The 203,911-nt window shown below is 43.1% G+C and overlaps 1 protein-coding gene across 1 annotated transcript; it reads left to right on the forward strand.

Annotated features, from left to right (window-relative positions):
- The first annotated feature begins 9,849 nt into the window (after nucleotides 1-9,849).
- On the forward strand, nucleotides 9,850-174,569 carry LOC124545562 (tenascin-like). The gene is made up of 9 exons (XM_047124512.1): nucleotides 9,850-9,952; nucleotides 61,706-61,831; nucleotides 78,236-78,406; nucleotides 100,563-100,706; nucleotides 107,015-107,155; nucleotides 116,713-116,832; nucleotides 133,339-133,485; nucleotides 150,733-150,876; nucleotides 174,328-174,569. Exons 1-9 carry the CDS (start codon nucleotides 9,892-9,894, stop codon nucleotides 174,396-174,398), a joined length of 1,125 nt encoding a protein of 374 aa, XP_046980468.1. The 5' UTR covers nucleotides 9,850-9,891; the 3' UTR covers nucleotides 174,399-174,569.
- The last annotated feature ends 29,342 nt before the right edge of the window (nucleotides 174,570-203,911 follow it).

Consider the following 203,911-nt stretch of genomic DNA (forward strand, 5'->3'; position numbering starts at 1 on the left):
CAACTGATTGTGTGAACCACAATATTCTTTGAAGATAATTAAAATATTACGGTGTAAACGAAAATACTGCAAAACGTCACCAAACATGTCTACTCCAATACCTTCTACTCCAACGACCAATTTCTTAATATAACGGACTGATGTGTATGTATTATAAAAAACGTTGCCACGTGTTGGCTGGTATCACTGCATGATATGCTGCTAGCTCCAAAACGCCGCCAAAATCAGTTATCTGTTATTCAGTATTTATCATTTCTGGAAGTGTCTCAAAATTTCTTACGTTTGTAATGTTTGCACATTCTTGAATATTCTGTTTGTACAATTATCAGCACACTGCGCCCAGGAGTTCAGTGCTAAGTGGTGTATTTCAGTGATGACTCTGCTTTCGAATTAGGACTTTATTGCGATTACGACGTCACAATACCAAGTAACGGGAGTATTACGCACAGGGGCGAAAACCACGGATTCTCTTAAAGAATCAGTGGTTGGTACAAACTGACATTTTTCTGCGGCCCATAACCTTTAAAACGATCAGGAAGTCAACAGCACACATTTGTTCGGTAGCTGTAGCACATATAAATTTTACAGCGCAAATGATGATGTCCTCATCGATGCACTGCTGCCCAAAATGAAGAAAACTTTTGAATAATCTCTGACCTCTAACATCTTTCCATCACCCTGGAAGCAAGGTGTCAATTATTTGCTGGATGTATTCCACTACACTACAGTTTTTGCCCTCTACAGCTCCCTCTAGTACCATGAAAGTCATTCCCTCATAATTTAAGAGAGATTGTGGAGAAATCCGTAGAATTTAATAACCAAGTCTACCTGTGCATCGCTGACTGGTCAAAAGCCTCTGACAGGATAAGAAAAAGAGATACAGAAAGTACTAATGGGTATAGTGAAAATCATAGAAGATATATATACAGATAATGACAAGAAAATCAAAACACACTAAAGATTCACAGATCAAATTATACTAGGTAAAGGAAATGGACAAGGTGTCTCATTAACCAACCACACTCCTGTTAAAGTTAATAGTGGACCACATCATTGATGATACAGGAAAGAGACTGGCCTATAAAATTGGAAATAAATGGTAAATATTATATGTTATGCTGATGATTCTGTACTAATGGCAAATACTGAAATAATTTACAAAGGTTACGTCATCAGTTTAATAAAACAGCTAAGCAATAAAACATGGAAATCTCATTTAAAAAACTAGGAGCATGGTAATGTCAAAAACACCAGCATGATGTAAATTAAAAGTAAATGGTATGTCAGGGTGTGTCAGTTGAACAAGTAATCAGCTTTAATTATCTAGAGACCCTTCTCACCAGCTATAAAGACTTATCCATGGAAGTTAAAAATCAAGTGACAAAAACAGTAAGGGCAGCTAGATTCCCGCAAAATACTGGATGGAGAACCATATTTGTGATAACTGAGATGAAAATAAACATATATAAAACAGCGGTGTGTCCTGTAGTGGTATGTGCAACAGAAACTAGAGCAGAAACGAAAAAGATAAAACAAAAGTTAACAGCAGTGGAAATGAAGCTACTACGACAGATCCCCAGAGTAACCACGTGGGACTAAAGAACAAATGAGTTGATAAGGGAACAACGTGCAATAGAAAATATAAATAAATGGCTGAAGACAAGAAAAAACTTGGAAGGATCATGTGGAAAGGATGGACTCTTCAAGACCAGCTAAAATTTGTAAACAAGGACGACCGCAAGAGAAATGACCGTCCAAGGGATGGGATAGATGTTGGTTCAGTACATTCACGGAATGAGGAAACAGACAGAAGCAATCTTAGCCAGCAGAAGATGACGAAGAAGATTATGGTATGAGGATAAATATGGTATATCATGGTTTTATAGAGATAAAATGTGTTAGCAACACCAAAACATAATACCAGAAGTCCCAGTTCCCTATAATTTAAATTGTATCATCATGAAGTTATCTTTTAGCCTTTGTTTACAATGTAGGCTTGCTTCTAGGAGCACAGTTTTGATTGACATCATTAATAAAATATTTGCCTTATATTATTCAAAATCTGTGTGTAATATGCATCTTGTGTGGCCAGCGCCCACCAATCTCGAACTTATCTTATTTGTTTATCACAACATCCTCATTTTTTTAAAGAAAAATGCGTGAGAGTCAAAGACCCATCTGTTGTAAATTTGCGTCAGAAGGATGTGTTGTCACATTCAAGGGCCCTTAGAGACTATCAGCTGACACAAAAAGAATTAAGTAATTTCAAAAATAAGATTTAGTGTTGTATCAGTGGTCCAGATATAGTTCTTATCTACCTGCTACGACCTAGTGAGCAGTAGATGTGAGCATACACAACTCAACGACTGAATCCGGAAGGTGTTAATATTGCAAAATAAACGTTTGTGAAAAATTATTTACAGATCTTGTGGTTTCCAAGTCTTGAAAAACATAAATTAATTATGTTTGTACATAAAATTTTTCTTCAAAAAATGGATTGTCTTTACGTGGACCTAACATGCTGAAACAAACATTTTATCCTTGTGAGACACAGCTCTGTTACATCGTTTTGCTGCATACAACTACGTTTCTTTGAAGGTAAGGCTGCCTCAATGTCTTGATATTCGCTGACGGCCAGAGTTTGTCGACAGCTTTATTGCGCTGGCAGGGACAACAGGCTCGAGCAAGAGGTTCCTTTGTGGCCTAACAAGTGGAGCTGTTGCTGATCTATGTCATTCCAAGGAGGGGAAGTCTTTCGCTCTGGCTGCTGGGAAATGCTCTTCTCGCGCCTGCTCCGCAACCCATTTGCTTCTGTAACAGTCGTGAGGTTTAATTAGTAGGTCTGGAACTGTTCAGAACATCACAACAGGACACGAGAATTCTGACGTGAAATCTTCCCCACGAGTGAACATTAGAGTGATTGTGGAAGTGCAACAGCGAAAAATTTAATAAGAAAAGGACGTAACTTGGTGTCTATCGGCATTTTATTTCATCACAAATCAAAGCAAAGCGATAAACGGTTTGCGAACCGAAAGTGCAAATGCTGACGCAGAGCTTTTCCTTAATCATCTTGAAACAAATATCGTTACCCCCAAAAATTTATGTGTTCGACAGTGTTCTGATGCACTATCACATTCTGTCCATGTGATGATCTGGGTAATACGTGAGCTACGCACAGCAAGTCCAGAGTGGGTGCGTAATCCAAATTTGACAACAAATTCTCGCAATAGAGGCCGGCGAACTTACAAAAGCGACACAGAGGAAAACAAAATTCCTAAAATAAATATGGTCTAGATCGCTTGGTGCTCTACTGACGAAACACTTCTAATTCAAGTGGCAGAAGCCAATGTTTTCGTCAAAGAAAGTTTTTTGCCATCTCACAACAAAAAACTTGTTTCACACAACATATGGAAAAGGCAAAAAAATGAGGGGAAGGCACTGTTAGAGAACGATACACCACGTTTTTTACCTTACACTTTGCTCCCTTGATGCTCCTGAAAGAAAGACAACAACATGTTTTATCAGGATTCGCCGACAGATCTTGCTGATTGTAGCTGTGCTTCATTATGTAAAGCATTTTTAAAACACGCATTGCACTCACGGAGTATGGGATTACTACGCCAGACGACTGTCAGACAGGAAAATGTGGGAATACAGATACTCAAGTTCACAAAAGAATCAGCCAGGTACATCTGACATCCTATGCATTGCTTTACTGCTGACTAATTTCGTTTTAAAGGCTTTTTTATGCCCCACTGCTGACTGCAGGAATGCTCAGCTAACAGCATAATCGACTCCCAAAAGTACTGACATGTGAAAACTATTGGAATTGCAAGTATTAAACGGAAACTCCCACAAAATAGTCCAGCTAAACATAAACAAGAACTCATTTTCAATTTTAATACCCATGACGAGACACATTACTTGTTAAATATTGTCCATCTCGGCCAACAGTTCGAATCTGACCTCGTCACATTTTAGCACAGACTGTAGGCTTGGCCCCTGTCTCCACTCGTTTCCTGGTAAATCTTTAGGTCTGGACCTGCATATCGATTTTTGACTATTCCAATTGTTCCATTTTCGCACTCCCCGGCTGACCTTGCTTAGCATTTCCCGGACGGGATCTCCCATTATAGTGTCTGGGTCTCTGATTTCACAAATTAGTCATATGATTTTGGGACTTGCTGCCCCTGCTACTTACACCTGTTTTATCATTTTTGGTGTTATTCATCTATAAGTTGATGTACGGATGCCTATCCATTGCACACGTTTTCAAATCTGCATGTACTGTTCAAGAATGTAGAACATCTGAGGCTCTTTTAAATACTCGTACTTCTGTATTTATGGGTAAAATTATTTGATTAGCTGCAAGAACTTTTTGAGATCTGTCAGAATTAATTCGAATGCCTGCAGATCACTCTTGTCGGTATAGAGCAGGGATCTCTCATGTTCTGTCAGCATTCTGTTTATGAACATTTGAATCAGCTTGTCACCTGTGTATGGGTATCAGCGCACACTCCGCTGCAGAGTGAAAATCTCATTCTGTGTATGGGTAGTCGCGATATAGATAACGTTCTAGGATTTACATAAAAAAAGATTGAAAGCATGTTTTGTTCTGTAGCAGACTAGTATAACTTCATAATTTCGTACCCAAATTCTGAGAAGGTTGTTCAGTGGCTTGTGACTGGTAAATCTATGGCCACAGCGTCCACACTTATGTGGTTATTCATGAACTCTAACTTTCTTAGAATTCGTCAGGAGTTCGACAGGGTTCCTATAGACTGCCCAATCCACATCTTAATATGCCGGTCTCCATCTGCAGTATAAGAGAAGAATTTCCTCAGCGAAAGTAAGTGCTTGTCGACAGATTCCTGCTCATTGATGGGCAAAGAGCCCAATGTATTAAAGAAGGTGAGGCATTAGACTGCGAACTCTCCCTAATATCCGCTTACTATTAGACCCCCCCCCCTCCGAATACTTTCTGCTGCAGGTGTTAATGGTGTCGCGGCCTCTCTCCGTTTTTTCTAGATCTAGTTTGAATGAGGCAAATTCCTCAGTTTCTTGGAACTGAACCGGTTCAGTACCTTCAGTCCATTCCTTTTAAATACCTTCCACACCATTAAGGAGACACCTCCAGACTGCACAGTGCCTTGTTGACAACTTGGGTGCATGGTTTGGTGTGTTCTACGCCACACTCTAACCCTACCATCAGCTCTTACCAACTGAAATCGGGACTCGTGTGACAAGGCCACGATTTTCCAGTCGTCTAGGATCCAGCCGATGTGGTCACGAGCCCAGGAGAGGCGTTGCAGCGGATGTCGTGCTGTTAACAAAGGATTTCACGTCGGTCGTCTGTTGCCGTAGCCCATTAACGCCAAATTTCGCCGGACTGTCATAACGGATACGTTCCACATTTATTTCTGCGTTCACGCATTGTTGCTTGCCTGTTAGCACTGACAACTCTCGCAAACACCGCTGCTCTCGGTCGTTAAGTGAAGGCTGTGGGCCAATGCGTTGTCGGTGGTAAGAAGAGATGCCTGAAATTTGGTATTATCAGCACACTCTTGACACTGTGGATCTCCTAATATTGAATTCCCGAACGATTTCCGAAACACAGTGCCCCATCGCCAAACTCCAATTACCATTCCGTGCTCAGAATCTGTTAATTGCCGTCGTGCGATCATAATCACGTCGGAAACTTTTCACATGAATAGCTCCATCAGTGCACCTTGTGTACTACTACCGACATCTGTTCAAATGGCTCTGAGCACTATAGGACTTAACTTCTGAGGTCATCATCAGTCCCCTAGAACTTAGAACTACTTAAACCTAACCAACCTAAGGACACCACACACATCCATGCCCGAAGTAGGATTCGAACCTGCGATTGTAGCGGTCGCGCGGTTCCAGACCCGACATCTGTATATGTGCATATCGCTACTCCATGACTTCTAGGTAATAATATTTAGCTTTGAGGTTTATCTGCAGGAGTAAATGTACAACAATGTAACACAGCATTTGGCATTACATATAAAACATTATAAAGACAGCCATCTTGTGGCTGACAGTTATCGAATTCTACTTATTCACTACTTATTCATGGTAACAGAATTTAACAAATAAAATTTTTGTTATATCTGAGAATGGAGAAAGATTTTAACGTTACTTATTGTACACACCATGATAATTTATAGTTGAACCAAACATGTCGCCCTTACCTCAAACAGTGATGTCTCCAATAATGGTTCCTACTAATTATTATTATTATTCTTTCAAATTCCTTTCTTTGTAATTGTGATTTGTTTTCTCTTTGTTGAAATATTTTTTCCATTCTTTGTACTTTTTAATGAGTGGTCTCTCGTACTTCATTGAACACGCTACATAGAAAACAGGCAATGTTACATAATTATATGTCCTGTCATGGTCGCTGGTTGTAATCGCCCTTCCTCTGTACATTAACTTTTATATGTTGGTTGTAAAGAATGAGACAGCAAAAGAGAGAAAGTGTGATTATATTGATGGTGGTAGCCATCAAAGTCGGCGAAGCCTCTATTGTTGGCCCATCTTTAACGAGATGATTTGTGAGTGGAAAGATAATTAGAAATTTTGCATCAATATTGATTTTCTAATAAAATGATGATTTAAAGAAAGGAACTGAAATTCATGACATAACTCCTGAATAAAGATAGGTTCAAGCATTGATTGTGCAATATGCATTTAAAACTGTGACGATGGTGGGCTATCAATTGCTCCATTGTACTAAGATGACTGACGTAGTAAAACTATTCTGAGTAATGTCCTGAAATTGCATTTAAACATCATATTCGGCCAAGGAATGGATCAAATTATAAATGGTGAAAGTCATTACTCATAAAACTGTAATTTAGGGCGATTATTACATAATCAAACCAACCTCGTAAACTGACGTATGGCACGCTGACCACACGCCCCTCCATATCTGCATCCAGTGATGCCTGTGTGCTATGGATGACACGGCGGCCGCTCGGTTGCGTTGGGCTTTTATGGCCTCTTTGGACGGGGATTAGTTTAATTTTAATTATATAATCAAATGACACATCCATTACAGTCCATCCAATCAGGAGGAATGCTACCAAGAAAAAGAGAAGTCAGTGCCGTGGCACCAACATTTGTTCTTTTAACAGAAAACGAGCGAAATTCAGAGGACACATTCATATAAAATTAATGATATCTTTTGGACCAGGAAGCTGTGGGGATGATTTCAAAATGTGCTGTTATACCACAGAGCAGACCGAGGTTTCATAGACATTTAACACAGTCGGTCTTAAGTAATCGGCCACATAAAATAAGACCGTGTTTGTATGCAACCGCTCGAGATGCCTGACCAACGTGATGATGAATGGGAGAGTACAAATTGTCTCAGCACTTTCCGGAGGTCAAAGTGTCTCGCATTCAGCATCTCCATGCGGCGAACGATCCTGGTCGCAGGTTTAGTGTCTTTCTTTTCTTCCTCCAACAAGTAGTAGCGGAGGCCCCTGTTGATTTCTGGTAATACTTATGCACGAGGAGTTGCTGTATGCTGTGAATAGGAATTTGTTGCTCCTTATCTGTTTACTATTTCAGCTATGCACTCGAATATCTTTAGTCTATGAGTGCCCAAAATATTGAGCTTGCCGTTATTTCAATAATAAAATGTGGAGTGAGCAGTTAACCTTGATGTCTCAGTAGATCATTAAATATGTTGTAATTATCTTCTGCCCTACTCATGCTGTGCTGCATGAGAAAACATGATGAAACTAGTTAGGGAACTTTAAGCCTAGTAACAACAGCAAATCCATTTCGCCATTTATGTGTGCATATTAATTACATATGGGGATGTCCCATAGGACAAGTAGGGTGAACCAGAACTCCACCGACAAATTTTCAGTGGTGATAGAATGGACTAAAACAAGAAAAAAAGTCTAGTAAACTTGGGTTCTAAAATGAATACCTTAAAAGCTGGGAGCGCTTCTTGATTTTAGATAATGTGAAACAAATCTCTTCTACTGCAAGTTCTCTGCTTTGCGTAATTTGAGAGGAGATAGTATGGCCAGAACAATAAAAAATTGTCTAGTGAACACTGGCTCCAAAATGTATAACTTAAGAGCTACTGTATGAGCACTTGTTCAGTACATGAGATGTATTTTACGATAGTGAACAAGTGATCATATCTCGTAAGGTGTGAATTTTAAAGCCCTTGTTTACTGGTCATTTTATCTCAATTTGGTACTAACATGTGGAAAACAAGGAGCTTGCAGTATGAGAAACTTGTTTCACAGTACAGAAGATCAAGGAGCGCTCCCATCTCTTAAGATGTGCATTTTAAACTCCATCTTTACTAGATTTCCTTTCTTGTTTTTATCCATTCTAGCACATGATTCGCTTTGAGGTGGCGTGGTGTGTAACTGAGGCTCACAACGAGGGAGCTGAAATTCGTCTAGCTAGCAATAATCTTTGTTATCCACAGCGTAGCGCAATGGCTGACACGTGAAATAATGACCTGGACTGTGCAAATCACCGCGAAGTTCAAAGTCGAGGGGACTCCCCATTGTGCCACTTACTAAGATTTCTTGGTGTTCCATTCACGTATAGAGGGTGGGGAGAATGATAAAGCCGTATATGCGCACTTCAGTTGGTCTCGTCTTGTCTTCGCTTTCGCCGTGGCGATGATACGTGAGAGGTTGTAATATATTCTTAGGTGGCTTACTGAACTATGGTTTCTGATACTTTGGCAAATAGGCTTTCGCGGAACAGGTATTGTTCGGCTTTAAGAGTCTGTCAGTTGAGGTTTCCCAGCATCTCAGTGACACTCGCCCATGGTTCAAACAAACGTTTGACGGAATGTGCTGCCCTTCTTTCAACACGTTCAACATCACATGTGTTTGGTTCATACACACTTCAGAAGTATTATAGGCTGGGTCACACGAGCGTTTTGTAAGCAATCTCCTTTCTAGAATGACTGAACTTTCCTCTTATCTTATCAATGAATCGAAGTCTGCCACCTGTTTTGCCAATTTCATACCCTCATAAATTGTTATTTATAAGCATTTGTATGGTTTGACAGATTATAATTGTCAATCACTAATACTGTAATCGTTTTCTGACTTGCATAATTTCATATTTCTTTACGTTTAAAGCAAGTTCACACTTTGAAAATTTTTCTAGATATGAGTGAATATTTATGCAATTTTTTCTTATAATACTTCACTACAGATAACTGCATCGTTTACGAAACACGTGAGGCGACTATTAACATTGTCTACTAGATCATTAATGAACGAACAGGAAGAGTCCCAACGCACACTGTGGACCATCATCAAAGCTGCTTCTGTCTAAGACTCTCCATGCTACAGCCTTCCTACTACTAAATCCTCATTCCAGTCACAAATTTAGTTTGTACTCGCATAACCGTACTTTTGTTGATAAGCTGGGGTGTGGTACGTGATGTCAAACGTATGTTGGAACTCAGGAAACACTACGCTCACCTTACTGCCTGGATCGGTGGTTTTCAGAATGTCAGGAGAGAAAAACGTAAATTACGTTCCTCGTGACCGATTTTTTTGGAATCCATGCTGATCTGCCTGGAGGAGGTCATTCAATTTCTCCCTGATCGTCACATTTTGCATAAGTTCAGTTGTTGCTCGAGTCCAGAAATGAATGCCGTGAGATGTGTGCGAACGTCTGGCAGACGGAATGTACTAATTCTCAGACACGGTGCACGGCGAAATATTTGATCGCCGAGACGGCCAGATGTCTGATAGGACGGCTGTGCTGATAACGCGCCGGCCGCACCCGTCTGCTGCTCCAGCCGTTGCTTAGTTCGCCGCTCGCTGCAACCGCACAGGAACGCAACGCAACCCACCACAAGGCACCATGCGCCTCCAGCTGCTCCTGGCCGTCGCTCTCACCGTCGTCTGCTGTGCATTCGCCGCTAGTGAGTACTCTCCTCTGAAACTGTCTCCTTTTGCAGGAGGTTTCTTTTGTTGAAAATCAGCAATCTCCATTTTGTTGTTACCGCAGCAGGCGTCTTCTCTGCGTACACTCACATTCCAATTACGATATCTACAGCTCGGACCATCACACACATACACACACACACAAACACACACACGCGATTTTTCCTATGTTTATCTGGGGCAGTAGCATCATTGTTCCAGAAGATAAACTGAAAATGAACCAAATCCATCGGTTCCGATCAAGGTTTCTAGAAGGCTTCCCACGATCATCGCACCAATGCCGGAACTGTAGACCGCCTTCCAAACTTTCGAAAATTAAGAACTGGTTATCGGGATGTTTGACTGCCCAGTTTCCCGAGTAGGGAATGAAAGATGTAAATAAAAGTACGAATTTTACTCTACAAATCACTGACATGTAAAGGGTATTGATCGTGTCCCACGGGAAGCTCTCTGGATCATACTAAAGAAAACTGGGTGCCCTGACAAAATTGTCAGTTTGATTCGGCAGTTTCATGAAAACATGATGGCAAAAATCCGCCATGAGGACAAGCTCTCAGAACAGTTTCCCGTGACATGTGGTGTAAAACAAGGCTGTGTTCTGGCTCCCACACTCTTCTCACTTTACTTCGCAGTTGTTATGAGAGACGCTACCAAAGCCTGTAGTAATCAAATTAGTCTCGACACAAGGACAGACAAAAGTGTCTTCAACATCTCTCGCCTCAGAACAAAAAGTCGCGTAACAAAACTATCCATCTTAGAGATTCTCTACGCGGATGATGTATGCATGATGGCTAATTCTTGCGAAACTCTTCAAACTTACATAAATCTGCTAAATGCCTCCTGCAGAAGATTTGGCTTAGCCATTAGCATCACTAAGACGCAAGTTCTCAAACAGCCTCTTAGAGGTCTTAATGCAGATGACTCCAGTATTGAGATAAATAACAAACCCTTGCAAAATGTGTCAAATTTCAAATACCTGGGAAGCCAAATTAGAAGTGACAACAGCCTGACAACGGAAATCGCAGCGCGTATAGCCAGCGCAGCCTCAGCCTTCGGTAAGCTTAATGACCGAGTATGGAAATCACATGATCTCAAACTACAAACAAAAATTGCAGTCTACAAAGCAGTAGTATTATCCACCTTACTCTATGCCTCGGAAACCTAGTGCTGTTACAAAGCTGACATTAAGAAGCTAGATAAATTTCATCTTCGATGTCTGAGATCAATGCTGCGCATCAAATGGGAAGACCGTGTCCCAAACACGGAGATTTTGCGCCGCGTGAAACTGGCTGGTATTGAAGCTTTAATAATGAAACATCAACTGAGATGGAGTGGTCACATAGTACGCATGGATGACAGTAGGCTACCTAAAGCGGTGTTCTACTCGCAGCTCTCGTGCGGGAAGAGGAGGAAAGGTGGTCAACACCTGCGATATAAAGACACCATTAAACGCCACCTTGCAGCCTGTGGCGTTCCAAGCAACCGTTGGGAGGAGCTAGCATTGCGCCGATCGGTGTGGCGATCAACTGTACATAAGATCATCGAACAATTCGAGCAAAAGCGTCTAATGAACCTGGATGCTAAAAGAAAGCTCCGAAAATCTCAGCTCAAGCCTGTCTACACGTATACTTACAACTCTGCTGGTCAACTTCACTGTGCTTCATGCAACAGGATATTCAAAGCGAAATTCGGATTCGCGAGCCACATCCGAGCCTACCACAACAAGGACAGAGAAGACTGACGGAGTCGCTGTAGCCGGACACAGCGAGGAGGACATCATTTTTATTCTACTGCATCATGCTGTTTCTTGGTGTCTATCTGAAATATGGAGAGCAGGAAGAACGACTGCTTATAGCTCTCTCTAGTCGGAAAATGTCATATCATACTGTGAAGATATACGATCATTCTCCTAAGCATTTAGTGTCTCCTTAGATTGTCAAATAATGACCACTGTCACCTTTGGTCTGCCTAGAAGCAGTGAGATGAGGAGAGGGGAGACGTGGGAGGCTGTCAATGTAAGTGGTAATGAAAGGATAGATCTGTGTTAGTAAGTTGGTTTATTCGTGCTTTGCATTAAATCTTTCATGTTAGAATGTCTATCCAGAAAGATAAAGAATTAATTAATTATTCGCCAATCAAAAAAGAATCAATGAGGGTATATAATGTGGTGAAACACGTGCATCGTTCTCGTGAGTGCATAATAATGATACCCTAAATATGATACATTTCAAAGACAAAAATGCTGTCCATTGAAATAAAGTATTTAACTAGACAGATATCACGTAGTAATAAAAGTAGTGTCTAAAATTAATTGCTAACATTATTTTACGGAATATCTTTGCCAGATATTATGTTAAAAGGAAATACTTACACTGTTTAATAACAGGCAGAAAAGCGTAAAATCAACGAATGTAACCTGTTGCACTCTTTCGATATGTGACGTACATAATACTAACCAAATGTGACCTACAACAGTCACAAATTGTCGGGGTCTTTTTCGGACCAAAGATTTAACTACAAAGAAACAGTTTTTATGTGGATGTAGACTTCTCATCCTCCAGATATGCTTTTTATGGACGTTTTATTATAACTGGGTAAAATAGTTTTGATTACATCATGGCTCGTAGAACAATAACTTGAAATTTTAGCAATGGGGTCAGAAAACACCCCAGGTACGCAACACGTGAGTAAAAAATATGAATTATTCTGGAGATCATTAATCTCGTGCTTAGATTTGTTTAAATACATAACAAAACTTTCTACATCAATTGCTCCTGTTTACATAACTAATTACTTAAACGTGAAGTTTCTTAAAATGATCTGAGAGTATCGGTTTCTTAAACTTATATGACAGGTTCCAATTTATACTGCCTGACGAAAAAAACGAAGCACCCAAGACATGGTTTGATGTAATTTCGTACATGTACACACAGTCGACGGGTAAGGTGTAGTTGGGTGAATAGGAGGTGTGGACAGCGTCAGAAGTTGAGTGTCTACTGTGAAGGTCACGGAGATACAGCTTACTCGTTTAGGCGTTATCATCACCTGGCAGAGTTTGAAGGAGCCGCATTGTAGGTCTCCATTTTCACGGATGAACAAATCGTGCAGTATCCGGATTTCTGAAGAATTCTGATGTGATAGTGGCCCGATGGTGGACTGCATTGAAACGTGAGCTCAGGTATGCTCGTCGTCAAAGTTCCAGTAGACCACGTTTGCTTTCACATGGGAGGATTGTGCACCAAGGACATCAGAACCGCTTCACGTCTGCACTTTCCATCTGAGAACAAGTAATGGACCCCACGCAACATCCTGGGTCATCCTGCACCATTGGTCGGAGATTAGCAGCAGCTCGACCAAGGAATTAATATCCTATGCATGGGTTGCAGTTAACAGCATAACACAAACGAGTGTGTTTGGTGTGTGCCGTGACTGGGAAAGATGAACTTCTGATGAATGAAGTCGTATCGAACTCAACGGTAACTTGTGTTTCTCCACTACCCCAGATGATCATCATTGGAGAGTACGGAAGCAACCTACGGAGAGGTCCTAGTCTTAAAATGTTTTGGAGAGGCACAGCTGTGGCAATCCCAGCGTCATGGAGTGTTACTTCAGGCCACGGCTGGTAGTGATGAAGGGAATTCTAAAGACTCAATAGTAATTCACGGACATTTAAGTCCTCTTGTGCTACCTCTCACGCGACACTATCGAGGCCATTTTTCAACAGAACAGTGCTCGTCCACAAATGTCACGTATCTCTATGAACTGACTATACGATGTTTGGGTACTCTCGTGGCCAGTAAGAATCCCAGATTCCATGTGTAGGGCCAGACTGGACGTCAACTTAGTACCATTGCCAGTATCCTGGATATCAAGAACCAGTTGCAACATTTGTGGGCCAGCTCGCGTCAGGGCAGAATACAACGGCTTCATGACACCATTCCCAACCAAATCGGGACATACGTCCAGGCCAACGTCATTCTGATAAGTGGACTACTTATACTGTGGCGTTCTTTGGAAGTTTCACTCGATTATGAAATCACTGAAATAGCAGCATGTACCCTCTCAACCTGTGAAGTTCCATTTCATTTCCCGTTCTGAGGGCTTCTTAACTTTTTCAGGCAGTACATTATCAATGATGAAATACACTGAAGAGCCAAAGAAACTGGTACATCTGTCAAATATCGTGTAGGGCTCCTGCGAGCTCACAGAAGTGGCACAACACGACGTGGAACGGACTCGAATAATGTCTGAAGTAGTGCTGGAGGGAAATGACACAATGAATCCTGCAGGGCTGTCCATAAATCCAATAATCTCTTCTGGAGAGCATGTTGCAAGGCATCCCAGATATGCTCAATAATGTCCATGCCTGGGGAGTTTGGTGGCCAGCGGAATTGTTTAAACTCGGAACAGTATTCCGGAGCCACTTTGGAATTGCCCAAGTCCGTCGGAACGCACAATGGACATGAATGGATGCAGATAATCAGACAGGGTGCTTACGTAAGTTTCACTTGTCAGAGTCGTATCTAAATGTGTCAGGGCTCCCATATCATTCCAACTCCATGCGCCCCACACCATTACATACATAGCCTCCACCAGCTTGAACAGTTCCCTTCTGACATGAGGTTGTCTCCATATCCGAACACGCCCATCCGCTCGATACAATTTGAAACGAGGCTTGTCCGACCAGGTAACATGTTTCTAGGCATCAACAGACCAATGTCGGTGTACACTGGCTCAGGCGAGGCATGAAGCTTTGTCTCGTGCAGACAGCAAGAATACACGAGTGGGCCTTCGGTTCCTAAAGCCCATATCGATGATGTTTCATTGAATGGTTCGCACGCTGACACTTCTTGATGGCCCAGCACTGAACTATGCAGCCGTTTATGGAACGGTCGCAGTTGTCACGTTGAACGATTCTCTTCGGTCGTCGTTGGTCCCGTTCTTGCCCGATCTTTTTCTGGTCGCAGTGCTGTGGGAGATTTGTTGTTTTACCGGATCCCGGATATTCACGGTACACTCGTGAAATAGTGGTACGGGAAAATCCCACTTCATCGCTACCTCCGAGATGCAGTGTCTCGTCGCTCGTGCGCCAACTATAGCACCACGTTCAAACTCACTTAAATTTTGATAACCTGACACTGTAGCAGCAGAAATCGATCTAACAACTGCGCAAGACACTTGTCTTATATAGGCGTTGCCCACCGCAGCGCCGTATTCGGTCTGTTTACGTATCTCTGTATTTGAATACGCATGCCTACATCAGTTTCTTTGGCGCTTTAGTGTAACTCAACAATACATTAACAGGAAAATCTAAATGCTTCACCTAAGCCTAAGTGACTTACTTTATGTCCAGTTAATTCTTTCCTGATTGCTAGATACTTACTTGTACCTTTATTTTTGTAAACAGACATGTAAGTTGAGGAAAAAATCAACTTAGTGGTAGCGTTAGGTAAAACTTTTACTATAGCTTACCCTGATAGCCATAGGTGTTACCAATCTATTTACGGAGATGGTCAAGTGCTACCAACGTACTTGAAAATGTTGCCTTGAGCCAAACGCGTTTCTATTACTTGTCAGATATCCCAACGACTTTTGGTACTGTTACACTATAATAGTGTAACATCGACGTAGTTAAGATTGCAAGAGAATTTAGTTGCTGATTTCTCAGTGTTCATGATGGCATGCTCGATGAATCAACGAAAACAGAATCGATTTTATGTGTGTCCAAATGAAATGTGATCATGCAGTCAGTCAGCAAATAACAAGAAGTTTTGTGATGTATATCACTTAAGAAGGGACCAAATTAAGATTGGCTATTGGACCATATTTTCTGGTATTACCTTCAGAAATAAATCGGATTTCGTAACAGCCGTTGCTGTTTCAAAATACGTCTAATGTACCTCTCATTTGAGTTATTGGAAAAGAAAAAACGAAAAAACGGGGCACGGTCCAGCTTGCGTGAAATGAGTGGCAAATATTGAGAGTAACTTGGTTTTTTAATCGCATGCCACTGTGAGAGAGTTTGTCGTGATGTAGAAACCGAGTGTATGGGTACAGTTATGAGTGTAGCTGATGAATATCCTCACGTGGGATCTTCAAAACTGATAATCAACTGGTTCAGTAACATGCACAAGAAGTAAGGGCTAGGTGATGGGACACAGATCTATTGTACTAAAGAAAGAGGACAGTTTTCTTGCTTCCAGATAGAACGACCTTGACCATAAGCCATTGGAGAACCCGGTAAATACTGACTGGTGCGTTTTCAATTTTGGCGTTGCACCCAACACAGATCTTGTTCAAATTACACAGGAAAAATATTAACAGTTGTTTCCTTTCAGGCGTTAGAAAACATCGCAGCTAACTTATAATGATGCTTCGTGTCTGGAAGAGACGAAGCAACATAATAAACTCAGTGTTATTATGGGTGTCCAACATATTTGCCGACATTATTAATGATGTTCAACGTCATTTAGCGAATTGAAATTTGTTCAATTGTTAATTCTTTCTGTTGTTCCTCCTCGTCAATCTGTTTCGTTCGCTTTATTTGCATTTAAATAATGGTAGTCGTGACAGAAACTATTTCTTCGTCACGCCCAACAATTTTTTTAGGCAAAACGACATCTGGTGCTCCACAGGGTCTATTATTCTCTTTAGTAACGCTATTATTCAACTACTGATTCATAAACACCTCCACTATCGGTTGCAAATGGTGAGGTATTCTACACTGTTTCCAAGACCAGAGACTTTTCCTCCATCAGGATTTTGTGTAGTGTAGTGGATTTCACTAGCAATGGTCCACTAGGACTGAAGAAATCTGTGAAAAGTTTCTCCATAGCTAGCTTATCTTCTCCTTTCAAATGCTGTGCTTCCTAGCGTATTGCAGACGTATTGACAGTGTGTTTATGGCACAGGTTCATATTTGACTTATCAAAATCGTTCTCATCCAGCACTTCCAGACTGGCAACTCATAACTTCTTTGCTGAAACAATCTCATTGCGCCAAAATCACCCATACTATCCAGAACCATATAATCTCTATTCACTTCATGCACACACGTCATGCTCCTATGTATATAACGACGCAATGAACCAAATTCGTCATTCTTTCCAAACGCTCCTACTAAACACAACGTATTACTCGGTAGGTCGGTACCCAATCTTACCAAAAGTAGTTTCTCTGTGCATTTCAGTACTCTGTCAATGAACTAAGCCTTAATGATTCTGTACATCGTGGGTGGCCAAGATTTCCCCAGGCCCAAGTGCCAAGGCGCTCAGCCTTGCTTCACATTTTGTCTGCACACCAAGGGTGGCCAAGATTTCGGCTCACGGGCCAGCACCAGGCCTGAGTGCCAAGGCACTCAGCCTTGCTTCACATTTCATCACCACACCACACTGCCTGAGCGCGGGGAGGGGGAAACGGCGAAAACAGTTAACGCACCAGATTTAAATGACAGCACAGTCACACTGAATGAGACTTGCTTTTATATTTCACATCTCTCATTATCTTTGACACACTGAAAACATAAAATAATTTTTATTTGTTACAAATTGTAGGCATACAGAGAGCCGCAGACAACTTCACAGAGTTTCGCACTCAAGTTGCCACATAATCATAGCTTTTTAGTTTCATAATCGAAAATAGGTCTTTCACGTAACTATGTAGATCGAAATATTGCAACACTTTTGCATACTCATTATAGAGACATGGAAAATCTACCTGAGGACAGAAATGTAGACGTCCTGGACAGTTTTGATGTAAAAAGACTTGTCATTGAAGCTGGAATTCCTTGCCGTTCCATCAGTTACGATTGCACATCCACAGGGCACTTTCAGTTGAAACGGTAAACAGTCTCGTAAGCAGCTCTAAAAGAGATGTAGGACTGACACCGTCTTCAGAACATTTGTTAAACTATCCCTTTAATTCTTGCAAGGCCACAATGAATTCTCCAAACCTCGCGCATTCTTTAACACCAGTGAAATTTTGGAAACTGTGTCTCTTCTACAACGCGATCTTCTTTTTAAATGCATCGGCATCAAATAACAAAGAAGATACTATGCAATGTTTTACTTTGGATAGCGTGCACGCAAGTCCGCTTAAAATGCAAAGTCTACAATCAATTCCGGATGATCTAATTTTAGTTCCTGAACTGCCTTTTCCTTCATAAATTGAACAACAGCGAGTTTTAAATCGAAAAGTCGTTCATGGCGTGCCCCTCGAAAACAAAATTCTTTCCAATAATCTATGAAGTATCTACACTCTTAGTTCATTTCCACTGAAAACTGTTGCAGCTGACTATGGAATAATGGATGCGACTTCAGGAATTTTGCTGTTCGTAACACCAATTTTTTCAAGTGCTTATTGACTGAAAATTTAACACCAAATACTTCTTGATGTACAGGACAATGAATCCCGTCTGTCCATCGTTGTTATTGTTTGCTCTTTCATTGTCGTCTTAATGTTTAAATTCTCTCTGCATGGTACTGTAATGTCGTTTGACAGCAAATAAGTAGTATCAGTCGCTTATGCGAACTGAAGATTCTCATCTCTCTCTTCTGTAATTCGTATTTATTTTAATGGATCGGGACTACAGATCGCTAGATAGCCTCTTTTTGCGAAAACAGCCACTGAACCTGTGAACGCCTTTGGTGTCAAGAACAAATAGCAAGGGGTAAACAGTGCTGACACCGCGATTCTGAGAACTGTTGTGCCGATCGAAAAATGCCGCACCGCAATGCTTAATGAAATGTCTTGCTTTTCTGGGTACTTCCGAGAAGGACCGAACAAAGCCGAGCCTTGGCATGCCTGCAGGCCGCACACGCTGCAAGCCCAAAGTTTTGCACACGTTGGCCGGCCCCGATGTACTCATTATTTGCTTCTACCCTAACGATAGGGAACCTTGTGACAGTGTATCATCTCTTCTCCCAGCAGGAACAATGTCCCAGTGAATTCAACAGATCAATTTCTGTGTGATGTTTATTTATTTGCTCGTTATTCGACTGAGAATAGTATTTAGACATTCACTCACCGTCCGCCCCCGGTAGCTGAATGTTCACCGTCACGGTAGCTCAGCGTGTTCGGTCAGAGGGTTAGCTGCTCTCTGTAACAAAAAAACTGAGTTAATGGATGAACGACGAACTTAAACGGATGTCTTACGGCGTCCGCTCCGCGCAGGTGCAACGAACAAAATGAGATTATTTTTAAAAAAAGGGCCAGTGTGACGGATTGTCAATCCTCTGGGCCCGGGTTCGATTCCCGGCTGGGTCGGGGTATTTTCTCCGCCCAGGGCCTAGGTGTTTGGCTGTCCTCATCATCATCCTGTCATCCCCATCGACTGCAGGTGGCCGAAGTGGCGTCAAATTGAAAGACCAGCACCCGGTGAACGGCTTGCCCGGTGGGGGGCCCTAGCCATACAATTAGATAAAAAATTCACTCATCAAACAGTACAAGCCTAAGATATTGAAATATCACTAGTTGGTATTTTTTGTGATTTTACCAAAGTGTTTGACTATGTAGATTGTGTCACTCTGTTAGAAAAACTCAAGTTTTATGGAACTAATTACTTTTTTCACACAGCTCGTTTGAATCATACTTAACAAAGTGCAATAAGCTGGACTGAATAAATCAAACAATGTTTTAAGAGTAGAAAATTTTAGTGAACGGGCATAAAATACACTCCTGGAAATTGAAATAAGAACACCGTGAATTCATTGTCCCAGGAAGGGGAAACTTTATTGACACATTCCTGGGGTCAGATACATCACATGATCACGCTGACAGAACCACAGGCACATAGACACAGGCAACAGAGCATGCACAATGTCGGCACTAGTACAGTGTATATCCACCTTTCGCAGCAATGCAGGCTGCTATTCTCCCATGGAGACGATCGTAGAGATGCTGGATGTAGTCCTGTGGAACGGCTTGCCATGCCATTTCCACCTGGCGCCTCAGTTGGACCAGCGTTCGTGCTGGACGTGCAGACCGCGTGAGACGACGCTTCATCCAGTCCCAAACATGCTCAATGGGGGACAGATCCGGAGATCTTGCTGGCCAGCGTAGTTGACTTACACCTTCTAGAGCACGTTGGGTGGCACGGGATACATGCGGACGTGCATTGTCCTGTTGGAACAGCAAGTTCCCTTGCCGGTCTAGGAATGGTAGAACGATGGGTTCGATGACGGTTTGGATGTACCGTGCACTATTCAGTGTCCCCTCGACGATCACCAGTGGTGTACGGCCAGTGTAGGAGATCGCTCCCCACACCATGATGCCGGGTGTTGGCCCTGTGTGCCTCGGTCATATGCAGTCCTGATTGTGGCGCTCACCTGCACGGCGCCAAACACGCATACGACCATCATTGGCACCAAGGCAGAAGCGACTCTCATCGCTGAAGACGACACGTCTCCATTCGTCCCTCTATTCACGCCTGTCGCGACACCACTGGAGGCGGGCTGCACGGTGTTGGGGCTTGAGCGGAAGACGGCCTAACGGTGTGCGGGACCGTAGCCCAGCTTCATGGAGACGGTTGCGAATGGTCCTCGCCGATACCCCAGGAGCAACAGTGTCCCTAATTTGCTGGGAAGTGGCGGTGCGGTCCCCTACGGCACTGCGTAGGATCCTACGGTCTTGGCGTGCATCCGTGCGTCGCTGCGGTCCGGTCCCAGGTCGACGGGCACGTGCACCTTCCGCCGACCACTGGCGACAACATCGATGTACTGTGGAGACCTCACGCCCCACGTGTTGAGCAATTCGGCGGTACGTCCACCCGGCCTCCCGCATGCCCACTATACGCCCTCGCTCAAAGTCCGTCAACTGCACATACGGTTCACGTCCACACTGTCGCGGCATGCTACCAGTGTTAAAGACTGCGATGGAGCTCCGTATGCCACGGCAAACTGGCTGACACTGACGGCGGCGGTGCACAAATGCTGCGCAGCTAGCGCCATTCGACGGCCAACACCGCGGTTCCTGGTGTGTCCGCTGTGCCGTGCGTGTGATCAATGCTTGTACAGGCCTCTCGCAGTGTCCGGAGCAAGTATGGTGGGTCTGACACACCGGTGTCAATGTGTTCTTTTTTCCATTTCCAGGAGTGTACAAAGGAAGTCCCACAGGGATCAATTTTGTATCTGTTCCTAATCCTTATATACGCGAATGACTTTCCGCTTGACATTAAACGGGCAGAATCTGTAGTTCGTGCAGATGATATTAATGTAATAGTTAGTGCAGATTGTAATAATGTAATAATTACTCCAATCAGAGAGGAAGAAAAAGAAGAGAGTCTAAATGATATTTTCCAAATAATTATAAAGTGGTTATCAGAAAAATGACTCTCCTTAAATTTTGAAAAAGACATTATATTCAGTTTTGTATAACAAATAGTCATACCAACAATTCATGTAGCATATGAGCAGGAGTCAGTAAATAGGGTGGAATGCTACAAACTTTTGGGTGTACATCTTGATGAGAACTTGATATGAAAGAAGTGTATTATGGATATTCTCAATCGACTAAGTTCAATTGCGTTTCCTCTTTGTATAATTCCTCACCTTGGAAACAAATGAATTAACCTACCGACGTATTTTGCAAATTTCCATTTAATTATGTCTTACGAAATAATTTTCTGGGGTAATTCTCCGTTTATAGCACTAATTAAAGTTAAAATCTTCTGGGTTGTTAGGCCATGTCATATTTTCTTCCAAAATAATCGACATTTCCTCCACACTGCTGGGATCTTCTTCAGGATGTTACGGTGTCCACTATTGCTAGAACAGTTTACTAGTAATATCCTGAAGAAGATCCCAGCAGAGGGGTCGAAATGTCGATTATTTTAGGAGGAAATTTGACGCGACCTAACTATTGCGAGAACAGTGTTCTAGCAACATCATGAAGAAGATCCAAGCGGAGGGGTCGAAACATCGATTATTTTAGAAGGAAATATGACGCAGCCTAACAACCCACAAGATTTTAAGTCAAGTGATAACGACCACGAAAGCCTGTAATCTTACATAAAGTACTGATTGCACATAGGCGAACAGTAACAATAAAATGTGGTGTTTACCCGCAATCGTCATGTAGACACTTCTTCAAGGAGCTAGGAATTTTAACTATGCCACTACAATAGAGATATTCGTTAATGAAGTTCGTCATGAATAATTCATCAAAATTTGAGAACAGCGAGGTTCACAATTACAACACTAGAGGGAAAAATTACTTTTGTTACCCGTTATTAAAGCTGTCAATTCCTCAGAAAGGAGTTCAAAATGCGGCAACGAAAATCTTTGATCATTTTTCCAATAACATAAAATGTTCGATAGATAGCAAAGCAAATTTTAAACATAACTGAAAATCATTTCTCTTGGATAATTCCTCATATTTCATGGGCGAATTTCTTTTTAAATACTGGTAGCCCGTAGAAAAATAAATAAATGAATAAAAACTAATTTTAATTGTGGTTGTATGCATAAGACTAAATATAAGAAGTTCAGACTCACCAATGACAAATGAGCCCCCACGCTCAATAAATATTTTTGCACCACCCCACTGCACTCCTCCTCAATACACTCTTACGTAGCATTAAATTTTTGTAGTAATACCGTATGGCAGTTTGGGGCCCCTTTTGGTGTTTAAAGAACGCGCACCGGATCCTCGTCCACTCCTTTTTCTATTTCTACAATCCCGTGTGCGCCGTCCTACAGCTCCGCACTCACGGCATTGTGGCTGGCGGCACGGGTTCAGAACGTGGCCTACAAACCCATATCTATAATATTTTACTCCCGTGGAAGAAAAAACATTGTCTGTCTTGCACCCGCCTCGCTACTCATATACAGCGCTGAACGAGCCCTTTTTTGAGCTGCTCAAATGTATGTGCTTTGTTCAGCTTCTTATTGTACCTTATGTACATTACGTTTCCGCCTCACCCACTAAGCGTAATTTGGACATTTGTAACCGTACTCTGTGCGTCCAGCTACCCAGACCTGCATCAGCTTCCAAATTATCTATGAATGATGACAGATCCTCCATTGTCTTGCCCGAGAAAGGTGTAATCAGACTAGCCGCAGTCGAATCCAATAAAGGTGTAGTTACACTGGATGATGCTTTTGTTTCGTTCATATTCTCTGACTTTGTTGCATACGACCTTCATCTGACATGAAAGTGTCTACGCACTTTTGCAAATTCTCATTACGCTCACTCAACTAAGTCATCTGTTTCACCAAAGAATCAATGACTCCTTAAGTCATCGTCGCCCGTGTCTGTGAGCCTGGCATTTCCGGAAACTGTACCCACCAAAAAATACAGTACACCAGAGGACATACAAGAGAGTATGAATAAGAACTACTGGCACTCAAATATAATAACAGGAAGTGCTGTCAAATCTTGTGACGAATTAATAGCCATCTTAACTCTGAACACCGATGTGGCTTACGCTCATACTATCAGCACGTATTACATGTCACAGGCACCGTTTAAGTACAAGGGAACTCGTAGTCTGACAAATTACACAGTTTGCATCTCATTGGGTGTAAACAGACTTCTTTAGTATTACCACTGAGCTGAAACAAATTCGCAGATCCTTCATCTTTCACAAACTGCATTTACAGATTTTAATGGCCATCAATTCTCACTACCATATTCGTCCATAGGAAAGGAACAGACCGCCAAAATAACAAGTTCACTTACCACACTTGTTCTGTCGTAGCTGCTAGCCGGAGCTGGCAGTGACTTTGAAGTTGGAGCGTACTCTCTACGAATGGCAGACGTTGACATTGAAACTCTTCTGACACCAAAATGTAGAGATCAGGAGATGATCTTACAGTGACTGTTGTATCAGCGGATGGCCAATCAGGATGGACCGCCTTGTCCCCACCTGGAAGTGGGTTGCAGCTACAAGTAAAGTATTTCTGATTATAAAATCCTTTACTCATGTCAATTACAAGGTTAGAGGCATGGTTGTTGACCTGAGTGACGTACATGGCCGCGGCTTGCCTGTGTCAGTGCTGGCTCGGCTGCTTCGTGGCTACATTGACAACACGCTGTGATATATTTTGTTTAAACCATGATGTCCGGCAAGACCAAAGATAATGGTATGAGTCCACTTCAGCCGATGATCATCAACAGTGTGCAAGTAGGCAGCACTTTGTCACGTGCTCGAACTTGGCCCACAAGGGTAATTACCCAATAGGTGATCCTGCAGAGCAGAGGTTCCAAGCTGACCACATGTAGAATTCACCTCAGACGAGAGCCTGCAGCTACTGGAGGCAAAGGTCTGTTGATGGCAAATGGCTGCATCATCATGTGTTGCGAAAGGTCTCCATCTTGTAGTCAACAGCTAGCGTATATGCATAACACAGCCTGCCATACGCACCTGGGTGCTGCTGGACATAGCGAACTAGTAAGAATGGTAACCTGGGAGGGGGCAGTTATTCCCTGACAAAAAAAATCACAGCACCAAAAAGGAGTTGTCGACATGAACGAAAGTTGGTAGACATGTTTCTGCATATGAAAGATGATGTCGAGTCAAGTTTCGCGCCCGACGTGCCCTAGTAACGCCCTTAGGAGCATACAAATCAAGTTTGCTGTAAATACACACTGTAATGGTCGTGAGCTTTAATTACCTTTGAGATTGGACATGGTGAATTGAGATTAGTCAAGATTGCCTTTAAGGCGACAAATATACAATTATCAAAACCACACTGAGTTTGAACGCTGTCGTGTAATAGAGATAAGAGAAGCTGGAAGTTGCTTCTGCTGTAATGCAGAACGACTTGGTAGGAATGCAGCCACTGTACGTGATTGCTCTCAGCGTTGGTCAAGCGAATGTACTCTCGCAAGAAGACCTGGCTCTGGACTGCCACGAGGCACTACCGAAAGGAAGGTCATCGTTCGGAGTACAGCTCTGGCGCGTTGTGTTGCTTCTGCAGCAGCAGTTTCAGGGGCAGCTGGCACCACAATCACAACCAAATGTTACAAATCGGTTTGTTCAAGGATAGTTCCGAGGTAGACGCCCTGTAGCATACATCCCACTGACCTCAAACCACCACCACTTGCGACTTCAATGGTGGCAAGCCAGAGCTCATTGGAGGGGAGGGTGGAGGTCTGTTATGTTTTCTGATGAAAGTTGGTTCTGAAGCGGTACCAGTGACGGTCGTGTGTTGGTTAGAAAAGTGACCAGTTGAGGGCCTACAGCCAACCTGCCTGTGTGCTACACGCACTGGACCTATATCTGAAATTATGATCTAGGGTGCGATGTTGTATGACAGCAAGAGCATTCTGGTGGCTATACCACGCACATTGACTACAAATCTTTACGTCAGTGGGGTGAATCAACCTGTTGTGCTGACATTCATGAACAGCATTCCACGGCGTGTTTCCCAACTGGATAACGCTCACCTACATAATGCTGTTGTAACCCAACATGCTCTGTATAGTGTCGACATATTACCTTCATCTCCAATGAAGCACATATGGGACATCATTTGTCGACAACTCCAGCGTCTTCCATATCCAGCATTAAGCGTCTCTGTATTGACCGACCAAGTGCGACAGGCATGGAATTCCATCCCACAAGCTGACATCCGGCACCTGCACAACACAATGCATGCACGTTTACGTACTTGCATGCAACATTATGTCAGTTACGCCGGTTACTAATGTACCAACATTTCACATTTTCAATGGCTCATCTCATGCTCACATTAACCTGTGATCTTGCAATATTAATCGCTTAAATACATTACCTAGACAAATGTATTCCCAAATTTTCATTATTCTAAAGTAATTATTGTTTGGTTTTGCTATTTTTTCCGTCAGTGTTTATTCTTGCTGGGGCTGGAGCAACTGGCCGTTGCCGTTGGGTGGCGATGACTTCACATATCATAGCTTTATTATTAGTTGCAGAAACTCTGAAAGAGATGAAAGATTTCTCAGCGTCAGTTTTCAGAGTTGCTGGCTGGCGTCTTGCACTTTGTCAGTGCCCTGAAAGAGTGTTCTTGCACCCTGGACACACCTCCTCCTTTAGTGCTTCCTGGACTTCAAGCTGAGGACCACTCCCCGTTTTGTGACGTCCTATTGCTCGACACAATAACAGTTCGTCGCCCTGGTGAAGGCGTGGCGCAACAACCTAAACTTTAATACAACTACACTCCTGGAAATTGAAATAAGAACACCGTGAATTCATTGTCCCAGGAAGGGGAAACTTTATTGACACATTCCTGGGGTCAGATACATCACATGATCACACTGACAGAACCACAGGCACATAGACACAGGCAACAGAGCATGCACAATGTCGGCACTAGTACAGTGTATATCCACCTTTCGCAGCAATGCAGGCTGCTATTCTCCCATGGAGACGATCGTAGAGATGCTGGATGTAGTCCTGTGGAACGGCTTGCCATGCCATTTCCACCTGGCGCCTCAGTTGGACCAGCGTTCGTGCTGGACGTGCAGACCGCGTGAGACGACGCTTCATCCAGTCCCAAACATGCTCAATGGGGGACAGATCCGGAGATCTTGCTGGCCAGGGTAGTTGACTTACACCTTCTAGAGCACGTTGGGTGGCACGGGATACATGCGGACGTGCATTGTCCTGTTGGAACAGCAAGTTCCCTTGCCGGTCTAGGAATGGTAGAACGATGGGTTCGATGACGGTTTGGATGTACCGTGCACTATTCAGTGTCCCCTCGACGATCACCAGTGGTGTACGGCCAGTGTAGGAGATCGCTCCCCACACCATGATGCCGGGTGTTGGCCCTGTGTGCCTCGGTCGTATGCAGTCCTGATTGTGGCGCTCACCTGCACGGCGCCAAACACGCATACGACCATCATTGGCACCAAGGCAGAAGCGACTCTCATCGCTGAAGACGACACGTCTCCATTCGTCCCTCCATTCACGCCTGTCGCGACACCACTGGAGGCGGGCTGCACGATGTTGGGGCGTGAGCGGAAGACGGCCTAACGGTGTGCGGGACCGTAGCCCAGCTTCATGGAGACGGTTGCGAATGGTCCTCGCCGATACCCCAGGAGCAACAGTGTCCCTAATTTGCTGGGAAGTGGCGGTGCGGTCCCCTACGGCACTGCGTAGGATCCTACGTTCTTGGCGTGCATCCGTGCGTCGCTGCGGTCCGGTCCCAGGTCGACGGGCACGTGCACCTTCCGCCGACCACTGGCGACAACATCGATGTACTGTGGAGACCTCACGCCCCACGTGTTGAGCAATTCGGCGGTACGTCCACCCGGCCTCCCGCATGCCCACTATACGCCCTCGCTCAAAGTCCGTCAACTGCACATACGGTTCACGTCCACGCTGTCGCGGCATGCTACCAGTGTTAAAGACTGCGATGGAGCTCCGTATGCCACGGCAAACTGGCTGACACTGACGGCGGCGGTGCACAAATGCTGCGCAGCTAGCGCCATTCGACGGCCAACACCGCGGTTCCTGGTGTGTCCGCTGTGCCGTGCGTGTGATCATTGCTTGTACAGCCCTCTCGCAGTGTCCGGAGCAAGTATGGTGGGTCTGACACACCGGTGTCAATGTGTTCTTTTTTCCATTTCCAGGAGTGCATATTGCAGACTGAATGTCTTCGCTATGAAAATAAACTATGTGCTTACTATATCTTTCAGTGCTGATTTCAAATAAATTCCTAATTAGTAATTGAAATGTATTGCCATAAACAGTTTTCTGGGATATTTACGTCCTCAAATTATCTTTCCACACTTAGTCACCACCCAATAGGTAAATTTAAAAGTTTTGTGTTTTTCTGTGATCTCTGTCAAAGTACTGATATGTCTTACTCTGGAACTGTATATTCAGTTGAGTTCTTATCATATAATTATATTTCTAAATTACTTCAGACAGAAAAAGCGGCAAATAGTAGTCAAAATATAACTCTATAGTCAAACGAAGTTTTTAATTACAAACTCACAGCTTATCTGTAGTGTAACCTCTTGAAGCAGACTGTGCAAAATGTAACAGGAAATTTGTGGCCCCTATGCGGCTTCAAGGTCTCTAGCCTTGGCAGGTGGTATGTGGGTGAACGCCTCAATATACTTAAGGATAGCACGAGACTGACTGTGTAAACCGAATACCGTGTACCAGAGCACACAACACGCAGTTAGAAGCAGTAAATCCGAATCTGTGGCCACTGGGATCGCTACAGTCACCCAAAGAGCAACATAAGTGTATTTTAATCTTTCCTTGTTCATTGCCTTTTTTTAACGAATTGAAAGTCCCCGGATCAAAAGCGTCGTCTTTTTCCTTATGTTGGGAATCAACGTTCCTACAGCGGCAGTCCGTCAAAGATGAAGAAGGGAATCAGTCGGAGAAGAAGGAACTCATCAGGCGCGGCATTGTTAAAGGGACCGCCTCTCATCTTTAACGCTAGGCTTCGGTTCGCTCGGAGAGAGGGATCGTCTGTACAATGGGCACTGAGTTGATGTGTTTCACCTTCTGAAGTGCAATGGAATGTGATTAATACAGAGTCTTCAGGACACTGATATATCCTAATTTTAGGGAACATAATGTATGAAATTATGAAGAACTGTGTGGAGCACATGTAGGCATCGAGTGCAGAATACATGGTGATCGTTAGGAATTAATATACAGGTAAACCATCACAGGTCGCCTATTGAAGCAAATAAGACGAGACATGCTACGGTGTATTTGTACGTTAATAATAATCTATTTTAATTAATTTTAGTGTGACTGGACTTGTGATTTCCTGTCAGAGAGGCCACAGTTCGTAGTAACTGACGGAAAGTCATTGAGTACAACAGAAGTGATTTCTGGCGTTCCCCAAGGTAGTGTTATAGGCCCTTTGCTGTTCCTTATCTATATAAAGGATTTGGGAGATAATCTGAGCAGCTGCCTTAAGTTGTTTGCAGATGACGCTGTCGTTTATCGACTAATAAAGTTATCAGAAGATCAAAACAAATTGCAAAACGATTTAGAAAATATATCTGAATGGTGCGAAAATTGGCAGTTGACCCTAAATAACGAAAAGTGTGAGGTCATTCATATGAGTGCTAAAAGGAATTCGTTAAACTTCTGTTACACGATAAATCAGTCTAATATAAAAGCCGTAAATTCAACTAAATACCTAGGTGCTACAATTACGTACAACTTAAATTGGAAGGAACACACGGGATACGTTCTGGGGAAGGCTAACCAAAGACTGTGTTTTATTGGCAGGACACTTAGAAAATGTAATAGACCTACTAAGAAGACTGCCTACACTAGGCTTGTCTGTCCTCTTTTAGAATACTACTGCGCGGTGTGGGATCCTCACCAGATAGGACTGACGGAGTACATCGAAAAAGTTCAAATAAGGGCAGCACGTTTTTTATCATCGTGTAATATGGGAGAGAGTGCCACAGAAATGATACAGGATTTGAGCTGGACATCATTAAAAGAAAGGCGTTTTTCGTTGCGATGGAATCTACTCACATAATTCCAATCACCAACTTTGTCCCCCGAATGCGAAAATATTTTGTTGACAACGACCTACATAGGGAGAAACGATCACCACGATAAAATAAGAGAAATCAGAGCTCGTACTTACGGAAAGATATAGGTGTTCGTTCTTTCCGCGCGCTGTACGAGATTGGAATAATAGAGAATTGTGAAGGTGGTTCGATGAACCCTCTGCCAGGCACTTAAATGTGATTTGCAGAGTATCCATGTAGATGTAGATGTAGATGTAACGTGAATTCCTAAAATATTAATAGGCAATTACTTTTTGTGTTTGGTTCTGAAAGGCTCATCTTGAATCAATGTTAACAGATCGCACATGACACAGCCACATTTTGCTATCAGAGTCTTGCCTGAGTTTTATAAATATTCACAAATAACTGACATACATGCTGAATTCATTTATAAGGTAAAACACACACACACACACACACAAAATAAAAAACAAAGTGACGGTGTTCAGTAACGTGCCATATCATATAGATTACTGTATTTTTTTAATGTTGTCACAATTCCTGAAGTCTTCTCATTTCGGTTGTCCACATAGTTAGGTGCTACACGGCCGATGATACCTTGGTTAAAGCAACGAAGCTACGTTAGCATGTATGAATTGGCGTGTCTGCATGAGGCATACCCCACAACTGAAAGTTAACCAGAGGTGATTTTTATGTAGCTTGTCGTAGTCGGTATTTCATTTCTGATAATCTCATACGTTTAACGCTCTTTCCTAGGATATATCCTCTGTGTATTGCTCTAGACAGTGTTGCTTTCAGATGTAGGTCAATTTCTTGCACGCTGTTTTTCTTGTTGTTACTGTCGCAATCTCGCAGAGCTTGTTTTTTGAGAGATTGTTGATTGCTTATTTGGAATTGCGTATAAATGTGAATTCAACATACTCACACAGAATGCATTGAATCACGCGTTCATCGCCGTGTCCACGGCATTTAGAAAGATCGGTCTTGGAGTCACTGATATACAGACTAACCTCGATGCCATGGGAATACACCGAGCATACACCAGCTTTAGGTGGCAAATTTAAGCTGCCGAGTACCCACTGGAAATATTTCGGTTACGTTTCTGGTGGTCACAAGAAACAGTCGTGAGCGGTAATATCGAACACATTAACATGCAACTATGTGGAGCTCCTATTCCAACAAGCCACGGGCGAAAAAAATATTTTAGACTTTCTAGCTACAAAGAGATGGGACATTTTCGAAATTATCGCCAGTGAGAGAGGGTTTAGCGTCTCTGATCCCGTCACACGAACGATAGTCATGAAAGGCATAAAGGTATTCAGAAATCTAGTATTCTTAGTGGAAATGATAGTCTCTAACAACGCACACAAATGGCGAATTAAAAACATTTAGTTCAAAAACAACAATAACATCACACAACACGGGCTAAGGATATGTGCCATACGTAACGTGAGACGGCAGAGATCCGTCTTGCGCTAGTGGAACCATTCGGAGAATTTTACGAAAGCAATGACAGCCACCTACTCGCTAGAAAGAAAAGAAAAAAAGGCGACTATTGCACTCGTAACAAATGCTGTGCATGAAACCTACAATAATTCCAAATCAGACGCTGGTAAAAATTCTGTCAGGAAACTGTAGAAAGTTCTCATCATATGTGTACTGGAAATACGTATTCGTAGAATGCCCATGCGTCAATACATTTTTTAATGTGGAGTTTATATTTCGGATTTCTCTCTGTTATGTTTAGTTGCAACATCAAACTTATTTATAAGTGACTTGATGGAAGGATTGGATTCGTCCATTGTTTTACATTTGACGAGACCTCCATGCAGTTTTCTAACAGAACTTTAATCAGCGGCTGACTATGAATTATTGTAGGCTTCATGCACAGCATTTGATATCGGTGCAATAGTCGCTAGCATGCTGGAATAGCTGTGGGTCAGCTACTTCTGTTAAGAGTACAAAGAAAAACCAGTCCAACGTTGCAAATTTTTTTTATTCACTCGATGACTAATTTCGGGCGGAGACCCATTTCCAAATTATCGTAACATAATCAAAATTGCTGTTTCCGAATGCGTGCAAATCATGTCAAAAATGTGCAACGAACAGTTACAGCGCTGTAACTATTCGGTGTAAAATGTTTCTATGAGATTGTTGTACGTTTCTACGATTCTCCTGAAAACGTTATATCAAATTGCACTCAATTCGAGCAGGCTACTTTGTTCATTTTTTGATATATCTGCAGTGTAAGTAACTTAAAATTTGAGAATAAAAAAAGATTCCGCACGGGGAGTTGGCCCCAGGATCCGCTGACTGACATTCTGTGCTTTTTCCTTTGCGCCAACCGCTGTCTGTAAAGTCTCTGATGTCCATCTTTTTAGAGATGGTTGCGGACGCGGCTGTTCGACACAGGATGTCAAATTAGCCACCTTTCAGCCGTCTAGTTTCCAACCTTATTTTACTTGGCAACCAATTTCAGAGTTATACTACCACTTCTTCAGGCCTCTACCTCGATTGTGATCAAAATACTGGTATTAGTAGATTAGTAGATTTTTGCTATATCGATAACTTCAACCATCATCTGTCTGTAAACTACGCTAACGTAAATGGATCATGTCACGCACGACTCGTGCCAAAAATGCTCTTTCTTTTTTCCAAACGCTTGGCCATCTAGAGCTCCCACTTCTGTCACTTTCATTTCAGATGGTTCAAATGACTCTGAGCACTATGGGACTTAACATCTATGGTCATCAGTCCCCTAGAACTTAGAACTACTTAAACCTAACTAATCTAAGGACATCACACAACACCCAGTCATCACGAGGCAGAGAAAATCCCTGACCCCGCCGGGAATCGAACCCGGGAACCCGGGAGCGGGAAGCGAGAACGCTACCGCACGACCACGAGCTGCGGACTTTCATTTCTGTCCAAGCCCTGCATATAACATAAATTTGGACCAAATCGGTGATGACGAGCAGGCGCGGCCTCCTTGTCAGTAGCATGTAAGGCGAATGAAATACTTCCATTTGTTGCAAAGTATCTGGGAAAGAGCAGACCATTTTTAGAGGTAATCATATGCAACGCGCTATGGTGGCCACTTTTAAAGCCCTGTTCAGTATCTGACGTAAGTACGATAAAAGAAGCACAACGGTTTCGGAGACGCGCTTTTCGGATCGCAACAGTTCTGTATAGTGACAAGAAAGTCTAACAGAGATTCTCAGGGACCTTGAATGGGAATCTACGTAAGATAAGATATGTTATTCTCGTGAAACACGCTTGTGTAAACGTAGAGAAACTGTATTCACAGAAGAATGTTGGACTGCGAGTATCCCGCCTGGCGACTCAGAGTAAGATAAGAGAGATTAGCGGGCTTGCGCAGGCGTACACACGGTCCGTTTTCCACGGCTTCTTCCGTGACCGGAGTAGGACAGAAAGACGCTACCAGTAATACCAAATACTCTCCACTGTACACATTACGTTGGCTTGCGGAATATATGTGTAGATGTAGACTTACTACAAATTTGAGAAACAGAAATGAGAGCTCGCAAAATATGATCTCAGCTATGACTTTGTCGCCCGCATCTCGTGGTCGTGCGGCAGCGTTCTCGCTTCCCACGCCCGGGTTCCCGGGTTCGATTCCCGGCGGGGTCAGGAATTTTCTCTGCCTCGTGATGGCTGGGTGTTGTGTGCTGTCCTTAGGTTAGTTAGGTTTAAGTAGTTCTAAGTTCTAGGGGACTTATGACCACAGCAGTTGAGTCCCATAGTGCTCAGAGCCATTTGAACCATATGACTTTGTCACCGTGTTTTCTCTTGATATTACCTGCCATTATTGTATAATGTCAAACAGTGCAGCATTTATCATACTGGAATTCAGGCCATGAGTACAGAAGCATTCTCGCCGGAACGGTTATCTTTTTTTTATGTCGAGTATACCAGTGATAACACTGATAGAGAACTTCTGTTTCCCTACATAAAGAGATTTCTAGCCCAGTTTGGAAGGATTTTGTGAGAAAAATGACGGCACTTTTCACGTGAGGAAGGTGTTATAAGTCAAGCTTTATCTTCAAGGTTCCCAAGAGAACCAAAGAATCTTCCAACACTTCTTCCTGACGAGTGGTTCTTATAATTTTTCACAAGCTGTGACATGGCAGCGAATCGGTGACCCGAAAATAGAATATATTTCCTATAATTCACCTCTATGCTCATAAATTTTTATGTCATCAGACACTGGTTTCGGTCTATAATGGGCATCTTCAGAACTGTTTTATAAAAACATGTCCTAATATACCGGAGCCATAATGCCATTTGACGATGCAACAGTATTCCTGCCAGCTAAACAACTGTTACGAACATTCGCACTGGCTGTCTGTGTATAAGCTAGGAGTAAGCATACTCCGTTAAGTCACCTTGTTCGATGTTCACCTAGTATTTTATCCCTTGGATAAATAATTCAAATCAAAGATGAATTTCCGCATATCCGTCTAAAGTCCGTAGTCAGTTTTCAGCATTAATAGAAAAATAAGAAGTTGCAAAAGAAAATAATGGAGCAAGGGAACAGAATGCGAAATAACATAAAATTGCAAATAATTTACCAGTACAAGACAGTTAGTGAAAGGAGCGATGGAAAAATACAATGAAATATTAAAGTGATGTAGGCTGAAAACGAGAAGAAGAAAAAAATATCTGTGTAAATCATCTACCAGGAACATACGTCACTAATACTCGTGTTAAAACATACTGAATCAGCTGAACTGGTACTGGAAGGAACTGAAGAAGGAAAAAGCGTAGCACACACAAAGATTGTAATATACAGTACATTGCGGGTTCTTGAGGACACAAAGCAGAGTGTGTAACCAAAGATGAAGCTATTCCCACAACATAAAATGGGCGTATCAGCCAAACTAAAGGCTAATCACTTGTAGATATTTATATTTGTCTATGTAACTTCGTTAAGATCCAAACTTTCAGTCATAACTCAAACCCTAACTCTTGCTTTTGCAAGGCAAATCTCTAAGAGATTGAAATGTCTGATTAATAACGTGATCTGCTTCAAAGTTTCAGTTTATCTTTGTCACTCTCCTTCCACCCAATCTCCTGCACTTCTTGCTCGATCAGTACCCGTCGGCGAAAGAATACGATGTAAATGCCTTAGCCACAACCCAAGGACTTTTCGTGTTATATACACTGACCAACCAGAACATTATGACCACCTACCTAATAGCCGGTATGTCCAACTTTGGCACGGATAACAGGAGTGACACATCGTGGCATGGATGCAGTGAGGCCTTCGTACGTCACTGAAGGGAGTTGGCGCCACGTCTCCACACACAAGTCACCTAATTCCCCGTAAATACCGAGGAGGAGGACGATAAGCTCTGACGCCACGTTCAATCACATGCCAGATGTTTTTGATCGGGTTCAGATCTGGCGAGTTGGGGGGCCAGCACATCAACTGAAGTCGCAAATGTGTTCCTCGGACCACTCCGTCACACTCCTGGTCTTGTGACATGACGCATTACCTTGCTGAAAAATGCTACTGCTCTCAGGAAACATGATCATCATGAAGTGGTCTGCAACCAATGTGCGATACTTCTTGGCTGTCATGGTGCCATGCACGAGATCCACTGGACCCGTGGATGCCTAGGTGAACGTTCCACAGAGCATAATGCAGCCGCCGCCAGCTTGTCTCCGTCCCTCAATGCAGGTCTCAAGGAGCTATTCCCAAGGAAGACGACGGATTCCCACCCTCCCATCGGCAAGATGAAGGTATCTGGATTCAATAGACCAAGCAACGCTCTACCACTTCGACAACATCCATTGCCAACGGTCACATGCCCATTTCAGTCGTAGTTGCCGATATCGTGGTGTTAACATTGGTACATGCGTGAGCCGTCAGCTATGGAGGACTGTTTAGGTGTGTTCGGTGCACCGAGTGTTCTGATACAGTTGTTCTCTGCCCAGCATTGATGTCTGGTAATTCCTCCACCGTTCACTGTTTGTCCTGTTTTACCAGTCTGCCCATTACATCTGCCATGAGGGGTAGCAGCCCACCCTCACGACTTCTGGACGTGGTTTCAACTTAGTTACGCCAGGAGTTGAAGACAACGCAGCACTCCTCGAACACTCGAGAAGTCGTGCAGTTTCCGAAATTCTCATGCCTAGCGTCCGGGGCATCACAATCTGGCCTCGCCAAACTCAGATAAACAGCGCACCTTCTCCATTCTACACAAGGACAGCACGCTTACTGATACTACATGCACCGTGCGTGTGTCTGATTAGCAGTCATTCCTCGCTAGGTGACGCTACTATCGCCTGGACGAGTTTATACCGATATTAGGCCGGTGGTTACAATTTTCAGGTTGATCAGTGTATTTTTCACCCTGCATTTACTCTCAGGAGGATTTTAATGAAGTTTGATAAAATGGCTGTAAGTACTGTGAGACTGATAGACTGGAGCTTCGAGACGGGCTGTGAGATGTGCCGGCAAACTGTGTCGGTTAGAGCTGTTTAAATTTAAGTACAGGTTAGTTCAATATTATTAATGTGTCAACAAGTTTTAATTATAGTACGCCTTCCGGCAGAGAGTAGGAGATTAAAATCATGCTATTCAACGTTGACTGAATTTGTCACATTTAACTCGCGATGTACATCATGTTATCAAGTCGTAACCTTTCTGCATTATCTCTCTCTCTCTCTCTCTCTCTCTCTCTCTCTCTCTCTCTCTCTCTGTGTGTGTGTGTGTGTGTGTGTGTGTGTGTGTGTGTAGAGTGTAAGTGCACGAAATTAATCACTGAAAATTGTGATTACTTAAGCCCTGTATTGCGGAGTCGATTGAACAGTGATGCGTTGCCAGACATCGCAGCGGACATTTACGACATCTCAAAAATACGCCAAAATAATACCAATAAAAATTAAACATCAAATGAGCTTCTAAATTTTGTCTGAATAATCTATTATTGTATGTGTTTACTCGGCATTCCCAAGCGTAAAAGTCTGTCGTGCCACTAACTGGCTCGAGTGGAAACTAACTCCCCAGTGCTCACGGAAAATCTGAAAAGTGCGTCACCGGAAATCTCAACGTGACCAGCCGGCGGTGTCCTAGTTCAAGGCGGCAGCTGTTTCACCAGCGCTAGGCCGGTGATCAGGCCGTGCAGTTCCAGTTGTGAGAATCTACACTGACGGAAAGAATCGCAACACCAAAAATTAATTGATGTAGGGTAATGAAATTTCGGGAATACCTTTGTCTAGGTAACATATTGAAATGGTTAATATCGCAAGATCACAGGTTAATGTATGGCGAGATAAGCCATTGCAGATGTGAATTTCTGGTACATTAATAACCGGTGTGACGGGCAGAATATTGAACGCAAGCATGTAAACGTGCATGAACTGTGTTGTACAGGTGGCGGATGTCAGTTTGTGGGATGGAGTTCCATACCTGTTGCACTTGGCCGGTCAGTATAGGGACCGCTAATGCTGTTCGTTGATGACGCTGGAGTTCTCGTCCGATGACGTCTCATATGTGGCCGATTGGAGACATATAAGGTGATCGAGCAGGCCAAGAGAACATGTCGACACTCCGTAAAGGATGTTGGGTTGTAACAGAGGTATGTGGCTGAGCATTATCCTGATGAAAAATACCGCCTGGAATGCTGTTCATGAATGGCAGCGTAACAGGTCTACCAGACTGACGCACAGATTTGCAGTCAGAAAGCTGGAGATAAACGAGAGAGTGCTCCTGCTGTCATACGAAATCGCACCCCAGATCATAACTCCAGGTGTAGTCGCAAATGGCGGTGTTTTGCGGTCAGTGGACTGCATGCTACAGAGCGTCTAGCTCGGAACTGTCATTGAAGTAATAGATTTGTAACAGTTCGTTGTGTCATTGTGGTGCCAGCTGCTGCTCAAATTTCTGCTGCAGACGCAGCAATTTCTGTAGTGACATGTGAAAATCCAGAGCCCGGTCTTCTTCAGAGCGTAATTTCTCGTGTCAACCACAGCAAGCAATCATATACAGTGGTTGCATTCCTGCCAAGTCTTTCTGCACTATCGCAGAAGGAACATCCATTTCTCTTAGACCTATTATACGACCTCGTTCAAATTCAGTGTGATGATGATAACGGCATCATTGTCGCCTTGAAGGCATTCTTGAGTAGCATCAACTCACTATGGCCTCTCTCAAAGGTAACTAACGCTTACTAGCCCCGCCCGGTTAGCTGAGCGGTCTAACGCATGGCTTTCCGGAGCGGGAAGGAGCGCCTGGTCCCCGGCACGAATCCGCCCGGCGGACTTGTGTCGAGGTCCGGTGAGCCGGCCAGTCTGTGGATGGTTTTTAGGCGGCTTTCCATCTAACTCGGCGAATGCGGTCTGGTTCCCCTTATCCCACCTCAGCTACACTATGTCGGCGATTGATGCGCACACAAGTTCTCCACGTACGCGTACACCACTATTACTCTACCTCGGAAACGTACGGGTTACACTTGTCTGGTGTGAGACGTTCGCTGGGTGGTCCACCGAGGGCCGAACCGCACAATAACCCTGGGTTCGGTGTGGGGCGGCGGAGGGGTGAAGTGGACTGCGGTAGTCGTCGTGGGGTTGTGGACCACTGCGGCTGCGGCGGAGACGGAGCCTCCCCGTCGTTTCTAGGTCCCCGGTTAACATACAACATACAACAACGCTTACTACCGTTACAACCTGTATTTAAAGCAAACCTGATTATCATAAAAGTGGTGCTATAAGAACCTCTTTTATGTGATTGGTGCGAAATTTAAGTGGAGATCATCTTTCAAGTGTAGAATAACGCCTACCAACTTTCGTTTATGTCGCACAACTGCATCTTGGTGTTGCCATTATCTTTCTGTTGTTTTGCGTCAGTGTATTATGTGAGGCCTTCAGCGATAGCATCTGCACGTCTAATGTATGCCCAGCCATATCAGCCAGCGCTTCTCGTTTCGCATCTCTCTTTCTCCGACTTTACTGCTGGTTCTTCTTGCCGCAACGCACGACTGAAGCAAGCAGTAACATAGCGCTGCATGTAGGAGTATTTTGCACCCTAAAACCGGTCAAAGTCTTTTTTAGCAATGGAATCAAATGAAATACACTGTTTGATATTAATATTATGTTTACTTACAAAATATACAAACTGGAATGTATGCTCTGAGCAACATTATTACTCCCACCAACATACGTATCTCGCAAAATGATCACAATCAGAAATTAGAGTTAATATGGAGGTTTACTGGTTTACTGACGATAATTTTTTCCTCGTGGATAGACATGGTTAGAAGATGGAAGTACTGTTCAACAAACATCGTTAAGTGTTACACATCTGATTTTCGGTGTAGACATTCGCATTATCTCATAATGATGTCTTTCCTACATGGAATTCCATTTAAGTTTCTACAAAACACATGTAGGTAGCTTGTAGTTATTGACTAGTGTGACTGTGTATCCATTATCACTGCAGTCGTATCAGCGTTTTAAAACATAAATCAGGGAGAGGTCTTTCACTTGGTATTAGGATGGAATTGAGTGTGATTGAACTTTTATAATATATAATCGGTCTTCTCTGTCATGCAAAACTCATAGGAACCAGCTATTTTTATCGTTGTGGAAGGCGGTTACCATTATAGAAAAATGACAATGTAGTTAGTTGGACAACTGCTAAATTGTGTTGTAATATTTCCAGAAAGAGAAGAGCTGATGACAAATTGCATTTCAAAATCAGTGAGTGAAACTGAAATATAAAAACTTGACATGCAAACTATTACAACATATCTTTATTTAGTGTTAAACTCTTGGTCATTATCGTCTTCATCATCTTTACCTTCCCCTGTAGTTTCGTCGCTATCATTTTCATCTAGAGTTAAAGTCGGGCTGCTTGCGACCATTACACTGATTGGCTCTTGCAACAATATGACACTTTTCTTATTCGGGAGGACGACAGTTCAATCCCGCGTCCTGCCATCCTGATTTAGGTTTTCCGTGATTTCCCTAAATCGCTCCAGGCAAATGCCGGGATGTTTCCTTTGAAAAGGCACGGCCGACATCCTTCCCCATCCTTCCCTAATCCAAAGAGACCGATGACCTCGCTGTCTGGTCTCCTCCCCCAAAACAACCCAACTCAACACTTTTCTTATGATGCCTTGGTCTAGTACAACTTAAAAATGGGCCTGAACTTTAGTAACAATCTGTTTAGTATATCACTATTACAATCCACACGTCAAAATTTACGAGCAAAGTTGTTCTGTATTTCTGTATGTGCTTGCTACTGGTCTCAGATACTTTCTCCGGCAGTTGGCCTATAGCTAGAACTGCTTTACATATGACGTCGGCACCACGCGTTAAATAGGATACCAGCCACACAAATCTGTGTACATTTTTCCAGTTCCACGAGCAAAGGCATCAAATTCATCAATATCAATGTTGTTGCCACTCGATATATGTCGAAACACGACTCAATAGAGCTGTTCGATTAGCTGGAAATTTTTCTTCCATGAGCAGAATCTTGTCATCCATTTCTTCCCATTAAATTGCGTAAAAATATCGTAAAAAGCTGTTGTGGAAATTTTCTTGAGTATTCCCAAAGAATCTGGAGCAGATTAAAACGAAAAATTGCTACGTTTCAAGAATTTAACTAATTTAACATTCTATTTTGAATGAGTAAAAAAATGGTGCATGATGTGGATAACGTTATTGTAGTCTAAATTTCATGCACGTAAGAGAAATATAGGTCGATAAGAGCCGAGAAGTAATTACAAACATTGAAATCTCAAGATTTTTATGTAACAAAGACGTACAGTTTAAACAGTAAAACAACAAAAGTATGATGTAAAATGAAGCACATATTTTTCATTTTATGTTCAATAAGTTTTTTTATCGAAACGTAACCACTAAAGCGGGAGAAACAAACGTCAGAAACAAGACCGCACGGACGAGCACATGTATTTCCGACTACTCCTGGTTTGTGACTGACTTTGCAAAAGGTGGTGCAAGCATAGCCGAAAGACGGGAAGGCTTTCGACCTTGAAGATTAACATGTTCTGAAAGGATTTTAAAGTAACTTTGCGATTTTGATTTTTGAGCGGTTTTAGGGTACAAAAACCCCTACATGCGGGTAGGCCTGAGTTATGGGTACCATTGGGTTAGGTGGAGATGACATCTATGAGAAATTTGTAGGCTTATACACCTGTTGTTGGAATTCCTAGCATGTAATAAACTACAGATTGAGCGATTTTTTTTCTTTGAGCTAGTATTTGTTAGTGATAATGTAGGTAAAGATTCATTGTAAATTGTCAGACAAGTTAAATGAGTCTCTAAAAGAAAAACGGTGTTCCTGAACAATGAGATATTTTTCTTTTTATGAACTGTTCCACAGGACGTGGGCGACAAAGTTCATTTATCTCTTCCTCATTAGAGCAAATGTACATAGCATTTTAAGATTCTGATAACAAGAGTCTTTTGAGATGTGTCAAACGACATGAACAGTTGAATGTAAGCGTATGCTTCAACACTTAGCAATATACCCTGAGGAAGGCGGCTTGCAACAGTCGCCGAAACATTGGAATTTTATAACTGACAATGCGGTCCCAAACCCAGAAGAATTGTATTTACTATGAGTAGTTGACGTTTGCTTAGTACATTCGTCGTACACAGTTCCCATTAACGCTCTCTGGACAGTCGTCGCTTGCCGTGTAACATGGTAGGCGTGCAGGCAGATAGTGCTATCTACGGAGCAGAACGAAGAGACACGTCGTGTGGCAAAAAAAACCAGCTGCGTCTCAGAGCCGGGCAGCCAGGCAGCCACGGGCCGGCTCGCTCTTATCATTCCAGCCGCCACGCTATACCGTCGTCGCGGCGCACAGCGACACCATCTCCTACTACTACAGTCTCCTCTCACTGTCACTATCTCCCACTTGCTTTCTGTTACTGCTAATATCTCATTCATTCCTTCCCACTGTCCCTCTCTCTTCTCACTGTCACTGTCTCTCTGTTCCTCGTTGTCATTTACTCTGGCTCTGATTATCACTGGCTCTCACCCACTTCCATAATCTCTTTCTATTTATTGCTTCCCCCCCCCCCCCCTTCACCCGTCCCTGGCACTGTGAAATTCACTCTTTTCCTACCACTGTTCTGTCGCTATAAACTAGGCTCCATTGCCACTGCGTCCCTCTCTTTTTCTCACACTTCCATTGTCTCCTTCGCTCTTTCTATAACACAGCCACTATCTGGTATCTCTGAGTATTTATTTCTTTTCCGTATCTTTGCCACGGCCACTGTCTTCTTCTCTCTCAGCATAAAAAAGCGCGAGTATCTTCGCTCTCCAAGATTTTTTGGGAAAATTTTTAAGGATGCTGAGGAAGGTAGCGTGAGGCAGCTGTAACCAACTTTTCAGTAAGAGTCTTTTAAGGAAGCAGGAACACATTCGCATTTTTCCGTTGCTTCCCTTCTTTTCTTTGCCGCAGCAACGGATGTGATACATACGAAAAGAAATATATTGGTCAATTAGTTTAGATAGTTTACTTATGTGAAACAGAAATAACGCAAAACTAATTTTAAACCTCAGATCGGATTTTACATACAAAAAATTTTACATGTGCTTCAGATGATAACGGAGGCATATTTCTCCGTGCTAATTCATTCTGTAAGCTGCGTTTACGTGTACACACAGGGTAAGTTTGAACCTCTGTGTCTCGGGAACGGATAAAGATATGAAGAACATTTCCAAAGTTGATCGAGATCGGTATCTTACGAAAACACTGTGAATATTACAGACATTTGCTGTGAGTATCTGTCCTGGAATCCGCGGCTGGGTTTTGGTACCTAGAAAACAAGTTAAAAACACTCTTTTGAGGTTTTCTGAAGAACCGCCCGTGAACTGATGGTGAATCCGTAAGTCCCATCAAGCCCACCGTAGACCAAAGGGAAAAGAACCAACCTCTTTGCTTCACTTGCCTAAGTTGGAGGAAGTGTGTAATATCCATACTTTGACCCTGTGCTGTATGTTAGTGACACTAAAACAATCCTCCTGTTGGGTGTAGAAATGTTTCTCGAAATGGTCCCTATCCCAAGGGCTACCCGAGGCACTTGACCCTTCCTATTTATCACAAACAGAAATCAAGATATGAGCATCGGAAAATCCCGTTTCTATGCGCGGCGTTTTGGAACGTATTAGGTACTCACGCTGTCGCATGCATACCGATAAATTGAGGAGTTAAAGTACGAAATATAAAATAACCAGAAACAATAGGAGACAATAATAGCCCCGTAATGGGGCATCTAGCAACGCATCCTGGAATGGTTAATTTTGAACTACAAAGAGACACAGCAGGGTGAAGTAATAAGAATGGAAACAGAATATGAAAATTTTGAATGTAGTATGTGTAGAGAGGCGGGAAAGATTACTACAAAACAGCAAGAATTGAAAGACATTAGACCACTCGGAAAATTGATAACGTAAATAAAAACCCCACACACCGCATATCTTTTCGAAATAATATTTCATTGCAGATACCGTGTCAACAGACAGAATAGGACAGTACTTTTGCAACTGTTTCTCTTAGTCCACTTTAACTACTTTCCGTACAAACGACCTAGACCTGCGAAAACTGCTTAGTTTTATGTTACCTCAGCCATTTAGATCAAACAATTGATGCTGGATTGTGCTGCAGCAAGCAGTACACAATTGCTACAGCTTGGCTGTTCTGAAACTGTGCTTCAGTACTAACACAAATTGGACATTACTTTGTTGTAACGAATTTGATGACTTCAGAGTAATAAATAAGATATCCTCATATTTCAAGATGTGTTACATTAAAAAGCACGAAGTTTCGGAAGAATTTTGCTTCTCATTGCATACAAACTGTCATACGCTCTCAGCCAGTGTGTTTATAACAGGTGTATTCCGAAATTAATGGGTGTTCGGCTATAAAAAATACTTATTCTTTAGAGCGTCTGAATTTCACGGGCCTGTGTGTAGTGTCCGGCGGTCGGCAGGAAAGAATTAACAGTCAATTTCAACACACTTTATTAAAATTAAAGAAAAACGAAAAACGCCTTCTTCGCATACACTGAATTCTAAACGCAAGGACAACAAGAAAATCCCCACAATTCTTGTGGTGGCAAACCAATTAAGGAAACAAAACAATGGAAGAAAATACTGACTAAAGTCTACTCTACCAATTACGAAATACAATGTGGCTCTGAGCACTATGGGACGTAACATCTATGGTCATCAGTCCCCTAGAACTTAGAACTACTTAAACCTAACTAACCTAAGGACAGCACACAACACCCAGTCATCACGAGGCAGAGAAAATCCCTGACCCCGCCGGGAATCGAACCCGGGAACCCGGGCGTGGGAAGCGAGAACGCTACCGCACGACCACGAGCTGCGGACAATACAATGTGCTACTACAATGCTACGCGAGTATATATATAAGGGCGGCGTAAGTATTGGCCGGAGCTGTTCCTAGCGGTAGGTAAACACTGCCTGGATGACTCTCCGGGCGTGATTATAAAGCCGGGTCGGCGGAGTACTACATGAGTCATATGAGTTCCGATTGGTGGAACATTGTCACATGTTGTCTGGCTAAGAATTTCCGTATTTATTTGGAAAAGCCTGTTATTGTTTATATCCGCTGGCGATGTTTCCCTCCGCTCTCCTGAAAGGAGGTCGGCAGCCCATCTGGCGCGTCAGTTGTGTGGGCCCTCTATTTAATGAGGGGCCGCTACGACACTATGCAATCTGCCTTAGGTGAGCCTCGCAGGCTCCGACCACAGTTATCAGCACTCACTGTGCATCTGGCATACAACACACTTTACACAGATTAGAGAAAATGAACGCACCAGCTACGTGTTTCATAGACAGACTGTCCAGCTAACAGCTCCAGCGGGAGAATACACTGGACAGCGTCTCTAGCGTCGATAAAAATCCCAGAGAGCGGCTGTCTGTCAGGTCATGCTCGGAAACCAAATAAAATCTCAACACTAATCTAGTGCTGAAACAGACACAACCTTCTCCTAACTCTCGCAACAACAACCTATAACAGCTGTTATTCTTAAGATTTCTACATTTTCTACATCTAGCCATAATCATGAGTATTTTCTAAGTTATTTATGGCTTTTTCACTTTTTTTCTTTATACCTATGTGTAGTGTCCTGCGGTAAGCAGGAAAGAACTAACTATCAATTTCAACACACTTTACTATAATTAAAGAAAAACGCCTTCTTGGCATACACTAAGTTTTAAGCATAAGAACAACAAGAAAACCCCCACAACTCTAGTAGTGGCAAACCAGTTAAGGAAACAAGACAATGGAAAAAATACTGACTAAAATCTACTATATCAATTACAAAATACACTCCTGGAAATTGAAATAAGAACACCGTGAATTCATTGTCCCAGGAAGGGGAAACTTTATTGACACATTCCTGGGGTCAGATACATCACATGATCACACTGACAGAACCATAGGCACATAGACACAGGCAACAGAACATGCGCAATGTCGGCACTAGTACAGTGTATATCCACCTTTCGCAGCAATGCAGGCTGCTATTCTCCCATGGAGACGATCGTAGAGATGCTGGATGTAGTCCTGTGGAACGGCTTGCCATGCCATTTCCACCTGGCGCCTCAGTTGGACCAGCGTTCGTGCTGGACGTGCAGACCGCGTGAGACGACGCTTCATCCAGTCCCAAACATGCTCAATGGGGGACAGATCTGGAGATCTTGCTGGCCAGGGTAGTTGACTTACACCTTCTAGAGCACGTTGGGTGGCACGGGATACATGCGTACGTGCATTGTCCTGTTGGAACAGCAAGTTCCCTTGCCGGTCTAGGAATGGTAGAACGATGGGTTCGATGACGGTTTGGATGTACCGTGCACTATTCAGTGTCCCCTCGACGATCACCAGTGGTGTACGGCCAGTGTAGGAGATCGCTCCCCACACCATGATGCCGGGTGTTGGCCCTGTGTGCCTCGGTCGTATGCAGTCCTGATTGTGGCGCTCACCTGCACGGCGCCAAACACGCATACGACCATCATTGGCACCAAGGCAGAAGCGACTCTCATCGCTGAAGACGACACGTCTCCATTCGTCCCTCCATTCACGCCTGTCGCGACACCACTGGAGGCGGGCTGCACGATGTTGGGGCGTGAGCGGAAGACGGCCTAACGGTGTGCGGGACCGTAGCCCAGCTTCATGGAGACGGTTGCGAATGGTCCTCGCCGATACCCCAGGAGCAACAGTGTCCCTAATTTGCTGGGAAGTGGCGGTGCGGTCCCCTACGGCACTGCGTAGGATCCTACGGTCTTGGCGTGCATCCGTGCTTCGCTGCGGTCCGGTCCCAGGTCGACGGGCACGTGCACCTTCCGCCGACCACTGGCGACAACATCGATGTACTGTGGAGACCTCACGCCCCACGTGTTGAGCAATTCGGCGGTACGTCCACCCGGCCTCCCGCATGCCCACTATACGCCCTCGCTCAAAGTCCGTCAACTGCACATACGGTTCACGTCCACGCTGTCGCGGCATGCTACCAGTGTTAAAGACTGCGATGGAGCTCCGTATGCCACGGCAAACTGGCTGACACTGACGGCGGCGGTGCACAAATGCTGCGCAGCTAGCGCCATTCGACGGCCAACACCGCGGTTCCTGGTGTGTCCGCTGTGCCGTGCGTGTGATCATTGCTTGTACAGCCCTCTCGCAGTGTCCGGAGCAAGTATGGTGGGTCTGACACACCGGTGTCAATGTGTTCTTTTTTCCATTTCCAGGAGTGTACAATGTGCTACTACAATACTAGGGCCAGCGTAAGTATTGGCCGGAGCTGTTCCTAGCGGTAGGTAAAGCACTGCCTATCTGACTGTTCGGGCGTGCTTATAAAGCCGGGTCTGCGGAGTGCTACATGTGTCATATGAGTTCCAATTGGTGGAACACTGTCACATGTTGTCTGGCGAAGTAGTTCCGTGTTTATTTGGAAAAGCCTATGATTGTTTATATCCGCTGCCGATGTTTCACTCCTGAAAGGAGATATCCTCTTCTGCCTTATTACTTTCCTTACGCAATCTCTTTTCCGTTGAGCGACTCTATATACATTTTACTTAGGCCATTGGACACTGCCTCAGGGAATTCTCTCTTCTCAGTATGTGCTCTCATTACTTTCTTTCAGTTCGTGATCTCCATTAACCCACCATGCTTCCCCTTCAATATGATATCGTTCCAAACTCTTAGAACCATCAAAATTTTATTCCCATCGAGTAATTAAGGGTATCTTCTGGGAGTCGTCCGGCACATTTTTATGGTGTTTCTGAAGGTATTTCCAATTTAGTTTTAACTCTATGCAGCTGGAATGAACCCAAACAAGTTCGTTATATGTTTCATGTGACGCCCAGTGTCAACAGAAAGCGTCGGTTTGTATAACATTACAAACGTAGTTATTTTTAGTCAGGACTTTACGCGCCGATTCTACAGAACGATCCCAGATGATTCTAGTGAGATACCTGTTTTCTCGATATGTATTAACAGGGACATTAAATCCCGAAGAATAACCAGTGCTCCACCAGCGGCAGCACTGCCCTGGCCCGCGCTCACTGCTGCCTCCAAGCATGCAGCGCTACTCAGTCGCTGCTGGACTGCCGTTCATTCCCTGTATTTTATTATCACTGTCGATACTTGTTGATAAAAAAGTATCGGACTAGACTGATTTGGGAGCACTCTATCGAATGGGCATGTAGAACTCTTATTTAAGAATAATTGTGTTTGTAATGGTATACAAACCGACGCTTTCTGTTGACATTGGGCGTCACATGAAAGACGTGGTTAGTAGCAATTGTTTGAGCTCACTCCAGCTACACAGTGCTAAAATGAAATTGCAAATATCTGCCGAAACAGCAGGTAAACCGGTACGGTTGTGGTTGTTGTCAGCTTCAGTTTCGATCTTCGGAAGAATTATTTAGTCACTGTGTTCTTCGCTCTTAGTAATTCACCCAGTTACCTATTTTTAATACATAACGACTCCAATACCTTTTATACCATAGTTGATACTACTGTTACTTCTCTATAATCATCTGACCAAAAATCTGTTCTCTTTCCATTTCGCTTCAGTACCCCCACCAAGCCAAACAAGACTGGTCTTCTCTCTGTTCAGATTTTTCGGATTGTCTACAGCATCCAGACTTCCAACATTATGCACTCTATTAATTACATCGTTAGCCTTTGTCTTCATCCTGTTAAAAATACTCTTGCGCTCAGCGCCTCCCATAGACCTCTACGGGAGACTGGATTATATTCAGAATTTCTTAAAACAAAGTGGTTCTGATGATGATTATCACAGTGATTATCGTGGATCTAGGGGACTTAACGGCAGAGTTATCAGCGCGCATGCAGAATGTGAACTAAATACTCAGAGAGAATAAAGCTTTTCCTCCTCAGTAATCTTCATGGGATAGTGGCCAATGGACACATATAAGGCACTTGAACGACTGCCCGGTAAGAACAACATATTAAAATGGATAGCAGAATTCAATCCTGGCAGCGTACATGCCTACACTGACGTTCATGTCGCTTTTCCACACTTTAAAAAACTGTATTATAGTCATGACATAACATGGTAAATAGAATTATTTGAAAAAAGCGCTAAAAGTTATTCCCTCGCACGTGAGCCAGGCTAACAAGAACAAGGAAGATTCACACTCTGTGAGAATAAATAAACGTTGGACCTACTATACACATGGATGTTGAAATGGCTTAAATCAGATAAATGTCTCAGTTTAACAGTACATATCAAAAGAGGAATGGAGATGCTGTCAAAATTGTAAAAACTGAGATGTTCGTGTCTGGTTTGATCACTGACTAGAAAAGGGTGAACCAGTCACACCTAATCCATAGTTAGATGGGGAGTACCGACAACACAAAATCTTAAAACGGTCTCCATAATCGTCTCATTGTCATTTAAATCAGTATACAAACGTTTATCAAGAAAAACTGGTGCCCTCTTGCTAGAATATAAAATGTAATCAGCTAAGACGTGGCGCACTGTCGCAGCCCATTGGTGGGTTCCCCTGCTGCAGGAGGTATTTGTGTGTCAGAGGACGCTGCCCTCTTCTCAGTCGTGTTAAAAACACTTCTTTCCATCTGTGTGACTGGAACGTTGTTCAACATGACAAAACTGTAGGTGTGAGGAAACTTAAAATGTCCTTTTGTGCCTGCAAGCACACGTTTTCCCATTCACACATACAGTCACTCTCCGCCTTAACAACGAGGCTAAAGCATTCAAGCTGACAGCAAGATGCAGCACATTATTTTCCTTGCTGTTCTGTCGGCTTGGTGATTTTCCTGGAGATCCCCTTGGCCCAATACCAATGATGGCCCAGTACCAATGATACTCCCTTGACTCGACGTTGTGCGTAAGAAGCGTGTTACGTGATTGGACTGTTTTCTGTGGTGGATGGATTTGCTGACAGACTGGTCTGTAGAGGTTTAAGGAGTCAGAGCAGACGAGAAAAATATTCCATCTGTTGTCCCTCATCTGCTCCTGTAGCCTTGGTGTTGCATATAACTCTTTGTAAATTCATTGGAAAATGTTTTCCTACAGCGACTGTCACGGGAAACTGCTAAGCAGCCTACAGAATAGCCGTGCTTACACCCAACGTTATAAATAACAAGTTTAGGTGCTCATCTAAAAACTCAAAAAAGGTTTGTTAAAAACTAAGATGCGGCGAACAAAAGATTTCTTATGCTTTGCGAAATTTAAAAACAACCTTAGGCTCACTACTAAACGGGGACGATACTTACTCCAACAGGTCCGCCACACAGAGCTCTGAAAACTCTTCCGTTGCTCTAACCCCAAACAGTGTTTTGCTCTTCTACGATTTACATGGACTTGTTTTGCTGAGCCGGCCGGAGTGGCCGTGCGGTTCTAGGTGCTGCAGTCTGGAGCCGAGCGACCGCTACTATCGCAGGTTCGAATCCTGCTTCGGGCATGGATGTGTGTGATATCCTTAGGTTAGTTAGGTTTAAGTAGTTCTAAGTTCTAGGCGACTGATGACATCGGAAGTTAAGTCGCATGGTGCTCAGAGCTATTTGTTTTGCTGATGGTAGAACTAGAAGGTCAAAGGCCATAGGCTGGTGGTCACATTAATGTTATTAAAACAGAATGCTTTGTAGCAGTGCTGTAGGGTTAGCCGGCACGGTAGCCTAGAGTGTTCGGTCAGACGGTTAGCCGCCGAATCAACGATGAACGGATGTCATGGGACTTCAGCCCTGGAAAAATACAACGGATAAAATGACATTAAAAAAAGGGGGTAGCGTCTTTGATAAGTAATCGAAACGTCCTCGTCCTCGGTCTGGGGTTCGAAACCCGACACCGCTTAAATTTTGATTAATAATCAACATTGGCGGCGGAGGACTTCCAGCATAAGAAGTCACGCTCACTCTGCCACCTGCCTCGTCACAGAGGGCGGAGATGCGGACAGAGGTTCAGGGCACTCTCTTGTCCTTAGAGTGGGAAACTGCCCCTAAAGGTACAACAATCGGCAATGATTGACGGAATTAGGTTGCAGAAGGCAATGGAAATCACTGCACTAAAGACACATAACGTGTATCCATAGGACATGTGGCCTGTAATTGAATACGTGTCATAATGATCTCTCCATTAACAAAAGATTCTGGAATAGTCCCCCATTCGGATCTCCGGGATGGGACTGCCAAGGGGGAGGTGACTATGGGAAACAGATTCAGTAACCAACGAAAGGATAACGTTCTACGAGTCGGGGCATGGAATGTCAAAGCTTGAACGTGGTAGGGAAGCTAGAAGATCTGAAAAGTGAAAAGCAAAGGCTCAATCTAGATATAGTAGGGGGTCACTGAAGTGAAATGGAAATAAGACAAAGATTTCTGGTCAGATGCGAGTATAGGGTAATAACTGAGGACGTAGGTTGCAAGTGCTACTCTCAGATGACGAGGTTAGCATGGGAGAGGAATTCGTGGGATGCATCAAACCAGCCAGAAGACACAAAAAAAAAAGACAGTGACCAGTACCAACAACGTAAAGGGTAATACAGTACGTAAAGCGTAATACAGTACGTAAAGGGAAATACAGTACGTAAAGGGAAATAATCTAATAATCATGGGGGACCAGAATGCTGTTGTAGGTGAAGGAGTAGAAGAAAAGGCTACGGGAGAATATGGGCTTGAGACAAGGCTTGAGAGACGAGAAAGACTAATTGAGGTCTGCAATAGATTTCAGCTGGTAATAGCGAATACTTTGTTCAAGATTCAAAAAAGGAGATGGTATACTTGGAAAAGGCCGGATGATACGGGAAGATATCGGTTAGACTACATCATGGTCAGACAGAGATTCTGAAATCAGATACTGGATTGTTATGCGTACCCAGGAGCAGATATAGGCTTAGATCACAATGTAGTAGTGATGAAGAGAAGGCTGAAGTTTAAGAGATTAGTCAGGAAGAATTGATACGCAAAGAAGTGGGATACGGAAGTACCAAGAACTGACGAGATACGTTTGAAGTTCTCTATGGCTGTAGATATAGCAATAAGGAATAGCTCACTAGGCAGTACAGTTGGAGGAATGGACATCTCTAAAAAGGGCAATCACAGAAGTTGGAAAGAAAAGCATGGGTACAAAGATGGTAACAGCGAAGAAAGCATGGGTAAGTGGGTAACACAAGAAATACTTCAGATGATCGATGAAATAAGGACGTATAAAAATGTTCAGGGAAATTCAGGAATACAGAAATACAAGTCGTGAAGAATGAAATAAATAAGAAGTGCAGGGAAGGTAAGACGAAACGGCTGCATGAAAAATCTGAAGAAATCGAAAACGAAATGATTGTCGGAAGGACTGACTCAGCATATAGGAAAGTCAAAACAACATTTGGTGAAAATAAAAGCAAGGGCGATAATGTTAAGAGTGCAACGGGAATTCCACTGAAGGCCTCTTTGAGGGGGAAGATTTGTCTGATGTGATAGAAGAAGAGGAGATTTAGAAGAGATGGAGGATCCAGTATGATAATCACAATTTAAGACAGCTTTGGAGGACTAAAGGTCAAATAATGCAGAAGGGATAGATAACATTCCATTGGAATTTCTAAAATGTTTGGGAGAAGTGGCAACGAAACGTCGGTGTGTAGAATGTATGAGTCTGGCGACCATTTGGCTTTCGGAAATATACCTTCCACACAATTTCGAAGACTGCAAGAACTGACAAGTGAGAGAATTATCTCACAATCAGCTTAACAGCTCATGCATCCAAGTTGCTAATAAGAATAACATACAGAAGAATGGAAAAGAAAATTGAGGATGTGCTAGATGACGATCAGTTTGTCTTTAGAAAAGGTAAAGGCACGAGAGAGGAAATTCTGACGTTGCGGCTGATAGTGGAAGCAAGACTAAAGAAAAATCAAGAGGCACTCATAGGATCTGTAGACCTGGAAAAAGCATTCTACAATGTAAAATGGTGCAAAATGTTCGAAATTCCGAGAAAAACAGGGGTAAGCTAAAGGGAGAGACGGGTAATATACAATATATACAAGAGCGAAGAGGGACTAATAAGAGTGGGCGACCAAGAACGAAGTGCTCAGATTAAAAAGGGTGTAAGACAAGGATGTAGTCTTTTCCCCCCACTGTTCAATCTCTACATCGAGGTAGCAATGATGGAAAGAAAAGAAAGGTTTAGGAGTGAAACGAAAATTCAAAGCGGAAGGATATCAATGATACCATTCGCTGATGACATTGCTATGCTAATGAAAGTGAAGAAGAATTACGTGATCTGCTGAAGAGGATGAACAGTGTAATGAATACAGAATATGGACTGAGATTAAATAAAAGAAAGACGAAAGTAATGAGAAGTGGCAGAAATGAGAACAGCGAGAAACTTAACATCAAGCTTGGTGGTCACGAAGTTAAGGAATTCTGCTACCTAGGCAGCCAAATTACCAATGACGGGCGGAGCAAGGAGGACATCAAAAGCAGACTAGCAATGGCACAAAGGGCATTCCTGGCAAACAGAAGTCTGCTAGTATCGAACACAGGTCTTAAATTGAGAAAAAAATTTCTGTGGATGTACTTTCGGAGCACAGCATTGTGTGGTAGTGAAACATGGACTGTCGGAAAACCGGAAAAGAAGAGAATAGAAACATTTGAGATGTGTTACAGACGAATGTTGAAAACTAGGTGGACTGATAACGTAAGGAATGAGGAGGTTCTGCGCAGAATCGGAGAAGAAAGGAATATGTGGAAAACACTGACAAGGACAAGGGATAGGACGATAGGACATCTGTTAAGACATCAGGCAATGACTTCCATGGTACTAGAGGGAGCTTTAGAGGGCAAAAAGTGTAGAGAAAGGCAGAGGTTGGAATCATTCAGCAAATAATACAGGACGTGGTTTGCAAGTGCTACTCCGAGATGAAGACGTTAGCACTAGAGAAATATTCGTGGCCGTCCACATCAAACTTGTCAGAAGACTGATGACTCAAAAAAAAGGGAAAAATGGTGTGAGACTGTATTTTCAAACTCTGCAGTGCAATCACGGCGAACGTCGCCTTGTGCCACAACCAATTTGTTAAGTTTCCCTCGCTTTATGAAGACCGAGTGATTTGCACAGCGTTCGCCTAGGCACTAACAGTATGCTGCATACGTAACGAACGAATACTGTCACATGCCTACATCTATTGTTTGCTTCATTAGCTATCTGGCATTATCAGACGGACCAGGTTCTTTAAGGACCCCCAGTGTCTCGATCGTACCGCTACTACTCCTTGCTTCTTGGGCAACACTGTTGAATTTAACACAAAGCTTCCTCACCAAGCGCCGGCCGGTGTGGCCGAGCGGTTCTAGGCGCTTCAGTCCGGGACCGCGCGACCGCTACGGTCGCAGGTTCCAATCCTGCCTCGGGCATGGATGTGTGTGATGTTCTTAGATTAGTTAGGTTTAAGTAGTTCTAAGTTCTAGGGGACTGATGACCTCAGATGTTAAGTCCCATAGTGCTCAGAGCCTCATCAAAGGGCCGTTGCGACTGATGATCACTCCATTAGTCTTCCCGCAGTTTTTCAGACTGACAGAAGTTCCAGCGTTTGTATGAGAGATTGCTAAAGTGACTTCATTGTCAACGTTCGATGTCTGTGGAATACAACCAGTGCCCCAGGTCTGGGACTCCGCTATCAGCATGCTGTCTGTCTACCTGTACGCCACAATCTTGTGATAACGGTCACAGACAGATTATGTTTCTGCTGGAAGCGGTAAACAAGTAATTTTTATAATCGCTAGCTGATAAATTGATATCGTCACCTATTAATATAGTATGGTAACGGGAACCTTTCAACAACTTGTTCACCGACGCTGTGGTCGAGCCGTTGGATTGGCATTAGGGGTGTGTGGGGTACAAATCCTCATACCCGACGATTCACTTTACCTTTACCGCTGCTTCTCTGAACGCATCAAGGCGAATGCCGGTGCAGATTATTCGAAAAGGATGCTGGCAGTTTCTTGATCCGCCCTTGTCTACCCGGGATTGTGCACCATTCCCATTCAGTTCGTCGTCGACTAAGTACTAGAGTTCAATCATTTTTCTTTTCTTCACAATTGTCCTTCTATGAAAGCGTCTGCCATTGTCTATCGAGTCAGTCGTCAGACAAATTCACTTACAATCCTCTGTTTTATACCCACAATTGTTTTACCTAGAATATTTCACTCTCTCATTCGTGGCTACACCTTTAAATCCAGATTTACGTTTTATGGAACTTAATACGATTCTTTACAAATAAGTTAAAAACAATCTTGACCGCAATGAAATATTTCTTTTGAACAGCTACTGGTTTCCGGCAGAATGTGACCATCTTCAGACCGTTTATACTGAGCTATAAATACAAATGGGGCTAGAGGGATGTCCGATAATAGTAGTAACACATAAAATACACGATACATAACAAAAAATAAAAAGAAATTATACCGATGATGGTAGGCGGTGGCGGTGAACGGAGGGGATGTTGTGACACCACACACGTCAAGTGCTAGGGACAGCAACATAGTGATTGCCTAAATACTGCACGTCCTTCGTGTGTCGTTGCATTCATAATTTCGCGGATCAGATAAAACTCCAGTATTCACGACACAACTTCCATAAATTATTTTTTCCAGATCGTATACGTAAAACGGAGAGGAGACTCGGAAAAACAAATAGACCCCTGTAGGCAGTCACAAAGAATTTCATTAATTCTGTACTGTATGTTCAGTGGCGGGAACCTCATTTTCAGCTAGATCTCGTTTTATATACTATTTATGGGACCTTCGGAATGCCTGCGCACTGTAATATTACTAAGGTATACATTAATGCAGATGCTGCAATTAGCTGCATGTAAAACCAAAACTACCAAGAGATGAGAATTTAAACCTCGAAATACTTTGTATATTATAAACAAAATATTTGCTTGCTGGTTTAAATGCTACTTTGTTTTTCAAACTCTCGTGTGTATGAATAACCTATTTACTTTCAAAGACGGTTCACTTCCAGTCTTTTATGTTCTTTACTTTGAATGTTCAGCACGCATCCTTAGACGGTAAACAGGACGCTTCTTTAAGTGGACGAAAATCTGGGAGGAATAAGTTTTGTTATACAAATCGAACCTTCACTCAGAAATGTAAGGCTGAGGCCATGCATTAGGTACAGCACCTCCGAAGAGATCAGTATGGCAATATGGCAATATCTGCCATCGTAGATGTTTATAGTCCTACACTCGATCTAGTTAATTCTAAATGCCACAGCGCCGAAATCGCTGTTTTCTGGCTTGATAGGGTCCGCCATCCATTCATCTCCTGTGTCACCTCTTCTTCGTAGAACAGCACTTAACCCAACATCATTAGTTATTTTTGGCTATGTTTCAATCTTATCCCACAGATGTTTTACTCATTACAGCTCCCTGAAGTACTAGGGAAGCTATTCCTTGATTTCTCACTATACGTCCTATCTTCCTGTCCCTACATCTTGTCAATGTTTCCAGCATATTCCTCTCCTCACCGATTCTACGGAACGACAGCGCTAAAAATACACCAAAAATTAGCAGTTAGAGGCAGTATGGAAAATTAAAAATAATCATCTTAACTTTTAATAAAGGTATTTGAAATACCAGCCGTGCAATAACCAGAAAATGCTAATTTATATAACGACATGCTTCGTTATATTGATATAGAACATTATCACTTGTCTGCAACGAAACATATGTACAGTTTTAGTTTGCTTCCTGGTTCCAAAAATCGTTGTTATAGGAGACACTGAGGTGTGATTTTTTACTTACGGCATTTCTTGTTAGATTTCCGCTCACATAAGGAAGTAGCGTCTGCTAGAGATTTAGAAAACAAACCAAAATTCTATGTTTCGCTATAGACCACTCGTGATGTTTTATACAAATAAAAGCCGGCCGGGGTGGCCGAGCGGTTCTAGGCGCTACAGTCTGGAACCGCGCGACCGCTATGGTCGCAGGTTAGAATCCTGCCTCGGGCATGGATGTGTGTGATGTCCTTAGGTTAGTTAGGTTTAAGTAGTTCTAAGTTCTAGGGGACTGATGACCTCAGAAGTTAAGTCCCATAGTGCTCAGAGCCATTTGAACCATTTTTTATAAATAAAACAAATTGATTATGGTGATACAAATGCGCATTTTGTGGTAGCTGCACAGACGTAATTTAAATATCCGTAATAATGGTAAAGTAACTAAGAATGCTATGGCTACACGAATGAATAGCTGCTCTTAACATTTCGAGGAGCGAGATGTAGGATTGGTGGTCTAGTGGACTGCTTACATTACTATTTCAGTTATTTTCGTTTCATTCTGTTATCTGTTACATTCTGTTAACTGTTACATTCTATTAGCTGTTACGTTCTATTAATAAATAACATTCGCATACTCGGACAATTTATATTTCTTCTCCACGCTAGTTAGCGTTTTCCCCCTTCAGCAGTTTAACTTTCACTTATCCCGATCAGTTGCTTCTTGTGTGTAGGCTAGCGCTCTTCATGTCATTATAAATGTCGTTCCATCTCGATTAGGTCGTCTACCTAGTCATGCGGTCAGCTTCTGGGGCCCTAGCTACACCCAGCGTTGGCCATAGTAGGAGGTCCTGGTTTCAGATGGCGTTCATACTGTTTTTCTCACATGTATTCCGTAATACATACCAAACCCGTTGATGATAATACGTCACGTAAGGAAATGTCTACTATTTAATGGAGTTCCGAAATTTTATTAGCATCGAGGTATCGTCCACAGATCATTATCCAACCCTCAGCGCCGCGCATTACAATTTTTTAGTCTTATTAACCAGGCTTCAATACTTCTAAGAGAGCCTTCATCAGAATTTAGACATTTAAAGCGGTCTAAAACATAATTACAAATTTATGGGAAAAAATTAATATAAAAAGTGTAAGCACTGACTAACAATACAAGACAGTGACAGTACTTACATGTCACGCTTAAAATAAATAACAAGCCAGAAGAGCTTTAGTCACAAAAATTCGAAAAGAATATCTGAAGGCGAGCCTCTAAGGGCTGCTCATACCTGTACAGCCACAGGTTGCAACGAACTAAGGCGCCCGCGTTAAGAAGCGCGGCAGGTGAACATGACATCGCAGCGAGAGCACCGTCTAGTAAAAATGGTTCAAATGGCTCTGAGCACTATGGGACTTAACTTCTGAGGTCATCAGTCCCCTAGAACTTAGAACTACCTAAACCTAACTAACCTAAGGATATCACACACATCCATGTCCGGGGCAGGATTAGAACCTGCGACCGTAGCGGTTGCGCAGTTACAGACTGTAGCGCCGTCTAGTAGCCGCAGGTACAACTTGCTACTTAACATTTAAATGTAGACAGACGAAAATTATAATGAATATTATTCAGTATATAATGTAAAAGGCAATATTTTCTTTAACAGTGACAGATAAAGTAACATTTTGTCTACATCAGATCTCAGAAGTACAGTTTTAAGCATAAAAACGTCATTATAGAAAATACGGAAAGGTCTGAATGATACAGCCTGTAGAAAATGATATAACATGAAAAACAGCCAATAAACCTTTCAATAAATGAAAAATTATGAGATGACTTAGATCGAAAAAAAAAAAAAAATCGGTGAGCTGCACGAGGAGACCTGAAATTAAATGTCAAGTAACGGCTTTATACCGTTTAAGAAATTTTTGTTACGTAACTGCAGCTGCTTATTGAGAATGTGGCTATCATTTCGAGAAATATGTTTAAAAATCTCTAATTCTTCAAGAATATCTAATCTACTCCCTTTCTCTCGGTGTGCAAGATGTTGATATCGGAAATAGCTTTAGGCACGTGACCTGTAATCAGGCAAAAGACGCATTTTGGGGGCTAGTGGCTTTTTTTCTTAAAAGTTGTTCTTTATATCTGGTTGTAAAGGCACGTCCTGTTTGTCCCATGTAGTAAGAAGAGCAGGTATGGCAGAAAATCCTATAGACGCCAGGACTTTCTAAAGGGGAACGAGTCGATTTTAAATTATGAATGAAGCTTTTCTTCATTACTGGCGGAAAAGGCAACATTGCAGTTGTATTTATTATGCAGAAGACGTTGGATCTGATAGGAGAAAGGAATAGAAAAAAAATTTTTTTTGGGTTAGGTTCAGTGATAGAGGTGCCGAGGGTAGTAACTCTTTTAACAGTTTTCATTCTGAGGATGTCATCTACTATGCCAGGTTTATACTCGTTATTAACTTCTATCGTTTTGAGTAAATCGATTTAGTCGTTGAACTTTTCTTTCGAAAGTGCTTCCCACAATTCCAAAACGTTTCAAATATAACACTTGCACTGTCTCTGGCGTTGCAAGGGAACCCATATATCTACCAGCGAGATCCCATTGCATCATGTGACAGGCTCGCGAGAAAGACAAGCCTCGGGATGTACGTCACACTGAAGGTTTTACCAGTGCCAGCAGTAGCTGGAAGTAGCTCGGTGAATAGCAGAGTGAAAGAACGCGGGCGCCTCAATCCGTTGCAACCTGTGGTTGTACAGGTATGAGCAGCCCTTAGAGGCTCGCCTTCACACATTCTTTTCGAATTTTTGTGACTAAAGCCCTTCTGGACTGTTATTTATTTTATACCTAATATGTGAGTACTGTCTCTGTCTTGTATTGTTAGTCAGAACTTTCACTTTTTTATATAAAATATTTTTTCGCATAAATTTGTAATTATGTTATAGACCACTTCAAATGTCTAAATTCTTATGAAGGCACTCTTAGAAGTGTTGAAACCTGGTTTATAAGACAAAAAATTGTGACCGAGGGCTCATTGTTTCAATGTTAATTTATAAACGGTCACTGAACCAAGCAGCCATGATCAAAACTTTTCGTTTGAAATAGTTCTTCGCTCCATGTCGAAGATGGCTGCTGGCAATGGTAAAACCTTCAGTATGACGTACATCCCGAGGCTTGTCTTTCTCGCGAGCCTGTCACATGATGCAATCGGATCTCGCTTGTAGATATATGGGTTCCCGTGCAACGCCAGAGACAGTGCAAGTGTTATATGTGAAACGTTTTGGATTTGTGAGAAGCATTGTAATAGACCTGTATATCCAAAGTTTGATCATGTAGACGCCTCAGTCCTAGTCTCAAAATTTTAGCAGCAAAGCATAATTCCAGTTGACCTGCTGAAAGATTCTGCAAAATCTCGTTGCTACGTACGATCTGGGGCGTGAGTAACAGCTAAACAGAAACAAGATGATTGTGTGAGTGTGGCGAGTCTCAGCTCGGCTGCATGCCACAAATCGGGCGAGTGGTGTAGCAGTAAGATACTAAGCTTGCGTGACTTCCGTAAATCGCTTACGTGGGGATGTAATGGATTTGGGTGCAAAAATCGATTTTTCAAAGTTATTAGTTTCATAATCTACAGAGTTTAATGTATGCTGTGTGCGAACGTTAGTGTGACATCAGCGTCAATTTAAAATATTAAACAGTTTAACTCTGCACTGGCAGCCACTCCCACCTTTTCCGATATTAGGGTAACTTCTTGCAGCAATTCAATTTTTATGAGTGTAAAGCCTGTTTTCCTTCGATACTTTTGATTCACTGAAGTCGTATCTTCATGGGAAGATACAGAATAGAAATGAAAGCCTCAATAATTTAATTTGCACTAGACGCTCAAAAAGGACGTTCTGTAGACATGAAGTACTCAAAACAAGTGTTTATGGTTCAGTTCTATGTTTTACCTTCGGTAAAAATGGCAGAACTGAAGTTCTGAAGGAAGTTGATATAGATCCAGGTGTGTTTGTAACAGAATCATCGATGACAGCAGGGTCAAGAAGGCTGACAGATCACTACCTTACCTATAAATTCAGGTCAGGTAGATTCTAAGGGGTGAGAAGAGAAACCTGAAGGATGAGGAGTATCAGTATCAAGCATTTAAGAAATTGAGGTAAGCTTTGAACCCCATTATCTCAGTTTTATATTTTTTGCATTATTAGAAGCCCTTTCTCAAAATATAAGCGCTAATTCTAAGATTTTCAGGTGATATCCCAAACATTTTGCTGTCTCATTGGAACTAGAAAACACGAGATCTTCCGATTACATTCTGATTTTTTAGGGTAGCATGTCGAAAAAAAACATAATTCTGGATGTGCAAAATTCAAAACTCTGTTTAATAACGCAATTTGTGTCATAAATTAACTATTGTAGTTAGTGGTCTTAAATCCTCTTAGGACACTACAATAATATATTCAAATTCATTGCATTATTATAATTTGAGTTACAACAATAAAAAATTAAAAATTAGAATTTCTGGCAAAATACACTACAGGCCATTAAAATTGCTACACCAAGAAGAAATGCAGATGATAATCGGGTATTCATTGGACAAATCTATTAAACTAGAACTGACATGCGATTACATTTTCACGCAATTTGGGTGTACAGATCCTGAGAAACCAGTACCCAGAACAACCACCTCTGGCCGTAATAACGGCCTTGATACGCCTGGGCATTGTGACAAACAGAGAGCTTCGATGGCGTGTACAGGTACAGCTGCCCATGCAGCTTCAACACGATACCACAGTTAATCAAGAGTAGTGACTGGCGTGTTGTGACGAGCCAGTTGCTCGGCGACCATTGAACAGACGTTTTCAATTGGTGAGAGATCTGGAGAATGTGCTGGCGAGGGCAGCAGTCGGACATTTTCTGTATGCAGTAAGGCCCGTACAGAACCTGCAACATGTGGTCGTACATTATCCTGCTGAAATGTAGGGTTTCGCAAGAATCGTATGAAGGGTAGAGCCACGGGTCGTAACACATCTCAGATGTAACGTCCACTGTTCAAAGTGCCTTCAATGCGGACTAGAGGTGACTGAGACGTGTAACCAATGGCACTCCATACCATCACGCCGGGTGATACGCCAGTATGGCGATGACGAATACACGCTTCCAACGTGAGTTCACCGTGATGTCGTCAAACACGGATGCGACCATCATGATGCTGTAAACACAACCTGGATTCATCCGAAAAAATGACATTTTGCCATTCGTGCACCCAGGTTCGTCGTTGAGTACAGCATCGCAGGCGCTCCTATCTGTGATGCAGCGTCAAGGGTAACAGCAGCCATGGTCTCCGAGCTGATAGTCCATGCTGCTGCAAACGTCGTCGAACTGTTCGTGCAGATGGTTGTTGTCTTGCAAACGTCCCCACCAGTTGACTCAGGGATCGAGACGTGGCTGCACGATCCGTTACAGCCATGCGGATAAGATGCCTGTCATCTCGACTGCTAGTGATACGAGGCCGTTGGGATCCAGCACGGCGTTCCGTATTACCCTCCTGAACCCGCCGATTTCATATTCTGCTAAAAGTCATTGGATCTCGACCAACGCGAGCAGCAATGTCGCGGTACGATAAACCGCAATCGCGATAGGCTACAATCCGACCTTTATCAAAGTCGGAAATGTGATGGTACGCATTTCTCCTCCTTACACGAGGCATCACAACAACGTTTCACCAGGCAACGCCGGTCAGCTGCTGTTTGTGTATGAGAAATCCGCTGGAAACTGTCTTCATGTCATCACGTTGTAGGTGTCGCCACCGGCGCCAACCTCGTGTAAATGCTCTGAAAAGCTAATCATTTGCATATCACAGCATCGTTCGCCTTCAGGCGAAAGCCAGGATAATGCCTTCGATACAGCATAGCAGGTGACCTTCCCAATCCGCAATCAAAAGTTGCTCTCTGCCACTAATGACGGGTCGTTATAAGCGCTAAGCTGGCTGGTGTTTGGCGTGTTACAGAGCTGCGGGAGGCGTGCAGCGCGGACAGCGACTGCGGCGGCATCGAGCGCGCCAGCTGCGTCGAGAACCGCTGCTCCTGCGCCGCCGGCTACGTGCCCGACTACGACGGCGCACGGTGTCTGCATGGTGAGTCAGTGGCAGTCACCACCTTCAACTCCAGCAGCAAGACTTTTCCCCACCACTTCCTCAGTCTTCTTGGACTCCTTCTCCGAAGCTTGTGAAAAAGTCTTTCCTTCCGGAGAAGTAATCTTTCTCCATCGACTCTTTCCAGGTGTTCATTATAGACTGATCACGCAGAACCTTGAGACCATCTATTTAATACCCGATGTACCTTTCACACAGATAACAGGGACGATGCGTCGTGGCAGGGAAGGTCTTGGTAGGTCGCTGGAGAGAGTTGACACACACGTAAGTCACCTAATTCCCATAAATTCAGGGGAGTGAGAAGGGGGAATCAGCTCTGATGTCACGTTCAATCACGTCCCAGATGTGTTCGATCGGGTTCAGATCTGGTGAGTTGGGGGGCCAGCACATTAATTGGGACTCGCCACTGTTTCTCGAACCACTCCATCACACTCCTGGCCTTGTGACAAGGCGCATCATTTTGATGAAAAATGACACTGCCGTCGGAAAACGCGATCGTCGTGAAGGGGTGTATGCAATCTGCAACCAGTACACGATACTCCTTGGCCGTTATGTGCCTTGCACGTTGCGTCTGCTTATCACATTAAACTCGGGACGCCCGCGTGAATGTTCCCCTGAGCATAATGGAGCCACCGCCAACTTATCTCCGTTCTACAGTACAGTTGTCAAGAGCTGTTCCCCTGGAAGACAATGGATTCGCGTCCTCCGATCGGCACGATGAAGAGGGTATCAGGATTCATCAGACCTTGCAACGCTCTGCCACTGCGCCAACGTCCAGTGCCGATGGCAACGTGCCCATTTCAGTCGTAGTTGCTGATTTTGTGATATTAACATTGGCAAATGCATGGGTCGTCTTCCGCGGAGGACCACCATTAGGAGTGTTCGGTGCACTGTGTGTTCAGACGTTTGTACCCATTTCATCCCCATCGACGCGCAACCCGCCGAAGTGGCGTCAAATCGAAAGACTTGCACCAGGCGAGCGGTCTACCCGACGGGAGGCCCTCTTCACACGCCATTATTATTATTATTATTATTATTATTATTATTACCCTGCCCAGCATTAAAGTCTGACGTTAGTTCTGTCTCATTTTGCTGTCTGTCTTGTTTTACGAGTCTGCCCAGCCTACGACGTCAGTCATCTGTAACTATGGGTGGCAGCCCAACCCACCACATCTGGACGTGTTTTCAGCTTATTTTCGTAGCCTTAAAATGTATAGAAAGCATCTTACTTCTGGAACGCAGGAGTACCCAGTACTAAAAGAAAAGGCCAGTGTTGAGTTTTAAATGGATGCAGATTGAGGCCAGCAGTGATAAGAGCGCCCGCCGTGTATAGAGTTTATTTTATTTATTATTATTATTTTTTTTGCTTGTTAAATAGTCACAGTGTAAAGGGTATCTAGAAATATCATGTTGTTGTTGTTGTTGTGGTCTTCAGTCCTGAGACTGGTTTGATGCAGCTCTCAATGCTACTCTATCCTGTGCAAGCTGCTTCATCTCCCAGTACCTACTGCAGCCTACATCCTTCTGAATCTGCTTAGTGTACTCATCTCTTGGTCTCCCTCTACGATTTTTACCCTCCACGCTGCCCTCCAATGCTAAATTTGTGATCCCTTGATGCCACAAAACATGTCCTACCAACCGATCCCTTCCTCTAGTCAAGTTGTGCCACAAACTTCTCTTCTCCCCAATCCTATTCAATACCTCCTCATTAGTACGTGATCTACCCACCTTATCTTCAGCATTCTTCTGTAGCACCACATTTCAAAAGCTTCTATTCTCTTCTTGTCCATACTAGTTATCGTCCATGTTTCACTTCCATACATGGCTACACTCCACACAAATACTTTCAGAAACGACTTCCTGACGCTTAAATCTATACTCGATGTTAACAAATTTCTCTTCATCAAAAACGATTTCCTTGCCATTGCCAGCCTACATTTTATATCCTCTCTACTACGACCATCATCAGTTATTTTACTCCCTAAATAGCAAAACTCCATTACTACTTTAAGTGTCTCATTTCCTAATCTAATTCCCTCAGCATCACCCGATTTAATTTGACTACATTCCATTATCCTCGTTTTGCTTTTGTTGATGTTCATCTTATATCCTCCTTTCAAGACACTGTCCATTCCGTTCAACTGCTCTTCCAAGTCCTTTGCTGTCTCTGACAGAATTACAATGTCATCGGCGAACCTCAAAGTTTTTACTTCTTCTCCATGAATTTTAATACCTACTCCGAATTTTTCTTTTGTTTCCTTTACTGCTTGCTCAATATACAGATTGAATAACATCGGGGAGTGGCTACAACCCTGTCTCACTCCCTTCCCAAACACTGCTTCCCTTTCATGCCCCTCGACTCTTATAACTGCCATCTGGTTTCTGTACAAATTGTAAATAGCCTTTGCTCCCTGTATTTTACCCCTGCCACCTTTAGAATGTGAAAGAGAGTATTCCAGTCAACATTGTCAAAAGCTTTCTCTAAGTCTACAAATGCTAGAAACGTAGGTTTGCCTTTTCTTAATCTTTCTTCTAGGTTAAGTCGTAAGGTTAGTATTGCCTCACGTGTTCCAACATTTCTACGGAATCCAAACTGATCTTCCCCGAGGTCCGCTTCTACCAGTTTTTCCATTCGTCTGTAAAGAATTCGCGTTAGTATTTTGCAGCTGTGACTTATTAAACTGATAGTTCGGTAATTTTCACATCTGTCAACACCAGCTTTCTTTGGGATTGGAATTATTATATTCTTCTTGAAGTCTGAGGGTATTTCACCTGTCTCATACATCTTGCTCACCAGATGGTAGAGTTTTGGCAGGACTGGCTCTCCCAAGGCCGTCAGTAGTTCTAATGGAATGTTGTCTACTACCGGGGCCTTGTTTCGACTCAGGTCTTTCAGTGCTCTGTCAAACTCTTCACGCAGTATCGTATCTCCCATTTCATCTTCATCTACATCCTCTTCCATTTCCATAATATTGTCCTCAAGTACATCGCCCTTGTATAAACCCTCTATATACTCCTTCCACCTTTCTGCCTTCCCTTCTTTGCTTAGAACTGGGTTGCCATCTGAGCTCTTGATATTCGTACAAGTGGTTCTCTTTAATTTTCCTGTAGGCAGTATCTATCTTACCCCTAGTGAGACAAGCCTCTACATCCTTACATTTGCCCTCTAGCCATCCCTGCTTAGCCATTTTGCACTTCCTGTCGATCTCATTTTTGAGACGTTTGTATTCCTTTTTGCCTGCTTCATTTATTGCATTTTTATATTTTCTCCTTTCATCAATTAAATTCAATATTTCTTCTGTTACCCAAGGATTTCTATTAGCCCTCGTCTTTTTACCTACTTGATCGTCTGCTGCTTTCACTACTTCATCCCTCAGAGCTACCCATTCTTCTTCTACTGTATTTCTTTCCCCCATTCCTGTCAATTGTTCCCTTATGCTCTCCCTGAAACACTCTACAACCTCTCGTTCTTTCAGTTTATTCAGGTCCCATCTCCTTAAATTCCCACCTTTTTGCAGTTTCTTCAGTTTCAATCTGCAGTTCATAACCAAGAGATTGTGGTCAGAATCCATATCTGCCCCTGGAAATGTCTTACAATTTAAAACCTGGTTCCTAAATCTCTGTCTTACCATTATATAATCTATCTGATACCTTTTAGTATCTCCAGGATTCTTCCAGGTATACAACCTTCTTTTATGATTGTTGAACCAAGTGTTAGCTATGATTAAGTTATGCTCTGTGCAAAATTCTACAAGGCGGCTTCCTCTTTCATTTCTTCCCCCCAATCCATATTCACCTACTATGCTTCCTTCTCTCCCTTTTCCTACTGACGAATTCCAGTCACCCATGACTATTAAAGTTTCGTCTCCCTTCACTACCTGAATAATTTCTTTTATCTCGTCATACATTTCATCAATTTCTTCATCATCTGCAGAGCTAGTTGGCATATAACTTGTACTACTGTAGTAGGCATGGGCTTTGTGTCTATCGTGGCCACAATAATGCGTTCACTATGCTGTTTGTAGTAGCTAACCCGCACTCCTATTTTTTTATTCATTATTAAACCTACTCCTGCATTACCTCTATTTGATTTTGTATTTATAACCCTGTAATCACCTGACCAAAAGTCTTGTTCCTCCTGCCACCGAACTTCACTAATTCCCACTATATCTAACTTTAACCTATCCATTTCCCTTTTTAAATTTTCTATCCTACCTGCCCGATTAAGGGATCTGACATTCCACGCTCCGATCCGTAGAACGCCAGTTTTCATTCTCCTAATATCTCAAAAACAAGAAATTTCCTAACAAAATAATACCCACTGTAATAAAAGGTCAAAATAAAACTGGTAAATGTGTTTAGCCACATTTACATTTCATCATTATATACAGTCTATACGACCGTAAAACATCGATCTCACCATGAATCTTTAAATTAAGCAAGTGTCGTGTTAGTAATAGTGCTACAAAATTAATTTCCATAATCATCTTGTGGTGCAGTTCTTATTGTTGTGTCCGCTACGAAAATGGGATGAGGAGTTCCGCCTTATGCAAGACAGCAATTTTCTGTTTTGTTTCACCCATGCATGTTTCAGCACTTTTGTGCTATCATCAGTGGGTTTAATTTTTTACTTTTAACTGTAAAATTGTAAGGTATGTTAACTAATGTAAACATCCACTTTCGCCAATTAAGCTATAAATGGAACTTTGACATAATGTTATAAACAACACAAATGTTAATATGTAACAACAATTTTACAGTAAAAAATAAGAATTAAACCCGCTGATGACAGCACAAAAGTACTGAAACATGTATGGGTGAAACAAAACAGAAAATAGGTGTCTTGCATACGGCGGAACTTCTCATCTCATTTAATATCTATAGAAAATAAATCAAGCATCTAGAGGGAATAGTGACATATTGCGGCTACGTGTTTCTTTGCAACGTCAGTTGACGATCTTTGGCCGCATCTCTAGCTTCACGTTCGTCCAAGATGTGACTCAGAGCAGCGCTGCAAAGTGCCTTCCCCATTTTACGTCTCAGCCGCTCGACCACGGTAACCACTCCACGTAGGTAACGTGCAGTTGTGAAATGCTGCATCGATGGGCTTCTATATTAGACGACCACATACAATCACGAAAAAAAGTGTTGTGTTGTGAACATTATCCTATTGTGGCGGTATAATCTAGTTATTATGTGCTAAATATCTGTAGAGAGGATATAAAATGTAGACTGGCAATGGCAAGGAAAGCGTTTCTGAAGAAGAAAAATTTGTTAACATCGAGTATAGATTTAAATGTCAGGAAGTCGTTTCTGAAAGTATTTGTATGGAGTGTAGCCATGTATGGAAGTGAAACGTGCACGATAAATAGTTTAGACAAGAAGAGAATAGAAGCTTTCGAAATGTGGTGCTACAGAAGAATGCTGAAGATTAGATGGGTAGATCACATAACTAATGAGGAGGTATTAAATAGAATTGGGGAGAAGAGGAGCTTGTGGCACAACTTGACTAGAAGAAGGGATCGGTTGGTAGGACATGTTCTGAGATATCGAGGGATCACCAATTTAGTATTGGAGGGCAGCGTGGAGGGTAAAAATCGTAGAGGGAGACGAAGAGATGAGTACACTAAGCAGATTCAGAAGGATGTAGGCTGCAGTACGTGCTGGGAGATGAAGAAGCTTGCACAGGATAGAGTAGCATGGAGAGCTGCATCAAACCAGTCTCAGGACTGAAGACCACAACAACAACAAATATCTGTAGGTAATGAGACGATTTTAAGTCCATATTGACTTTGTGCATTCACAAATTAAAACAGTATGTCAAGTTCATTAAAATATCGTGAAGTTATAGTCTCTAGCATCTTGAAATCAATTTTTTCGTCAACTATTTAGAACATAGTAAGCAGTGGCATATATTAAACTGAATACCAAACATTTGCACTTGCACACAGTAATACTGTGTGGGTTATATAACTGGGAGGTAGGGGAAGCTGTGGCGTTAGGGGAGGAAGGAGCAGAAGAGGGGAGTCAAAAGAAAGGAGCAACGCCTTTGGCATGGGAGGGAAGAAACTGATACAACTTTGCAAGTTCAGTCCAAGGTAAATCCTTGGGGATGGGGGACGGGGAAGGGGGAAGGGTGTTGAGCTTAAAAAACTCTGACGGTTGCAAAGTAAAACACAGCCACAGTATGTCGCTACTTCCTCTGAACACTTGATTTCTATTCAAAAAATTTAGTTTTGTATTGTTATTATGTAACTCTGTTATTATGACGTAACTTGGTTCATTTAAAGATTCATAGTCAGCTCGATGTTTTTATATTGGTATAAACTGTAATAAAGGTAAAGCATATACTTGGCTGAACACTTTTGCGATTTTGCTTTCAATCTTTTATTACAGCGGGGACTACATTGTTAGGTAATATATTATTTTCAGACTTTATGCTGTCTTAGATATCTTTCAGATCTCTTTTTTAAGAGGTAATAATAATAATAATAAATATATAAAGATACAGGCATTTATGCGACGTATTTTGATGCCCGCAAACTACTCATCACAACCTATAGATGTACTATCCGTATACACTATGTGTTCACAAGTATCCGGACACCTGGCTGAAAATGACTTATAAGGTCGTGGCACGCTCTATCGGTAATGCTGGAATTTAATATCGTGTTGGCCAGCCCGTAACCTTAATGGCAGCTTCCATTCTCGCAGGCAGAAGTTCAATCAGGTGCTGGAAGGTTTCTTGGGAATGGCAGCCCATTCCTCATGGAGCACTGCACTGAGGAGAGCTATCGATGTCGACCGGTGAGGCCTGGCACCAAGTCGGCGTTCCAAAACATCCCAAAAGTGTCCTATAGTGTTTAGGTCAGGACTCTGTGCAAGCCAGTTCATTACAGGGATCTTATTGTCGTGTAACCACTGCGCCACAGGCCGTGCATTATGAAGAGGTGTTTGATCGTGTTGAAAGATTCAAACGCCATCCCCCAATTGCTCTTCAACGGTGGGAAACAAGAAGGTGCTTAAAACATCAATGTAAGCCTGTGCTGCGATAGTGCCACTCAAAACAACAAGGGGTGCAAGCCCCCTTCATGAAAAACACAATCACACCGTAACACCTGCGCATCCGAATTTTACTGTTGTCACTCCAACCGCTGGCAGATGACGTTCACTGGGCATTCGCCATACCCACACCCTGCCATCGGATCGCCACATTGTGTGCCGTGATTCGTTACTCCACACAACGTTTTTCCACTGTTCAATCGTCCAATGTTTAATCTCCTTACACCAAGCGAGGCGTCGTTTGGCATGCACCGGCGTGATGTGTGGCTTTTGAGCAGCCGCTCGACCATGAAATCCAAGTTTTCTCACCTCCCGCCTAACTGTCATAGTACTTGCAGTGGATTGGTTCAAATGGCTCTGAGCACTATGGGACTTAACTTCTGAGGTCATCAGTCCCCTACAACTTAGAACTACTTAAACCTAACTAACCTAAGGACATCACACACATCCATGCCCGAGGCAGGATTCGAACCTGCGACCGTACAGGTCGCGCGTTTCCAGACTGTAGCGCCTAGAACGACTCGGGCACAGCGGCCGGCTCTTACGGGCGTCCGGATACTTTTGATCACATAGTGTATATACGAGGGCGTGCTGAAAAGTTATTCCTCGGAATCTATTATGTGGAAACTCTTAAAGCTTTCCAAATAAAACAAACGTTATTAACATTCTACATCTTCATTCTTCATGTCTACATACTTATTTCTTAACGTAGTCATACTGCCAACGAACACCTTTCTCCCAACGACTTTTTTGATACCGTCACTCTAAAATGTTTGACTTTGTTGACGGAGCCACTACCTCACCTCTGCTTGCACTGCTTCATCACTATCATAGTGAAGTCTCCGAAGGCATTCTTTGAGTTTTGGAAACAGATGGATGGGGCCAAGTCAGTACTGTATGGAGGATGATCGATAACAGTGAACCCAAGTTGTCGGATTGTTGCAGATGTCGCAGCCTTCGCGTGTGATCCGGCATGGTCGTGCGTAAGGAGGGGGTACTCCATGTATGGATGAACTCTTTCAATTAGGAACTTGATTACAGCATGCTGATTCTTCTGCTCATATATAACATTACACACCGCCACGATGGCACGTTACAATTCGGAGTCCTCTAGCGACAGAAGGGTGCAAATGAGTAAACATAAAGGATAAATATGTAGAATGTTAATAAAGTTTGTTTTATTTGAAACCCTTAAGAGTTTTTACATAAAATATTCGGAGGCATTCCTGTTCAGCACGTCCTAGTAGGCAGAACGAAAAATTAGTGGCCTAACGGTAATGCGCTTGTCTGGAAACTCAAAGGTCTTGCCACTGAAACCCTGCTGGCGACGGATTTTTTAGTCTTCCTTCACCTGTCAACGATGTGATGAGCGACCAGAAGCGGAACGTGATTCGGATTCCAAGTTGAACTATAGGTTTGTTGGATAACTGGAGCAGGATAGAGACACATAAGTCACCGAGGTGGCGTCCAATTGAAAGACTTGCACCAAGCCACTGAGCTACATGAAATTATTAATCTTGGTGGCGTCGATAGATTTCGATTCTACCTACCAGATGATGCATTGCTCATTCCCCCGGTCTGTGACCATTTTGACGCACTCTAAATCACATCTGCAGAAAAGGACAAAGGAAAAAAATCTTTGAGAGGTGATAAACAGTATACAGTAAACAACTATTACTAAAAGTTTCCAAGTTAGAGTTTTTTGAAGTGATAGCGGTACTTTGTTGACATCCTGTACAGTCGACTTGAGACGTGTCACTTTGTATATGATGTAAAAGCAAGTGTACAACAAAAGACAGTATAAGAAACTTGAAAGTGCTCAATATTTCAAAATCTTAGAGGTCTAGCAAACGACTCTCTAAAATGACTATTTGTAGCTGAATATACGTAATGGTATTATTACGAAACTTCATATGTGGAATAAATATTTGGTTTATGATCCGTTATAGTATAGAATTCTTTTTGTCCAATAGTGTGCATCCACAGTACCTGGGCATCTGATTTCAAGTCCTGTAGACCTGTGAGGAAAGTATTGATTCGTTAGTAGGTACCAGGGTAATCTTCTTCTTCCTGAGACGTTCCTGCTTATGTAGGTTGTTCACAGAGTCTCTTCCAAGCTTCTCTTCTCTTCCAGAGTCTATCATGTAGCATCTACCCCCATTGCATTCTCTTCGGTTCATATCATCCTTCAAGTCGTTTCTTCATCTTGTTCATACTCTGCCAATTGGTCTTCGTTCACATTAAGGCCATTCTAGGGCTCTTCCTCGAACTCTTTCTGGTCCTATTCTTTTAATGTGTACTAACCGCTTAAGCCTGCTACCCTCCATAGTTTCTTTTAGGGACTTGATCTGCAGGGTGTTTCGTATTGTGTCATTCCTCATCCTGTCCCTTCTCTTCTTACCGAGGATCCCTCGTAGAAAGCGAATGCCTGTTTCTTGTCTTCTGATCAGATCTATCCCTGTCCAAGTGCAAAATTCTCATCCGTAAATGAAAATTGGGGGATAATATCACTTTTACATCTGGGTCTGTACGTTGGCAGGAATTTTCCAATTTGTAATTATGTCCGATATACAAGAATAAAACTTGGGACAATTTTCTGTTCCCTGATGTTTCCTTTCCTGGTTAATTTATTTCCTAGATTCTTGAAAGCATCTACTTTTTAAATAATTTTTTTCAATTTTAAGTTAAATCCTTCATTTTCTGTCATTTTTTCTGCTGGCTTTATTACTTTACCTTTTCTGAGCTTATTTCCGTGCCTGTTTTCTCAATTACTCTCTGCCAGGTACTTACTTGTTCTTCTAATTTCTGTTAATTTTCCTCCCAAATTATCACGTCGTCTGTACGTGCTGTGATCTTCATATTATCTGCTGTTGATCCTTGGTGATCTTTCCTTATGATGTTGTTCATGACCATCCTAAAAAGCACTGATGAGAGCACACCTCTCTGCCCGGTATAAATCATTCTGATGTGTTGCCGTCCGTTGCAACACAATTCAGACATTTTTGTACGTGTTTCTAATTCTCAGTTGTATTAATTTTGACAATTTCAGTCTGTTCTTATCTTACCATATTTCTTCCCTTCTAATAGCATCATAAGCCTTTTTTATATCTGTGAATAAAATTACCATGTCTTTTCCATATTCCCATTTCTTTCCTACAGCCTGTATGTCTGCAAATAAGATATCTGTAGTTAATCTTTCAGGTCGATATCTTTGTTTTTCTACTCCTAGTAGTGGTTCTGTCTTATCCCTGATTTTCCGTAAAATTATCTTTTCATAACTCCTCACGCAGTGGCACAGTGCTGTTTCTCTGCAATTCCTACAGAGATTCTTGTTATCCTTCTGATAGACAGGCACAATAACTCCCTTTGACTAGTCATCTTTCCAAATGTTCATACTATCCTCATTAAAATAAGGGAAATAAGAGCTCGTACGGAAAGATATAGGTGTTCTTTCTTCCCGCACGCTATACGAGATTGGAATAATAGAGAGTTGTGAAGGTGGTTCGATAAACCCTCTTCCAGGCACTTAAATGTGATTTGCAGAGTATCCATGTAGATGTAGATTAATCTACAATGAGGTCAGAGGAGTCATGGGATACTTCCTAATATCGTCTTGGACCTCCCTTTTCCCAGTGTAGCAACTCGGCGTAGCATGGACTAAAGAAGTCGTTAGAAGTCCCCTGCAGAAATACTCAGCCGTGCTGCCTCTATAGCCGTCCATAATTGCGAAAGTGTTGTCGGTGCAAGATTTTGAGCACGAACTGATCACTCAACAACGTCCCATAAATGTTCGATGGGTTTCATATCGAGCGATCTCGGTGGCCAAATTATTTTCTCGAACTGTCCAGAATGTTCTTCACACCAGAATCGAACAGTTGCTGCCCGGTGTCGTGACATCCTTGTCTGGGAACATAAAGTCCATGAATGCAAGTGATCTCCAAGTAGCCGAACATAACCATTTCCAATCAATGGTCAGTTCAGTTTGACCAGGGGATCGAGAATATTCCATGTAAACACAGCCCGCACCATTATCGAGCCACCACCAGCTTGCACAGTACCTTGTTGGGAACTTGGGGTCATGGCTTCGTGGGGTGTGCGCCTCACTCCAGCCCTATTATCAGCTCTTACCAACTGAAATTGGGGCTCATCTGACAACACTGACAACACCTTGCTGAAATGCAACGCAATTAATTTAGTTTTCTTGGCACACACTTAACACTGTGTATCGCGGAATATTGAATTCGCTAACGATTCCTAAATGTCTCATGCGTCTAACTCGAACTAACCTTCCGCGTTTAAAGTTTGTTAATTCTCGTCGTGCGACTATAATCACGTCGGAATCCTTTTCACGTGACTCCCCTGAGTACATATGGCAGCTCCGCTGCGTGGCTTCTTCACGAAGATTCTTCGGTCTTCGAGTGTGGTGCAGTTCTCAACATATGTATGTTCTGGCTTCATGTTTATTCCACTCGGTTGTCTTCTTCAATTGCAGCCTATGCTGTAAGGAGCTGGGGCCAGCGTGTGTTGGCATTACGCTGGATCTTCTGCCCCAGTGAACGTATGTGTCGGTTCTCGGACTGCCGCGCCTTTTCATAGAAGCGGCGGGCAACCGTGAGGATATGGTCCTTAACTTTGCGGACCTCAGTGAGGTCGTGCAGTGGTCCAGATGGGAAGTCCCTCTGTAAGGGCAGCGCGAGGCGCAGAGCCCTGTTCTGCAGTGATTGTAGTTTCTTCAGATGTTGGTCTGCGGCGTTCTCCCAGACGACAGCCGCATAATCGAAGACAGGGCGGATTAGCGCCCTGTACAGCGTGACGCCTAGTCGCGGAGGGAGGGTCGACGTCGGGTTGAGCAGGGGGTAGAGCTTGAGAAGTCGACCCCTTGCTTTGTTTACGACGCTCTTCACGTGTGGGCCCCAGGTGAGGCGGTGATCTATGGTGACCTCAAGATACTGCGCTGTCGGTCGCCAGTTGACAGGACTGCCTCCAACGACGATTGAGGGCAGAGCGGCTGGGATGACACGACGGGTTGCAATGAAGAATTGCGTCTTGGCTCATTGAACTGTAATTTCCACTTGATGGCCCAATCGGCGAAGGTGTCGACGGCGTGCTGTAACCTCTGGCGAAGTGTGTCCGCGCTCATACTTCGTGAGTAGAGCGCAGTGTCGTCGGCGTAAAGTGCAAGGTGCACACGAGGAACCGATGGCGTATCAGCCGTGTAGAGCGTGAACAGGATCGGCCCCAGAACCGACCCTTGTGGCACGCCTGCCCTGATGGGACGGACTGTTGAGAAGCCAGTTTCTGCACGGACGTGAAAAGTCCGTCCATCGAGGTAGGACTTTAGCAGACGGATGTGTGATCCAAGGATCCCCAATTCAAGAAGTTTGAAGAGCAGCCCATCGTGCCAGACGCTATCAAAAGCGCGCAAGACATCGAGGAAAACAGCGCCGAAGTATTCGCGCCTCTCCAGGGAATCAAAGGCTTCCTCCACGAGTCGGAGAAGTTGGTGCTCCGTAGAGTGGCCCTTACGGAAGCCGAACTGGGCACCTGGGAGTATAGCTTCGGCCGTGACGTGTTGCTGTAGCCTCTTCAGGTAGACGCGCTCGAAGACTTTCGAGACGGCAGGCAGCAGACTAATTGGGCGATAGCTCTTCGGCTGCCGGAGATCTTTTCCCATCTTAGGAATGGCCACAATCTCAGCGTGCTTCCACTGCAGGGGAAAGTGACCCGTGCGAAAGATCTTGTTGAAGATTGCAGCCAGGTGAGTGGAGGCCTCCTCAGGCAGTTGTTTCAGCATGGCAGTGGAGACGTCGTCGGGGCCTGCAGCTCTCTTGGTATTGAGGGCCTTGAGAGCCGTCGAGACTTCTTCAGGTGTTGTGGCCTCGATGTCATCATCGCCCTACGTTTCCAGATAGCGAGGGAGCCGGTCGGCGACCATCGCTTCATGTTCTGCGTCCAGTGGATCCCCTACAGGCTTGAAGTTCTCTTCAAAAACGTCGGCGAGGACGTCAGCCTTCACGTTTGGTTCGCAGACAATTCCGTTTGCAGTTCGGAGAGGCGGCATACGTTGCGTTCGCCGTAGGAAGTGTTTCGTGGTCCTCCAGGCAGACCCGTCGTCAAGCTGAAGAGTCGCCACACGGTTATCCCACTCCTGGTTGCGGTGATTGTCCACAGCCACCGTGATTTCGTGCCGCATACGGTTGAGTAGCCGTTTGGTGGCGGGGTTCCATGTACGCTGCCATTCGCGGTACGCTCTGTTCTTCTCCGCAATTTGTGCAAGGAGATCGGGGGGCAGCTGTCGAGATTGGTCCTGGCGCTCGCGGCTGGGAGGAGCCGCTTCTTTGACTGCGGCGAGGGTGGCGTCTGTGAAGTGGAGGAGTGAATCTTCAGCTTCTGCGTCGTCCACAGGTGGCATCGCAGCTAGGGACTCGGTCAGGGAGTGGCGGAAGAGATCCCAGTTGACTCCAGAGAGTGATACTCCACGTCTGGGTAACTGCAGTGGGTCAAGGTCGACGTCAAAAACAACTGGCACATGGTCTGAGGAGAGGACATTCCGTGTTGATGCGAGGATCCGGTGCGGAATGCCTTTCACGACCGCGAAGTCGACGATGTCCGGTTGACCATTAACGGGGAAGATGGTGGGATCGTAGGGACCCACTACCACGGCGTTATTGCGATCTACGATTCGTAGGACGCGGCGTCCGTCCGTGTTGGTGAGTCGTGAATGCCAAGCGACGTCCTTGGAGTTATAGTCTCCAGCGATGAACAGCTTGCCTCCGATGGAGAGAAGAGATTCCAAGTCCGCATCTACTCATGGATGCGACGGCGGTTTGTAGATGGCAATGAAGGTTATGGCTCCCGCTGACGTGTGTGCGACAACTCCGATCGCCTCCAGAGTCACGAGCGGCGGCAGTTGAATCTGGTGGTGACGGATCCCGTTCCGTATGTAGACGGCCATTCCTCCACCGGCAGTTGGCCTGTCTGCATGGTAACAGGAGTAGTTCGGCGCTCTGACTGCAATGCCTGACTTAAGGCGGGTTTCGCTGAGCAGACAGATGTCGACGGCTTCATCACGAAGGAATTGACGAAATTCGCCAGCTTGTGTGCGTAGACAAAGGGTGTTCCACGCGACCACCGTGAGTCCTCTAACACTTCCCATAATGAGTAGTAGAGGAGCGTCTGGTGGCTGCCGGTGCGGCAATCTTCTGTGCAGCGGTCAGGTGCTGCGTGAGGACATCAAGCAGTTTTGTTGTGCTCGCCACAAGTGCGGTGAGTTGAGCAATCAAACTTGCAATGTCCGTGGTGGAGGCGGCAGGAGCCGGATCTTCTCTGGCGCCGATGGAAGTGGCCACCTCTTCGCCATTGTACGTGGCTTCTTCAGGAGCGCTGGTTGTGCGACCCCCTGTCTTGCGTCGGCTTCCGCGGCGTTGGGGACGTGCACCAGACGTCGCGGGTGGGGCAACAGAGGAGGGGCCCGGTTTCGGATCCGACGAATTCTGCACAGGTGGAGTGGCGCAGTTTAGGTGTGGATGTCGTGCCTCTGCGTCTTCAAAAAGATCGCGGGTTTGTGAGTCTTCATTGCGGCGACGTGCTCGTGCGTCTTCATGGTCGGCGCCGTCGCTATTGGGTCGGCGGGGCGCCAGTCCTCTGGCGACAACCGCTGCGGAGGAAACTGGAGGTGCTACCGTGGCAGACTTCCTCTGTTTCGTGGCGACTGGCTGGATTCGCTGACGAGCACTGGCGCGCCTCCAAACTTCGCAGCCGCGGTAGCTGGCAACGTGAGTGCCTCCACAGAGAGCGCACGTTGGCTGCTGCTTCCGGGGGATGGGGCAGTCCTTCGCTGGGTGTGCACCGGCGCATTTCACACATTTTTCAGGCATGGAGCAATGCCGGGCGACATGGTTGATGCCCTGGCACCGGTAGCACTGAACAGGGCCTCTCTTGGCGCGCAAGTCTTCTGTGGTCACCGAGACGTTGGCGAGTCGGGTGAGCTGGTAGAGCTTCCTGTTCTCGATTGTATCTGTTGCGATGACGAGGAACAGGGGCATGTAGTCACGTGATTTGGGCTGCTTCATCTTGACCACGGTTCTGACACTGAAGTCGAGCTCTTCAAGTTCTTCTTTAATGTGATCCGGCTCCATGTTGAAGGGCAGATGTCGGATGACGATCTTCAGGACGCGGTCCGGTGTGGTGGCGTGAGTGAAGAAAGGGATTGCCCTTTCAGACGCCTCCTGCGTCACACGTCGGTAGTCGACCGCTGAGCGCAGTGTAACGTTGTACATGTCTCTCCCAGCGACCTTCACATTGTAGACTACCGTCGTCCAGCTAGTGAGAAGCTGTTGCAGCTGCCTGAAGGTCCCTTCATATTTCAGAACAATCGGCGGTAGTGGTGGAACCCTCTTTGACGCCGTGGAAAGGCGCGGAGGTTCCTCTGGGGCATCCTCAAGGGCAGCAAAAGTGTTGGCGATGGATGCCGGCTCGTAGGTGGACAGCACCTTTGTTCGCGCTGTATGGCGTCTCTTCGGGCGAGTGAATCCGTCGGCATCAACAGCAGGCGTTTGTTTCGATCGCTTCTCTGCCGGTGAGCTGCGCCCGTCGGTAGGGGCTGTATCTTCTTCTCTTCTGCTTCTACCGGTTTGCCAACGAGGTGGTGGTACGGCAGAGGGCTCGTCTTCTTCCGACTCCGGAAGTGGAGCTGTAAGCGCACCCATAGCGATATCCATCATGTCCTCATTCGTTGTGTGGTCCGTCGTAAGTGGGGGATCGGATGGGGCCGCCGACGTAGCAAGCTCCGCCGGACGGCGATCCGCCACACCCTTCGCAGTACGTAGCTCCGCTCGCTTCGACATCTCTCGTGCGTCTGCGTGTGTGCGTCGCGTTATGGCAGCTCCGCCACTGCACTGACCTTTTATACCTTGTGTATGCGACGTTACCGTCATTTGTAATGTGCATCTCGCAGTGACGTTTGTCACCTGAGTCTATACAGCCACTGAATTCCGATAGGTCCTGCGGCTTTGATCATTCCGTCCGTCATAATTACGCATAAGTTCGGTGGCTAATGAAAGATGAGCCGGCCGGAGTGGCCGAGCGGTTCTAGGCGCTACAGTCTGGAACCGCGCGACCGCTACGGTCGCAGGTTCGAATCCTGCCTCGGGCATGGATGTGTGTAATGTCCTTAGGTTAGTTAGGTTTAAGTAGTTCTAAGTTCTAGGGGACTGATGACCTCATCAGTTAAGTCCCGTAGTGCTCAGAGCCATTTGAACCATCAATGAAAGGTGATGTGTAACTGCTTGGAGAACATCGCATTCCTTTTGTTTTGTGTTACAGGAAGCGAGGTGTACGGAGCGCCATGCCGAGCCACGGCGGAGTGCCAGGGAGTGCTGGGCAGCAAGGCCATCTGCCAGAGGAAGCTGCTCGGCAACGACACGACGGAACGCTGCCTCTGCATGCTCAGCAACCACTACAACCCCCAGAACTACACCTGCCAGAAGAGCCTGCGTGAGTAAACTGCGTGTGCGTGCATGTATGTGTGTGTGTGTGTGTGTGTGTGTGTGTGTGTGTGTGTTCTTCCCTTACTTCCTCAAGCATATATTCAAGGATGCTACTCTCTGATGAAGAGATTCATACAAGAGAGAAAATCAAGGCAGGCAACATAAAAAATAAAATATAATGTGCCCTACCACAAGTGAAATACAGTGGCTCCCTCTGTTTTGTTGCAGATTTGACACTGAAGGTAGAATTTTCTTGGATGTCGGACCGCATAATATTTCTACACGAAACTCATCGTTTCGTCTCATCTCCTCTACGAAACCTCATTCAGTAGCCACACGGTCTTATTGCCTCCAGAAGATTCCAGTTCTAACAGAATTATTTTACCTCTGATGGTAACGCCCACGAAAGACTGTAGATTTACACAGTGTCTCCACACCAAACGTCTAGGGGCTGTGCATGGAAAATAGCATTTGTTAGGCGCAAAATGTTCGCTGAAGATTCCCGGAGACGCCAGGCTAATATTCGCCGGATCTGCGACGACAAAATTTCACCGAACTAGCAGCGTCTACTAACTATGTTTTGCTGTGTACTAACTCCCTTCGTAGATTGATACGGTGATTTCCAAGAAGAAAACCTGAAAAATGAGTGCTCTAAGGGAGAAAGAACTTTAAATTTACTGGGCCTGCCTCCTCTCATACGGATCAGACGACTGGATTACAGACAACACACAAGGCACACGCACGCTGCAGAGTGTCTCTTTCTTACTGCCTCTCAGGGGCACAACCTGTAAAGAAGGACGCCTTCCTATCTTTTAATTTTACGTAACTGATCTGTCATCAGTTTTGTCCTACTGCAAATACCAGGTGTATGCTGATGACCGACATTTGTATCTAAGTATGAAACCAATCACCCTGAAGATACCTATCCAGAATCTCAGTACCGATGGGTGCGCTCTATCGAATTTAGTGCAGGATATAAGGTTAAAACTCAACTCATCGAAAACCCAAGCTGTAGTGGTTGGTCATTCTATGTTCATTAGTCCAAAATGTCGGGAAGCCCCACCATCTTTAAGTCTAAATGCGACAAATATCAACTTCTGACCTTCAGTAACGAGTCTAGAAGTAGTAATATGTGATAATCTAATTTGCCCCTTCAGACACTTAAGTCATTTTAAAACTACTTGTCACATTAAAATTGTTGGTTTCTTAGGAAACTACGACATGAAAAAGGTGCTGTATGCGTGAAACCTAGCCTTATGTAAGACAGGGCCTGATGGCCCTAACCAGATCAGCTTAAATAAATAAATAAATAGTGTCATCGCGAACCGTCTGCGAACATTTTGTCTCTAACAAAAGTTGTTCCCCGTGACGTTATCTCTCACTCCTAGATATTCGATACAAGGACTCTTAAACACAATATATAGGTGTAACATTCTTCATGGGTAATTCATAGATACAGAGAATAATTCACATCACACACCTGCGGTAAACATCAGTTTCAGTCCGGTCGGAAAGCAAGTTCGCTGCCATAAATAAGGGCTACGGTAGCGCCTCTTCCGGATAGTCCGCGAATTGGTTTCCGACCGCCGCAGACGGTGCGCCTCTTGTGGAAAATACACGCACCAAGTGCGAATTGTTAGTATGCTATTTCGTAAGAAAGTGCAGTAAGTTTGGTTATACAATCCTTATCGCCCCACTCGTTTAACGAATCTTTCAGAGCATGTCTTGATGTCCGAGTGGTTGGCTAGGTTGGGGACGTAAACGAACAGCTATCGTTTTCAGACTTTCTTCATGTGAGTCATCTTCACGTCAAATATCCCTCATTTCTTTATTGTTAAGGATCAATATTAAACAAATTTCACTTAATTACCATTGGCAACAAAGTCAAAAAATTAATGAGCTGCTAATAAGAAAACCATTATTTGCTGACAGTATCAATCTGTTTGACCATCATCAAGCAATATAAAAATTGCTAGTGTAGGTCGCACATTGTCATCACAATTGCGGTGTCAATGATCAAAACAAAAAATAAGAATCCATTAAAAGTTGCTGCAGAAAAAAGGGTAAAACGCATTTCTACGTTTGTACGATAATACTACAATGTCAGATTTCGCATTCCCTAAGTTATACGGAATACACTTTGTACAGTGACAAGTTCATAAATGCATTCTTCTGTTTTGACGAGTCTAACTGCTAGTGTGTTACGAATTTCTATGATTATAGTTGACAACAAAGTGGCAATTAACCAATCTAGGCTCTGCTAACAATTTTTATGTTGGCTGACTAGCAAGAGATACATTGAAATAGGTAGCAAATAATGTGTTATTTAAATAAAACTGTATTTCTTTACATATTTATGACCTGTGAAGCAACACCTTCGCAAAAGAGAAGAAAATTATGGTAGCACTATATTCCAGTGTACCCATTTCAACGAAATACACACTACAACACAACACAACAAATAGCGACGTAAACAAAGCAATTTCAGATGTAAAGCTGACATTTGGATTACCACTGGGTACGATGCAACACACAGAACCAAAGCTAATTGATATAAAGAACATCTTTGCGTCAGTTCGATAATTTTTCAGGTCGTTCTTGCTCTCAACGTCTACATCTATGTAAATCACAAGCCACTGTACAGAGCACTGTGGACAGTAAATTTTAGCAATGTAATCGACTTCTGTCCTCTCTCATTTGCGTATTGAGCGACGGGACAACAGCTCCCTGTGTACGTGCCCAAATCTTGCTTATCACATTCTCATGAACCCAACAAAGTTTCGGAAAAACTAAGTTGTGTTTATTCCAATGATTCCTATTTAAGTTCCCCGAGCATTTCTATTACACTCTCGAATGTGCTATGCCAACCAGTTACGATCCTACCAGTACCTCTCTCAATTTATTCGATGTGTGTTGTCATGCCTATGTGATAAGGACTCCAGACACTGGAACAATGCTCTGGAATTGATCACACAGTTTGATTTCCTTTACAACTGCCCTGGCAACGGCCTTGCCGCAGTGGCTACACCGGTTCCCGTGAGATCACCGAAGTTAAGCGCTGTCTGGCGTGGTCGGCACGTTGATGGGTGACCATCAAGACCGCCATGGGCTGTTGCCATTTTTCGGGGTGCACTCAGCCTCGTGATGCCAATTGAGGAGCTACTCGACTGAATAGTAGCGGCTTCGGTCAAGAATACCATCATAACGACCGGGAGAGCGGTGTGCTGACCACACGCCCGTCCTATCCGCATCCTCAACTGAGGATGACACGGCGGTGGGACCGTCTCGATGGGTCACTTGTGGCCTGAAGACGGAGTGCTTTTTTTTTCTTTTTTACAGCTGCGCTGCATTTTTCCTGAACCCTTACAACAAATCTTAAGTCTTTCATTCGCCTTCCTTCATCGTGATTTTGCATGTTCACCCCATTTCATGCCACTTCTTAATGTTATGATTAAACTGTTATACGATCTGAAGCGCTCAGGATCTATGTCACTAATCTTGTTATCATAAACTATCGGGATCTTTCCCTTACACACCCACATTTAAGGGGAGCTGTCAATCGTTAAATCAAGTTAAAATTGTGTGCAAGCCTTTCAGCAGCTCCTCACGATCCCCCAAAGACGATACTTCCCTGCATATAACGGTACCGAAACGAATATGGCTATACCGCTGCCCCATCTAATATATCGTTTTACGTATATTATGAGCACTGGAGGTCTTATTACGCTTCTATGGGCATACCCGACGTTACTTTCGTTTCTGTGGATCATTCGTTGGATTCTATTAGTCAAATTTTCTTCCAGCCATTCACATCGTTACGTGATTCCAACATATTGTTGTTATAACGGCCCAGAAACTCGTAATTTATTATTTACTTAGGTTTCCGCCACATTTGCATATAATATTTAATGGCAAGTGGTTTTGAATACTTGCTTTCATTGCGAAACCATTACTTACATCTGATGTACCGACAAGTCTTATGAATGTGTAATTGGAACTATGCTAAGTCAAACATTTGAAATGCACGGAATAGTGTAAGAATGAACGTAAGCGTTTGAAATTAGTTGAGAGACATATGTTATTCCTCTGTGTTTTTTCACAGTACTATGTCTCTGGCTATTGGTGAAGTCTGTGTCGTATCAGTCTCACTTTTCTTCTCTCAATTTACATGGCGATGCCTCGTGGGATCTGTTATTTTTTTCTGTGTAGGTGCTTGTGATTTGCAGCCCCAATAACTTTTCATGTACAGTAGTTAGGCCTGAAGTTGCAACCTGCATGAAATGGGAACATTGCGACGTAGCTGAAGGTTAGAGGCTGTTCCTTCCTTTATTTCTGTGCAAGCGAGAAAGACTCTTTAAAGATCACCATCGGTTGAGAATCTCAACAGCCGAGCCGAAGCTTCGCGCCTATTTTAAAATGAAGTCATTTTATTAGCTTTTCAGATTTTCTAGAAGAACCTTCGAGGCCATTCTCGAAGCTTTTTCTGGTAAGAAAAGATTCAGTACAGTTTCTGCCACGCTCTTCCTTAGACAATAATTTCTGAGAGCCGCTGCATATTGGCTACTACAGCCCCTCCAAAATCTGCCAACGCTAAAACTTGCATCAGGGAAGAGACGAGGGAAGATTCGAAGGGCACTCTCGTCTGAACACTTGGTAAGTATGGATATTCTGCCATAGCGCGGAGATGTAATTTCAAGTCAGGATTTGTATCATGAGTTAGCACACGGTAACTCGTTGACAACGTGAAATGGTGCAATATGTTCGAAATTCTAAGAAAAATAGGGGTAAGCTATAGGAAAAGACGGACAATATGCAATATGTGCATGGATCAGGAGGCAACAATAAGAGTGGACAACCAAGAACAAAGTGCTCGGATTAAAAAGGGTGTAGGAAAGGGATACAATCTTTCACCCTTACTGTTCAATCTGTACATCGAAGAAGCAACGACAGAAATAAAAGGAAGGTTCGAGAGTGGGATTAATATTCAAGGTGAAAGGATATCTACGATAAGAATCGCCGATTTCATTGGCACCCTCGCTGAGAAAAAAAGAAAAATTACAGTCTAATGACTGCAGAAAACAGATTGAGAGTAAAGCGTCGAAAGACGAGAGTAATGAGCAATAGCAGAAATGAGAACAGCGAGAAACCTAATGCAAGAATTTGAAACCTCGAAGTGGACAAAGTTAAGAAATTCTGCAACCTAGACAGCAAAATAGCCCGCGATGGACAAAGCAAGGAGGACACAAAAGGTAGACTAGATCTGGAAAAAATAGCAACTCTACTAGTATTAGTCACGGGCTCTAATCTGAGGAAGAAATTTCTGAGAATGTACGTTTAGAGCACAGCACTGTATGACAGTGAAACTTGGACTGTGGGAAAACCGGAACAGAAGATAATCGAAGCATTTGAAGAGTGCTCCTACAGACCAAGATTGAGAATGAGATGGATTGATAAGGTACGGAAAAATGGAGGTTCGCTGCAGAATCGGCGAGGAGAACACTGACAAGAGGATGGGGTAGAATGGTAACACATCTGTTAAGGCTTCAGGGGTTAAGTTCCGTGATACTACAGGGAGCTCTAGGGTAAAAACGTTAGAAGAAGATGGAGACAAATACATCCAGGAAGTAATTGCAAGTACTATTTTGAGGTGATAAAAGGTTGGCGCACGAGAATTCGTGGCGAGCCGCATGAAAGCAGTCAGAAGACGGATGATTCAAGAAAATAAATAAGTAAATAATCCATAATCCATCCTTCTGTAGATCTTCATCTGAAGTAGATGAGAGTTTTCTTAATACTGACCGTCACCTGAATTGACTTTATCCTCCCACCACATGTGCAGCCACACGATTTAATCAGTTATGTCTCATGATAAGATTATCGATCATGTTGAAGCGCATCACTTCGTTACTGCAAGGTGGTATCGAGTTTAGTGTTTCAATAGCGTTTCATTGGTGTAGTCACATTTAGTGAAATTTCAGGGCTAAAGTCTTTTATGGTCGTCCTGTAATGTAGAAAGAATACAGCATGTGTGATGAACGCACAACTGATGCAAGGAAAGAAGTAGAGGGATCCACTTATCTCGTCTTAGTTTACTAATATCTACCAAGCTCATTTTATAAATAATTAACACCCCTATTTTCTGTCCCCCGCAGACAGGATAATATTAATAAAACTACACTGAAGTGACAAAAGGCAAGGAAAATCGTGTCGGATCTACTTTTGCCCGGAGCGACGCAGCAACTCGACTTGGCAGGGACTCAACAAGTCGTTGGAAGTCCCCTGCAGGAAAGCTGAGCCATGTTGCCTCTACAGCCGCCCATAACTGCGAAAGTATTGCCGATGCAGGATTTTGTGGATGAACTGTTCTCTCGATTACACGTCGGGCGATCTGGGCGGCCAGATCATTCCTTCGAATTGTCCAGGATGTTCTTCAAACAAATCGCGAACAATTGTAGACTGGTGACTTGGTGCAATGTCATCCATACAAAATCCATCGTTGTTTGTGAAGTCCATAAATGGCTGCAAATGGTCTCCAAGTAGCCGAACATAACCATTTCCAATCAATGATCAGTTGGCATGGAACAGAGGACCCAGTCCATTCCTTGTAAACACAGCTCGGTGGTGTCGTGCTATTAGCAAAGGTACCCACGTCTGTCGTCTGCAGCCATAGCCCACTAACAACAAATTTCGCCGCACTGTCCTAGCGGATACGTTCGTCGTACGTCCCACACTGATTTCTGCGGTTATTTCTCGCAGTGTTACTTGTCCGTTAGCACAGACAATTCTACGCAAACGCTGCTACTCTCTCTCGTTAATTAAAGGCCATCGGCCACTTTGTTTCCGTGGTGGGAGATAATGCCTGAAACTTGGTATTGTTGTGACTAATACCAAATGTTGTGGTATCAGACGCCAAATGCGGCGTATTGACACCAAATGTAATGGGTGGGTGCCAGGAGGTGCTGTATTAAAACTCGGCGAGAAATTTTCAAATGATTTATTCGTTTCCTCTACAGAACTTCGTTCACCTCTGTCTGCATCAGTGGCCTGCAATGCTGAGGAAGCACCCCCAATGGCCTGTGTAACGCAATGCTGTGTTGTGCTGGCCTTGTGCGCCAGCTGTAGAGTTCCGAGAGCCGACTCAGCGACCGCTGTCCTCGTTGTCTCCGCGCTGCTCCGCCTTAAGCCGTAGGCTGGCCCCGCTGCTGCTTCTTCCTCAGCTTGCATAGCTGAGAACACGGTGGCAATGACTGCGTGCGATCCGGCCTCCGAATCTGTGGTCCTCGTCACAGAAGTCTCCGGCGTGTGTCGAGAGCCGAGACGACTGCCCGCGTTAGCGAGGTGAAGAGTGGCCCACCCTGGCTGGCTGCGGAGCCCACGTCAGCCTCAGAGGGTCGAACCAATGACCTGCTGTGGATTGGGACACTGTCGTCTCATCTGTTGCTGCGTGTAGCCCGACGAAGTGACACGCCCCGCTCTCCAGGAGAGCTGCCACACTTGAATGAATCACGTTAGAAAACAACACCTATTTATATTCAGCTGTGCGCCTCTGCTTCGCTAACACATCGCTCTGAGTCATGTACGCCCCACACCCCGGTTGTCCCAGTGGGCCCCGTCTGCCTACAGCTTGCACCATGCGAACCGCTGCGTTTACTCTTTTCAGCTTTTCGACAGCCCTGTGGCCTCCATTCCACTTCGCAAACACTGGTCAGCGTAACTTACTGCAATCCGGCCCGCACCTGGCTGTAACTTGTGCTCAGAATATCGCACAAAACGTGTATCATTAAAACAAGCTGTGACGATTCTTTGTGGGAAGAATCTTTTCCTCCAGGAACATTAATGTTAAACGAAGATTTTTGTTCAGGATCCTCCAACAGTTTGACGTCAGCAGTATTGTGCTACACTCCTGGAAATGGAAAAAAGAACACATTGACACCGGTGTGTCAGACCCACCATACTTGCTCCGGACACTGCGAGAGGGCTGTACAAGCAATGATCACACGCACGGCACAGCGGACACACCAGGAACCGCGGTGTTGGCCGTCGAATGGCGCTAGCTGCGCAGCATTTGTGCACCGCCGCCGTCAGTGTCAGCCAGTTTGCCGTGGCATATGGAGCTCCATCGCAGTCTTTAACACTGGTAGCATGCCGCGACAGCGTGGACGTGAACCGTATGTGCAGTTGACGGACTTTGAGCGAGGGCGTATAGTGGGCATGCGGGAGGCCGGGTGGACGTACCGCCAAATTGCTCAACACGTGGGGCGTGAGGTCTCCACAGTACATCGATGTTGTCGCCAGTGGTCGGCGGAAGGTGCACGTGCCCGTCGACCTGGGACCGGACCGCAGCGACGCACGGATGCACGCCAAGACCGTAGGATCCTATGCAGTGCCGTAGGGGACCGCACCGCCACTTCCCAGCAAATTAGGGACACTGTTGCTCCTGGGGTATCGGCGAGGACCATTCGCAACCGTCTCCATGAAGCTGGGCTACGGTCCCGCACACCGTTAGGCCGTCTTCCGCTCACGCCCCAACATCGTGCAGCCCGCCTCCAGTGGTGTCGCGACAGGCGTGAATGGAGGGACGAATGGAGACGTGTCGTCTTCAGCGATGAGAGTCGCTTCTGCCTTGGTGCCAATGATGGTCGTATGCGTGTTTGGCGCCGTGCAGGTGAGCGCCACAATCAGGACTGCATACGACCGAGGCACACAGGGCCAACACCCGGCATCATGGTGTGGGGAGCGATCTCCTACACTGGCCGTACACCACTGGTGATCGTCGAGGGGACACTGAATAGTGCACGGTACATCCAAACCGTCATCGAACCCATCGTTCTACCATTCCTAGACCGGCAAGGGAACTTGCTGTTCCAACAGGACAATGCACGTCCGCATGTATCCCGTGCCACCCAACGTGCTCTAGAAGGTGTAAGTCAACTACCCTGGCCAGCAAGATCTCCGGATCTGTCCCCCATTGAGCATGTTTGGGACTGGATGAAGCGTCGTCTCACGCGGTCTGCACGTCCAGCACGAACGCTGGTCCAACTGAGGCGCCAGGTGGAAATGGCATGGCAAGCCGTTCCACAGGACTACATCCAGCATCTCTACGATCGTCTCCATGGGAGAATAGCAGCCTGCATTGCTGCGAAAGGTGGATATACACTGTACTAGTGCCGACATTGTGCATGCTCTGTTGCCTGTGTCTATGCGCCTGTGGTTCTGTCAGTGTGATCATGTGATGTATCTGACCCCAGGAATGTGTCAATAAAGTTTCCCCTTCCTGGGACAATGAATTCACGGTGTTCTCATTTCAATTTCCAGGAGTGTATACACCACTTGATCAGATGTATGAAGACAACTATTCTGGACAGTAATATGAGATGTATCGACCATTCACCATTATGACCACTTCAAGTCTGCTGGGAAAGTTTTCAATGAGGCGTCTGTATGTCTGTGGGGGAATGGCAGCCCATTCCTCCTCTAGGCCCGAAACCAGTTGATCCTGGGGTCTGGAGCGGAATCGACAGTCCATTTGTTTTAGATTAGATAGGGCAGTCCATTTCAGAAATACTACTGTGCACAGACCATTGGCTCACATGCTGCTATATGACATGGTGCATTACCATGCTTACACAGACAGTCATCAACTCCGAATTGTTCCTTTAACGTAAGCGGTATACAACGCTGTAAAATCTGTCCATAACCCTCCGAATTTAGTGTTCTCTTACACACAGTGAAAGGTAACAACCTGACCACAAAGAACACCCCCATACAGTAACACTACCACCTCTGTGCTTCGCTGTTGCCACTAAAAGTGGTGGCAGGTAAAGTTCTCCAGGCATTTGTCAAACACAAACCCTTCCGCAGTGTATAGCGGGATTCATCAATCGAGATCACTTGCTTATGCCCGTCCAATGTCCAGTGGTGTCGCTGGTTTTACCACCACACGTGTCGCTTAACACTGACTGCTGAAATGTGTGGATTATGAGGAGTCGCTCGACCTATATACCCCATTCCTTTTAACTCACTATGCAGAGTCATTGTGCTAACTATACTGTTGGTAGCACTTTGAAACTCAGAGTGATTCCTCCCCCCTGATTCAGTACGAGATTTTACAACCAACCTCCACAATGTTCCACTGTCCCTGTCTTCCGGTACATGAGCTTCATCTGGTCTTGGTTTAGATCTGACTGTTTCTTCGCGTTTCCACTTCACAATCACGTCGCCAACGGCCGAGTTGGGCGGCCTTAGAACAGTGGAAATGTCCCTGAAGGCTTTATTACTCAGACGACATCCTGTAACTGGTCCAGGTTCAAAGTCACTGATTTCTCTTGACTGACCCATTTTGCTGTTACTGCTTCTCTACTGACAACAAAGTACTCCCCACCTCCTTTCGTACATCAAGTGGCCAATTCTGCACTACATAGGAGTATCTACGTAATTTTTGTCACATGGGGTAGTGCTGAGCATCCGATCTTCCACCCTTTTTGTAACCGAAAGTGATCTTCGATCCTTTCCAACTTATTGCGACTGTTCGTTCTGCAGTACATTCTCGATAAATATGATTGAGACGGGTGTTACGATTAATCAAGGAAAACCCCCAGTTGGGAAACTGGCCCAAAATTAGTTGGTTACTGTCGAGTTGCAACTTACAATTTCTTTATTGATTACTTCACCCATTAAATGTCATTTCTTTATCACTTGACCAGGAACAGATCCAAAAAGCTAGTAGGCATGAGTGCCTTTTCAAAACAATTTACTTTACAGTTAACGGCCAAGCCATTTTACTTAAAACCGACTTTGATAAAACATTTGATAACAAATCAAAATTTTCCAAGTAATGAAATTAAAAACTTTACTTTACCGTTAACAGCCAAGCCATTTTACTTAAAACAGACTTTGGTAAAGCATTTAATAACAAAATTAAAACTTTCCAAGTAATGAAACAAAAACCACCAATTTGCATACAATTTCGCTACAGAACATGTAGGGAGCAAACTTCTTTTAATCTTTGGCACAACAAGATGTTAAATTACAAGGGCTCGCTAACAGGCAGACAGAACTAGCATTTTCAAAGGATGCCAAGTAGACTAAAATAATCAAAGTAAAGATACAGTCATTCACCTTTTACCATAACTAACAATTTTAAAGCCACGTAATTTTAAAATCCCACCAATGAAAGGCAACCTTAACCTTTTTAAACAGTAGCCAAAAACAATCAGAGTAAAATACAACCATTTAACATTTTACAATAACTAACAACTTGAATACCATGTCTTACCACCAAAATGTCCTGGGATAGAAATAATTAACCGACCGGGTGTAAGGGCGGCCACAATTGTCTCCCGAAGGATGCTCAGGCTAGAAGCGGACGAACAGACCCACAACGCCTCACATTCAGCAATCACATCGACCTCACGCGAAGCCAAAGGAGGAGGAGGAATCAGATCAGGAACCTTAATTCCTGTCCAAAAATACACTTCCTCCCAGGCAGTACTGATAAGAAGCCAAAAGATCACGGTCTATAATTACACCGGCGACGGGGACAGGAAATCCGAACGCAGGAGGCCACAAGGCAGAAAAGACGCTGGTTGCACAAACCAAAATTCTTTAGTTAACATCTAAACATTTAACCAACTTAACTTGCAGTTTATCAAAGAAACAGGAGGCGAACTACGATGCAAAGGTTCCTCACACCCGACAGTGTACTCGTCGCGAGCGTACCCAACTGGGCACAGTCACGCAGCCACGCGCCCTGTCACCGGAGCCCTCGTCTTCTCTGCACCCACGGCGGCGAAATACCACTCCTCAGGTTAGGCGACTTACTAGTCCATCATTCCTGCCTCCAGACGGAAAATTTAAAGACATCCGTTACCGCTCCCACCAAATAGTGACTCGGAACCACAGCCGTGGCCCCCGGGTGCTCACAGCAAGAGCTTACAGCCCTGTCCCGTCAACTCGGCCCACACGTCTCGCTCCGCCAGGGTAGACCACGCGGCTGAACAACAGCCAACTCTCCACCGCCAAGCCACGCCGCGGTCTCGCGGTTACAGCGCGATATACAGGGTGTCCAGAAAAGGACTCCCTGATTTCAAAATTAAATATCTCGAAAACAAAGATCGATAGAGGAATGTAGTAAACGGTATGTTTATTGTGAAAGCTGTAAGAAGTTTATACAGCAGTTGGAAATAATAGTTACAAAAGCTGCTAACAGATGGCGCTGTAATCACCATACGTAATGCCTAGTATAAATAGTGATCCGAAGCCCAGAGCGATCAGTTCCACTACTGAAAAGTCCGCAGCTCGTGGCCGTGCGGTAGCGTTCTCGCTTCCCGCGCCCGGGTTCCCGGGTTCGATTCCCAGCGGGGTCAGGGATTTTCTCTGCCTCGTGATGACTGGGTGTTGTGTGATGTCCTTAGGTTAGTTAGATGTAAGTGGTTCTAAGTTCTAGGGGATTGATGACCATAGCTGTTAAGTCCCATAGTGCTCAGAGCCATTTGAACCACTATTGAAACGTGAAAGGAGGTTAACGTACCCAAGGAAGAGATTAAAACCATGTACTCTATTGAACAACGCGTTTTTCTGGTGCTAGAGTACCACAGGTTAGAAGAGAGTCCTACGGCAACAAGGCGAAGTTTTCAAGCACGATTTAATGTTCCAAAAGGACCCGATGCGAAAACCATTCGTACGCTCTTCGCAAAATTTCAACGAACAGGCAGCGTAACTGATGATCTAGTGGGGCATGTTGGCCGCAAGCAAACCGCAGTTACGCCTGAAAATATCGCCACAGTTTCTGGAATTATTCAGCGAAATCCAATGTCATCCGTCCGAAGAATTGCATCTGAGACTGGTTTGAAGCGTTGCAGCGCGCAGAAAATGCTGAGAAAGAGCCTACACATGTTTCCATTCAAAATTCAAACGCACCAGGCCATACCCGTACGAGTTGTGCAACAAAGGGTTGCCTTTGCTAATCAGATGCTCACAATGATTGATAGTGAAGGATTTGATGTTGGCTGCATCTGGTTTACAGCTGAAGCACACTTCCACCTGAATGGATACGTGAATAAGCAGAACTGGCGATTTTGGGGTTCCGGAAAGCCATATTGGTGTGAAGCGAAACCCCTATATTCTCCTAAAGTTACTGTGTGGGCTGCAGTATGCAGCAGAGGCATTATTGGCCCTTTTTTCATTCGAGAAACGGTCACTGGTGCACGTTACGTTGCAATTTTGGAACAATTTGTTGCCACACAGCAAGCGTTAGAGGATCGACCAGGTACTGAATGGTTTATGCAAGATGGAGCCCGACCACATCGGACCGAACAAGTGTTTCGTTTTCTTAAGGAATACTTCGGGAATCGAGTCATTGCTTTGGAATATCCCAAATTTACTGGTGCAGGCGTGGATTGGCCTCCATATTTGCCGGATTTGACTCCCTGTGACTTTTTTTTTGTGGAGCACAGTGAAAGACATGGTCTACCCGAAGCATCCCGCCACGCTGGACGAGCTTGAATCGGTGATCTCTGTGGAATGTGAATCCATTTCGGTTGACACACTACGAAATGTGATGGCGAATTTCATTCTTCGTTTGCGCCACCTCTGTAGTGCCAATGGTGAACATTTTGAAAACATTGTGATGTGATTGTTCGCAAAGATTGTATGCTGATATGAGCTGTACAGCGTGCAGCGCCATCTGTTAGCAGCTTTTGTAACTATTATTTCAAACTGCTGTATAAACTTCTTACAGATTTCACAATAAACATACCGTTTACTTCATTCCTCTATCGATCTTTGTTTTCGAGATATTTAATTTTGATATTAGGGAGCCCTTTTCTGGATGTAACAAGTCCGATTTATGTATCCCGCTCGATCGGGATCTGAATAGCAGCCCAAATAAATATTAATTAATGTGACCGTGTACCTAATGGGGCTGGCAATCGGATTTGACTGCTACGGAGTTGTTACATTCCATTTTGTCCTTCTCAAATGCTGTAATAATAAAATGTCTGGTGACAAGAAGAACGCCAACACAGCTTCATTAATCAAGAACCTATATTCGTCTCTAAAACACAAGAAAAAGGAGACAGCCACTGCTTTCGTCATACATATTTAATAACGCATAATCTCAGCACAGGCTTCCTCGCTATTCATTATCGTCACACGCAAATTCAATCACTGCAATCCAACACTGCAATCCAAATGATGCCGGCGCGGTAGACGCGAAACCAAAAATATCAGCACAGAAATATCACTGATCACTCTAGTAATTATACTTCTTCACTTTCCCGTATAATTCTAACACAAAGGGGTTAAACCGCGGCGATGGCCACTCCCTTTGTCGGTCAGCCTTGTATTCCAGCAACCGGCTCGGCCCGCAACCAGGGAACTGACTCAACTCTACACTCGCTCTCGCAACACGACACACTATCGATTGTTTGCCCTGTCGACCTGTGCCGAGTGCAAACTTATAGAAAGGGCCTACGGACCCCTTACATCCCCGCCCTCGAAAACTTCTTTGGAGCCACTGGCGTAAAAGAATCGGCAAGGGAATTAGACATTGCTACATTTGAACAAAACACATAGTGTAAATAATTAATGAAATTACAATTCACCAAATAATCCCTCGACTCCGGTAGTGGGCTGCCTCCACAATAATATTCTACAAAAGGTTATTACACCTCATAAACATGGCATTGTCCTAATTACAATTTTTTATATCAAACAGCAATAGTCCTCTATAGCCCAATATTGAATGAAACACACAACATACAATCAAAAATTATTACTTGAACACATGATGTATGAATTATTATACTACAAATTAGTTGTTACAGGTTTTATACCCATTCTCAGGTAATCGTCGATATGAAATATGCAATTCTAATTATAATACATCAGAAAACACAATGTAAATAAACATTTTCCTTTTTCAAATGTCCGTTTAACAACTAAATGTTCTAAACACGTCCTACCCAACTACATCAAGGAGCTTGAACACTCTGATTTCAGACATTCGCCCTAATCGAGTTCCCCTTCCTCATCTGGGTTATCCCTGTTCTCGTGTGAGTAGTACCTTTTTATGTTTTCCACATGTTCCTTACCATGCACTCTCTTTGTCCGTGCATATTCCAACTCCACAGTGTTAGGATGACCAATTTTTATAATCCTGTACGGTCCCTTATAAACGCGGTTAAATTTATGTATTTCAGAGTTTATTTTCTTTGATTTTGCATGAACCTTTACTAGTACCAAGTCTCCCACTCGGTAAGTTATCGGTTTCACTAGCTTGTCGTGTCTTTCCTGTCTTTTCCTAGCCTTCTCCTTCATACTTAATTCCACTAGCTCCAATTTCCTTTCCCAAGTCAATGAACTTCCTGGTGGGTAGACTACCAACTCACGAAAAATACTGTCGGGTTCTTGATTGAGCAATACTTCACATGGTGCAAACCCTGTAGAATCATGTGGGAGGTGATTCCTGACCGGCTCAAATTCTTCCAGATATTCTTTCCATGAACCATGCTTCCTATGACAGTATGTTTGGCATCAACGGTTCAATTCCTTCATTGTTCGTTCTGCTGGGTTAGAAGCTGGCCTACACCTAGAAATGGCAATTTGCTCTATTCTGTGCTCATTTAGCATCTCTGTCCACTCCTTTGACCTAAATTGTGACCCATTATCACTCAAAATTCGCTTAGGAATACACACCTTTTGAAAATAGTCTTTCTCAAAATGGTTAATGATGGCTCTACTAGTAGCTTTCTTCAACGGGTAAAATTTTATGTACTTGGAAACCAGTTCTTCCACTACTAAGATTTGTGTGTAATTCCCTCATGAGGCAGGAAGTGGCCCAAAGAGATCCACTGCAACTATGTCCTTAATTGCTGTTGGTACAATTGGATGCATATACCCTTTGTGCTGTACTGTAGTCGTTTTAGATTTTTGACAGGTGTCACATGTACTCAGTATCTTACGTATACGCCTTCCCATGTTGTTGAATGCACAATCTAACTTCAACTTTTCCAGACACTTCTTCGGTCCATAATGCGCATTACTATAGTGCGTATACCAAATTAATTTTTCTACCACATGCTCAGGCACACAGAGTTTCCAGTTCTCCTCACTCTCCTTGTTTCTTTTATAAAGTATCCCATTATGAATATAATAAAATGTCCGCATTCTTTCCTCTCCTGCTCACCTGTATTTGTTTTTAATTGTCTTTAATTTCTCGTCCTCGTTCTGTTCCCTGCGCACATTCTTTAGGAACTTCCTTATGAATTCTTCATACTGTACTCCCTTCATCAGGTTAATTCTAACTCCTTCTCCTTCTGGCCTGTCCACCAACATTCGAGTCAGCTGGTAATCTTGATAAAGCATCAGGTATTATATGCGTTGCTCCTGGTTCATAAATTATCTCGAAGTCATAGTCTTGTAATGCCAGGGCCCACTGCGTTAGTCTGCTATGCCTCAACTTGCTTGTAGTCAGAAATGTAAGGGCCTTATGGTCAGTCACTACTTTCACATGCCTCCTGGCCAAATAATACCGGAAACGCTTAAACCCCCACACAATTGCCAATGCCTCCCTTTCAGTAATCGAATATTTCCTCTTCCAAGCATTTAAACTTCTGCTACCGAACGCTATTGTTCTTACACTCTCACCATTTCCGCTCCTCTCCATTTCGTACAAATGTATTCCTAGTCCATTGTCAGAGCTGTCTGCTCCTAAATAAAAATCCTTGGAAAAATCCGGGTGGTACAATATGTCTGCACTATATAGTGCTTCCTTGATATTCTCAAACTCGGTTTGGCACTCTGCACTCCAATGCCACGGCATCCTCGCCTTGGTAAATTCTCTCATACTCGGGGCATTAAGTACAGTTCCTTTGACAAATTTTCTATAAAACACACATACCCCAAATCAATGCTCGCAACTGCTTCTTACTATGGGGGGCCGGAAAATTTCTAATAGCCTCCATTTTACTAGGATCAGGATAGATACCCTCCTCAGATATTATATGGCCCAGGAATTTTATCTTTGATTTTCCAAATTCCGACTTGTCCAGGTTTACAGTTACCCCTGCGGTTTCAAAAGCTGCCAAGATTGCATCCAATCTATTCAACTGTTCTTCCCATGATTCGCTTGCTATCAAGAGGTCATCCACGCAGACGGTGACCTTTTTAAGTAACTCCTCACCTAGTATCTTATCCAGCGCTCTTATGAATTCAGACACTGACACATTAAGCCCAAATGGCAACACTTTAAATTGATAGCACCTTCCTCCATAAGTAAATGCTGTATACTGGCGGGACTCTGCGGCCAATGGTATTTGTCAGTAACCAGCAGTTAAGTCGATACTACTAAGCACCTTTGCTCATCGGAATTTTTGAATTAGTTCTTCTATAGTCTCAGGTTTGTCCCGCTCCGGCTTGATGATTTTGTTCACTGTTCGTGCATCCAACACTATCCTCACCTTTCCATCCTTCTTATCAACAACAAATAAGGGGTTGTTATATTGACTGTTGGCTCTTTCCATAACACCAAGGTCCATCATCCTCTGTATCTCTTCATCTACTGCTCTTCGTTTCGCCTGGGGAATGGAATACTGTTTTATATTGAACGGTTTATGGTTCTTTATCTTTAGTTTACACTCCACCCCTTTCATGATACCTGGCCGTTTAGAAAATACCTTACAACACCTGTATAATACTGTGGCTAATTACCTCTTAGTCCTCTCATCTAGGTGTGTCATCTCCTCCAACTTTTTACTGATCTTATCCTCTTTATGTCTATCCTCTTGTGCTAATCCCTCAAGGTATATCAATACTTCTTCTTCTAGTTCCTCTTCCCCGTATCCCATGGTGGGTTCCTCTTCATGACACAAATTTATCCTTCTGAATTCCTCCTCTTCTTCGATTGCACTCCCCTCAGCAAACTTTAATCTCTTCTCCCTTTCTTCCTTTGACCTTGATAGTACCTTCATCAAAACTCGCTACTGCATCAACTTCATTCAACCAATCTATCCCTAAAATAATTGATGTGTTCAATCCAGCCACCACCAAAAATGTTGCTTCGTATTCTTCTCCCTCTATCTCGAAGGTAATCAACACTTGTTCTTTAATAGGTTTACTCCTTGCACCCAACGCGTTCACAATTCTCACTCCACTCACCGGGAAACTAGGCAAGCTAATATTTGCTTTTAGTATCTGTTCATACAACCTTTTGGATACTGCACATGCTTCACTTCCTGTATCGACTAATGCCTCAATATTCAGTCCACATAGCTTGATCACTATCATGGGTAGCATGGGTTCTTTGGGAATCCCACTTCTTTCCTCCAGTAGATCTTCTCTTAGATCTCCACCATTGTCGTGTCTTAGTAGGTTTACTCTGGTCCTTGTAGCTCTCACTCCTGACCAGACCTCATCTGGAGTGTCATTCAGTTTTCCGGTCTCTCCGCCTCTTCTATATGCACGGTGTCATTCATTCGCCTATCCCATCCTCTCTCATGACCTCTTGGTTCTTCACTCCTTCTCCAATCATTTCTCCATTGCCGTTCACCACCATGGTTCCTGTGCCTATGGCCACCACCTCTTCCTCTATAATTAGACGAATTACCAAAATGATTCCTTGGGTCATTACTTCCCCCTCGGTTTTGATCATTAGCTTGATTGTGTTCCTGTGATCGAACAGATTCCAACTGTTCCAGTATTTCCATCAAGGCCTCCCTATCTTTAATTAGACTCCCGGATACAGCTTCTTGCATTCTCCGGCTCATTCTTCTTTTTATCGCTGATATCATTACGTCATCACTCAGGGGTTGTTCCAAGGTCTCGTTCAATTCCCACAAATGTTCGGCAAACTCTCTCAACGTTCCTCTCCATGTACTAAGTGACTTGTGGTGTAGTAGGTCCTCAATTGCTGCACACTGATGACTTTTGGACCAGTATTTCTTCAAGAATTCCTCTTCAAACTGATCATAACTAGTAGTCCCTTCCTTCTTCCTGACTCCCCAAGTGAAGTCCTCACCTTCCATTCTATCTATTGCAAATTGAGTCTTGTCTGAGTCTTTAAGATGTGCTGGGAAAACTCCTTTTAACCATTTCATAAATATCATTGGGTGCAACCCTCTTTTCAGTCTAAATTTCTGCCCTGTATTATTTTGGACGTACCGATTATCACTGCTCATCAAGGTAACGACTCTACCTTCCCCAACGGTTAAAGTGGCATTGCTAATTCGTTTATCAATTTCTTTTGTCTTGCTCTCCAATTGCTGCACTCCCTGTTGTAATTGCCTGACCTCCATTGCAACCCTCTTGTTATCCCTTTCTCGTTGCACGACTATAGCATTTCTCAGATTGACAGCCAGTTGGTTTTGCCTATCTCCTATCCCCTTAACCGCATCATTGCATTGTTTCTGCATCTGCGTCACCTCGGCGATTCGATGATTGCAATTTGTTTCCATTTCGCTGATTCTTTCTCCCAATTCAGTTTTCGTTTCTTCAATATCGTCTTCCATCTTTTTTGTTAACTTTCCTTCCACCTTCTCCACGTCTCCCTGGACTTGGTCTATGCTCTTCTGTAGCTTCCTCTCTCTCTCGTTGATGTCCATCTTCAGTCGTTCTTGTAACTCCTGCATTTCCTTCTTCAGATTACATTCCATCTTCATTTGCGATGTTTTGATCTCTTGTAAATCTTTCTCTAATGATTCTCGTAAATCTTCCTTTAGTGATGCGTTATTTTCTTGTAAACCTTTCTTTAATGATTCGTTATTTTCCTTTATCAAGTTTACCAACATTGACCACTTATCTGCATCTTCTGAAACTGACTTATTTCTCGTCGTTTGTCCCGGTGTCTTGGGATAACTAGTTGAATGTGCTAATGGGCTATCTAATGACACTCCATAATCACTGATTCCCGAATCATCTCTGTCCTCTTGTCCTATCCCTTTCCTTTCAACTACTGCCTCACAAACCTGCTAATCTTCAGTAGACATATTTGGTTTATTTTTTTTAATGCACAGGCAAGTAATATAAAATAACCTCTAGTAACCCAAAACACTCCTAATTACCATGAAACTAATCAAACAGTACCTGCAGTATTTTCAGTTAATCCCAAAATTGATACAATACGTATGAATACCGAACATAACAACTCTCAAAACCTAATAACTTCAAATATCAATTCTCACATACACAGCTTATGTAAAATGTTCTAAATAAGATAAATCACACCACTCATAAAATCTATAAATGTAAAATCCCCAAAAACAATGATCATATCTGTATAATTACCATTTAGACAACGCAGTATGCATAAATAAGTATGCTATATTTCAGAGTATACTTCGCAAACTTTTCGGAAATTACTGTAATTGGGCACTTTTCCTAATGCGAAATTCTGTTTACAAATGCTTATTTATCGCAAAGACTGCACACTACAATTTAATGTTATGTCAACCAGTCGTCTTCACTCACCAACTGACGTTACCACGAGTCGCGATGTTTTGACGTTTGAAGTGGGCGTGGCGCTGTACTGCTGCCGGAGCCGCGTGAAGTCGTGCTGAAGATCTGTGGTGAGTCGTCGTAGTTCTCCGTCGGCCGCTCCGTGGCGCTGCAGGTGGGCGTAGTTGTAGTTCGGCCGCTAGAAGCCGGGTCGGCGCTCGGTGTCTCGAAGTCGCGCTGAAAACCGTCGGTGTAGTGCGTCTGTGCTTGACCAACTCCTTGCACAGGTAGTCGGGATGACGTGTGAAATCACCTCGCGGATCGAAGCTCTTTGGCACAACTGCTACACTGGTCTGCGTGACGTCACTCAACAATTGCGTCGCCACAATAAATTGTCGTCCGCATAACAGTCTATGGGTCCACTTGAAGCTGTCCGATTTTCACTATTCAAAAAGCAATTCCAGTCACAATATTACTATTAAACACTTCTGTAAAAGTTTTAGTGACGACATCTTGGCTCGTTTTGCTATTTTAATGTTCACACGTGTCTTTCTTTAGTGTTCACTTTTCACAGTTTTTCGCGCGGATTTACGCATTTGCACATTATAACACAGTTTATTCACACTATTATTCTTATCAAATATGTCGAGAAGAAACAGTTTAGTCACAATCATAAGATATTATTACTTCGTATTGTTCAAAAATGCACTGATTCTTGTCGCGATTTTAAAGTTTATGGTGTGTCCCGATCCAACATTGAAAAATATTTTCTCGCTTTAAGCAAGGTAAAATTACCTACTGTTCTTTACGATTCGTCCGAAAATTGCACTAGTCCTTTCACGGTAAGCCAAGGGTGTAACAAGTCCGATTTATGTATCCCGCTCGATCGGGATCTGAATAGCAGCCCAAATAAATATTAATTAATGTGACCGTGTACCTAATGGGGCTGGCAATCGGATTTGACTGCTACGGAGTTGTTACATTCCATTTTGTCCTTCTCAAATGCTGTAATAATAAAATGTCTGGTGACAAGAAGAACGCCAACACAGCTTCATTAATCAAGAACCTATATTCGTCTCTAAAACACAAGAAAAAGGAGACAGCCACTGCCTTCGTCATACATATTTAATAACGGCTAATCTCAGCACAGGTTTTATCGCTATTCATTATCGTCACACGCAAATTCAATCACTGCAATCCAACACTGCAATCCAACACTGCAATCCAAATGATGCCGGCGCGGTAGACGCGAAACCAAAAATATCAGCACAGAAATATCACTGATCACTCTAGTAATTATACTTCTTCACTTTCCCGTATTATTCTAACACAAAGGGGTTAAACCGCGGTGATGGCCACTCCCTTTGTCGGTCAGTCTTGTATTCCAGCAACCGGCCTCCGCACGGCTCGGCCCGCAACCAGGGAACTGACTCAACTCTACACTCACTCTCGCAACACGACACACTATCGATTGTTTGCCCTGTCGACCTGTGCCGAGTGCAAACTTATAGTAAGGGCCTACGGACCCCTTACATGGACACCCTGTATGTTGAGAGCCGACACACGGGTCAATGATCCAGGCGCTAATTTCGATCCGTATTCAACGAATAATTAGAAATCCATTATGACCTGCTGGCTTGTTGATATTACATAGTCTTAAGTGTCATTTTGAACCACTTGAAAGGTATGAGGGCTGTGCTGCGGCTACAGAGCAGTACGGTGCGATGTTTCAGGTCTGAACGACAAGTGCACGGGAGACGTGGAGGGCTCGTGCTACTTGGCCGTTGACGGTGACCACCAGCACGTGCGCTGCGTCAGCAACGGCACCTGCGCCTGCGAGGACAGCTACGCGCCCGACTACACCATCATGAGCTGCAGTGAGTATCGCTCGTCCATACTGAACTTATTCTCATGTACAGCTCACGCAGGATACGGTGGTCGATGCGCAGTGACCACTTTTCGTCCAAAGCGCATTCGTTTGCTCGGAAGGGGAGGCCGATAAGTGTTTTCCACCTTTCGGCCAGTCAGCGATGACAGAACCGTGGCGCGCACCCTGCAATCTTTCTCAAACGATTTTACACAAACTTTTTGGTAAGAACAATCATTTTTTCTTCACTAATAGCTTTATACTAGGTGCAACTCTGAAGTAATGAGACTGATGTGAAAAAAATTGTTGCTTACCGTTTTATTCAGGTTTAGTGTTGTCTCTTTCAAAGTAGTTCCCTTCTGACTGCACATACTTTTTCCAGCGCTTCTACCACTGATGCTAACATTTCTGTAACTCATCTTCTGTAATATACTCCAAGATCCTCGAACTCAATGAACCACGGGTTCAGTGTGCTCGCACAATTGTGTCTGCACAACATGTTAGTGAGGTAACATTGTCTAAACTCCGCTGTGTTTTCGAAAAATAAACAAATTTTAACATGTCATCAAGAGAAATGTATGTTTTACACAAAATTAGTCACTCATGACGTTTCCTTGAAAGCTACAAATGGTTAACAAGCCAGGCAAAATTAAATCGCTGATTTTACTGCATTTTCAGCGGAATTCCTTATAGATACTGACCAAGGCATAGATGATAGCAGATCTTCTTGAATGATCACCGTGCAAGTGTGGGCTTGGAGGGGCTCCACTCAATACCTACAAAGAATGTGAGCTTGGGTTTCAGTTTAGAATGGCACTTGTGCTCCAGCACTCGGCATTTCCCCACTACCGATCTCCCAACACATGCACTGCTGATTGCACCTATACTAGGCACATTATTTTGGCAAGAAGAAAGTGCGCTCAGAGCTGGTGGCAGTTTGGGATCGCCCTTTAGAGTGGCTGAGCAAGCGAAATGGTGAAAGCTAAGTGACATAGTTCGATACTGAGTCCTCGAATACCCACAGGGGAGGTCCCTATGTATGGGACTGACTTTTTGAAACCACCTGTTGCGTGGTGTAAGCTACAATCCCAGATATCACATCCACTAGCCATTCATTCTGTTAGTTCTGTGTTTGCGAATCACAGGTAAAACAAAATTTCTCATTTTCACTATGGCCTTAAAAATAAGACTGCATTTCGAAACAGAACCGCGTACTAGCTATTAAATAAGAAATGTCGCTGATATGTTGAAGGTAGTGTCAAAGACCAATCTGGACCATCTTTTTTTTTTTTTAATCTTTACTGAAGTAATTGTCATTATTTTTATTCAGTTAATTGGTTTAAACATATTTTTTTCATTTCTAATATCTTCCATGTCATTTTAATTATTCTATTAAATTCTATATTTCCTCTCAAATAAAAGTTAATATGATTATTCAGATAATACTGTAAGGCTTAGGAAATGAAAAAAATAAATAATTAACTGATAGGAAATAATGATCACATGCATTTTGATAACGATTTAAAGAAAAGAAATAGTTCACTTTTAAAGAAAACGGACAGAAGATTTTCATTTGTCGTCAAGTAAGAGTTAATATGATGATTTAAAATGATGTGACAAAGAACAGGATAAAAGCCAATGAATTGAATAAAAATAATGACCAGTCATTTCGATGAAAAAAAAAAAAAAACGGAGAGGGCTTGATGTGTCTTGAGCCCACAATCTTCGGCATAACAAGCAAGTAACTTAACCATTCCGATTTTTTCGAACTAAAATCCTTTATTGTACAGAAGTGCAATGAATAACGACATTATACAAATATAGAAACGCTGCTTAATTGTGAAGCTAACAAGCTTCTACTTAGTGTGTGACAAAATCTCTCGCTAGCAAATGAAAGCAAGCACTTTTAAATTCCAGTTACAGAGCTGCCCATGTGTTCTGATCTCGAATCACCTTTGCTCCTTCACCTTTAAACAGGAACATATATATGTGCCAATTACTTTTGATGTGTATGATATCAGTTAACCTAAACAGCATCTGATTGTTTGTAAATGCGTATAAAGAACTGTTATCAATAATACTCAGAGTGGCTATGTCATGAAACAATCACACACACTGGCTGATTGTTAGGTAACGAAAATGTTCCGTGCTAGAAAACGTGTCCGTTGAATTAGGGTGAAATTTTGGAAACGTGTATTGTTCCTAAATTTCTCTGGAAAGGTTCGTTTAGACCCTTCAACAGATTCTTACCTTGTTACAGATAACTCAGTTCTACTCTGCATGCACACTGGAACAACATGAAGTGCTGAAGCACGTGTATGGGAAATCAGTCATTGCATGGCAAACTACCTTCTCTTATTTTATGTCATTTATCAGGTTGCATTAGGAAATTAAACTTTTGTTATTTTTTTGGAAATACGACTCATTGCCCATGCAATAGTGTAAGATGTGACAGGGCAGGTTGTACCAAATCTATCTTTTACTTAATAGCTTCATGAAATATTTATAAATCTATAGCAGAGTATTCTACAATTATATAGAATCCTTTTAATGACATAGAAAAGAAACTCAAACTTGCATGAAAAATGACCTTTTCTTAGAAAATTATTCTTTTGCACAGTATTTAAATTATGTAAGATTTATTCTTTGGCTTTCTTAAAGAAATATTTTAACTGACTGATAATTATAATACTGAACACATGAGTGATAATTCATCCTGAATACCAAAATGTACATATCGTTAAATGCAATGAAATCTTAACACTACACATATTACTTGGCTAACGCTTGCAGCAAAACGAACTCGATTCAAATTATCTTCTTCCCTGTCTATAAAACCCTCTGAAATCATCCTCTGTTTTCAGTTACATGTCAGAGAGCATATAAATTCTCTGGGTGGTATGTCCGCCATCCAAGCTACTCACCCTGCCATGATACAGTACTCCCCTTCCCTCTCTAGATAACAACTGCTTCCAACTCCTTCGCCGCCCAGACCTCTACTCAACAATACTGCAGCGTCTGGTAGCCAAAGAAGTCCTATCAGTCCTTTATTCAGCCATGCAAGACTGCTCATAGTGGTGAACATTCTAAATAAACTGTTCAATATACCAAACAAATGTCATTTTTCATTACATGAACATCTTTTGTAACCATTTCTCCTAATACGAACACCTTACAGGCGTCTTCATTATATCCCTCAAACTATCTAAAATAAGCAAGGAATGAATAATAATAATAATAATAATAGTAGTAATAATAAAAAGACAGTCTATAGCAGGGCACATTTTGTATCGATAAGAACCTTACATTATATATATAGACATTGATTTTAAATTCCACTTCTAGAGAATTTTCTTTATGCGAAGTTAATATACTGTTTGAACAGCTTTTGTGTGTAACTTAGGGAAGTTAAACATTAGAAAAGCAATAGTTACTTCAGGATTACGTTTTTTTCTGAAGAAAGAATTTCATGTGTATTACAAGAAAGTGAACATGGTTTTTATGTTATAATACGAATAATTTATTCAAGGTTTTTGTCAAGAAAGTGGTTTCTCCAGTTTCTTTAATTATGTTTACACCTAATCAAATTAGGTGTGAGATGCAAAACATATCATTTCCTTTTCTTACACTTAAAAAATTAAAATATTGAAAAAAGCTCATACCAATGATGCCTTCTTTCTGTTTTACTCTAATGGGTAGTCTTAAAACAGTCTACATTTAATTCTATTTTATTTGTGGCTTTACATTATGTTCCCAACTGTTTTGTTCCATCAGGTCATCGAGTTAATGACTCGAATGTTTACTCTTCTCCGCTGTTTCCATTCTTAATCTGACTCGAAAGTCACACACAGTTAACTGTACAGTGACGGTCCATACATGTCTCCTACATGAGAATTAAGAGTCCAAAGTTGCGGTAACAAATGATTTTAAAAACTTCCTGTTTATTGATGCCTTTCTGTTTGGTGAGAAAAAATGTCAAGTGTGTAACAAGTTAGGCAAAGATATTGTATTTAGTGCCAGGGAGAAATATCTAATTTGGTATCTGAACTTGGTCGACGTTTATCGTATTTATGGATGTAACCGAGACATTCCGAAAATCAGTGACATTTTGATGGCCCTAATAGACACAAGAAATTCTTTTCTCTGATTAGTGGCAAACGAGGGACTACACCACTGTATAGATAGTTTCAAAAAGTCGATCTCACTGCTGGGGACCATCCGTTATCTGGACGCCAAAACAACCCTAACCCTAGCGACTACTTCGAAGATCCATAACAGCGTGGATCTTTGTCGAAATCCACCAGCCAGATTGTCTATCTATCTGGACCACATTTCCCGGTGGACTGTCATTGGAAGACAAAGTGAACCCTCGCAGAGCTACCACACCAACACTATATGAAAGCTGTGGACACCGGCCCTTTTTCTCTGCCTGACAATTATCAAGCATGTCCTACTAACCGTACATACACCAGCAGCAGTCGCGTATTCTGTAGATTGATTCAAGTCGCTTAGATGAACGAAAGATAAAATTTTAGTGTCTTGTCTTCATCGGTGTCGTTAGAGACAGAGCACAACCACGACTGGACAGGAAAGTAGCCACGGCTTTATTTAAGGAAATATTCCATCTCAAATTGATTTAAAGAAAGCATTCCAAATTCTGCAATTTCTTATTTTGTGGTTTCCCGATAATTTACATTTCCTTTCCATCCTTCCATAAAATTCTGTGCTACAGATGAAAAAATTTATTTAAGTCTTCCTCAGTTCCAGCCCAACGTTAAATCCCAAGACTACTTCGCTTGAAGCTTCTTTTATTAAAAAAATAGCAGTATTATGTTTCCGATTATCCCGCAATTGCAAAAATCTTTCACCACATCTGCAACGCCCTATCAGTTTAGAGGTTCAACACGTAATTATTCTCTTTTCTATTGACTACTCATCACTTTCATTTTTTTTCTTTTATTTGTCCTTAATCCAAAATATTGTGACTAGTGCCCACTCGACTCCGCATTAAAATTGAAGGATTGACGACACACATTTGAGCTGGTAGCGTTATATTCCCCACATCCTCGTGTGAGATGTCTCTTTATGTGATACATTCCATATTAGCCATGAGATCAGGTTGTTGCATTGCTGAAGTCCTTTGAAAGTAACAGTGTACAGTGTTTCAGGAGCTGGTTGAAAAGTTATAGGGGAAGATACTAAAAACAGTGTCGATGAGATGGGGAATGAGGGAGTGGAGGTGCTAAGTGTGGTTGTTATTCTTTCTGGAGATGGTGCAGAAAAATCTTTCATTTCCTTTACAGACGATTTCAGTCCGGAGTTGGTCATATGGTCTCTGTTAAAGGTAGCTAAAGAACGAAATTTCGTGTTACGTTAATGACGCGGTAACGTAGCTCATTGGGTTTGTCGTTCAACAGACACGCTCTGTGCGGTTTAGAAGTGCGCTGGTCGTTCCCTGATGCAGTAGCGGAAGATCTTTCTACTACGATACCACACTACAGCACTATTCGCAGACACAAAAAAGTATCCTAATACTTCTAAGTAACCGAGTTAGGACTGTTGTGAGCGACATTCTGGTCGGCAATCCATTTGATGAAGTGAGTTTGTGAGGAGGGGGCGAGGGTAGAGGGAGGATGGGGGAGGAGGTGAGAGTGCCTTCTTTCGTGAGCTGACGCAGCACTGCACATCACGTAAGTTGTTTACAGTTGATGCACAATAGCTGTGGCCACATTACCTAATCAGCTTGAAAATTTATCTTGAAGTCGTGTAGAGGACATTCGCCACAGATCACCTCTTGTTTTCCATTTTTTTGGGTGTTCGGAGAGGGGGAGGGGTTGGAGGAGTTGATGTCGGGATAGAGATTGGGGATAATGATGGATGCAGCTCTGCTTACAGTGTATGACTGTGCAGAAGACGGGTCACGCTTTGCAGTGTGGGCGGCTTTCTTGATAAAGCGCAGTGATGTACCACGACCTATCTAGATCTTCACTACCTAAACAATCATCCCGCAATTATTGCCTGAAACGTGATCGATTCTTATTCTCACAACATATGTTGCCTATTGCAGATGACTAATTTTTTTATGCATATTCATTCCTACTGCCAATTCTACACCACTATGTATTCAGAATTTACTTGCATCCCGAATAATTGTACCTACACACTTAGCTATCAGTCTGCATAAAATTTTACTTGAGCATTAATAAGCTGTGTGTTTATTTGTTGTAAAAAGAGTGTTGATGAGAACGTCTGATATATGTCGAAAGTAGTATTTCTCCTTTCAACAAGATAGTAAAGTCATGTTGTAACCCGTTGCAGGAATCTACAAGGCTTGTACTGCGGACGCGGACTGCACCGAGTTCGTGAACGCACAGTGCGGCAACAGTGGCAGTTGTTCCTGCAAAGCTGGGTACCACGCCATCACTGACACTGAGCAGCGCAAGATCTACTGTGCCAAAGGTAGGCACACTTCCGCACCAGCCTCTAAAAATAACAGTGTGTTTGATTTGTAAGCGATTCGAAAGCAGCCAGAAAGGCTATACAAAATGTGTCTTTTCACTCATGTCCTACAAGCAGGATGAACTGAGCGTTGTAGAGAGATTGTATCCGTACATATACAGGGATTCAAGTCTTGGAGAACAACGCTCGTCTACACACTTGTCCAGAGAGCAGCTTTGTAGCATATGTTCTTTGACCCGGCAGCTATTGCAAGTAAACATGGTATTTATAAAGAATTGCTACACCTTGTATTGTAACATGATTGTCAGTGAACCTGCAAGGTCAGCAGAGATTGGGCTCTAAGAGAAAGATGGCTGTTTCATTTTTACTCTCAGACGGTCATTATCTCTGTGATACTTTCCAGTTAAACGCAACAGTCCTGAAGAAAATCACAGTGAGCACATAAAAGCAGTAAGTCTTTCAACTAGCGACCTACTATCAGTTTGACTTGTTGTTGTTGTTGTGGTCTTCAGTCCTGAGACTGGTTTGATGCAGCTCTCCATGCTACTCTATCCTGTGGAAGCTTCTTCATCTCCCAGTACCTACTGCAGCCTACATCCTTCTGAATCTGCATAGTGTATTCATCTCTTGGTCTCCCTCTACGATTTTTACCCCCCACGCTGCCCTCCAATGCTAAATTTGTGATCCCTTGATGCCTCAAAACATGTCCTACCAACCGATCCCTTCTTCTAGTCAAGTTGTGCCACAAACTTCTCTTCTCCCCAATCCCATTCAATACCTCCTCATTAGTTACGTGATCTACCCACCTTATCTTCAGCATTCTTCTGTAGCACCACATTTCGAAAGCTTCTATTCTCTTCTTGTCTAAACTATTTATCGTCCACGTTTCCCTTCCATACATGGCTACACTCCATACAAATACTTTCATAAACGACTTCCTGACTCTTAAATCTATACTCGATGTTAACAAAATTCCCTTCTTCAGAAACGATTTCCTTGCCATTGCCAGTCTACATTTTATGTCCTCTCTACTTCGACCATCATCAGTTATTTTACTCCCTAAATAGCAAAACTCCTTTACTACTTTAAGTGTCTCATTTCCTAATCTAATCCCCTCAGCATCACACGATTTAATTTGACTACATTCCATTATCTTCGTTTTGCTTTTGTTGATGTTCATCTTATATCCTCCTTTCAAGACACTGTCCATTCCGTTCAACTGCTCTTCCAAGTCCTTTGCTGTCTCTGACAGAATTACAATGTCATCGGCGAACCTCAAAGTTTTTATTTCTTCTCCATGGATTTTAATACCTACTCCGAATTTTTCTTTTGTTTCCTTTACTGCTTGCTCAATATACAGATTGAATAACATCGGGGAGAGGCTACAACCCTGTCTTACTCCATTCCCAACCACTGCTTCCCTTTCATGTCACTCGACTCTTATAACTGCCATCTGGTTTCTGTACAAATTGTAAATAGCCTTTCGCTCTCTGTATTTTACCCCTGCCACCTTTAGAATTTGAAAGAGAGTATTCCAGTCAAGATCGTCAAAAGCTTTCTCTAAGTCTACAAATGCTAGAGACGTAGGTTTGCCTTTTCTTAATCTTTCTTCTAAGATAAGTCGTAAGGTTAGTATTGCCTCACGTGTTCCAACATTTCTACGGAATCCAAACTGATCTTCCCCGAGGTCCGCTTCTACCAGTTTTTCCATTCGTCTGTAAAGAATTCGCGTTAGTACTTTGTAGCTGTGACTTATTAAACTGATAGTTGGGTAATTTTCACATCTGTCAACACCTGCTTTCTTTGGGATTGGAATTATTATATTCTTCTTGAAGTCTGTGGGTATTTCGCCTGTCTCATACATCTTCCTCACCAGATGGTAGAGTTTTGTCATGACTGGCTCTCCCAAGGCCATCAGTAGTTGTAATGGAATGTTGTCTACTCCCGGGGCCTTGTTTCGACTCAGGTCTTTCAGTGCTCTGTCAAACTCTTTACGCAGTATCTTATCTCCCATTTCATCTTCATCTACATCCTCTTCCATTTCCATAATATTGTCCTCAAGTACATCGCCCTTGTATAAACCCTCTATATTCTCCTTCCACCTTTCTGCCTTCCCTTCTTTGCTTAGAACTGGGTTGCCATCTGAGCTCTTGATATTCATACAAGTGGTTCTCTTCTCTCCAAAGGTCTCTTTAATTTTCCTGTAGGCAGTATCTATCTTACCCCTAGTGAGACAAGCCTCTACATCCTTACATATGTCCTCTAGCCATCCCTGCTTAGCCATTTTGCACTTCCTGTCGATCTCATTTTTGAGACGTTTGTATTCTTTTTTGCCTGCTTCATTTACTGCATTTTTATATTTTCTCCTTTCATCAATTAAATTCAATATTTCTTCTGTTACCCAAGGATTTCTAAGTTTGACTTACTTTGTATAAAAAAAATTTTAAAAAAATTTCACACTGCTTGTAATGTTGTTAGGCAACTCAAAGAGGTCATACCAACTGGAATAAAATTATGTTTGGAGGAATAGAATAAAAATTAAAACCACAAGGTCAAAAACGAGGTGCCGTGGCTCCTTTGAAAGTACCCTGAATCAGTTGCGCAAGTTCCGACTCTACACGACGATGTTCATGGACAGCGGCAGGTCACCGTCAGGCATGACAAGTCGTCTAGCCACGTGCCACACGTCCTCAGGTAAGCCATAAAAGACTGACATCGGCTTCCCACGACGCACAGCTAGGTAGTGGACTGTGCGCACTTCGAGTACGCATCAAAGGGTAGCGCGGTAGACGGAGGAAGTACGAGCTTCAGCCCTCCAGTCGATAATCACGTCACCAGTGAAACACAAAAACATGAAAAGAAACATATTCGTCTGTTTAACTACGCAAGTCAACAGTGTTCAGTTAAATACTCATTCATTGGTTAGATGTACACTGCCCGAAAAAAAATTAGTGCACCTGGAAAAACGGTGATGGCATATGGCTCCTGGGGCATAGTAGAGGTATTGTTAATGATCTCAAAGTCGTCCGCCAACGGATAGCGTTGTGGCATAGCTATCAGAACGCTATCTATGTCTATACAGAGAATGCTCACAGCCAGAAGGCTCAGTGGGCTGCAAACGTGTGAAGCAAGCAGGTAACCATGCCACGGAGACACGCTCGTGCTTTCTACAGCCAACTGAACGAGTCTGGAGGGGCTCGAAGTGTGGCCCTTCGAGTGGCGGAATGGACATTCCGGAGAATTGCCACGCAAGTTGGACGTGTTGCGTCGGTTGTGCTACGGTGATGGTATCAGTAGTTACGCGAATTTTCTCGCACCCGTAGACGAGGTTCGGATGTCCTTACAGCACAGACGCCCGCCAGAATCGTCGTATTGGAAGGGCAGTAGTGGCAGATCGTACAGGTACCACAGCACAGGTAAGAGGGCTTGTGAGTCCAGACGTGTCTACACGAACTGTTGCGAACCCGTTATTAACAGTGGGACTAAAGGCAAGCACACCTCTAGCCCGTCTTCCACTCAGCCAAAACATCGACATCCAAGGCTCGATTGGTGCCGTCAGCGTACCACTTGATAGATCGTCAGAGTATCACTTGAAAGAGGAAATGGCGCAACGTGGTCTTCAGTGATGAAAGGAGATTCTACTTGCACGCAAGTAATGGTCATTTGCACGTACGACTTGGTGAGCGCTGTCTCGTTGAGTGCATTCGCCCAGCACACACTCACTCCACCCCAGGCCTTATGGCTGGGGTGCGATAAGCTACAACTGTCGATCACTTTGGTGTTTCTGGAGGGGACACTAACCAGCGCTCGGTACGTGCACAATGCTGTTAGACCCGTTCCTTCGCCGTTCATGCAACAGGAAGGTGACGTGTTGTTCCAAAAGGATAATATTCGCTCACACACTGCCTGTAATACTCAGCGTGGTCTGAAAGACGTGCAGCTACTTCCCTGGGCAGCATGATCTCCGTATTTGTCTCCACCGAAGCACGTTTGGGATATTATGGGACGAGACGTGACTCTTGCTATTCGTCAGCCAACAACTCTTACAGAACCATGTGAACAGGTCCAGCAGGTGTGGCATAACACACCAGGAAATTATTCGCAACTGTGCGCCAAGTTAGCACCTGCATTGCCGCCTATGGCGGCTCATTATTTAAATTTACAATAAAGGATATTGAATTTAACTATTTTGTTTAGTATATTTTCAAAAATTGAATTAATGATTTACATTTCTGATCAACTGAATGGTGGACGGTTATTTCGTTCTAAGAAAGGCTATTAGATGCGATATAATTTGCTGTTGAATTACGCTAATTAGTTTGCTTAAATATGGGATTCTACGTCAGCGACAATGTTTTAATGAGGAAGCTAAGTACCTTGAAACTAAATGAATGGAAGAATTGCTAATATATCTTCGTCACTTGCTGTAGCGATACTTCACTTAGTAATATGTCTTTTTCATCTAGTTTATGAGGAGGTTAGTAATCAGATATATGTTTATATATGAACAGTGACAAAAAATCTGAAATTGCTGGTGTTTGTAATTAGCACGTTATTTACGTGAACTACTTACACTTATGCTTTCTAAATAACCAAAAGACTGTAACACATACTAAATTTAAGGTGATTAAGCCCTGCTTCAATATTCGAAATTCTTAGGTACTGGGCAAATGTCATATAAATAACAATATCGAAGATACCACAAAACTTTCAAAACAATAATAATAATAGTAATAATAATAATGATAATTTCGGGGGAAGCAAAACATAAAAACTGGAAAGAATCCATCTGCTTTTTTACATAATCTCTTTGTCATTAATACCTGTAAAATTTTGTTATTGTTGTTTCCACTCTGTGAGTTGTTAAAATTATATTTTGATATCATTTCAACAAGTTCTGTATGTGATATAAGCTTCAAGGTCTTGTGGAATTTGGTAGAACAGGATTATTGCACAAAAACGTAGTGACTTAGAATGTAGTTCAAAACGCAGACACAAAAATTTTTGATCATTTGCACAATGAGATAAATGTTTGACAAGCAGTGAAACAGATTTTAAATGTAATCTGAAACAATTTCTTCCAGAAGAAATTGTACTGCCGGAAAGAAATTAGTACAAACTTTTTGTTTCTAATTCACTAAATTTATTGTCGCAACAGTGCTTATGGAATACATGAAATGATTACATTTACAGATTAATAAAAAAATTGGTTCTGAGGTACCAGGTATCGACCCATGTTGAAACAGCCATATTAATGCGAGGTGTAGCCTCCATGGGCTACAATACAGGTGCTGACTCTGGCATACAGTTGCTCATACGTATGGCGAATACCGTCTTGGGATATGTAATGCTACACATGCTGGACCTGTTCACATGGTTCTGTAAGAGTTGTTGGCTGACGAGTAGCAAGAGTCACTTCTCGTCCCATAATATCCCAAACGTGCTTCGGTGGAAACAAATCCGGAGATCGTGTTGCCCAGGGAAGCAGCTGCACGTCTTTCAGACCACGCTGAGTAGTACAGGTACTGTGTGAGCGAACATTATCCTTTTGGAACAACACGTCACCTTCCTGCTGCATGAACGGCGAAGGAACGGGTCTAACAGCATTGTGCACCTGCCGAGCAGTGGTTTGTGTTCCCTCCAGAAACACTCCGAAGGTGAGCAAGAGTAACAGCTTATCGCATCCCAGACCATAAGGCCTGCGGTGGTGCTAGTGTGTGTTGGAAGAATACACTCTACGAGACAGCCCTCACCAAGACGTACGTACGTGCAAACGACCATCACTTGTGTGCAAGTAGAATCTGCTGTGATCGCTGATGCCATTTTAATCAGCCTGCGGAAAGTTTGAAAGGAGCAAGATACATGTCCGCTGATACGGGGAAATATATCATGGATGACATAGTATAAATTAAAGGTCAGAAAATGTACCGGAATTTATCTATATTTCGCCCCCGTGGATGTATTCAATAATTCAGTAACTGACTTAAATGATTAATCGAACTGTGAATGTGTAATTAGCATAATTTATTATGTCAAACTTCGATAACGATGATCATCTACTATAACAACAGGACCACACTGTGAATTGTGTTGTCTCCAGCAGTTAGTGTACACACTGTTTTCGTACTGAAATGCTTGTTAGAATTGAAGAACAGAGATTTAAGAACTTTATTTAGTGACTATGTTAATTATTTGTTTGTCACACGTGAACTTTTGTATACAGCTACGTTTATGTTAGGTTACTGCACTTAAATAATATTGCAGGGCGTCAGTGCGGTATGTGACTAGACATTTATCTGTGCATAATTTAAGTATATGATAGTCTGGTCATAAACAATAATTTATTCAGCATCTCAGTGCAAGTAAAGTGTTTGAACTATAAATGTGGTGTAGTCTACATACTGACAATTGGCTATTTGCAACCACTAACTTATCAGCCTGATTCGAGGAAGGCGCAGCTCTACAGCACAGTTAACGTTTACCATACAACTAGATGGTGTCGGCCACGGCCTGTTAGTAAGACACATCTCGGCATTCTTTTGGAACGAATTTATAAAGACCCTAACTCTCTATTCCATTCTTAATTATAGTTCTCTCTTATTCTCTTCCATAATTATTGTGAGGCCTTGACTAAGTCGTGCGACCTTGCTATAACCTTGGCTGTCTATCGTAACGTGTAACTTCAGACACACTACTAAAAACAACAACACTGAGGGTTGGTATCTTATTTTGGAGTAAACAGAATTATTTTACTAATCTTAACCGTCCCTGTACCTGTCTGAATATTAATTAGGCTGTCGTACTTCCACTGGAGCTTTTACTGGGCAAACTAGCTGCTCGTTGTATCTAGAAACATCGTTGTCGGAGCTGAATCGCTGGGACCACAATTAACGCTGACAGGTACTGCGAGATTCTGAAAAAACTAAAACGGGCAATTCAGAATCGGAGAAGATGAACGTTGAGCAAGGGCGTACACATTCTCCGTGACAACGCTCGCCCACACATCGCTCAGCAAACCGTTGCTCTCCTGCAACAGTTTCAATGGAACATAATCACCCACCCGCCCTATACTCCTGACTTGGCGCCTAGTGACTATCCCCTGTTCCCTAGGTTAAAAGAACACTTGGCCGAAAGCGATTCGCTTCGACGACGAGGTGAAAGAAGAGGTTCGTAACTTTCTGAACAACATGGCGGCGAGCTGGTATGACATGGGCATACAAAAACTGCCACAGCGTCTACAAAAATGCATCGGCAGAAATGGTGATTATGTCGAAAAATAGCTGAATGTTCAAGCTGTAAACTGATGTAAACCGTTACAGAAATAAACAGGTCTATGTACTTATAAAAAAATAGGAGACCTTACTTTTGGGATTACCCACGTACTTGCCAAAGTTTACAGACCTGCCAACGGTCTGTAGGGTCGTTCGTCAAGTAGTTTGTAAACCACTTCTCTCGTGGATGAATTACATTTCTTGAAGATTCTTCCAATGACTCTGCCTGGCATCTAGTTTTCCTGCCATTAGTTTTATATGACGATTCCACTTTAGGTCGCTCCAGATGATTATTCCCAGTTATTTTACGACGGCTAGTGTTCCCAGTGATCTCTCACCAAAAGTGTAAACGCTACATTTATTTACATTCAGGGTCAGGTTGCCAATCCCGGTAAAAGTCACTGATCCTCTGGAGGTCTTCCTAAATTTCTCTAGGGTCTTCTGGCATTGCAGCCTTACTATGCTGTTGTGTGTTACACACATATTTGGAAAGTAGTTAAGGAAGTCCTTCTGACAAAAGGTTTTTTCCTCCGTCTTGTGTTCACAGAATGGATACTCCCGGTTTTCCTAAACATGTCGTTAATCACAAATCTCTTTTGCGAGTAGGTATATTTCGATGTCAGTGTAAGCACTGCCAATTCATTGATATTGTGGCCTGTATGGGCATCCAAATTTAACACAAAACGAAAAACATGCTACGAGGTGTGTTTATAAAATAAAGGGACTATTGCTATAAAACATATTATTTTAAAAACATATATATATATATATATATATATATATATATATATATATATATATATATAGTTATTTTGACCCTCAATACATTCACATCCTCTATACCTATACGAGTCCATGCTAATTTTCCTTTGATGGAAACAGTGTAGGAAGTCTTCCTCTGTAACCTCCTTGATGATGAGCTGTGATTTTTCTTTAGCCTCTTCAACGGACTGAAGTCTTGTTGCTTTTAATGCAGATTTGATCTTAAGGAATAAATAAAAGTTATATGATGCCAGGTCAGGCCAATAAGATGGATATTCTAACACTGGGACGCTGTACTTCGCTATAAATGTCGTTTATAGACAATGCGGCATGAACAGGTGCGTTGTCTTGATGCAGCACCAATGACATGTTCTTACACAAGTCGAGTAGATTTTACTTCGTTTTCTCACAGAGCTGTGCAAGAACCTCAAGTTAGTATAACCGATTAATAGTTTGATCTTCAGGAACCCTATGTCGATACACAATTCCATAAATATTGAAAAAAAAAACAATCATAACTGCTTTGACTCTTCGTCAGCTCATTCGAGCTTTTTTCGCTCTCGGTGAAGTTTGACCCTTATAGTGCACGAACTGGCATTTAGTTTCTGGATCATAAGTGAAAAATGAAGATTATTGATTTTCTGTGCTCGGGAACTGGATGTAGTGTTGTCCTTACATTTGTATCGTCATAATTGACATTACTATTAAGATGACTGAATGGGCATGGTCAGAAAGCCAGTAATTCAAGAAAAAAAGATTCGTGAGATGTTTTCACTGTTTACAGGAAATTAGAATCATTTTCATTGATAATCAAAGTATCAGTAGAAACATTTTCACGAGCTTCTTTTTGTTGGCTCGTCAGAAGTTTCTGCACTTGTTAAAACTAATTATGTGAAATCTTTCATATGTATTCGTTGTCAATTACTACAGTTTCAACAAGCGATCGAATACTGAATCGATGATTAGATCAAATCAGTCTACCTACTTTTTCGATGTTTTCATCCATCTTTGATGTTGAAAGGCACCCGGGCGTGAGTCGTCTTGAACGTTTTCCAGGCCAGCTTGGAAAAGCTTGAACCACCCAGAAACTCACGTACGTCATAATCAGTCCTCGCCATACACTTCTTTTAGTAAAAGATTGGTTTCAGTAGCAGTTTTTCCCAGTTTCATGTGGAACGCCACGACAATTAGTAGCTCTATTATTACACTTATCTAAACAAAACAACCGCCCTTGCACAAACGAAGGCCACGGTCGCACTGATTTGTCTACAGACACTAGAGATGCCGCATTCGACTCCTAAGAAAGTTTCACGCTTCAGTTATTGGCAGCTCATTTTTGGTGCATGCGTACCTACTCTGTGACAGCATCAGTTCTGATATATTGTAGCCACAACTCGTACAATGACACAAACGGTTCATTTGTTATGAACTTCGTTTGTGTCTCTCGCTTGAGAACAGTTTTTCTCGATTATCCTAAGAGGAGAGTATTGTGTCGGAATGCGTGAGTCCCGCCGTGTGTTGCAGGGCTGCGGGAAGAGTGCTCGGCGCCAGCGGACTGCGTGAACAACGCCGAGTGCCGCGACGGCCGCTGCTCCTGCCTGCCAGACTACCTGCCCAGCGTCAACGGCGCCCGCTGCCACCACAGTGAGTACGCGGGGCCCTGCCTGCAAGCTGCAGTTTGTGGCACCAGACGACAGGTGTACCACACACACACATAGGGTTCATGAAATGGGTATTTGCCGATCAGGTGTTCTACTGAAAACCTCAAGCATCAATCAGTTTCGGTCTTAGACCACTATCAATGGATATCTATCCAAAGGTACTAACACAGACAAATAGAGTGCAGATATACAGGGTGGTCCATTGATCGTAACCGGGCCAAATATCTCACGAAATAAGCGTCAAACGAAAAAAACTGCAAAGAACGAAACTTGTCTAGCTTGAAGGGGGAAACCAGATGGCGCTATGGTTGGCCCACTAGATGGCACTGCCATAGGTCAAACGGATATCATCTGCGTTTTTTTAAATAGGAACCCCCATTTTTATTACATATTCGTGCAGTACGTAAAGAAATATGAACGTTTCAGTTGGACCACTTTTTTCGCTTTGTGATAGATGGCGCTGTAATAGTCACAAACATGTGGCTCACAATTTTAGACGAACAGTTGGTAACAGTTATATTTTTTAAATTAAAATACAGAACGTAGGTACGTTTGAACATTTTATTACTGTTATTCAAATGTGTGAACTTATTATTTCTGAGAACGCATGGTGTTACGGCGTGATTACCTGTAAATACCACATTAACGCAATAAATTCTCAAAATGATGTCAGTCAACCTCAATGCATTTGGCAATACGTGTAACGACATTCCTCTCAACAGCGAGTAGTTCGCCTTCCGTAATGTTCGCACATGCATTGACAATGCGCTGACCCATGTTATCACGCGTTGTCGATGGATCGCGATAGCGAATCAACTTTCCCCACAGAAAGAAATCCGGGGACGTCAGACCCGGTGAACGTGCGGGCCATGGTATGGTGCTTCGACGACCAATCCACCTATCATGAAATATGCTATTCAATACCGCTTCAACTGCACGTGAGCTACGTGCCGGGCATCCATCATGTTGGAAACACATCGCCATTCTGTCATGCAGTGAAACATCTCGTAGTAACATCGGTAGAATATTACGTAGGAAATCAGCATACATTGCACCATTTAGATTACCATCGATAAAATGGGGGCCAATTATCCTTCCTCCCATAATGCCGCACCATACATTAACCCGGCAAGGCCGCTACTTGTCGCAGCCATCGTGGATTTTCCGTTGCCCAATAGTGCATACTATGCCGGTTTACGTTACCGCTGTTGGTGAATGACGCTTCGTCGATAAATAGAACGCGTGAAAAAAATCGGTCATCGTCGCGTAATTTCTCTTGTGCCCAGTGGCAGAACTGTACACGACGTTCAAAGTCGTCGCCATGCAATTTCTGGAGCACAGAAATATGGAACGAGTGCAATCGATGTTGATGTAGCATTCTCAACACCGACGTCTTTGAGATTCCCAATTCTCGCGCAATTTGTCTGATGCTGATGTACGGATTAGCCGCGACAGCAACTAAAACACCTACTTGGGCATCATCATTTGTTGCAGGTCGTGGTTGACCTTTCACATGTGGCTGAACACTTCCTGTTTCCTTAAATAACGTAACTATCCGGCGAACGGTCCTGAAACTTGGATGATGTCGTCCAGGATACCGAGCAGCATATATAGCACACGCCCGTTTGGCATTTTGTTCACAATAGCCATACATCAACACGATATCGACCTTTCCCGCAATTGGTAAACGGTCCATTTTAACACGGGTAATGTATCACGAAGCAAATACCGTCCGCATTGGCGGAATGTTACGTGATACTACGTACTTATACGTTTGTGACTATTACAGCGCTATCTATCACAAAGCGAAAAAAGTGGTCCAACTAAAACATTTATATTTCTTTACGTACTACACGAATATGTAATAAAAATGGGGGTTCCTATTTTAAAAAAACGCAGTTGATATCCGTTTGACCTATGACAGCGGCATCTAGCGGGCCAACCATAGCGCCATCTGGTTTCCCCCGTCAAGCTAGACAAGTTTGGTTCTTTGTAATTTCTTCGTTTGACGCTTATTTCGTGAGATATTTGGCCCGGTCACGATCAAGGGGCCACCCTTTACATATTAAGAAATTATAAAGACGTACCAAACGAACGTAAATCTCTAAAAGGTTAAGAACCGGTAAAGTAGATACATCTCCGCTGTCAGTTATTTGACAATGGTGTTATAATATGTAATAATTTCCAGTACAGTAAGTGATACACGAGACATTTACTGTGCACTCAGTAGTGACGTGAGTTAACAGTACTGCCATGGTACAAACATGAAGAGTTGGTCGAAGACCTTCTATAAACCTCTTCATTATATGTTACAAAGTATATCAGTCATGAGTTGATTAATAGCTGATTGCAGGAGACTAGGCTATCTTTGGTGAACTTTTTTGATACTTCCTCTTGTAAACAGAAAGCGGGACACGAAGTTGCCGTTACAAATATAGAAGAACATCTATCTCACAACAAGGAAGTACGAACCCATTCAATACCTAGATGGCAAACAGTACATCTACATCTACATCTACATCTACATGATTACTCTGCAATTCACATTTAAGTGCTTGGCAGAGGGTTCATTGAACCACAATCATACTATATCTCTACCATTCCACTCACGAACAGCGCGCGGGAAAAATGAACACCTAAACCTTTCTGTTCGAGCTCTGATTTCTCTTATTTTATTTTGATGATCATTCCTACCTATGTAGGTTGGACTCAACAAAATATTTTCGCATTCGGAAGAGAAAGTTGGTGACTGAAATTTCGTAAATAGATCTCGCCGCGACGAAAAACGTTTTTGCTGTAATGACTTCCATCACAACTCGCGTATCATATCTGCCACACTCTCTCCCCTATTACGTGATAATACAAAACGAGCTGCCCTTTTTTGCACCCTTTCGATGTCCTCCGTCAACCCCACCTGGTAAGGATCCCGCACCGCGCAGCAATATTCTAACAGAGGACGAACGAGTGTAGTGTAAGCTGTCTCTTTAGTGGACTTGTTGCATCTTCTCAGTGTCCTGCCAATGAAACGCAACCTTTGGCTCGCCTTCCCCACAATATTATCTATGTGGTCTTTCCAGCTGAAGTTGTTCGTAATTTTAACACCCAGGTACTTAGTTGAATTGACAGCCTTGAGAATTGTATTATTTATCGAGTAATCGAATTCCAACGGATTTCTTTTGGGACTCATGTGGATCACCTCACACTTTCCGTTATTTAGCGTCAACTGCCACCTGCCACACCATACAGCAATCTTTTCTAAATCGCTTTGCAACTGACACTGGTATTCGGATGACCTTACTAGACGGTAAATTACAGCATCATCTGCGAAGAACCTAAGAGAACTGCTCAGATTGTCACCCAGGTCATTTATATAGATCAGGAACAGCAGAGGTCCCATGACGCTTCCATGGGGAACACCTGATATCACTTCAGTTTTACTCGTTGATTTCATAATGATCCATGAGTTGTATAAGAACAAACATCAGTCTCAACATAAACGTAATGTGCGTGGTGTTGATAACATAAAACTGACTAAAAATAAAATTCTTACAAATAGGTACAAATTGTCAACTATCATTATTTACAGCCTAGTTACAGTAATCAACTTTTACCATTAGGTAATGATTATGTGTGAAGGACCACGTGAATCGTCAATGTCATATCAAAAAATGGTTCAAATGGCTCTGAGCACTATGGGACTTAACATCTATGGTCATCAGTCCCCTAGAACTTAGAACTACTTAAACTTAACGAACCTAAGGATATCACACAACACCCAGTCATCACGAGGCAGAGAAAATCCCTGACCCCGCCGGGAATCGAACCCGGGAACCCGGGCGTGGCAATGTCATATCACTTTTATTGTTTGTTTTGAGAAACGATATCTAGTTGTAATATTACTATCACGAAAATGTAACAAACCACAGCATAATCAAACGAGTGACTAAATTTGGCTTTATGGACAGCTGGTAGCAAGTACATACAACAGTAACGATAGTCACACAATTTTCCTTTTAAAAACGTAATGTAGCTATAAGGCATTAAATGATTCGCCACTGGGTTATTTAAGACGCTAGTATAAAATTACTCCTAATACAGGTATATAATTGTCAAGCAACATATTTACTTGTAGGCATATTGACCGAAGAAGCATTACAAGGAACGGAGACCTCAGGTTACAGTTGACTTATCCCACAGATTTATATAAAAAATGAGGGTTTAGATAATTTAAAATGCCATAACAATGTCCACGAAGAATAAGTAAGTGCCAAATTAACACACAGTTTGGAGCAAATATGCGGCCACATACTTACATGTGCACACAAGTATGCAAGTTCTGACGATTAATGAACATGATGCATATAATAATTTGACAGTATTGTATCTGTTGGATAGACATAGGGAATATTATTCATTAAGATGTGAAAAGAGCTATCATGAATAATAGAGGCATGTTTCATACAAAAGACAACTTGTTGACTAGAAACTGACAACTAATGGTCAAACATGCATTTCATGAATTACTCGATGGCTGTAAACAGTCAAATAGCAAAGACGTTCGTATGCACGGCATTTCAAAGTCTTTGCAGACATAATGTTCGCTGGCGCTTCCCAGCGACACTAGGCAACCGTTAGCATTCCCCAGCCCTGGGACGACGAGTATTTCCTCGAACTAGCAGGGTCTGTCTACCAGTTGTGCAGCATACTACCTACCCCACTAACTTGACAGAGTGTTTTTCAATATTAAAATCGTAAGAATGAGTGTTTCTGTGCGGAGAAGAGTATTTTAGAAGCGAATCAGGAACGTTTTTGCATGGGCTATGCACTGCTACCTCTCAGGGGCATAACAGTCTCAAACGACGTCTGGAAAGTGTCAGCAAACGGTTTGTCTCTCACAAAATTTGTTCCCCATGACGTGATCTCCTGGACGTTTGTCTCAAAGACTTTGAAATAACTTGTATACAGGCTGCGCGTCTAGTCCTCTGTAACAGACTGGATCTACCAGCGTCCTCCTTGTTCTGTTCGCCAGTCCACTCCTCAAGTAGCCGATAATGGGTCTCGATGGAAAGCCATTTTTTATTTTTTTACTTATTGTTGCTTCACCACCTCAAACTTTGCTCGAAAATATAAAAAAAATACAAAAAACTCAAAAATACAGTTATCTGCCGTTTCTCAATACTACGTGTAATTTACAGTATAGTGTTCACGGCATAAAAGTGAGGGAAAATATAAGAAAATTGTCAAGAAAATGATGAAGTGGGACGAGTCCTAGCACATTTAACCCTGTGCTTACCAGAATATTAGCATATTCTTGCTACTAGTCGGGCCTTTCAGGACTGTGTTGTTCAAACTGACACTATTTTCACTACTTATTATGTGCACCATATTTGAGATATAACTATTCTTGAACCAATTTTATTTATTTAAGGATTAAATTTTTTAAAAACACAATTTATTTTTACTGGTGGCTATTTAAGGAAATATAGTTTCTTCTAATTCTACACCAATAGTTTTTATAATATCATTCTTATTTCAAGTTTCCGCAGGGTCCACGGATAATAGCAGGATGTTCTGACTGTACAGGTTTGGCGCACTTATAACATGTAATCTGACATTTTCTCTCTTTCTTCAGTACGCAATATGTACCTCTTTTGCTTTTCTTAGTCGGCACTTTTGCTGTACTTCCTCGGTCGGGTGCTACTAACAAATTCATTGACGTCTTTACCCCCGCTACTTAGTTTCCCAAATTGTTGATAGAAGTCCGACGTCTCATTATTCTGTTGGTAGTCAACATCATTCAAATAATGTATATATTTACTACTCATACACTGATCATGTTGCAAAAATATCACCAACGTCCAACGCCTTCTTTTCTCTTCACACTGTAGCTTCGTATCCTCTGCTTCATGGCGTCAACGCCACCTTTTGTGGCACCTTAATTCCTTATAACTTCACACTTCTTTACTTCTGATGGTGATACCTCTGCATAACATAAGAAACTAATATAGAGTCTACTTCAGGTTCTTTAGGTGTAATAAAATCGGCAAGTAGTTCACTTGTACTTTTTTTTATAGTAATGACTACTATCATCTCTTTTGACTAAAAATAATGAGCTAAATTGAGAGATGTAAAAAATTATTACAGGTGATACTACGTCCATATTTTTCAAGTTCAGTCACAAGCGGTTTCATAACATTCTCTCCACAGTCTCACGTCTCTGGTTTCTTTCTCCTTCCCCAGTAGCTTGTACTTTCACGAACTGCCAGAACGTCGTTCCGTATCTACCAAGTTTTGATGGTATGTAATGTCTAAATGGACACCGACCTCGATATATGACCAACTGTTCATCCACAGTCATACTCCATCCTGAAATGTAGGCATACCTCTGGGTAGTTTCTCGCATCTCAAAATCTTCTCTGATTCCAGTTTGTCACTTGAAATATCCTCAGGTCGAGCTACTGCATTGTCAAAACTCTCTCAGAATAGAATAGAATAGACATAACTTCACTGAACAGTGGTTGGCCATTCTCGACACTCCAAAACTGACTGATATAGTCATTTCTCGACTTGTAAACAACTGTCAGGCACAGAACACCAAGAAACTTTTTCATTTCATGCTAACTTATTTCCATCTAGACCTTGTAAACGCTTAGACCTTCCTTGTTGGTCCACATACACACTTTCTCAATGAGGGTTCTACGAGAGAACAATATAAGACAAGACCGTTCATTATCACAGTTCCTAATCGAATATCTTGTAGGTCTCTGGTCTCCTTTCAATACATTCTTTTTGCTTTGTCCAACAGAAATTCCAACCTGAGGGGCTGTAGCTCATATTTCATTATTTCACTCACATTGCGAGAAAACAATAAATGACGGCCGCGGTGGTCTAGCGGTTCTGGCGCTGCAGTCCGGAACCGCGGGACTGCTACGGTCGCAGGTTCGAATCCTGCCTCGGGCATGGGTGTGTGTGATGTCCTTAGGTTAGTTAGGTTTAAGTAGTTCTAAGTTCTAGGGGACTTATGACCTAAGATGTTGAGTCCCATAGTGCTCAGAGCCATTTGAACCATTTTTGAAAACAATAAATCACAGCAGAATTTGCACTAGATTTTTCTTATCCTACTTCGTAAATGGATTCTTCATGGTCGTCGTCATCTTCGTGTTGTTCTGAGCTTTCAGCGACATCTGCCTCACTATCGTTATTACTGTAAAATTCAAATTCATTAGGTTGGTTTTTAAAATCAGAAGACTGCTCCAATAATACCATTATCTCATCATCCGATAGTACTCCTCATTCTCACTTTGTAGAACAGACGATACGGTTATGAATAATGCACCAAAATAAACATGTACTTATCAAAAGGCGCCCTGTTGAATGTTGAAAGAACAGCAACGCGGGTTAACAATACCTAATGACTTAACAGACGGTGTGCATACAGGCATCTGGTTGTTTAACGACTGCTACTTACCGCATGGGCTTGCGAACTCTGTACGGGTGGAAACGTGAACCAACACGTTAACACAAATCCATAGGTAAACTTTTATACTTATTTTCCAAAATTGTGACTAACAAGATAAATTAGAAGAAGTCTTAAAGTTTCATTAAACTGAAGGACCTCTGAGGACGTTGGCAGTTATAGGGATAAGGTTGTTTCTGACTTAGTCTTAGGTGTTATTTTTCCTTTACGAAAAAACTGTAATTTCCAACCAAACAGTGAAGAGAGAAAACCTTTGACCTTGAATTAATTTGAGGGAGACGTGCGGATAACTGTTTCTTTCTTCGAAAATAAAGTCGAAAATTGTTAATTTTCTCTGGAAAAAGTGATGCATAAAGTTGAAAGTGACATCCATCCAAACATAAAAACTGTGAAAGTATAACTTTTTAAAATATGTAGAAGCAACAATCTGATAAGTACAAATCCAAATAGTATGATAGCTACTTCTTTCTTCGACTCAGTTGTGTTTATTGTTGTTTTTTTACTTGGTACGCATTTCTAATGACTCAAGAAATAATAAACACAGCTGAATGAAGTAAAAAATAGTAAGAGAATATTCTACGTTGTCCTTAACACAGTATTTAACAAATTATTTCCCCAGTTTTTCCGGCACAATGTAAACATGAAGCTCTTGTCGATGTGGTCTACTGAAAGCTAAATCCACTTGCTCTCCGTCTACAGCTCCTCTGTCACCAGACTGAGTATTCCTTGGCGTTCCAGTATGTCTTCTATAAACTGAGCTCTTCTTTTAGTCAACCGAAGCTTCCAGTTCTATACTGGCACCAGTATGCGAATATAATGAGAATGATCGCATGAGCCTAATCGTAGCAAGAAGATTTTAAGTCAATCGTTTTCAAGTGAATACCTACGAGGGTTGAATGAAAAGTAACGCCTTCACCGTCGTTAATTGGGTTTGAATGGGAATATTTTAATAAATCAAGCACATAAATAATCCTTAGAATGTGATCTTTAAGTACCAATACTCACTTTTGCACATAGTCGTCACCCAATTGGATACGTTTCTGCCAACGATGAACAAGTTTTGTGAAGCCGTCACGGAAGAAGTGGACACTCTGTTTACGCAACCGCAGTCTCGCAGTTCTCTTAACATCTTCATCACTCTCCTGTCACAATTGAATGGAGAAAGGCGTCACCTTCATTCTCGTAACGAGAGAGGAGTTCCTGGCAAATTTCAAGTCTGTGCGCTTGCATTTCAGGAGTCACCATCCGGGGTATCCATCGTGCACAGATCTTCCAATAGCCAAACAAAGCAATAATGTGACCCACACGTTCTCGTGAAATGCCGATTGTGCTTGCAGTTTCTCTGTAAGTGATACAACGATCGTCCTGAATGAATTTGTCAACATTTTGATTGTGAAACTCGGTGTCTGCAGTCACATGACGTCCAGCTCTTGTCATGAAGGTCAGATGTTCCCAACCCAACATCTTTAAACTTGCTCGCCCAACGACGCATAGTACTCACATCATCATAATCACCATAAACTGCTTTCATCCTCTGATGAATCTCCTTTGGAGTGAGACCTTCTGCTGTCAAGAATTCAATGACTGCACGTTGCTTAAATCGCATTGACCGACCTTCTGCGCAGGGTTCCATACTTTACACTGTAACAACACAACCGTTCAATGCTAAGGCTGCCCGCCAACTGGTGCTGTAGAGAAGAAGCTACAGAACAAGCCGGTACCTGCCGCATTCCAATGCTGCCAACTGTTGAAGAGTTGCGAAGGTGGAGGCATTACTGTTCAATCAACCCTCGTTCAACAAGTTACTTTAACACATAACTTTCCATACCCTCTGTTTCCTCTAATTGTGAATAATGTATGTAAAACAGTGCAATCACGCACAGTAAAGACCGAACGAAACGAGAGATACCATGAAATCTCGAGTAACATACAGAAAAATCCGATGACTTAATTTGATAAATCAAATGGTCGCCAGTCCCGCTGGACAATATCTGTTCGCTATCTAATCGATAATCGGAACAGTAATAATGACGTTCTAGCTTAAGTAAAAGTATGTCAACAGAAAGCTTACTCACATATAACGAACACAACAACATGGTAGAAATAACAGCGGGAAAACATTAGTAATTGTTTCGTTATGAAAACCGAAAGTAATAATTTGGAGTAATAAGTAAATGTCGTTGCCTGGCCGGTTAGCCGTGCCGTCTAACGCACGGCTTTCCGGATTGGGAAAGAGCGCCTGGCCCCGACACGAATCCGCCCGGCGGAGTTTTGTCGACGTCCGGTGAGCCGGCCAGTCTTTGGATGGTTTTTAGGCGGTTTTCCATCTGCCTCAGCGAATGCGGGTTGGTTCCCCTTATTCCACCTCAGTTACACTATGTCGGCGACTGCTGCGCAAACAAGTTCTCCACGTACGCGCACACCACCATTACTCTAGCACGCAAACATAGGGGTTACACTCGTCTGGTATGGAGACGTTCCCTGGGGGCGTCCACCGGGGACCGAACCGCACAATAACCCTGAAAGAGTGGTTCGGTGTGGGGCGGCGGGGGGGGGTGAAGTGGACTGCGTCAGTAGTCGTGGGGTTGTGGAGCCTCTCCGTCGTTTCTAGGCCCCCGGTTAACATACAATACAATACAAAATGATCGTTAATGAAATGTTTGACTTATGAAAACCATTATGGCAAAAATCTAAGTTTACTCTCAGTAACGTATACTTACATGTACAAAGCTCAAGAAATTTGCAAATGAAGCTCATTGACGTTCCTCATCTTAAGTAATTTGGAAGTTACATGAATGTACAAACAACAGTCGAATACAGAAAATTCTCCCGAGTATAGACTTAAACATCTGTGAAATTGGATTAATCGCAGAATGCTCAAAATACCATGGACAGCAAAAATAACCAATACCGAAAAATTGTGAAGAATACGCAGATGGCGAGAAATGTTAACAACGTATAAAAAACAGTGTACCTGGGACGAAATTAGCTCTCGAATAGCGAAACACGTATATCTAGAGTAGATAAGAGAAGGGAAGATTGAGGGTAAAAGAAGAAAAGGATTTCCAAGTGCCAATCAAGCACTGTGGATTGCAGTCAATAATGCATCGTGTGGTCGCCAACAAGCAATAATGGATAAAAGGAAGACGAATATGAAGAAGAAAAGCAGAGAAAGAAGTTACTTCAGTTGGACTGTAATAATGGTAATTGTATCAGATTATTTATGGAACAGAATAGCTAAATTATTGAGTTGCCATTACTGATCAGTCTCAATCATAATTTTAACAAGAGAACATGACAATATTACTGATTTAAAATTTTTCTCTGACAAATCAACGATACGATTTTCCAATAGTAGTAAAGGTAAGTATGACGTAGGTGAAAGATGGGATTAGGGAGCTAGAGTTTTAGCGTAATTATTATTACTTGACAGTTCACTCGGAGTCACTGGGTGTACCTCACAATATTTCTAATTTAAACGATAACGAACACACAGTTCGTCAGAGATGTTGAGACATCGAAGTCTGCAACAAAGTTCGGTTGTGAGCGCTGCAAGATCCATGAGCTATCTTATATTCACGTGACAAACCCTAATTCTGGGCTATATTTCATTTTTGACACATGGATCCATGCCGACAATTGTAAAAACGGCGATGGTATATTAGTCCTTACTAATGTAAAATTGCTACCTTCTGAAGAAGACAAATTTATATTTGTCTAAACCTAGGTAGAGAATTTCTTTAACCATTGCAACTGGTCGGCTGTTTATAATTTTATTACGTGAAACCGTTGCTGTTGTGCAGCTATGTTTAAAATATTACAGATAATAGTGTTAAAAACATGTAGTTACCTGTTTATAAGAGATACTGGAGGTGGTGGCCATGAGCCTCCAGTCATCGCCGACTTCGTGTGATGACGTTATCAGCAACACGCTGTAGTTCTGCAGGCTTGTTGTTTTTAGTTTCTCTAGTACGAGGGCAGTTCAATAAGTAATGCAACACATTTTTTTTCTCGGCCAATTTTGGTTGAAAGAACTGGAAATTTCTTGTGGAATATTTTCAAACATTCCCGCTTCGTCTCGTATAGTTTCATTGACTTCCGACAGGTGGCTGCGCTGTACGGAGCTGTTAAAATGGCGTCCGTAACGGATGTGCGTTGCAAACAACGGGCAGTGATCGAGTTTCTTTTGGCGGAAAACCAGGGCATCTCAGATATTCATAGGCGCTTGCAGAATGTCTATGGTGATCTGGCAGTGGACAAAAGCACGGTGAGTCGTTGGGCAAAGCGTGTGGCATCATCGCCGCAAGGTCAAGCAAGACTGTCTGATCTCCCGCGTGCGGGCCGGCCGTGCACAGCTGTGACTCCTGCAATGGCGGAGCGTGCGAACACACTCGTTCGAGATGATCGACGGAGCACCATCAAACAACTCAGTGCTCAACTTGACATCTCTGTTGGTAGTGCTGTCACAATTGTTCACCAGTTGGGATATTCAAAGGTTTGTTCCCGCTGGGTCCCTCGTTGTCTAACCGAACACCATAAAGAGCAAAGGAGAACCATCTGTGCGGAATTGCTTGCTCGTCATGTGGCTGAGGGTGACAATTTCTTGTCAAAGATTGTTACAGGCGATGAAACATGGGTTCATCACTTCGAACCTGAAACAAAACGGCAATCAATGGAGTGGCGCCACACCCACTCCCCTATCAAGAAAAAGTTTAAAGCCATACCCTCAGCCGGTAAAGTCATGGTTACAGTCTTCTGGGACGCTGAAGGGGTTATTCTGCTCGATGTCCTTCCCCATGGTCAAACGATCAACTCTGAAGTGTATTGTGCTACTCTTCAGAAATTGAAGAAAAGACTTCAGCGTGTTCGTAGGCACAAAAATCTGAACGAACTTCTCCTTCTTCATGACAACGCAAGACCTCACACAAGTCTTCGCACCCTAGAGGAGCTCACAAAACTTCAGTGGACTGTTCTTCCTCATGCACCCTACAGCCCCGATCTCGCACCGTCAGATTTCCATATGTTTGGCCCAATGAAGGACGCAATCCGTGGGAGGCACTACGCGGATGATGAAGAAGTTATTGATGCAGTACGACGTTGGCTCCGACATCGACCAGTGGAATGGTACCGTGCAGGCATACAGGCCCTCATTTCAAGGTGGCATAAGGCCGTAGCATTGAATGGAGATTACGTTGAAAAATAGTGTTGTGTAGCTAAAAGATTGGGGAATAACCTGGTGTATTTCAATGCTGAATAAAACAACCCCTGTTTCAGAAAAAAAATGTGTTGCATTACTTATTGAACTTCCCTCGTAATATTCCCTTTAAGATCGTCTATTATGCGAGGATTGCCACCATGCGTTTTGCTTTTTAGTCCGCTCCATAAATAAAAATCGCATGAGTTAAGTCCAGGGACTTAAAGAGTCCAGAAGCCTCTACTGACAACTGTCTTCAGGAAACACGTTCGTGATTTGGGCAATTCTGTGGTAAGATATTTGAACGGTTTCTCCATTTTGTTGGAATATTGCACGTAGTTTTCTTTGGTATTTGTTAATTGTGCATAGAAAGAGTCAAAGATCTCTAGATATCTCGCTCTGTTTAAGATGTAACTGAAAAATAAGGGACCAGTCAAGTGTTCCGGACAACGCGCACCAGACACCTATCTTCTCTGAGTGTAGAGGTTCTTCATGTAGAGCATGTGGGTTGTCCTGCGACCAGTATCAGCAATTCTGGCAGTTAACATAACCTTTGCGAGCATCCTCTCCTTCTTGATACGATCTTCTGACTCGTTTCGGAGGGACCCCGTATTCCGCTAGCCTCCTCCTGTGAAATAACTACTGTTACGTAGTAACCGGCGCTGGTAGGTTCACAAACAAGGGTTTATTATTGCAATTACAAATTTGACTTCTGATCGACTACAATTTCTTAAAATGCATAACACGTTTTCATAATGCTTCAGAGTCATGTCCAGTTCTGTGTTTTCTACTGATCTCCATAGTTACCAAGTCCCACGATCACAGAACTTCGCCATCAATGGAGTTCCATGACACGCCGCACTGCCCTGCAGATTTTGAGTCCTGCCTGCTCTGACGTCACGAGCAGCCGCCTGGCGCCTCCAAAATATCTCCAACATAAATTACCACACTAACCCAAACACAACCTAATATACTTTATACTATAAGTATTATTACTTGAACCTAGTTTTTAGCAATTCAGTTCTCAGCCTTATATATACATTCCTGTAAATACAAAAACACACGATCTTGAAATGTCAGATCAGCAGTGGGAGTGTGTATCATCAACTCCAACTGACCATCATGCGCATTTCAACCCTTACACCTTACAAATGAAACCAGGCCTCATCTGACATGAAATAAAGCAACGAGTCCAAGTAACCGTTAGCACCTGATGTAAACAGCCAGATAACAGTAATTGACTCTTTTTTTTCTTCTTGATCCTCAAATTTCAACTCTTACAACACAATCACACAATAGGCTTTTAATTTCATTTCTTTTAGTACACTATGACACCATGTACGAGATACACCAACCTGCGGTGATAACCTCCTTATCGACTTGCGGGGACCTCCTGTAAGGTCTATGGGAATTCTGTCTGTGGCTTCAAGGATACTCACTGGCGGTCCCCTATTCCTCTGCAAGTTCTGAAAGGCTCCTACAACCCCCCATCTTTTGTGCAGATCTTGAATAGTGCTGATCATGGGGAGTTTCCTGCCAGGATACTTCGCTTGGAACACTTCTTTACACTCATTGACGGAGCCTATCTTTATGTAATGCTCCACAATATCAAATGGTTGTTCTTATGCCAACAGCCTCATTTCTGTAACAACTCAATAATACGAGCTTCTCTCAACGACCGACGCACGAACACACAGCAGTACTCAACTTTACGATAAAATTCAGTGTAGCCAACTTGCGAAACAGTGCTGCCATTTCACACCCTATATTATATGTTACATGTGACAAAATTCTTTTTTGTCGTCTTTACCGTTGAGTCGTGGTACACGGCTAATTCTTTAATCGCAAAACAGTGACTACACGAAATGCAAGTGTAATACTCGAAACCAAGTCCCAGGATAGTCGATTACGAGGTATAAGAGAGAAATTTGCCGGCACAGTAAACATCACCAAGTCTGAACATCACGATTAAACGGATTTTTGAGAGAAGTCGCCCAAAGTCTTGATTATGAAACACACTTTGCCGGTTTTCAGTCGTCTATCCCAGTAACTATGACACACTCCTCACTGCTGATCAGTATTCGTTCTAAAAGACTGAACGGCCGCTTCAGAAAACTTGTATGATAACATATGATCAGATACTCCATCAAGTCGAAATTGAAACCCCATACACTTAAATATTGTCATGAGAATGGATGAAAAACAGTGTGCAGATCACTACTTTTTTAATTCATGATGACTGGTTTCGATATGACGAATAGAACATCTATATATGTAGTGCTGCCACATGCAGTCTAGCAGTAATGGTCACACTTCCATCCCACTTATCGCGTAGCGTGATGCCGTATGGAGCACTTTAAGTGGAGTGTCCATAAATTCTTGGCCACACACCGCAACTCCATCACCAGTATAACTGATAACAATTCAGATATGACAATATTGTATGCTGGGTTCTCTGCAGCTTGTATCCATTTGTTAAAAAGTACTTGTTGTACACGCCGAGCTGTATTAAAAAGTTAATTGCTAATTAAATACTTTTGAATGCATCTCATGGTACACTACAAGATGTCTTATAACCAACTTTAAATGCTTGTACATAATTCAGGGTGATCAAAATATATCGAGTAACGCAAGTCACTCATTAAACCTTTAGCAGTGTCAATGCTTACAGACAGGTATACAGGGTGGTCCATTGATAGTGACCGGGCCAAATATATCACGAAATAAGCATCAAACGAAAAAAACTACAAAGAACGAAACTCGTCTAACTTGAAGGGGAAAACGAGATGGCGCTATGGTTGTCCCGCTAGATGGCACTGCCGTAGGTCAAATGGATATCAACTGCGTTTTTTAAAAATAGGAACCCCCATTTTTTATTACATATTCGCGTAGTACGTAATGAAATATGAATGGTTTAGTTGGACCACTTTTTTCGCTTTGTGATAGATGGCGCTGTAATAGTCACAAACGTGTAAGTACGTGGTATCACGTAACATTCTGCCAGTGCGGACGGTATTTGCTTCGTGATACATTACCCATGTTAAAATGGACCGTTTACCAATTGCGGAAGAGGTCGATATCGTGTTGATGTATGGCTATTGTGATCAAAATGCCCAACGGGCGTGTGCTATGTATGCTGCTCGGTATCCTGGACGACATCATCCAAGTGGTTCCCATGCAGTCGACATCGGACCACTGTCACCTATGAAGGCCCCACAGATTTGGACGCACAATGCGAACACTTTCATACTTTGTTTGTTGATGATAACGCAGTCTCGCGAGTAAGTAGCATCTCCATGTGCTTCACAGTGATCACTCAAAATTTGACGCAGTTAACGCCTTTTACATACTTCACAGGGCCTGGTAACAACACTAAACAAGAATAACACTAATGTTCTATGATGGCTGTTATAGCTGTCACAGAGAATTGCAGCTGTAACCATTTACATACCCCCCCGATGGTTCGTGTGTGTAAGAAGTCACAATGATATCCGACCGTGTCCTCTGGGTGCCTCACTTTTTTTGTGACACACGTAATTGGAAGGTTGAGAAGCACTGCCGGTCGCTGTGGCCGAGCGGTTCTAGGCGCTTCAGTCCGGAACGGCGCTGCTGCTACGGTCGCAGGTTCGAATCCTGCCTCGGGCATGGATGTGTGTGATGTCCTTAGGTTAGTTAGGTTTAAGTAGTTCTAAGTTCTAGGGGACTGATGACCTCAGATGTTAAGTCCCATAGTGCTCAGAGCCATTTGAACCATTTTTTGAGAAGCACTATGTTAAGAAAACATTTGGTCCACACCTCGGGACTGTGGTTTGTTACAGAGGCTGCGGCGTACAACGCCAGCTGCGAGCAGAGCTGGGAGTGTTCCGAGGCGATGGGCAGCCTGGGGCGCTGCAACTCCACGAACGGGCGCTGCGTCTGCGACCCGACAGCACACTACTACAACTACACCTGCTACCGCACGCTGCGTAAGTACTCGCTGCTACTGGACTCGCATTCGGGAGGACGACGGTTCAATCCCGTGTCCGGCCATCCTGATTTAGGTTTTCCGTGATTTCACTAAATTGCTCCAGGCAAATGCTGGGATGGTTCCTTTGAAAGGGCACGGCCGATTTCCTTCCCCGTCGTTCCCTAATCCAATGAAACCGATGACCTCGCTGTCTAGTCTCCTTCCCCAAACAAACCAACTCGCTGCTGGCCGCAGCTGCGCCGATGCAGGGCGAGGGCGCTGCGAATAAGAAGCGACCCGCTTCAGTGCGCCACTATAGACTTCCGCTCAGTGGTAGTCAACCTGGTCTCTACCGCCCACTAGTGGATGTTCCACCATTAATAGTCAGTGATAAGCGGTACTGGGTTTCAAAATATTTTCATTAAGTTTTCAAAAAATTTTCTCCTAATGATTTCATAAGTTGTTGTTGTTGTGGTCTTCAGTCCTGAGACTGGTTTTATGCAGATCTCCATGCTACTCTATCCTGTGCAAGCTGTTTCATCTCCCAGTACGTACTGCAGCCTACATCCTTCTGAATCTGCTTAGCGTATTCATCTCTTGGTCTCCCTCTACGATTTTTACCCTCCACGCTGCCCTCCAATACTAAATTGGTGATCCCTTGGTGCCTCAGAACATGTCCTACCAACCGATCCCTTCTTGCTTGCTCAATATACAGATTGAATAACATCTGGGAGAGGCTACAACCCTGTCTCACTCCCTTCCCAACCACTGCTTCCCTTTCATGTCCTTCGACTCTTATAACTGCGATCTGGTTTCTGTACAAATTGTAAATAGCTTTTCGCTCCCTGTATTTTACCCCTGCCACCTGCAGAATTTGAAAGAGAGTATTCCTGTCAACATTGACAAAAGCTTTCTCTAAGTCTACAAATGCTAGAAACGTGGGTTTGCCTTTGCTTAATCTAGCTTCTAAGATAAGCCGTAGGGTCTGTATTGCCTCACGTGTTCCAACATTTCTATGGAATCCAAACTGATCTTCCCTGAGGTCGACTTCTACCAGTTTTTCCATTCGTCTGTAAAGAATTCGCGTTAGTATTTTGCAGCTGTGACTTATTAAACTGATAGTTCGGTAATTTTCACATCTGTCAACACCTGCTTTCTTTGGGATTGGAATTAATATATTCTTCTTGAAGTCTGAGGGTATTTGGCCTGTCTCATACATCTTGCTCACCAGATGATAGAGTTTTTCCAGGACTGGCTCTCCCAAGGCTATCAGTAGTTCTAATGGAGGCAAAATAGATTGACTCCCCCTGCTTTAGCTGACTATCTAATCAGTAAGCTAACGTACATCCCCCATTAAAGTGCTCAAACTAAGGCTTGCAATACCTTAACGACTTCCAAGGTTAGTTTATTTTATACCTCTTTTTCAGTACTTCTACATCTACATAGACACTCCGCGAGGCACCGTAGTTGTTTGGCGGAGGGTACCCTGTACCACTACTAGTCATTTCCTTTCCTGTTCCACTTGCATACACAGCGTGGGAAAAACGACTGGCTATATGCCTCCGTTCGAGCCCTAATTTCTCGGATCTTATCTTCGCGGTCCTCACGCGCAGTGTACGTTGGCGGTAGTAGAATCGTTCTGCAGTCAGCTTAAAACGCTGGTTCTCTAAATTTTCGCAATAGCCTTTCTCGAAATGAACGTCCCTTTTCCTCCAGCGATTCCCATTTGAGTTCCCAAAGCATCTCGGCAACACTTACGGTTGTTCGAATCTACCGCTAACAAATCTAGCACCCCACCTCTGCCGCGCGAGATTAGCCGAGCTGTCTGAGGCGCTGCAGTCACGGACTGTGAGGCTGGTCCCGGCGGAGGTTCGAGTCCTCCCTCGGACATGGGTGTGTGTGTTTGTCCTTAGGATAATCTAGGTTAAGTAGTGTGTAAGCTTAGGGACTGATGACCTTAGCAGTTAAGTCCCATAACATTTGACACACATTTTTTGAGCCCACCTCTGAATTGGTTCGATATCTTCCTTCAATCCGACCTAGTATGGATCCCAAACACCCGAGTAGGTCACACCAGCTCTCTATATTTGAGCTCCATTACAGGTGAATCACTCTTTCTTAAAATATTCTGAATAAACCAAAGTCGACCATTCGCCTACCCTATACTCGTTCTACACTGAAGAGCCAAAGAAACTGGTACAGTTGCCTAATATTGTGTAGGGCCCCGTCGAGCACGTAGAAATACCACAACAAGACATGGCATGGACTCGACTGTCTGAAGTAGTGTCGGAGGGAACTGACATCATGAATGCTGCAGGGCTGTTCGTAAATCCTTAAGAGTACGAGAGGGTGGAGATCTCTTTTGAACAGTACGTTGGAAGGCATCCCAGATATGCTCAATAATGTTATGTCTGGGAAGTTTTGGTGACCAGCGGAAGTGTTCAAACTCAGAAGAGTATTCCTGAAGCCAATCTGCAGCAATTCTGGACGTGTTGGGTGTCACATTGTACTGGTGGAATTCCGAAGTCCGTCGGAAGGCGGAATGGACATGAATGGGTGCAGGCGATCAGACAGGCTGCTTGCGTACGTGTCACCTGTCGGAGTCGTATGTAGGCGTAGCAGGAGCCCCGTATCACTCCAAATGCACACACCACCCACCATTACAGAGCTTCCACCAGCTTGAACAGTCCCCTGATGATATGCAGGGTCCAGGTATTCATGAGGTTGTCTCCATACCCGTACACATCCATCCGCTTGATACAATTTGAACCGAGATTCGTCCTACCATGCAACATGTTTCCAGTCATCAACTCTCCAATGTCGGTGTTGATAGGCCCAGGTGAGGCGTAAAGCTTTGTGTCGTGCAGTCATCAAGGGTACACGAGTGGGCCTTCTGCTCCGAAAGCCCATATTGATGAAATTTCGTTGAATGGTTCGCACGCTGACGCTTGTTGCTGGCCCAGCATTGAAATCTGTAGCAATTTACGGAAGGGCTGCACTTCTGTCACGTTGAACGTTTCTCTTCAGCCGTCCCATTCTTGCAGGATCTTTTTCCGGCCGCAGCGATGTCGGAGATTTGATGTTTTACAAGATTCCTGATATTCACGATACATGCGTGATGTGGTCGTAGGGAAAAATCGCCACTTCAGTACTACCTCGGCGATGCTGTCTACCATCGCTCGTGCGCAACACCACGTTCAAACTCAATTAAATCTTGATAACCTGCCATTGTAGTAGCAGTAACCGATCTAACAATTGCACCACACTCTTGTTGTCTGTATAGGCATTTCTAACCGCAGCGCCGTTTCCTGCCTGTTTAAATATCTCTGTATTTGAATACGCATACCTATAACAGTTTCTTTTGGTCTTCAATGTACCCGCCGGCCGAAGTGGCCGTGCGGTTAAAGGCGCTGCAGTCTGGAACCGCAAGACCGCTACGGTCGCAGGTTCGAATCCTGCCTCGGGCATGGATGTTTGTGATGTCCTTAGGTTAGTTAGGTTTAACTAGTTCTAAGTTCTAGGGGACTAATGACCTCAGCAGTTGAGTCCCATAGTGCTCAGAGCCATTTGCACCATTCAATGTACTTCGTATCGCTTTCCAACGTTACGCCCAGATATTTAAACGACTACACTGTGTTAAGCAGAACACTAGTAATACTGTAATCGACCATTACATGTTTGATCTTCCTGCTCATCCGCATTAACTTACATTTTTTTCACATTTAGAGCTAGCTGCCATTCAGTACTCTGTAACTACACAGTATCGATGGTGGAGGTAAAAATAATCCTGCATTCTTGCTTGGTAGAGCCCACTAAGGGACATAGCGGTGATCAGTCTATCAACATGCCTCGACGAATCATATCTACATAAGACGGTGCGCACTTTGCCGCTTCGCAAGAAAACGGGCTGTCAGCACCTTAACTTGCCCGCCGTACTGACGTATGCTACATTTATGTCTTTGATATATTCGGCCACTTACTTCAGACAGAAAACATAGGAGATCCACTCGCGGCTGCTCTCGGTCAACAATGCCACCAGATACCTGAAAATCATGCCTCGTAGATGTCCCGTGTGCGCTGCCTCTTCCGAGACAACAGCGCCAAGACAGTGGCCAACAAAACGTCTGAAACTGAACACGGATCAATGGCTTTGAATTCTCTTCATCGAAGGGTGCAAGATTTGTCTCACCCGCAATGACTGTCATACAAGAGAGGAGGGATGCAGTGCTGAGTTTAACAGGGAAGTGGGTCAACCATACTCTGAGCCACTTTAATGAAAACATGTTCGACACCTCTCTTTGCTATCGACGGTAATTCGAGGGCCGTCCAGTATCGCTATAGGATTCTTTAACCTATTTTCGTGTCCTACAGTGAACGTTTTGGTGATGGGTTCGTCTTTTAACCCTTCGAGTCCCAATAACATAAGAAAACGTAATTATATTTTTTTCACATAATTGATATTTATGATCATAGTACGCTTCGAATGCAAGAAGAAATTAGCAGAAACTAAACAGTCAATTGTTTTAAGGTTGTGGTCTCACTTTGGAGCCACCCGGACAAACAGTTTTCAACAGCCAATCCTTTTACGAGATAAATTTGAAAACAATTTCGCATTCTTCCTAAACACAATTTCACATATCTAAACTTCCATAAACTCAAAATGCCTAAAACAAATTGTTATCCTAAATACCAAGCAAAAATGGGCCTCAAATTAAATAAATTTCTATCAAAAGTATATACTGCTCCCGTGGTTTCATTTCGAAACCACTGATAAAAGCGATACTACAAATTCAAACTTACTCAACAATAACTTTAGATATACTTACCGCCACCGTCAGTTATCTCCTCAGTATGATTACTGTATAAAAAGCCAGATGTCATTATCTCCTACAATTACGTAACACATCTCCGAGCCGACTGTTACTTTGAACGTTCTAAGTGTCCGCTACAATGCACTACACTCGCAGGGGTACTCAGTGTACCATACATGTGTCTGTCTTGCAGTAGCTTCGATGGCACTGGTACTCAAAAAAAGACAATAAAATGGCCATGTCATGCAGTAGCCGAAGCCACTCACAGGGTTAAAGATGATAGTGCACGATAACATCGCTGCCATCTCGCCTACACTTTTGTCCACGTATCAGGAATCAACCGACTGAAATGGCAGTCTGTATCGGTTGGCGAGCAACTGATCCATCATTCCTGGAACCTCCTCGCACCTGGATGACTTCAGGGAGACCGCCATTGTAGTACAGAACAAACTTGAGCAGCAACGTATCGACCACATTAAGGACAACATGCCGAGGAGGGTCCAAGGATATCACAAAACATGCGGTGCAGCAACATGGCATTGAACATACGCACCGGACAAAAACATTCCCGCTCCTGGCAGACGTGACGCTTATGTCGTGTAACGCAGCCTTAGGTCCTCATAAAGACCTCATTTCAGGGAGGAACAGGGTCCACGAGTTTCTTCACGTATGGCGTATCTAACTAACTGATGATTAGATACCGTAGAGTCACCAGACTGCCGGGATGTTGATTGCTACATTCAAAGTAGACATTTTATATGAGATTAAGATTGGGAGTTTAACGATACGAATTTTATGGCTCGCAGCATTTAAAAAGTCTCAAAATTTTGACTCATCGACCATACACTACACGTCCCCCGTCACCTACTATTTAATTTCCTTATTGTTTGGCCCACTTAGCTTTATATGCTCGCGTGTGCAATGACGATCTGCGAGGTACACGCCTTCAAACGTCCAATCAGCACAGTTCTCTTCGCAATGATCGCTTGGAAACTGTTTCGTAAGGCTTATTCTTTAGTTCCCTCGGAAATCCTCTGCCAGACACTTAAATGTGCAGGTATCCATGTAGATGTAGATGTAGATGAACTGTTTCGTAGGCTTATTCTTTAGTTCCCTCGGAAATCCTCTGCCAGACACTTAAATGTGCAGGTATCCATGTAGATATAGATGTAGATGAACTGTTTCGTAGGCTTATTCTTCTGTTCTCTCCTCCCCTCGAATCACACACTTTCGCAGTTATGTGGTGCAAATTTCTACACCTTTAGAGTTACGAAAACAAAACTGTTTATGTTTCTTCGATTTACTGAAAACAGATTTATAGTGATATCATAATTTGTTAAAAATAAAAAATACAAGAAACGGATATTTAGAACGGTGGTAAAGGTCCTAAATTTTAAGGCTATGACGTCCAGTAAAACGATTTCGACATCAATTTCAGTTTCCACTTAAACTTACCATAAGAGCGAAAAGTATCCTACGCTGGATGTTTTTGGCATACTCACTCATCGTCGCTCCCTCCTTATCGTGCAGTTAATTTCATTTGCAAATATTGAGAAGCGGTCTGGATACGGCGTGACGAATATATTGCGACAGCTGCGATACCACACATCACTTTGGCTGATTTCAATCGGCTCGTTTAGAATAGTTTCATTTGTGGTCTGATTTTCTTATTTACAAGTTTCCCATAATAACGAACATTAGCCTGTTCCATGCGTCTGTCTCTGTTACCGTGAGCTCAATGAGGAATTATTTTGTCCTTGAGGTCATTTTTGCACCGAATTTCTAGTTGTACATTTCTCACACAACGGAACAATGCCTATAGAACTTCCATTGGAAAATAATGTACTAAAATCGATTTTCATCAAGGGAACAGTTTTAAAACGTTCACTCAATGGCAGATTTCATTATAACCTGCTATAGTGTTTGCAAACTTAACTTCTGCTCAGTATCATGCATGCCGGCGTTTGCCATCTAAAACGGGCTATCAAAGTTAGGGCAAAGTCCTTTGTCTGCATAATATTTCAAGTGTGTTTCTGAATTAAGCTTGCACTAAGATTTCACATTCCCCTCAGCCCTAAATTCTTTCTCATTTCCGGTACGTAACGTTTTCAGCTCAAATATTTTACCTTCATCTCTCCACGGCTTATTAAAATTTCGAATTAAGTAAATTATAATACAATGTCAAATATTCGAAGATTCCTATTTGTTTATCGCTGATATTTTCCTCCGTAGTCCGATCTGATTCAGTGGCTGTGCAGCTCTTTAGTAATCAGCGAAACCAATTGTCTCCACATTATCAGAACAAAATGGAAGATGATTTATATACAGAGTGAAACAAAGCTGTACAGAGAGACTTCGAGGTATTTGAGGGTGTCTTCAGAAACAAACTGAGTATAGGAACATCGTAAAATCACGCTACAGAGCGTCGAAGCCACAGAGACCAACGCTTGCCGCTAGCCCACCGCTTCTAGCAGCAAGCGCGGACTACGCTGAGGTGACAAAAGTCACGGGGTACCTCCTTATACCGTGTCCGACCTCCTTTTGCTCGGCGTAGTGCAGCAGCTCGATATAGCATGGACTCAACATGTCGTTGGAAGTCCCCTGCAGAAATACTTCCCATACTGCCTTTATAGCTGCCCATAATTGCGAAAGTGTTTGCTGGTGCTGGATTTCGTGCATGACCCCACTTCTCGATTATGTCTCATAAATGTTCGATGGAATTCATGTTGGACGATCTGGGTCGCTCGTACTGTCCAGAATGTTCTTCAAACCAATTGCGAACAATTGTGGGGCGGTGACATGGCGCATTGTCATACATAAAATTCCCAGTGTTGTTTGGGTTCATGAATACCAACAATAGCTACAAATTGTCTCCAGGTAGCTGAACATAACCATGATAGGTTCTATCGGACCAGAGGACCCAGTCCGTTCCATGTAAACACAGCCCGCACCATTCTGGAGCCACACCAGATTGCAAAGTGCCTTGTTGACAACTTGGGTTCAGGTTCATCATGTGGTCGTCCCACACTCGAACCCTACCATCAGCTCTTACCAACTGAAACCGGGATTCATCTGACCAGGCCACGGTGATCCAGTCGTCCAACCGGTAAGGTAATGAGCCTAGGAGAGGCACTGCAGGCGATGCCATGCTGTTAACAAAGGCACTTGCGTCATAATCTGCTGCCACAGCCCATTAACGCCGGATTTCGCCGCACCGTCCTAACGGATCCGTCCGTCGTACGTCCCACATTGATTTCTGCGGTAACTTCATGTAGTGTTGTTTGTCAGGTAACACTGACAACTCTACGCAAACGCCGCTGCTGTCGGTCGTTAAGTGAAGCCCTTCGGCCACTGCGTTGTCCGTCGTGAGAGGTGATGCCTGAAATTTGCTATTCTCGGCGCACTCTTTACACTGTGGATCGCGAAATATTGAATTCCCTAATGCTTTACGGTATGTAATGTCGTACGCAACTAACTCCAACTACCACATCGCTTTCAAAATCTGATAATTCCCGTCGTGCGGTTATAATCATGCCGGAAACCATTTCACCTGAAGCACATGAGTACAAATGACGGTGCCCCGAATGCACTGTCATTTTATACATTGCATTGGCAATGCTACCGCCATCTGCGTATGTGCATAACGCCATGCTGTTATTTTTGTCATTACTTTTTGAGGGCGGACTGACAGCGGGACATTTGGCCTGGCAGTATTCAGTCGTTGGCTGCCATTGAGCGGGTCCATATCAGTCGCAACAGTAATGCAGAGCCGGCGGTGCGCAGTGGCGACTGGGGGGAAAGAAAACTCGGCGGTAATTCGTAGTTTGGTTCGTGCTGTTGCCGGCCGAAATGGCCGTGCGGTTAAAGGCGCTGCGGTCTGGAACCGCAAGACCGCAACGGTAGCAGGTTCGAATCCTGCCTCGGGCATGGATGTTTGTGATGTCCTTAGGTTAGTTAGGTTTAACTAGTTCTAAGTTCTAGGGGACTAATGACCTCAGCAGTTGAGTCCCATAGTGCTCAGAGCCATTTGAACCATTTTGAACCATTTGGTTCGTGCTGTTGTGACGTGTAATGAAGAACTTTTCTTGGTCTGTTATGGTGAAACGAGAGTAAATGGGCAAACAATTTTACGCCTATTGCGTAAAACGTGTCAGCTACGTCTGCCGCTATTCATCCTCATCTCCATGGCAGGTGGTTTCGTGGAAAGCCAAGCAGGTGGAGGTAGCGTGCTCGGTGCACAAAGATTTGAGAACGATATGCTTATGCAATTCTACGTAGACCCATCCACAAATACTGGCACTGTAACAAATGAATTGCAAAGCAACTGCGTGACGATCAGGAGAATGATGTTCGAGGAACGGAGGCACCAATTTTGTTTCCCTGAGGTAAAGGCGCTTGCGACTTTTTGTTTTGTCCTCGCATTAAGTTCGGGCAGTGATTTTCACAGTGCTGTGCCACGCAGCTGCATTTTGTAAAAAATAGTTTTATTCTCTATCGCGAGGACTACAGTGAAATATTCGAGTTCAAATACATTAGAGAGCCTAAACAAATAGCATTAAATGAAATCGCAACTGCGAATAAGGACAACCATCAGCTGCAGAATGGAATGACGACAAAGAAAATTTGTGCCGGACCGGGACTCCAAGCCAGATTACTCGCTTATCGCGAGCGGTGGGCCTCCCATTTATTTTCTTTACTACATTTTGTTCATCGTATCTGGTCGTGGCGGACGTCACGTGACATTCTTTGAAGTTCATTGTTGACTTTTTTTTTATTTTTTATTATTTTTTTTTTTTTATTTTACAGGGACCACGGAGCTTTCTGGTTGAGCGTGCTGAGCTACCGTACCGGCTCCTATTTGGCTATCCGTACACGATTCACGGCAAGACTAAAACTTCCACATGTCGACAATCGGTCGGGCACAAATTTTGATTCTCGTCATCCCATTCTACAGCTGATGGTTGTCCTTATTCGCAGTTGCGAATTTATTTAATGTACATCATAACGGCTGTAGTAGCCACAGTGCCACTTCGCATCGTAATCAGTATAACGCAGGCACTGCAATTCGTATAAACAAATAGCAGTTGTGGTGGTAGCGTGACACAGGGTGTCCAAATTGTGACTATTTTTTTAATGTTAGGGAGAGAATTCCCAATCTCGGTATTTTCCTTAACAACCAACGTCCTGAAAAGCTTGTTCGGATACCTGGCAGTAGAACTACTTTTAATTAAATGAAACTGTGTGGTTCCAGAGACTTTTTCAAGTCTCAAACATCTGCAATGTATATACGCAGACTGAAGCGAGGAATGAAAATTTATACCAAGGTCGAGATTTGAACCCAGGGCTCCAGCACACTAGGCAGATGCGCTAACATATACCCCATTCTGGCACAGTGGCTTCGCATAACTGCGTGGACTTCTCTAGCAAACCTGTCACCTCAATCCAAATTAGTCTTTGTGCAAATATTCATTCGTCGCTTTTATCTGCAGATATACATCATAGACATTATTAAATAATTTCTTTGGACAACTTAAGCGGAAGCGAATCCACACACCATCTACCAACGGGATTATCAAGAAAAAATTACAATCAATTTATTGGCTGGCGTTCTATTCGGTTACCTGATTCCATCAACCCCTGTTCTCTTCCCGCCGACAGACGATTATCCAACATTCATTCGAAGAGTACTGCAGGAATCTTTAAACAAGGGGCCATTTGTAGCCCATCAACGTACGTGGCTCTAACACATAGTCTAGCTGCCAGAACCCAAATTAGAAAGATATTTGAAGATCGCTGGATTGGTTCGAGATAGCCCTGCAGCTTGGCCAACTGTCACTAGAACTCATCGCGTTTCCTTTTTTTTTTTCTGTGGCTCATTCTCAAGAATATTTTGTACGAAATTCCAGTAGTGTCAACCGAGGACTCTCTAAGACCAATTTATGCGGGGTGTGAAGATATTCGCACTCTGTCCGGTATCTGGAGGGTATGTGCCTACCTCATACACGCAGGCTCGCGTCTTAAACCCTTCCTGTAACTCACCTTCTTTTAAAAATGTAACACATGGTAATTTTCACTCTTTGAAAATTGTTTTGTATTCTCTACCATGCGCAATGACGTTCCTCGTCGTATTGGCTTGTACATATCTTTTGTTTTGATATATTTAAAGTATTGAATTCAGCATTTGAGGCTGACTGCAGTACAATTTTACTGCCACCAACTTACATTTCGCGGAAAGATCACAAAGACAAGACAAGAGAGATTAGGGCTCGTACAGAGGCATATAGGCAGTCATTTTTCCCTCGTTCTGTTTGTGAGTGGAACAGGGAGAGAAGGTGCTAGTTGTGGTACGAGGTACCCTCCACCACGCACCGTATGGTGGATTGCGGAGTATGTATGTAGATGTAGATGATAACTGCTCTGTTAGTCATAGAACGCAACTGGTAACTAGAACCTCCAGTGGAAGACATGGAGGCGGCTGCTGCGATGGCAAACGTTAGCCTCTGAAAGTTGTGCTGCCGGTATTGTTCTGTCACGCCTTGCAGACCGACAAACATTCAGCCGTCAGCCACGATTACAGTCAAAGGTGTCGTGTACTGGGATTTGTCGTTCCACACGTACTGAAAACTCTCTAGCATCATTGAATAACGTCTCCAGCCAAAGATTCCTATCCTCGATTTTTCCTCACAACACTCTCTGTAACACAAAATTGTTAAGGCTCTCGTGGTCACTTGTTGACTAACTGCCTGTTGGCTTCCGTCTCGGGTTCTTCGGCCGACGTTCATCTAATGATTTTACTGACGTTTCGCCGGTGGTGAACCGGCAATGGTGGGTGAAGCTTTGACAATGCCAGCCACTCGTGCTGGCGAAACGTCAGTAAAATCATTAGATGAACGTCCGCCGAAGAACCCGAGACCGAAGACAACAGGCAGTTTGTCATTCTCTATATTCTTTTAAGGTTCATAGATGCCGTTTTATTACGTAGAAGCGTGCAGAACGTTTTGAGCTGTGTGGTGTTCTTGACATCATCAGGCATGTATCAACTGAATTAACCCAACGTGTGTGTGCCTGTTTCTTATAGTGACGTGTAAGTGTTGTACTGTGAAGGAGTGGAACTGTTATACAGGTAAACCATAAATAGTTCTCTTTAGTGGTGATAAAAGCATAATAATTTGAAGGAATGGTAATGAAATCCTCGTGGGAGCTGTTGATTTTCTGCAAATGGCCTAATATAAAAAAACATGCAATTAATTTTTGTACAAGACAGCAGAGGAGAGAGTTGTACGTAGACGATATTGTACCTGAGATCGCATGATTTTTTTTTTTTTTTTTTTTTTTTTGCTGGTTCTACAGTCCAGTGATTGTTTTTAGAATCACACGCAGGAACGCGCAACAGGGACCGCCATGAGCGGTTTGCGCCATTCTCTACACATTTTGGTGTTAGAGATGAATCTGTGTTTTCGACAGCCTTTGTAATTATTTCTCGTTCTACACGTTTAAGTACTGTATAAAACATTAAATTCTTTAGAATGTATTGTTAATTTCCAGGTACTGAATTTTATTTTGAGGCGCTATGCACTTATTGCGCCGCCAATATGCCGGTGGTTCGAGTCCTCCCTCGGGCATGGGTGTGTGTGTTGTTCTAAGCGTTAAGTTAGTTTACCTTAGTTCAAGTAGTGCATAAGTCTAGGGACCGATGACCTCAGCAGTTTGGTCCCTTAGGAATTCACACACATTTGAACATTTTTTTAAATTTTTATACCGAGTAAAACGCTATGTACTTTTACAACTTTTTTTCTTCATGTGGGGAACAAAGGCTGTAAATTTGTTAAAGAACATTTTGAAGCATTCCTCCTTGGCTTTTCCTTCACAATTATTCAGATTATTACACTTTGCACGATTGGCAAATTTCAGCCTTCCAGGCCATTTTCAAGCGCAGTCTACAACGAAACAAATAAAAGATACAGCTGATATAAGTTTGACTTATTGACATACAACAACGTTTTATAATGGATAGCCCAAAACTGTACCTACAGGTGCCGTGGTGTTGTACAATTATGCTCTTAATAAAAGACGATACAGCCGGTATGAAAGCGAGCACATAACTTGTAAGCGTCAGAATTAAAACCATAAAGCGTGCTGCGTGCAGTAACAGTCATCTTTGTAACTAATGCCACGTATTAGGATATTATGGTGTGCTCGCTTTTGTTGTCGAACACCAACTGTCACTTCTGTACACGCAGGAACCAGTTACAGCAAATATACAGCGAATAGCATCAGTGTGTCCATAGGTTGATACATGGCTTATAGACGTAACGTACTGTATTCTACTATAAGCACATATTAAAGCTCGCAATTGTTAAAAATAATTCAGATCTAGAACGAACGGTTTGCGAAGTCATCAAATGTGTCTTGACTCCTTTTTGTGCTAATGTTAAGCTTTTATAGTGCTTATACAGATTGTTTTTGGTTCTGGTATTATAATCAAGTTTAGCACTATTTTCTGTAAAAAGAGACATGTTGGAAATGACAAAGGACATCAATGAGTATATGTACTGAGAAGTAGTAGTTAGAATACCAAGTTTCTTAAATATACCTTCTGCCAGGCGGTACATCATTAGAAACATAACCTGAGACAACAATTAACAAATAATGTTTACTTCATCTAGAAAGCAACATTCATGAGTCATGATCGCTTAGATTCAGAGTCAGATTAGTTATTGTAATACATGGCTCACTAAATGACGTATAAAGCGTTTTTTAAAATTATGTAACGAGATACAAACTTAAAGATATATTAAGAAAAAGTGATGAAAAGAAAAAATTAGCAGTTCATACTTTAGCGTCATGACCTAAGGACATCTTCCGTAAAAGGGGCTACTGGCAGATAATATGGCAAATGATGCATCAAGTAAAGAGTATATAACATCCTAAAATATATGGTTGTGAATATTTAAAATATGAACAGAGGTAGTTTTCTACAGCAAAAATAAGTGCCACGGTATAATAGGTGACACTAAAATCCATAATCTATAAAAACAAAACTTTATTCTCGTGGCATTGTCTGAGAATATCTTATATTAAGTGCTATTAGCGACTAAAAAATGCGGGGGTAAGAGGATGGGGAGGGCTACATTGAATAAAATCATAGCACGTTGAAACAAAAGGTTACAAACAAAATTAAAACAATGTGACAGTGCTTAGTTATAGCATAACTACATAATACGCAATAAAACGATGGACAGTTAATTTCGAATCATGGTCTGAGGTAGTCTAACCTTAACTGTTCTATCAGTGGCAAAAAAAAGAGCAGTGGGTACACAGTCTTCTATAGTGCAAGACTAAAGGTAATATACTAGTGATGTTGTTAAACATAAAAATCTGCTATATCGCCACATTAACACCATAATTGTACAACACATCGACACTTGTACATACTGTTTTACGCTAATCATCATAAAATATTATTTTTGTATGTCAGTAAGCCAAACTTACACTGGGGTGACAGAAGTCCTGGAATACTTCTCATTATTGCCTCAGACCTACTTTTGTCGAGCCTAGCGCAGCAGCTCCACGCAGCATGGACACAACAAATTGTTGGGAGTCCCCTGCAGAAATACTAAGCCGTGGTACCCTATAGCCGTCCATAATTGCGGAAGTGTTGCCTGTGCACGAACTGATCTCTCGATTGTGTCCCATATATGTTCGATGGAGTTCACGTCGGCGAATCTGGGTGGCCAATCCATTAGCTCGAATTGTCCAGAATGTTCTTCAAACCAATTGCGAACCATTGTGGCCCAGTGACATGGCACATTGTTATCCATAAAAATTCCAACGTTGTTTCAAAACATGAAGTCCATGAATGGTTGCAAATGGTTTCCAAGGAACTGAACACATCCTGTCATAACCATTTCCTGTCAGTGGTCTGTTCAGTTGCAACAGAGGACCCAGTCCATTCCACGTATACACAGCCCACGCCAGTATGGAGCCACCACGAGTTTGCTCAGTGCCTTGCTGACGACCTGTGTCACGAGTTTGTTGGGGCCACCCTACCAACCGAAATCGTGGCTCACCTGACCAGGTCACGGTTTTCCAATCGTCTAGGGTCCAACTGGTACCGTCACGAGCCCAGGAGAGGCGCTGCTGACGATGCCGTCGGTCGTCTGCTGCCACAGCCTATTAACGCCAAATTTCCCCGCACGGTCCAAAAGGATACGTTCGTCGTACGTCGCACACTGATTCCTGCCCTTATTTCGTGCAGTGTTGTTTGTCTGTTGTAGCACTGATAATTCAACACTAAAGCCGCTGTTGTCGATCTTTAAGTGAGGGCCATCAGCTCCCACGTTGTTCATGGCGAGGGATAACGCCTGCAAGTTGGTACTCTCGGCACACTCTTGACACTGTGGATCCCGCAATACTGAATTCCCTAACGATTTCAGAAATGGAACGTCCCATGCATCTAGCTCCAACCACCGCTCTGCGTTCAAAGTCTGTTAATTGCCGTCGTGCGACCATAATCTCGTCGGAAACCTGTCCACATGAATCACCTAAGCACAAATGGCAACTCTGCCAGTGCACTGCCACTTAATAACTTGTGAACACGATGCCACTGCCATCTACAGGGTGTTACAAAAAGGTACGGCCAAGCTTTCAGGAAACATTCCTCACACACAAAGAAAGAAAATATGTTACGTGGACGTGTGTCCGGAAACGCTTACTTTCCATGTTAGAGCTCATTTTATTACTTCTCTTCAAATCACATTAATCATGGAATGGAAACACACAGCAACAGAACGTACCAGCGTGACTTCAAACACTTTGTTACAGGAAATTTTCAAAATGTCCTCCGTTAGCGAGGATACATGCGTCCACCCTCCGTCGCATGGAATCCCTGATGCGCTGATGCGGCCCTGGAGAATGGCGTATTGTATCACAGCCGTCCACAATACGAGCACGAAGAGTCTCTACATTTGGTACCGGGGTTGTGTAGACAAGAGCTTTCAAATGCCCCCATAAATGAAAGTCAAGAGGGTTGAGGTCAGGAGAGCGTGGAGGCCATGGAGTTGGTCCGCCTCTACCAATCCATCGGTCACCGAATCTGTTGTTGAGAAGCGTACGAACACTTCGATTGAAATGTGCAGGAGCTCCATCGTGCATGAACCACATGTTGTGTCGTACTTGTAAAGGCACATGTTCTAGCAGCACAGGTAGGGTATCCCGTATGAAATCATGAAAACGTGCTCCATTGAGCGTAGGTGAAAGAACATGGGGCGCAATCAAGACATCACCAACAATGCCTGCCCAAACGTTCACAGAAAATCTGTATTGATGACGTGTTTGCACAATTGCGTGCGGATTCTCGTCAGCCCACACATGTTGATTGTGAAAATTTACAATTTGATCACGTTGGAATAAAGCCTCATCCGTAAAGAGAACATTTGCACTGAAATGAGGATTGGCACATTGTTGGATGAACAATTCGCAGAAGTCTACCCGTAGAGGCCAATCAGCTGCTGATAGTGCCTGCACACGCTGTACATGGTACGGAAACAACTGGTTCTCCCGGAGCACTCTCCTTACAGTGACGTGGTCAACGTTACCCTGTACAGCAGCAACTTCTCTGACGCTGACATTAGGGTTATCGTCAACTGCACGAAGAATTGCCTCGTCCATTGCAGGTATCCTCGTCGTTCTAGGTCTTCCCCAGTCGAATGTCATAGGCTGGAATGTTCCGTGCTCCCTAAGACGCCGATCAATTACTTCGAACGTCTTCCTGTCGGGACACCTACGTTCTGGAAATCTGTCTCGATACAAACGTACCGCGCCACGGCTATTGCCCCGTGCTAATCCATACATCAAATGGGCATCTGGCAACTCCGCATTTGTAAACACTGCACTGACACGTTCGTGATGAACACAAACCTCTTGATGCTAGGTACTGATGTTCTTGATGCTAGTACTGTAGAGCAATGAGTCGCATGTCAACACAAGCACCGAAGTCAACATTACCTACCTTCAATTGGGCCAACTGGCGGTGAATCGAGGAAGTACAGTACATACTGACGAAACTAAAATGAGCTCTAACATGGAAATTAAGCGTTTCCGGACACATGTCCACATAACATCTTTTCTTTATTTGTGTGTGAAGATTGTTTCCTGAAAGTTTGTCTGTACCTTTTTGTAACACCCTGTATATTTGTGCATATCGCTATCGGATGACTTTTGTTAACTTAGTGTAGACGCATTCCCGGTTTGATCCAGTGTTGAAATTGAAATTTCTAGTGAGGTAAGGTTTCAACCCAATCACATGAGTGTTCACAAGTTCATAATTTCACTGAGAAAATGCACTATAATTGCAAGCAATTTCATTGGTTTAATATTACCTGAGTCTGCTACAGCTATGAATCCTTCAGGCATGTGAGTAAATAAAAGTGATGTGTGTGTTGGTGCTGTTGCAGCGTTCGGCAGGGCATGCGCGGGTGACGAGTTGGGCCACTGCTACATGGAGGGGGACGGCGACTCACAGCACACGGCCTGCGCTGCCAATGGTACCTGCGCATGCGCAGACGGCTACTTTCCCAGCGCCGACCTCAAACATTGCAGTGAGTATACGTGCACCGTGTCCAGTCCCAGGATACGCATGGCAGCGAAACAGAGGATCCTGCACACACTACACGAGAAAATGAGATTAACGGTTTCGGAAGCTGTACAAGTCTGCCCACAAACTTGGAGGAAGAGAGTGGCTGCCAAGTTAACGTACTCTCTTTCAAATTCTGAAGGTTGCAGGGGTAAAATACAGGGAGCGAACGGCTATTTACAATTTGTACAGAAACCAGATGGCTGTTATAAGAGTCGAGGGACATGAAAGGGAAGCAGTGCCTGGGAAGGGAGTAAGACAGGGTTGTAGTCTCTCCCCGATGTTATTCAATCTGTATATTGAGCAAGCAGTGAAGGAAACAAAAGAAAAATTCGGAGTAGGTATTAAAATCCATGGAGAAGAGATAAAAACTTTGAGGTTCGCCGATGACACTGTAATTCTGCAGAGACAGTAAAGGACCTGGAAAAGCAGCTGAACGGAATGGACAGTGTCTTGAAAGGAAGATATAAGATGAACATCAACAAAAGCAAAACGAGGATAATGGAATGCAGTCGAATTAAGTTGTGTGATGCTCAGGGAATTAGATTAGGAAATGAGACACTTAAAGTAGTAAAGGAGTTTTGCTATTTGGGGAGCAAAATAACTGATGATGGTCGAAGTAGAGAGGATATAAAATGTAGACTGGCAATGGCAAGGAAAGCGTTTCTGAAGAAGAGAAATTTGTTAACATCGAGTATAGATTTAAGTGTCAGGAAGTCATTTCTGAATGTATTTGTATGGAGTGTAGCCATGTACGGAAGCGAAACATGGACGATAAATAGTTTGGACAAGAAGAGAATAGAAGCTTTCGAAATGTGGTGCTACAGAAGAATGCTGAAGATTAGATCGGTAGATCACATAACTAATGAGGAAGTATTGAATAGAATTGGGGAGAAGAGAAGTTTGTGGCACAACTTGACCAGAAGAAGGGATCGGTTGGTAGGACATTTCCTGAGGCATCAAGGGATCACCAATTTAGTATTGGAGGGCAGTGTGGAGGGTAAAAATCGTAGAGGGAGACCAAGAGATGAATACACTAAGCAGATTCAGAAGGATGTAGGTTGCAGTAGGTACTGGGAGATGAAGAAGCTTGCACAGGATAGAGTAGCATGGAGAGCTGCATCAAACCAGTCTCAGGACTGAAGACCACACATACACACACACACACACACACACACACACACACACACACACACACACACACACACACAAGCTACAGGAGTGTATGGGGAGTTTTACATCGCAGTGTGCTCCACATGTACAAATATCCAACGAATTCGATGTCTCAGTCCTTAAGTCTTAAAGTGGTTTTTGTTTTTTGTTGTTGGAGATACGAGAGGTTGCAGACAACTATTTATTCACAGGCGAGGCAGAGTTCACAGTTCTTACATTTCGTAATACACATTTTCGGTATAGCGTAAACCAACACATGCAAAAGGTTCCTGCTGTCTGAAATTGACTCAGTAACAACGTATAATTAGATTTTTATGTGACAACTCGTGCACACAGTCATGTCGGAGACATACCCTGCGACAGACCTCGCCACCTCTGACGGAGTGCTGCTCTCATACTGAGCTTGCGTGAGGGAGTAAAAATTGCCTTTGGATTACTTGCTGCTCTCATACTGAGCTTGCGTGAGGGAGTAAAAATTGCCTTTGGATTACTTTTATTGCGAATCTCCTCTCAGTTTAATTATTTGAGTTGTAAAGACATTTTATGTGTATTATACCAGGACGCTGCTATTCTTGAAGCTTTATTCAAGAGTTCAACAGTAGGCAATAAGCTCAATTCGAGCACACTGCCGTTTTCTAGTGATTTGCAATTATATAGCGCGATTAAAATATACAATTTTTACTTTATGTATCTCATTGGTTTTGTAACAATGTGTCAAGTTCTTACTACCATATCTAATCGTTGACGTTGTAGCTATTAAATATTTCTACGTGTTGTATTTGTAGCGCAGATAGAGATGATTTTCATTATATATGTTTTTATCAACGGTAGATGTTGTTCTTAAGTGATTTTTGTTGAAATATTTCGCTTTCTCTAATTGTAAGCTTGACAGCTTTACTTGACAAAAGTCAAAGATATTGTATGGTTACTTATTTCTCTTATTCATCTATGGAATTGTGTGGTGGTCATAGATTCTTTGTATAGGTGTGTGAGTAGTCGTTGCTTATCATGTCATCCGTTATCAAGTTCTAAAATTACGACGAAATTTTCTGTAAGTATGGGCCAAACAGGATCAGATATCGAGAACACGCCAGAAAGAGCGATACAAATCCCTTAACATTTTTGCCATTTGAAAACGGAAAACCGCAACGTGAAAGAGTTCGACCACGCAGTGAAAATCCCAATTGTGGCTCCTGGCTCCTTTAAAAGAAATAGAAAGATAGGCACTCACACACACACACGCACACACACACACACACACACACACACACACACACACACACACACACTTCTAAACGAACAGACTGAAGTTAAGCATAAAAGTTTTATTAAAAATTACGTCGAAATTTTAGAATACGATAATGCATGACATGATAAGCAAAGACTAGTCGCACGAACTTTTAGAAATAAACCTATAACCACCACACAGATAAGATAAATATGTAACCATATAACATCGTTGACTTTTGTGAAGTAAAGCTGTCAGACTAACACAAAACGAGAAATTTCGACAAAAATTACACAATAACGTATATTATTAAGAAAAATTTATACAAACGAAAACAACCTTACCTGCGCTGCACATGCAATACGCAGAAATATTTAACAACTTCAACGTTAACGATGAGATACGGAAGTAAGTACTCGACACGTTGTTAAAATACCAAGGAGATACAGAACGCAAAAATTGTGTGTGCTGGTAGTGCTATGTAACTGCAAATCTCTTGAAAATAGCAACGTACCCGAAATAAACTTATCGCCTAACCGTACAACTCCGGAATAATACTTCAAAAAATAGCAACTTTCTCGTATAATATACATTAAATGACTTCACAGGATATCTACTATGCTGCAGGCCCAGAGGAATACAAAATATTTGAGTTGTATTCTGGAATACGATGCATGACATTGGCAGTTAAAATCTTTTATTGTGTGGGCCTTTTTCAAAGCAGTCCACTAGACCCTGAGCCACTAGTGACTTTTTACATAATTGCTTTGTCTACTGTGTTTTAATACGATGGGCTTCAAATATTTAATGTTTCGTAAATTATTATTCCAACATGTTGATTGGAGTTCCTTGCCATGTTCCAATGAGTGAAGTTACACGCTGTAACTATAGTCACTTCGCGCCACGTATTTCGTAACTGCTTACGAGTTTGTTACGATGAAATATCTGGTGTGATAGTTACTTCTCTGGGAGGAAATTATTAGTAAAGAAACTAAAAAATGTTTACCACTCATGGAAAGCTCGCTCCCTACACGTGCGTGCCAATGTGTCAGATACGAATGTTAAAATATTGACTCTATTCGACATATACTACTGTGGCGGAAATATTGTTGCGCAGTCGTCCTCAAAAAGATGTTCTCAATGTTAACCAAGCATAATTAAATGAGAACAGGGACACTTTTCTTACAGATACTCTCGTTTACGTTCTCCGAGCATATATGTTACTTTTCTTATCGGTTGTACTGACTACTCGTTACCAGCATACTCTGAATTCACCGGATGTTTGTCAAACCTTAATAAAGACACCAAACGCTGGTCTGTAATTGGTCACATCATTGTCTTGTTTCCGATTTCGTTCACCGATGCACTGCACTTTCCTAGAGCTCTTGCAATAAATCCGAATCTTCTATTCGCCTTCCTTAATACTGATTTTAAGTTGTAATATTTGACCACGGCGTGCTCTCTCAAGAAGAACATCCCGTTCTTCCCGGTTGGCTAAAAACAAAATAAGAACTAACATTGGCGCCCCATCAGGAGAAGCGGTGAATGACAATCTCTACTATAAATAATTCAAAAGCCAAGATCGCTTAAACACTGTTTACTACATGACCGGTTTCAACACACAAAAGGTGCCATCATCGGATCTGTGAAGATATAACATGACAGGTTTGAGGGAGGGCTTTCATGAGTTACACTAATACATTACAATTAGTACAGCAGCACATACCTGAATGTAGCTTAACATGCATAAATCATTTGGATATAACGATACATGAGACAGACCAGCTGACATAAAATCATCGTCGCAGAAATAAAAATTAAAAAAACAACTGCTCTCATGGTCATTCTATTCCATCAGATACATAAAACCGAAGTCACAAGATAAAACTATTTTCCCAACAACACACTACGTGTCCGCTGCAAGACAATCTCTACGAAACAATTCACCTGGACCAGCTTGGTCGACTGGCATGGTAAGCGATAGCATTACAGGGGCGCGTGGCGGATCCGATTTATGACTCTCCTGCACATTAGCAGCGTGGTCTGCATCCGCACATGCTCCACATGTAACCTGTCTGACTTTACCTGCAGTGCAGCCACTCGTACGTTATTCGTCACCATGTGAATTCCGTATCACTAACATATCATACGGCTAACGCGGAGAAGTGTAGGTCCACTTCATTGATTCCTCCACTGTGACGTCCTCCACCAAAGCATTTTGGTAAATGCCTTCTGTTGCTCCTTTCACAAAATGTGAGATCTTCTCGGCTTCTGTCATATCTGGATTCGCAATGTAGCATGCGGCTAAAACATTCTGTGTGTAAGAATTTCTCGTTTTTCCTTGATATTGGGTCCAGTTCTTCAACTGCTCTTCTGCTGAGCGAATTTGCTGCTGATTGTCACCAACTATTATCTTCATTTCTGCCTGGGATTTGTCCCACCTATCGAGCTTGTCTTCAGTGTTCTCGAGCTACTGTTGGGTTGTGCCACCCACATGAAAGTACGCATTTGCCAGACACATTCCATCATTCCACCTGTTGTATTTGGCGGCTCGGTTGAAACTTTTCAGCCACTTTGTCAATTCCCGACCAATGTCACCGCAAAACACTGATGGATGCATAATGTACAGCTGACTTACTGCTGTTTTTGAATCCACTGGTTCTTCTGAATATACAGAAGTTCGGAACAGTATACTGTTTGTATTGCTGTTCCTGTCCGTGAATGCATTGGTTTTTATGGTGTCTAATTGAAGCCACAATAATGTACAGTTTTTTTTTTAATTTTCTTAAGCATCCGACGTTTCCAGCGAACAGTGTCACTTCATAACAACAATCAATTCCAAATCCAAAAGCAATGTCGTCAATGAAGTACAACACTTAGCACTCAAAGTGTTGTGACCAGACGAAACTTCTTCCGTCTGGCCACAACTTTGGATTCTTTGATTGTTCTGGGAGACAGTTCATCAAACTATAACGCATGAAATATTAGCTCACAATGAATAAAAGATTTACTTAACTTTGACACACTTCTTTGCCACAGAAGAACTGGATAATTTGAAGCTGTCATGGAGTAGCAAAACATCACCTCATGCACTAATTAAAAAACTGTTCTCTTGAGGTACAATGTGCAAGATTGACAACACTACAAGTTCATCCGAAACTTTGACATCTCGTTGGTCCTAGCCGACAATGTTGACTGCTATAGATGAGGTCCCTAACTCGGACTGCGCTATTCCATGCTCAACAGTATACTGACCTCAGTGCGAGGCTGCTGTTGTTGCTGACATGGAGGCGTGGCTGCAGATTGCAGCAAGCCCTCGTTAATGCCTGTAGTATTAATTCACTTTGCCGATTTTGCTGGAAGATACCACATAAATCACGTTTATTAAAGACACCAATGGACAGACGGAATAGAACTGCCTCCTGGACAGAGATTTCTCCTATTAATACAAGCATAGAATATTCCAGAACATGCAAATATAAAGAAACCAGCTGAGCACCTGGTACTGCCTGGATATACGTATATGTATTCCGATCCTCTGTTAGTCCATCTCCTCCTTACCCCTTTGTCCAGCTGCTCCTCATCTCACCCTGTGTCCATCTGCTCTTCCCCACTCTCTCTCCTTCTCCACTCTATCTCCTCTTCTTTCCTCTGAGTTCATATCCTTACGTCCTCTAAGTCAATCTCCTCCTCCTCCTCCTCCTCCTCCTCCGTGCTCTGTCCATCTCCTCTTCCCCTTCTCTCTCTCCGCCTCCTCCTCTTACCATCTGTATCCATCTTATCCTTCCCCTCCACCTCTCTCCACAACTACGTTATCACCCTGGGCCAACAGCAGGCTGTTGGCTCTTACCCCTGTGGTATTTCTTTCCAGGTAGTAAGTTATAAACTGATGTAAAAAAGTCGCAACCTCAAAAGATTGATTAACGTAGAGTAATGAAATTTCTGTAATACATTTGTCTAGACAACATATTTAAGTGATTAACATTGCGAGATCACAGATTAATGTAGGCGTGAGATAAGCCCTTGCAAGTGTTGAAACATCCCCTTAGAAAAATTTATGAATTACTGTGCTGGTAAACCCCTTACGTTATTTGATTTTCAAACAGCTGAGCAAAACTGAACGTACTCAGACATTTCTCTCTTTACTTATCCTGATCATCAATAAACTGACACACAATATTTTTAGCGCAACGCAATCTGACTTTCAATAATCCCTACAAAAGAATGGCCCTGACTAACAATAACCTATACCTTTCATGAATCACTTACCTCACAAAAATCTTCGATACTCGAACTCCTGCAATACAGCGAGCGCCAATACTGCCAGCTAAATAAAGGATTCTAACTACTGAAGGCACTAACTACTGCTAGGCATAGTTAGCAAATGAAAGATTTCGATAGAGAACAAACAATGTATTTACCTTAATAGTGTTCAAAAGTCATAATACATATATCAGTTCATGATATCCAGTCTTTCAAATTTACTGTCTCTGATGGACACACGTCCAGATCATCCGCTCTCAAAACTCTGCCATCTCTCTCTACACATCCACCACTGCTGGCGGCTCACCTCCAACTGCGCAACGCTACGCGCTGTTCACATCCAACTGCCCAACACTACAATAGCGAATATTTCAACAATGCCAACCAGCCACAGACTGCACACAGCACAGTCAGTGATTTTCATACAGAGCGCTACCTGGCGTTACCAATATAAAAACCTAAACAGCCTACTTACAGTGTGAAATGCTCGTACATTAACAACCGCCAGAACTTGAATGCGAGCCTGCAAATGTGCGTGAATTTTGTTGAATATGTGCGCGGTTGTCAGTTTGTAAGATGGAGTTCCACGCCTTTTGCACTTGGTCAGTCAGTACACACAGTTAATGCTGTTTGTGGATGACGCTAGATTGTCGTCTGATGATGTCCCATACGTGCTCTATTGGAGACGTTATCCAGTCGCAAAACACCGCCTGTATTCAGGAATGACAGCACAGCAGGTCGAATCACCAGACTGACGTACAATTTTGCAGTCAGGGTGCGTAGGATAACCACGAGAGTGCTCCGCATTCCAGACCGTACATCCAGGTATAGGTCCAGTGTGTCTAGCAGGCAGACAGGTTGGTTACAGGCCCTCAGCTGGCCACCTTCTAACCAACACGGTGATTGTTGGCACCGAGGCCGAACCAACCTTCATCAGAAAACGTAACAGACCACCAACCTCCCCTCCAATAAGCTCTCGCTTGACACCACTGAAGTCGCAAATGGCGGTGGTATGGGATCAGTGGAATGCACGATACAGGGTGTCTGACTCGGAGCTGTCCTTGGAGTAACCGATCTGTAACACTTCGTTGTGTCACTGTGGTGCCAACTGCTGCTCAGATCGCTGCTGAAATTGTACTGCGATACGCCAGACCCATGCGCCGAGCCGGCCGCTGGTGGCCGAGCGGTTCTGGCGCTTCAGTCTGGAACCGCGCGACCGCTACGGTCGCAGGATCGCATCCTGCCTCGGGCATGGATGTGTGTGTTGTCCTTAGGTTAGTTAGGTTTAAGTAGTTCTAAGTTCTAGGGGACTGATGACCTCAGCAGTTGAGTCCCATAGCGCTCAGAGCCATTTTAACCATGCGCCGAACACGATGCTCTTCCCTCCCGCAGCGCCTCGTGGCCGTCCGGAGCCGGTCTTCTTACGACCGTTCACTCTCGTGACCACCGCTGCCTGCGACCGTGCACAGTGGCCACCTTCCTGCCTAGTCTTTCGGCAGTATCGCACAAGGAGCGTCCAGCTTCTCGTAGCCCTATTACACGACCTCGTTCAAACTCAGTGTGGTGTTAATAATGGCTCTTCGTCGCCTTAGAGGCATTCTTGAGTAACATCAACTCGTCATGTCCAGCCTCAAAGGCAGCTGACGTTCACGACCGTTACGGCGTGTACTTAAAGGAAAGCTGACTTGCACCCTCATAACGGCGATACGAGCGTCCCTCTTATGCGACAGACATGAAATCTGAATATAAATCATCTTTTAGATGTAGAAACGCCCCTTCCGTTTATGTCGTTCAACTCCTCCCTGGTGTTGCGATTTCTTTTCCCGTCAGTGTATGTGTATCACGAGAATTTAGTATACCCAGTAAAATTATTAGGATGATACAGCTGTGCATGGATGGCTCCCAGGCAGCAGTAAAGTTCAGAGCATCTATATCCCCCGCTTTCCAATTGAAACAGGCTTACTACGAGTAGACGCTCTTTCATGTGTCCTCTTCAACCTTGCATTAGAGAAAGTGGTTTGGGAGAGTAATTTACATCTTTACAATGGTCTCCGATTCGAACACAGTGAAGTAAAACTCCTGGCTTATGCAGATGATATAGTGTTTCTGAGTCAAACTGAAGAAGAACGGAAAGATATGTACAGGCACAGACATGCTCAGGCACAGTGCCAGCAAAATGGGGCTTTTAATTAACCAAGAGAAAACGGAATATATGGAAATAGGTCGAGTCATAAACCCAAATCCTCACTTTGAAATCGACCAACATTCTAAATTCAGAAAAGTTCTTCAATTTAAATACTTTGGATCACATTTCAAGAGCAAAAATATCATAACAATGGATATACACGAAAGAGTAGCCTCAGGGTCAAGGTGTCTGTGCTCACTAAGCAACCCACTCAAAAGTAAAGCTTTGTCAATCACCACAAAGGTGAAGATACACAACACTATCATCTGTCCCATAGTACTGTACGGCTCAGAAAGCTGGACACTTACAAAGAATGAAAGAGAAAAACTGAATGTTTTCGAAAGAAAAGTAATGAGAAAAATAAGGGAACCTTTGTTGGAGAATTGCGTTTGGAGAATTCGAAAAAACAATGAAATTTATCAGCTAATGAAGCAACCCACTATCATCCAGAAATTAAAAAGCAGGAGACGGCAATGCTGGACATGTGGCTCGAATGGAAAACAACAAAATTCATTTTAAGGAACTCACCAGGAAACAAGACCATTGGGCCGACCTCGTACGTGGTGGAAAGATGACATAGAGGACATCGCAGCGTTAGGAATTACCCTGGGTTTTGCCAGAGAAAGCACGTCTCACATATATTTAATACATTTCAGTCATTTTTGTACACATATTTCACCTGTTTCTCTACCGTATTTTGGTCTGCAGTTTCCTTTTCATGCAGCTTTACAACGTCATATCTCCTGAACAGTGTGCCTTTCAGTTATATAATTTTGCAGGTACATTCAGTGATATATTTGGATGCTGTCTGCGAAATGTTATGCAAATAGAAATAGTAGTAAAGATGTAATAAATTAAAACGTCATGGATGATGCGAAAGTTTTTCACGCATCTCAGTGTTTATGACGTCATATCTCCCGAACTATGTGTCGCACAATGATGTAGTTTCGTAGATACGTTTATTGGCATCTGCGGATAAACCAAAACTAAACTCCATTCGCAAAAACTTCGGAAGGCCCAACGGTACCGACCGACCGCTTGTCATCCTCAGCCGATAGATGTCACAGGATGCCGTTAGGTAGGGGCATGTTGTCAGCACACAACTCTCCCAGTCGTTGCCAGTCTTAGTAACTGGAGTCGCCACTTTTCAATCAAGGTCCCCCAAGGGTTGAGTGCACCCCGCTTGCCAATAGTGTTCGGCATACCCGGACGGTCAACTATCCAAATGCTAGCCAAACCCGACAGCTCTAAACTTCGGTGATCTGACGGGAAACGATGCGCAAGGCCATTGGCCGTATGTGCATAATGTCTGCGAAATTTGTTGAGAATGTAATTAACAGCAAAGAAGTAATAAATTTGTCATGCATTACGTGCAATGTTTCACGCATCACAGTGTTTATAATGTCATATTTCCTCAACTATTTGTAGTACAATGAAATAATTTTGCAGGTACGTTCAGTGATATATGTGAGTACTGTCTGTAAGATGTGTCGCGAATATTGTTTTATTAGTGAAGAAGCAATAAATTAAAACTTCATGTCTGATGCGAAAGTTTTACTGCTTGAACAGCGAAATGTAGTAAGGAATGAACTTCCCCTTCCATATTTTGTAGGAGAAAATATTTCTTAAAGGTCTGAGATTATATGTAAAGTTTGCTGCGAGTCACTAAGTGCTCTCATTTTCGAATCTTGGGCTACACTTCTTTTTCACCCTCGCCCCTGCCCTTTGCCCAATAGCGATTCTTTCCGGACTGTAAGTGGCATGTGTACCTTCTCAGGTTTGAAATCGGTCAAGTGATTTAAAGGGAGATTTGGAACATACATTTTTATTATACGTATACTGTGTATATGTGTGTGTTTTTAAGAATTTTCTAGAAAACATAAATAATAAATAATTACTGGTGATCGGATTCGAACTGGTGACCTACAGCGCGCCAATCGGCGAGACTAACCGCTAATCCACTTTCTATGCGGCGCAGCTAGCGGCAGTGTTACTAGCAATGAAGTCCTTGCTGGACATTCTTCTATATGTCCTGATTGTAGTACTGTTGTTATGTCCCGCTGTTCACATCCAAGCTCGAATTGTTTACAGTTGTGATGAATGAAATGGCCGTAGACGTTGTATGCAGCTGTATGACAGTTCTCAACTCTTGGTTTACGCCTCAAGTCAGTTCCTTCCTATTAAGTTTTCCAGTGTTATTTCCATATGCACATACGCACTTTAATTACTGTCTCCCGCAAAACATGAGCCTACGCACGCTTGTACTCTTATCTTACACAGTTTTAATCATTATAATTCAAGCAGTGTTCAAAGGCACTTGTATGTTTGGCAGCACTCGGTTAGACTTGATGCCTGTGCCAACTCGTCTCATGATCTTTGGTCGACGATCGTTTAGTGGATTATGTGGCGTTTTTCAAAGCATAAGTGACTAATTGTGGCTAGTACTGTCAAATATTCACCCTCCATTGCTGGTTGCAGAATGAGATCGAGCCTGTGGCCAGAGGTTACATGTACCTGTCGCACCGACCTCTGTGGACCTTCCCCTGCTCATTAGCGCTGTGATTCTCTCATTGTTACCCGCAACAGACGTTTGCAGTAGTGGGTGAATCCAATCTCTGTTTCTATTGAGACTTTTCTCTTTCGTGATGAAGCTATTGTCATGCTTATTAACACGTTCACTGCCATCGGCGCACCAGCGCGTCCGGCCGATACTAGTGCATATGCCGTCGACGCGCCTGCGCGGCGAGACACTCAGCTGTTTCTCAGCGCCACAGTTTAGTCGGGCACAGCCATTCGGTGTGGTTCATTGCGCAGGCACTCTAAGAACGTATTGTTTTCAATTTTTGCGGGTGCGGTTCGTGTGTTTTCCCTACAGTTTTTCTCTGTTGTGGGACTGAAAATGGAAGACAATCGTGACACGGCGGGCCCTTCAGAACCTAAGAAACGTAAAACACAGGACACAAGAAACGTACAAAAACTAACGGATGCGGAATTATTACGAATATTAGAAGAAAGCGATTCGGAAACGGAACTGGCCAGTGAGGAGGACGGCGTGGAATCCAGTGAAGAGTCTGACGGAGCCGAGTTTGTTTTAGATGAGACTGTAGAAATGGCTGTGAATCCTAGCGACAGGGAAATGGCAGAAGGAGTGGTAACAAGAGATAACGCAGCTGATACAACTGTTGCGTGGGAAAGAGAGCCAGTTGGAATGATAAATTGCCCATTTATAAAAAATGAGGGACTGCTTATTCAACCGACGGAAAACACTCCCTTAGATTATTTTCGTCTTTTGCTGACGGACGAATTTCTATTGACAGTTGTAGAAGAAACAAATCGAAACGCGATTGAATTATTCCTTTCTGCGGGAACCAAAGGACAATCACGAATAAACTGTTGGAAAGATGTGACTGTTGGCGAATTGTTAGTGTTCTTGGGAGTTTTCCTGCACATGGGAAATGTAAAGATGAGGAATTTGCAGGACTATTGGAAAAAGGACGCTTTATTCAACGTGAAAGGAATTGCCGATAGTATTTCACGAAATCGTTTTCTGCTAATACTACGTGCATTACACTTTTCTGAAAATCCAAAACAGGGCAAACCAACACCATCCGACAGGTTGTATAAAATACGTCCCGTTATCAATTTTTTCAATGAAAGGATGTGCCAAGTTTACTACCCTGGACGGGAACTGTCTCTGGACGAATCAATGATCCTTTGGCGTGGACGATTACTTTTCCGCCAATACATCAAAAACAAAAAGCACAAATATGGCATAAAGCTATATATTTTGACAACTCCCACTGGAATGGTCCTAAAATTCGCGGTATACACTGGCATGCTGGACGATTTAGGAGGAAGAGGCCATGCGCAAAAAATTGTTCTTCATTTACTAGATGAAAAGTTGAATGCTGGTCACCATGTGTACATGGACAATTACTATAACAGCTTCGCATTGGCAAAGCTGCTCCTGGATAAGAAGACCCACTGCACGGGAACTCTGAGGGCGAATAGGAAGGATACACCCAAGGAAATACAGGAAGCAAAACTACGAAAAGGTGAAGCCGTTGCCAGATTTGCGGAAGGAGTTATGATAGGTAAGTGGCGTGATAAGAGGGAGGTTTGCTACATTTCTAATGCATTTACAAATGAAATGGTTGAGGTTGAAACCAAAAGAAAGGAGAAGAAATCTAAGCCCTTGGCCATTGTAAACTACAATAAATTTATGGCGGGAGTTGATCGGCACGATCAGATGTTATCATATTACCTCTCGGAACGCAAAACCATACGCTGGTACAAGAAACTTTTTATCCACGTTGTGGAAATGATACTGACAAACGCACATGCCCTACACAATAAATATTGTGGCACAAAAATGCCCCTCCAAGAATTTAGACTCAGTATTATAAGAGCACTATTGCCACGAAAGCAGGTAGAACGGCCAGTCCGAAATCCCCAACATGTTGTGGTAAAACGAGAATCAAATGGAAAATCAAAAACACCGCGAAAAACGTGCAGATCATGCGCCAGCCGTGGACAACGAACAGACACGATTTACGAGTGCCTAGATTGCCCAAATAAAGCAGGATATTGTTTGAATTGTTGTGTTATTCACCACCTCTAAAGGCAGATAGCACTTTCGTTGCTCATTTATTTTTCGACAGTTATGTGTCGGTACTATTCGTAAACTTTGTATTTATTTTATTTGTTTGAGAGTGTAATGGATAAAGCTCTAGATTGTATTTTTCTTAGATTTGACATACATTTTATTTCAGAAGTTTCTTCGAGATCTTGTGTTTGTATTTGAATGTTTCTACTATATTTTTTGTCCAATAAATATGTCGTTTGTCAGTAGGATGTTTCGTTTCATTTATGAATATAAAATGAAATTGTAGTAACCTAAACTGTCACACTAACCAGGAACAATACACTAGACGCATTGGCGCGTCCACGGCCACCCGCTACAGAATATGGCCTGATATGCCACTGACGCCTTAGTGCGCCCCAAAACAACTTTGATTCACGAGAGTAAATTTGATTGTGTACTTATAAAATAAATACATGTTATATTACTTTTAGCAATATATTTTCAGATTCTATTAAGAAAAATATTGGTTACGTGGCAAAGCAAGGCCAATTACAGTGGCAGTGAACGTGTTAAATTCGACGACGTCCTCAACAAACGGGTGTGGTAGTTATTCTCATCAGCGAGAACCTGGTATCGGCGAATATTGTTTCATAGTCGGTCTCACACAATGCCTGACAAAGGGCCGAGTTCTCCAAATGGCAAATGGTTCAAATGGCTCTGAGCACTATGGGACTTAACATCTGAGGTCATCAGTCCCTTAGAACTTAGAACTACTTAAACGTAACTAACCTAAGGACATCACACTCATCCATGCCCGAGGCAGGAATCGAACCTGCGACCGAAGCGCCTAGAACCGCTCGGCCACTACGGCCGGCGCCGAGTTCTCCATCTGTCGCCATTTGCAGCGCCGTTCAAGTTCGATTGTCCTGTGACTAATGAATTATCCACTCATTCCAACATGGATTTTCAACGTATACATGGTATGCAGTAAACTGCGTCACTGTAAGTTGTCCTTCAGGGTCTATCTTTCTGGCTGGCTGCGTTTGCTCAATTATGGCAGATTTCTTTTGTCACTCGGGGGATTTATGGCAGAAAGGTGCCGCCAGACGTTCCTTCTTCTGACTTATTACTTCACCAGGTGTTAAGTTTCGTGATACTTCTTATATCCCTGGCGGGGTACCCAGTGTACCTTAGAGCGCATTCCAGGTGTCAGAGCTTGCCTGGTGTTGGAACTCGTCCTCAAAGTGGTGCGGCTCGCAGATTCGCCTCACACACGTTACGAGTGTGTTAATCACACCTCTTTTCTTGCTCAGGTCATTATTTGAAATTTGGTACTGGTATTGTATCTTGTTTGTAGGTATTCGATTCACATTGCGGCTCAAATTCTCAGCAATCTTCCTAACCAGCACATCCTGGAGGAGTTGGTCTTTCTGTGCCTTTATACTACTGTAGAAGTCAAGTTTAGTGTCATTTACGATAACACATTTGTTAAGAAGCAATACAAGTTTGTCGCCGGCCACCGTGGCCGAGTGGTTCTAGGCGCTTCTCTCTGGAACCGCGTGACTGCTACGGTCGCAGGTTCGAATCCTGCCTCGGGCATGGATGAGTGTGATCTCCTTAGGTAAGTTAGGTTTAAGTAGTTCTAAGTCCAGGGGACTGATGATATCAGATGTTGAGTTCCATAGTGCTCAGAGCCATTTGAACCGTTTTGAAAAAGTTTGTCTTCCAAAGCGCTGTGCCACAACCCAGCTGACAGAGCAGCAGTCTCATCAGCGGAAAAGGGCTGGTATGTGCTCGACTTGCAGTTCCGCCAGCACAGCAGTGTCAGGTGGCGGCGTTAACGTCTTAGGATGATCGTCGATCCGTGGACACTGGCGGCCTCCAGCTCTATGTGACGATCTCCAAAGTGCTCTCGTTGGCATCAAAGATTTCCACAAGGGAGTCACACCCCCCAGGTCCACCTGAAGTACTCACACTCAACATATAACACGTCAGCCTCAGTTGCAAATAGAAACCAGTCTTTGCCTAGGTTTCAGCCAAATTAATTTCCACTTCTTCAGAAGCTATTGACACTAAACTATTGCATGCCAAAGTTTGGCCATCTCAAGTATAAAGCTATAGCACAGTCATAATCTACATTACTTAGCTGAAGAGAAACAGCAGGCCCCACGGTGAGGACGAGGTCGGTAGGCCGCGAGAGCTGCGCCGGAAGAAATCGCAGCGAGCAGCTATATACTGAGAATCGCTGATGGTCATGCGCATGCGTGTGTGGAAATATAGATGCATAACAGTAGCTACCTTTGCGTTAGAAACTGGTTTACTATAACCATTAAAACTGTTAATGGCGTAATATGTATAACCGAACTTACTTCTGAGGAGAACGAGGACCTTATAAGCGGATTCGGAGCCCGTAAGAAAGACTAGCTATTACTCGGCAACATTATTCCTCAGTTCTCAATACATTACTATTCGACTAAAGAAATTGAAGTAAGGCTTCGGTGACTGCAAAGGCAACGTAGCATCAGGGCCGGTGATGGAAAGGTTGAAAACCTTCGAAGAAGTTCTTATTTCTCAATTGTAGCTGGTCATTAAGTAGGTTTTCTTTAAAGATTTGCAACTCCTCAAGGGAGTCAAGCATAATGCCTTTAACCTCGCAATTTAATAGTTCTGTGTTATTTGGTGGACTGGGAGCATGGGGCAATTGAACAAGGTGTTCGGCAAAATTCGAGCCACGCCTGCCATCGCCACTTTTCGTGGGTATATGTTCTTTATATCTAGCTGAGAGGGCTCTCCCTGTCTGGCTGATGTAATAACTCGGGCAACCACTACGGGTGATTTTGCACACCCCAGAACGAGATAATTTGTCATTGGTTTCCTTTAACGAGTGGACCAAGTTCTTCTTCAGGCTGTTATTCGTAGAATATGCAATCTTAAAGCCTTGGCCTTGGCGCTTTAAGAGTAGCTCTATTTTATAAGATGTTTTGCCCATGAAGGGCACCTCATCTACATCTAGTGCAGATGAGGTCGCAGTTTTTCTACCTGTTTTCTTATTAAAGAGCTTTCTCACAATTTCTGGTTTATATCCATATGCCATAACGTCTATGGTTTGTAACTCGTTCCCCACTGCGTCTGCTGAAAGAGGAAAAGCGAGCGCTCGGTGTATGCAAGAATGGAAGAAGGCCATTTTGTGGGCTTGGGAGTGTGTAGAGTCGGCTGAGATGGTATTATCGGAAAAGGTATTTTTCGGAAAAATGTTAAACCTAATAGGGTTGTCCTCTATTACTCACATTCACCTTAAGTACCAGCATCGTTGTCGGCCTCAGGAATGGAATGAGCAGCAGCAGTGACATTCCCTCTCAAAGGTAGATGGCGGACGGCGTCCTAGTCACACAGACCGAGTCTCCAGCAGACCAGCAGGGTGACGGCGGCATCCACGCCTCAGAAGTTGGCACTGCAACTGGCAGCAGCAGCGTCCTTCCAGCCACACTCGTGATCATCGTGCCGAGGGTCGAGCTCCGTAGCATCCCCTCACACTGGGTAGCTGCAGCTGACATAAGGGCTGCGACTATACAATCCGCACTCAGCGATCAGCAACCACATTTGTTGGTGAGGTATTTATGTTGGTGTCTCCCGTGCGCTCTGCGGCGTTGTGGATGGCAGTGACATCACATTTCCTGTTTCCACTCGCTGACAGCTGTCCTAATGACTTCAGACTTTCGCATATTCACCTTTCACAGGCTTTTTTCTGTTGGTTTGGCACATGAATACTTACTGTTTCGTTGTACCTAGGCCTGCTAACGACACTCTACTTTGTCATTAGTATGACGGAATCTCTCGGTTTCCATGATGTTATTATGATTCGCTTGCGGACTTGACCACTCAGTCATTCCCCCTTGCAGCAATAGTTTCCGCATCTGCCACAACTCGTTCAGCATTTCCCCATAGCTGGCAGTCTACCAGTCATTCACACAGGCGGATCGGTTTCCAGGAGCTCCCAAAGTAGAACTTGGATGAATTTTAGTGTCCGCTGTGGATACTATCCTGGGAAATAGCACATTTAATGCCGACACGGCCAACATATTGTACAAGAAGGGGAATGGGATGGATTGTCAGTGGTAGAAGAGATGCCGGTTTTAAATGAAAATAGAAACTTAAACGAAACTTATACGATATTCTGCGATTATGGTATACAGAATGGGTTAGACCTGGAGTACGGCGCGAAGGCTAATTGCCTGTCTAGGGCTTGGGGTGTAAATACCGAGGAATGGGGAAGAGGAGAATGGCAGCTCACGTCTATGGGCTGCTGGTCGCTCCTAGTGAGCAGTGCCAGGGCAGACGGCGCTGAGCCATTCACTCTGCCTGAAGTCTGGAAACCAAGAGAGAGAAACTAATCTGATCTGTACCCCAGCAGCCGCATTTATGACGGGCCTGCCATGCTCCCTATCGGCTAAACAGTTGCGTGGAATCGCCGGTCTATTCAGCAGCGACGCTGGGAAAGTGGCCTGATGTCTTACGCAGTATCTTTAGCTACAGTGATCTGCCTCTGGCCTGAAAGGGCAGTCAGGCACGTAGGCGCCGATGAAGTTCTACTGGGAGAATATCTGAAAGATGTGACTTATACCCTGAAATACCTTTTTTAATAAATACCTAAATATCCTCAGACTGGATGCACAACACGCACGATCCGTCTTAGGAAGTCACCCAGCCATCCATCAATGTGGCTCAAAACAAAGAAGCTGCCGTTGATGTACCTGTACCATATTTAACGTGTTGCAATGTGGCAAGTCTGACCCCTGTCTTTTGATATGCTCGATGGCAAAAGTGGCAGCACTAGAGTAAGTGGTCTAGCCATAGCAATGCCTTTCAGATGCTAATTAAAGTCCTCATGGCACGTGGAACAGCATGTGATAAGATGATATGAAACATATGGGCGAAGTCCTGTGGGAAAGCGGAGCAGTTTACTCTAGGAGTCTTCAAGTGACACTTTGTTAAATAATGAAATAACTATAGCCGACATTTAGATCACGAGAGAAATAAATGTGTTGATATTTAAAAATACTTTATATCGTTTATTTTCTTGTCACAGATGCACAAATTTTTACGGCGTGACTAAAAAAACTAAGTGCGGACTTTCTATTATTTTAAAATAAGCAGAAAAGTATTGTACATAACTGTTGAATTTATCTATGTAGTTCCGTAAGCAACCTGTCCAGTCTTTACACGAACGACACATCAGAACACTGTGGTATGCAACTGTTGTCTTGAGTAGGTAGCTCATTCAGAGATGGGAGAAAGGGGAAAAGGGTAAAGAGAGGGAAGGGGAGAAAGAAGAGGGGCGAAGGATTTGGAGAGGGAGCATGATGAAGCATGGGTATAATGGATTTTCGTTCAGAAAATGGTACACTAACTTCCGTAGAAGAGAAATGTTTAAGTGAAAATTATAGAAAATAAACATTATATAAAATAAAATTAACGTTAAAATATTAAGAGCGCAGAAGAATATAAGTAAAAAAAAACTATGAAAGCTATGAATAACAAAATTTTGAAAGTGAATTAAGTGAAACAAGTAAAATTAAAAGGACGCGGTTTCTATTGTTTATTGCATTCGCTTGTGCTTGATGGCGTGGTATGACACGCAGGTTGTACAAAGTGTGCGGAAGTCAGTCTGTACGCCGGCTTGCTGCTAGGGAGGTTTGTGGGCAGATGCCCAGCCATCGTCTCTCCTCGGTGAGTGGGGCTGTTGCTCACGCAGAAGCTGTGTCGAGGTAGACGACTGGAAGGGGTCTTCGAAATTTCTAAAATATGTGCTTTTGATAAAATCGTTCTGGTCATTCAATGTATTACCAGGCTCATGTAAGCAGTAAGTAGAAATCTCAGTTCCTTACAACATTATCAGGAGGTGTCCCTTAGGTTCACTGTGTAGCGCTTCCAAATGTGCATCAATGTTTCCGACAGAGTGCTTCGATGGTAGAAGACATTCACCAAACGCAGCGCTCTCTGAAATGTATTTTAAACGTCTTGTCTGTCTAATCTAAGTAAGCTTTAGGGTAGTTTCCACACTTCAGCTTATGCACACCTTCTGGCATGACTTTCGACGCCTTTGATCCAAGCGGTGCTTCAGTCTAAGACAATGTCATTAATTTTAACACTATGCAGAAACTGGTTCTACGAAAGTCTAGTAATTACATCTGACACAAATCCTTCATAGTTCATTGACATGTAGATGATTATCTTGTCTTCCTGTTCACCTATTAACGTGTGGCCATTGATATTAAATTGTCGTCGTCTCTGAAAATTCCATTGTGTTCATGACATACGTTCTACTATCTCTCCTTGCCTTCTCTTCCAATCTCCTTCACGCGACTTTTTTTCTCCCTTCACCTTCTTAACATCTTTTTCCCTTCTCCCCTTCCACAACCAGTTACCTCTCTAAGCTATAGACCACAGCTGCATACAACAGATGACAGGTAATATGCAACTACACAGGTAAATTTAACGGTTATGTACAATACTTTTCTACTTGTCGTTAAATAATAGAAAGAACATATATAATTTTTACTTTGTTTTTACATCTTAAGGTGATCAGATGTCTTAGATCCTAGTTATATCATAAAAATTTGCAGCTGTGATAAAAAATTAGACGACATGTTTTTTTAAGAAATAAGAACAAAGCGTTTTTTGTTTCTTCAGCTTGTCAATGAAAAGTCCCGAGTCCGTTATGTATGTGACGGTGGCTGAAGTGAGGAGGTCAAATGTTTCGACAATTTGTACATCAGTGAACCAGAAGCACTTACGATCAGTCTTAAAGGTACACCATCTTTGCTACTTGTCGCCAACCTACTCAACTATGGTGGTAGGGCTTCTGTGTTGCGCAACTTACTCTGCACGTATACTTCTTGGAGCATCTGAAAAAAAGGGCAGAAGGACACAGCCTCAGCCAAGAGTCAAAGTATTCGCCCCATAGTCAGGATGGAGATCAGGTAACCAGCACATCTGACACATTTCGCTACAAAGACGACAAAGTTATTCATCGTAATATTGTCCGGCTGTGTAGAATCGTCAACCCAGCTGGACATGTTGGATGTTTATATTCTGTCACTCACTCAGAGAAAACTGTAGAATTTACAGATGTGTCACTACTCATCCAATCAGAGAGCGGCGTTGCAAGGAATTTTTCTGTCGATGTAGTAGGAAAAGCCGTTGTTTAAACCACGGGCGGGAAACCGGCGGCCCTTGAGTCGTAGGCGGCCCGCGTTAAGTTTCAATCCGGCCAGCGTAAGCGTCCAGACGAATCCATTGAGGCATAATTTGCTGGCGCAGCGTTTTGGGAAAGGGGTCCCATTCATATCGGTGCGTCACCGACAAATGTTAACCTCACAGATCTTATAGTTTGACTTTATGGCCTAAGAGCGCTGCTTTCATGTTACGAGGCGGCCCGCGAGCTCAAGTACATGTATCAAGTGCGCTGGATACCAAAGGTTGCCCCTGCCTGGTTTAAACTGTGAATGACATTACAAGCGAAATTTGATTACGACAGGATCCTTACTACAAAATGTAATAATTTGTACTCAGTTCCTAATGTGGTACACTAATGTTGCTTCTAACAACGTGGGATAATCTTGTTGTTGTATTTATGATTGAAGAGTTGTTCACTTGAATGAGTCCTGCGATTATAATATCAAAGTCAGTCATTTCTCATACCAAAATAAGAATAGATACGATTATTAAAAACAAAAATTCCACCCAAGTGGTCCCTTCATGACCTTCACAGAGCATCTCTGTAATTAGCTGGTCTTCGTTGTGTTCTCCTCGTCCCTCTTTTTACTCTAATTCCAGCGATTGTGTTCGAAAGCTTCCTGTTTGTCGTCTGCACCAGCACGATTTAGTGCCTCATTTTCGATGAGTTTCTGATTCACACAGTTTCTTTTGCCTCGATACCACTTTTGCCTCACTGCACTCACAGCACCTATTTGACAGCGTGAGTATAACGGAACAAGTAGTAAATCATTTGTCACTGGTAATCTTAACCTGCCTTCCAGACAAAAAGTGTCACAAACTCAAAATATTCCACACGTCGTGTCATGGATACAGGCAGTTCGTTGTTGCGTCTGTCTGCATCTTGATCTTTCCTACACTTATAATTTTTACAGGCTGTCTTTTCTCTTCTATAATATGCTAAAATTGTCAGTTCTGCACGTTATTTAATGCCCGTATGATATCTTGTCTCATTTTGTCCTTCATACATATGATCTCGGACTGCATTAGCCTATACAAATTCGTTTGTTCACATATTTTGGCACTTAGTGAATGGAAGCGAATATTACCGGTACTTTTCTCCAGGCATTAATATATAATAACTTGAAAGCACAAACTTTTTCGGTATGTGTTAGCTATCCTTAAAACCTTTATGGAATTTTAATACGTTGATCATGACTTCAAAAAAATGTATTCCTTACAAAAACGATATAGTGGTTCAGATAAGCAAAATATTTTTGCTGTTTGTCGAACTTTTCTCAAGTGTTCTGTTGATATATATCCTATCAGTTACACGACAGACACAGACAGTGTTCAGATAGGTTATCATTTAACTTTCGTAGGTCAACAGAAGACCACATATGGCTTAGGTGTGATAAAGCAAAATTTTTCTTGAGCAATTATGATCTTAGCTTACGTATCAGCACTCCCTGCCACTGGTATTTCGTGGTCGTCTACATGGAAAATAACATTTACCACTACAAGAGTATCATGTTCGAGGAAACTGTAGTCCAACAATGAATAAGACATATATTAAAGTACGGGGTGGTTATAATTAAGCTTTCGCTACTTGAGACGCCCCCATGAAAAAAGAGGGATCGTAGTACAATGAATCGTTATCGAAAGCAACGAATAATCCATTGAAAGAAACACGTTTTAATTTCCACATGAAAAAGGAACATTTGTTAATTGAGCTCAGTGTTTACGTTCCACGTTACAGAAGATGCTCAATGTGACAACCATCTGCATCCACAACAGCCTCGAATCGCACTAGAGACTGCTCTACTGCTGACCGAAACAACGGTGGACCATAGAACGGTCAGCTGTTGTCACACAGCTTGTGCACTGCTTGGTGGTTGCACATTGCGTCCGGCACTCTCTACCATGGCAACAGAAACTTCTTTAAAAAACTGTGACTCATTTAGCCTTCGGCCTCTCCCAGGAGAAATTCCCAAATAGCCAAATAATTCAAACCTACGAATCATGCTCTTCAAACCCGGTGCAGAAAGAGAACCTCACTGTGAAACTTCCTGGGAAATTAAAACTGTGTGCCGGACCGAGACTCGAACTCGGGATCTTTGCCTTTCGCAGGCAAGTGCTCTACCAACTGAGCTACCCAAGCACGACTCACGCCCCGTCCTCACAACTTTACTTCCGCCAGTACCTCGTTTCCTACCTTCCAAACTTTACAGAAGCTCTCCTGCGTACCATTTCTCTAATTCGTCGATACTTGCATTACTGCTGTCGTGTTGATGAAACAACTTCATGAGTAAAGCCCTGCCGAATTTATCCAGACCGATGTTGACTCTCTGCAATTGCTGTGCACACTGAAGCTTGTGTTTCAACCCTGCGTCACCGTACGAGTACCAGCCTAGCGGCAAGTCATGACGCCGACGCTACTAACAACGCAAACCGTGCAGCGCACAGTTTGAACATAATTTCTACAAAATCGATTACCCATACAGTAAATAGTTTTCCGTCTACGCGGGCTCAGGTAGCGAAAGTATAATTATAAGCTCCTTTGGATGTGAAAAGAAGTTGGCTTTCTTAGGAATGGTTAACTAGGCCATCTTGGTCATGTATTTTTCGGTTTAGGTTCTCATAACAGACAGCAAGTCAGAGGTTATAGGAATCGTATCTTGTAAAACATGACACTCACGTAAATTTGACTCGTATTCGTAAGCTAAACACGATGAGGTGTGGATGAGACGACGTCGTGTGCCTGCAGGTGGTGTGGATCGGCCGTGGCTGGCTGTGGGCAGCGCGCTGCTCTTCCTGCTGACGCGCTGGATGGCGTAGCCGTGACGTCACGCACGGCCGCCTGGTCGCGGAACGCAGCAGTCGGCGATGCAACATAGTTCTACCTGTACATTACATGTTCACCTAGTTTAAGTATCTTCTCTTCCATACGTTTAATTCATATATGTGACTGTTGTACTTTAATTAAATAGTTTCCTTTTGTAATTTCTATGAAATAAATACGGTACATACAAGAATATCGATTTTCTTTTCTTTTAATGGGTGTGTATGGTGTAATGACGTTCAGTAGGACGTGAATCCGCAGCTGTCTTTCAGATTCTGCATTCTGAGTGGCGTGTTTGCGACAGTACGTTTCTGCTACCTCAGAAAGCTCCTACTTGCGCTACAGGTGAAATGATGATGATGAGGTCCCATATTCCGAGAAGCGTTGGGAACGATGCAGGAGACCCGCACAGCCGACTAGGCAAGGTCCCAGCGAAGGTGCCTTCCTCCGACCGTAATGGCGATGAATGATGATGATGAAGACGACATAACAACACCCAGTCATTCCGAGGCAGGGAAAATCCCTGACCCCGCCGGGAATCGAACCCGCGACCCCGTGCGCGGGAAGCGAGAACGCTACCGCGAGACCACGAGCTGCGGACACAGGTGAAATACAACCTCTAAATCTACAGCTACACTGCCAGAAAAAAGATTAGTACACTTATAAGACGACGTCGATTTTGATCCGACGACCGCATATGCCACCTGGGGGATAGTTGGTTGGTTGGTTGGGGAAGGAGACCAGACAGCGTGGTCATCGGTCTCATCGGATTAGGGAAGGATGGGGAAGGAAGTCGGCCGTGCCCTTTCAGAGGAACCATCCCGGCATTTACCTGGAGTGATTTAGGGAAATCACGGAAAACCTAAATCCGGATGGCCAGACGCGGGATGGAACCGTCGTCCTCCCGAATGCGAGTCCAGTGCCTAACCACTGCGCCACCTCGCCCGGTGGGGGTGGGGGGGGGGGAGAGGGGGGGATAGTAGCTGCGATGATATTAGTTTCAACATCGTTCGCCAACACACACCGTAGTGGCATAGTTATCAGAGCACCATTGTGTCTACCCTTTAATAGGGAATGTTTGCAGCCAGAAGGGTCAGTATGGTAATTCCTGGCACCTCACAGACACATTCAGTCACGAAAAGCAATAACTAACAGGGGAACCTCCCCATTGCACCCCCCTCAGATTTAGTTATAACTTGGCACAGTGGATAGGCCTTGACAAACTGAACACAGATCAATTGAGAAAACAGGAAGAAGTTGTGTGGAACTGTGAAAAAATAAGCAAAATATACAAACTGAGTAGTCCATGGGCTACATAGGCAACATCAAGGAAAATGTGAGGTCAGAAGTGCCGTGGTCCCGTGGTAGCGTTAGCAGCTGCAGAAGGAGAGGTCCTTGGTTCTAGTCTTCCTACGAGTGAAAATTTTACTTTCTTTATTTTTGCATAGTTATTATCTGTCTGCTCGTTCATTGACGTCTCTGTTCACTGCAATAAGTTTAGTGTCTGGGTTTTGCGACCGCATCGCAAAACCGTGCGATTAGTAGACGAAAGGACGTGCCTCTTCAATCGGAACCGAAAACATTTTATTGCAAGGTCATAGGTCAACCGATTCCTCCACAGGAAAACACATCTGATATATTCTATACGACACTGGTGACGGCATGTGCGTCACATGACAGGAATATGTTGTCGACCCACCTAACTTGTACACTTGGTGAATGGGTAAAAAGATTCTTCTACCTTGCCCGATTTAGGTTTTCTTGTGGATGTGATAATCACTCCCAAAAAAGTGATGAAAACATAAGAGTTTGTCACATAAATTGAAAATAAAAATTTAAAGTTTTCACTCGATGGAATATTTGAACCAAGGACCTTCCGTTCCGCAGCTGCGCACGTTACCACGAGACCACTGCGCTCCTGCGGTCTTTGTGTCCTTCATGTTTGCCTATCTACCCATGAACTAATCAGCTTGTATATTTTGCTTATTTTTTCACAGTTCCACATAACTTCTTCTTGTTTTCTCAATTGATCTGTGTTCAGTTTTTCAAGGCATATCCACTGTGCCAACTTATAACTAAATCTGAGGGGGGTGCGATGGGGAGGTTCCCTCGTAAGCAATGTCATTCTGAATCGCAGGCAATACCCAACCGACAAACACTGGACCATCAGCACACGGGCATTTCTGCTAGAGACGATGCTTGTTTGGGGGCTCAGTGTGGGGCAGACGTGCGAAGCAAGCAGGTAACCGTGTCACAGAGACTCACTCGTGCTTCCTACAGCCAACTGAGCGAATCTGAAAGGGGGTCAAACTGTGGCCTGCCGAGTGGCAGGAGCGACCCTTCGCAGAACTGTCATGCAAATTGGATGTGCTGCGCCAGCTGGCCATTGGGGCCGAGCGGTTCTAGTCGCTTCGTCCTGGAACCGCGCTGCTGCTACGGTCGCAGGTACAAGTCCTGCCTCGGGCATGGATGTGTGTGATGGGCTTGTGTTAGTTAGGTTTAAGTAGTTCTAAGTCTAGGGGACTGATGACCTCAGATGTTAAGTCCCATAGTGCTCAGCCATTTGAACCATTTGTGCTGCGTCAGTTGTGCGGCGGTGCTTGTATCAGAGGTCACGTGAACATTCTCACACCCTTAGACTATGTTTTGGACGTCCACGCAGTACAGACGCCCTCCGGGATCGTCGCATTGCAAGGGCAACAATGGCTGATCATACAGCTACCACAGCAAAGATAACAGAGCCTGTGAGCTCAGTCGTGTGATCGCGAACTGTTGCGAACCGCTTGTTAGCAGTTGGACTACGGACGTCCACACCTCTAGCCTGTCTTCCATTCGCGCCACAGCATCAACGTGTACGGCTCGACTGTGCAGTCAGATGATCACTTGGAAGACGGAAGGGCGTGCTTTGGTCTTCAGCAGCGAAAGCAGATTCTGCCTGCATGCAAGTGGTGGTCATTTGCGTGTATGACGTAGACCTGGTGGCCGCTGTCTCGTAGAGTACGTTCGTCCGACACACACTGGTCTCATCCCAGTCCTTATGACCTGGGTTGCAATAAACAACAACTCTCCTTCACCTTTGGTGTTTCTGGAGAGGCCACTAACCAGCTCTCGGTATGTGCAGAATGTTGTTAGACACGTTCTTTTGCCGTTCTTGCAACAGGAAGGTGGTGTGTTGTTCTAACAGGATAATGCTCACCCACACACTGCCCGTGAAACTCAACGTGCTCTACAAGACGTGCAGCAACTTCCCTGGCCAGCACGATCTCCTGACGTGCCTCCACCCGAGCACGCTTCGGATATGAATGAGAAGTGACTCGAGCGACCCGTCAGCAAACAACTATTATAGAAGTGTGTGAACATGTCTAGCAGGTGTGGCATTACATACAGTGTTCGCCATATGAAGGAGCAACTGGATGCCAGAGTCAGCACCACCCATGTAGGCTACGCCACGTACTAATGTGGGTGTTTCAGCATGGGTCAACACCTGGTACCTCAGAACCGCTGTGAGTGTGTGGGTTTGCCGGCCGCGGTGGTCTAGCGGTTCTAGGCGCTCAGTCCGGAACCGCGCGGCTGCTACGGTCGCAGGTTCGAATCCTGCCTCGGGCATGGATGTGTGTGATGTCCTTCGGTTAGTTAGATTTAACTAGTTCTAAGTTCTAGGGGACTAATGACCTGAGAAGTTGAGTCCCATAGTGCTCAGAGCCATTTGAACCATTTTGAACCAGTGTGTGGGTTTTATTTTGTCAAGTTGCACAATGGAGTGATACAACAAGTACCCTTTGGCTCCTGCAAGAAACTATTTCCACCTCACACTACTACAGAAGTCAGACAGATGCTCATAATGTATCAACAAGAACTGCTTGAAAAACATTCAGCAACAGAGACAGGCCTCCCAGCGGGCTGGCTGCCTCTTTCGAAATGCCCGTCACGTTGTGTACCCCAGCCTCGACTTTTTCAACCTCGGTGCACCTTACGATTTCTTATTAGATTTGCATATCGCTTACATGAATTCATGCAAAATTGACTCTACCTTAACGAGTTTGGGTTCGAATGAAGCGTCTTGATGTGCAGAATACGATTGTGAGGACAGAATAAGTAAGAAGGAGACCACACCACCTTACACCGCTTGTGCCACTGATGTGTCAATGCAATAATTTCATGCACTCAATATGCACTATTGCAACAATAAATCTCGAGTGAATTGGAAACCTCTAAAAGCATGTATTAATTTATTTCTTGCTGTGTATATTCTGCAAGCGACATCATGGTTAGTCTTCATGTGAGCTCGAATCGAATTGTACGTGCATGGTCTTTTCACGAGATGTACAGGGGATGAGTATAATGTCCTCAATTTTCCTACCTTCAGTTAAGTTGGTTGTTGTTGTTGTTGTGGTCTTCAGTCCTGAGTCTGGTTTGATGCAGCTCTCCATGCTACTCTATCCTGTGCAAGCTTCTTCATCTCCCAGTACCTACTGCAGCCTACATCCTTCTGAATCTGCATAGTGTATTCATCTCTTGGTCTCCCTCTACGATTTTTACCCTCCACGCTGCCCTCCAATGCTAAATTTGTGATCCCTTGATGCCTCAAAACATGTCCTACCAACCGATCCCTTCTTCTAGTCAAGTTGTGCCACAAACTTCTCTTCTCCCCAGTCCTATTCAGTACCTTCTCATTAGTTACGTGATCTACCCACCTTATCTTCAGCATTCTTCTGTAGCACCACATTTCGAAAGCTTCTATTCTCTTCTTGTCCAAACTGGTTATCGTCCATGTTTCACTTCCATACATGGCTACACTCCATACAATTACTTTCAGAAATGACTTCCTGGCACTTAAATCTATACTCGATGTTAACAAATTTCTCTTCTTCAGAAACGCTTTCCTTGCCATTGCCAGTCTACATTTTATATCCTCTCTACTTTGACCATCATCAGTTATTTTGCTCCCCAAATAGCAAAACTCCTTTACTACTTTAAGTGTCTCATTTCCTAATCTAATTCCCTCGGCATCACCCGACTTAATTCGACTACATTCCATTATCCTCGTTTTGCTTTTGTTGATGTTCATCTTATATCCTCCTTTCAAGACTCTGTCCATTCCATTCAACTGCTCTTCCAAGTCCTTTGCTGTCTCTGACAGAATTACAATGTCATCGGCGAACCTCAAAGTTTTTATTTCTTCTCCATGGATTTTAATACCTACCCCGAATTTTTGTTTTGTTTCCTTTACTGCTTGCTCAATATACAGATTGAACAACATCGGGGAGAGGCTACAACCCTGTCTTACTCCCTTCCCAGGCACTGCTTCCCTTTCTTGTCCCTCGACTCTTATAACTGCCATCTGGTTTCTGTACAAATTGTAAATAGCCTTTCGCTCCCTGTATTTTACCCCTGCCACTTTTAGAATTTGAAAGAGAGTATTCCAGTCAACATTGTCAAAAGCTTTCTCTAAGTCTACAAATGCTAGAAACGTAGGTTTGCCTTTCCTTAATCTTTCTTCTAAGATAAGTCGTAAGGTCAGTATTGCCTCACGTGTTCCAGTGTTTCTACGGAATCCAAACTGATCTTCCCCGAGGTTGGCTTCTACTAGTTTTTCCATTGGTCTGTAAAGAATTCGTGTTAGTTTTTGCAGCTGTGACTTATTAAACTGATAGTTCGGTAATTTTCACATCTGTCAACACCTGCTTTCTTTGGGATTGGAATTATTATATTCTTCTTGAAGTCTGATGATATTTCGCCTGTCTCATACATCTTGCTCACCAGATGGTAGAGTTTTGTCAGGACTGGCTCTCCCAAGGCCGTCTGTAGTTCCAATGGAATGTTGTCTACTCCAGGGGTCTTGTTTCGACTCAGGTCTTTCAGTGCTCTGTCAAACTCTTCACGCAGTATCGTATCTCCCATTTCATCTTCATCTACATCCTCTTCCATTTCCATAATATCGTCCTCAAGACCCTCTATATGCTCCTTCCACCTTTCTGTTTTCCATTATTTGCTTAGAACTTGGTTTCCACCTGAGCTCTTGATATTCATACAAGTCGTTCTCTTATCTCCAAAGGTCTCTTTAACTATCCTGTAGGCATTATCTATCTTACCCCCAGTGAGATAAGCCACTACATCCTTACATTTGTCCTCTAGCCATCCCTGCTTAGCCATTTTGCACTTCCTGTCGATCTCATTTTTGAGACGTTTGTATTCCTTTTTGCCTGCTTCATTTACTGCATTTTTATATTTTCTCCTTTCATCCATTAAATTCAATATTTCTTCTGTTACCCAAGGATTTCTACTAGCCCTCGTCTTTTTACCTACTTGATCCTCTGCTGCCTTCGCTACTTCATCCCTCAAAGCTACCCATTCTTCTTCTACTGTATTTCTTTCCCCCATTCCTGTCAATTGTTCCCTTATGCTCTCCCTGAAACTCTGTACAATCTCTGGTTCTTTCAGTTTATCCAGGTCCCATCTTCTTAAATTCCCCCTTTTTGTAGTTTCTTCAGTTTTAATCTACAGGTCATAACCAATAGATTGTGGTCAGAGTCCACATCTGCCCCTGGAAATGTCTTACAATTTAAAACCTGGTTCCTAAATCTCTGTCTTACCATTATATAATCTATCTGATACCTTTTAGTATCTCCAGGGTTCTTCCATGTATACAACCTTCTTTCATGATTCTTAAACCAAGTGTTAGCTATGATTATGTTGTGCTCTGTGCAAAATTCTACCAAGCGGCTTCCTCTTTCATTTCTTAGCCCCAATCCATATTCACCTACTATGTTTCCTTCTCTCCCTTTTCCTACACTCGAATTCCAGTCACCCATGACTATTAAATTCTCGTCTCCCTTCACTATCTGAATAATTTCTTTTATTTCATCATACATTTCTTCAATTTCTTCGTTATCTGCAGAGCTAGTTGGCATATAAACTTGTACTACTGTAGTAGGTGTGGGCTTCGTATCTATCTTGGCCACAATAATGCATTCACTATGCTGTTTGTAGTAGCTTACCCGCGTACCTATTTTCCTATTCATTATTAAACCTACTCCTGCTTTACCCCTATTTGATTTTGTGTTTATAACCCTGTAGTCACCTGACCAGAAGTCTTGTTCCTCCTGCCACCGAACTTCACTAATTCCCACTATATCTAACTTTAACCTATCCATTTCCCTTTTTAAATTTTCTAACCTACCTGCCCAATTAAGGGATCTGACATTCCATGCTCCGATCCGTAGAACGCCAGTTTTCTTTCTCCTGATAACGACATCCTCTTGAGCAGTCCCCGCTCGGAGATCCGAATGGGGGACTATTTTACCTCCGGAATATTTTACCCAAGAGGACGCCATCATCATTTAATCATACAGTAAAGCTGCATGCCCTCGGGAAAAATTACGGCTGTAGTTTCCCCTTGCTTTCAGCCGTTCGCAGTACCAGCACAGCAAGGCCGTTTTGGTTATTGTTACAAGGCCAGATCAGTCAATCAACCAAACTGCTGCCCCTGCAACTACTGAAAAGGCTGCTGCCCCTCTTCAGGAACCACGCGTTTGTCTGGCCTCTCAACAGATACCCCTCCGTTGTGGTTGCACCTACGGTACGGCTATCTGTATCGCTGAGGCACACAAGCCTCCCCACCAACGGCAAGGTCCATGGGTCATGGTTCATGGTGGGGGGGGGGGGGGGGGAGGTTAAGTTGGTTATGTCCACCAAATCGACAGTGGTTCTGTAAAAAGGCTAGTTGAAAACTGCTATTAACTTGATGGGTGACAAATCCTCAGAGACAAATATTAAACTACGAAAAGCGATCGCTACCTTGAAAAGTGCAACATTTTAGTTCATTCTTCTGAAATTTACTCTAAGAGTATGAAGCCAAATGTCGTTTGTTGAACTGAAATTACTTGAAATCAAGATGGAGGCAAACTGCATAGTTCTTACACAGCCCAGTGACCACCATGTTTTTAAAACTCCGAGACTGAATAATTATTAAAAGTAAGAATTAAGAAACTGTAAACTGTTTGAAGCAAATTTACCATTCATAACCAAAGAGCAACCACAACCATTGCTACATGTAAAATAATAGCTTCATTATCCAGTGAACACTTCACAAAATTCTACGAGCGTCAAAAAATGTTGTATTTGAAATCGCATGTTAGACACAGAACATTGACTATTCAACGACAAAGAAATCAGGAACAAGAAATGTCTTAAGGTAAATGAGGGTTAGAAAGCTGCTGTGCCGTCGAAAACTGTGACGTCAAATAAATTCAAACCAGTTCTTTACATCTCTGACCATGTAGATTAACAGGGCTCACCAGGATGCCCGCAGTAGACATTGTTCACACTGCAGCTCTGGCTCAGATACTTCTATCACTATTATCACCGAAAAATCTTGCATTCCGCGACCCATAATTTTCAGAGACGACTTGCCTATGTCTGCTCAAAAGTCGTATCACATTCTGTCTGATTCGACGCACTTTTAGATGGTTTTGCACATTCACTTCTTCAGACATGAACACAACATCCACGTCCCCACTGAATGACCGAGCGAGGTGGCGCAGTGGTTAGACACTGGACTCGCATTCGGGAGGACGACGGTTCAATCCCGCGTCCGGCCATCCCGATTTAGGTTTTCCGTGATTTCCCTAAATCACTCCAGGCAAATGCCGGGATGGTTCTCCTGAAAGGGCACGGCCGACTTCTTTCTCCGTCCTTCCCTAATCCGATGAGACCGATGACCACGCTGTCTGGTCTCCTTCCCCAAACAACCAACCAACCAACCCACTGAGTGATATTCTCTCTGCGACATTTTCATCCAAAAAAGTAGGAAAGGAAAACCCTTTGTGAATCGTCGGCTTGTCTGATTAAATGTTCGAGAATTGAATTTTGAAAAACACGTTCACTAGGAATATTACAGTCATTTCCAATTATATGTATATTCTTTCGTATCCTTTTACAGTAACTAATTAATACACCTTCATTTATGTGGTTTTAAGGATTCATAACATTACCCCTATGTTATTATCGATACTTCGTTAGTCAAATTTTTGTCAAGAGTTTAAGATTTTTGTAGGTTTTATATGTTAATTAAAGAGGCGGTATGTAGGCTCATTCTTCCAGGAACGAACTCTCTCGGAATTTGAGAAGAAAATCACTGCGTGAAGCAGAACACACCTCTTGCAGCCAGTGGTGGATTTACCAGCAGGCTCAGTAGGCTGGAGCCTAGGGCGGAAAATTTTAGGGGCGGAAAGTTTGGTCCCAAATTTTTTTTCACGTCTTACGGAATTTAAAAAGAGACATATCTATATACCTAAATGTTATTAGGTCCACACAAACAATTCAGCATGTAATATGTTACACCTCTTAAATAAATTTTCTTCAATCTGCCTAGTCGCGTGCGATTGCGTCGCGGGAACGAGTGAATACGGTTCGCTAAGTGAGTCTGGCTGAACTGACTGCACTAGCGCGGGGGGGGGGGGGGGGGGGGGGGGGGGGGGGGGTTGTGGCGTTGTAGGCATACACCGCGTGCTGGCATTGAGTTCGAGAGAGAGGTAGAGCGACGATACAAACGGCGAAGTTCCGTCCCGTCAAAAAACAAAAGATGAGCCGTCTCGGTTGATTGCGTTCTGTAATTTCTAATACTATTTGCGACGATAACTTGACGATTCGCGAGGTGGTTGCTCGAACCGGCCTTGCCCCCACATTAAAGCTGTCAAGGGGAGAGGAATGATAAGGGGAAGCTTGCAATGGTGCTAGGACCATTACCCATAACGATGTGTGCAATACCACTTCCGGTCTAATGGTAGCATAACGTTGGCAACGCTCGGAGACAATCGAATATCATTCAACAAGTGCCGATTTTCTCTGCTTGTGCCAGGACAAGCGCAATCAAGTTATCGTGGCCAAATAATACATATGAATATTTCTCTGGCACATTTTTCTGGTTGTGTGCTGTAATTTTTCAAAGCGTTTCGTGGATTGTATAAATAATTTCATATGGTAACAACACCGGTGCAAACTTATAGTAGGTACGTATTCACAATGTGTTACAATAAATCATCCGTGACGTATCAGTAAGACCGTCTGCGAAGAGTTTATTCTCATGATGGATCATAAAGACTTAAAACAGGTTGGAGACGAGACAAGAAGGGGGAAACATTTTTCCTTAATCACCTGTTCAACACCAGATATAACACATGTACACGAACTTAATGTCGTCATTTGATACGTTTCGGAAACAGGTGAAACGTGTGAAAGATTTCTCAAGGGTTTGCCCTCAGTGGGACATAAAGCTGAAGAAATGTCTCTTGCCGTTATTTCGGAACTCGAAACACTGGACATAAATACTGAATACTGTCGTGGGCAATCATATGATAATGCCGCGAAACGTGTCTGATGTGTACAATGGCTTACAGGCTAAAATTCAAAAGCCAAGCACTTTTTTTTTCGTTCCTTGCTCTGCCCACTCCTTAAATTCACTGGCAAACTACGGGTACTGAATCTTACACAGAAGTTTGTCGCTTCTTCTTATTGGTTCAAGAAATCTTCGTCTATTTTTTAAACTTTCGGAAATAACTGAAGTCAAAAAAGTGAGAACGCTAAAGAGAGTAAATTTGACACGTTGTTTGAGCTAGAGAGGACACATGTAGAAGTGTGAGAAGTTCTTGGCACGAAGTCCTTACAGCTTTGGAATCAATCAAGGATGATTTACCGAAAAGCCCCTACCTCGAAACGAAACGAAGAGAGTACTTTTGAGTTTAGAAAAACTGGAAACGGCGGTAATGGTAATTGTGTGGAATGTTTTTTTGGGAAGAATAAACAAAGGGAATGTTCAAATTCAGATTTTCACCGTAGATTTGATCACGGTTGTCGATCTTTACGAATCTCTTTGCAAGTTTTTCGTAGAAATAACGAAAAAATTCTAAGTATTTCGATGGAAAAGCGATGGAATTAAGGGTATCGAAGCAGTATACGAAAGACATGGGAAAAACACAACCGAAAAGGAAAGAAATCTATAATGAAACACCCGATGAAAAAATGAGAATGGCTGTGAGTGATACTTTCTGGCTTAACACATTTCTCGTCCTCATTGACAGACTCGGTTCAGAATTAAAATGGAAAATGACAGGAGGTCTACAACAGGTTCATTGAAACGTTTTCATTTCCGACCAAAATGAGTGAAGTGTCATCACAACCGCTGCGGAAAAAGCCTTTTTCTTGCAAAAAAAAATATCCTAATGATTTAGAGACCGACTTAGTTCTAGAATTCGCACATTTTCAATTCCACCCTTCTTCTGGAAGATTTTCGTTAAAACCAGATTCTGGACCTTTGAGAAGACTCTCTTCGTTCCAGCGAAAATAGAATTTGCAAAATGTTTATCCAAACTTGGATATTGCAGTTCGCATGGCTCTGAGTACGCCAGCGGCTAATTGTTCGGGTGAGAGAAGCTTTTTTTCCTGAAAACGGGTAAAAATGTAAATGTCGTGTGACTAGAGCCTCCCGTCGCAACTTGCGATGGGTATGAAATGATGATGATTAGGACAACCCAACACCCAGTCCCTGAGAAAATCTCCGATCCAGCCGGGAATCGAACCTGGGGTGTCATCATCAGCCGGATTGTTACGAGGTAATTGAATATACTGTGTTTAAACTGTAAGTAAGCGCAATAAAAATTATTTAACTACGATTACCGAATGCACATTATTGGGTAAGTAGTATTAAGCATAGCTTACCCCACCTTATTCGTAGTAAATGACTGAGCGTTTATTAGCTCAGAAATATACCCAGAAACTATTTTTGTGCAATTTTAACTAAATCATTGTGTTGTAAAAATGATCTAGGAACTGACAAACCGATCCCCTAGTTCACAGGCATACTAATAAGGTGGTGTAATTGGGACTATAGCGCACAAATAATGAAGCTAAAATTTCATTGACAAAAAGTTGTAATTAATATAATTGTGAAATTGGGTATCGATATGTAGAGGTCGATAGGGGTGGCAAAATTTGAATGGCCTATGAGGGGTAAATATGTAAATCCGTCACTGACTGTGGCGTCTACCACTGGAGTTACTTGAGCATCTCTGCGACGCCTTCGCTCTGCTTACCAGGTTGGATTAATAGAAGAGATAGACATGATCCAGCGAAAAGCAGCGCGATTCGTCATGGGGACATTTAGTCAGCGCGAGAGCGTTACGGAGATGCTGAACAAGCTCCAGTGGCGGACACTTCAAGAAAGGCGTTACGCAATACGGAGAGGTTTATTATCGAAATTACGAGAGAGCACATTCCGGGAAGAGATGGGCAACATATTACTACCGCCCACATATATCTCGCGTAATGATCACAACGAAAAGATCCGAGAAATTAGAGCAAATACGGAGACTTACAAGCAGTCGTTCTTCCCACGCACAATTCGTGAATGGAACAGGGAAGGGGGGATCAGATAGTGGTACAATAAGTACCCTCCGCCACACACCGTAAGGTGGCTCGCGGAGTATAGATGTAGATGTAGATACGAAAGTTTTGTAAGTTGCCTCCTACATGGGTGGATTGCAATTCCTCAAGGTTCTCCCAATACAACTCAGTCGGGAACCTGCCTTATGTGAGATTAGCTTTATGCTGTCGTTCCACTTTAAACCACAACGTACGACAACACCCTAATATTTAACGGATGTGTCTGTTCCAGTGATTGTTCTGTAGTCGTGTAGCCATGCAGTCGGGAGTATCACTCAGTGTTAGTACGTGTTGCAAGGTCGACTTTTTTTTTTTATTACACTACTCTGCACTTTAGAACTTTTTGTCAGATGATTGTCGAAATTAGGTGTTCTCGGATAAATCTTTTATGTTGTTTCTAGAAATAACTTCCGTTGTTGTCTATCACATTAGGTTTTTACACAAAATAAGAGTAATATTTTTATGATTTTAACTTCTGAACCCACAAATATATTTAAACACCATTTGATTGCAATCAAAACACATTTAAAAATAAAATACATTAAAAAATACTCTGCAGGGCTCCCCTAATTTATTTCGTGACTGTCTCGTGGACCACTAATTTTTAAATTTTCTCTCCTTCGACTTCCTTACAGATCCTGGCATGTGATGACTGTCCCTCCTCAACATCCGACAGTAGTTGGCCGTCATAGCTCCTCTTCATCTCCTTGGTATCTTGGTGAAAGCGTTCACCCTTTTTCTCTCTATAATGCCCAACATTTTCTGGAAAGTGGTCGATATTTGAGTGTATAAAGGTCCAGTTTTCAATTTGTGTGACAAAAGGAAATTTCTTGGTGAGGTACTTGAAGCAGAGTTGACTGAGCGGTAAAGCGTTTACAAATTGCTTCATGAAGCCCGATTATGTGTAGTGGTAGAAGCAATATTTTTTGTTCTACAAGCACTTCGTGCAGATATTCTTAGTTCCAGGCACAAAATTTCTCCGCTCTGGCCAAACTCCCACACTCCAATGTCTTTGCCTTGTCCGACTGTCCCATTCCCATAGAAGGCAAGCATTTTTATGAACTCATGTTGTTGTCTAATAGCATTCCAATAACCTTGAAGTTACCACAGATAAGCCATTTGTGTTCCTCATACTGGATAACTGTTAAGAGTATTTTCATGTTCTCATACGTCTCTTTCATTTGAAGTGAACGGGGCGCGGGAATGAACCCATACACGTTCCCGTTATGCAGTAATACGTCGTTGGTGAGTCTAGAAAATGTCTCCACTGAATAGGTTCATGTTCAATGTCACAGAAATGCATGAACTCGTTTTCGTTATTGCACTAAGCCAAAGATTCGTTCTGTGAGACGAAAGGATTCTTACTTCTTAACCAGGATCCAAGTAGTTCCTCAGATTCAAATCTCGTACGAGATCATTAATTTTATTCTGAAAGAACAATTGTAGAGTAAAGCCGCATTCAGGCTGCTAGACATCGCTATAGTCTTCGATAATTGCATCAAATTCATTTTCATCGTCGTCTTATGACACGTCCTCTAAAACGGCTGGAGGAAGAGGAGCAAACAGATGGCTGAATCAATACGTGGAAACACAATTTGTTTCTTATTTTTCAAATTATACCCCTGAACATGAACTAAACAGACAACAGTCTTTAAGGTGTTTTTTAGGATCCTCCACACCATCGCAAATGGCCTGCATGTTTTCTTTCCTTTTGTCCACAATCATAACTCTCCAACACTATAGCGGCAAACTGTCTTTGGCGCCCATACATTGTCCTGGTCACCAAGTTTCATTTTAAAATAAGCATGGTAAACTTTTTCACAGAGTCTGCTACTTCTGCTTAAGCATTGTATAATTTCTACAAATATAACAGACAAGATTTGGGTTGTTCATACGCTTGCGTGTAGACATTGTCGTAACTACGAACATTAGGTGAACTGTTTTATTAATTCTATTTTAAATATGCAGGATAATCACAATATAGCACTGATAATGCAAGCCTATGCGATAAACAACACTTTCAAAGTCACACAATAACAACTAGTATCAAAAGGTGTAACAGGATAAAGGTATACAGGACCGTATTAAGAAATTTCCATCCAAGAATACGCATAAACAACAGGCACAGTAACATATCGTTGAAGTCAAACTACGGCAAAGCTCTACGTGACAGGAAAAAACTCAAACCGATGTGGAATGAGCATAAACGTTTGAGGTTGTATCACATATTAATTTTCAGTCATCTGATACCATGCAGAGTAGTGTGATTGTTGTTTAAAATTGCTATGAAATCGGTTTAATTTTATTTGTATTCGACGTCACATAGTCTTCATAATCTTGCCAGTCATGTTCGCTATGTTTCTATTCTCTAAATTTTGTTCTGCGTTTTTATCTTTACACTGAGAGACCTGGTGCCTACGACTCCCAGGACTTTACAGTTTCGTACTGGAACAATAGTTATCTTAATGATCTCACAAATTCTGTGGAGTATGTTAGCAGTTCATGTGTCAAGTGCGAGTGTAGTTGGTATAATGCCAACCTCAGCATTCCGCAGCGTGTGATACAGCACTATGCTGCTCGTTTCACCTATTAAAATCTGAGCCTAACTCATCTCTAATGTTTACCCCATTGTTATAGTACAGTATATATACCTGATTGTTATTATTACCGGACTCCATTCCGCGACGAACATTCGAGGACAAAAAGAGTTCACTTTCAGTTTACTGGATTCAGTACAATCAGATGCATGTTTGTAGCCAAATCAACTACGCTGACTACCGGTTCTGGCCACGCCAATTATGATAGGTTTTTAGGTAACTGATTTCTTGAATCAAGATTAGTATGCTGCTGCCTACTAAACCGAAATGCATTGTCGTCCATGCAATCCAATGCACGCCCGGCTGACTGCGTGTCCTGAACTACACTGAAGAGCAGCCGGGCGCGGTGACCGAGTGGTTCTTGGCGCTTCAGTCCGGAACCGCGCGACTGCTACGGTCGCAGCTTCGAATCCTGCCTCGGGCATGGATGAGTGTGATGCCCTTAGGTTAGTTAGGTTTAAGTAGTTCTAAGTTCTAGGGGAATGATGACCTCAGATGTTAAGTCCCACAGTGCTCAAAGCCATTTTTTACGCTGGGGGGCCAAAGAAAGGTACACCTGCCTAATTTCGTGTGGGGCCCCCGCGAGAACGCAGAAGTGACGCAACACGACCTGGCGTGGACTCGAATAATATCTGAAGTAGTACTGGAGGGAACTGACACCATGAATACGGCAGGGCTGTCCATAAATCCGTAAGAGTCGGAGGGGGTTCTGTTCTGAACACCACGTTGCAAGGCTTCCCAGATATGCCTAATAACGTTCATGTCTGGGGATTTTGGTGGCCAGCGGAAGTGTTTACAGTCAGAAGAGTGTTGCTAGAGCCACTCTGTAGCAATTTTGAACGTGTAGGGTGTCGCATTATCCTGCTGAAATTGCCGAAATCCGTATGGAATGGATGCAGGTCATCGGACATGCTTACGTACAAGTCATCTGTCAGAGTCGTATCTAGACGTATCAGGGTTCCCCTGTCACTCCAACTGCACACTCCCCACACCATTACAGAGCCTCCACCAGCTTGAACAATCCTCTGCTGACATTCAGGTTTCATGGATTCATGAGGTTGTCTCCATACCCGTACACGTCTATCCGCTCGATACAATTTAAATGAGACTCGTCCGACCAGACAACATGCTTCCAGTCATCAACAGTTCAATGTCGGTGTTGACGGGCCTAGGCGAGGTTTCAAGTTTCGTGTCGTGCAGTCATCAAGGATACACGAATGGGCCTTTAGCTCCGAAAGCCCATATCGATTATGTTTCTTTGAATGGTTCGCCCGCTGGCACTTGTTGACGGCTCAGCATTGAAATCTACAGAAATTTGCGGAAGGGTTGCACTTCTGTCATGTTGAACGATTCTCTTCAGTCACGTTGGCCCCGCTCTTTCCGGATCTTTTTCCGACCGCAGCGATGTTGGAGATTCGATGCTTTACCTGATTCCTGATATTCACGGTACACTCGTGAAATGATCGTAAGGGAAAACCCCACTTCATCGCTACCTCGGAGATGCTGTATCACATCGCTCGTGCGCGGACCATAACACCACAAACTCACTTAAATCTTGATAACCTGCCACTATAGCATAAGTAACCGATCTAACAACTGTACCAGACACTATATAGGCTATATAGGCGTTGTCGATCGCAGCGCCGCATTCTGTATTTGAATAAGCATGCCTATACCAGTTTCTTTGGCGCTTCAGTTCATGTATTTAATTTTGGACAGATCTTTTCCGAAATATTCCATCTGATCAGCAACTCACACCACACAGTAAGATATTTACCCATTGCGGCTTTAAGTTGGTGTAACTGAGTTTCCGTAAGTTCCTCTGAAGTGTTTTGTTTGGATGCCACTTTTCTATACTAAGCTGTTGCAGAGCTCCTTAAACTCAGAATCTCATTTTTCATCATCCAAATATTCATTCTGGATATCCAGTTTGTGAACTCCTTAGAAAATATTTAACTTTGTACTTCAAACTGTTCTTTTATTTTGATCTCTTGTTCGGCAACCAAAATATCCATCCCAGTGGATGTCTCCTGAACTACATCCATTAAGGAAGACTGTGCTGAACATATCTCTCCTACTTCATCCGTCAGTTTCGTAAATGCGTCAGGTAAGCCTTTCTGAGCAGTTTTTAATTCCAAAATTTCGAATTTGAAGGCGTCCTGTTTTGACAACAACTCCGTCAGCATAGATGAAATTTCGCTGATATGATTTAAGCTGGTGCACATAATAGTAACCGTTACTTCCAATTCTCTAAACAATTACGCTAATGGATCTACAAGTTGACTTGTCTAGGCTACAGTTTCGTAACCGTCAGCACGGTTTCATTCGGCTGATCGACAGTTTTTCCCCATCGGCGTGCAAATCGACATCACTGTATTTAACTGATTCCATAATTGATTGATTCGCTATTTTTACCATACTACGACATAACTAATAGTAATACTTCCCCCAAAATTTTCACATTTTCACTACAACACTAGCAATGAACTATCGTTGCAGATTTTGTAAGTCAAAGTCCAAGGATTCAACAACAAAACGGCAGAAAATAAAAAATGATCTTGCCTACATTAGTAGCCCAACGCACTAAGTCAGCCATCTTGTTCACAGTGTGTGTGACAATTTCGTAATTGAATACAGGAATGAAACTAGACGTAATTCTAAGTGTTGAACTTTGGATCAGCCTAGCAGAGCTGCGTAGTGACACGAAAAATATAATCCAGTAATAAACAACACTCTTATTATTGTTCATTTCCGACGAAACATCATTCGTTGTATCGATACGTTTGGTAGAAGAACAGAAAATATATGATGAGGCTAGAAAGCAGTAGGCACCAATGGGTAGACTTCTGCTCTTTTAGCCGTTGCTTGACGGCTGGCGCTCTTGTATGGCATTCAATATACCTTTAAAGACTTTGAATTTCACTTTCTTGAACACGCTGGAGAATCCTATCGTACTAGAGCAGAATTAAATACGTCTACGTCTGAGCTACAATACAGCGAAAGATGAGCGAAATCGGTTACAGGTTGGATGTATCCATTCTCTGTTGCACTTTCAGTGAAAACCGAGTATTTTCTTTTGTTTCTTCTTTTTTCATTCCAAAGCTATGTCTGTTTTTGAATGATACAACAAGTAGCTCGCCTCAAACCCCAACTCCACCTTATCAGTTAGAACCTCACCAAATTCATTTTCTCTAGGGAACCAAAAATGCCACCGCTTCTGATTGACAGTTCTTTCTGCTACATCCACCTCGCTACCCAGCAGACTCGACTCTTTCTCTTTTGAATTTTTCGCTAACTCAAATTCCCATATAACTTTTCCTTGCACATCAGATGCGACGATAAGTACTTTGTCTCATTTTTCTGTTTCTTGAATTTTCCTAAGTCCATGCGTTAGTTTTTCTTTTCTTTCTAGTTTCCCGCCGCATAAAGACGAAAATCTTTAATATCCGTAAGATTAATCCAAACTGTTCACAAACGATCAGGGTCCGACATGCATGTCGACCACCTTATCACACAAGGTCTTACCAAGACCATCATATGCAGTAAATCACATGACATAAATACGTTTGTACAGAAAGAAAACACTCGGAAATTAAGTGTCTGTATAGCGACGTACTATCAGGTGAGGTGGCAAAAGTCATAGGACAGCGATATACACATATATAGATGGCATTGATACCGCGTACACAAGGTATAAAAGGGCGGTGCATCGACGGAGTTTCATTTGCACTCAGCGATTCATGCGAAAAGTTTTCCGGTTGATCATGGCTGCACGACGGTAAGTAACAGACTTTGAACGCAGAATAGTAATTGGATCTAAACGCGTGGGACATTCCATTTCGGAAATCGTTACGGAATTCAATATTCCGAGATCCGCAGTGACGAGAGTGTACCGAGAATACCAAATGTCAGGCATTACCTCTCACCAAGAGCCGGCCAGTGTGGCCACGCGGTTAAAGGCGCTTCAGTCTGGAACCGCGCGACCGCTACGGTCGCAGGTTCGAATCCTGCCTCGGGCACGAATGTGTGTGATGTCCTTAGGTTAGTTAGGTTTAAGTAGTTCTAAGTTCTAGGGGACGGATGACCTCAGATGTTAAGTCCCATAGTGCTCAGAGCCATTTTTTTCTCACGAAGAACAACGCAGTTGCTACGACCTTCATTTAACCACCAACAGCAGCAGCGAGTTCATGGAGTTGTCAGTATGAACATACAAGCAACACTCCATAAAATAATCGTAGAAGTCAGTCTGTGTCACACGACTAAGGTATCCGTTAGGACAGTGCTGCAGAGGTGAGCGCCTTTGCTGACAGGGCGACGTTGCCTGCAGCGCCTCTCCTGGGCTCGTGACCATATCGATTTGACCCTAGAAGACTTCAAAACCATAGGCTGGTCAGATTAGTCCCGATTTCAGATGCTAAGAGCTGATGCAAGGGCTCAAGTATGTCACAAACCACGGGAGGAGGAGATAGAGAAGATAGAGAAGATCCAAAGAAGAGCGGCGCGTTTCGTCACTGGGTTATTTGGTAACCGTGATAGCGTTACGGAGATGTTTAATAAACTCAAGTGGCAGACTCTGCAAGAGAGGCGCTCTGCATCGCGGTGTAGCTTGCTCGCCAGGTTTCGAGAGGGTGCGTTTCTGGATGAGGTATCGAATATATTGCTTCCCCCTACTTATACTTCCCGAGGAGATCACGAATGTAAAATTAGAGAGATTAGAGCGCGCACGGAGGCTTTCAGACAGTCGTTCTTCCCGCGAACCATACGCGACTGGAACAGGAAAGGGAGGTAATGACAGTGGCACGTAAAGTGCCCTCCGCCACACACCGTTGGGTGGCTTGCGGAGTATCAATGTAGATGAATGTAGATGTAGATGTAGAACCCAGAGACCCAGGTTGTGAAACAGGCACTGTGGAAGCAGGTGGTGGCTCGATAATGTTGTAGGCCGTGTTTACATGGAATGGACTGTGTCCTCTGGTCCAACTAAACCGAACATTGACTGTACAGTAAATGGTTGTGTTCGTCTACCTGGGAAACATTTTCAGTCACTCATGGACTTCATCTTGCCAAACAACGATGAAACTTTTGTGGATGACAATGCACCATGTCATCAGACCACAACTGCTCACAACAGTTTTGTAGAACATTTGGATAATTCGAGGGTCCGACATGAATCCTACCGAACGTTTATGGGACATAATCAAGAGGTCAGTTCGTACACAAATTACTGCAGCGGCAACACCTCTGCAATTATGGTCGGCTATAGAGGCAGCATGGCTGGATCTTCCTGCAGGAGACTTCCAACGACTTGTTGAGTCCATGCCACGTCGAGCTGCAGCACTAGGCCGGGCAAAAGGAGGTCCACCATTATATTAGAGAGTATCCCATAGCTTTTGTCACCACAATATACACTCCTGGAAATGGAAAAAAGAACACATTGACACCGGTGTGTCAGACCCACCACACTTGCTCCGGACACTGCGAGAGGGCTGTACAAGCAATGATCACACGCACGGCACAGCGGACATACCAGGAACCGCGGTGTTGGCCGTCGAATGGCGCTAGCTGCGCAGCATTTGTGCACCGCCGCCGTCAGTGTCAGCCAGTTTGCCGTGGCATACGGAGCTCCATCGCAGTCTTTAACACTGGTAGCATGCCGCGACAGCGTGGACGTGAACCGTATGTGCAGTTGACGGACTTTGAGCGAGGGCGTATAGTGGGCATGCGGGAGGCCGGGTGGACGTACCGCCGAATTGCTCAACACGTGGGGCGTGAGGTCTCCACAGTACATCGATGTTGTCGCCAGTGGTCGGCGGAAGGTGCACGTGCCCGTCGACCTGGGACCGGACCGCAGCGACGCACGGATGCACGCCAAGACCGTAGGATCCTACGCAGTGCCGTAGGGGACCGCACCGCCACTTCCCAGCAAATTAGGGACACTGTTACTCCTGGGGTATCGGCGAGGACCATTCGCAACCGTCTCCATGAAGCTGGGCTGCGGTCCCGCACACCGTTAGGCCGTCTTCCGCTCACGCCCCAACATCGTGCAGCCCGCCTCCAGTGGTGTCGCGACAGGCGTGAATGGAGGGACGAATGGAGACGTGTCGTCTTCAGCGATGAGAGTCGCTTCTGCCTTGGTGCCAATGATGGTCGTATGCGTGTTTGGCGCCGTGCAGGTGAGCGCCACAATCAGGACTGCATACGACCGAGGCACACAGGGCCAACACCCGGCATCATGGTGTGGGGAGCGATCTCCTACACTGGCCGTACACCACTAGTGATCGTCGAGGGGACACTGAATAGTGCACGGTACATCCAAACCGTCATCGAACCCATCGTTCTACCATTCCTAGACCGGCAAGGGAACTTGCTGTTCCAACAGGACAATGCACGTCCGCATGTATCCCGTGCCACCCAACGTGCTCTAGAAGGTGTAAGTCAACTACCCTGGCCAGCAAGATCTCCGGATCTGTCCCCCATTGAGCATGTTTGGGACTGGATGAAGCGTCGTCTCACGCGGTCTGCACGTCCAGCACGAACGCTGGTCCAACTGAGGCGCCAGGTGGAAATGGCATGGCAAGCCGTTCCACAGGACTACATCCAGCATCTCTACGATCGTCTCCATGGGAGAATAGCAGCCTGCATTGCTGCGAAACGTGGATATACACTGTACTAGTGCCGACATTGTGCATGCTCTGTTGCCTGTGTCTATGTGCCTGTGGTTCTGTCAGTGTGATCATGTGATGTATCTGACCCCAGGAATGTGTCAATAAAGTTTCCGCTTCCTGGGACAATGAATTCACGGTGTTCTTATTTCAATTTCCAGGAGTGTATATCATATGCGCCCGCCCGGCTGGCCGTGCGGTCTAACGCACGGCTTTCCGGACGGGGTAGGAGCGCCTGGTCCCCGGCACGAATCCGCCCGGCTGATTTGTATCGAGGTCCAGTGAACCGGCCAGTCTGTGGATGGTTTTTAGGCGGTTTTCATCTGCCTCGGCAAATGCGGGCTGGTTCCCCTTATTCCGCCTCAGTTACACTATATCGGCGACTGCTGCGCAAACAAGTTCTCCACGTACGCGTACACCACCATTACCCTACCACGCAAACACAGGGGTTACACTCGTCTGGTGTGAGATGTTCCCTGGGGGGTCCGCCGGCGGCCGAACCGCACAATAACCCTGGGTTCGGTGTGGGGCGGCGGAGGGTTGAAGTGGACTGCGGTAGTCATCGTGGGGTTATGGACCATTGCGGCTGCGGCGGGGACGGAGCCTCTCCGTCGTTTCTAGGACCCCGGTTAACATACAATAAAATACAATATATCATATGAATATCTGTCTTAAGGAATATCAAGTAGTTAGTTAATCATGTATTAGCTGGACCTCTTTGGCCATATATCACTATGAGTGTGGGCTGAGTCAATTTATATACTGTTAAATTAATTTTCATTTTAAATATGTATTCTTATCATTTACACAACAGGTAAAAATATTTACTTAACTAACAAAACTAACGTGTAGTTATCTAGCAGTTCTAAACTACATGTTTCTAATCAAACAAATATTTCAGAAGCGCATAATGAGGATAAAGGCTGTCACTTTTACATGCGATGCGGTAGGTAACTAGAGAGAAAGGAGCTGATGACAACATTTCCTATGTAAACATACCAATCTGAGACCAGTGCTAATGTAAACGCGAGGTGATGCAGTGCTAAGACAGTGCTGAGACACATTCGCGAGCAAGCAGAAAAGGAAACTGAAGAGAACTTAGAGAAGGGTATTAAAGTTCAAGGAGAAGAAAATAGACTTCAGTATTTCGCGATGACTTTTTAATCCTGTCAGAGGCGACAATGCTTTGAACATCTGTTTGAAAGGAATGGAAAGTGCCTTGAAAAACGGTCGTAAGATGAACGTAAATAAAAGTAAAACTAGTGTGACAGAGTGTACTTCAATTAAATCAGGCGATGTTGTGAGGATAAAATTAGGAAACGAGATACTATCATATCTGAACATTATGAAGCGGTAGAGCTGCCGATTTCCATTTAATCAGTTACAAAAGTGCAAACGGTTGGCATAATCATGTGGTTCTAAATGGTGAACTTTCTGCATATGAAAAGGATACAGTCCATTCTCATAAAGAATTCTGCATACCTTAGATTGTGAAACGTTCAATCGAGTATCTAGGCGTCTTGTACTTCAACGAGAACTGCGCTCTACTGAATGAAGCATGTTTTCCTCTTCTTGAACGTCACGCTGTCTTTTGGAGTGAATACGAATACTGGGAAGAATACCGGTTCCTAGCAGTGTTCGATATGTTCCACTGAATGTTTTGGCACTCGGAATCCTACGATTAGGATACCGACAGTGGTATTCGGCAACAGCAGCTTTCACATTACCATCTCAGAAGCCCAAAATGTACACCATATCTCCATACTCCTGCGATGAAAACTTGTACGGCATCGCAAAGTGTACTGTACACTGGAGACAATAACAGTAAACAGTGACTGCAGTATCAACAACGCGGTTGATATACAAAATGTGCCACTCGCTGCACTTGTCTACCTAAGACTGATCGCGTGTTCTGTGAACACGAGTGTAGCGCTCCATATACCGTGGCATGTTTCTTAACGCTGTTGCAGCTCCTTAATTATGGATCCGATAACATTACTATACTTACATTTTTTGTTGCAAATACCTGAGGAATAACCTCCAGCAACCGGGGCAAAACCTCGTGAATCACCCTGAGCCGTGGCGGCTCATATCGATAGTGCCACTCTGATGGTTTATCCTTCCTGTCACGGTCAGGGCGGTAAGCAGCGCCCTCTGGGTCCTACGCGAGGAGTAACGAGGCGAGGTCCTGTGGAGGGTGTGCTCCGGGACGTGGTGGAAGACGGTTGTCGGGTTGATGCAGCGAGTGTAGCACCGGACCTATCGCATGGAGATAGACAAGTTGGTTCTGAACGGGAGGCGCCGTAGCAAGCAGCGGGAAGCGGGCGTCCTGTAATTTGTGTGATGGAGTAACGATTTATGCATTGGATGTCCCAGTGGTTCCCGAGAGTTGCGGTGGCTGCTTTCGGAGAAGAGAATTGGTAAGAGCTTGTGTCTACGCTCTTTTCCGTACGATGTTGCTGCCTACCGTTATAAACGGGTGAAAATCAGGCGCTTGTATTGACTGTACGGGAACTGGTGATGTAAAATTACATTTGTGATTGAGTCTCACTTGTACCGTGACAATTTAGAGGCGAAAACTGTGGTGGTTTCATTAGGTCTGGTTCTTTGCTGTGCAACTAAGGGAGTCAGTTATTTGGGGTAACTGAGGGAGCACCATTATGTTGGTCTAAGTGATACGTTCTGCACGTTTTGTCTATGTCTCTGCGAATCGAAATCGTGGGGGAGTACAAGTGTGAGTAATTTGCTATTGTATTGATGGTTATGTTGTAAAGACTGTTCTCTGGTGTGTTAAATCACGCGCTGATTTGTAGCCAATCTAAGCAGAAGTTACCATTGCTACTTGCTTACGTGCTACTGTCCTTATGATTGGCGTTGTTTGTCTTTTGATTGTGGGTGTGCTCACGTTTAAAAACAAAATAATAATTACGGCTACTATTCATAAGGGTTGTCTAGTAAGGTAATTGCTTAAGTTTTTATCATATGCTGGTCTGTTTGCCTATCACATTGGCTTTCTATGCAGTAAATGAAGGAATGTGTATGGTGTTTCAAGATTGTAGGCTGACTAGTATTTGAACTGGTGTTGAAGTTAAGGGCGAGATCAGCATCCCGCAAACCCACACGCTGCGCGTGGTTAAATGTTCTGCTACTGGGGAGCCGGCTCTCTGTTCTTGGATTTTGTAAGGATACGTGATGAGTGCATCGCTGTAGTTTTTCGCGTGCTAAATTGCAGGGTGTTAGTGCCGTCCTAGGGCTAGACTTGTGCTGTATGTTATGTTGAAAGGGAATTAACTGTACCAAACTTAAGAGCGCTTTTAGTTTGTTTTAGGTCTGTACATGGAACGATGTTGATATTTTGTCGGTTGTGGCAATAACTTCCTGTGTGGGGAGATCCTCTGAGGGACTTGTATTGTACTGTTGCAGTGCAGTCCATCTGAAACGTGCTACTTAAAACTTGGGACTGCAGCTCTCTGATGTTCTATATTACTGTTTAATCTTAAGTGTCTTGGAAGTAATATGGTTGTTGAGGATTATGTAATTAATTTTGATCGCTGGTTCCTTAAAGGAAGTATTTCGTTTTAAAATATGTGCTCGGTCAGAGCCTATTTAAATATGATTTTAACTCATCATTCAAATTTTCTAGTCTTGCTTTCTTAAAAGGCTTTCAGTTAAATGATTGCTATTTGGCTGTTTAAATGTTTGAGTGACTTAACGGAAAAGAATATTATTTTGTAATTTGTACTGATTGTTCCTTTTGGGTAATACCTGACTTATGTGTTCAATAAATGAGTGTCTAGTCAATGGTGATGCACTGTTCTATTGCTAGCCTACCCCTTCCACTCCACAGCTTATTGAGCTGCTTTGTGTCGAAATTGTGTTCAGAACACCCCTCGGACCTGACACCTCACACCCTACTGAATATATACAGCAGTACACACACACACATACATAATTATATATATATATATATATATATATATATATATATATATATATATATATATATGAAGGCATAAATGACAGCACAAAAGAGTATACAAAATTCTGATTGATAATTGCAAGAATAGTTTCCCTGAAAAAGGAATGATATGTTTACTACATCCTAAATATAATGCTTTGGCCTGTATTACTAAATTAAATTAATTTAATCACAAGTCATAAAATGATTGTTACTTGAAATTAAGTATTTAAAGCACATCAACGTATCAATCAACAGATCAAGCCTTTATTCCGTGTAGTTAACGTTTAAATATGACTGAGAAGCAACTAAGTAAAGACGCATCGTCATGTGACAAAGCGCACTAATTTTTAGTGCAGTTAGTTCCAAATCGCAAATCCAAATTCGTTACCTTTAGGAAAACAAGTTTTAAGTCACCCATCCGTGGCTGGTAAAACTCCATTTATTGCAATCAAGGATATCGTAATTCCGAGAAACCTGACACACATTTACATGCCTGCTTCTGAAGCACTTTATAGCTGGCGTTTTCACTGCTTACTTGTGTACAGTCAGAGTGATAAAAACGTTTCATAGTTCCTACACAAATCCTACGTGAAGTAGTAACAGATATAAGCATTCCTTTCACTAAAGCATTCACGAAACAGTTAATGTAGTTTGTGGCTCTCCTTCTCGAACACTAATTCACATGGACTGGACAAATAGTCTTTGACCGCAAATTTTTTCTTTTGCTTTATGACCAAGTCATTTGAGATTGTTTATCATTCAGTTTCATTATGTTTTATTGCTTTTGATGGTGCCGTTCGTAGCTGCAAGTCTTTATGTTTTATATACTACTTTAACAAGACATGTACGTTTCAGCTGCCTGTCATGTTATTTAATTTTATGCTACTTCGAGTACTATAGTATATCAGGTAATCCTTCTATTGCTACTTATGCAAATTTTTTCGTCTTTCCTGGGCAAATCTTATGACCGGTCCTAAAAAAAAGAAAAATTTAGTAATTAGAGACTCTTTCAAATTTTAAAAATGTATACTTTGGGTTGGTGTGCCCTTCACTGTGATTATGTCACATTCCATCAAAATAATCTTTTCTGTACATGTCACGCTGACATTGTGTGTGCTAAAGCATTACGTACGACAACTGCCTTATTAGATAAAATGGACAAACAGGCAGAAGCTTATGGACGACATTTAAAGAACATCTGAATTTATCTAATTCCAAGTCAAACTTAAGTAACCATTTGCAAAATAATTTAAAAATTCTTCATCGGGAAAGCTAGAGGCAACATTCTCGAAGAGATCGTGATATTAAGATGCAAAAAGCATCTCTCAGTTCGTACTCTCAACGGGAAACTAGAGTAGCGCCATCCCAATATTGCAGCAGACTTCGACTTCTTAAATAAAATAGCTTAGTACATGTAGGCTATTCCCTATTTTAAACCAATTTTTACATGTTTATTTGGCATTCTTCCCTGAAATCACAATTCTTCCCTCTGCCATTTCCGTGTTTGACCTCTGGAATTGTGGATCATTATGAGACTCACACATTACTATTTATGTAATTTCAATTCATAAAGAAGTTCATTGATAAAGTCCTTCATAATTCCTTTTATTTTTAAATTTCGTTCCACTAGGCATGGTTGCCCCCTTACTTTGAAAATCAAATAACAAGTGTATCTTAAGTCTAACTTCCACATTTAAAATTGTTTGTAAAGAAGCTAGCCAACTTCCCCTGCCACTGTTTTCGACGCAGTTCCTATGCCGCCTCTTGCTGCACACGTTCTGAAGCGCATGCGCCAGTTTCTCTTACCAGCGCCGGCGCCGGTCCAGCGCAGTTCTTCTAGGTGGTCAATGCTTGGTTGTTGTTGTCACGACGATGTTACGCCTATGGTACGTCCATATAATGTTTTAATTTTTCCTTTCTCCGGTATTTCTTTTGTTAAATGTTGGCCTACTTTGTAAGCAGCATTTTTTTCCAGATTGGACCTACATTACCCTGTCGTGTAGTTATACAGGCTTCATTCTACCATGTGAGTGCAGGTTTCGATTCCTACACATCATTTCTTTTATATCAGGTTACTTTCCATTCGGAAAGCGGTTGACTCAGCGACAGTTATATTGACTTGTAAACTATAGATTGCAGCAATCAGTCGTCCTTTTTAAATTTTAATATGCATATTCAGATTTCGGCTAGAAGCTAGCCATTCTCAATGCACTATTATTTTCGCTCAATGCATGTAAGTCTCTGTTGATTGGGCTTCACCCATAGTTCATTTAATGCATATTAAAATTTAAAAAGGACGACTGATTGCTGCAATCTATAATTTACATTTATTTTATACTTTTTCAGTCCATCTGGTTTACCAGTTATTCTAGATGTACTGTATTGGGGTGATGTTCCCTGTTTTCTACCGTATTTTAAATTGGAGTGCGTACCTCTTGACGGTTGAACACTTTTATCACAAATGGACAAAGAATGTTGGGTCAACTACAGGTTATCGTTTGAAATAACTTATGGAATAAATGTGAGTTTATAATTTTGCTATATAGTTACGCGTGTATTCAACTACATTTTAACCGAAACAGGATCTTTATGTGTTTTGCTCTTGTTTATCTACAGGTGAATCCCTGACGGTGTGGGTCTAAAGCTGCGAAACTAGTTGGATAATAAATAAATATTCATCATAAGTTGAAGCAGATCATTTTCATCATGGTATGTGACACTAAAACATGAGTGAAGATATTGTAAATGGATCTCGCAAATACAGTTTTTAGTTAAAACGCACAACAAAAGACAAGGATTATATGCACAACACAGACCGAACTAAGTACTAATACGCTAATATTTTTATCGTGTATTCTTCTTCTTAAAATGGATCTCGCAAATACAGTTTTTTGTTAAAACGCACAACAAAAGACAAGGATTATATGCACAACACAGACCGAATTAAGTACTAATACGCTAATATTTTTTATCGTGTATTCTACTTTTTAAAAAACGTAAAAAGCTGATCATCATTTGCAAAACTAATAGGAATGGCGAATGCTTTACCTGTATGCAGCTGAAATAATGCTATGTAGCTTCCAGTCACCAGATAGCAACATCTTTAAAAATGCAAACAGCTCTACATGTGTAATGTTGAGTATACAGTCACATAAACATAATAAATTTTATAGAGCAAACGTTTGGCAGATATATTTGAGCACGCAATGTTGTTACGTTACACGAAGCGAAGTGGCGCGGTGGCTAGCACACTGGACTCGCGTTCGGGAGGACGACTGTTCAATCCCGAGTCCGGCGATCCTGATTTAGGTTTTCCGTGATTTCCCTAAATCACTCCAGGCAAATGCCAGGATGGTTCGTTTGAAGGGGCACGGCCTACTTCCTTGCTCGTCCTTCCCTAATCCGCTGAGACCGGTGACCTCGCTGTTTGCTCTCTTCCCCCAAACAAAGCTGGCCATTGTGGCCGAGCGGTTCTAGTCGCTTCAGACCGGACTCGCGCGACCGCTACGGTCGCAGGTTCGAAACTTGGATGAGTGTGATGTCCTTAGGTTAGTTATGTTTAAGTAGTTCTAAGTTCTAGGGGACTGTTGACCTCAGATGTTAAGTCCCATAGTGCTCAGAGCCACTTGAACCATTTTGAACCCCCAAACAACCCCCCCCCCCCCTGTTACGTTACATATAACAAAAAAATTGGCTCTGAGCACTATGGGACTTAACATCTGAGGTCATCACTCCCCTAGAACTTAGAACTACTTAAACCTAACTAATCTAAGGACACCACACACATACATGCCCGAGGCAGGATTCGAACCTGCGACCGTAGTGGTCGCGCGGTTCCAGACTGAAGCGCC

Source organism: Schistocerca americana, chromosome 1 (assembly GCF_021461395.2).
Source record: "Schistocerca americana isolate TAMUIC-IGC-003095 chromosome 1, iqSchAmer2.1, whole genome shotgun sequence".
Taxonomy (NCBI): Eukaryota; Metazoa; Arthropoda; class Insecta; order Orthoptera; family Acrididae; genus Schistocerca; species Schistocerca americana.

Bases quoted from the DNA above. Each gene is read 5' to 3' on its own strand.
- LOC124545562 (XM_047124512.1), top strand. From the start codon at position 9,892: ATGCGCCTCCAGCTGCTCCTGGCCGTCGCTCTCACCGTCGTCTGCTGT. The intron at 100,707-107,014 runs GTGAGTATCGCT...AACCCGTTGCAG, and splicing joins CTACACCATCATGAGCTGCA to GAATCTACAAGGCTTGTACT. The intron at 150,877-174,327 runs GTGAGTATACGT...GTGTGCCTGCAG, and splicing joins CGCCGACCTCAAACATTGCA to GTGGTGTGGATCGGCCGTGG.